The 288,358-nt window shown below is 39.8% G+C and overlaps 1 protein-coding gene and 3 long non-coding RNA genes across 6 annotated transcripts; 1 reads left to right on the top strand and 3 right to left on the bottom strand.

Moving 5' to 3' along the window:
* Nucleotides 1-62,915: 62,915 nt before the first annotated feature.
* On the bottom strand, nucleotides 62,916-71,382 carry LOC112982385 (uncharacterized). The gene is made up of 4 exons (XR_003258963.2): nucleotides 70,449-71,382; nucleotides 69,101-69,313; nucleotides 64,450-64,496; nucleotides 62,916-63,782 (listed from the first exon to the last, which is right to left on the bottom strand). It is a non-coding gene; the product is annotated as an uncharacterized LOC112982385 (long non-coding RNA).
* Nucleotides 71,383-72,113: 731 nt separating this feature from the next.
* CALCR (calcitonin receptor) lies at nucleotides 72,114-248,059 on the top strand. Of its 3 annotated transcripts, none has more exons than XM_026098786.2 (14): nucleotides 72,115-72,310; nucleotides 97,411-97,533; nucleotides 164,934-165,021; nucleotides 173,480-173,633; nucleotides 177,684-177,794; nucleotides 186,845-186,957; nucleotides 191,350-191,441; nucleotides 198,774-198,900; nucleotides 215,495-215,648; nucleotides 220,614-220,674; nucleotides 220,778-220,844; nucleotides 223,352-223,570; nucleotides 233,379-233,420; nucleotides 240,558-248,059. In XM_026098786.2, the coding sequence occupies exons 3-14, from the start codon at nucleotides 164,974-164,976 to the stop codon at nucleotides 240,777-240,779; spliced, it is 1,410 nt and encodes a 469-aa protein (XP_025954571.1). In that variant the 5' UTR covers nucleotides 72,115-72,310; nucleotides 97,411-97,533; nucleotides 164,934-164,973; the 3' UTR covers nucleotides 240,780-248,059. The 3 variants fall into 3 exon arrangements, with proteins under 3 accessions (XP_064362150.1, XP_025954571.1, XP_025954570.1); XM_026098785.2 differs by lacking the exon at nucleotides 72,115-72,310 and adding an exon at nucleotides 83,058-83,182; XM_064506080.1 differs by lacking the exon at nucleotides 97,411-97,533 and having other exon boundaries at nucleotides 72,114-72,310.
* On the bottom strand, nucleotides 212,656-232,339 carry LOC135327452 (uncharacterized). Its single transcript, XR_010387594.1, has 4 exons — nucleotides 232,295-232,339; nucleotides 231,346-231,421; nucleotides 214,273-214,391; nucleotides 212,656-213,528 (listed from the first exon to the last, which is right to left on the bottom strand). It is a non-coding gene; the product is annotated as an uncharacterized LOC135327452 (long non-coding RNA).
* Nucleotides 235,628-240,341, bottom strand: LOC135327282 (uncharacterized). Its single transcript, XR_010387385.1, has 3 exons — nucleotides 240,272-240,341; nucleotides 239,180-239,344; nucleotides 235,628-236,060 (listed from the first exon to the last, which is right to left on the bottom strand). It is a non-coding gene; the product is annotated as an uncharacterized LOC135327282 (long non-coding RNA).
* Nucleotides 248,060-288,358: the final 40,299 nt, after the last annotated feature.

The raw sequence follows: 288,358 nt of genomic DNA, 5'->3' as shown, positions 1-288,358 counted from the left end.
ATAAGAAAACAAAATATTTCGTCACTGGAATTAATAATTAATAAGAATAGCAGCCATATTATTAATAACACATGGCTGTGTATGCTATTTTTCCCCATTAGTCCCACAGCACTTTTGTAAAGGCAGGTGAGATGTTTCAGCTCCGGTATAAGGCAGGGAAAAGGAAGTGCAATGCTGACAACTGACTATGTGCTGTTCCCTGCTCTTAGTCACATCTTCTCTTTCTCATTGTATTTGGATAACTGTTGCCTTTGTTTCTTTTTGTGAGAAATGGTACCTGCATAGCACATGCGCTGAAAGTTTGTGCTCTTAATGTATTTGACTTACTTTTAAGCTCACTCCAGTCCCACAATATGTGTTGCATTAAAAAAATAAATATATGGTAGGGATGCAATGTAACATTTGCAGCTACTTAAACCACTCAGTCATAGATAGAAATATCCTGCAGCAGACCTGAACTGTGTTAAAAAAAAATTCCTACTATAATGTTGAGTCAGTCCTAGAGCTAAGAAATGCTAGGTGTGCATATTATAAGGAAAGGCAAAATCAGTATCGGAGACATTTGGCCTACATCATCTTATTAGGATTTAATTGCCAGTTTGTGTATCACACCCTGGCCTTCTGAGGTCACCATTCAACCACTCATGCTGACACTGCTGAGGAGACAGAGCTCACGACAAGCTAATGGAAATAACAATTTTTCCTTGAAATAATAAATTCAGGAAAAACTGCTAGTGTCTGAAAAATAGGAATAGGTGCATGAAGAGGCCATATTTTGGCCAAAATTCCTGACACACTGGTCTAAAAAGGGCACATACCTGTCATGCTTCTGTGGGGTCAAAGCGTCGATCACTTGAAGCCTGGGCTGTAAGTCTGGGGGTGGACAGAGCCTCCCCTCCTGCCACAGTGCGGGTGGGTACGCGGTGGGCTACGGAGCGGGTTGAACGGGGCCCCACGGTGCCAGAGCTGTGGGCAGATCACAGGGAACCGTGGCAGGCCAAAACACTGAAATTTCTGTCCATATCTTTCTGAGAAGCCACAACAACAGGGAGTCCTGGTGCAGATTTAATATCTGGAAGAACAGTCGTAGCAGCATTTATTATTATTGGTCTTAGAGCAGCACCTAGAGACCCATCTTGGGACTGGGAATCCTCTGTCCTGGCAATAGGCAAAGATGGGATGAATTAGGGGTCCCAGTAGCAAAGAGGTTACACAGCACGTAGAAAAGATGGCCAAAGCCCGGAGGGGAAAGGAGGCAAAGAGCAAAACAGGGAAGGAGTTGCACCAGCCAGGAGGTGGCCTGGGCTACACTCTGATTTATTATTGCCTAATAACAAGAGGACTCATGGCCTCCTGATGAGCTCATCGTGTTGAATTGCAGCATTTTACCCCAAAGTTTCATATATGGGGTTACATTTGAGCTTACCTTGTCGGTGAAGATGTTGTTAGAATTTGCCCCTACTCAGAACTATTATTGTTAGCAGGATGAAAAAACCCTAACTTTATTATGAATCGTTGAATTTATATTCACCAAAACAAGAAGCTTCTCGTTCATTGAGATAATTTGATCATTGAAATGGACACTCATGAGGATTTATGGAAAATAAACCTTAAAATACAAGTATTCATCAAAATCAGCTGGACTTTTGAGAGTTATTACAGTGAGCTTGAAACACACCATTCTGGATTTTATCAAAGCTACCAAAGGAAAAAATCCTTTTTTTCTGCTCGTTGCCTGAAATGAACAAATATTCATCAATATATTTCATTTTTGCTTAATTCAGAAAATGGGTGGGAGACCCAAACAATGCTCATTTTCTGATGCTGAGGTATTTTGATTCCTGATAGAAACCGTGTTTTGTCTAATGTATTTCCAGTGTTAGGATTCTAAATTCTCATGTCTGTAAAGCCGAATGCAAAATTAGAAGCCCAATTATAGACATGAAACTGTTGGCATTTTTTCAGCCATAATCTTATACTTTGTTTTTTAAAATTAAGCTCTATTCCCCTTCACTAGTGGTACTGTTTTGTATGTATTCATAGAAAAGAGAGAAGGAGTATTTGCCATAGTGTTTATCAATTTTAATTAGAAAAAATATTTGCCAGTTTTTGTTAGTATGGCTTTACATGAAGTAGGAACTTTCTGTATTGATGAATATATTATAAAATTACACAGCCAAGATGTTCCTAGACTTAACAGGAACTGATTATTCCCTGTATCTTGCAGACGATGCTTTCAGGAATCAGCATTTCTGGAGAAAATTTTTAAAAACAACTCTTTATTTTTGCTCTTACTATTTGTAAGTAATGTTATCATAAGGGAAGCACTGTGTTTGCTCCTTAGAGGCTGTGCATGGATAGGGGCAATACCCACCACAATATAAGCCTTGCAAAAAATAAATGAATACACAGGTTTTGCTGTGTTGATTCTGTGTTGATTTCTGTGACGATTCTTATTTTTCCCCACATTAGTGTAAAATTGGAGAGAGGCTTAGACTTTTTTCTGATCCTGGGGGGTGATGGACATTCTCTGCTCTGGGAGAGGGGGGCTCCAAGCTTCTCTGGTAGAGTCTCTTAAAAAAAGTAAACTGATTCCAATCCTCGAAATTTTGTTCCCACATTTAGATGATTTAGCTAGGTCACAAAAAGAAGAATAAGATTTGGTAACTTTTTATCTCCTAAACACAGACTTTCCAATCCTTGACTTGAAAGGTCACCCTCAAAGTGTGTCAGTATAAGACATCTGTATAGTTGAGCCATATCTAGCAATTTCCAAACCAAATTATATTCACAGATTCACATCTGCTAGAAACAACACTCATATCACTGAGGAAGGTCCTCTGCAAAGAAATTGGCTTAATTGGTCCACGACTGGTTTTTAGAGACTATATATCCCTCTGTTCTTGTTGCTTTAGAGTCCTATTTCTTCTGAGTCATAAGAACTGGTTCTAGTTAGCAAAATAAGTAGGACCTTCCAGTGGGTAATAAGTGTTGTTCTTAAGTTCTTTTTTTCCATGCAGTATTCATTTGATGACTAATCGCCCTGGATGTGAAGAAGAAACTCCGGCGTGTTGGAACAGCGAAGTGCTCACCACCAGGTGTCAGTACAGAAGAAACTTAAGGGCACCAGCTCTCACAACAAGCCTGGCGGCTGCAAAATCTTCTCTAAGACCTCAGCAGTGTGGGGCCTTTGTGCCTTTGTGAGCTGAAGGCGGGTTTCACTCAGCAGTTTTGGGTATTTCAAAAATCCTGGAACAAGACTGCATCAATAATTCCAGAAGGAAGCCCTGAAAAGTTGCGCAGTTTGTAGCATTTGCAGTAGGATTTTTTTAATACAAGAGTAGAACTATTTCTTTGATCGTAAGCTGTCACCTTTGCAAGCGAGTAACTGATCCTGGGCTGTTTTCTAGGTCAGAAATGTTTCTGGTTTTTGCTTTCTGTGTGCTGATCATATTTTTAAAGAGGGCCTTTATTTATTTGTTTTATTTACCTTCATACCTTACACATTTACAGAGTTGCTCAGAAGAGCTCTCAAAGACACCAGGCAACCTCTCTCCCCATGGCATCCCCCTGTCAGGACACAACATGAGGCAGGTGGTGGAACGTGCCTGTCTTTTTCCAAGCTGGTTGGAGCTATGGGGGAATCAACAGGACCCCTCAGTGCTCAAAGAGGACCACGTACTTGCAGGAACCAAGACCACAAATGTCCCTCTGCCATCACCCCCTGAACACCCTTTGCTTGGGAAGCTTCTACTAAAGCCCCACTTGGTGCAGGACACTTGCCTAAATCATGACTCTGTTAGTGTTAAACATTACTTTTAATAAACTCAGTATAGAAACTTCCATCACCTTTGAGAGAACTAAGCTCTAAGTTCAGGTTTCTAGGAGTGCATAGCTCTTTCAGTCAATGAGAACTAGGCATGTAGGTAGTTCATACTCTGTAACAAGTCTGCTTTTAAATACGGTCCCAAGTGGTGAATTTTCAATTAAACTTGTTTTCATATATTTAATATATGTCAGTTTTTCTTATTATTTGGGTTAAATTTGCTCCCCTTTCCTTTTTCAGCTGTCTTTGTGATTTTCCTATTTACATTTTGCTGGGTTGTATATGTTTACAATTTTAACACCTATCATTTTATGGAGTGAATGGATTCTTCAATTAGTAGATAGCACAAGGAATTGTGCAAGAGCATGTGCTAATCTATGTTTGAAATAATCCCTAGACTTTTGGTTACAAAAATATATTCCTTATTCATGGTATTCTGGCAGCTATGCTCAAAGTCAGCCAGGTCAGACATGTAGAAGAATAATGATTGCTCTAAGGAACTCATTCCTGCAAATTGGCTGTTGTGCATATTGTTGATTCCTTGCCCAATAAAAGCTGAAATCACTAAGAGACTCAATGAATTACCTGAGTTGTAGAAATAATACTGGGGAATGGGAACATCTAGCTCTTTGAGTTTATATAAACCAGGAACCCTCTAAAACATGGCAGAGTAGCTACTTGATCACGCAATAATCAAAAGGAGTAGGAAATAAATCTCTTGAAGCTAGCAGTTCAGCCCTATTTTGGAATGGACAAATTATTGCAAAGCATGAAATGGGACCTGGCTTAATGGTGATGCTATGCTATCAGCAGCAGTTTTTGTAATCATCACTAAGTTCCTCACTATGGTTTAAAGGGAGATACCAGAAGAAGACTTTTCTTGTTCTGATGAAGGTCACTGATGATAACATAAAAGATGGATGCTATGATGAACTAAATATAAGATAATTTCAAAAATATGATGTCAGTATTTTCCTGGATGACTGATATCCTAAGGAAGGGAAGGAAGATATATGGGATCCAGATGCACAGAATGAGAATGCTCAGGACAGAATGAATGGTATGGGAATGCCATTTGCCAAATACAAAGATGTGGTTGTGAAGGTCACACTATTTCCTTGTGAGAACACAAAAAAGCACGTATGAGTACCTAGAAAAAGTTTGGTATTAATCAGATTGCACAATATACTAGTTTATTTGAGACATAGAAGTGATGCCCAGATTACTGGAAAGCAAAGAGGAGCTAGCTGTAAGTGAGCTCACTCTTTTGTAGAAGTACGATTTGCTACAACAAAGAACTAAGCAAAATGAAATAAAGCAGATGAGATATAGACACAGCTCAGAATCTTTGGGGAATCCAGAATATGAACAGAAATACTGGGTAGTAGTTAAAGGTGGCTGGACTTTCCAAAGGATTGTGTGATGTTTATGAGAGAAATGATACCAGGTGGGCAACCTGCAGAGAGATTATGCAGAAAGCTTTGGAATAGACTGTAGGAATAAATCTGAAAACAAAGGAGAAAGAATGATTTCAGAAATATTGCAGGAAAGCAACTGAGATTGACATATAGCAAGACTGTAGCCTTCAGAATCAGAATTGAACTCTGGATGAGAAATACTCTAAGGCCAAAGGGAAATTCACGAGGCCAACAGTACAAGGAAAAAGACAATACTTTCACAGCTTGGAGAAAAAGATGAAACAGGATAGCAGAACTAGTAACATAAGCACATCTTGTAAGGGTACCAATGCATGGAGGAGAGGATATTGACTACATTCATGTTTGATAAAAGACAAATAAGAAAACCTTTTCATCATAAAAAGCTCAATTACAGATGAGCAAGAAGGGGCCTTTTTTATGTGTCCACTATGGGGAGATGGTTAAAAGTGAACAATAAATATCTGTTTTCCAGACACATGAGCTATTTGTGGAAGAATTAAATTTTGAAGTGATTCAAGAGGCAATCAGGAGCTCAGGAACAACAAAACACCAGGTGCTGATAGTATTGCCACTGAATTATTTGAAACAGGAAAGGATAAGCTAATTCATTTTCATGATTTAGAGCTTTGAAAAAGAATTCCAGAAGAATGATAGCAGGCACTCAGATCGCTATTTCGAAAAAAGGAAACAAATCAAAACTAAGAACAACACCCTTGTTTTCTCATTCATTATGGTCTATAATATCCTGATTGCTGATATTTTTTTCATCATCATATTCCTTCTACAGAGGAATACCACTATATGGTCTGGAAAAACAGATCGATCAATCAGTTGTTTTCATTTTGTCATCTACTGAAGAAGAAAAAAAATGTGAAAATGATTAGAATACCTATATAATTTTCTTATATTTTTAAGATGGTGCATGGGCTGAAATGGAAGCTTGTGAAAACCCTGATATAATTATTAGAATGGTATAAATGTGTCTGGAGTGCAAAATGTAGTGTAGAAATATGGAATTATATCTCAGTCCCATTTTGGAAATTCAGATGGGGCAATACAATAATTCTGCTGCTGTTTAATATCATTCTGGTTATGCTGTTACAGCAGAACACCTAGAATATACAGTTTTTGCATACATAGATGCTGCTTTAGTAGTTCTGTAAGTGGGAAGTGAGAACTTGAAGGACATGATGAGAAAATTGTGGCTGAAGTACAATGAAGATAAAATTAAATGCACTGTTGTGTTTGGTCCAAATAAGTAGAACTGCCAAAAATATGCCCTTGACAGAAAAGAAAGTAGAAAAGTTGTGGGAGGTACCAAAAATTCCTACAGCCTATAATATCTTGACAGCATTTTGGAAGTTTTAAAAATTTAAATTAAGATATGCCTTTAAATCAGGTTGTTCACTGGGCAGAATCATAGATCATATGTATACACTGAAATAATGTTTCTTCAGAGATAATTTAATTTAATCATATTAAAATACTACAAACCATATATTTGCATAGATTTTTAGCCATGTGTTAGGTCAGGAATAAATAACTTTTTGAACTATTGCTCCTTGGTCTTGCAATTCATTTTAGGTAATTGCAGAAATCTCCTCATGTGATGTTCAAGTAGCGTTAGAAAGTGTCTGTTATTTAAAATTCACCTTGCAACCAGGCATATACTTTAAGGATGTGAAGTTTTCCTGCTCTACTCATATTCCTGATGGTAATCCAGGGTCTAAGATTAATGGCACAACATGAAGAGGGCAGCTCTCACCAAAAAGAATAATCCAGTCAAGTTAGTATTATAAGGATTACTAATACATTTATTTTTCCAGGCTAGAGGACCAATCCCATGAACTACATTGAAGGCTGTTATCCTGCTTTTTTTTTTTTTTTCTTTTTGTTTGTTTGTTTTTAATGTGATTACAGTATATGCAACACAAAACTATTAGCAAATATGTGCTGGAGCATTGAGATCCTGTCTGATCATATGAAAAGGATGATCATTTTGCTGTTCCCAGCTTGGCTGAGAGTTTGGAGCAGCTTTCCATTAGAGGAAACGAGGCAAGACAACCAGAGACACGGAGGAGACTCTTTGATGAGCAATTGCTTAGGGAAAAAAAAAAAAACAGAATGATGGGATATTATGGGCATCTATTTTTCTAAAAAAATGCAGCTGAATTTCTCAAAAAGGCTATGAAATTGGATGTTATATGCCTTCCTCCTTCCCAAGAAAGCAAATGCTTTATTCCCACAATAAGCAGCCAAGCGACCAGACCCACAGGGAGACATTTCGATTTTTGAGGCAACCCCCACCTCCTCTGCATCCTCCATCTTGTGATGTGGCTGTGTGCGGCAAAGCAGGAAAAAGCAACTGCTAGCTCCAGCAATGCCATTTCCCGCTCTCGAGCGGCATAGAGGTGCTGCAGAGAAGGTTTCCTACTGATTTGCCTCTTATACTGTCCCTGCTGTTGGCTCGGGCAACAGCTGTGTGGGCAGGTACTCTTTTCCACCTCCTGTAAAGTACCTGGAGAAAAGGACAAAAATGACAGTGGTATCTGATGTGGGAAACCTTGTAGGTGGAAGGGGCCAAGGGAGGTGTGCGGGGAAGTGAGCGAGCAGAGGAGGACACACGTGGGTGCAGAAGGCAGTCCCGGTCCCAGGGGTACCTGCCCTGTTTCACCGCCCTCCTTGCAGGTCACTGCAACATCTCTTGCATCAGAGCTGCTCTGGGCTCAGAGGGGGTCTGATCCAAAGCTCACCCACTGAATTTGGTAATCATGGCCTGTGGAACAGCCCCTGAGGTCCTGGGAGGCACAGCTGCATTGCCAGCTGCTGGGAGACAACGTAGCTGGCTGTGCTAACCTCCTGCAGTGGCCAAAGAAAGGCGAGATCCAGTCTTGCAGAGTGCAGCTGAAGCCAAGGCCAGCACACAGGCTGTGAAGTGCCTCCATTAGGGCCTTTCTTTTCCCGCGGTGATGGGGAGACCAGCCAGCCTACAGGTGTCTAAGCTGTGTCTAAAACAGGATAGTGTGAATACTCCTCTATTATGAGATAATTACAATGATTACAATGTGGGGAGGGGGTACAGACAGAAAAGAAAGGTTAACTTTCCTGAGCTTACAGCACTCCCAGTATAGGTTGCCAAGGAAGGAAATGAAAATTGGAAGGGAAAATAACTGCCGGAGAAAGTGACCCTGCGGAGGCTATGAAACAGAGTTTAGATGGCACGGAAGGCCTCTGTGCCAGAGGGAATTTATACTATTAGGCTGGAAAGTCTTCCCATGGAGGGATCAAGCCTGCTATAGGAGCTCTCCCAAGGCTGGCACAGGAAGGAAATTCTAGACAAAGCACTTAATCTGCTTTTGCTGTACCATAGCGGGAAAGATAATTCCCAGTGTCGCTTTGTGTTCATGCTGAGCATTTCCCGCGGCACCTTTCTTTCCACCAAAGAACTGCCAGTGTATTTTGCTTGTGTCACATTTGTGACATTTTTCATTAATGAGCTGGAATTTTTTTCGTTTTAAATCCTTTCCAGAAGGCTAATCAGAGGCAGTGAGGGGTTTGCTGACTCCTGCTTTCATGATCACATTCCTATTTTCTGTATTATTATTAAATATGGAAAACAGAGCAAAATGTATCACATTGCTTTGCAGCCCACAGATACAAAGCCAGAGAAGATAACCCTCTTCAATTAGAAAGGCCTTTTCCTGCAGGCATTATTCACAAAGGCAATTCCCTGTTGAAATCAGAGAGGCTTCTTGTGTAAACTCAGCCTGCTAGTACATAGGATTTTAAACTACCGAGACAGAGGGGGTTGGGGAGCACTTAGTTGGGGTTTGCTAGAGGAGGATCCCAGAATCACATTTAAGCCTGGGAGGAATCATCTAGTCTGTCCTTTTCACTGAATCAGGTTTACACACACATTTCACAGTCTGACTGTGCAGGAGCAACAGTTCTGCCCCATCTGAATGCTTGTGGTTAGATGTAACACTTCTGTCAGGTTTCCTACATGGGAAAAGAGCTCTGTGGGAGCTCTTGCCCTGTGTCTCCCCTAGCTGTGCGATTATGAACTTGCTGCTCCCTGGAGCACTCAGGAGCTCTCCGTGGAAGAGAGAGAGAAGAGGAGAGTTTATGGAGGCTTCAGGGGATGCAGGTGAGAAAGCAGAACTGTCAAAGAACATACCATAGGGGAATGATAAAGTGGGAGTGGGGAAAGGTAAGAAAAACTGCAGTAAGTATGGAAAAAGTGTGTGAAATGCTCCTAAGGGTATGGCAGACCTGGCCCCAGCTGATCTCCGCATAGTTTTGTTATTTAAGACCAAAGCCACTGCCGCCCTCCCAAGGTGCTCTAAGTCTTTGATAACACATAGGCAAGGAGCCTGGGCAGCAGCATCTTTATAGCCAGCTGTCCAGGTAAATCCGCCCCTGCTCTGTGGGTAAAGGACTTCAAGCCTCCTGGATATCTTGATAGCCAAAAAGTCACAAATGAAAAAATAATATGCATTTCGACAGTGAGAAAAGGCAGACCAGAGTATGATGGATTCATTTTCTATACATGGAAAAATTTAGGACAGAAAACTACAATCATTCTCTCCAGCAGCTAAATAGCTTCTCAAAAGAAAAGACACAGGATAATCCAGCTATCAAAAGGTTAAGGTAAAATGTGAAGTGTATTAACTGAGAAAAGTGATCCAAATCTTTAGTGGATAACATGGTGGTTAGTGATACCACTACATTTAATAGAATCAAAGGAAGATTTTTTTCTTTCAGAATTGCTGTCTTATTTGTAAGTAAACTCTATTGCTCCCATATTGCTTCAATTTTAATTTCACTTATACACAGCTTGAAAAGCAAAAAGAAGTGTTTTTTTTTTCTTGTATATACTAGAATACTAGTAAAGAGCAGGAAAAAATAACAAATACATCTTTTTTCCCAGTGAAAAAATTGTTTTTCAGTATAAAACCAGAAAATTAGTTTCTAGTTAAAAGCATGATTTTTGGCTTAAAACTGAAACCTCAAAGTTTTTCTCCTTGGGAATAAAGAAATCAAAGTCACCTGCAAAACACAGGCAGTACTTACAGTTTTTCTGAAAACTTAATTTCACTTCAAAATCAATTTTGAGAGAAAGCTTTTGATCAGCTCAGGTACTTAGTAAGCTGTTTGACACCCTGGTTCTCCAGTGCCCCTGTTCCCTCCCCTGCCATCTGAGAGTCGTTTCAGGATGCCAGATCTCCCTCTGAATTTTATCAAACATGCCACACAGCTGCAGATCAACATCCAGGCTCTAGAGCACAGCTCTGTGTTAGGACTATTTTTTTAATAGGGGATGAGATTTGGAGAATGATGTTCCCAAAAGTCAACTCTCCTGAAGACAGCTGTGGATCCATGGGATATATTATTCCATCAAACCTCCTCTGCATTAGCATTGTGGGTGGCTGAGTATTGAATGTTCCTTGGTAGTTCTCCACCGTTTGTTCAGTTGAACATTACTGCTCAGGTATCAACGAACCCGGAGAGAGCCTCAGCTATACGGCACTTCTCTTGTCATCAGGCATTGGAAGAAACCCATCCAGGAGATTGTCTTCTCCATCCTTCAGGCATATCACTCTGTTTAGGTCTTTTGGCGTAACCTTTATGACGATCTGAATCCCACAGACAAATGTCAATTTAAAGGTTCAAGACCTGCTCTAGAAATGGGTAAGATGATAACAAAATATTTTTTAGACTTTGTTTTCACTAGGAAAATGATGGAATTTAAGATAAAATAGTCACACTGTAAAATCCTAATGGTGACAGCAGGTTTGTTGTCAGGCAAGGTAGCTCAGATTGCTGTGTGACAGATAAACAAACTAGCTGAGATAGTTGTGCAAAGAAAGATCTGTTTCTCTGTCCACTTCTGACTTCACCTTTCTTAGCTCCTTGTTTACACAGAAATTTCTGTGCAGGATCACTAGCAGGAATTAGTCACTTTGATGTAAGAAAAAGAATAAAAAAGAAACCAAAACAAAAATAACCAAAAAAAGCATAAATAAAAGCCCAACTCCATTTTTCCCTCAGAAAATACATATCTGTAGTTATTTTCAGAACAAAACAAACATCTCCAAGATTTACATCTATACATTGGCTTGAAAAATCCTTCATAGATTTCTGGCAGTCTCCTTGGAAAATACTATGTCACAGTTTGTCAGACATTACCTCTGCGTGAAAGATCTGTGTATATCCTTCACCACCACGTCAGGAAGTTCAGGATTTCTAAGAAGACTTGTTTATTTGCATTCTCTGCAACTTCTGCTTTCTTTCTTGTTCTCAGGCTCGGACAGTTTCTGTGTAGTTTTACAACTGATAGAAATGATTGCTTTGGTCACAATGCAATGAGTTATGGATAAACAACCACCAACGCAAAGCAGACCACTGCAGTCTGTTCCTCAGGCTCTCCTTCAAAACTGAGGAAGATTTCATTGTACTCTTCAGTGATGGTTTATGGTTTGACAGGCTTGTTGCAGCAGCGTCTCTCAAATGTGGGACTGTACCTTGGCAGAACGGTAAGATTTCTGGTTCAGACACAGTAGTTTTCAAAAAATGACCTCTGAGACCTTTATCAGGAATCAACATAAAAATACTGTTTTCAAGTTCTTTTTAAAATTCCAAACAACTGTGTACATCAAAAGTACAGAATACACACTGAAAGACATTGAAAGTAAGTCAGACCTTAAAAAAACAATTATTTATTATCACATGGTTAATAGAATACAGACGATCTTCTGTAATTTCCTTTTCCCTGACATTAGTGTGACATTTCTCACACTAATGCGTGATCCAGTTATGCATCTTTCACACAGTTATTGAAGAGGATCAGCTCTGAAAAGCCTTCCTCTACTGATGTTTGAATGCCATAGGTCACCAATTTATTTAAAACTTCTGACTTCTTTTGCAACAGCAAAAAAAAAAAAAAAAAAAAAAACCCTTTTGGGCTCAGCTGTAGTAAGGGGATGAAATGTAGCAAGGAAAATGCACACGCAAAACCAGAATCAAATGCATCTGCATTTTAGCCAGCAGTTTGAGACACTGTATTCTTGGGAATGTGTTGGAAAGTCAGTTCCCAGGTCACTTCAGAAAAAAAAGTAGAAACAAATTAATAATTAAAGTCAGCAGGTAATGCTGACTAATTAGAGGAAACACAGATCTCTCAAACTCCTCCTGTTTTATCAGTTTACTTCTATACCATGTACATGTATTGAAAAAAGATGATGCAGGTGAGCAGTTCTTACAATTCGCTTTTTCTCCTTCCCCACCAGACTTAGTCCCAGAAACTGCAAACCAGTTGTGAACCTGCAAACCACTGCAATTTGAATGAGGATGTGGTCAGCACTGGCATAGGAACAGGTATCCCTGGAGGTGTCCAAAAATCAGTGGGACACAGGCCAGAGCAACGTGCTTTAGCTGGTCCCACTTCAGGAGGATGTTGGACCACATGAGCTTCTGGGGTCCCTTCCAGACTCAGTAATTCTGTGATTTTGATTCTCAGAGCAAACTGATGCCTTGTTAGATCACACATTTACTTACTGTAAAGCTGGAAATTAAAGAAAAAAAAGGTGTGATTAACAAAATTGGCCGTTCTGTTGATAACACAGATTAGCAGTGCCACGAAACAAAAACTGGATTTTGACATTCAGATCTGAGATTCTCAAAACAAATTATACCATTTGCAGGTCAAAAATTTTAAAATGTTGCCGACTGAAAGGCAGAGTCCAAGACGCTACTGAAGAGCGCAGGATTTCACCCAGTGGACTACGCACTCATGCAATTCCCTCTCGAGTCCCTCTTTGACAACCCCCATGCCTTACGCAGGCTAAGGTGTCTGCCCACGTACCTCCTGCTACAGGATCAGGGCCTAGAGGACTTGCATTTGAGTACTGTAATAGTACTATGGAGCTCAAAAGATATGCTAATGCTAAGCTAAATGTATCTTTTTATTTCATAAAAAGCACTGAACTAGCTTCTCCTGCCATAGTTATTCATTACAATTATTCAAGCTTTGCATAACATTACAGTAATTTTAAAATAGACTCATCTGCCTGACAGCAATGGGGAGTGAATTTTCATGCTGAGTGCCAGAGAAAGGGCCATGAATTAGAATGACTACCTTGAGAGAATTGACATGTGCTACTTTGCTATCCCTGCTAATCCATTTGTGGTAATGGATGAAAAAGTAGTTCTCAAAATAGAAAAAAACCATAAACCTGTGCCATACTAAAAGATTGGTTTACTGGCTTGCGTACCTGTTTCTAAACAAAAGCTAAATTTAATAATAAGATTCTTGCTTTCCATGCACTTATACAAGTTTGTTTTTGATGGTTTATATATAGAAACATAGAACAAGCCTCTACTCCTGGACGGTTTGAATTTTTAAGCTTAATCTAAATAAGGAACAAATAAGATTCATTACCAGTGATGTGAATGTGCAATTTTTTTATTCATAAATCTGTATATACAATCTAAAGCAAGTTTCCATGGCTGGTCTTTGTAACCTACTTATCACGAAACCAGCAAAGCTTAAAATGAAAACTAAAAACAGATGGGCTGAGCCCTCTACAGTGAGCAAAGACATCTTTGAACCCAGGATGGTCTGGTAGCATATGCTCATCACATGGTACGTGTCTCTAACTCCCATATGGCAGGAGGCATGACACGCACACACGTACGGCTGCAGAACAACCCTTAAAAGCCAGTTCTATCTTTTACCAGTCCTTTTTCCCCCCACCCCTGTTTTTTCCACAGAAAACACAGCCTTAACACGTTCTCTTGACAGAGAGGGAGGATTTTCCGTGTAAAATCCAGCTGTAATATGAAATACAGCCAGGGACAGTGAGGAGTGCGATGCTGTGTGCGAGGTTTGAGGGCAAAGAGGGAACTGCCTTAATGAGGCTGCACAGCTCCTGCCGCTGACTTGGAAGTTGTGTTTTAAGAGTTTAAGGGGTCCAAGGGGAGATTTTTATATGTTTCTGAAACAGATGGGAAGTTAGAGGAATGGAGTCTGAAAATTCCTGCATGTGATAATATTCTGCAAATACACACATACAGCGAAATTGTGAGCTAAGCCAAGGAGATGAGGTCACTGAATAATGTAATGTGTTAATTTTCTGGCATTTTTCAACTAATTTTACTATCACTTCTGCTCAGAATTAATCCACTTTTTTAGAGAGGAGTACAGAGGAAGTAAAAGATACATTTCCCACAGTGCTCTCCATCAAAAATTCAAACATACACCTTCACCCTTTAGATGGGTGAATGTATTTGGGCAATTGATTGTATTATTCGCTGCATGAATATAGCTAAATAGGAACCATGGGATCTATGTGTAACAAACAAAACAGACAAGGTAGAGGATTAGTTAGGACACATCAGCATTAAATTTTTTTTTTTCAATTGGTTTGTAATAATCTGTTTGTTTGAGGAGGGGGACACTCTATATTTGAAAATACCAAGACATTGTAATTCCACTCATTAAAAAAAAATCTGACTTTAACAAGAAGTAACATGTTATGCTACAAATTATGCTTGTAAACTTATCCCTGACTTTGAGTTCCCAGCACTTAAATAACAGTCTTGCACACTTAGTCACTTATTTCTTGGGCAGTCCAGGCAACACCAGCAAGGAAACCTAAGGAATAACAGTGTTCAGCCAGAGTAAGAGTAGCCAAATCTGGTCAAGTCTGCTCCTACTACAGCTAATTTTTGGTGGAGTGTAATGCTGAATGAGTAGCAAGAAAATCAAAACTGCATCCAGTCCATACGAAAAGTTCATATTGTATTTCAAATATAAGACACTTGTGTTGGATATAGCCAAATTCATCAAGCCTGTTTGGCATCCCATTCATACCAAATGTACTACAGTATATTTTTTACTACTGCTTCTGAGGCTTGTGCAATTCTTGACAGACTACTGCTAGGATATGTCTGTAATGTGTCTTGCTACAGGCATAGCATGATATAAGTTATAAGTTAGGGCAGAGGATGTAGGTACATACATCAAGCAGTTACTGGCAATGGATGCATTCTCCTGTCAGTCCTGTGTACCAGATATCAGTTCCAAATTAGATTTTGTGTAATCTTAAGACAAATGACATAGATACAGATGTAAGTGGATTCTTCTGTATTATCTTGGGTACACTTAAGCCTAATTGGCAACTATTTAGTTTACTAGCTTGGAACATACACAACACATCTTCCAGTTTTTCTGTTTTATATTTATAAATGTTCTTATCCTGTTAATGATTTTTTTAAAGAAAACTCATATTTCATTTGAGGGAAGCACATACCTCTGTGGCAGAAATTTGGCAGTCTGAAACACTGGAGGAGGAAGTATTATGACACAAATCCAGCTCCCTGTTCAAAGAGTCATTAACCTTTCATTATAAGCAATAATTCCTGTTAAGAATTAAATACATACTCAAAAGGAGTTTCTTATGTCAAACTATCACTTCTGTTGACCTCAAAGATAAAGAGCTTTGTACAAAACTAACAGAGACTCATTGCCAGCTTAAGCACTCTCATTTATTAAATGATGGTAGAGAAGATCCAAGAACCGCTCCCATTAAAGTACCAAATTCTCTTGCCAGCAATAGTATCGGTGAAATTGTACCTATTTAATGCATTACCTTTATTTTACATAAAAAAATACATGGAGGTTTTACCCTCTGGAGCCACAGACAGTATGCAAAGAAGAATTGTGTCATGCCAGAATAAAATGGGAAGGAGAGAAAGGTGGCTTGATGACTGCACCTTCATCCCAGGTGAGCCCTGCTGTGGGATCCCAAATCATGTGGCCATTCCCTTCCCTCCAGAGAGAACGCACTGGGACCACTGGGGCCCCCTTGGTGCCCACCTTAATACAGCTCTGGGACCCTCTGTCACGACTAAGCCATGTACAACTCATGTTCACGTGACAGTTGCAGCTAAACCTTTGACAAAATTGCAGTTATGCACCAATTTACAACCACAAGTATTCAGGTTCGCCTCTTCTCTTGAATGTTTGCTATGCCCAAAAGTGACAGCCGTGGCAGTACTGTCACTGCTCTGGGGGGCTGCGTTAGAAAAGACTCAGAGGTTAAGTACCACTTCCTCAAACGCCAGCACCGAAATAATGTATAAGCTGAGCCGTCTCCATGGGGATCCTCATTCAAAGTGACCAGGGAAGCTCAGGGTATCTTTAATCAATGAGAGAGTGTTTAAGAAATTAGGAGTGCTTCGAGGCTGTCAGGGTGACTGTATGTAGCTCTCTATGGTAGCCTGAAAAACTATCATGAGCTAGCACTCCTGAGAACCAGCAAGAAGTGAGGACAACAGGAAAAAATGAAAGCCATCAACGGTGTTTTACTTGTCCATTAGTATAAGTTATGTACATGACGTGCATAGGTTTTTATAAGGTTCATTCTCGGTTTCTTGGTAATTATATGATTATCTGTATTAGAAGATTTTTGAATCTAGATTTTCTAAAGAAGTCAAATGAAACTGATTGAAAACAGAGAGTGTGAAGCAAGCTGAAAATTGTGCACTGACTCCACTTAACACCATGATATACATCTGTGATAATTAGTGACAAATTCTGTGTCCAACCACGTGGAAAATGAGAAAAATTATGGTGTTAATCATAATGTGGTGGTGTCAATCTGGAGAGTTTAAATTCAGATATGTAATAGATTTTAGAACTTTACATAGTAATTCAATTAATTCAATTATTGTTAAATGTATATTAAAGTGATCTTCATAAATGAATCCCTTGCAAAAAGAGATTAGAGTAGATTTTTTAACTCTCAGTAGAGAATTTCTTTTTTACTCTCAGTAGATCTGAGAGTAGATCTAGCATTATTACATCTCCTCATGCAGAAAGAAAAGGAAAATATGACTTAAATTGACACCATGACATAAACAGGCATAATCAGAGGAGTAAGAACTCCTCTGCCAGCATCATATCAAAGGTCATATTACTCCACCATGTCTCCACCGGTGAGAAGTAGTGGATGCTATGGAAAACATGCATAGAGTTACTGTTCCCTTGGAATAGCCAGTGAGTGAACTAGAAGTTTCTAGGCTAGAAATTGAATGTGAGCCATCATGTTTAACAAGTGTCAATACACCTACTTATTAATACTTTTGGTACTGTAATATCCTGCAAAAATGAGTTCCATAATTAAATTGTACTTTCTGCAGGAATGCAGTTCCTTCTGTTGCTTTTAAATCTGCTATCTGTTAATTTCATTGAGTGTTCATAACTCTCACATTGCAAGAAATAATAAATATACATTGCTTAAGGACCTTCACTTTGCTATTCAAGATCTTACAGCCCTGTACTGTAACTTTCACAGTCTTCTCTTTTCCAGGCCAAAGAATTGTAGTATATTTAATTTTTTATTGTGGAACTAAAAGAAAAGGAGAGAGAGAAAGTGAGTACTTCGGAAAGCTTCTGAATTTATCTCTGGTTAAAACACTGTAGAAAAGGATGTCAGCTGGAGCAAAGAACTCAACATCCCTAAACAACAAATAATTACAGCTTTTTTTATTAGTAATATTTTTAATTGCAAACAGAGCTTATGAATACTGGCAGGACAGAAAAAGCATAATCAACATCTATTCAAGCTTTCCAGGACTGCCTCTCCTCCTCCTGACTTTGAGGAATTGCCAGAATTTATTCACTGTCACCCAGGTCTCAAGGACATGAGAGCTGGACCAACACTAAGGATTAGGCATTAATGCCACATAGGATCCCTGCCCACTCAGTACCCAGATGGCAACTGATAGCAGTTGTGTAGTGCTTTCATATGAACACCAAGAGAAATTAAAATTGAAACTAATTGCCTAAACCAACCAACACCCACCAACCCACACAACTTTGTGTCAATAAGACTGACATGATTTTAAAATACAGCAATGGGTAGGAAAGGGAAATGAGGAAAAGGAATACTTTGAGATGTTCCTCTCATTTTTATCCCAGGTATGTCCTTCTAGGGAAAAAAAGAGGCTTTGGAGCTTAGTGACTGTAACTTTCTGAAGCACAAGAATCCAAGAGAGAGGGTCTACTTATCACAACGAAATGCGTTGTCATGTAGGGGCAATATTGCTTTGGTAGGTACCTTAGGGCACCATAAGATTGTACTCACATGGCCTGTTTAGGCTATGGATAGGCACTGGGAGACAATTAACATCTATTTGTTTAGTAGAAAGATGAAGAGTTAGTCTAGTCTTTTTCCATTCCTCAGGGTTTAAATTAATCTTAGAACACTAAATGTTTCTTACTACACCTAATTGTGTTACTTTATTTTAAACAGATGTATATAATTTTCGTTGGAACTGAAAAGTTATTTTGAAGGCATACCTTCTCCTTTTGCAGAACATACTGCATTTGCTTCTTATTTTTCTTCCCTTTGAAAATCCTATTCAAATATAAAGGTAGAGAGGACGCTTCAGGCTTTGCTCTTAAAAGTGCCGCTCTATCACTACCTGTTTAAAGCATGAACATGATAAAACTCTTTGATGTAGCCTTGATGAGCTCCAAATGTTCTTGGACTCATGCAAGCAAAATGGATATAGCTTCAAAGCAGAAGCTTTCCAGCTCTTTTTGTCTATAACAGATGAACACCACTTAAAAAGAAAGAAAACAGGAGAATTTGTACTTAGAAAAAAAAGTATAGGGTTTGAAGATATGTTCAATTATGTTTACTAGTGTGTGAAACAGGTTCTGCAATGATCCATTTGTAAGGAATAAAAATCTTCTATTCCAGCTGCATTTGGTTGCAAAGATAGTTGTGTGTGAATCTTGTGTACCTTCTTAAAATCAAATATAATTTTTTATCATTCCATGGAGGTCCCCATGAGGGATCCCATGGAGGTCAGTGAGCACACTTCTGTCTCTACAGCAAGAGAAACAAACAATAGTTTAACATGAATGTTTAAATCACAATCTGCAGTTATATCATCTACTACTGATGTCTTCTTGACCTATTGTGTAAATGAGTTCACACTCCTAAGTCTGCATAGCAGTATAATATGTGGCTGGAGTTTCAACCTGTATTGACACTTAACAAGGGTATTGACATCTACAGACAGTGGACATCCCTAGAGAATGTATTGTTACTAAAACACATCTCTCAAAATGAAGCAGTTATGATTTTAGCTTGTTTCTACAGCTGAAGCACTCCATTCAGCCACATACCCGCTGAAGCCCTGGAAAATCAAGGACGTTGGCACTACAGTTTATTTGGAAAAAAGGAGCAAAAAGGAGACACTATTTTGGTTGATAACTCACTATAATACAATTGAAGGAAATTTGTTTGACAAACCTCAAGACAGACCGGATTTTAAATCAACAGATAAGCTGAGACAATATGCTATATGCAATCAGGTGTTTAATAATGGGCATCCTTCAAATAAGACAATCTTATCAGTGGGAGGAGAAGGGGCAGGGGAGCAGTACAGGGGCAAAGTCCTCTTAATCTGTTATTACTTGGTTCACCTGTAACTATAACCCACTATTCATTGTAATGAAATTATCCCATGAATCAAATTTGTCACTTTGCTTGCTCAATCAACTGGCTGAAATATAGCACTTAGAGAAATTGCACATGCATTAAATTGAAGTACCTCTGGACATTTCTGGTTGATGAATGAATAGCTGGATGGATGCTTTAGGGATGGTCCTCATCAAGGGAAAGGGTAAGGGAAGGAGATCCAAAGTCTAGCAGAAGTTTTTCAGTGGAACATTCTTCTTCCAGCTCACACCAGTTTGATGGAAGTGAAATTTTTCTGTGGAAACACAATAGATTCAACAAAAGTTTATACAAAAGAAAAATTGAAAAAGGACACATTTTGAAATGGTGTGTTTCCATCTTTCTTGATTGAAGCATTTTGATTTTCCACTGATCATTTCAAATGTTGTTTGACTGAAAAAGGAGGAAATCCCTGAGTATCTTTTATGCCAACCCACTGAAGTTTGGTGCAAAAGTATTTGGAAATGTCTTGATTGATTCAAACTCATGGGGTTTTTTCCCCCCAACATTTCTTTCTATGGGATGAAATTAAGTTTGAAAATACACAATTTGCCTTGACATAAAAAAAAAAAATGAAGCTTAACATAGGTTTCATTAGAAAGAGGGTGTCCAGAGATGCCCAGTTTCTCTGGCAGCTGGGGGAGGATAAAGCTGCATTAAAGCATCATCAATGTCATCGCAACTGTGTGTAGCATCCTTGAGTGACCAGGAACCAGTTCAGCTATTAGGAATTTTCCAGGAGGAGCAGGGCCAATGTCTTCCCAGGTCCACAAAGCAGCCGGTGCTGCTACCTCAGGGAGAGGATTCACACGAATTTGTGCTCCCTGGACATGATGGTCCTGTCTCACCTTACTACGCGAAGCACACAGCCTTGGATAGAGGGGGAAAATCTGAACTGTGCTTACAAAAGTCATGATACTCAGGACAAAACAAGGCAATGCAGAGCTGTCCCTTTTTGCTGACATAACCAGACTAGTAGCCACCATTTTCAGAGGCATAAAGTAAAATTGCTATGTAACAGACTTGGAGAGATGAAAAGGAAAGTTAGGACAGTGGGAAAACTTGTCAACAGATAAATGGTTAATAGCAATATCTTCATAGCAAGGGAACACTAACCTCCTTGTCAACAGCCATGGAGGTGATCTGTGGACACCAGCTGTGTACCAAACCCACTACCCCCACTAATGAGGCATGCAACTATATTCAGTCCTGCAAAACTTTCTCTAAATTGGAATGATCCACACATTTCATTTTCTAGTGAGTACTGTTGGTGTCATCCTCCATACTGAGCAAGTAAGGCTTAAAGAGGACCTCCTAGTTCCCCTCTAAAACTAAGAGAACTCAATAATTTTGTCTGAGGTTTATAGAGAGGTTTTAACTTGTTTTCAGTTGGGGATTTTGGATCAGTTTCAGATGATGCAAATTCATGTGGAAAGTAAAAAACTCAAAAGTTTACAGAAGTCACTAGAAAGTGAGCTACTTTGTTTTCTAAAACTGTCATGAGCCAGAGATGAATATTTTTCTTTCACAAATGTGCCAGAAGATGATTTGTGATGTACCTGCCATTGTCATTCCTGTGATTCAGATGTGGAATTTTTGGTTTACTCATAAAGACGTACACTGTACTGTAGATGTGGCTGATTTTGCAAGTTTTCTGCCTGCCTGTGGAATCTCGTAAAGTTAAGCTTAGTCTGCAGCTGCTAAAGGGCACTCATTCCCTCAGAGCCATAAGAAATTAAGAGAAATCTTTACTTCCTGCAAGAATAATGCAAAGGTATTCTAAGCTCTTGAAGAAGTACTGGTGGGCTGCAGCCTGGAGGGAAAAAAAAAGAGCCCTGTCCTGGTCTATTTTTTAGCCAAGGATGTTTATGATCCTCTTAAAAAGTGTGCATTTTTTTCCAGACTCTTTTTTTTTTTTTTTTTTTTTTTTTTTTTTTTTTTTTTGGTTCTGTTGTGTAGCTGACATTCTCAGCCTTGCTGGTGAGCTTTCTCTGATGATGTAGAAAGAGTCATGAGGAGACTGTTGATCTGCTGGTTTGAAATAGAGGTTGGTTGTTCTGCTAAACCAGCCAGAAGTGTAACTATTATTAACATTTTTTTTTCAGAACTTGCAAAGAAAGCCAGAGGCTGATAAATGATCATTCTATTTCCTGGAGGCTGCTTTTGGATTTACAGTGTTGTAAGCTGATGTTGCAATAGTCATAGGAAAAAGCACTCTTAGTCAGCACTAAAGGCTTTTCCAAATAATGTAGTAAAAATGTGTGAGTATTTTTTCACTCAGCATCATACTGGAGAACTATTATAGTTTCTGAAATCCCACTAGCGTTAGTAGAGAATAATGCCTACCACGGTCATTTTTGCAACTTAGTGGACAACAGAAACTGGTTGAAGTTGTTCAGACATATAGTCATATGGGGATTGCTGCCTTGTTCATGCAGGGTTTCTTTGCGCCTTTCTGGGCTGGGGAAGCACAAGCTTAGCAGCCTGTCACTGATGTCCTGGTTGAGTAGGGTATTTTTGAACCTCCTACCTGCAGATGCTTTTCTCTTGGTTTAACATCTGCAGGCAGTAGCCAAAGGCTATTGCTGTTGTTTCCTATATTGTTACAGTGCCTGAAAATCTGAGTGAAGATTCAGGCCTGACTGTGATGGGAGTTGAACAAACATGGCCCTGGAGGATTTATGGACCCTTGCAGCAGTAATCCTGATTACAATCATTTGCATGTTTATACTAGCAGAGCCTGGGGCAATTTGGGCTGTGGAACATATAAGCATGGTGCGGAGCACCTTAAGAAAATGGCACAAAGGGATATTCACATGAAACATGTGATTTATGTGCTAAGGTTTAGGAGACTAATCTCACTTTATAGTCACTGGATGGAGGAGAGTATCCAGGAGGTAATTCAGAGCACTTAAATTAGGCTCCTGCACTGAATCACAACCTGAAAAAGCTCTTGTCTTGTCTCTACCCAAAATGAGTACTTCCAAGTTGGACACAAATGTCAGGTGCCAAATTTAGACAGTTTTAACACCTCCAGAAGCACAGTTTCTCAGAAGGTGGACCCTGAAAATAAGCCTGATCCAAAACACATGAATACTAAATCGTTCTGATGAAAAGTACAGTTTTACCAACACTGGAATGTGTTGTGCAAGTAAATTAGTTAGCAATGGAAAGGCTTTTAAAAAAGGATAAAAGATTTCATTTCTGCTTTGTTGTCTTGATCCATTCTCTTCTGACTTTAATGCTATATTAAATATTGATTTTAAGTTTTGCCTAATGTTATGGGCATACAATCTATTGTATTTCATATTTGAGTGTGAGTCTAAATAAAATAAATTGAAGCTCTTTGAAACTAACAAAAAAACATGTTTCTGTCCTCCTAAAGCATTTTAGAAATTATTGTTATTTATCTTTATGATAGATAATTTACAATATATATAAAAATAAATAATATTTCCCTATATAATAGAGGATTATTCCAATTTAGCTCATTGGAAGTTTTGGAATGTTGGCCTTTTCCTCATAATTAGGAATTAATAAATATAACATAAGAACGGATGTCCATACCAGGTCAGACTGAAAGTAGAGAATAATGTTTACCACGGTCATTTTTGCAGCTTAGTGGACAGCAGAAACTGGTTGAAGTTGTTCAGACATACAGTCATATGGGGATTGCTGCCTTGTTCGTGCAGGGTTTCTTTGCGCCTTTCTGGGCTGGGGAAGCACAAGCTTAGCAGCCTGTCACTGATGTCCTGGCAGAGGCACTGGAAGAGCCTCACTTGATAAAGATGCTCAGTTTTTAGGACAGTCTGTCAGCTATTGCTACTAGTAATAGCTGAGTTGCTGCTGGCTGTGGCTGGAGACAGACATCAGGGAATGGACCTGAAGCTGAAGCGTTTGCATGATAGGTCATTCTGGCTTTCCTTGGCTCCAGAGGAGCCACATACTGCTCTGTGAGAGCCTGAAGAGCTCTAAAACCGTGTGAAATTTTAGCCAGAGAGGCTTTGTTTCATTTTTCAGAAGTCTCTGACGTTCTGTGTTATTATTATTAACAATAATCCAGCACGCTTATGATTATTATTACTACTAATAATAATAACAGATGTTGCTGGATGATAATACTAAAGCAAAAGGAGAAATAAAGGAATAAGTTAAACAACTGTGAAAATGTTCATTGTTTCTTCAATACTCCATTAATCCCATAACAGTTATAAAACTCACTGCTGGATATTGGCTGCAAACCAATGTGACAGATGGTGAATAAAAATAAGTGTCTTTTAAAAAACACTGACAGCAATATATTTCACTTTTACATTTTTAGGCCTGCATCAATGCTCCTAGCCATGAGGTAACACAATATGAATTATATCATCATGAATAATTTTAATGAAAGCAGGTCCAAACTATATTTAAAATAAAAAGCATGGACATTGCTTAGAAATCAGAGAACTCATTTAGTTAAGAATTCTGGAATTTATTTTACTTCATAGGACCAATATGGAATTTAGTTAACTGTGGGACAAAATTTCTAGTGTATGATAGGGAATGAATAATTGTGTTAAAAGACTGATCTTGACGTGACCAAGCCTTTCAAAAATTCATATCCCTCCTATATGACAAGTAGTGGAAGGAAATGTTACAAGGGTTGCGAGAAGGACCCACCTACCCTACCCCCACTCTTCACTGCTGTGCTTGTTCTGCAGTCCATGTGATGCTGCTGCTTCTACTGTCAAGCCCACTGCTGACTTAAGAGTACACTGGATTACCTTTCTTTTCTATCAGTAATTTTCAAAATTTTCTAATTCTGTGGAATTACAAAATGTTTTATAGTGCAAATGCAGAGCCTTACATACTTAGATCTACAGATAAAGTGTTTATTTTTATAAAATAATAAAATAACAACCACTGCTCTAGCTGCAATCAAAACTATTCAGGAACCCATGAAAATGCAGTGAATATTTTTGGTTAAAAAAAACCAAATAAATTACAAAACTTGAAATGTTTTGTTTAGAAACTTTTTAAGCAAATGGTTCTCATTTCCATTTCTAACAAGGTTTTTCGCATTGCTAGGCTACACACAGGTGTCAGGTTTCATAGAGACCTAATACATCCTGTCGAGATTAGGCAACAAATAATGTACCTTTTGAATGTTCCCGCTTTCTGATGAAACAACCACTGACTGGTTTCCATCTAGTTTTCCCCTTTCCATCTTGTTATTTAACTCTGTGAGGCTGTCACTTGTAATTACTGAGCAGCTTTAAGCATGTCCCTCATCTACGTCTCAGAACATTGGTCTCTTTTCAAAGATGTGCTTATCTAACACGCCACTTATGATGCTTATTTATGTCTCTTAAAATTGGATTGAATAGGGAATGCCAGTGCAATGCTTTATGACGAAGGAAAATCTTTTGCCAGAAAAATGATGGGCCTGGGGGAATGCAAAATTCCACCACGTCTCTCAGTTTACGACAATACAGGCAGAGAGCGAGTAACCAATAACGGCTTTTCAGATGGCTTACATGAAATAGATGTGCAGGCCGAAACGCTAAGGCATGTGGATACCCAGAAAATGTGGCACTGTGACCTGAACGATAAAGCAACAGACAGAGGACAAAAGTCAGGTGGTGATGAGCTCCGGCTGGTGTCTCTGCAGAGGAGCCTCGGCCCTCCTCGGCGATAACCCCCAGGCTGGGTTTCGTGTCCGGGGCAGGGCAGGTTCTCAGGCTTGTGCTGCTCTTGTGCTGTGTGCTCTGAGCATAAAGAGTAACAGAGGCAGAATGGCGATGCCAGTCCTGAACAGTTTAAAAGCATGGAAATCATTTGGAGAACTACAAAAGGTCAAATCAAGATCTTTGGTCTATTTTCTATTCTTTAATGGCTAGATATATTAACAACAGGACAAAATCCTGATGTCAGGTTTGATTGGCTGAGTGTAGTTAAGGGCAGAGTCTAGCCCACGCTGTCCTGTCAATGTACATTTTAGATGTAGCTTTGTGCATTGCTCCCACTACTTCTGGAGGATATTTTTACCAGATGCTTTATTGCTAATAGGTTATTTTATCTTTCTTTCTTTTTTTTTTCCTATATACCTTCCTTAGTAGTAGTCCTAAAAGGACCTAAAAGTCCTCAGCAGCTGCACAGTAGGACTAATGAATCTTGTAGGGCAGCATCCAAAATTTAGGTTCATTGTTCCAGTTAACTTCACAAGATAATTTTTTAAAAATTCTACTATGAGTTAAGCACCAAAATGATAATTAAAAGCAAATTAAACACCTTTACCTGTTTTAAAGCTATAAGAAATTTATATTGTGACTGAACTGTCAACAATAACCTTTTATTAGCAGTTCTGTGCACTGTAAAACTGCCACTCACATAGGAAACAGAGCAGATGCAGTACATCCCGAGCATATGGAAAATAGAGTGTCACAAATTATGGAAGCAGAAAACCTGAATACATTTTATTAAATGCTTTGGGTGTCACAAATCAATTGTAAAAAGATCATCAAATTTTAGGATAAAATGTGTCACCTATTAAATATCCCAAATACAGTTTGCTCCAAGTAGGTCTGTGAAACAAAGACCCACATCACAGTGTTGAAGATTATACTTTTAAAATAAATGCAGCATAAAACAGGTGTTCTACTAACAGAAACCACAGATGGTCTCAGTCTGGAATAGTGGATCTAAGTATGATATTGGTCCAACTGTTAATATCAAAACTTTATTTACAGTGGGCGATATGAGCAAAGCTGAATGAAGTTTCTGCATCTCCTGAAAGCTTTGCAGGTTCTGCAAGCCCACCCATTCTGCTATTGTGTGACCTTTTAAATGTATTCACCTAACCACCTAATTAATGAAACCTTCACACACATATATACACAGATAGGGAGGGGGAGAGCGAGAAAAATTTTTCTGGCACTTCTGAATGGCCAATAGCAGCGGTTAGTATATTAGCTTCAAGGTAGGACATCAAAGCTCAGCTTTTCCTGATATAGACAGTGAGCTTGGGCCTCTCTCCTCCATGTCTAAATGGCTGCTAATTACTAGTTGTGGTTAAAAATCCCAGGTAACCGCTACGGATATTCTGCAGATGGATGAAAACTAATCAGGAAAACACCACCCACTTTGAGGAAAATCAGGATCTCACCCAAATCATCTCCACTCTTCTATCTGCTCCTCATTATTTATGTATGGATGCTCCTTGAGATTCATGGACTCCAAGTCTGGTAGTTATTTCCACTTTTTTTTTTTTTAAGAGAAAGTTGCTCCCTGCCATGTATTCATTTCCACATAAAAACTGTGAGTTATTATTCTTTAGTCATTACTGGAGTGCTAGAGGGATGATTCCCCATCCAGCCTGGCCTGCAATCACACTGCTCTCTGAGCATCTATAGCCTGCTCTGATTCTTTGTGGAGCATTTATTTGCAGTAGGGTGCTGAGAGTTGGGTGTTGTGGCATGGCAGTGTGGTATAAAGGCAGGCAGGGAGTAGGGCACCGTGACCTCACCAGGCACCCTGGAGAACAAGGAGCAAACAACAGCATACATATTGCATGCAAAAGCAGGACTTCAGTGTGTATTTGTTTCTTCTCTGTACTCTGTGGGCCTTACCAAAGGAAGGTCTTACTTTATGTCAAAACAGATATGGAATAAGCACAATCATAAAGGCAATGTGGACAGCTGGGGTTTAAGACTCAAATGCAAAACGAGAGGCATGCCAATATGGCCATACAGATACACCTACCTGTGTGTAATTTGTCAAACACCACTTATTACACAAAAGCATTGCACGAATGTTACCCTTCTCGTAAACAGATATATATTAGAGGGATGGCAAACCAAAGGTGAATTTGAATCCTTTCTGGGTTGTGTAGTTCATGTAAAAATAGAACTCAGTTATGAAGCAAATCTGGTCTTACAAAACAGAGTCTTTGTTTATTACAGAGCTAAGATAATTTTGGCCAGACAAAATGATCCAGGCTTTAATAATACAGCTGAAAGGATCCTAGGTCTGCACCATTATTATTTGGGTTTTGCAAAAAGCCTACAAGGCTTTGAAAAATCTTTGTGAAGATAAACCTAATATCCTGAGTCAACTCGTCTGCTTCACAGGAAGAGAAATGTTGCTTTTCTCATATTCTTGATGCTGGATCCATAATGAAACAGGGCGTATCTTTTTCTCCATTTTGCTTTCAGCTATATCTATAATTCTTTTCTCTTCTTGCGGTGGTTGGCAATAAAAGAATCTCTTTCCCCCCCATGCTGGTTGAAATGGCACAGTCCTTTCCCTCCTTGCCCTCAACACTGCTTGAACATCACTGTATATTAGCAGAGAGTAAGATGAGCCATTAGGTATTAACTGAACTTCACAGGGTGAATCAGTGGCTATTTTATGAAGTAAAAGTATGGGAAGAATGAAGATGAATCATATACTCTCTGACCTGCAAGTATTCCAAAGCAAAGAATTATCACAAAATGAAACAGCCAACTTCTGTAAAACTTTAATCCTCTCTACTAGCTTCAGCTTTCTGGAGACACATGTTGCTCATCATTTGGCTGTTGCCCAGATGCCTGTTCTGATAATCAACCAGTGCTTTTGAACTGCAGTGTAGCTGATACACCATTTCAAACCTATGTTTGTAATGTATGCTCATTAAAGAAAACAGACATGCAATCATTCTCCATCTAAAATGGATAAAGTATCTCTCTAAAGCCTTATTTGGTACCTTTTTTTATTCTAAAAATAAATAGATCCCCAGAATGAAGTACCACACAGCTTTGGTTAAGATAGCAGAACGACTCCTTTTCTGGTTTGATATGTGACTATTGCAGCAGCACGTGGGTTCATAGCAGAACTTCATAAAAGCAGGCATTAGTTCAAGTGGTCTCAAGAGGCGACTTAAAGAGCCTACTCCCTGCCCCATTGCAGCCAATCCCAGTGAGGTCATCCAGACTCTAATGTTTGATTAAAAGGAGGTATCCCATATGAATCCATTGAACCATGTCAGAAAACAAAATTCAGTACATGGAGTCTTAGAAAGAAACTTCCCTTCCCTGAACCCAAGTCTGGTGAAGCTAAGAACAAGATTTACACTTATTTCAACAGGCTCCAGTGGTTGCCTTCAGAAACTGCCAGGAAAATCACCTCTAAAGCCTGAAGAACTGAACTTTTCTTCTTTAATCTCTCCAGATTGCTGTCCTGGATAACAGCTGCAATCTTTTCTTCTGGGCAGGGAGAGCCAGGGGCTTCTTTACAGATGCAGTTTGAACCCTGTTCTCACAAGATAATCAGCTTCCTCAGTGCTCTAAGAAGGGCTCTGCATATGTGTGTTTGTCCGTGTGTGTGTGTTGGTGGGGAGGACAGGGACAGATGTTATTGTTCCCAACATAAAAAGGGAGAATTGAGGCACAGAAAGATTAAAGAAAAATATTTACTAATTTGAATATCCTGTTTGAAGCACTAGAATCTGAACTGCCAGAGAGCTTTGTGTTACTTAGAAATATATGTGTTCAAAGTACAATTTGCAGAGACTCCAGCTGCAGCCGTGATTTGTCAATGCTTTTACAAATCAGAGCTCCCAAGTCAAACAGCTGGAAAATGGGTATCACAGACAGAAAGAAACTGCCTGTGAAAACTCTGGTTTAACTGATTTGTCCAGGGCCACACAAGTGCTCCGTGAAAAAAAATGGGAATAGGATTCAGTTGCCAAGGGCAACACTCACTGTCTTACGGTGACACCACTTTACTTTTTCCTTTAGTTCCTTGCCCAATCCTCTGCCTAACATCCATTTTCTACAACAAATTAAGCAGGATTCAGCCAAACAAACCTTAGCTGATTCCCAAACCAGCTCCTCACCAGGCATCGCGTGAGGCAGGAGTCCTGAGGTTGAAAACCACAATGATCTTGCACAATGCAATTTCCAAAATGGTCATTTCTCTGAATTTCTCTGTGCTTTTCTTGAATATTTTCTCCCTATTAAAAACCTCAGTAGCTGCTTATTATAAAAGTGTTGTAGGATGTGGGCATATCACCTTTCACTTGTTTGCTGGAGCAAACTGAAGAAAATCCTCTGTCATCATATTGACGTACTGGTCCCAGCAGGAACTTTCTGATTCACTGCTGCTTGAGCTCAGCAATGCATTATCATCCTCTCTGAGGGCCAGCCCTAGAAAAGAGACATTTTGCAAGCAAGTTACTTAGATGTTTGCCAGCAGGAAGAAATGATGAGCCTGGGAAACTTCCCAGGGAAGTGCAATCTTACTGGCACTACAGAACCATGTGTTTTCCCTCTATCCGTCCCCTCCCAGCTCGTGCTCTTGCCCCCTCCTTATTAGGCAACTCTTCTGCAGTAGCTGAGCTTTGGATGCTGAGTTTGGCAGGTCAGTGAGGTTAGAAACGCTCCTGTTCTTCATTCTGCATCCAAATGAAGCACAACTGGTGTTGAGCTTCACCAGGGAAAGTCTTGCTTAGTTTTTTTTTTTTTTTTTTTTCTCCTCCTCCCTTCAACAAAATGTATCTGGGAAGCTTTAGGAAGTACCTAGGCTGTACAAAATACATCTGCAGTGATAACAAAAGGTATATCCTCAGTACTGATCATGTCTTCTCTTCCATGTCTCAGTTTTTTGCTTTAAAACAAGCAAACAAACAGAAATCAAACTCAAAATATAATGCCAACATTTTTATGTAGGCAGGATAGTGTATTTTACACCAACCTGCTCCTCAAAAAAAGCTAAGTACCTTGTCAAAAGTTAAATAAAAATACTCAGTTTGTGGTAGACGCTCACAAAAGAGAATCTTAGCTACAATGGTTAAATTCTAGAAAAGTTACATAACTAAAAACAGATATTAATAGTGATACATGTTGCATAAATTTAAGATAAAGCTACGTCGGGTGGGAAAGACTGTATTCAACTTTTTTTTCCCCCCAAATAATGCAAGTACTGTTTGATGAAAATAGTCATATTTTTAAGATATTATGGTAGTTTTTCTTTTCAAGTGCATTTTGAAGAGGAGGAACCCATGAAGAAATTCATGCTATTGTGATCTGTGGTCAACAACAAAAATAATTTTGAAAAGAATATCAGGGGGATTTTTAAAATATTTTTAATGAACTGTTTCCTTTCTCTCCCTTGAAGTGACATTTTGATAACAAATTTGCCTAACTTTGATAGGTTAAAGAAAAGAAACAAAAATATTTGAGGGAACGGTTCCATTCATATCAAGAGGGAAAATTTAAAAGTTTACTCTCAAGCCAGATCATCAGGAATTATTTCTTTGTTTTATTACCAAATCAGAAAAAAATCACCCATCCACCTCTAAATAAATGTTAAGCTCAAGACCATCACTGATCATTGCCTCAATTCTCCACTTTCCTTTAAAAATAGAGTGAACAGATCCACTGTTTGGCTCTGATACAGTTAATATTTAAACATATGTTTAAATACATGTTTATTCCTAAAGTAACTACATGGGTTTACCACCTGCCTTAGTTCCACTGGGCTTTGAATCTGAATCTTGATAAAACAGATTAAATGCAACAGAACATTGTCTCAAAGCAGTGGCCTCCTATTGTTATGCTAAAAATCAAAACACTTCATACAATGGAAGATGAGCACTTAGTCAAAGGCAGGATTTATTTCCAAAATAGGTGGGGAACCAATTTGCAGTTTGCTATTGCAGTGATTTCATTTCCATTATATCAAAAAGACTAAGGCAGAGTCCATTATGTTATTTCATAGATGTTTCTGCACTGAAGGAATAGGTGTTCTTGGAAAGGTTTCTGTCCCTGTGGAGCCTGGCCTATAGGAGTGGCTTCATGTGATTTTATTCAGCTGAAGAGGCAATGAGTCTGAACAAAAGAATAAAAATGCACTTTTATTAATAGGTGCACTTTGTAGCTTTGGAAAGTCTTTTGTGTTTTATCTGTTGCCACAGGGTAGACATCAGCCGTTGAGGTATTTGACTGGCTGCCACGGATCCCATTTGGGCAGTGGGAGTAAAACGATACCACCAAAATAAATCACATCAGATAAACTTATCTTTCAGCCAAAATTACAAAGTCCTTAGAAATATATTACACAAATGTTTTATTTTCCTCTGTGTTTAGAACAGCAACATCAGTGGTTAATAATATGTAGAGAGGTACCCATATTCTTAACACAGTCTAGCCTGTGTTAGAGGAAGAAGGTAGAAAATCACAAATGAAAAGAGGCAATTGACCTATTTGTCAATACAGTCATTAGACCAGCTGTCCCTGGACAAACTTCTCCCCTAAAGCATTGGTTTCAGCTGCTACTTGCTACTGCAGGGAATGCTGGCAGCCTATTTCACTTTTATCAATTAGCAATTACTTAACAGTATTTTGCAGAAAATGCCTGATAAACAAACATAAAATGAGCTCATATAGAATTCCCTGAAGCTGACTGCCTCTTCAGAAGGCACTTGAAAAGAAAACCTAGCATAAGATAAAAAAAAAAAAAAAAGCCCGAAACCAAAGAAAATACTCTTGAGTTTCAAATAATTTATACAGAGTAGAGGACTGATGGTCTTTGCACCTTTGTCAAGAGTTTGTCTGTATCTGACAAGTAGAAGGACCTTTAATAAAATAAAGACAGTGCTAGAACAGACCATGTTTACTCCTGCACAGGCTTGCAAACATGCTTTCAAACAACAGTGACAGTACCAGGGTTAGGTGTAGAGTAGAGGAAAATTGGATATTCTGAGGTAAGCCTAATGGATATTTTTGGGTGAACTGTTTTAATGGCTACCTCAAAGGTAGATGTAAAATGCTATTAAGATTACTTATTAATCATGCCTCACTCATTTTTATCCCTAGGTCTGGACTGAACTGTGGTGAAAATTAAGTTTTTTGAATTATGAGGAAAACACAGTACAACTGATTTCCCGTCTCCATCACACCCATACATGTGACCTGTAACCCCAAAAATCTTTTCGCTCTGCCAAGAGATACTTGTGCAACAAGAAACATAACGCTTACACAACAAAAGTAAAACTGTAAGATTCATTTCTTCAAAGTAAATGACTCTTTCCACAACCTCAGTTCCACTATCTCTCATTTCTGATGCAGATTTGCAGCAATGAAGTTATAGGATGCCAAATTTGTGTGAAAGGTAAAGAGGAAATGTTGGGACTAAGTATGGTATTTTGCATTATTTCATAGGTCTGTAAGAGGAGCTATGTGTAGAGCCATAAGAAGTGTGATCAACCCTTGCCATTCTGTTGTCTGAGCAGGCATGGGGAAGCTTGGACAACTTGTTCCCCCTGTTGAAAATTCCCTTTCACTCACAGGATCTTATTCACTCCTGCATTCATCATAGTTACCCAGTTGGTGCAAGAGCTGGGAGACCAACCCCAGCTGTATTGTATATTCAGAAGTGGAGGATCAGATGGACATGCCAGTGGCTTCTAGTCAGTCCTTGGAAAGTCATTCAGAGGGTCCTGTTTTATCAGGTGTGTATATCATCCTGCAGACTTCGCCTGCATATAGCAGCCATCATCCTCTCAGATGTGGGCCGAGTTATACAAGTCACTGTTGATACTGATGTGTGCCAGTGGCCTTGCACAGACTCAGCAGAGATTCAGCAGATTCTTGATGTTGCGAGTTTGTTTCTTGCAGATTCAATGGCCTCTGAAGCTTATCAGTTTGCATAGACTTTCACACATCACTTCCACAGCATGTGCTTTTCCTCTCTTTGGCCTGCTGTTTTCTGGTAGCTTTTCCTTCATCCACACTTACAGACATGCATAGAACCATTCACAGAAAAATGGACCTTTAGGACATCCCTTTCTAGTAGTATGTGCTCACTGGAGATGGCTGTAGCCATCCACTTCTCTCATGTGACTGACTTGATGTAAGCTGCTATTCCTCAAACCCCTTCAGTTTGCTTGTCTATTAATACAACAGCACAGCATCTCCAGGACTCAGTGGTGCTGTCTGAGGACAGGTATGGGGCAACAAGCTGGATTTTCATCAGTGTGATTTGCTGTGGATGAGCTCTTTGCACAGCCGGGAACAAAGCCCACTGGGCTGCTGCTCGAGGCAGAGGGAGCTCCCAGCAAAGACGATGGCAGTCACCTGGGCAGGGAGGAGGGCAGGATCCTGCTGGTCCTAAAACAAGAGATCTCATATCTGATTTATATGCTGATGTTTCTAACTGCTCCTTTTCCTTATAGCTCGGTGTCCCAGTTTAGCACCAATGCTGGCCTCTAGCTGGAAGAGCAGGCCAAAACTGCATCAATTGGAAATCTCATGCAGCCAAGCCACTATACTTTAAATTGCAAGTCAGAGTCCAGCTGCTGCTTTGAAGAGTCATTTTGGACTGCCATTTATGCTTGTGCATTTTATCAGCTTAACCTAGTGTTGCTGAACTCATTATTTCTTCCCTTTTAGAAGGAATAGCTGTTAAAAGGCAGCACAGCTGTAAGTACTCTGGAGAACCTAGCCATGCCAATAATTTGGAGGAGAGTTTCAGAACAGTAGCTCTGGAGTCTCCCTGTCACAGAGCAGGGAGGAGCAGTCTGATTTACCCACCCAGGCGGGTGATTAGACTGCACATACAAAAGTCATTATCCACATTCCAGGTGTCTGGGGAGATTAATAATCCACTCAAGCATGTCTCTGGTGGCTGAAAAGCACATCTGATTTCCCTGCTATGTCTCATGACTACACAACTGGGAAAGCAATCAGAAATACTAAGCACAAGTTTTGAATGATAGTGGCATGCGTTTGTCAGTTTTGACTTTAACGTGATAATGAAACCTTAAGACACACAAGTCTCAGGTTGAGATTCCATGCTAGTGCCTGGAACAAAGTATAAGGGGAGTTTAAAGCACCTACATCACAGAATGGTTGAGGTTGGAAGAGACCTCTGGAGATCATCTAGTCCAACCCCCCTGCTCAAAGCAGGGTCAGCTACAGCAGGTTGCCCAGGACCACGTCCAGTAGAGTTTTGGATATCTTCAAGGATGGAGACTTCACAACCTCTCTGGGCAACATGTTCCAGTGTTCAACCATCTTTACAAAAAAAAAAAAAAAATCTTATGTTCAGACAGAATTTCCTGTGTTTCAACCTTTGCCCATTGCCTCTTGTCTTGTCAGTGGATACCACTCAGAAGAGGCTGACTCTGTCTTCCTTATTCTCTTCCATACGATATTTATAAACATTGATAAGATCCTCCACTGAGCCTTCTCTTCTCCAGGTTGAACAATCCCAGCTCTCTTAGCCTCTGTTTGTATGAGAGATGCTCCAGTCCCTTAATCATCCTAGTGACCCTTCACTGGAGCTGCTGCAGTACGTCTATGCCTCTCTTGTACTGGGGAGCCCGGAATTGGACCCAGCACTCCAGGTGTATCTCACCAGTGCTGAGCAGACGGGGAGGATCACCTCCCTCGATCTGCTGTCAATGTTTTCCCTAATACAGCCCAGGATGCTGGTGCTGTGAGAGCACATGACTGGATCATGGTCAACTTGTTGTCCACCAGGACTCCCAGATCCTTCTCTACAGAGCTGCTTTCCAGCAGGTCAGCCCTCAGCTTATACTGGTGCATGGGGTTATTCCTCCCTAGGTGCAGGACTTTGCATTTCCCTTTACTGAACTTCATGAGGTTTCTCTCTGCCTTTTTCTCCAGCCTGTCAAGGTCCCTCTGAATGGCAGCACAGTCTTCTGGTGTATTAACCACTCCTCTTAGTTTTATATCATCTGAAAACTTGCTGAGGGTACACTCTGCCCCATCGTCCAGGTCATTAATGAAGAAGTTAAACAATACTGGACACAGTATTGACCTCTGGAGTATACCATTAGTGACTGGTCTCCAGCTGGATTACATGCTGCTGCTAACAACCCTCTATGCCCACCAGTTCAGCCAGTTTTCAGTCCACCTCACTGTCTTTTATCTAGCCTGTCCTTCACCCGTTTGTCAGTGAGGATGTTAGGGGACAGTGTCTAAAGCTGAGATAAACAACATCCACTGCTCTCCCCTCATCCACCAAGCCAGTCATTTCATTGTAGAATGCTGTCAGGCTGGTTAAACATGATATCCCCTTCATAAATCCATGCTGACTACTCCTGATCATCATCTTGTTCATCACACTTCTGGAAACGTTTTCCCAGATTAGCTGCTTCTCAGGGATTGAGATGAGGCTGACCCACCTGTAGTCCCCCAGATTCTCCTTGCCCTTCCTGAAGATCAGAATGACATTTGCTATTTTCCAGTCCTCAGGAACCTGCCCTGATCACCATGACTTTTCAAAGATAATAAAGAGTGGTGTTGAAATGACACTGGCCAGCTCCTTCAGTGCTGATGTATGCATCCCATCAGGTCCCATGGACTTGTGTACATGGTTTGTTTAAATATTCCCTAACCTGATCCTCTTTCAACAAGTGTGAATCTTCCTTGCTCTAGCCTTTCCCTCTGGTCTCAAGGACCTGGGATTCCTGAAGGCCAGTCTTCCCAGCAAAAACCAAGGTGAAGAAGGCATTGAGCACCTTGGCCTTTCCCTGGCCTTTCCCTGACCTTTGTCACCAGGGGCCCTGCCCCATTCAGCAACAGGCCTGCATTTTCTCTAGTTTTCCTTTTGCTGCTTATGTACTTGTAGAAGCCCTTCTTGTTGCCCTTCATGTCCCCCACCAGATTCAACTCCAAATGGGCTTTCGCTTTCCTAACCCCACCCCTGCACTTTCAGACAGTGTTGCTATATTCCTCCTGGGTCACCTGACTCTGCTTCCACCTCTTGTACACTTCCTTTTCACATTTTAGTTTAGCCAGGAGCTTCTTGTTCATCCATGTGGGCCTCCTGCTGCTTTTTCTTGACTTTCTGATCATTAGAATGGTTCATTCTTGAGCTTGGAGGAAGAGATCTTTGAATATCAACCAGCTCTCCTGGACACTTCTCTTCAGAGATGCATCCCATAGGATTCTTCCATACTAAATTGTCATACAAAAAAGACATCAGTCAGTTAAGAACAGAACTCCCTGGATATCTCTCTCACAAAGGCTCTCCAGGTGCCTAGACTGACTGATTTATGTACCCAGAATTGCCTCAGTCAGGTCACCTTGAGCCTATTCCATACCTAAGCCCAGCTAAACATCACGCCATCTAAGTCGCCTGTGGGACCAGATTTAGATGGCATTGTCAGATTCCACCTCTCACACAGGCATCAGATCAGGTTCTCCTTCGAACCTGTAGTAATGTATTGGCAGCAAGATGGTGTGGCTGACTCACTAATTAACTCACTCATCTAGAGGGGGAAAATGGAAATCCCTCCTCTCAGAACAGTTTGTCTTATATGCGAACAATAATTTTCCAGTTAATGTAGGGCTCTTTTTTTTACTTCCTAATCATTAATCTCCAGTGTCATATTGCCTCTTGTGTGTTCTCACTTTAGCCCAGCGAACCTTACCTTTTCTGCACTGAGGGTCAGATCCACTGGAAAGGGAAAGAGTGCCCCACGCAGGATAGCCTGCCCACCCATACATTGTCCTGCAGGGTGAAAGGTGCCTTTGAACTGCCTCAGACTAAAGTATGACTGAACGCCATCATCCATATAGTGATGGCTATTGCAAAGCAAAGGCAGTACTGGTGTAAGACCTGTCCTCAGTATTCATGATCAGCTCGTTCAACAGTGGTTGAAGGGATTGTGCTCCCATCCTAAAGCATCAGTCCTTCCCCATGTATTTTGTTGGGAAACACAGTGCTTCTCACAGGACTCTATATTTCACCTAAATCCTACAATGAATCTGGCCTATGGTTATTTTTATTTGTCTACAAAGAACAATCACAACCCTGAAATACACTGAGTGAAAAGATGGGTAAACACCATCTTTTTAAAAGATCATCCTGTTAATAAAATTGCACTATATGAACAAAAGATGCCTGAAGACAAGATGATCTTCAATTAGTTTCTAGTAATGAGAAATACAAGTCAGATGGGCTTTTTGAAAGCAATAGCTTAGCTTTGCTTTCAAATCTGCACGACATCAGTGCTGAGTATGGTGGCCTCCCATGCCAGTTCAGGAACAGGCTCAGTGCCAATGTCAGTATTAAAATACATAGAGCTTTTCAAGATTCAAGCTTTAGTTTCACATCCACTTTATGAGAAATAAAGTCAATAGCTACCTCATATGGGAATCCCTGATGACAATTGTATTGATTATGATCTCTTTTGGATTTGGGAAACCTGCTCCACGCAATGAGATGACACTGTAAAAAACCAAAGACAAGCTCTCTAACAAGTTGCTCTTGCTTGCTTGTCCTAGTGAATGGTTCTAGCACATTTGGTTTTACCTGATAATTACAGAATGTTCTTAAAACATCAGTAACTCACTGTTTGTTCTAACTACTTGATATTGGCTTTTAGGGAAGAAGTTCAGCTGTTAAATAGACCTTGAATCGGATATTTCCTTTCCAAGCTCCAGTGTTAACACTTGAAGCAGTGATTGTGCTACTGTCGCTGCTTTTGCTGTAGAGCTTAATTATGTGCACTTACATCACGATTCTTTTTTTCCTCTCTGAACCCTGCCCAACCACAAGTTTTGTGTGAACTGATGCTTACATCTATACTGAGTCTTGCTGAAATCATGATGGGTATGTGAGGATTAGAGATGAGCAAACTTCCTTATTTTAATATTTTATTTATAGAATGTTATGCGATGAATGCCAGTGAATTTTAATGTTCATCAATGTATATTAATGAATGGACAGATGTTATATTCTTTGAAATTTTTCAACCAGAGCTAATAAAAAGAAAGTTTTGAGACTAGTTTAACAAAAAGTAAAAAAAGAGAATCTAAGTTTTCTTTCCTCTTCAAAATGTCGCTACAGTTAACTGGAAAAATTAACATTAGAAAGAGCAACTTCTTTTTTCTTTTGTTTCCTTTACAAAGGAAATTCTTAAATCAGTACTCAGAGAGTTTTTTCACAGACCCTTCTGCAGAATAAGCTCCTATGAAAAAAGCTATGCTATACAAAAGAGGATATATATGTATATATGACACCAATTTTCTTGTATTTTCCTAATTTAAATAGGAGCAATCAAAATAGTTCCAAAGTTCCTCAACTTGACTGTATTTTAGGCTGGATTTATAAATTAATGACATTTTGAAAATAATTCTGAGCAGCGTCTATTTATTATGAACTTTTTTTCCATTTGCAAGTGTGTATGGATCTGAGTTTCAATTTTCTTTCCTTACAGGGAAATCTTTTTTTTTTTCCTTTGTTATTACTTTAGGGAAATTATTATTTCAAAATTCAATATTCTTTCCCCATTTCCAACGTAAAAGGAACAAGAGGAATGCATATCATACATTGCTCTCTGAGAAGTCCTGATTTGCCTTTCCTTTTATTGAGGACGTATTTTAGATTTGCTATGGTTTTCAGGGAAGCTAATGCATCAGCTTGTTCAACAGACCATTTTCACAGAAATTCTCTTTATTCTTGTCCCACGACTTCTGGATGATGTGACTATACACCTCTTCCACTACTCAGAGCTTTAGAGAAGGTCTTTGTATTGCTGTATTATATTAGCCTGTTATATTATATGAACCTCCAGACATTTCAAGTAATTAAAGAAATAAGCTGCTTTTGGAAAAGCTTTTTCCGGGTGTAGTGACTGTGGCAGCTTGACAAAGACGCAGGGTACCCATACAGGATTAAACATTTCTTCCTTCCCATGAGGCATTTGGACTCCAACATTTTTCTGCTATTTGGAGCCTACTTTCCTATTTGGAGCCTACTTTCTAGGATATTTCTTGTAGTAAAATCCTTGTCTGGAGGACTGACAAGTTTTGAAGGTGAATAAGGGTTATGTACTCAGAAAAGCTATTTACAGTAATGTAGAGCAGCTACCTATTAATTATGCTGGGTTTTTTACTTTCCTCACAAAGCTATAGTGCTAACCTTAGAGTACAAAGGCAGTCCCAAGTTAAAGATAATGAGATACAAAACACAATACTGATAGCACCTGAAGAACTTGTATATGTTTCTAAAAACTGTTACATATATTCAAAAATTAATGATTAAAGCTGGCCAGAAAATGGGCCTTTTTCTCTGAAAATTTTTGTCAAAAAAACTGAAAACCAGAAATGTTTTTGTTTTCATTAATTAAAACCTGAAAATAGTGAATTTCAGGGAAGGGAAGGGAAGGGAAGGGAAGGGAAGGGAAGGGAAGGGAAGGGGAGGAGAGGAGAGGAGAGGAGAGGAGAGGAGAGAGATACATTAATTACATTGTATTGTCTGTCAAAAATAAAATTCCCTTTATGCGACAGAGTCAGATTATCCACCTGTACAGATTACCTACCCAATATATCTATAGCCCATCAGAGACTGGAAATAGGTGTATGCATAGATAATCTGCCTAGGCCACCAGTGTACGGTTGCATTTTTTTCTTTTGAGACCCTCTCCCAAAGCCTGATCCCTTCGTTCTTTCAGTCCTGTTTCTGCTTTACCATGCCTACTCTCAACCTTGTAATCTTATTTTCTTTCTGATCAGGTTTATTTTTCTTTCTGCCCCTTTTTCTCTTCAATAGTCTTTCTTAAAAGGAAAGTGATTGGCTATATAAAATATATCTTCAAGTTAGATTATCCATCTCTAAAACCAAGCATCAAAACTGTTGCGGGATTCATTGCATCTACTTTTGCTTCATTAAAATGAATGAATATGTGCAGATAGGGTGACTGTGTGCAGATATGGTTAAAATGATTGACAATAGGTTATAAATCTCAAGAACAGGAAGTAGAAGCTCTAAATATCTCAACAGTGAGAGGTGAGAGAAGAGGGCACTGCCAGCTGCCTTACCAAAGTAGGGTAATGGATTCATCCACAATTCATTCTTAAAACTGGAACAAGGAGGGGAAGGCTGAAGCAAGAGAATGGCATTTTTCTCCTGCCCTCCAGAGATGTAAGGGAGACTCTTTGGCAATGCTGATGATTTGGGTAAGGGACTTCACTGGGGACTAAGGAACTTTAGCTGTTTTGCAGATTTAATCTTCACCCTGCAGAGAGCATTCAGTCTGGTAGCAATCACAAAGGTGCAAATAGCTGCATATGATGGAAAATATGACATGATCAAAAACTATCAGCTGGAGCTGATCAAGAAGTGTGATGTCTATCTTATCAAAAAAAAAAAAAAAGAAAAGAAAAGAAAAAGCAGATTAGCCCTCAGAAAGCAAGATAATATTTATATCAAGAAAATAGCATAGACTTGATCTGAATGAACTTCATATGTTGGTTAATGAAACTCCACTTATTGCTGTCATGGACCAGCTCAGCTATAGCTTCACAGAAGGGAGACCCACAAGCTCTTTACAGATTACTGCAGAAGCACCAGCCAGCTTTGTATTTGCAGTTATGTATTTTTCACTTGGAATTATCTATTTCAAATGCACAAAAGCATAGTTTGTTTCCACATTAGCCTATTTGTGCAGAATTTAGGCAGGAATGTTTGGAAACTTACCCTATATCATACATCCCCATTCCAGGACAGGGATTTTACCTATCTATATGTGCAGCTGATGCTGCACTATTTGTTGTAGCTAAGGAAAGAATCTGTCAGTAACCGTACTAAAGGCCAGGTACAACAAGCTGTTGCCAGCAAGCTTCAGTGCTTTGTAAGTCCAAAACTGAGTGTCCAAAGCTTGTAGTGATTTGAGTCAGTTCCTGTAGAGCAGGATACAAGAAATTTACTACAGTCTCTAAACTACAGTACTTGTCAAAGTATTGTTTAATTTTCTGCCAATTTTACAGTTAGCAACTTTGAAAAGACCTGATAAAAAAAGACAAGGCATCTATTTTCTTTGCATGACATTTAAATGGAGCAGGGATTTTCTGTTCTGTGGTCCACAACTTCCTCTATGGAGGAAAAAAAAAGTCATGCTTTTATCTTTCCCGCTATTCTCCTGGAACCTGGCTATTGCTTGGTCAGTGACTCTTAATTCCCTTATCAGAAACAATAAGAGATGATTGTTGGATTTTTTTGATAAATGGGAGTAATTTTTATGGTAAAATCTGCAAAGTCTCTTTTGCTGCCAAACCTAATAAAAGCTCAAAAGGAAAAATATTTCTCCTAGCTGTAGGCAACCAGCCATAAACTTTTGAGATGAAGACAAAACGTGTCCAGATTAGAAACATTTTATGTACTTCTCAGCTCACAGTGAGCTCAGTCACAACTTGGTCATTGCTAATCAAATCCTTAAGCAGAAGTATAACTTCATGTGTTATAAGTGGGTAAAGCAAAAGGTCAACCAATTAATACTAGCCTGAGTTTCACTTCTTAGTCTAAAGTCATAAAGAATACAGATGTTTTCCAGATTTACCTTCTATATTTTCAGTCACATTCTAGATAGTAGATATGAAGCTTCTGACTATAAATGAAGTGAGCAATGAGTGGGAAGAATATGACCAATACAAAATTGAAGGTTAAAGATCTCTAGAAAAATGAAACTGATGGTAAGTTCTGGTAGTAGCAATATGGGGTGGGTTATTAAATCATCCTAAATCAAAACACACTTATATGCTCCTAGGTGACTACTAACGCTTTTATACATTACAGTAATCTACAGATATGGTTATATAGTTTCATGCATCAAAATACATGGATTGGAAAATCCAAATGGAATTTGCTGCCCACAGAATTTGCTGTGAGTAGAAGACAATGAGTGGCACTTGGTGATGAACTTCTGGCGTAGGAGGAAGGCATGCAGTTTTCAGATGCTGAAATGAGCACCAGAAGTCTTAAAAGTTCACCCTTTCTGGTGGTCCTGTGCACAGATGATGGTTTTTCTCGGGATTTTTTTAAATTTAGAGAGAGATGAAATGGAATAGAGAGCACAGAGCAGGATCTGTTAAAATGCTAAGCAATTAAAAGCCCCTGCAATAACATTTTCTATAGTGTGCCTGTAACCCACATGGTAAGCAGAGGTAGGAGGCCTTATGAAAATGAAATAATTTTCCCTCTCCATTTAAGGAGCAAGGTTAATCTAACAAAAGCAGTTGTATACCCTCATTAACTTTAAGAAAAGCATCTGACTGACTAAGTTGTTACCTAAAGGAATAATTCTCTGATCAGCTAGTTACAGTTTCCAAGCAGAAGTGGATTAGACATGCTTATCAATAATCTCTCTTTTCTTGAATTTCCACATTCTTTTAATGCGTATATACGTTTCCACAACTTACTGAAATGAAGACTGAGACCTCACAACTTACACTAACGACAGCATGTGACACAGTGGAGCACACAACAGCATGACCAACTAGAACACAGCAAATAACAGTCAGTGTTTGGGGTGCTTCTTCTCACAAAAAAAAAGGATATTGCTTTAGGATTGCTTGGAGGACAAATTGTAACTTCTTCAAATACACTCCAGTTACAACAGGAACCTGCAGTTAACATGGATTTTTCCCTCTGCTAAAGAAGTATGAGACTAGAACACTTGCTGTGATGTCAAAATACTCAAACATGTAATAAAAGACCATGGTATACATCCTTATTACATTGAAGAGAAAAGACATTGAACAGCTCTTTCCAGCCCAGTCTGCCTCAAAGCACATAACCAGAAATGAAGGCTGCATCATACTAAAATTAAAACTGCAGAAGAGAACACCAGTATAAATCACAATATTCTATTCTGCATTGCACGTACATCCTATTTGAGTCAAAGACACAAAACTAGTGCTTGTTTTCTTAATGGAGACAGAGTTATTGTACAATAGAAACATCAGAGATGTGGAAAATAAAGGTGCCATCCAGAAATACTATGGTTCAAATACAGATTTTTTCAATATTTTCATTACTTTTTTGTCCTGATACCTCACGAACATCTAAATCATTTCTTTGAACACAGATAGATGGCTGTCTGCCATAACAAATTCAGTCAGTATGGAAAAGCATAACCCTCCACTCCCCTCTCTTTTTTGTCTAAGCTTTTCCTTCTCACTTAGGTAGTTATCATCATGATATTGATACCCAAAACTACGGGTATAAAAGATACTTTCTTGCTATCACACAGCTAAGAAGTTCAGACCCCTCTAACTTTAACAGCTTCTTTCCCTGTGGTAAGTTGAGTTAACTCATTCCCTAGTTAGCTGGAACTAGAGACGGCATTTTTGTGATACCCTTCTCCTCCTCAAGGCATTGTTTGCAAGTTTGCACTATCAAGTGAGGCAGCTCCAAATCTAACAGAGCCATAGCCTTGCAGTTTGGAGGAGCTACACAACACATCTTTCCTCAAGGTGCCCTTTACCAATAATTTCAGTGACTTTGAATTTGTTATTCCATATCATCCAATTTGTTTTAACTTCACTAATCATGGTAGCCCATTTCCTGACACCAGGTAGCCTGCCATTATAATTAAGCATTTTTTTTTAAATAGTTGTTTGTGGAAGATGCTGGATTCATAACTTCAGAGACCTATCTTCCAGTTCTGCACTTATCACACATTATATGAAATAGCGGAATAGTATAGCAGTAGTACTATATATCTTGTATATAGCCTGAGACATCGAAATATCAGTTCTGTACCCATATAACTTAGTTGCTCTGCAATTTCACAATGTGCATGCACATATTAAATAATTGTGCACGCACAATTGCGTGCCTGTCCCTTTTGAAAGATGGTCTGTAGTTTGAGAATAAAATGCTCAGGAAGTGAAATACATCAGCACACTCTCTTTTGCTATGGAATTCAGGCAATGACTTGGAATGTTTTGAAACTGTTGGAAAATGTGAACAAAGTCCATTGCACTTGGATTATGAGTAAAACACTTCTCTTACAGATACTAAAGAATTGTACTGGAACCTGTTAATAGCAGGTACAAATGCATGCAGAATCAATGATTTTGAAGCTAATTCGGCATAGAGAGACTTAGCTAGTATCTTGGTGTGTTTAACTTCTGTTTCTTGCTCTATTTTCTCAATGGTAACAATCTCTTTTAAAACTGCAGTATGAATGAAGCAGCTGCTGTGTTATACCAGACTCTTTTTGTAGCATTTTTAATTGTGTATATAATGTTTCTCACAAAAATTGCCACTGCTGCTCTAAGATCTACTTGATGTTTTGCAGAGCATCTTGATTATACAAGTATAGACTGAGCACACTTATATTTCTGTGGGTCTAATCTCCATGTGTCTAATCACAGCCTATACTCCTTGCATTCTTGATTGGTAATCAACTTAATTAAAGCAAACTGAGAAATTACAGGAAGTCTAGTTGCTGGATCTAGGATGAGAGATACAAAAACACTCTGAGTACCTAATTAATGGAAGAGCCTGTGGGACAAGTAAGACACAACAAGAAGTAATTCAACCTCAAAAGAAAACTGTGAGGAGAAAAGTAATTGTGGTGAGGCAGGAAATGGGAACAAGAAATTAGAAAGGAGAAAATTTCTAAGACATCAGAGCAGGAGTTAAAATATCTATGGTTCGTAAATGAGTTTGGAACCTAAAGTCTCTTGAAAGGTCAAATAAAAAAATTGTTAAAGTGTTGAATTACTGCAGAATCTTTGGAGCAAAGACCTTATATTAATATATGATGTATGGTTCTTAGTACAGCTTATCTATGATCTGGTCAGTCTCAAGTCTGAGCAACAGTAATAATGTTTAATAATAATAATGATACACAGAAAATCAATTAATAGGCAGACTGTACTATGCGAAAGAGAGGCTAAGAGACAATGGATCTGTCTTTTTGAAGACTGACTACACTGTGGCAGGTAATTAATATTTTATTAGGAGGAATGCGCATCTAGATGAGCTATGATGAGAAATACCAGTTTTGAAAACATTTCACAGCCTTACAGACAATTCATTTCATTTTAACAACTAATGGAAAAGAAAGAGGAGGTGAAAATGCTCGTCACCACATGGAAAGGCAAGTAGCAAATGTCTACATATTAAACCCACCCCAAGTGGGACTTTTAAACAAGTACTGCATGTGCAGAATGTAATGGGGTAATGAGGTAATTGTCATAATTAGGTCAGCAAATGTTGCTCCTGCAACATTACCTGCTCAAGAAGCAGGCACCAGCCACCCAGGCCCTCCTGCCTCCCCCCTTGGACATTAGTGACATGTTTAAGCATGTGAAGACTCCTTCCATGGAAATGCAGTGAAAAACTGAGCAAAAAATATTGTGGCATTTATGATCTAGTAATACCGTGGTCTTTAAGTGACTGGTTTGGAGGGAATTTCCCCACGACAATGTTACTGGTCACGCAGCAGGATTTTTGAGCTGTGGGAAGAGCAAATCATGTTGTTTCAACAAGACACATGGATTTTTTAAGTAGCCTTTTTGAAAAGGATGTGTTACAGAGTGGTGTTCTTCCATGTATATCAGTCAGTGAGTCACAGCCTTTATTTCCACCTCATTTTATAGATTTTTCCAAAGATAGACCAGAACAACTTGATATAATGTGGAAATTGTTCCACTGTATCTTTTATATTAAAACAAAGGAAATACCCCTGAGATACAAAATCAATTGCAAATGAATAAACCAACATGTAAGGAACAACCAGGTAATAAAGTATCAGTTCTTAGTTAATGTGTATGTAAACCCACGAATCAACAAAGTAAAATAATAAACCCCCTTAACTCCTGAAATAAAATACTTCCTCCTCTGCAATAAATGTCCAGACATTTGCATGTCACTAAACAAGCAGCTTAGAAAGCTGCACAAAAGAAAGAGAAAAACGTGGTCTAGATATAACTGTACCTTGGCATAGAACTATCAGTCAGCCCACTTTCAGGTAGCATTGCTATCCAAAACAATAATTGCTATTTCAACACACAATAGCAACAAAATCTGATATGTAAAATGAAGCCAGTCATTGTTTGCACCACTTCAAGGTTGATATCCTTTTTGATTTTTATATTTTGAGATTAGCTCTTTTATGATCAATGTTACTCTTTGCATTAGGGAGCAAGATTTGTCTCTTCATAGATTAAAGTATTGCAAGTGAAGAAGCAGAGGGCAGTAGCTCTAAAAAGTCATGTTGTTCTTTATGATTTAAACAGAAGCTTGAGAAACCAGTCTTTCTCCATTGCAGCTGATGAGGGTGTGAAAATTTATAGCTATCTGATGATCTGATCCTGAAAGTGAAAAGGAAACAGTTGACTACAGAGAAGTTGGAGAGTGTAAGTAAACTTTGTGGTGCCTTGCAGCAGAGTTCCAGCTATTTCAAGCTATTGATAAAATGTGACCAGATCTGTGGAAACAATCTGTGTGTGGTCCTTCAGTCAGTGCCATCAAATCTGCTGCCAGTTAATAGGATCACCCGGCAGAGGGATGCCAACAAAGGAAACACATGAGAGAAGTAACACACATTAAGTGAATATGGCAAATGGAAACTGAAAAATATTTGACTGCTAAAATTAATGTCGTGAGGAATAAGGCATTTCAAAGACATTGCTTTGTGCTGGCTCACCTGCTTTTTTCCTTTAATCAAAATTGATCCCACAATAACATGAGCAATATGATACTATCATGGCATTAGATTTAATAACAAAATGGGATTTTGAACACAGTGGTTCAATTAGCCTTGAGAAAAAGACTAGATAAGTGAAATATACTGAAACTGAAGAGTACATTAACATAAATATTTTGTGCTTTTTCTAGATGGAGTCAGAGAGCCAGTATTTGAAGGGTGACATCAATATTCAAGGAAGATTGAAATCTGAGATTTTACAATTGCAAATATAGTTTTTCTGATAGTAAGAAAAGTTAGAGGTAGCTAAACTGAAAAAGGGAACCATATGAAGTTGTTCTGAAAGGAGAAAGGTCATTACTTCTGGTGTTCCTGCTCAAAGTAGTCTACTACTTCCAGGCCTGTACTGAGAGTGGATATCAGTACAAGAAGTTGCAGACTAGTTCACCTACTTGGAAAGGCACATTAAGATTAATACATTGACTGTGTGATAGAAAGTATGTATTACCAGTAGGAAGTATAAGCTAGATCCTCAGCTTCTGTGACTAGAGAGACAAATGGGAATGAGGGGAGCAGCCTGTAAGAGTCTGTTTCTCATCTTATTTTTCTTTACAAAATGCATCACTTACAAAATCATAAGGGCCAAACAAGATGTTACTAATTGTGCAGTCATTTTAAAGCTTGCAAACATGTAGTGAAAATGACTTTAAGAAAATTGAATTTTGAATCAAAAATTGATAACTCATATTAAAGTGTTTGAATAGGCAACACTTGTAAGGCAACATTTGTAAGACTATATTTTATATGACACAGTTGGGAAAAAGGAGTGTTTTTCTATATTCAAAAAGAGGCACCTGCCTTCAAGTCTGGAACAGAATCAACACATTTCAAGCAAAGTACAGATTGTTCAGAGTTGAAGAAATGATGTTAATCAAGTTAAACAGCTTGAGAGACAAGGATAACTAACATTTGTGGACAAGGAGTAGATATGGTTTACAGAGAAAAGCAAAATGACAGTCCTAATTTGTAATTTCAACATAGTAAGCCAAGTGGAACCACAGAATGTAAGAACTTATACAAAATATTTATCCAGAACTGAACTCCAAAACTCTAGATCTTGCAGGCACAATCACTTCCGCATAATTCTATTATGGTATTTTCCATAAAAGTACATGATGACTGATGAATAGTTATCATATCCCAAGAGAATAAATCCATTGAGCAAGATTATATGAGCTGATGAAACTGAAGTCAGTGAAGTTAGCCTGAAGTAAAAACAAAGAGGGATTCCCATCTAACATTCTAACTTTTGGGCACAATTTATAAACTACTTGTTGAAAAGAAATTATAAATGCTAGTTTCACTGAGTTGCATGGAAAAAAACCCTCTCAACCACAATCCTGAATTCAGCTTGAGGAAAAAAGTGGACTTTTTTTCCTCCACATTTTTTTTGCTTTAATGGATTCTGAAAACAAGTGCAGAACAGAATTGTTGCATGTACCATTTTTGCTGTACAGAAGCATCAGCTTTATAAACCTGTGACAGATTAGATAAGTTCACATTGAAAAACTATGTTGCAAATTACCAAATGCTTTTTGGATCTCCTCTATGTATTTAAAAATAAAGATAAATGAGAAGATTTCTCAGTCCTTTGAAAGCATTATATACATTTCATATGGTCCAGACAGATCATCTCATGACATATCACGTTTATTATAAAACTTTGAATACTTAATACAGATCTACTTAACTCATATAGCTGGACAGGATTTGATTCCACATCAAGAGCCATATGAGCAGAATTCAGAGCCACTAGTTGATTTGCTTCCTGATCTCATTCTCAAAAATATTTGCAAAACCGCAGAGAAATCTCCTTAGTACTACCACTCTAAAAACAGCAATAATGACTATAAAATTAAACAAATCATCGTATCTTTAAGCCATTTTCTCCCTAAATGTTCCAGGGCTGAATAATCAAAAATACAATACCAGTTGTTCTATGGGCAGTGGTAGCAACAGACCCTGGTTCCTCCTGATCCTACTGTCCTACGTCTCCTGCACATCTCCATCCACACCCAATACCACTAAGTCTCATGTCCTGTCTCCCTGGGTGCTTCCAGCTCCTTCACATGCACCTGTTTAGCTAAGTGCTAGTTCAAAGTTACACATGCGAATTGGTCTGCTGCTCCCCCTTCAAATGTTTATTGGACAGAATTAAAACATCCTTTTCTTCAGTGGTATCAGTAATTTGGATCTTGCTTCTCTACCCAACCACTGATTTTCATCATAATTGTTAGAACTTAAAATTTTTGAATACACTATCCACTGTCAATTTTGGCTGAAATCAACCTATTATTTTAAATGTTATATAAGGGGGAATAAATGGGCTAACCAAGAGACAATCTCTCTCTCATTTTGTTAGGGAACCTGGCTGAGAAGTTATCACAAAAATATTCTAGGGCATCTCACACTCTTTCCTGTTATACTTCATCATCTCTAATCCTACCTGCAGCTCACCACCAAAGCAAAAGACATCTAACAAACTTGACACGTTTTGCTATCTACCGGATGGATTTACCATATATGAAGAGTTTCCACATCTGTATCCCAAGCATAATACTTACCCTTCAAAACAATTTTTTGTTGCTAAGACAAGGGCAGAGAATGGAAGCTGGATAGCATTAGCTGTTATTTATACATCGTTCATCTAGCAAAGCATTTCATTGCCAACTGAACAGCTAAGACACATGATAAAACCCAAAAGTTGTTGAGGGCCCAAAAGCTGAAACACCTTCTGAGTTCAAGATTCGGATATACAGGATGTTTTACTGACAAAAGCAAAGATGGGTCTTGGCCTCTCAGGGCACTCTATAATAAAGAAAATGAAGAGAGAGCACCAGCTGGGGGTAAAATTTCTAAAGCAAAAGAAAGTACAGTGACATTTACGGATTTTTATAGTTTTTTTTTTAGTATTTTCTGATTATGTTATTTTTCCTATTAACCTGAGACAGCAGCATGGCCTGAACATAAAAACTAAGTGATAAATGGGGTTTGGTAACAGCATTTTGAGGGATGGAAAGAAAACTATAATGGCAGAGGGGTCAATAAAGGACAGTAGCATGGAGAAAAGCTTGAAAGTACTTGTGGAAAAAGGATGTGAAAGGGTGTGAAATGAAATGACACAGAACAAACAAAAGATGACTGAGAGTACCTAGACAGAGGCAGGGCTTTCCAGAGCTCTGAATATGAAGATATGTTGTCTGACCATTTCTGTATCACGGGAGTCAGCCTGCCCACCTTGTACTACTGGCAACGGTAAGGAGCAGTGGATCTTCTCTTCAGCACGCTGCCACCAGATAGGTACTTCACTGCTTAACTGCAGATGCAAGTTCCTATCATACACTAGAGAGAAATCTTTTTGTTAGGAAAAAGAGACTTTTGCTGCAAGAGCTGTTGCATCTCTTTTATCCCTATAAATAAATCTCAACATTTTAGTGAAAAGGCAGATGCCATAAAAGTAAGGCTGTGTGGGCCATGTTGCTCAATTTTACGGAGTCTGCAACAACTCAAATAGTGTTGCTCCCCTACCAAAGCTACAGAGAGCTAAAATCAACCAACATGATTCTCTTTCAGTCAAAGCTTTTAGTTTGCTGTTCAGGCTGGAGATATGAAGAGGTTAAATGAGCACATGAAGAAGAGAAGGGAGAGAGAACATACAATAAAGCAAAGAACACGGAGCAACAGCTGAAACTCTTAAACCAGCTATGAAAAGAGAACATAAACTTAAATGAGCTTGTTCTCAAAGGGGCTCCGCAGTTCAGCAAAGTTTATGCAACGAACACTGACTACCTACTGACTACCTGATCAGAGGAGGCCCCATTTATTGTTAATCAAGAGCTTGTCAGAGGGCTGTAGTGTGCAACAGACCTCCCTGGAAAGTAGGTCTAAAGCAGATCAGACACCTGCCATGAGTTTTAAGAGTCCCTATACCAATTTGCTTAGGAGCAAACATTTTAAAAAGGTGAGAGGTATCCTATCCTTGATGCTTTGACTTGGACAATCACTATCAAAATCCGTTTGTCTGGAAAACTGCCTTGTATACTCCACTTTAATCTAGCAGGTCAGACCCATGTAGTCGTCATGAGAAATGAGACACAGTCGTTTTGAACTAACTTGAGTAATATCCGAAATAATCAATGTAATCCCCTATTTTATCCTCAGTTTGGTTGTTCTGAGCACTAAAATATAAAAACTGCAGAAACATTACTTCTATACATCACCTTCTGCGCGCTGTTGTCTGCCCCTCAGTGCAGGTGCCAGCATTTCCCAAAGCAGCTCTACAGGACAATTCTGCTGCAAAGGGGGACCAGCCCTCCAAAAGGCCACCCCACCAAAGGGAGGCTCTACAGCCCTTCACACTACAGAGCAGCATTCAGTATAAATAGCCAGAATAGTACTTAGGGGAGGTAAGGGAAGATGCGTAACAATTGCGTTCTCATTAAGAATCTCATCTACCTTTTGTGGAGTGTTACAGGTTATGACTCAACTGTTTGAATGTCTCTGAGGCAAACACAGACTGGTTTTCCAGTCCCAGCCATAAACTAAGGGGAGAGGATTCCGTCCCTAAAGCAAAATCTATTCATTTAATTTCTGTCTGAGGATAGAAATGAGAACCTGAAAACAATATTTTGCACTGTCTGCAGGATACACCTGTAGTTTTCATACTTCAAATAGTATAAGTTTTGTTTGCATTTAGTCTTCATAGCTTTTTAAAAGGCAAGCAAACCACAGATGTGTCCCATATGAACTGCGAAAAATGTAGCTGTGAGGGGTGAGTTTAACCTCAAAGAAAATTTTGGCATGGCACACAGGACGTTACACTGGATCAAGGCTCAAACCAAGATAATATCCAAAGTGCTATGAGAGTCAGAGTTGTGTTTGCTGGAACAAAAACAATCAGCCATCTGATTTCTGTTGGGAATTGACAACCTGATTCTGCCATTCTTAATACAAATAATGTTTTATTTGGTAGAACAATATTCCTGAATTCAAGCATGTAATTAGGGTCCCTGAAAATAGGAGGCTAGATCCCCTGCAAATATAGTGTGGCTCAAGTGACTACAAACAAAAATCTTTCAGGTACAGACACTAACAGTCAAAATGAGACATGGAAGAAAAGAGGAGGAGACATAAAGGTAAGTGATGGACATAAACCCTGATGTTTAAACATGAAGCACATTTTGATCATTAATACAGACTCTTATGTTCTGCACAATGTTATTTTTTGTTCAACACCATTTTTGTTTAAAAAGGCATTTCAGCACACATGCTGCATATTAGCTGCTGGAGAACACTGAGCTGACATCAAGTATATGCCTGCTACTGATGGCAAAGGTACAAATTATGAGTTTCAAAAAATGTTATAAATAGAAGACTAATTCTTATTGGGAAAGAGGTTGATCAAAATAAGTTTTCAAACCATTTAGAAAATTAAGTGAACAACAAGGTGAGCAATACATTCAAAATTAGCTGAAAGTCAGAGTTTATGAAAGGTTGACTAGTACTCCTAACAAAATTAGATACTATGTTATCATTCAATACAATGGCAAAAACAATGAAGAAAAATGAGGACAAAATTGTAATATTTTAGATTCAGATTCTATCCATGCTTTTTTTTAAAGGCATACACTTTCTCAGTTTGTCCTAAATGTCCATATCTCATAGTTCTCATGCAACATAACAGTGGGTTTATGGTAACTAAGTTCCTAGAGTATCAGTAAATCAGCTATCCTGATTTTAGTATATATTCTTACTTTTACAAAAATAGAGAGAGAGAACTATGGTCCATGAAATCATTTCATATGCTCTGCAGCCCTATCATTTTTTTCAGCGTTAATATTGAGTAACTTTAAGATATGGGCTGCCAAAGGAGTTTGAAAGACATGTACGTTCTCTAGCGATGAATAGGTTGCTAACCTCTGCTTTAGATCACACATTGAATTGCATTATGGATTTCTGTGATTCTAAGTCTTTAACTATTTGAATTTCTTTCAACCTAGCTGTAAGAAATATAGTCTATTTAGGTTCACTCTCTGACTGTCTGGCACTATCAGAGCATTGCCATGCAAGGGTTACAAACACTTCAAGAAGTTGATTTAATCCAACCAAAATATACAGTTGCTTTGAATATTTTTTTCTTCTCATTGGGAAGCACTGCAATAGATAATTTGTGGAGAAAGTGGAGTCTCCATCATGAGAAATCATTAAGAACAGGCTAGGCACATACCTCAGAATCATAGAAGAATTTAATTTGTAAGGGATCTCTGGAAGTCATCTAGCTCAACCCCCTGTTCACAGGAGGTCTAACCAGCTTTAGATCAGATTGATCAGGGTCTTGACTAGCCCAGTGGTGAATATCTCCAAGGTCAGGGAAGTGACAGCTTCTCTGGACAACCTGCTCCAGTGTTTAATCACTTCCACTGTGAAAACAATTCAGATGAAACTCTAGTCCTTATCTTTGACTTGAGTGCTGCTGTATTTTACATTAGAATAAGACCTATAATGGGCCATTTATCATGTACCTGAGCCTCTTTAATTATATTTTAAACTTTATCAATCTTTCCTTTAAAAACATTTGTTCCTGTAAGAGCTCCCCTTCGTAACATTCACTCCCTAATAGGTCTTAGACCTTAAAAAGACTTCAGAGGGTTTTAAATTCAATCTATCTCCAAAAGTATGTAGCAAAAAGATTCACTCTCATGCAAAGCATAGATGAGTCACAGCAAGTTTTTGTCAGTGGCAGCTCTCCCTGTGCTGAAGGTCTTTAAAGTCATCAGACTTTCTAAATTGTGCTGGCAGATTTTTTTCTTTTTTTTCTTTTGTCTAACATAGGGTGCACAATAATCCGGGAGTTGACAGTGTGGTAAGAGTGCTTTTAAAAGGATAACTAGGGAATGAGAAAATGATTTTGAGTTTTCTGAGTGTTTCTTCAATGTCTCATTTTTAACCAATGGAGTGGTTTTGGAGTGGTCTCCAACAGCAGATACTGATGCCACAGGTATTAGTTCTGAAGACGGTCTTTTACTGCTGTGGCACAGGTTTTCAATTTAGCCTCCCAAGCATTTGCTAGATTTGGAGACAACTCTTGCAGAAAACATGACAATGAAGGAGAAAGTCCCCAGAGACATTTCCAAGGGCTCTAGGGGACTGAGGCCATTGCTGAAGTATCAAATTACCTTATACAATACCCTTTGAAGCTGGTGGAGAGGTGTGAGTTTACCAAGGGGAAGAAAGCAAGCAGAGAGGGAAAGGGTTAAGCAACTTAATGCACATCTTCCGAAGACAACTGCCCAAATTAATTCACTTCACACTCCAAAGGCTGAACTGTAATGAGAGAATCTGAAATGATTTACACCAAGTGCCTATTTATTTAGACATGCACCTGTGGCAGTTCACAGGCGTTGCCTGCTTTCTGCTCTTGCCGCAGCATCCTCAGGGCTGTCATGGCCTCACACACTATTCTGCCTTCTGGATGGGGGAGCAGGACCGACATGTGTCCCTGCAGCACAGGGACCTCTAATCCTACAGCTGACAATAAGCTACCACCTCTGCATAGTTATACTGTGGGCTACAAATGTTGTGTTAGTGCATGGAGTTTTCCAATATTTGTATAAAAGAGAGTGACTAGATGACCAGCCAGTTAGGATGCCACCTCAAGCCTGTCTCCAATTATTTTTCACAACAGATCACAGAAAACAAGGACTGAAAGGAATCTGGAGAAGTGCCCCAGCTCATCGCTCTGCCTAACAGAGGAGCCACAGCTGTGGCTGTCCAAGGGCTGCAGTCCATAATGAACATTCATGGCTCATCTGGACCAAGGATCTGCTGAAAATGTCTATGCCTCCTTTGTGGCCTGCATGCTTTGCTTTATTTTGCTTGGAAAACAGGTGAGGGAAAAGGAAGAGGAGGATGATTATTTTTCCCTGAGATGGAGTCAGGACACAGGAAAGGCTCACATCCAGATCTAGGAGCTCAGAAACACTCCTGTGTCCCGCAGTTTAGACCATTTTAGACTTCATAACCAAATCTTCAGAATGTCCAGTCAGAGAGACTTGACATCTCCACAGGCAATCTATTCCTCTGCTTTACCCTGCTTACTGTCAAAAAATATTTCTTGATATCTATCTTTAAATCTCTGTTACTTAAATTTAAGACTATGGCATCTTTTATCTTACCAGCAGCAAGTAAGTGGTTATAATTTACTTTCCTTTTTGCACCTACCTTATATTTGAAGGTCCTTTTTTTTTTCTCAGTCTTTTTTAGACTAAAGAAATTTCCTGAAGTCTTTCTTCTTAATGTACTTTTGTTCAGCCATTGATTATTCTTACAGGTCTTTGCTGGTCTCTTTGCATCTGACCATTGTTTGATGGTTGCATGGTCTTCAAAAAGAAGCAGCTGCCTCATTAAATGCTATAGTCATGGTTCACCTTCTTTTCTGTCTGGTTATGACATTTGAAAGCTAAATGACCATGGAAACAAGATAATTCCTCACTATACTTAGCTGCCTATAGAGGGCCAGGCAGTGTCTTCTTACTCTTTGCAGAAAGGTTTGAATCATTTTTTTCTTAATGAAACCTGCTTTGAGTTAGAACAGAAAATATTATACATTTTAGGGGGTTTATTCAAAAGGTCAACTCCTCTGCCCAAATCCATCTGACAGCGACATACTTGACAACCAGTACTGTAAACTAGAAAATTCTTTGATTTATTTTCACTACAATGAAAAATGGCCATATGCCTCTGAATATTTTAATAGGAAATTTTAAAAATCAAGGCCATTCTTAGCCATGTAATAGGCTTTCAAGCAAATTTCACTCTTTAAAACTTCCAATGCAATTTCTACAAGAAAACTACATTCTTTCAAAGTTATATCATATGAGTCTCATATCTTTGCTAATGATCTGGGAATTCATTGTTTTCATAGTACATCATACTCCATGAAAATCTCTTATTACCCCAAATCTCTGGTCATTTTCATTAAATCAGAATAGCTATTCAGGCACAGCATTTTCCCAGTCCCCTACATAATCATCACTTAACCAGATCTCTCCTCAGGCCTGAACTCTGGACATCAGCCAACAGCTGGCATACAACAGCATAACTGCACATTTGAGACACTGTATGTGCCTGTTTTCATCCAATTTTCATAAAAAGCTTTTTCTGTGAAGGTTTTTCCCTTAGTTAACTGTCCTTAAAATTTACTCTTGTCCATTCTTTGTACTGCCTGGATCCCTCTGGGTCCTCTTGGTCTAAATAAGGGTGGCCATTTTAACCTGTTATATTCAGCATTGAAAAGATTCCAAAGCGAGTCGAAACCCTTCTTTCCTGGGGCAGATGCTTGGGAGGTATTGCTGACTGAAGGCCGGGAACCATTGCCTCTCCTCTGGGCATGATCCACAGTGTTCTCCCAGTGTGGAGGAAGCAATCCAAAGGGAGCAGCTCCACGGCGCCAGCAGGAAGCACCTGATTGCCCGGATCTCGTGTCTGAGAGGCAGCAGCTCCTGCTGAGCTCCTGTAGGCATCCTGAATGCAGCCGCTTTCTCCCCCGAGAGTGGGAAAATAGGCCTAAATTCAAATAGAGGGGGTATAGAATATTGTGTGTCAGTCTGCACGTGGATCGTGCAGACAGGAAAGTATCAGTTGTGCAGATTCAGTGAGTGAATCTACCCTCTCGTTTATACTGGTGCAAATTAGACAGAACTCCTTTGAAGTTAATAGCAAAACACCTATATAAAACATCAATATAAGGCATACAGACTGACCCTGGTGAAATAACTCCTGAATCCTATCAGCAAAAGCCAAGACAGAGTGATACCCATCAGCACTGAGGAGAAAAGAGAGGTAGCAGAGAGGCTTTCTCAGCTGATGCATTCTGAGATGCTACAAGGGGCAGAGCAAGATCCTTACATAGAATTTTGTGGGGATTTCTGTTTTTCTGCAACCATGGGCTGCAAAGATGTTTCAGCTTCATTCAGTTTTGCATATGCTTTGCCTGAAAGCATGCATGTAGAGCACATTGACTAATTTTTATTTGGAATCACCAGATTTACCCTTTATGACAAAAACTCTCTGAACTACCCAGCATTTTCCACAGAAATTTCTCCTATAATGGCAAAACTTCCTGTAAGAGCTACATCAGCTGCCAGATTATGACAATGTTAGAACAAGACAAATCTATATTTATGAACCATAAAAAACAAATGCTACAGAGCTAATTTTGAGAACCAGGGCACAAGGGGGAAAGAGGAAGGGAGAGAGCACATCCTGAAGTTGAAGGAGGTACAAAATGCCTATATTTGGGGCTTGAAATGCAAGAAGAGTTGGGAGACCTCTAGAGGCAAATTCATGCCAGGCTGATTTAAGAGTCCCTTAGGTTGTCCCTCCACAATTTAGGGTGTGCTCCCTGGTGGTTTCCACCCTGACTGGTTCACAGCAGGACACAGAGTAGTTGTGGTTCAGAAGTCAGAAATCATCTTCATGAAGGGAAAAAGCTTTTGGCCCATAAACAACTAAGCTTCTCTGTTTTAATTCCTAACTTTCCCAAGAGCATCTCCTACATTGCTAGCACACTCCTTATTTCTTTCTGACCTCAAGCATCTCCAAAGGACATTAGGAGGGGAGTAGGACATAAAGAGAACCAGAAACAAAAGAATTCAAATCCAATGACAAAGACATGTTAGAGGCGTCTTATATGAATGGTGATGAAAATGAAAGATGATGGGTCTTTCAACCTGTGAATGCCAAATTGGAAAAAAATAAACTTTTTTTTAAAAAAAATTTACCAAATCCTATCAATGATCTCTTACTGCAGGTCTGGATTAAGATCTTCAGAATGGCAAGCCAAAGCTGATGAGAAAATGAGGAGGCAGCTACCACTTTCAGTGTATTCAATGAGAAACAGCCTTTAACCAGCTAATGTGTAAATATAAAAGAATGGGATGATTTCTAAATCATTGCTTACTGGAGATCTGATTAAGTGTTACAGGGAAATGCACCCAGATACTCAGATTCCACAGTCCTGAGCCTTCTGCTGAAAGGAGTGGTACTCCCTTTTCTTCCAAGAGCGTAAAACCTTTAGGAGGAAGAAGCATATCCAGGGTGTGAGATTCATGGGTTAGGTTCTTACCTCTTTCTGGGAACTTTCAAACCCGTATCTCCCATCTCTTTCATTATCTGCTCAAGAATCATTAAATCAGGAAGCAACCTAATTCCTAGAATAGCAGGCAGTGATGGGAAAACTGGCTTTCTTGTCCTTGTTCTAAGGAATAAATGGCATTTTAAAATGTATCAGTCATTTACAGAAGCAACAATACATTTCCAGGCAATAATAACTACAGGGAGCAGAACCTAGAAAGAACCTGATTTTTGAAGCAATTTGCTTTTCAGAGCACTCGATACATTCACTGTCCAGCTACAATCTGCTATAATTGCAGACAGTATCGCAATTAATGCTCAGACTTTCAGCTAATCAGATCCCAGATGTTTTATGAAAATGTGGAACAGCCCATTAATGGCCAGCATGCAAAATGCTGTTTAAGTAGTTTGCTAAGCATTATCTAGTAACTCCCTGACAGCAGCAAGGAGAGTATGTCATTCTCCAGAGGCGACAGAAAAACATCTTTAATAGGAATTTAAATGCTGCGAAATTTGGCAGTGTGGAGTAAAAGAGACTGGTTTTATAAACAGAAGATAGATATTCTCCCAAATTTGGCAACAGAGGAGGTAAAGATCCTTTCAGGAAAAAAATGAAAAAATGATAAAGGAGATAAATACTTGTAAAAAGTATATTCGGTGTTCTAAAGTTAAAGTTGCCCAGAGAACCATACACATTTCTAAACTTTGAGGCACCTGACCATATGCAATAATGTCATAATATTTGACTCCAGTTTGCTATATAAATACTCTATACCCTGTGTCCTGCTAGTGAAGTAGCGATGATGAGCAACAGGGAGGAAGATTTCTGGTGTTTTGAGCCCAGGGCTGGAGAGCTGGGGAGTCCCAAGAAGTGACTGAGTGCACTGAGCCTGGGCAGGCTTCTGCACTGAGGCAGGTGGCAAGAGAGATGGACTACAAGCAGGAACGCATAAAGGGAGACCTTGACCTGAGCACGGGGTAGGTCTGAAGCCAAGATGGCAAAGTGACCCAAAGCAAGAGTTCTTCCAGGCTCCGAGGGGGCTGCTGCAGTTTGGTTAGCTCCAGGAGGCAGTGAATGCTGCTAGACTGCAAAGAGGGACTAGAGGAAAGCACCCAACCTTCAGGGACACAACTGGCCCTGAGGAGCTTTTTGTTTAATGTCTCACCCAGAGCATCAATATTTACCCTACTTGAAGGGGAAGCCTATTTTACTTCAGCCTTTTTTGACCTAGCAAAAAGGTAGTAGAGATTGGAAGCCTTTTGGTGTCATTTGGGCATCTGTAACTCAAGAAGGGAGAAGACAGTGTTTTCCCAAGGTGCTAGCAGAGTCAGGTCCTGCCACACTCTGAAACACATGAGTCTCAGATACAGGTGACAGTCATCCCCTGCTGTTGAAAAATCAAAAGAGTAAAGCAGACACAACATTATCAGGAACTTTGTAGAACCCCGGGTAGCAAAATAACTAGGACAACAAGGAAGGCAAACTCTGTTCTCCATTGCAGCACCACTGTGGCCATGAGCATTGAATGAGAAAGAGTGAAGAAGCAGCATGGAAAAGGGAGAGCAGAGAAAGCTAATGTACATCCAGGATGGAGCACACACAGGCACTGTAGGCATGCCCAGTCTGCTTAGCACACAGCCAGTGAGAAAGGATAGAATGTGCTTGCTTCAGATGATATCTTCAGTGAATTTGCTGCTAATTTATTAAAATCCTCTCTGTAGCATGCAAGAATGGAGGTTCTTCCCATTCTTCCATGGAGTTTTATAGTTTATTCAAGATTAATTCTTTTTTTCAGAAGGACAAGTAAATCTCTGACATCTGTGCAGATCATAAGTTTCAATTCCTTCCTCCAAACCAGGAGAAACTCCTGTCCTGTTCTCTGGGCAACTTTAACTTTAGACCACCGGATGTGCTTTTTACAGTGATTTATCTCCTTTTTGTTTCTCTTTTTTCTTTTTCTTTTTTTTTCCTGAAACAATCCTTACCTCCTCTGTTGCCAAATTTGGGAGAATATCTGTCTTCCATTTGTAAAACTAGTCTGCCCAGGACAGGAGTTCTGATCAGTGAAACAGTCACAATAGCTGAACACTACCAAATCAATATACTTTTCCCAGGAGCATAATTTTAACTGAAACTCTTTCCCAGCTGCCCAGAAAACTCAGCTTAAGGCAAAGCTGAATAGGTACTTAGCTAGCAAGGAAAGTGTCAACACAAATAATTAAGGAATAGCAAAGGAGTTGTGATTTGAAAGCATGGTGTGAATACAGAGTGTGTTATCAGCTCCATCTATAAAAACCTTTTAGATGCCATTAACATGAAAAGCAAAACTGTGGTCTTAGTCATGAGTGTACTAATACAACATGAAATTGAATAAACCGGCTTTTAAAAATCTATCAGGTAGCATGGCTTGTAAGAGGAACATGTTAGAAGAGTGCTAGGAGCATTATCCAGGATTCGACTCTACTGTTAAAGAGGGAGTTTACAAGTATAACATCTGTCATCAAAATGGAGAAAAGGAGGAAGAGAATAAGACAGAACAGAAGAGAAAACATACTATAAATAAGCAAAGAATAACGATCTGTAGCTAGAAATCCCACTATGAAAAGCAAGAAAAAAACCAAAATGGATCCTTTATTCTGAAGCTTGTCTAACTTACACAGCTTTTATACAAGCATAGATGGTAGTAATTTGCACATGAACACAGAACAGAAATGAAGTGCTCTGTCACCGAAGCCAACGAGACACCTACAAAGAGAACCTGGTAGACAGGAAACTACAGCAGAAATTCACCACCTCACGAATCCAGGCTAGAGACTTAGTGACAGCTTTAGTGCAGTGAGTGCCTTTGTGCCAGGTGACGTACTGTGCTTTGAAAACGGAGAGAACTATCTTGCCTTTTGCATGGTCTAAATGAGTCTTAGGGGAAATCACTGTGTCTAAAGTAAGAAGTGAATATTCAGCACAATAGCTACTTCAAAGGAACTTCCCTGCAAGACAGGCCCAGTCAGATTCCAGGCATCATCACACATCATCAAGTTTCTTAGAAATAAAGAAAAAAAAAAGTGTTTTGATTTTATCCCAAAGTTATGAAGTAGCAAAATGATGACTAATGAGTTGACTCTGTTCCAAGTGAAGTCAGTGTTAGTTTGGGCATGGGCTTCAGGTGAATCAGGACTGGAGATGGGTTACATAGCTTAGTTTAACATCTAGCAGTAAGTTACAAAAATCATCACTGATACAATCGCCAAGTTCTACTATATTAAGGAATAAAAGCATCATTTAATTCAATGAAATAAATTTTCACCCAGGACTAGCTCCATATGAATTTTCAAAAATGTTCATTATATTTTGGAATATATACTTCTAAAGAAATACGGTGCTGTAAAACATCATGGAAATCTGCATTTTGTTAAAGATGGCTGGCTGAGGCACTGTGAACTGTATTTTTCTTGATTCATTCAGAAATACAGATACCTGGAATAATCAATACATTCCAAAAACTTGAAAAGAAAGCAAGTCCTGGTGGACTTTGTACTACAAAAGAATACCTACAAAATGTCTAAATTCCACCAGCCTAGAACTTGGGAGGAGAGGCAAGAAGAAGATTTCTCTTCCCCCCACTCTTCCTTTTCAATGAGTTATCAGTATTTGTTTCCTACATCTCTTCTTTCTGTTGCATGTTAGCTAGTAAAGCACACATTCAGTTAGTCTGAAAGCTCACCAATGAGTTGGTAAGATATGTCCGGTTTCATACAAAGATCTTCAACCGGCTTTATTCGTCACCCATTTCCTAGAATATAGCAATATCAGCACTCTAAAACACAGTACAGTTCCTGCTCAGCATTTCCATATACCTCGGTTCTTTCCTCTGTACAGACTTAATGGATTAAAAGGAACAACAGAAGTTATGTTCTTGACTTACTGTTCTCAGTAGGGCACCCAAATCTATTTTTAGGTAACTAAATAAAAGTGCCCTGTTTTTCAGAGGTTATTTACCAGTGATGTTAATTGTCATCTTTTACTAAGATATCTTAATTAGACAGTTTTGTTTTGCTCCACTAGACTGATGGTTATAATGTTTTGGGGCACTTTCTTTCTGCAGAACACTCACTGGTAACGGTTGGTGGGTCAAAAGATAATCTCCTGCCCTGACGGTTGTGAATTCAGAGAAAAAGTTCCTTTCCCGCAGTCCATAGAAATGGTCCCCCTATACAAACCTCCAATATCTGGATTTTGGTATCATCTGAACCGAGCACATTTTTACAGTAAAACGATTCATCTTGATATAATGACACTCCTCCGGATACAAAGATCTCTTGCTGCTTGATAATAACTACTAAAAAGCAAATGATAATCCCATAAAGTATGTTCCACAGTCTGCCCTCCTAAACATTTCTGCATTCTAAATCTTATCCCGCAAAGAAATCAAAATGTAAAGCAAAAGCAGCAAAAAGTGTAGAGTCCTTCACTTTACAAGGAAAAGCTTTATTGAATCTATAAGTGAACAGCTGAAAGAACATCCCATCAACAGCTTATAGGCTGTGTTGGAAAGTAAGATGAATTTACGGCAACAAGATCAGCCCACTGAAAATCATGGGCGTATTGTTACTAAATAAGATACATGATACTGATGATGTGTGGCTAAAGTTATTCTGGGAAGAGGAGAACTATACAAGGGAATGTATATATATGCAAGGGATTGGAAGGAACTTTTACATTCATTTTCGGGTCTTTAGAAGGAATTGGGTCATCTGAAGTATATATCACATACCATCTGATACTCTTTTCATTGTAAATAACAATACCGTTAGAAAGAACCAAAATCATAAATGCTTCAGCTTTTCTTTCTGGTTTAATAATTATGGAAATAAAGTAGTATTAAGTACTTTATTTGGATATTAAAAGTTATTGACTAATTTCCAACTCAGCTTCTAAGGCTCAGATCTTGCAGAGATGTGGTTAGCCAATTTCCATGTCTCAGCAAGATTCATTAATGCTGAAATCTTTCTAAGTAAACCACTAGCCTGCAAACAGATACAAGTAAATGGAATTCAGTGAGGTTCCATTCAAATAGATGATGTTCACGTGCACAAAGGATCAGGATTTGTATTGGATTTATATATATTCAGACTGATCATGTTAAATGTGGTCCTTGGAATTCACCACGTTCAGAAAGACAACATGAAGACTATAACTTTTGAATTCATACTGTGTCCTCAGACTGGGAGCAGAAATTTTAAGCACAGCTCTCTCAAATTTTCTGTGATTTGCAGCCCTCTTTGAGTACCCAGCCATCATGGACTACATTTAGTTACAGTTCAGCTGGTGAGATTTAACTGGACAACTGTTCCTGGAAAAAAAAAATCAAATAATGGATCAATAATATTGCTGTATGTATTCATCTATATACATCTATATACATATATACATCTATAAAGATGTAGTTCTGTATATGTGTACGCCTGAGTGGTGTGAAGAGAGGTGAGAGCCACTGGCATACTTGCTGTCTGAATATGAATGATTTTCACACTGCTTTGTAAAATTGCAAGTTAAGTGACAGGCATTGGGCTGTGACCAACTTGAAAAGATGGACCTTGTTAAATCCCTATGAGGTGAAGCATAACTCATAACAGTGCTGAGAAACATGCTTTATTTTTATTTTTAGTACATGGCTGCAAACAGCAACAGTTGAGAAGAGATTTCAGTTTTAAAAATCCATCCAGACCCATCTTACAGTAAGTTATGGCAGAAGATTTATTTTCCAATTGCAATTTATTGGCTGAACAAAATAGAGATGTGTTATTTAAGTAAAAAAAATTGTATTTTTCAAACTTAATGGTATCTGAAAAAAAAAAGAATGTTTTTGCCAATTTCTTTAAGAGCTGAGGTCCAGAACTCAAATAGAAAAGACGTTGTGGGCCAAGACTAAAATGCATTGGCAAACCTCTGATTGAAAACTTCCAACTCTCTTGCTTCTCAATACATGGCAATAGCTGAAATGATTGTTTTGGACTTACCAGGGTGAAAGCTCCTGCATCTCCTCCATTTCCAGTATTTTTTTTTCCTTTGGAATAAAAACATGTTCAAAAATGTAACACCAAGGATTATCTAAGATAAGACTAATGGCAAAAAGCTTATGATGGTAAGAAGAACTAAGAAGAGGGTTGTGGCACAAAGAGATAAAATACATCTAGAAAGGGACTAGAAAAAGCAACAGAGAAAACGAGGTTCCTCTCTTTACATTTTAACAACTGGGAGCTCTAGAACCAGATACTTCTGCCCACTGTGTCTCTGCATCTCCTTTAACTGGCTGAAGAAGGACCGACCTTACAGTGCTTTCTCAGAAATACAGGACTGACGTAGAAGCTTTGTATGTGATTTCACTTATGAATCATAAGGAAGGGAGATGCAATTAAGGTAGACCTCAGAGGCACAGTGAGGGCTGCATACCAAGTGAATCATTAGGTTCAGATGAAGGTGAGTAAGAATTTTGCACTCAGACATTTCCCTCAAGACTTTTATTCTGTGATTTGCACCATCTCTGAGCATCTGACCCTCAGTGACTACATTTAGCTTCTGTTAACAGTTTGGCTGGCGAGATTTAAATGGGCAGCTGTTAATGGAAAACAAGCATCAAAGACAGTGAAACAACAGCATGCTGGAATAAATGTGTGTGTGTGCATGTATGTACGCCAAGTGGTGTGAAGAGATATGAGAGAATAACACTGCAAACAAGAAGGTGAACCTTTAAGTTATAGGAATCAATACTAGGAGCAGATACATCTTGTCTCTGGAGTGCTTTCCTGTTAGTTCTCTTCTCCAAGCTAATGTTAGTCCATATCACATGCAATCCCTTATATGTCCTGTCATTAGATCCTAAACTTAAGTCCTTTGAAATGCAAATATTCTCATTCTACTGTCTTTAACATGTGCTGTATATTTACAGACCTACTCAGAAATGACATTATGCTTCACATCCCTTACAGAAAGGTTAAATATAAAGGTAGTAAATGATCTTCTTATGCTAAGCAAATTCACATGAGTTATAATTATGATGTTGGATGCGATGCTGCAAATTAGTCCCTATTCCACAGATCTTACAAACTGAAGAAGAAAAGACTATGAGGGAAGACACAGGTATCTGTTCAGAAGCATTTGAACCTTTGCCCTTTCTACTCAGCTCATCTGTTAATATTGTATAAAGATGTTTTTGCAACACACACAAACAGCAGAATACAGAAGTGATTTGGATTCCTGTTGTGAAAAGAAAAGCAAACTAAACTCAAAATTAATTCTTTAGAAATAGCTGCATCTCAGTTTAAGCAGTTGATTAGAGATAGGTCCACAAACTACTAGCCCATAAGATGTAAGATCTCCAGCTATGAATGGTACAGCTGACTCCCATGTAATTTAAATTTATGCTCAAGTAGCCCTGAAGTTCACAGCTAGATATAAGTGATGCTGATTCATTTCTACTGCCTACATTAGAAGGCCTAGCCAGAGAGACAAGTTACCAATCTGAAATGAATTCTGCCAATTTCACCTTACTTAACACTTCAAAAAATATGCTGTGAATACTTGAACAATATGATCAATAGCATTTGTAGGTGACCCATGTCTCAAATCGTTAAAAACAGTTGTTTGGAGGCAAGGAAAGAATCCAGAGGATTTCTTTTCTAATATTTATTTGTGATAACGATATAAATCATTGCTGTGGCACAAAGGTAGCTGAAACATTTTCCTGCTTTCCTATGCTATGAGCACACAGCAGAATAAAGATGTGAGGTAAAATTCACCAGTGTTCACAGAACCAACATAAGCCAAAGCACTAATTTAGTTTTACTTAAAACTTATTTTGAGGACATAAGTAAGGCCTGAATGATGCACAGGCCCTGGGCCATTCTTACAAAGATATGAAACTTTACCTCTATAAAAGTACTTGGATGTATTTAGGTATTAATAGATAGATTCTTGCATTGTCTGTAACTCCAGATAACATGAAGTTTCTCATATGAAAAACACATTAATGAAGCAATGAATGTAAAGGTTATGCTAATAGGGCTTTGCAAGTATGTTTGATTTATGAAACATGCCTGCCAGTGGTTTGTGTAAATTTCATAGTGCTCTTGCAGTAATTTCCAAAGAAGATTTCTGTAACCTATAATATTTATTGATTTATATACTGTACATGCAGTAGTGAAGACATTTCTAGCTGCTGTCAGTGTATCTAGTTCCCCTGAAAGGCTCTTTTTGTGATGCTTGGCTCGGGTTGTCTCCAGAGCCCAGGCACACCTACTCACCGGCTAGAGTGGCCCAGACTATGAGCTCCCGCAGTGTGGCTGGAAAATACCTGCTGATTCTGAGGCAATCAGATACTCACTCTCTGGAAACTGTCCCATTGCCTAGGTTTTCATTATCCTGTTTGCTTTCTTATTTCTTATTTCGCTTCTTCCTCTGCACAGAGCAAGCAAACCATGCTCTGTTTCCGCCACCAATGAAAGCATATATTACTATCTAGTAAATTAAAAGAGTCTCTTCTACATGGAAAACTGAATAGAGTATAAATACTAATAAATTAAATTTCTACATTAGGGAATCTATTCATTTTTTCCTTGTCCTGTGAAAACATGCATACAACTAATGTTCTTGTCCTTTCCATTTCCTTTTTTTTTTTTTTTTTTTTTACTTCTGTGTTTCCTAATTACTGATTGAAGAGATTTGCCTCCAAACCAGATCTTTCTCTTTCAGAGGCATTTTTCTCTTTTTGCTTTCATTTCAAAACTGTTTTGGCAATCCTCTAGGAGTGTCCCGACATATGAATTGAAGAATCAATACTTTGATAAAGTAATTAAGATAAATTAAAACCAGACATTCAAGTAAGGAGGAGAATGTAATTACCCATGTTCTACTGTACATTAAAAAGCTGGTTGAAATAAATCTATCATGTCATAAGGCAATTTGTACATCATTTTAATGAGATGTTTGGTGTTGGATAAACACATAAACCTTGAATTTTGAATTTCTAAAAGTAAGGCTAACATAAAATTAATCCATTAATTTTGAAACAGATTACCTTAAAAAACAGTTACTTGGAAGACTCGATGGCTTCTGGGATTAGTCATAAAACACGCACCATATTCCCATCACTAGGCTGTTACTTGCGACCCAGATAAGGTCTCCTCCTGATACTTCCACAAGGCTGTTTCCCAATTATGCCATTTCTTTCCTCAGAATATTTCTAAAAATCAATGCTTTTGCATGTCTAAATAGTTAGAGGAATTGTCCAGACATGTATTCCTTTCCATTTCTCATATCCTTTATTCTAACTTTCTCTTGGTTTCTCTAACACCAGTTAACTTTATCACATCTCCAGAAATGCTGTTCCCAATACCTTTTTTCTCCATCCTTGTTACTTTACTGTGGAGAATCAGAGCTTCAAGACAGATGTGGTTTCACAGAGGCTACACTGGCAGCAGAAATAATATGCAAGCTATAGTATAGCCAGAATAAAGCATTACCCATGCACAGTGGTTCTGATATTTCAAGAACAGACATTTGGCTCAATGTGACAGTGCAATGCATATGAAAAACTAACAATATTTTGCTGTATGGGAAGTTGTTTAACATAATACAGAGTTTCAAATACACAGGAGGCTGACAATTGTTATTGTCTCTCTACTTGCTGAGAGAAGAAAGATATGGGGAAATGTATCTTTAAAGACACCTTGTATTACATTATGCAGTGGCTCATCTTACCCTGTGCTAAACTGTTAGAATTGACAGTCTAAGTGGTGCGATGTATCAGAGCCCTGGACTTCCGAATAACTCACACACTGTGCCTCATTTTGATTATCTCTATTCTCCTTTTCTGATTTTACGCCTCCGTTCATCAAATGTACTCATATGCCTGCCTGTAACAACTTTGCTAATTAAGTTTGTCTCTTCGGGCACAGCACCGTTCTGTCCCCTTAATAACGCCAGTCTGAGCTGTCTGTATGCCTCCCAGCCATCTGAGCATCTCGACCCTCTCCCTGATAGTGCCCTCCATGCTTAGAGTGGACTTCTTCAACTGGCAGTAGCTTCATGAAGCTGATAACTTGTCGTTCTTCAAATTCCTAATTCCAGAGTGACCTTTTTTCTCAAAATGAAAATAAGTTATCCAGAAGCTACCCTGGCTGTGCCAAATGCACGGCCTGAATGGCAGCTATATTGACCACACACATTTCCCTCTCACAGGACATATTTGCAGGCAGGCACAGTCAGGAAGCCTGCGTTGCTGCTGAGAGTGCTGTAACTATTCTCAGAGTTTTCAATCCAGTCAGTTCTAGCAGCGCAAAGCCACGATTACAAAGCCACATTTAAACTGCTTAAATATTCTCATGGAAGACCTCATGGGTCTGATTTAACTTGTACTCAAGGTAATGAGAAATTCCCCATTCTCTTCACCCCAAACTGGATTACGCCAAATTTATTATTATCATCTTTGTTTAAATGTTGTCTCCTACTCCTTCCATTTTGTCTTCCAAATCAAGAATGTAGCCCATAATAAAATTAACCATGTACGATCTGCTTATCGAAGGGTACAGCATGCTTATGTGGTCTTCCGGAGATAGCTCAAAGCTCACCCTTCTTATGCTCCAAGCCAACTAGATGTGAACAAATCCTTACCTGAAGGCACTAAGCTGCAGATAATCCCTGTGTGGCACACCATGCCACTTAAGGAAGATATACAGACCATGAGCGGAAATTGTGTGCCTCCAAACAGCTTGCAATGCAGGCCTCTTCACACTAGATTGTGGAAATACAGCTATCCACAGCCTCATGTGAAAAGTTTGTGGGTTCGGCTGGGAACCGCTTTGATTTTCATTTCAAATTCTGCACCTGAAAAATAAAATCAGAGCAGTGTGAAAGAGTACTGTTATAACTCCTGAGCATAAATAGAAAGAAATAAACTATCAAGATGCAGTTAATAATAGATTTCCAATGATTATTTATGGGTCTGGTCAGCATTGCACATGCGTGCCAAATAGTGACTATTCATGCCCAGTGGGCACAATGGAATTGCCTACAGCAGAACAGACCAGATCAGAAATTGTTGCTTCTGTGTGCAAAGTAATGGTTAACAAAAGGGAGTTTATGTAAATTTTAAAAAAAAGAAGTAGAGAGTAGAAGAAGTAGAAAAGCTATTTCCAGATTATGGGATGACAGATTCATACTTCAGCAGATGTACAGTACTCAGTAAGAAAAGAGAGCAACATAAAATCTGTTTTCAAATAAGTATAAAAACAGTCATTAAGAATGCGACGTTTTCCAACCATAGAAGGAAAACTATTAGCCAGACAACACAAAAAAAATGAGATGGATCCACTGTGGAAAAAGCCTTTGGTAAGAAATCAGTTGTTTGCCTTCAACCATTGAGAAAAGTATGTAGTCCAGCTGCTTTCTGTATCTTTTAAAGCAATCTGTACTTAGTTCATTACCCACCCCCCTACCTCTAAAACCATTGAAAAGAGAAAATATTCCAGGCTACCAGGTATAGGAAAATTTTTCCTCTGTGAGCTTGTTGTTACAGTGAAAGGAAGGAGAAATCTCCTGCTCTCTCTAGTCTTCAGCTCACGGTTTTGCTTCAGTACTTGAACAGTTCTTCCTACACAGACATCTCCAGCATGTAAAACTGACTTAACCGAGCTCACCTAAGGGCAGCTGGGCATGACTCCTGGTGGTCCATAGGGGTGCTGTGCAATAGTTCCAGAATGAATGAAAACCTCCCCTAACTTCACTGTTTCTGCCTGAGAAAGATCCCAACAGTGAAGTAATCATGGCATTATGAGATCCCATAAAGGCAGCTCCCACTGATTATCCTTGCTGTCTCCACAAGAAAAGTGTGAAACCTATGGTGAAAGTTTAAATCAAGGGATGATGGTTTAGATCAGTATTCCCTGAGCATCTCACCACTGTAAGTCTCTCCCCCACACAGCAAGGACAGATTTCTCCGACGGTACTATCTAGAGCTAACCTTTCATACAGTTGCTGGAAAACATGGCAATGGGTTCCTCCTTCATGGAAACGGCAGTGTGTTCTCAGCCCAGTGCCTCCTTCTCAGTGCTAAGTTCCCTTGCTTCTCTCTCTCCCTCACTCCTCAGCACGGCTCCTAGCTATGTGGAAGCAGGTAGAAAGGCAGTCTGCCGCGTTTGCATGCAGATTTCTAGCAGGACAGGCTGAATTTTGCTGCAGGCTGTATGAGAAAGTGAGTAACAGAGTTTAGCAGTTTTAAAAATTGGGAAGCACAGAACGCCTTTTCCAAGAAAAGCATTTGAGAACCACTGCAATAGGAGCTAACTTTCCCTTCAGAAATAAGTCAGAAGATTTAAAAGCAGATGTCAAAGCTCCTTTTATTTGATAGCAGAAACGTCCTTCATGCAGGGAGACAAAAGAGTAAAGCTATTCTTAGCCGAGTGGCGCTACCTTTTTAGCAAGCTTGTTTGCTTCCTGACTCCATCTGCTGGGAAGACACCCTACTACCTGCTCTCTGCACTGCCACATTTGGAAGAAGTGCAGAGGTGAATCACCATGCTTCCTCTCAGTCTCTCTTACTGTGGCTCGGCGGGTATTTAAATATTAGGCAGCCTGGAATAGTTAAAACAGAGAAGTCCCCCCGGAATACTTCATGCACAATCGCTAGGTGCTGTCTTGCAAAGCGGGTGTTACTGGGTCAGTTCCTCCCTCTGGTTTTCCATATAGCAGGGGAATGTTCTTCCAGGGAGGCTAGAGGCTGTCCTCAGCCTTTTTGTTTGAAAAGCTTACATAACTTTTGGAGCAGAAACTGGAATTTAGATGTCTTTGCTGGCCGGTGGATGTTGTAGCCGCTGCTCGTTCTTCCTCTCTGGCGCAGGGAACGGAGAGAGTTAGTTCGCGCAAACGGCAGCAGGCAGCGCGGGCAGCGAGACCGCCCTCCCCCGAGCGCGGCGGGCGCGGGACGCGCCCCGCAGCCCGGCGGGGCTCCGCGCCCCGCTCCGCGCCCCGCTCCGCTCTGCTCCGCCGATGGCGGCGCCTCCCTGCCTTTGCCCCTCCGAAAGATGCCCGCAGTGGAGCCAGCCCGCCGGGCTCAGGTTAGAGGAACTTCCCTGTGCGCCGCGAAGGGGCAGCGCGGGTGGCTGCGCCGGGCCGGCCCCTCCGCGCTGCCCCGCGGAGCCGCCGCGGAGGGCAGCCGGGCGCCGCGGGCCGGGCCGGGCCGGGCCGGGCGCCCCCTCCGCGCAGGACGGGCCAGCAGCCCCCGCCCCACGCGCGCAGCCGGCGCGCCCGGCCGCGGGGCCCGAGCTGCGCCGCCGCCCCGGCGCGGAGCGGGCACGGTCCCGCTGCCCGGCAAGGCGGCGTCCCCAGGCGGCGGCCGCGCGCCACAGCCCGGCCCGGCAGCCCGCGCTGCCCCCGGGGGGCGCCGGCTGCCGCCCGGCGGGGCCGCGGGAGGCGGGCGCGGGGGAGGCGCCGCCGCCGGGCGCGCTCCGCCGCCCCGCACCGGCGTCGGCGCGCAGCCCCGGCGGGGAGCGGCGCGGCGCGGGGCGGGCTGGGCACGCCGCAGCCGAGGCGGGCGAGCGGAGGCAGACGCCTCCCGAGGCGCATCCCCTCCGGCGGCGCTCGGCCCGCCCGCCGCCGGGCGCCGGCACCCGCCGCGCCCCGGAGCAGCCCCGGCGGCGCTCCGGCCCCGGGCCGGCGTTTCGGGAGCCGCCGTGCCACGCTGCCGGCCGCGGACTGACCGACCGACCGGCCGGCCGACCGACGGGAGTGCGGGCTGGGCGCGTCGCGGAGCCGAGGCGCTGCCGAGGTGGCCCGAGGCGACGGGAGGCTGCGAGAGGCGCCGCGCCGCCGCCCGGGAGCGATGCTGTAAGTCCCGGCAACTTCGCCGGCTGCCCTCAGCCCGCCGCCCCGGGGCGGGCTCCGGCCGGGGGCAGCGGCTGCGGGACCCCTCTGCGGGGAGAGAGGGGGCTGCTGCGGGGAGCAGAGCCTGTCTCCCTGCGTCGCAAAAGGAAGAAAAAAGGGGAGGGGGGAGGTGTAGGAGGTGTCGCAGGAGCCCCAGGTGCAGAGTGCCCGCTGTGGCCCCCTCGGAAGAGCCGGGGGTGCCGGCCCCGGTGCGCGGCGCTGCCCTCCCGCGTGGCCGGGCGCGAGTGGGCAGGAGCCGCCCCCGCCGCGGGCCGGGGCGCTGCGCGGGGACTGCGCGGGTGCGCGGCGCCCCGCGGGGCCGGCTGCCGTGCCCCGGCTGGCTGCCAAGGGGTTAAGTTGCGGAAGGGCGAAGGGGAATTATGAATTCTCGAGTTTTATGTTAGCTTTTGCGCTGAGGAGCAGGTCGCTTCCAATACGGTGTAAATTACAGACAGTAGCAGTTCTCCATCCTGGAAGTACAGGGCATTTAAACGACACCCGAGTCATTAGTCAGTGTTTCTCATTCCTGTCATACGATTTCCATGTTATTTTCTAGCTGCTGAACTGATATCTGTGTTTCCTTTGTCATTTGACACTGCAAATGTAAAAGCATTATTAGGTTTCAGAATATTGGCATTGATGACAATACATTGATGTGTGAGACTGTTTACTTTATGTGTCCAATTGCAATAGAAATGCCTGCCAATTTTGTCTTTAAAATGCTATATTGATTTCATTCTTGTGGGCTTCTTGAAAAGGTTAAGGTAGTTGATAATTTGTAAAGAAAAGAGAAAAACTTCTGTTTTATTTCAGTTACAGGATGTCAATTGTAACTGAAACAATGGACGAAAAAGTCATTGATAAGAGTAAATAGAAAGACGTGTATCCTGAGACCTCTTGAAGTCGATATCTTCAATATCTAACAAATGCCTTTCTGCCATGCTTTTAAGTTCACCAGCTATAATTTCCACTTCTTAAGGGTAGTACAGTACATGATATTCTTCCCAGGGCTGTGCTCTTTCCCTCTTACAAGAGAGTTAAACAATCTGAGTAAAAGGAGTTTAGAATGAATTAATCAAGTCAGTGCATCAAAATGCATTCGTCTTTTTGTTGGTACTGAGGCAAATAAAGCTTTTGCTTCTCCTTCTTTGAAGAGTGTTCATAGGACAGTATCCAGGACCCCTGTGTTCGTAGGACACTGTTTGGGTGGAGAACCTGTGTGTTTGGTCACTGGAAGGGACCTTGCACTTCTGGAGGGCTGAAAGAGTATCAGTGCTGGCCAGGGTGAGGTTTCTCTGTCGCCAGCAGCTCCAGCTGCAGGTGATACTTAGCTGAAGAGGGAATTTAATTCATCACTCAGAATCCTAAGCATAAGTGTGAAGTAGGTAAATTAAATACAGGAGAGTTAATATTTCCTTTTGATTTTTTCAGACATCTGACAACCTTTAGCAGTAGGTAATCTCTGCTAAGTTACCTTTGTGATGCCTACTGTAGCTGTCATATACTGGCTGATATGGAATTATTCTGAATGTTTCAGAACTCAGCTATAGGCAGTAAAATACACTAACTTTGTAAATCTTGAGTAAAACTTGGCAAGATCAATGGCAAAATCCCAATTAACACCTCCAAAGACTGGGTTTCACCTCACGTCTTCATTATCATTTTATGGCTCAGTGCCAGCCAACTTTGGTTAGAAATTCAAGTGGCAAAGTTTAAAATGTGGGTAGCGATGTCGCATACAACAACTCTCTGTAACAGTGCTTTATAATTTGAAGGAATACCCAGACAGGTGTTAATATATTAAAAAACACACTATATAATAAATTGTATTGTGCTTTGGAAAAGAACAGGCTATTCAGATTTGCCTTATACTTAGATTTTTGTGGATACGTTCATCAGAATGGATCATAAAAAAGTCAGATTGCTGTTTGGGTATGTACCATACTTTAACAGAGGTATTCAGACTGTGTTGGGAAATATCATCAAAATATGTTGATACTGTAAATATGTTAAATTTTTGACTTATAAAAATGTCTGCAACAATAGAGCTTTCTTACAGTTTAGTTCTCTACAGCTCATAAGCTTTTATGTGAGATGAAGTAACAGAAGCATCTTTTCCAAAGAACTTGTTGAAATACTGCTGCATAATATTTTTGTAAGAATAAGTTTATTAAACTGAGTGAATACAGTTTAACAAAATTTTCGCCTCATGTCTACAACAGAATGGTTTTGAAAGCATCTGAAAAAGTTGAAAATTTTCATCAAAGGTGAAAACGATGATCTACAGAATGTTTTGCAGATTTTTTTTGCTTCCAGCTCTCCTCCCAGATCAAAGTAGAGTGGAACAATGCTTAAAAGCTAGCCATTTAGTGTTATATGTTTATTTAATATGTATATCTATGGTCCTGTAGGAAGCTAAATAGGCATTTGCTTATATACAAGTCCTGTTATATAATAATACCACCATGAACAAAATAGCTGCTATTAATTCCATTAATGTTGTATAAGCAAAAATGGAAGAAGAAAAAGCATATCATGGTTTAGAGTTCCTGAAAATCATTAGATAGAAGAAAGACTTTTCTGTATTTATTTTTAAAATGATGTATGCAAATTCAGATTTTGAGAACATGAATGACTGAATCTTGTCAAGTGAGCTACACTTGCCTGAAACCGTGATAGCAAGTAACATGAAATTCAGTTCTGAAAATGCCCATCAGTCTCATATGTTAGTAAGCTGGGGAGCTCATTTTTATTCAATTCCGATGACTCAGGTTTGAGGTCCTAACTCTGTTGGCATTGAAGTCAATATTGAAGCTCTTATTAATGCTAGCGCAGCTCATGCCTGAGCCTTTCCAGGGCGATGTGGTTGTGTGCTGAGCACTTTCAGCCACTGCTGCTGTGTTGCCGTGGCATGCAGCCCGGTCCCTGCCTGGCAGGACGAGCACCCACTAGGACTCACCCCTTTGAAACATCCACAGTTGAAATAGCCAAGAGGCACCAAAATGCCCTGCCGAAGGCCGTGCAGGAGGGCAGCAGATGACCTAGGTCTGAAAGACGAGCGCTCTGTACTTAGCGAGGGTACACTGAGCACCTTTTAACAGGATTGAGCATTAATTGATCCTTCGATGAAGGCAGGGAGGAATGAATGACTAGCCCCTGAGGTTGCATGTTATTTCCCTCTGATCTTGTTTACTTCAGCATGAACGTCAATGTTTACTTGTAATAGCCTGCCAAGTAACAGCATATAATTACATATTGTTTGCTCTGTGCTGCTTTTTGGTCTTTACACCCACTTTCCCTTTTGTCATTGCTTTTAGTCATTTCGCTGTGCAGGAAGGGGTGGGTCTGCCTGCTGGAGGCCTCTGTCACAGCGGTGTAAGACACGTGCCGGGAGTGCGAGACGTGGCCCGGGCCTGAGGAGCGCAGCGCTGGTGTCGGGGCGGCTGCTGCGCATATGCGACGGCACTGCTCCGAGTACCTGAAATAACTGCTCCCGAGCTAGCCCTGGGCTCTCTGCATGGCACCCCATTGTAGAGGCGGTGTTTTGCTTGCTACTTGCTAAAATACAGATGTTGTAACGGGTAGTTCGGATGCATAGGAAGCCTAGCTATGAATCTCCTTAAAATGTAATTTGTATTCTTCTGGAGCACCTGTGAAAGATTAGGCTGCTAAATAGTGCTGTTAATTTAAATAAAGATTTCTACTTGAAGATCAATAACGCCTATACCGTAGGTGTTTTGGGCTGAAGCTTTTTTGTTATTGTTACAGTTACGTTCCGTGCGTGGCTTTTGATGGTGGGATAAGCAAGTGGAAAGAATAAGGGATCTGTGTACAAAACTGTTTTTAAAAGCCTGTTCTTCATTTTGGATGAAATTTGAACTGGGTTTGCCAATGAACTGGAGAGACACCGGATTGCTTGTGTGTAGAACCGGCTAATACAATACGCACATAGCACAGTGATGTTGGCATATCTCAGTTAATCAGCAGCAGTAGTAGCAATGCTGGGTTTGGTATTCACCCAACAGTAACAACTGGGAAACCCATGCCTGATGCTAAACTTTGTATTTATGGACATGTTTTAGCTGGATACCTTTTTGATTAAGATGAGACTCATAAATGTCAAAGGAGTCTTATTTTGAGTGGTCCGCTGAACAAACTGGTGACTTTTTCTACCTCACCAGTGGGCAGATGAGCCATTTAATTGGCTCCATAATTTTGGGGTGAAGCTTAGATAAGAGTATGGGTTCACAGGGTGGGGAGGACTTGGGGTTAGTAGTTACCTTCTCATGGAGGGCTCAGTATGACTGCCTATGCCCTAGCTTGTATGGGCATACACAAAGACTTGCCATCAAACCAAGGAAGAACAAGAAATGTTGGTACTCAGCCACAAGGTGAAAGTGGAGCCATTTAACGTATTTGGTAATAAATAGCACTGAGAGTGAGAATAGATATAAAGCACATCAGAGCTATGCTGCCATGGATTTTTTCATGGTTCCCAAAATGCCTTCTGAAACAGGATCATATTACAGATAGGCGAGTCAGTACTGTCTTTTAGAAACTTGCCTTCTGAAGTGCTGTAGTCCTTAGGGGCGGATTAGTGCAAGGATCAGCTTAGTCTCTGCACCTCAGACCCAGGGCAACCTGCAGGGATCTCCTGGATCCAGGAGGAAGTGGACTGATGGTGCGGTACTGGTGTTCCTGCTTGTACAGACAGTTTAAAAAAAGAAAAAAGAAAGAAAAATATGGTTTGTGCAAATGCGTCTCATCCACTGCACCTGAATCCAATTGCATTGCACCTTTTTGTTCACTGTAATCCTGTCTTGTTCAGTAAAGGTGACATGGAATGGCATCTATTATAAAATAAGCTTTTGCAGCGTGGCTTCTTGGTCATTTATTTCAGTTATACATAGTAGAAGACCTGGCACAGATTTGGCAGAATTGGTCACTTACACCACACTTTAATAGAGTTTTTGAAAATAAGCATTTTGTTTCATGTGACACTGTCTAGCAAATATTTTCCTCGTTGGTTATATACAGCAGTGTCTATAAGAACCATATCACTCTTTGTCTGTGGCTTTTGATGAACATTATTTACTATTACCAAGAGTTAGATTAATAACACACTTGATAAATTTTGCAATATTTTTGAATATATGGTTTCACTGGTATTTTATTTACAGTAGCTCTGGCAGTATATTTAAAAGAATACAAAGACAGTGATGTCTGCCTGTTGGTGGCTTTCACATGCTCACTGTAGTTTGCAATGTCTTCATTAACTTGGGGCAAAGCACAAGTTAGAAAATTGCTATTGTTCAGAAGCAGGTGTTTGAAATGCCTTTCTCTTCTGGGATGTGCTACTAAGTGCTGAACTGCCTCTCTGCAATTAGAAAAGCAGATTTTTATTCTGTTGTTTTGTCCTAGAAATTGGACACTTCTGTGGGCAATGCCAAGTGAGTTCACAGGCATATTTTGAGGTTGCTCGAGTCAAGATGAATTGTCTCTTCTCACAACTAAGCTGACAATAAAAAAAACTCTCTTGAATGATGTGAAATGCTTCTTAAAACACAGTGTTGTTATTAGAAATATCTCAAAGCTCTATAGTTAAGGTTGTGCTGAGATATACATGCAAAAGAAAAAGAGACAAAACTTCTATTTTACTATTTTATTAGTGACTGGAATAAGACTCCACATTTGGCACAGTATCTCTTCAAACGTTGACTGAATTTTATGTGTGTGTTTTTTATGGTGAAATATTTACTTAGTTTTCTGTGCTCACATAACAGAAATTGCTGTAATCCGTGGCACTATTTACAGCTTGATGGAAGAATGAGAAAGGTAATCAAAGACTAAATAAATTCATGGAGTGAATTGGCCACTTCCATTTCTCTCAGGCAATGTTAAGGCCTGCTCTAATATGGGAAACCTCACGTGACTGCAACATCGTAACTGTGATGCATGCAGATGGATTACTGTCAGTGTGTTAGTTCTGATTTCTCTCCAGCTTCTATCAGTCATGGGTGTTAATTGCATAGAAAAATCATAACATTGATAATTGTTTGTATTTGGATCTTCACTGCAGGATGTGTGTGCTAGAGCAGTTCATCTGTAGCAAATCAAGCTATCGTCATTGCAGTGGGTTCTGAACAAGTAACATGACCCCCAAAAGTGATTTGCCCTTTTAAATTTAACCCCCCATGAAGCAGTACTAACTTGGTCATGCTTTACACTGTCTTCAGTACAGAACCCATCTGTGTCTCCCTTTCTGTGGCACAGGCAATGTTCTCCTGTGCAGAGCTCCAGCTCTTCCTTATCTTTGCCTCTCCATTCGTGTGTCTATAGTCTTCGTTACTTGTGGCTGTGTAGCTGCTTCATCACTTGGATCATCTCTTATGTTGCTCTCCCTTCTGCTGATATCAGCTAGCAAACAGACGGTAGCCATCTTTTGAAAGATGAGTGTAATTCCTCACAGAAGACGAACAAATGAAGTCCATAAGTTCTTTAGCTATTAAGGAATGTCGTCTTCCATTCATTGAAGCATAAGGAACAGCAAAAGATACTTGATGCTCTTTAGATTGTCATGATGGCCCTTCTCCAAACCACTATGAATAGCCTGAAACACCCTGTGAGTGTGAACATTTCCATCTCTTAAAAGAGCTAAGCACAATTCCTCCAACCATACATACTCAAGGACAGGGGAAAGAGGATACTTACACCTTTGATACTTGGCCTGATTACCTAGAGAAACTTCATAATTGTTCTTGGCTTTGGTACCAAGAAAGGTACCTAAGACTGCTGACTTTCCTCATGCAACTAGTTAGATCTCTTCTGGTAAGAACTCCTGTTCTCACCAACCAGTCCAGCTCCTACTAGGACCCTCATTTTCTCTTCTCTCCAAATCCCTGCTCCCCAGACAATATGAAAGTGTAAGTGAGAGGGAAGGTTCACTGCTGTTATCCTTTACTGTGCTGCTGACGTGGGAACACTATGAAGACTGCAGGGTATGGGATGCGGAAAGAGGCAAGTAGAGTAGACTAGACAGAAAAAAAGGAGAGATGGAACACTGGAAAAGAGAGTGCATCCAACAAAAAAAAAATATAGAAAAGCAAGTGTTTTGCACAACAGAGAGAACACTGTCAGGTGGAGGAGGTGCCCTAAAAAATATGTGGACTTATGCATTTAATGGTAGTGACGACCTTCTGGAAAGTTACATTACAAAATGCCTAATTAATTAATAGAGAGCATTGTCTTCCAATATATATAGTAGCAGAGGAGATTTCGTTTGTGCTCCAATATTAAATTTTGCATTTACAATGTATTGATATGACATATCATTCATACTCGTTTAGTCACTTACACAAGTGTTTGAGGGGATTATTGAATCTTAACATTTTATATTACAGCTCTTCTAGAAATTGTATTTCTCACAAATGAAAATGGCAAATAGAACTAGCATGAGGCTTATCCAAGGGACGGCTTAGTCTGACCAGTTTAGAATATCTTCAGTAAGTCCAGTGGCTTTGCTTCGGGCTGTTTAAGAACATTCTTTGAGAAACTGAAAGAGTAACCCGTAGTCTGCTGATCCCATTTCTCCTGACTGTGCAGAGTTGTAGGGTTTAGAGTTTAGAAAATCCGTTTAAGTCCTGGTCTTGAGAAAGACTCAGTGGTGAGGAACAAATTGGGGGCAGGTAGACTTTCTTTTAATTTTCCGACGGCCACTTCCCCTGCTGCAAGCTACTTGACTCATTTAAGTCCTTAAGCTGTGTGCATTACAATATAACATTTTCCCCTGTGTTTAAATGCTGCCAAGTACATTTCAGGTCAAAGTAGCATCAAGTAATAAATAATAATCATTGTTACCATATGTTCTCACAGATCTAGCAGCTTCAGTATTGTCTACTCTGCTTTTTTATTGTAGATCTCATGGTATTTGATAGTATGTGCTCCTTAAAGGCCTAAGTCTGGAGTCATCTCAGCACTGAAAAGAAAGCACGTATGCATTTGGATTTATATAAAAGTGTTTATACTCCTGCTAACTTTATTGGTCATGCAGTCAAGTAGGCAGTGTTTTGTATGGAATATGTTCATCTTGTGAAATGCCTAATGTAATCAGGATTCATCACTGGAAGAACCTATAGGTAGTTACCACATAACTGTATCATTTCTTCTCTTTCACTTACTATCAAAATAACTCACATCTCCAAGATCCACATCGAAAATAATAAAAAAACCCTCCTGCCCACTACAGCATTTTGTCATTGCTGTATTGCAACATCGTTGCAACTCAAAGCTGTTTGAATTGTCTGCACAGTGACAGAAATGCAACAAATCTTTGTATTTTAGACGAGTCTATGGTGAAATAGGTTGTAGAGCGGCAAAATGGTAGCAGGCTCCCTTTTATTAAGAGGGAAAGAAGTGAGGCTTAGTGGCCTATGGGGTCTGAGAAATGGGTGCAATTAAGCAGGAAGAGGGTGTATAGACACTATATACAGAAAGAGTCTTGTGGAACCTTGACCATTACCTGAAGGTATCTTCATACTCTAACAAAATACTATGACAATGTTTCATCAGTATCAAAGTCTACCATTTCTCTGCTTACATAAATAACTTGTACCGTGTGGTCAATATCTTACTTGTTAAAACGCAGCTCATGAGATGCATTATAGCCATATGACAGGTATTCAGAATATGATTGATAACAGATTTCTTAAAGCGATGAATTGTGGTTTTTATCGCATATATGCGATGCGATTTCTCCACATGGAGAAATCACAGTGGGTATAACAATTAAAGACAGTTAGATATGCCAATTACTTTTCCATGGATTTTTATAAAATTTGTTTCAGAACTAATTTTACTGTTCAAAATGATCCATTTTTTTAATGAAAAAGAAGACATTAATGAATGGCAGGAATTTTTTATGACTAGATTTTTATTTCTCACTATAAAATTAATTTTTCATTTGAGGGGAATCTCAGCTTTGCATAAAGATATTTTATTCATTGTAAAATACTACTTTAATTCAAACAAACAAATGTACCGTAATATAATAAGTGCCTTGCACTCTAGATGGCTATAGCTTTGGTGGACAAAGATGCAGCAGCCTGGAGGAGATACCCAGCCCTATTCAGGGTGCATACTTACAACTTTGTTTTGAGACATCTGAGATCTACTATGTGACTATAGTAAGGCTGAATCTGGTTAGCATTAGGTTTCCTGTAGAAACACAGGCACATAACTGTGCATATGTGTATGTATATATATGTATATGTGTGTATATATACATACACACACACACATATACATATATGGTTATCCATATGCAGTGTACCACTGAATTAATGCAGATTCATACTTCTTATCAGAAGTCCTTGGTTTCATCAGCTTACCACTTTGCTAAACTTTCAGCTTTTGGGCTAAGAACTTCTGCAATCTGCCTTTGGATGAATTTCTTTCAAAAATTTAGGCAAATAATTTTCACTGTCTCTGAAAATCTTGTCTAGTGCAGGATATATTGTTTTGAGTATGTCCACAAGTTCTGGTCCCTCTTTTTCTCTGAGAAATTCTTATACTACCATGCTGCAGAAAATGGACTTGGCAGTAGGTAGTTTCTGAGTCAGGACTCAACCTTTTATTTTTTGTGTAAGAGCAGACACACACACGCATGCACGCATGCACACACACACATACGCACGTGCACATGGGTGGGCACCCCCCCCACACACACACACGTGTACAGTCCAGATCATTGTAGAACTTTGGTCTGCAATCAGTTTTGAAGTCCTCTAAGCCAGTCTGTGCTGCCTAATTGAAGGCAGATGGAACAAGAGCCAAAGCACAGAGGAGGACCAGAGAGAAAAGGAAAGTGAAGGAGATGAGGAGGACCAGCGGGCCAGGCAAAGAGATTGATACCTAGATGGCAGAAAGCTTTGAAGGGCCTAGGGTCTGGCTGGGAACGGTGAATGGTATGGATGGATGGAGAAGGGAAATGAGGTGAGAGAAAGCAGCTAACATCTGGGAGGAGACAGGAGTGGAAGAGAAGAAAGTTCGTGATGGAGAAGATCAAGGTGAGGGAGCCAATGCCCATGACAATGTCCCTAGTCATACTCTTTCTGAGTCCTACCAGTCTTCTGATATTAGCAAATATTTGTGAAGATCTCTCATAGCATTTCATTTTCCTTCAAGGCTTACTATAGGATGTCAGCCTACCACTGCTGTGAGCAACTCAGTGCCATTCACAGAGACCTATTCAATGTACCTAAAGGTTCCAGTCCCTTTCATGAATTGTTATATTGTCACGTGTAGTTCCAATACTGATGCACTGACTGTTAAAACACTGGTATTCACTCGTGTTTATTGTGCAGAGCTTCAGAGGGCAAGGTGTAGACACAGAAAATCTGAATCTCTGAAAACCCAATTAATTTAAGCAATTCTGTTTAGTTCATTCTATTTAGTGTTAGAGCAAGACTGTGAGTCTCATTGTCTTGCTGGGAAAGATCTGGAGAAAAGTTTTATGTTCCTCATACAGAGAAAGGGAAGAAGTGAACAGCTTCTGTACTTCTAAAAAGGATGCATTCAATGCAGAAGTTGAATTGATGGAATCGGGGTTTTTTTGCAGGACCTCAGGCACAGAGGGAGAAAGCTTCTCTTTTTCTCATATTCTTTTGTACAGACAGATGACATCATTCACAGATGCCTGTAAGAGAAAACTTACTGAAGCAAACAGAAGAAATCTGGATGTAGTGTTGAAGCTATTTGAAGCATACTGTTTCAAAAAGAAGAGCTCTCCATTCAGAGAAGTAATCCTAGGAAAGCTGAAGACCTACTGAGTGCTCTAATGTGAGTGAATCAACTGGCTGTTACATTAGAAAAAAACCTGTTCTTGCAGAGGAGAGTAGAATGCAGGAAACTCTTACTGGGATGAGGCAAAAAAAATAAAATGGAGGGATGTATGTTATTGGGGGGCACTTGAACATCCTAAGATACCACTAGAATAGCTAGAGCTTAAGCCATCCAGAGCAGATGAAAGGACACCTCAGTAATGATGACATGTAGACAATAAGATGAAGGAGGTCAGCAGTCGCTCATATGCACAGTCCCAGATAGAGGCATCAACCACAGTTCACGGTAGAAGAGAAGCACTGTAAAGACACAAAACCAGCAAATTGCCAGAGAATGTAGGTACTATCATGCAATCAAAAGTGACAGCCAAGTGCTTGAGAAGGTTTATGTTACACACTGCAAAGCAAGCTGAGGAGAACAAAGCCTTTGGTGCATGCAATTGAAGAATGCCTCTGGAAAAAGCAGCAAGTAGCAATGTTGCAGAATTCTTTTTTGTCTTCCATATAGAAAAAGGAGAATAGTAGTGCTGAGAGAAGCAACTTTTCTAATACATCTTGAAGAAATAGCTATAAAAATCAGCATCAACATTGGGGTACAATTTTGGGGACTGACTATGGGAAAAATTGAACCTATGGCACAAAACATAACAAGACTAGTAGAGTACAAGAGTATCTATTCTATGTAGATGTAAGTCCAAGGAAAAAGTAAATATCCAGGTGTCTGTATAATGGATTCTCCAACAGAATTAATTTTTGGATTTCAGTTTTAATTATGCATTGAATTTGTTAAAAACCGTAAGGGCAATGAAAACTGGAAAAGGACATAGCTTGACAGACCTGTGTAGTAGGAAGTTTTCATGTGTGTTTGAAGACATAGGATGTCAACTGCTTGCTGCAAAATCTATCTGTAAGGCAGTACCAGAAGTGGATACTCCACTGCGATAACTATTATCTCTACTTTGAGCCCCTTGGCAATAAAGACCTTAATTAGAAAAGTGAAGAAGCCATGGGAAAGTGTACACTTGGTGATGACAATAGAGAAGAAAAATGAGGGTATTCCACATATGCACAGATTTTAAAGATCTTTAAGGCAATGAATCAGGAACAAATCAACACTAGAACAATCAAGCAATGATACAGGAACAAAACAACCCAGTCATGCTGGATGACATCACTTCCAAACCCTCTCTAACAAGCATATTCATTATGCTACATGCACGATTTGGTATTGGAAGATGAGCTAGGACAAGGAGGGCAGCTAATTAATGCCCTCCAACACTCTATCTGGAAGCCAGCATTTCAAAAATGCCTGCTGACTTGTCATCTGCACAAGACATGTGGAAGAAGAGAGGTCTTGAAATAGTAGAAAATCTTACCAGAGCGAATGCCACTAAAAATCAATAGTGTTAATCACACAATACAGGGGTCATTTCTAAATCACAGTCATATCCAAATTGTTAGAGAGCAGATGAATGACAGAACTTCAGCACTGGAACAGATTGCCCAGAGAGGCTGTGAAATTTCCATCCTGGGAGATTTTCAAAACTAGCCTGGACGTGACCCTTAACAACCATATCTAACTTTGAAGCTAGCTCTGCTTTGAGCAGGGGGGTCACTGGATTATCTCCAGAGGTTCATTCCAGACTAATTTTTCCTGTGACTCAGGGAATTACTTTGGTCTGGAAAGGAGGCATCCAAGCAGATCCAAAAGAGAGGGAAAGGAGAAAGGGTTGAAAGAGCCAGTCACCTCAAAAGAACTGGAATTCAGACTAGAGGTAGCAATTTATCTACTAAATAGCAGAAATAATAGCATTTCTGTAAGAACTGGAGGGGGGAAGAGACTCTATTGCATGGTCCAAGAATGGCGCAAGAACTTGAAAAAATGTGGGCACAGTTCACCTGGAAATAAAACTAAATGTTCCAAGGAGAAATGGGGAAATATATCTGCAAGAAGTACTTCATGAGCTGTTGGACATTGTGCTGGTGGTGCTCACACCAAGGACCTGTATGACAGTAACGATACACTGCCAAATGTTTTAAGCTTTTTTCCTCCCATGTTTAAGATACTTCATCCTCATCCTTCATACACATGCTGTGCTGAGCTACAGAGAGCAGGGAGTCATTTTTTTAGTGAAAAAATGTCAAGCTCTCAAAAGGAAATGCATTGGTGCCTCATCTGTGAAATCATGATAATACTATCTCCCCAAACAGCGGCAGTTTGAAGGAGAGTTAATTGTCAGTGAAGCATTTATACTGCAGTAATGAACACCACAGGAAAAAACATATAGGGCAATTAATAAATCAGTCTGCCACACAAGGTTTGATGAGTGTACAATAAATGAAATTCACTGAATACTTGTAAGAAAATAAAGTATTGAATCACTTGTTCAGTGGGCACTGTTCATCCTTAGCCACCCAATGAGGAAAAGATTCATATGGAAAAAGAAGTGTGAGGACAAGAATTAAAAAATGTAATGCATGTCCCTGAGAAGGCTGAGCTAAGGTTACATAAGCAGTTTCTAACTTTTGAGTTACTTTTATAACCTTGAGAATCTTTAGTCATGTTATTTAGTAAGTTAGACTTTATTACGTGCATTTAGTTTTAATAAAGTAGCTCCAAGAGTTTCTATATGAGATAAGGGCACCAGCACTTTACAGACAAAAGCAAGTACAGTTTGTTTTTGTTTAAAAGATCTTGTAACATCATTGAATATAGAGTGTTTGCTAAAAATTTGATACGTTAGTAAAATTAAGGTGGAAAGTAAAAACAATGCAAGTATTTAAAAGCTTTTGGTTACACTTAAGCACATACAAGTTTCAGAGAGCAAAAGCTGATATATTTAGGACACTACTGAGAGCTGATATTAAAGTGGTCTTAATGCTGCTGAATAGTTAAAACTCATCAATTTTAAAGAAGATGGCAGTATGACAGCCAATCTATTATTTTTCACATCTAATGCTAGTCCATGAAGAACTTTCATTTTCTCTGTGGAATATTATCATTAGACTGATCCAAGAGGTAGACCTCTGTTGTTCATCATCTGCTTCCTTGTAAGTTTTTTTTTTTTTAAAAAAGAATCAATTACTGACATTGCAAACAAAATGAAGTAGTGGTAGGGCATGAGTTAGCTTCCATGACTGGCAGCACTGCCATCATGTCAGTGTGACTGAAGTGTGTCAGTAGCTAGCTGCTCCGTGACATGAAAAAATATAAGAAGCAATCTGTTATTCAAGTAGTTAGAAGATCTAGTCATCTAGTAATTAAAAAAATACATATTTTGCATTTCTCTTCCTATAATTTCTGTCATCTTCATGCAGAAGCTTCTTTTTTAGTGACTGGGAAACAATGCATAATGGGCATTTCCATAAACAAGTCATAATAACTTCAATCACTGGCCTAAATTAATGCATTTAAATCAATGGTTATGTAGACTGCAGTCAGATCATCTCTCTTTTGTGCCTGAAAATAGAATGGTAAAATACAATAAAAATGCACATCACAAAATTAATCTTCTCAGTGTCTAATGAGGTGTCTGGGCTGATCTGAGGTGCTCTAGGTACTGGGACTGTGTGTGGTTACCTCAGAAACTTCAGTCAAGGTGAGCTAGATACCAGAAACCCATTTTAGATTTCGTCCAGGTGGACATATGAGACACACATGGGCCTGTTGCAGCAAAAGTGCTCATATTAAGGCCTTAATTCTTATGTAAAAAGAGTTGATTCATATTAAGTCCTCTTTGCATTGTGAATGTAATGAAGAGTGACTGTAGTGAAAGTGAGAAGGGAGCCTAACAGAAATAGAGTCTGCTTATTTAATTAAGGTCTCTTTGCATTAATCTGATAGTGCAAAGGAGTGTAGAGATAGTAGGTGTCAATATAATCTGTTTGCTTCAAAGCCTTTAACTCTGCTAGAATGGTGTAACTGGTCCCCCGAGTAAAGAAGACTGTGGCCCTCTGTGTGGTTTGTTAGTCGGAGGACTAACAAAACAAAGAACTGCACACTTTTCTGAAGGTTTGTATTTAATCATAGAGACTTTATAAACTCATGTCAATTCTGCAATAGTTTCTGATACTTTGTACTCCGTGGTTGCAAGGCAGTAGTTCTCTGTGTGCCTGATAGTTTCCTGCTAAAGAACAGCATTTTAAATATAGAACAAAAACAATAACTTTGAAACAGAATGTAGCAGCAGAACAATTAAATAACACAGCTGAGACATAATTTCACCAAAAAAAGGGGAAATATAAACTCAGAGCCAAAACCTCATTTTCAACTTTTCTTTTTGACTACATGCCAAATAGAGCCTAAAGCAGAGTCTGATTTTCCCCTGAAGCATGATATTAATTCCATCATGTTTGCTTGTGTGCATCTCCGCCTGTGTGTGCATATATTACATCTTTCAGTTGTTTTCAGTGGAAGGCCTGGACAATGCCTGTTAGCCTAAAGCAGGGAGGAGACAGGAAAAAAATTGCTGAACAGATTGTTAAGAGGCAGCCTTCTCAGTGGGAGTATAGGCACCGGGAGGGGAAGAGTTAAGAGAATTTGATGAATAAATACTTGTGAAGTATTGCTATTGTTGCTGCTATTACCACAAGAAAAAGAAAAAAAGGATGCATGAGAAAGCTGGCAGAAAAGAAATCAAACTATAGGCTTTTGGGAAACAGAGCACAGAGAGCTATTACTTTATTTTTTTCAGCTTTAGGGAGCTTTCTTGCAAAGCAGATTTTTTCACAGTTTTCTCAGTCCTACTTACCTACCTCTAGTCTTATATTGGAGGTTGATAAGATGTCCAGTAGGTGGCATCCTATTAACACAGTGCTAATGTCTCTTCACATTTTTTCTTAAAAACATTTTCCTGCAGAATTTAAATTGATTATCACAGGGTCAGCACATGCAGAAGTTAAATTTTTGTGAGGACTTCAGGTCAAAAACCTCAAATCTGGATTCCCCAAGCTGCAGAAAATCCATATTTGGATATCTAAATGAAAAAGAGAGCGAGAGAGAACGTGTTTCCCTCCAAGGGTTCAGACCCAGCTTTGAGGGAGTTCGCCACAAACGGCAGCTTCACAGCACCTATGGAAACCACTCCTGTTTAGATGTCGGAGTTTTACCCTGACCGGTCTAACTTAAGGACCTGGTTTTGAGATGTGGCGATTAGGACTTCATGTTTACATTTAAGCAATCGATTATAGAGATTGTGACATCTTGTTCTCCACATTTAATGTACCTCTGTTACACTTTGATCATTTCTTGAAATGTGTTCATTTTTTTTCCTAAGAAATAGTCTTGACAATGATAGCTGGGGAAATGGGTGTTGTTAAAAAATATTACTGCTCATATATCTACATATACTTCTGATATGAATGATTGTCGTCATTACAAAACACATATGCCTGGTTACTGGAATTAATTTGAACAGGCACGTGCTTCAAGCTGCTTGTGTCTGGCACGAGACATCAGCACCAGGTACCAGCTATCCATTCAATTAGCCAGTACCCCATCTGATACCCCACTAGATAATTCACAGACTGACTGCAGATAGAAAACAAATGTGTTTAAAGTGTTTGGGAATGTGTAGTGAATCAGAATATTGAGTAGTCAGGAATGTCTCTGCTCGGCATGAGATAGCATTTCTGGACATCTGTTCTTCAAACTGAACAGCCACCTACTGCTCTGCTTGCAGGTCCACCTGTCTTGGAGAAGTGCTTCACTCCACAGTGCCCGGAAACAACCAGAAAAAATCAGTGACTCTCTAATAACACAAGATCTGAAATAAACACAGTTGATAGCTGAGTAAGTCTCGCTAGTTCTAGAGCCCTCCCAGCACAGAATAAAATTGACAGATATTCATCAAAGGGATCATAGACTGTAATTTTTGGAGCGTTTTTCTCCAATTCAGTGCTGTGAAGTTTGCAAATTACCCTAGGGATGATGATGCTGTACTGTAGCCATCTGCAATGGATCAAGTGATATCTTGTAGTCCTAGTGCTGTAACAAGTCAATTATCCAGTTAATTTACATGAGATTGCGAGGTCACTCTGAGAATAAGAAAATGAGGTTGAATTACTGACATATTTTCATTCCTTCTTTTATTTGGGTGAAAATTTATTCTGAATGTGTTTTTCACCCCAAATTATGATGAGGATATTCTTTTAAGGGGCATACAGCCCCTTAATGTTCGCTGTACGGGCTTGAGTGTTGTGCATCAGACATGCAGACCTATCAAAGAGTCCATCTCTGTAACGTCTTCCATCCTTGTCTACTCAGCCTGAGACAATCCTATTTTCTGTCTTTGCAGAGGCAAAACTCCCCAGAAAGACAAAACTAAAAAAAAGCTGTTGAGTTATTGCTGACAAATGTTTAAAGTGAAAGAATATTTCCAGGGTTAGGAAAATCGCTTTTACAGCAAGAGTATGGGAAAAATTTTCCTGGTGAAAGTGTCAAAAAGCAATAACACATTAAGTGAATGTCTCTGAGGTTTACAAGGTTAATCTTTTAACCAGGTATAAACTGCAAAGTCATCTTCCAGAGTCTGCAGGCACCATCTCAGTTTATCTGCTGCCAACCATAACTCTCCCAGGTTGTAGCAGACTGAAATCCATATAACAATAGTTGCATATCCACCCTTCAGCATGCAAGTGGCAGGAATCATGCTGCTTTAGAAAACTTCTGCTACTGCTTGGAAGAAGCTCAGAGCAGCTGTTTTCATTTCTAGGGTCGGAGGAAAGAACCAATAAACAAAGTTTAAGACTTGGACAGCCTAATGAAGACACTGCCCTTCTAAAATAACCAGGGCACTGGAGGAAAGAGAACGGGCAAAATTCTTCCTCCCTTGCAGCTTACAGTAGGGGTGGAGTTTCGATATCTTAGATGCTTGTTAAGGACAGAAAGGTAATAATGCAAAAAACATTGAGGGCAGTACTGTCTTAGAAGTCACAGCATGCACAGTCACAACAGACCGACACGTTTGTCTCAGTACTTGCTGACTGATCCTCCAAAGTTGCTTTGATGACTCATTTTCTGTGCTGACGTCGACCTGGTAGGTGTCTGGTAACAGGGACTGTGTGTAACCATAACGCAAACTCTGTTGCAGTCACTTAACAAATCAGTATTCTAGTCAGCACATCTGTCACAGGTCAATACGTAAGCACAGAGAGGGCTGCGCTGACACGGGAACCTCCATAGTTCCCCAGAGATGTTTCAGGTCTTTGTGTCCTGGAATTTGCTCCTAGCTTTAGCTGACAGACGTGCAGGACCAAACAGCTGCCGAGGAAGGGCCTGAGGAGGGCCACGCGAGGAAGTTTCTTTCCTATCCTGTGTAAAGAAAAGGTATTTTTTGCTGTGTTAGAGTGGTGTGTGGGACTGATACCCCACATTTTCAGGTAAATCAAGGTCCAGTTTGAAGAAAGGAGCATTTTCTGAGGTACCTCAGTGCATTATTAATTATGTCAAATTCTATAGGAAACCGTTATTCCTATGTATTATTATTACATATTTAAATTGCACTATTGTCATGGGTTTGGACACAACTGTTCAGGGCTTTACAAACACCAAACCAAAAAACCTGTTCCTATACCAGAAGATACACCAGCTAAGCCAGGAGACAGATATGTTGATCAAAACAGTGCTAGTTAGGATGGTAGCAGATAACAGGAATCTTTCCAGTAATCTTATGACTTTATTTGGAGTGCTTCTTTCCTGCCAGATGTTACAGAAAATGTGACAAAGTTTAATTATATAGTTACAGAGTTAATTAAGAAATTATAGCAAGCACTGAATGAAATTAGGAACTGTAATCAGGAAGAAAAAGGTTTTTATAGATCAGCTTTGAAAACAGAAATGTGAGTAAAGCCAAAGGACAAGAGATGAGTAAAGGAGACTGAGTTACTGTCAGTCTGCTATCCTCAGTAGGATAACCTAAGCGGACCCTTGATATGACATAGGCCAGTTTGAATAGAGGAAACATGAGAGATCTAGTACTAGACACTAGCAAATGTGAATGTTAAAGAAATGCTAAAGTTAAAAGAGAAAATACAAAAGTCATCCAAAAGATAGTTTGGAGGAAGTGCATGGAAGGTTTTGAAGCAAGAAAAGTAAGTTTGAAATGGATCCAGAAATGAATTAGGTGTCAATGAAGTTATGGGAGGATAGAGGGAATGGGTATGGCTCTTTAGACATGTCATAGCAAAAAAAATCTCTAGAAAACTAAATTTTGGAGAGTGAGTCTTGAAAAGAGCTGCAGTAAATAGCTGCACTGAGTAAACTGACAGAAAAAGAGAGAATTGTGCAGGCAGTAGTGGCTTCTATGGCTGTAATCCAGTGTTTACTTTCTCACTTAGGCTTTTACCTTTTATTCTTTTTGCTTTACTGTGATATTTCTTTCAAAACATTTCTGTATTTGTTGACTTCTAGGTAGGTCTGTGATTGTTGGTTGTGATTTTGTACACAGTAGATTACTGGGTTTTTTTCTATTTTGCTTTTTTGAAAATGTCTGCCAAATTTGTCTTTTGTGTTAAACCCCTTAGAATAAAACTTTGTAAAAGAAAGCATACTTCATGAGTCTAGTAGCATCTGCTTTATAATCAATATTTGATCCTATACTTTTCTGTTGAACCTATTATTTTAAAATACTAAATCCAAGTAATTTTCAATTACTTTATCTTGTTGCAGAAGATTCTGTGGTCTTGACTCAGAAAGGGCAGCTATTGATGGTACAGTTGCAAAGCAGCACGTGGTTTAGAGATGCAAATATTTACTTCAGCTAGCACGTTTGTTTTCATAATATAAAGCACTGTGTATTTAATAATTAACACTGGCTCGATTAAACTGCTACGTCATGATCTTTGTTTTAGACATCCTTCGTCTGTTTCCTGCTTGCATATTGGATTTGATATTTGATCACACCTTAAAAGTCTAATTGTCTTCCAGCTGAAATCAGCACTAAAGACCAACACAGTTACAGTAGATCAGGCAGGTTCTTAACAGCTCCTTACCATTCCCACAGTAGATAGTTCTGGACAGAAGTAATTGACCTTATTATCGATTTCAGTTATGGATCAGGAAGTATGCAAGGCATAAGTTAACCATAGAACTGGGCAGTACAGGGTGCAACTTCCCATACTTTGTCACGTTTATCTATTAATTGCATTTTCTACAACTATCTCTGCCTACCAGATTGGCAATACATAAGCAAAAGACACTTAAAACCATTTTACCACAAACAAACAGAGATAATGAGCTCATTTCTATGGAAATCTTTCCAATATTTTGTTGTTGTCTGTGTACCGGCTGGTTTATAAACATACTTGTCCAAATTTAGTAGCTTTTCATTTATCTCGAAAGACTGAAAAAATAATAGCATAAAAATGGGTAGAAGGTGGTTGATTCACAAATATGAATCTAAAGCTTGGCTTTTTGGAAGATGATTGATCTGACCTTAATTCAGAAGAAAAAATAATGAAATCAGTTCTAGTGGGGTAGAACAGGTAAGAGAACTGTCAACCATAAGAGCAACAGTTATGTGTCTTCTGTATTCTAGTTTTTCATCAGTGTAAATCCATTAATCTTTCTGAAGGTGCCCTCACTTTTTTTGACAGAATACGTAACTGATAATACTATACAAAATAGCCTTGCCTTGAATATTATGATCTGCCTGAAAAAAAAAAAACACTGCAAAACCAACTCTAAATCTAATCGTATTTGAAGCTTTTGTGACATTTCATTCTTTCTGAGGGTGAATGTATGCATCACACTATCTCTTTGGAAAATCAGAGTGAGAGTCAAGCTATAGATGCCCAGAAGTGAAGGCATTAAACACAGATATTAAGGGGCTCATCCAAATGAATTAAGTGGTGCTTATGCACTGTTCCAGTTTTAAGTTAATTTGGACTGTAATGCCCAATGTTTCTTCAACCCTTCATCTTTTTACAGGCAGAGTTACCTCTGCCCTTAATAAAATTTAAGTCTCAGGTTAAGTCTCAGAAGGTGGAGTGCTGAGCTGATTTGACAACTGGTGTCTCGGATTGTGATTTTGTCAGATTTCAGGGTTTTCTTAGGTACAAGCTTGTTGAAAACACCATGGAAAATCAACAAAGAATACAAGAGTGTAGTGGGTGGTTCATTAGATGGTATCTTTATTCAGAATCAATACCAAACTAGTGCTGCAGGGACTGTTGGTGGGTAAACACAGAGAGTAGTCTAGGATGAGATTCTGATAATTTGTCAATGGTACTTAAGGACACTACCTGGTTTGTTTGTTTGTTTATGAGATTATTAGTGGTAACTATGCTGTCTAAAAATAATTCCCAACAAGGAAGCATACAGCAAAAACTTGCAAAACATTTGATTCCTACACTGCCACCCTCTGATCCAGGCAATAGTAAGAAGGAAATTTTTGAAACTTTATCAAAAAAGTTTTTTATGATTCGAGATTGATGACTTTTTCATGATTCAGGAGTCATGAAAAAGTATAGGATCCATCTCTTGTAATTACATAGCACCTCTAGATTTCTTTTCTCCATGCAGTTTCAAATGTGAATTGCAGTCTTCTCTCTCTGCTGTCCTAGATCCTGTCTCAGTGAAATGTTTTCTGTACTTGGGTGTTCTTAGTTAAGTATATGCAGAAACTACTTGCAAGATTAGTCCTTAAATCGTGATGTGGTACTGTTGTGAAGCATTAGAAGTCTACATTGATACGTCTTATTAATAGCAGATGGAAAGTGAGGTGATTTTGGTATTTAAAGGTGTAATTTGGAAAGCACATTAGAACCCTTTGAAATTAAAAGTGCCATACAAACTGATATTTTATCTCTCTTATACAAACAGGTGAGGAGGAAGCTTCCTCTACATAAACTGCCATAGTGCTTGCTGTATTTTATCATGTGTGTTCATAATACAGCAGCTAGTTTTAATACAACAGAATTAGAATATCAATTACCTGCTTTTATCAGTGCACATAAAAGTGTTTAACCAAAGTGAAATTGATTGCATTGAATTGCAAATTTCAGATGGGAAAAGCCATTGAAAACAAAATTAGGATCACTAGAGAGAAGTTAACATACTCTTTAGCTTTACTGTGCAATAATATTCTATTACGAGTTTGAAATATGAGTGCCTATTCTGCTAAAATTGGGTTAGATTGTCAGCTTTGCACAGTCAGCTTCATACAGGCTTTGGGCTGTTTCCTGAAACATTTCCTGGTTATATTGTCACCAGATTTGGCCCATCCATGTCTGCCAGGAGGCAGAAACATGTCATAATGCCAAACCTGCCCAAAGCTGCTTCTGGTCTTGCCTTGAATTCAGAACAGCTGGATTGAATTTCTGGTTTTAGTTTAGTTTCATGGCAGCTAACTTATAAAATGTTCACCAGTAAACTTTACTACATGCCTAGCATAGACACAAATGACTATAAGTAGGCAGCACATTTTAATCTCATCTACTGTTCAGAGATCTCTAAAATACAAAACTCTTCTGCTTTGCCAATTACTGGCTCCAGCTCATCTCTACAGCCGGCTTTGCGCTCTCCTGGTGTTAGCGGTATCCCAGCCAACTGCAGGGAACTGAGTGCTTATGTGATGGAAACACAAATCTCGCTGAAGGCATTGTTGAGTCAAATGTAGATTTTTTCTCCAGAAAATGGAAAGGGAGCGTTGGCTGGCACTTGACTGATCTGTATTAGAAGGAAAATGAATAATTTCAAAATACTAATCAACGAGAATGACTTTTCTATTGTGCTCATTTGTAGCAGTCAGCAAGTAGTTTTAGACTTATACCATATTGAAAATGAACAGCAGAAAAACATGGCCAGTGAATGTCAACATTTTTAGGGCACAGAACTGAAGAACTGCCACTTTAAAACTATTAGTAATATGAAAAGTTTTCTAAATGCTTTAAATAAATAGAATAATACAAACACTGAAGAAAGAGGAACAATCTTTCCTACCCAGTTGTTTTATGAGACTTTGGCATTTTGTACATCTCAACTTTGCATCAGGAATCATCTAAAAACCACATCTGAACAGTCTAGCTAGCTCTAACTGTTTTTCTGCTTGCCAAATTAATTGAAGTCTACAGCCCACAGTTTCTGTAACTGTGGGCTACTTGCTGTCTATGAGACTGTAGAGGGTGAAATAATGTAGTGTGTGAAATAATGGCCATTTTTGCCTCCAGAGTCTCACACATGCAAAAGAAACCAACTGGGGAAAATGCATGAACATGCAACGTTGAACCTAGTTTTCATGTGAAAAATGGAAAGCATTTTTTCCAAGATGACGTTCAGGTATTTCTTCAAAAGGCTTAGGCAGTGCTTTGTTTAACATAGGTTGAGAAACACAGCAACAAAATCCACCACACCAGCAAGTAAACGAATTTTCAACTTTTCTCACATTAGGCGGAAAGGAGCTTAGAGTGCGGAGACTTAAAAAGTCATTATTAAGACAACTGCCAACCGAAAACTTTAGACACGTGCTTCTCATTGTTAGTTAACACAAAGGTAAGAGGGAGCTTTCTGCAAATGACAGTCAGAGGTCTACAGCATTACAAATATGGATTAGGAGTACCAGAAGAAGAGAGTGAAGAAAAGTGTGTCGTAAATCAATATCTATACATCCACATATTTGCAATTTACATGAAGGCTTACAGTCAAATATTACATAGTGCTAGAAAACAGTATCTTTATTCATCTGAAATCTCAGGAATGGTTAAAGCAACATATAAGTATGCGTGAGTGTGCATATATGTAATATACATATGTATTCATTTTATAATTTGTTTGAACATATAAAATTATGAAAAAAATGACATAATTTCTAATGACATATAACTGCAGGATTTGACAAGCTGAAGTTTGCATTACTTGCTGGCAAATTGCACTGTCAGACTTGGAGTGATCTTGCTCTCCCACATTGACGTCATTTTCCAAACGTGATTGTACATATATGATTTTAGATATTGCAAAACATTGCACTTCCATGGTTACTTGACTAACATAGTGAATTTGCTTTAAGTAGAAATATAGCACATAGGACTTTAATGCTATTTTTTCAATTTTTACAGTTCAGTTAACATGGAAAGAGCTATATTGTTCATTGCTCATGCTAAGGAAAGCACAGCATTTGAAATTATTACCAGTATATCAAATTAGTTAATAGCCAATTAAAAAAAATCTAATTAACATATCTAACTTGCTGGAAAACACAATTACCCTGACGGACAATATGAAAAGTAAGGACAAGGAAGATGATGGTAACTAAGTTGACTAATTTAGAGACAGAGATGATACTCATGTCTGTATTCAGTGGAGTGAATATAATCAAAATAGGCTGTTTAATTACAAGCCCATTAAACAATATGTCTTCCATTCTTGGCAGACTTGAGCGCATAATGATGTTCTTATTTAAGACCAGGAACAAATCACTGAAAGGAGGAAAAAAGCTGCAAGAGATGCTTCTTAGTGTTGCTTGTTACACCCAAGAAGTTGACATGGTCCCTTATCAGTCTTGAGGAAAGGATATTTTGAAAAAAAAAGACATGGAGAACGTACCAGGAAGGGGTGTACAGAACTGTTATTCATATTTTGTCTTGATTCCCTCACTGCCTATTGAAAAACCCATCACAGAGCAAGCAGAATTCTTTTCCCTGTCCTGTGACAGATTTCTCATACAAATCACTGACTTCTAAAAATGGAATGGTAACAGAAGCCCTACTTCATGTACAGATATGAGATAAGTCTTACTGATGTTGATAAGGCAGTCAGATGCATAATACTAGCAATACTAGCAATTATTTTTAGTTTTCAATAAGATAACGTGAAACACTTTTTAAAATATTCCCTATAAACTGTTAGAGCTGAGGGTCTATGAATCAGAGCAAATAGCACCGCTGCAAATCAGGCAGTGAACTCTGGGCAGAGATTTTTTTAGAAGTGATTTCAGAGTAAATGTGCAAAACATGCAACTTGTTTATACACTTTGCAGGTTTTCTCTTCCCTTTTCTGTTTCTTACCTCCTGAGAGCTTTGTGAATGCATTACTGCTGCCTAATGGCAATTAGAAAAAAGCAGAAGATATCCTATACATGTTTTGAAGAGATATACAAGTCTCCAATTCTGTTCATTTTAACTTTAAAATTGTGAACAGATTCTTTTGATTCTTTCTAGACACAATTAAAGTGCATGACTCCTATTACGTTTACTTATTTCCTGTATTTCCTTGCATGCTGTGTGATCCAGCATGGAGCGGATGGCCTGTGGTACCTTCCTCTGCTTCAGCGCGGAATGGCTCATCGGCTGATGTGGGAGCACTTTCTTGCTGACAGCTGTGTGAGAGGAAGCTGTTACAACTGATATTACATGGTATGTGAAGCCTGATTGGATCTCTGGGGATGGCAAAAGTTCCTGGAAAGCACGTCTGGCTGGAGAAGGTTATTTAAAGTTGTACCAATACTTTCCTAAGCAGTGTCCACATGGAGTACAGGGTGCCGTTCTCATGGAACAAGCTGTCCTTCTTTCCAGCTGCTAAGTCACATTACAGTCAGCTAAAAATACATTAGTTTCCTGGTATTAGTTTTTTCCCTGTGAGAAATTGATGTGGCTATCATAGGGTAAATCAGACTGTGAAGAGGAACAGAAGTGTTTTTTGAGATTGCAACCAGTGTAGGAATCTGGCTGTCTGATTTCAGAAATGGGAAGGAAGATGAAGTCTGTGAAATCTTCACTAGAAAGGAAGTTGATCTTTCAGGTCACACATAGAAAGGGAAGTTCTGTTCAGATTCTCTTTATGTTCAAAATTTGTTTGGGGAAAAAAACTACTGGGGCTTGATAGCCAGAAATCTAAAGTGCCTGTTTAATTTATGTGCTGAAAGAAAGGTTTTGTTCAACCCAAGCAGTTGTTGTTGTGCCTGGACTGGGGCAAGCGAAGTAGTTCCCCTCGTCTGCTTCAGTTTTGAGTTGTGTCAAGACATACCTACTCCTTTACCACCACATTACTACAGGTAATTCCTGATCATTCAGTCAGTGCAGCAGTAAGAGCCAGTCAGGTTCATGGTCAGAAGGGAAGCGGTGGTGTGTTTCTGCCATCTGTTTTAGGTGTTCAGTTGTAACTGATTCTTAATTAATAACAACCTGTTTACATCAAAACTTAAATTAGAAACAACTGGCCCTTATTAGATCACTGCAATTGTGATACAGACCTGTACACAAAGTACTTTTGGAAATTCATTTTAGCAAAACTTGTAGAAATTATAACTAGCCTCTTGAATGTCTAAAGAGCTTCTGTGAAATCTTCTTTCAGTACAAGCTCATCAGAGTTGCCTGCTTATACACAAGGAACTAGATTGTCTTCTCTGCCAGAACAGACCATTCCCAGTTTGTGTTTTGCACCAAATCATCTTGACCAGCTGGAGACTCTGGTGCAACATTAACACAACTGTATTTCTTTTGACTTAGAAAATCCTTTACTGTTGAGAATTGAAGGGATTGTGTGACTACGTTGCCTTCCCTGAAAGCATATGACCAAATTGTCCCTAATTTGAGTATCTGTCCATGTAACACAGTACCTGTTTTCAGTCTGTCAGGCTTGCCTATGTGCTGTCGTTCCTCTTTGTTCCCAAGGCTCTTCCGAATCTTCCCGTGTGGATTACATCTTTTTGACTCCAGTCTCTCTCCTAGACTCTTTTCTCTTCATCCTTCTATTTATCAGCCTCACTGTAAAGCATTATATTGCATCTATAGTGGCCGTCATACTCGTCTGGTATAAATCATGGCTAAAGCCAGAGTAGTGGTGGATTATTGAAATCTAATGAAACATCAGATTCACATTGGACTCAGGATCAGTTTGAATCAAAATAATAAAAATATCCTTAGAACTTTTCAATGTTTTGTAAGAGCTGTTCAGGGGAACTGGTTGTAACCTATGCCCTTACACCTACACGAACCTAAGTTTGATAATAATTCATACCATGAAAAAAATCTTAGAGAATAATGTTGTTATGGTGACTATCCTAATTTTGTATTTGGGGTGAACTGGTGTCTGAGAATGTTATTACAAAGTTACTTCCTAAGTCACCCTTCTGTATCGTTGATAGGTGATATCATCAGCATTAATGAACATGATTTTGTTATTAATGCAAGTTGAGAAAAAGGAAACTTGACCATATCCCAGCTAAGGATCAGTAAAATTAGAGTTAAAATATATCATCCATAACGTCTTTTTCACTGTATATCAATACTCAGTCTTACAACAACTTATTAACTTCCTCACAACTAAATATTCTGAGGCAGTTTAACTTACATTTAAACTTGGTTTTAGTTTGACTGAGCTCTTTCTTCATTTTCAGTTTGGTAGCAAGAACTATTTTCCCCTCTCATCAAACAATGCAGATTAAATTTATTTTAATTATGATAGAGATTTCTCTGTAGTATCATTTACATTCAGGTTGGGCTTGGATGATTTAATACAGATTGTGTCTGAAGCTAAAATAAAATATTAAAATCAGGTAGTCTGATTTTAATAAGTTTCTCTAGGGAATAGGTTACAAAATCTTTGACATTTTATGCTGAGTGTAATGCTACCAAGTAAAAAGAGCCCCTGTGGCTCATATTTTTCTAATGAATGTTTCTAGTGTAAAGCTTCTGTCCATCATCATCGTCATGGTTTTTATTCTATATTTATATATGTTGCTCTGACAAGAATACTGAAAGAGTCTGCAGGCATGGCAAAAGATTTGTATTGTATGTAATGATAGCAATGAAATGAGTAGATCTTAATTATAAAAAATACAGTTTGCTGAATTTGCCATGGTGAGAGATTTTCTTTCTGACATTTTCTATATGGATTGTGGACAGCATGGAGAAGAAGGCTCATGCCTTTGGGTTCGTGCTTGTGTCCTGGTAAAACTATATTGAAGAAAAATGGCTTTAATGGCTTGTATATGTCATAGGGTTCTATAAAAGCCTAAAGAATGTTATTAATGACTTGCTAAATGTGCAGAGTTGGAAAATTTGTCTATAACATCTGTGTGCTTATATGGGCATAAGTGAGTATATTGAATGCCAGCATATCAGAGTGGCATTAACAATAATGTGATTCAGGTTGTCTTTTTGACCTGCTTTATCACTTTGCACAAATAATTTTATTTCATCAAGCCTGTCTGTTATTTCTTGTGCTCAGAAGAGACTTGTGATCATATAATCAATAGACTATTCGAAGTTCTGTGAGTAAGATTTGATCATGTTTGTCCATTCTGCTTCTTTCTTGTCTGTCCTACTAATGAACTGTGTGTTAAAGGGGAAAATTTTGCAAGTTTCTGTATTAAGTATAGATTAGATAATTTGATATTGGTATTAACATAATCAAAAGCAAAAAATCATTTGCACTGAAAACCTGAACCATATCTTTGACTTTTCCGAAGTGTCATGGGTGTAACTGAGATCAGAATTTTGAACAATGTACAATGTTAGAACAATAGAAACAATAATTTTGAGAAGTCTATTAATTTCCTTTCATGTTTTTACCAGACAAATAAGGAAAATGGGGTCAGAAAGCTGTCAGGCAATCAGATTTTCTGTGGTGGAAAATTATGTTAATTCAGAATATTCATAGAAGTTTATGGGGAGTGAAAAGTTCTAAATAACCATAAACCAGAAATGTCAACAGTTGGCAGAAGCAAAACCTTTCGATATCCCCAAATAAAATGTTTCAATGGTTTATTGAATAGAATTATCTCATAGAGGAAAATAGGGATGTGGGGAATCTGATCTACAGCTCACGTGAGACTACAGCAGCTCAGCCAGCTACAGGTAAATGTCAAAGTAATCAAACAAGAAATGTTTCATTTTAATTTAACAACAAAAATAATTTGATACTTCTTTTCCCCCATGTATCCCTACAGAAAAGTATTTTGATTTTCCTAAGGGAGTGATGATGTTTCCCAATGGAAAATCAAAATTTTTTGGTGAAATAACAATTTTGCCATGGAAAAATTGAAGACAAATTCCTGACCCACTCTAATTCTAGAGTGGGTACAGTATTCTGTGGGTAGTTGTCCTTAGAGAGGAGAAAAATCTTAAAAGATTGGAATTAACAGTTATCGTGTCTGATTTCAACAAGACTTCCCAACTCACTCAGATTATACCACCCTCCAGTGGCTTCCTGATATGATGAAAAAATTGCATGATTGATTCGTATTTATGCAGTTCTGACACTTGATTAACTTAGAGCTTTTAAGGCTTTTTGCATGTTTAGACATTTCAACCTATGTTCCTGGGCACTGGAACATCATCATAATTAAAACTGTTAGAACAGCCCCTGGCTCAGTTTTGGCCTCAGCCAACTTAGACCTCTCCCAAAAGTTATTGGGTGCAGTTTGGGAATTAGCATGGGCCAGGGACATTCACAATAGGCAGCTGAGGTGTGGCCATCCTCTTTTCAAAGATAGGAGAGTGTAAAGCAAGGACGAAGGTTATTGCATGCCTCAGTCCCAGGGAACTGTCTTGGGCATGTTTAAATTACTAGTATAAAGGTATTCGTGGTGTCCTGAAATGTGCTACATTTGCTTCTTGCTCATTCCAACATTTTCATTAACAATTTCCTGTTTCTATAGGCTGTGATCTTGAAAATAACAATTTTAATATTGCTTTACACTGTGTACATATATATCCATCTTTTTATGTGATTCTTGCTAATATTGATCCAAATTCAAAGCCTTACAAGTATCCCGTGGATTACAGCATTCTACAATTCTAAATCAAGGACTGCACTGATAAGATTTTATCACAACTTCTGAAAGGCAGAATGAATAGGTTGAATTTGTCATGCTCAAATAAATCTTACCCTGGAATCCTGCGTAGAAATTCTGTCGAGTTTAGCAGAAATGTGTTTCACCACTAAGTCAACTATAGTGAGGAGGATCCATTTCTCTTCTTTGTGTCTGTATGGATATCTGCCTTCAGGGAAATGAGACTGAGAGGGTAAGATTTAGAGAAATTGTGCAGGAGGTCTGCCTGCCACTACAGTTTGTCTTATCTTGTAGTCTTAGTAAGAATAATTTGTGAATACCAGAGACCTGAGGACTAATTCTTTCTCACTGAATCAAAAATCCTTCTCTGCAAGCATTTATTTTAAATGCTTTCACTCAGCTGCACCGGGTAGGCTGATCCAGGACTGGTGGATCAGAAAACGCAAGAGTTGAGGCGCTAAGAGAGCCACTGGCACAAGGGCTCCCAGGCATTTCCTCCTAGAGTTGAGAAACTAAAAGCTCTGTGGATTCAATCTCCGTAGTCTGGAGGCTGAAGGACCTGGGAATACCTGTTGGGATCTTGGGCTGCTGTGAGATGAGGACTTGGGGGCTGTATCTTGGCCGCTGTGAGATCAGGACTTGGGGGTTGTATCTCCTGGGGCAGGAACCCCAGCACATGTTTCTTGGAAGGTCAGTGGGGCCTGGCTGTGCGGCCACAGGCCGGAGGAGCCCCAGCAGCTGCTCCCCGGGAAACTGACATTGGTTATTAGCAACCGTGAAACTAACAAGAATGTCAATTTCACCGAGCAGCTGCGGGCTGCAATGAGATTATTTCCTTTAGGAAGCCTCATGTGTTGGTGTTGTCAAAAAGAAATGCTCTCCGAGTTTCCAGTTCATGGGAAATTAAAAAAAAATATTTTTGGTCTGATTCAGACCAAAACCAAATAACCCTCCCTGCTTTCCCCAAAAACTTTTCCACAAACCAGAAATCCTGCTATTCAGCCAGCTTCACCCAACGAACAGATCAGAGTCTCCTGGGAGAATATCTGTTTTTTATTCTTCAACTGAGATCCAGTTTTGCAGGCCAATGAAAGGTTGAAAATGTAAAACTGATCTTAGGCAACTTATCCATGTAATACTGACCACCTAAATCAGCTGGTAATTCGTACATTAGATCAGTTCTTTCCTCTTCACATATGGTATTAAAAGTCAGCTCAGAAAGCAATACAGAAGTGCCGATCAGAATTCATCCTGATGCTTTTCAGAAAACCAAATTAACATTTGGATTAGAGAGCTTGATACCAATTCCCAGAATGTTTAGAATATTAAAACTCAGCTCACACAGTTCTGATTTTAAATGTCAGTACTAAGAATAATATCTAAATTACTTGAATCCCAAGCAAAGAAGATATCCAGCTAATGGAGGCCTGCTTTCATCTTATGACAGAAACATTCACATGTGACAGACAGTCACATTTTTTTAGGGAGAAACCATAGTGCGGAACAAACTTCCTCAGTCTATGAATAGCACCTAAGTAGCACCATCTTCAGAGTTTCTTATATGTCTTTCTTGCAAGCATGTTTGCAGAGCTCACTCTGTGCCAGCCAGTAGAGAAGATTAATTTTTACACCATTCACTATACAGGACTGGTTTTTCAGTTTAAACTGTAGTGTTTATGTTCTTGGCCTTGGCCATCCCTGGTTCAATGCCTGATGTGTTGGCCAAGAAAACAGCCATTCCCATCAGTAGGGGCTTGTCTGGGATGCATCTGAGGACAAGCTTTTTTTGAACGCAAGAAATATGTCACTGGTGAATTTGCAGTCTAATTTACAGAAGGTGTGAATTGTTACGCTCCTCTGCTGTAGTAGATTATGCATTTAGTTCCTGAGGTCTCAGCTCAGTCCTGTATCCCAGCCAGGAGAGTGTTGTCACATTTGCAAGACAAACATGTGTAGGCAAATAGCATTTACCCATTACAGTTGGAATGTACTAATTACATTAGCATGAGAAACCAGCCAGTAAAATATTGTCACTGTCAGGGATTGTTTGAAAAGAAAGTTCAGTTCAGTGAATTGTCAACTATGACAAGACACAAAACTCACAACTGGAATTCCTAGTATGTTCAGAATAAGTGTCGGAAGTTCTTGGAAGACATGGAGAAGGTGAATTCTGGTGTCCTGGGGACCATGACAGGCGCTATGCCTCTGTGCTCTGGTGATGCCAGCTTGAATCTGGGGAACTGCTGCTACCTCAAGCAACCTAGGTCTCACTTGCAAAATGTGTGATTGTCCTAGACCCCTGACTACATCCTGAGCAGCACCTTCTTATGCAAGTGCCACTGGCTTCAGGCAGAATATGATACTGCTAATTTAACATGGAAAGTGGGCAGAATCTGGCTTCAAGTATTTTCAAGTATTTGGGTATTTTTTTGGGTATTTTTGCCAGCCTTGGTGCCTTGATATTCTGTTTTCTTTGGGAATCATTTCTGATCTGCTCAGAAAAAGAGCATAAAAATAAATCCCTTTCTTCCAGAGGTAAAGAGACAGAGAGGAGACTTTTCTGTATATGCATTAGTTGCTACAAGGCAGTAATCGGCAACGTTCGGAGGGTGCAATAAGGAATTCTTACTTACCTTAGAGAGTGGGTTGAAGTTATGCTGCCCCCAAAATAGGACGATAACATAACAGAGTCCTATGTGGACTCATCTTCGCAGTTTGCTGATATATTCCAGAGGGTTTTTCAGATTTTATTTTTTGATGTGATAATATCAGGTTATTTTTACCACAGAAGGAGAGACTAGATCTTTTATGTGTGTAACTTGATTTGAGGTTACTGTTTGTCTTTATATTAGCAGTGATTGTACAGCCATGTACTACTACATGACATATGTTTCTGTCGAAATGAACAGTAATAATTATATTTTTCTGAAAATTATGGAGCATTATTTGGCTACATAATGAGCACCAGGAATAGCACTCATTCTTGATAGTTACTCCTGGAAGACATTTAATTTTACACAAAATTTAGATACTTCAGAAAATTAGCTTTTTGAATTTCAGATGCTGTCCCACTTCAGTTCACTAGAGACATACCTCGGTTTTCTGTTTTTGTTTTCAAAATCAGTATTGAAGTGATTGATACAGCACAAGCAGATAGTCCATCTTTTTCTAAAACTCCTTGAGATATCTTTATAAAATGTCAACGCAAATCCCCTTTCTCTGCTCCCCTCCCCCTCACTATCAATCCTAGAAGAGCTGAAATCTCTTAAAGCTTTGAAACTCAAAGCAAAGTTGTGTTGGGGCCTAAGGGGTCATTCTCAGTCTACTAAACTTTAGCTCCCACAGGACTGCATGGCTGATTCAACACCCCCCTGATGTCAAGGGAGAAAAGTCCATCCAGATCCTTACATAGCAACCTAATGACATCAGAAGATGACAGGTGCTATAACTCATGTGCAGATTTAATACAACAGCTGGTTCAAAAATGGATATACACCAGTATCTGGTAAATTGCCTTTTAAAGTTGTTCTCATATTGGAGTGTTAAAAGTACGGCCACTTTTGTGTGGGAGTTTTCCACCAAAAAATACTTGGCAAATTGCTTAAGAAAGCAGTATTGGATTATCTCAGCAAAATGGTTCTGAAACATTTTCATTTTTCAGGGACTCACTTCTTGATAAATACGTCTATGAAGAAGAGGATGTTGAAAGGTCAACACCTTGATTACGAAAATAGAAAAAAATTCACAATATATTTAATTGTAAAAACAAAATTGAGATTTTTTTTAAGGACATTATTGGATAAAATGACATCCATTTGCTGGAGAAAATACAGACAGTGCTATTTCATAATGGGAATCACTCAGTTAAAAAAAAAAAAAAACCTAAAAACACTGCATTGATTTGACTTTGCATTCCTTCCCATCCCAATGTTGATTGTGAGAGCTGTTTTAGAAGTCACAAGAAAAAGTGACTGCATCAGCACAGGGTGTGGTCCACAGTTGCTTTGGTGGAGAAGACTTTAGGAGTATACTGCCTACTTACTTCCAAGTCAGATTCCTATATTTATTTAGCTGATAATATATTATTCTAATGGAAAGACATAAAACTCTTGGGATAACTGCAGGTACATAATACTCAGAAATTCTGCTGTAGTTCTCAGCAAAATATATTTTAGTATTATAGCTCTGAGTGTTTATAATTGTAATCTTTGGAGTAGCTCAAAAGCTAGCACTAGTTATACCTTCTAAGTCTTAAGGGCAGGTCCTTCAATGCTTATTGAGGAAAATTGCTCATTGGCTTCACTGGGAATTTAGCCTCATCAGTAATCACTGCAAAGTCAGGCCTCTAGAGAGTGATACTTCATAAATCAATTATAATTAATTCGTCAAAGAAAAAAAATGCTAATACTGATGCAGTTTATAACACCCAATCTCATTTCAAATCATTAGTTACCTAATCATGAAGGAAATTAAAATATTGTTAGAATTAATCGTGTGACTCAGCAGCCTGAAAGGCCTTCAGCTAATGGATCGAGTTAAAACTTTCCATTGATGCAATATGCTAAATGTAAATATGACTGAGGATTTTGTTAGATCTTATCATCTTTTCTGCATAAGCTGTTGTGAGGTAAGTCAAATGTATCGTTCTTGATAAGGCACAATGAGAAGAAAACGTCTCTGATAAAGGATGTGGTTATCTGAGGAAAACAAATGCTACTTAAGATTAAAATCCTGCCTTTCCACTGAGGAGCTGTGTTGACAGCAGAAGTGATGACAGCAGTGTCTGTCATATCAATGCCATCATAAAAGTGATGCAGAAGCTGCCTCTGTTTTACAGTCATGATCTTTGCTTATTTTTTAACAAAAGTACTGCATGATGTTTACCATGGGAGATACATTATGCAGTGGAGCAGACTGGTCATATTGCTTTAGGACTATAAAGCAGTGGTTGATGCTGCCATGCTCAGATAGGAACCTACTGGGCTACTTGTTCTTAAAAAAACTTTTTAGTCCCCTTTTTAGACCATCTAGACAAAAGCAGCAGTTTACGGTCCTACCTGTAAATAGGACAAGTGAAATCCATGGGAACTTGAATCCACTTTTATTTTTTCTTTAAAATAATTCTCACAAACTTTCAGAAAGTTAGAGTCAACCTCTGTTTATAAAACACAGCAGAGCTGCATAAATAAAATGCCTTCCTCCAGCAATTATATGGACATCAGGACAAAATGCAGTGTTGCTGAATTCTGATTTTGTACTATTGCAGAGTTTTTGTTTGCTGTGGAATACATTTGCAGCCTAACTGCAATGCTACACTGTAAGTTTGACTGTAAACATGAAAATAAAATACTTGATGTGCAGTGTGGCTGAACATCCTGCTGCACTGGGAGAGGTTTTTGTGTCTAATGAATTGCATTTCTATTGAATGAATTCAGCAGGTAAATACTTCAATTGCATTTTGATGTCCACCTCTCACTGAAGAGAATGGGATTCGGTCTTTGCTTTTGTGCTGCTGTTAGATCAGATAGTTTTCCATCCATAAAAGAGAAGCAAGAAAGTGGCATCATGTTAAAACCTAAGTTTACTACACAGTAGTTTGTTTATTGAAGCGTAGTAAGAAAGAAATGTGCCTAGAATTTGTAATTACTAAAAATGTTGCACTCGTTGCTTGCTATGTTTTCTGCTGATGCTTATGGAATGACAGCACCATGGTTGCGGTTCCATTGAATACACATAACTAATTTCCTAGGACATTGGAGGTAATAAAGCCTTCATATGAGTGTATGCTTTCTTAATTAAGTATAGTTCATTCTGACTAGTTGGCTTTATTTTCTTTGGTATCGATAACAACACAACCTCAGGTGTCCTTGCACTTGAGGTGCTATGGATTTCTGCATGTCCAATATTAATGATGTCCCATGGGAAATATCAGAAGCCTCTGATATTTTTGTTTTGAAAATAAAATGTAGGATATTAGCAAGCAGTAAGGAAAAAATGTGATGATGTCAGTGGGCTTTGTATCAGGTTTGAGAACTTCCAGAATAAAGCCAAAGAGCAGCTTTCACTGGTGATAGGAAACTGCTTACAACATATAAAGTCATTTGAAAATGGTTAAAACGTGACTGTGCACCAACATTCTAGTGCACCTTCATTGCTAATGAATTCGAAGGATATAGTCAAAGGATATATTCAAAGGATATATTGCATGACATACAGATCGCAAGCTAGCTATTCAGTTTAAAAGGACGCTCTAAAGTTTTCCTGAGTCACAAATCAATCACAGCTTCTTTAAAGTGGCTGAAACAAGTAGTCTGTCCTTGATGACTTTGGTGAAAAATGGTGAAGTTTCCCAAAAAAGCCATACTTGGAAATATAGATTGATACACTGCCACAACTTGTTTTTAGAAGGTTTTAGCATGAAATCTGAATTCAGCTAATACTTGTGTGACACTCTAATGAACACTATGAGGCTTCTTGTATAAGCAAATATTATTTCTGTGAGTAATGGTTGCAAAGACTGAAGCGTCTGGCAGCATCTGACTTCTTTTGCTTCTTAATGCTTCAGTTCCCCTATTGTGGTATCTAAATAAGATATTATAATTAGGTACACACCAACACTGTATTCATTTTTTGAGATCAAGTTCTGGACACACTTTTCTGATAAATCTCCCACTACTGTCTGTGGGAATGTTATTTATATCAGGATTAAGGCCTTTATTTGACTGTTCATTTTGTGGCACTGTTTTGCACAGCCTGATAATAGGAAAGCTCATAAAATAAAGATGCACTTAGCTCTATGACTAAACTCAGAAATGCATGTGAAAATTGTTTTTCTTTTTTACGACTGGCATTTCAGTGCTCTCTGCCAGGCGTCACTTTCCTTCATCCACATCCCCTTTATTTCTTCCCAGATATTGTCACAGAAATTGATTTGATCACTCCCAAAGACTGACAGGACTGCTGCAGCTAGATGACTGATATATGTCTTTATAACTGCATTGACTTTCATTCTGATTTATGTTTACAAAGGATACAGGTCTAGATCTGGGTTTTCTTTCTGTCTAAACAAACAGATAAGGATATTGTCTTTTTAATGCATTATGAAGAACAGCAGTTACAGCTGGGCATGTTTTTCCTACCAGCTACATATTGCAGTTATAGGAATTATTCATCACCCTGAAAAGCCCACATTATTTATCTTTGCTTCTGACACACAACAAACACACCGCTGCATTTCCTGCATCTGCTGTAGTGAGAGACCTGTCAGTCCCCTTACTGATACCTGTGTCTACATTAGCAAGTAATTTGGTACAACAGGAGTAAATCAGTAGACAAAAGTAGCTGGTGCTGAAATTTGCCGCATCTTCATTATGTATGTTTTGGGGGTTTTCTTCAGTTTAGGGTTATTCTGGTTCCCTGACCAGAACTCATCCACCACAGATGTTTCAAAGCTATCCACAGAGAGATGAATGACATTGGGAGACAAATAATCCAGACACTGCTGTTGCTCACAGAGACAGATTGAAGCACCTTTTTTTTTATTGCTGACCATGATATTTCATTTTTTTACTATTTTCTGTTCTTTCTAAGGGTCTGTGTCTTCCTCCTCACAATAGTGCTCATCTATACTCTTCAGGTCCTCTTCTTTGTCCATTTATCTTCTCTTCATCCTGTCCCCAGATCTTGCCTGAATTTGATCATGATTTCCAGCTGCATCTCTATCTAGTGCTCAGGCACTTTTTTTCTATGGGTTCTCTTGGGCAACACTTCATACATAAATAGCTCCTATTAAGTACCCACTTGATGGTTAAGTACATCCTGCAGCTTCTGCATTCAGTCATCTGCAATTGTTTGGTTTCATCTACTGCTACCTTAGTTGACATTACCTTTTCTTCCCTATCTCTATCTTTTAAGGAAAAAACAAATGTCAAATACATCTGTTTACTGCCCCCTGTTTAAGGGGTTCCCATGTTCAATGTCTGCTTGCTGGTTTAAGCATATTGCACAGGACAGCCTCACTCCTTCATTTAGACCTGGCAATTAACTGCTTGCCTGCTGTGTTCAAACAGCACAAGCTTTTTCATCATTTTATCTGTAAAGCCTATTCTGCTTGCAACACACAACCTTCAAAGCACTATGCAGACTCGATCCAGGCCATGCACTCTGCAATCTGCAGCTGAACAAATCACAAGGACAGCTCTTTTTTCACCACAGACAAGCCCCATGCAGACTGTCCTGTTTACAATTTGGCATTTGATATTTTTATTGGACACTGAATTCTTGTGGAGCTGTGATATTGGTTGAATAAGAGGCTTTATTGTAAAGCTGTGGAGAAGCTGTTTGGTACTTCTGGACCTGCTTATTATCCCATAGGTGAGCAATAAAAGTAACATCACGGTTAAGAAAAGGATAACCTTGGACACAATTCTTGGCCAATAGTAGGTTTTCCCACCCTGAATTGAGTATGAAAAAACTTAATTAAGAAACTGTTTTTATTGCCTAAATGTCATGATGTCTGTCAGGTTTTCACTGGGAAAAGACTTGTCCTTTTTTTCCCCCAGATGCTGATTTTCAGATAACAAATTGGATCACATCTACTAATACGAGCGGGTTTTGCGACCTTAAAAATACAGGCATACCTTGGAGATATTGCAGGTTCAGTTCCAGACCACCGCAATAAAGCGAATAATGCAATAAAGCTAGTCACATGATTTTTTTGGTTTCCCAGTGCATATAAAAGTTATGTTTACACTATACTGTAGTCTATTAAGTGTGCAATAGCATTATGTCTAAAAAGACAATGTACATACCTTAAGTAAAAAGTACTTTATTGCTAAAAAATGCTAACCATCATCTGAGCCTTCAGCAAGTCGTAATCTTTTTGCTGATGGAGGGTCTTGCCTCAGTGTCGATGGCAGCTGACTGATCAGGGTGGTGGTTGCTGAAGGTTGGGGTGGCTGTGGCAATTTCTTAAAATAATACGACAATGAAGTTTGCCACATCAATTGACACTTCCTTTCATGAAGGATTTCTCTGTAGCATGCGATGCTGTTTGATAGCATTTTACCCACAATAGAACTTCTTTCAAAATTGGAGTCAATCCTCTCAAACCCTGCTGCTGCTTTGTCAACTAAGTTTATGTAATATTCTAAATGCTTTGTTGTCATTTCAACAATGTTCACAGCATCTTCACCAGGAGTAGATTCCATCTCCAGAAACCACTTTCTCTGCTCATCCATAAGAAGCAACTCCTTATCCATTCAAGTTTTATCATGAGATTGCAGCAATTCAGTCACATCTTCAGGCTCCACTTCTAATTCTAGTTCTCTTGCTGTTTCCACCACATCTGCAGTTACTTCCTCCACTGAAGTCTCGAACCTCTCAAACTCATCCATGAGGGTTGGAATCAACTTCTTCCAAATTCCTGCTAATGTTGATATTTTGAGCTCCTCCCATGAATTACAAATGTTCTTAACGGTTCCTAGAATGGTGTGAATCCTTTCCAGAAGGTTTTCAATTTGCATTGCCCAGATCCCTCAGAGGAATCACTATCTATGGCAGCTACATCCTTACAAAGTGTATTTCTTAAATAATAAGACTTGAAAGTCGAAACTACTCCTTGATCCATGGGCTGCAGAATGGATGTTGTGTTAGCAGGCATGAAAACAACATTAATCTTATTGTACATCTCCATTAGAGCTCTTGGGTGACCAGGTGCATTGTCAATGAGCAGTAATATTTTGAAAGGAATCTTCTTTTCTGAGCAGTAGGTCTCAACAGTGGACTTAAAATATTCAGTAAACCATGTTGTAAACAGGTGTGCTGTCATCCAGACTTTTTTGTCCCATTTATAGAGCACAGGCAGAGCAGAAATAGCCTAATTCTTAAGGGCCCTAGGATTTTTGGAATGGTAAGTGAGCATTGGCTTCAACTTAAAGTCACCAGCCGCATTAGCCCCTAATAAGAGAGTCAGCCTGTCCTTCGAAGCTTGGAAGCCAGGCATTGACTTCTCTCTAGCTATAAAAGTCCTAGATGGCATCTTCCAATATAAGGCTGTTTCATCTACACTGAAAATCTGTTGTTTAGTTTAGCCACCTTCATCAATTATCTTAGCTAGATCTTCTGGATAACTTGCTGCAGCTTCTACATCAGCACTTGCTGCTTCACCTTGCACTTTTATGTTGTGGAGACAGCTTCTTTCCTTAAATCTCATGGACCAGCCTCTGCTAGCTTCAAACTTTTCTTCTGCAGCTTCATAGAATTGAAGAGAGTTAGGGCCTTGCTCTGGATTAGGCTTTGGCTTAAGGGAATATTGTGGCTTGTTTGATCTATCCAGACCACTAAAACTTTCTTCATATCAGCAAGAAGGCTGTTTCACTTTCTTATCATTCGTGTACTACTGGAGTAGCACACAATTTCCTTCAAGAACTTTTCCTTTGCATTCACAGCTTGGCTAACTGTTTGGCGCAAGAGGCCTAACTTTGGGCCTGTCTCAGCTTTCGACATGCCTTCCTCACTAAGCATACTCATTTCTAGCTTTTGATTTAAAGTGAGAGACGTGCAACTCTTCCTTTCACTTGAACACTAAAGGCCATTGTAGGGTTATTAATTGGCCTAATTTCAATATTGTTGTGTCTCAGGGAATAGGGAGGCCTGACGAGAGGGAGAGAGACAGGGAACGGCCAGTTGGTGGAGCAGTCAGAACACACACAACATTTATTGATTAAGTTTGCCAGCTTATATGGGCGCAGTTCATGGCGCCCCAAAACAATTAGAATAGTAACATCAAAGATCACTGATCACAGATCACCATAACAGATATAATTAATAATCATGAAAAAGTTTGAAATATTGTGAGAATTACCAAAATGTGACACAAGGACATGAAGTGAGCACATGCTGTTGGAAAAATGGCGCCAATAGACTTGCTCAACGCAGGGTCGCCATAAACCTTTAATTTGTAAAGACAACAATATCTGCGAAGCGCAATAAAGTGAAGCACAATAAAAGTAAGTATGCCTGTATGCCGGAATTCCTCAGAACACATTCATATGTTCTTTCAAACCAGCCTTTACAGTTTGATAAGTTTGGTTGCAGTTTTAAAATTCATGTTTTGTGTTATGGGAATATAGCTCATTTTCTTAAGTAAAATGAGAAAATTAAGTCTTCTCTTTGGAGACTTCCTTAGTTATAGCACAGGTTTGATGATATTCACCCTTTAATAATGCATATAATTTATTTCAACATTACTGTGACGGCTGAGATGTGCAAACTGACAACTCATAAAGCATCTGCTTAATTAGCACTTCCAGTCTTCTTTGTCAAAATGAACAATTCCACTGAGTCTCGGAACAATAAGATTATTCTAATTAAAACTACATGACCCAAAAGAGGCTAGAAGAATGCTGAATTCTTTCAGTAAAGCCCACAGAACTTTAGCATATGCTAAAACTTCAGCTTTAAAGCAATGAAGAATCATAGAACCACAGAATCACAGAATAATTCACGTTGAAGATCTGAGGAGGTCTCTAATCCAGTGTCTTGCTCAAAGTAGTGTCAGCTAGGAGATCAGACCAGGTTGGTCAGGACTTTATCCAGTCGAGTCTTGAAAACATGCAAGGATGGAGACTCTACAACCTCTCTGAGCATCCTGCTCCCCTGTTTGACTGTTCTCGTGGTGAAAAGGTTTTTCCTGTATCATGTAGGAACCTCTCTTGTTTCAATTTATGCTCATTGTCTCTTGTCCTCCCACCATGTATCACTACAAAGAGCCTGGTTCTGTCTTCTCAGTAAATAGAAAGGCTGCTATTTGGTCCCCCGATGCCTTCTTTTTTCAGGCTTAACAAGTTCAATTCCCTCAGACTCTCCTCATAGGGCAAGTGCTCCAGCCCTTGACAGTCTTGGTGGTCCTCTGCTGAAATCACTCCAAATCTTCAATGCCTTTTTTTATCGGGAGCCTAAAACTGAATGCGGTATTGCAGATGTGATCTAATGAGGTCCAAGTAAAAAGAGATAATCACTTACCTCAATCTGCTGTGTGTGCACCTGTTAATACAGCCCAGAATACCGTTCACCTTCTTTGCTGCACACACTGCTGGCTCGTGTTTGGCTTGCTGTCTGCCAAGACCCACAAGTGCAGGACTTTGTATTTGTCCTTGCTGAATTCTATAGTGTTCCTGTCAGTTCACTCTTCCAGCTTGATTAGGACCCTGTGAATGACAGACCTGCCCTTAGCATATCGACTACTCCCCTCAATTTGGTATCATCTGTAAACTTGATAAGAGTGCACTCCATCACCTCCTCCATGTCATTGATGAAGATGTTGAACATGATGTTGGTCCCTGATGGACTCATGTGGTAGCCTGCTTGTTACAGGCATCCAGGTAGTGTACAACCCCTTAAGTATTAACCTCTGAGCCTGACCATACAGCTTTTTATCTGTCTAGCTATTCTCTCATCTGGACCATAAAGTCCTAACTTGGATACTAGAGACAGCATGGAAAACCTTAATAATGAAAAGTTACACTTAAAATAACATGTTTGTGAGACAAACATTCACCCTTCTTGTAACTTTTAACTTAGGACTGGGTTGAGTCAGCAATGCTTAGATTGAAAAATTAGCAGCTCTGGTATCTCACTTCATGTGCTGGGCCTGTAGGTGGGAGCCCTGAGCCCATGGGGTAGCACTGTCCCTCGATATCTGCACCAAGACAGTCTCAAGGAGAATGTTAGTTTACAAGAGTCAGAATCATGCCAGGATACATGCAGACAGTTAAGAGAATGGGTGATTGCAAGCCAATGCTTGGACTCATGCCCTGGCCCTATTTTAATTACAAGTACAGATATAGTCACAGTGGACTCTGGCAGAGGAACTGAATTTTGGATGTTGAGTAGGCTTAGATCTGAGGGAGGCACCAAGTTAGTTGCTCAGGCATGTCAAGAGTTGGATAGTCTCAGGCAGGCACAGGTCCACAGTTCTAGGTATACTGGGACTTGTAGAGCACATAAGAACAATGTCTGTGAAGTTGAGATGCTTCTAAGAAGTTAAGGTTTTTTTGGACTGCAGTTGTGCCCAAAAAATAAATGTCTGAATTCCACTGGATCATGCTTTGTGCACCTGAGTCCTTTTCTGACTCTTGCCTTAGTGTCCACTTCTTTTTGCTCAATGTGATAAGTAGCAGTGGAGACAGAGGGTGCATGCCTGTGAACAATGCAAAGGCAGAGAAAATTTCCATGGATGAAAATGGGATTTGGTTGAATTCTGGATAAGGATCCTAATGCTGCATGATTTATTTTCCCTCTCTGATTCAATATATTTTCCTTCTAGTGCATCTTTATGAACATGGGAATGGATATGTACCTATTGGTGTCAGCAAATGACAGATGTATTTCTAAATTGCCAGTCTTCATTAATGATACATAAGATGGCAAGATGCTTTGTTTATGACAACCCTTTCTGTGAAAAGAAATGATTAGATAAGGAATGTATTCAAACAAACTTTCACAGGATAAAAACCTGTGCCAGAAAGGACTTTGGAAACCATAAAATCTAGCAAATGTTCACCTATAGTATATCAGCTTTGTCTGTTATTTGGTATTTGATTCTACAGCTGTGTACCTTTCCATGAGTGTTATAGGTTATAGATACAGAAAACTCAAGGGGCAGAAGGGTGTAAATAGTGGCAAAAATTTAATTGTTTGAAGATTGCTGAAAGATATAAAATGCTAGGTCTTAAGCTAAAAACAAAAGTAGTTTTGCAGTAGTTTTGTGTGCTTGCAGAACCAAACATTTTATCAGAATGAAATTCCATGAAACTTTGTCCATAAAAATAATAGACACAGAATCTTAGGCCAGCAGGCCAGCTGATTGTCTTTCTGTATTGCTTCCTTCCTAAATGTTGTTGCACCAAATCATTGCTAATCACTGTCACAGCTTCTGTTTTTGCAGACACAACAGGCAATTTAATGCTACAGCAATAAATGATTTTTAAGCTTAGAGCAGTGTGATAGTTTAAAACTTTGCAGCTGCTGTATAGCATCATAATTGGGCTTCCCTTCACCTGCCTTCCTCTTACTTCCTCCCCAAAAATTCACAATGAAATACCTTATGCCAGAGAGAACAATATTTTTCTTTCTTTACATTAAGAGCAGAATGTGAAAACATTTCATGGACTCTCTCTATATTGCTGTCTCAGACATTCCGTAATGTCTGATCATTGAATTTTTTAAAATATTAAATAAAATATGCGTTTGTTTGACAGCTTGTTGCAACCATTGCATTATTCACCTGGTTTATTTTAGCTTAGGTATCTGTGTATAACCTCTGAGCTTCCAAAACATGCACAGAATTGATGAACATGATAACTGCCTGCCATCCCTGAAGACAGAAAATTATTTTTTAATTTATTTTAGAGCTGTGGACAGCTTGATGGTTTAATCCTTGTCAGTCTATTTGAGTCCTTTGCTTTTCTTCACAACTGAAGATGTTTCACCATGAGGATGGAATACAAACTCTTTCAAACTTTAGGAACTGGCTCAAAATGACCAAATATCTCAAAACACTTGTGTCATTGGCAATTAAAAAAAAATAAAGTTCTTATTTGAGACACGTTAAAGTGACAGTCCTGTGAATAAGAAGTAAACCTGGCGTGTATGTGCTTAGTACAGCAGGGTTAGTTAAGTGCATTCAAGTTATTGATTTTGAGAAGTGGAACCTTGCTGTTCTCCTAGGCTTTTATAAACTTATAAACTTACCAGCTTTTTATTCTCCTAGTCATTTACAAACTGCTCTCTGCTGCTAAGGGACACTCTCACAGTCTGTTGGATTCATCTGTCATTCATCAAGGGACAACAAAGACAAACAAAAGATGATGTCATGGCTGTGCATCCAGCCATCACAAAGCTACTCTGCTAAAGTTGTCATCTCAATATGGCATAGAAATAAAAAGTACACCACCACTTGTAGGCTAAACACCTAGTAGGCAGGAACTAGGGAACTTGCACAGCAGTGCTGTCTTTTCCTCCATCATGTGAGATGATGGAGCAAAGCTGATGCTGATCAGGAAAGCCAGAGCCCCATCCAGCCTCAGATCCACGTATCTGTACAAGTCCACACCTTCACGGGATGCTCTGTAGCTGTAGTGATACAAGTCCTCTTAGTATTTAACTTTTTTATAGTAAACTCTTAGAAATGCTTCTTAAAACTTCACGTTTTGCTTTTTCATAGGATTGTCAACATTATCCAGTGCATTATTCTAAGGATATTTGTTTTCACCGTCAGACCCTTTATATAACATGGTTTGAGAGTAAATTTGGGAGATGTTTTCTAATGCAGTTCCTTATTCTTTTTCTGGTATTTTTTTCTCTTACTGGTTTTGGGGGGATCTATTTTCTTTAACTAAGAAGTCTTTCTCAATTTTTAGGAAATGTATGTGCTGTTGTGTACTCACCCTGTTTGCTGAGCCAGCCCACTTGTCACTTAAGGGCACCTTTCATGTAATACCAGAACTGCTTGCCTAAGTACTAAAAATATGTAATGAAACTCAATGTACAATTACAATGAAAACTGAAGTTATGAACAGGACCAGCTTAAATGCTGAGTAAATGCAGGGAGGGGGGGAACTATTCAACCTCTGCCATTTCATATGACTTCTCTCCCTGGCTGAATCAAAAACGCTGATGGGGGGAGCTGATCACTTCAGCTCTACTCCCATTATCCAAGTGTAATTCTGCATCTGGTTATAATACTGCAATGCCCTCTTCTGTTATGTCTTAGCAAAGGGACACAAATGACTTTTTTTTTCTTAAGGAAGTAGGCTCAACTGGTATTGTAAACAAAAGGCCAAAAGGCAAATGATGTTAAACTCCCAGCCACAATATTGATAGTGTTGAAATGGGTAATATGAAGTGTTCCTCTGAAATGCAGTTAAAAGTAAATAGCATGTTAAATAGATGAACAGGAAGGCATGCATTCATTGGCATCATGTGTGTGGCTTTGGCACCAATTTTGCGTATTATGTTTTCCCTGTAGTACAGAATTGTACGACAAATGTGGAAGACAGGCCGTCATTTAGCTCAGCATGTCTACAACATAACTTGTAACCTTCCCCACTCTTCAAATATGTTAGCCCTTGTTCCCATCCTGCCTATCATTCAGATCCATTATCCAGCAGAAGGTAGTTGAAGACCTAAGTGACTGAAGCAACCACCTTTTGAGAAGCTAAAATAATTGGAATTCTTCAGGTTGGAGAGGAGAAAGCTGTGGAGATATGTTCCTGGTTTACAAAATAATGAAGGTGGTTGATAAGATGAATGCCGAGCTCTTATTCACCAGATCCCACAAGACTGGAAATGGGAAGCAGTACTTTAAAACAGAAAAAAGCGAGTAGTGAACTTCTGGAAGTTCGCTGTTGCCACAGGAGGCTGTGGAGAGCAGACAGTTCCAGCAGGTTCAAAAGGGATGAAACCAATTCATGGGCAGCAGATTGATAGACAGACACTAAAAGGAAGAGACATGGATAAGGAGATAAGTGCTAAACATCTCTACTCCAACATTATGATCCTCAGTAGGAGAGAGAAAGAGATGAGGTAACAAACTGCAGAGCTGAGCTAGATGGGCCATTGGTCTGACCAAGTAGACTATTTCTTATGTTCTTATGTCTTCTGGAGTCGCCTCACTTTTAGGTTTTTGCCTGGGTGTTGAAGATTCTTTGTTCATGGCATCTGTAAGTGACGACCTTTCCTATCCAGCCCCAAAGCAGTACTTCTCATGTAGTCTGTCATCAGTGTGCTTCTCAGCTACTAAGCCCTTATTCTCTTCTCTCATGCAAAAAGGCACACCTCTTCCTATTGATGTAGAATACTAAACGATTTTCCATAAGGGCACCAGGGTACTTATTCCAGTGCTTTCTAAATGTACTAAAGGGAATGTTTTTTCTGCTATGAAACCAGATCACTGTGGGATACTAAGCTGATTGCTTCTAATCCTATCCCTGGTAGACAACAGAAAACTAGCCTCCTTTTAGGTATTTTATGTATTTTAAAATGCTCCTGAGTCTTTGCTTTCCTAAATTCTTTCATCCTGTCTCATGAAACAGCTTTCTAAAACTCACTCTTTTACATTGCTCTCCTCTGAATGTTCATTTGTTCCCACTTTTCTTAAAAAGCTGTATTTAAAAGGGAACATGGTGTTCCATGTAAGACCTCACCCACTGGGGAAGAAGGAGTTTGTAATGGAAAAATTCAGTAATACCAGGCTCTGGGAGCCTTGCATCATTGCTGTATCTCCATTTATTGACAGGAAACCATTTGGAGCAACTCATTGAGACTTATTTTTCGACTGGTCTTCATCCATCTTACAGTACTGTCATCTAAACCATGTTTCCCAGCTTGCGCTGTGAGCATGTTTTGTAGGACTGTGTTAGAAAAATCAGATTGAAGTCCAGATATGTCACACCAACTGCTGTCTTAACCACTAGGTATCTGCCATGAAATTAGACTGGCTTGATAGTATTTCTTCTTGGCATTTTCATGTTCATTGTTTTTTTAACACTGTTATTCACTAGGTACTAACAAATTTTTGGACTAGTACCAGTATCTTTTTGTATACTGAAGTTAGGCTGACTTTTATAATCTCTCCAATGTCTTCCTATTTCCTATTTTTATGAAGAGGTCTTCTTCCACCATCTTCTGGGATATCAGCCCTGCCCCTGTTTCTCAATGGCAGTTCAGCCTGCTTACACTCGCAGTTTTTTTCCCTTCACTTTCTCTTCTAGGCCTGCACTAATACTAATAGTGGTTAATAATGGTTAATAATAGAGGAGTTGAGGAATCAGTCTGCAAAGTGAAAACAAAGATATGATTATAGTAACTTGCTTAGTATAGTAAATCTCACAGCTTCCTCGTAAAAAAAAGAACAAAACAAAAACAAAGTGTGAATTCAAAACAGAAGGTGTTATTCCATTACTTCACAGTGTGGTGAAAATGCACTGTTATCCATAAGACATCTCTATTTCTCTAAAAATAGAGTCTGAGTTCTTTCAGAATTCTTCTGGATCCCAATAATATCCAGGTGATTTGGATAAATCAGACCATCTCCTAGCACTACACCATACCTCTGTAAATCAGTTAAATCAATTATGACATGATATTTCAAAGCTTCTATATCATTTAAAATAAATTAGCTCCTGGCAACATTAGCATATCTGACATATATTAATATATTAATATTCCTGGGAAAAATATTTTCTTATAATTTGTCCCTTTCATGACATTTCTATTTAATCTCATTCCCTATCTGTACTTTTGCTTTCAAGAATTATTGCAGTAATAGTTAAAATAAACACTCTTAAAGTCTATGACTGTAGATGTGTTTTCTATGCTTTAATAGCAGTCCTCACCATTAGAAACACAAAATTTTCCATCCTATCCTAAATATTGTAGATATAGCAAAAAAATGCTGTGGTCCACCGCTGTGCCACATTTTTTCTCACTTATTTCTTTTAAAAAGCATAAATCTGTTTCCTCAGAAAAAGAAAGCGAAAATAAGTGATATTTCTGTATCTTTTAAACAGTTGCAAACATCAGAATATCATATTAATAAGATATTTACAGCACAGCTGTGTCTCCTCTAGCAGTCAGCCAGCTTTTGAGGAGTTAAAGTTTCAGTTAAGTTGTTTACAGTTGCAGGTTACTCTAAATTCATTTATTTTGAGTAAAAAGCATAGAAAACAGAACTGAACCTATGACGGTAGCTTGAACAATTTTGGTTCTGCTGTGGAACAGTGTTTTCCCTTTCTTCAGCATCCCTTATGCCATTTCTCAAACCTAATCTCTTCTATTCAAAAGTAGAGCTTCTCATTTATTCCCCACAATTTTTTAGTCACTAATAAACTCTTTTAAAGATTAAAAAACCTGTCATAAAACTGTTCTGGTTTGGTTTAAAAAAGATAATTATTCCTTTGATCCTAAGAAACAGTTGGATGAAATGTCTCTGTAGGACTGTCTGAAACATTTTTGATGAAGTATTTTTCTGTTAGAAAAAAGGTTACTCTGTCAAAATCCAAATATTTCATGGAAATGTATTCTCTTGATAGAGTTAATTGGGAATTGCCAAACATGACCAAGATTTCAATCATTCTCATTCTGCAAATTTCTGTGGGTGTGTGGATAACCGCTAATTTGGATTGGCCAATCCTAAACAAGCTTCTGATTATCCTTTGCGACATATGATCTCTTTCTGTATGGCAATTGTGAAGAACATTATTTGTGTAATTAAAAAATACTCTGTTGAAAATATCCTTGAATGCTTGAATTTACCACTTTCAGAGATTTACATTTCAAAAGTAAATATATTCCAGAAGTTTTTGTTTTGATTTTATCTGAGAAATTTGTTCTTTTCCTGGGAGTAGAGGACTACAGATAGATAAGAGTTTTAAAATTACTATGTGTAGAGCAACTACGAATAGCATGCAAATTTGTTTCAGAATGAAACTGGCATTGTTGACAACCAATTTGAATGCGTTGTCATGGCAGTACTAAGAAGGCTTCTTTTAATCTTCCCAATAAGTCAAAAAGAAAAATAGGGTGTTTGTGACTCAGTGGTGGGGGAATTTTTAAAAATACCTTGTTCAGGCAGTTCATTATTGACCTGAGGACAGTGCTTTAATCAGAAGTTCCATTTTCAGTCAAATACCTGCTTCTGAGCTCTACGTACATGACTAATATTAGTCGCCTGCCTAAATTTGTTGCCCAAAGACTGAGTCACTCCAAATCAGAAGTTGCTTTTGAAAACACTCATCTAAGTTTTTATTCTTTGTGTGGAAAGAGTCTGCCTTTTACACTTCTGCTTCCCCGTGGGGGGCTGCCAGAAGATGGCACTTCTAGTTCGCAGTCAGTGCTCCATGGAAGGCACCAGCATCAGTAGTGAAAATTATTAGTTCTGGATATAGCTGGAGAAACAGCTCTTGCATCCCTGTTGTGGTATATCCGGTCTCTCAGCTCTTCTGCCTGACTGCAGGTTTCCTGGTGAATGAGGAAAAGCTAATCTAGTCCTATTCTTCATTGACATTGTCTTTCCAACAGGGCTGTTGAAATATGGGATTTCAGAAAATTCCACAGCACCTGTTGAAGTGCAAGCCACACTTTCAAAAGATGTGGGTTTTGGTAAAAACAAAGGCTGGAAATGTGCAAAGAGTTTCTTTTGCAAAATCTTTGTGCTATAGACCACTTCTTTGCATGGGAAGCAAAATAATAAAATCTGCCTTCCTACATATGTGTATTCTATTCTCCCTACTCCTCCTCCCTGCACACCACTGCCAATGCATCTCCTTTAACATCTCATCCAGCAGATGCAATGGAAGCTGAGTTGTGCCGGTGTCTCCCTTCTTGAATCATTCATTTTGATCTTTCTTCTCAGATAGACTACCAGTAGTGACAGCACTGGTAAAAAACAAGAGCTATATGCCTAGGCCAGTTGAAAAGGGCACCAGAGACAGGAATCAAAGGTAGATCTTGATCCAGGTTTTTCCTTGCTATGGAGGGATAAGATCTGGGATTCAGGTTGCAGGATATTTCAGTAGACAGTAATTTCTAGCATATTTCCCCTACCCCTGAAATACAGACCAGTCATTTTCACATTCTTTCCTTTTATCATGTACTAAAACCAGTATTATGGCCAGACATTCTACTCCAAATATTTGCAACAAAAACATCAGGATTATGTAATTCACACTCCTTAGAAAATCAGGCTTAAAAATGTTTGATGTTGACCTGAAAATAAAACTATTAATTAGTTGCATTAAAGAAACCATCTTAACAGCAACAACACATTGTTGCAGACTGATGAAAGCTTTTCTTTCTTTCTTTTGGGGGGTCTTATTATTATTATTACCTGTAAGCAAAATTTGAAGAAAAAAATATTGTTTTAAAACAAAAGGTTGAAATCTTCTATTTTCCCCATTTTTTTCAGCCCAAACTACATAACAGAGAAGGTATCAGTCTGAAAATGGGTGGCCTGTTTTTTTGGAGGGGAAAGTACTAGACTGATAGTACTAGACTACTGTCTAACTGAAATACACTGCAAGCTGAGTCCCAGATCTTATCCTTCCATAATGTGAGAATCCAATGTGTGGATTAAAATCTACATTTGAGTCCTGTGGCTGGAGCTCTTTTTGATTTTATCACAAGTTGAAAATGTAAATATTTGTTTAGAGACTTGACATGCTGGAGAGAAAAGTGAAATGCCCATAAGGTGCCATGATGCATATTTGAAAACAGTAATTAAAGAGCTTAAGTGAAGTATGACTTAGGTTTAATTTCAGCACAAACTGGCCACACTTTGAGCTTCAAATTCTGACCTTTTAACACTCCTGTGCTAGTTATGCATATAATCCTTTTTATCTGGGGTCATCTAGCTATTTCCCACAAATGCTCTCAGTCACATTGTAAACAGCTCTATGTGACCAGAGAGGGGCATGCTGGAAAGAGCTTGCACTCTGCCCAGACAGGCCTGCATTCCCAGAGCTGCAGGTAGCTCCGGCAGCATCTTCCCAGGCTAACAATTGCTTTGGCACACAAAGTGCTTCTATCCAGCAAATAAGGGTTTCTGGTGAAATGAAACTGTGGAATCAAAACAGTTGCCAATATACTTTTAAGGGAGAGGTTATGGATCAATGCAAGAAGAGTATTTTGAAGCTGTGCTTGCTGCCACTTCTTAATTACTGGTTTATCTTGACCTACTTCCTAACACAGAGAAATGCTTTTTTGATTTGCAAAGCGCTCACAGGGAGTCAGGGACCTAAGAGAGACTGCATGGAAATCTGCCTGAGTCACGATTAGCACCATGAGTTGCAACTACAAAAGTTGGCTGAGGTTAAACAAACAGGAATAATATATGCATGTCTCCTAGTTAAGACAAGTTATTTAACTATGAGACTTACCATGCATGCAGTAAACGATGATGAAGAATGGCAGCTGAACAGAACCCGAGTTCTACATGTATGTATTGAATATTTGCTATCTCTAAATTAGGTCAGCTGTCATTTCCTCTACTTATCTATTAATTGGTGCTTGCAAGCCCCCATGCTTTATGCTCAGGGAAAGATCTCCAAGGAAAATGTGATGAGATAAGAACGTGAAGTACAGAGCAGACAATGCTGAATTCAACAATATACAGTAATGGCCCAATTCGTGGTCAATAGTACTGTTAAATTCAGCTCCTATTGGTTCCAGTTTAGGAAAGCACAAACATGCAGGCCTAAATCTATCTCCCTTGAATTATCTCTGTCTTTGCTGATTGCAATGAGACTTCAATGAATGGTTAGATTTAAACATGCATTTACATCTGCTGAATAAGGGTTTTGTTTTTCCTTTCTTCCTGAACAGGAGTATTAGTAGCAGTATGCAGAAACTGGCTTTGTGACACCAAAATCTATAATCCTGTCCCATCCTTTACTACTATTTACAGTGAGTTATAAAAAACTTAATCCTAGGCTAAGGGATGTCAGCATGTGGCTTTCTCTGTAGTCAGTGAACTGCAAATCTGCAGGTCTAAAGAGAAGAACTGAATTCCTCCTTTGTCTGAGAGGGTGCTTTGGCTGGTGGAACAGGTAAATGGCTTTCCAGATATGCTTTTACATTAATCAGTCCTTAGTCAACACAGGGTTATATCTCTACTCATGGTCATCACCACACTCTGGAGACAAATCTGTTTCCCCAAACTGGTATTCCATCTGTGGCACAGCTGATTGAACGAGTTCTGCATGGGTAGATGCTAGCCTCCAAAGGAATATTCTTACAGAGCAGCTTCCAATTGACTTCAACAGATACTGGAAAATGACCAAAAACATACAAAAAAGGAAGACTTTATTTAGGCAGTCTCGCTTTTTATGGCCTTCACATTTTCCTGTTTTCTTCTGAATAAAGAAAGGGGGGACAGGGCTGATGAGGTACAATTTCTTCTGCTCCACTCAGAAGGGAGATCAGTCGTGCTGTACCTCTGCTAGGGATTTCATTTGAACAATCAGGTAGTTTTGAAGCATCTCCTTCCCCCTTTCTCCCTCTGGCCCATTGTCTGTCTGGTTTGGTTCTCAAAAGTAATTTTGTTGTGCATGAACGAGGCATTCTACACAAGAAATGAAACTAGAAGCTATGCTCCAGTGCTTGAGGGGACATTAGGGTCTGAACGTATGAGTAGCCTGTACACTCACAAGGTCCCCAAGTGCCTATCTAATGTGCGTGTGTCCACAAAAGGCTCTTTGACCATCAGCAGCTCCCAAGATAACCTCTTATGCTCCATAACAAGATAAAGAGACATGTATGCTTTCCTCATGTAAGTTATGTATGCCCTTGACCTCAAGTCCTCAATGCTTTGAGACTCTAGTGCTCCAGCCTCATCCATCCTTCTGGTTTGAAATCTTCACCCTTCTTTACCTTCTATAATCTGTCCTCACATGCTGAACCTCTTATTTTATCACCTTAAAAAAATTATTGCTCTTTTTCTGTTCCTCTTTCCTGCAATGGTGGTATCTATGGCTCCCTCCAGTCTCTCAGAAGACTCATAAAATGTAGCCTACATCCTTAGGGAAATAGTACAGCTCATAAATCTGAACAGTGAGAGAGCCAGAAGTTTCTCCAGTGGCAGCATAACCCTGTGGCAATAGCAGGAGGTTGCTTCTCATGAGCACCAGGAGATACGAGAGGACAGCTGAGCAGTCCCATACTACGGTCAAGAAAATGATGCAACTTCATGATGCAACTTTGCACAGTGCTCTGGGACTAATACAGCAGACATGCCCATTATGGAGAGACTGAAAATATCTTTGGATGGAAGCATACCACAGTGCCTCCTGCTCATCTGTAGTCCCATGCACGGGGCCCCAGGACCACCATGGAGGAAAACCGAGAGGAAAGCATGTCCTTCAGTGCCACTCCAGGGTGCTTCTCTTCCTGTCTCTCTCTGAAGACTGCTACAAGGCACATCAAGGGACCCCTCTTTGGCCAGCTCCTACCACAGTCAGCATCAACAATCCATGAAGCAGCACTCCAGAGTCCAGATCAGGTAAGTGAATTATGGTTTTATGCATGGCTTTGGATTGAAAGGATAGGGCAGTGCCTGAGGCTTCTAGTGAAAGTTGGGTTTTGGGCTCAGAGCTGTGGCATACAAAGCTCTGTATAAGCTGTCTGCCTAACAGGAATGCTATGCATTTAACAGCATAAAAAATGCATTTAGAAGCATAAAATTTCCCTAGGGCTGTGAGCTGTGAAGGAAATCTTAGAGTAGCTATATTATAAACTGCCTGTTGTGTCTGCCCAGCTCTGCCCATCCCCTATGCAGTATCTTGTGATACTGTAGCCCTCCCAGGTTTCCATACAAAGATCCTGTCTCATGGCTCCTTCCCTCTCTAACACAGAAGGTTAAGGACTGATGACATGACATCACTTATGGTAAAATTGCAGACCCCAGTCCTGTCCCACAAATGCCAAGAAGAATGAGCAGCTTGAGGGGGTTTCTCTTGTTTTGGAGCCCTAGGCAGATAGAGGGGTAAAAACAGCACTCAGTTGCATTACTCTTCTTCCCTCTCCCACAAACACATACCATCAGAAAATCCCATGGTCACCTGCCTTGAGTCTGCAGCTGTGGATGGGCAGCAATGGTGCAACCCTGCTCCTGAAACCTCTTCACCCATTCCCATAGCTCCAGAGATGTTAGCTGGCACTGAATAGCCATGGCAGTGACAGGGCACCAGGGTTTCGTGGGAGGGCACTTCCTATCTCCTCCCATGAGAGAAGAGGATGAAGGCAAACTTTTGTGTGGGCAGAAATACCAGGTAGTTGGGCTGCAGAGGGCCAGCCCATGGTGTTGCACATAATCCCCAAAGCACAGCTTGGTTTTTCCTCAGTTCAGATAGGCAGTTAGGGGTGGGAGCAGGGTCACAGCAAACATGTGCAGGGACACCCCTCCTCACTCAGGCATTATCCACTACCCCTGGGGCACTTGGATCAGCAGGAGACTCCTGGCCACCTCTCCATCTAGTACAGGATAAAAAACAAAGTGAGGTTTCAGTATCCCGCTAGAAGCATCTTTTTGCTCTCGCTGATTAACACCTAGTTTCCACCCTGCTGTTCCCCAACACCATAATGCCTGAAGCTTCTAGTTCCGCCATCACTTGCTACAGAGGACAGCAGTTTCACAGGATACACAGTCTCCTGGGGCACAGCACTGGCCATGGCACAGAGATAACCTACCGGTACATAGGAATTGAGGGCGAGAGGGTCATCCTATTCAGAGCCCAACTTCATCTGCCCCTCACAGGGGGAAGATGACAGAAGATCTCCTCACAGGGGGAAGATCACATGGCAGAAATGGTTCAATCCCACCCTGCCCACACCAAGTCCTTGAAAACCTGGGGGCGGGGCCATGATGGCCACAAATAGTAGAGGGATACTGAGGGACCAAAGCTTTTCTTTTCTCTCCTCTGCAGGTTCTTCTGATGAAGAGCAAGTGAAAGGGGCTGCACTTTCCCCTTCCCTTATGGCAGTGCCTCAACTCCATGCTGCTGCAGGCAGTCAACAGTGCCTGCACCAGGAGGCTGGAGCCTCGCAGCTGGGGATGCACTGCCAAGGCAACAGAAGGGAGGGAGAGGACATGGAAGCTGTGAGTGAAAGGCTCCCTTGAGACCCCCAGCACAGCTGGCAGCAGTCCTCAGCCTACCTTGATCCAGACTGGTAGAGTCTCAGGAGCAGCAGAATCTTTGGAGGTAGCAGAAATAGCAGCTTCCTGTGGATGGCCCTTTGGCCCAGGTGTTGGGACAGCAGTAAGAGGTATCAGAGGAGAAAGAAGCTTGGCCCAGACCTGAGGAGAAGCTCAGCAAGCTTTGGTGGTGGCTGTGTGGGCTCACACCAAGCCCTAACCTATACAGTGGCCTTGGGCCTCTGTTGTTTTTTCCAGACCTTCAGGTGCTGTGCCTCCTTCTTTAGTTAAGCCATAATTGTGAGATTCTGTTAATACTAATCCTAAATGTGGCCTGTTGCTGTTTGTACTCTTTGGCCATGTTACTTCCCAAACACTTCTCCTCTGGAATTCTTCCTTATTTCTTTCCTTTTTCTGGTTTCAAAATCTCTAATACTCACATTTTCCAGTTCATAAATTATGGGCATGTTCCCTTACCCTTCCACCCCTCTGCTACCCTTTAACAAAGTTTTTCTGTTGACTTGAACAGTGTTGGAGACCCATTTCTGTTTGGGTAAGGGATTCTTCCTATTCAGATTCTTAGTCTTTGCTCAGCTTTTGCCTAAAGCTATGTGCCTTCCTGTCTTATGTCTCATTTGTGGAAGGCACTACTGCAGGGAGCATTTTGCTTTGGAGTCTTGATGGCTCAGTATGAGGCAGAAAAAGCATAAGTCATCCTCATAATAACTGGAAGTTGGCCTCTAAGTGCATGAGAGCAGGTAGTTTCTGAGACTGAAGAGATCCAGTTGTAAGAACTCTCTGAAGAAAGGACCATGGCGCATGTGATGTTGATGAGATACCAGGAGGCCCATCAGCAGGTCACTATTAAAACAGACTATTCCAGCTTAATGTCTAGGCAAATGACAGACAGGTGGTTTCTCCTGAGAAAGTCTGGGACTAGAGCTGAAGAAGATATAGGTGTCTCAAATCCTTGGGGGAGGGAAGGAGGGGGCTGCTGCAATAAATCTACCTAGGTGGTTCACCAGGGCCAGCCTGACAACAGAGTGGTAGTCCCTGTAGTTGCTGTAGTCATAGCTATCCCAGGCTGGCACCAGGTGGGAATGTGGATTCCATAAAAGCTCTATAGAACTCTGTAGACTTGGATGTGGGAATATGGTAGCTGAATTATTCCCCCCAATTATTTAGATATAGAATTTATATTCCCAGAAACTATCCTCAGCATTTCTACAAAGGTACAGAGTCTGTATGCACATCAGAAGACTGCTAAACATAATAGCATGTAACTCAAATAAGGCTCTTCATTTTAAAAGTCGTGGCTTCCTTTCCTGGTTTCTTCAAATACGGTGTGAATTCACTATTGTTTGCAGCTTTTCCACCTTATAAAAATATGCAAGTCTTTTTACCCCTTTGTCTTATTACCATAGGCTGTTATTTTAGTAAGGCAGCAGCTATAGTTTCATCTCTGGCTCTGGTTGAATGAGAGGTGATTCTCCTGTGAAGAGCAGGAGGATAGCAAGTTATAGGTCACTACTTCTACAAGATGGATATTTCTGATGTGCCAGTAGGGCAACATCTTACAGAGACTTCCCACAGTTCAGCTGAGGTTGTGGTGGGCAGACCCTCTTAATACCTATTAAAAGCAACAAGTCTATATGCAGTGTTCACGCAGCGGTCTGGGATCTCCACCCTTGTTCCTGAACAACAATCAAAGCAACCCAGAAGTAGAGGATATTTTCTGTGAGATATCAGCTGAGATCTTGTCCTGCCATGCTTTGCTTATCACTCATCATAAGACGAGAAGAAAGAAAAGGAGATGATCCTGCATTATTTCAGACCTCACTAGTTTTCCTGAGTTATACAAAGAGCAAAACTCCTCCCTTGAGTTGTTACCTACCAGTTCCCCGAACAATTCAAAGTTCACTCAGCTGAATCCAGGGTCTCTAGTCTGCTACTCTCCTTCCTCTCTTTCCTCTGGATCTTAAACTCACGGTCATGACTGCCATCAGCTATTACCTCCCTATTTCTTCCTTATTTCTGAGTAGCAAAGCCAGCAAAGCACCTCCCCTATTTGGCCCATCCAGCATCCACACCAAAAATATTGTCCTCAGTGCTCTCCATAAATCTCATGAATAGCTCACGCCTCATCATGTTGCCCTTGCTGCAGGCATCAGGATAGTTAAATTCCTCCTCGAAGATCAAAGCCTGTGACTGTGAGGCTTCTTCCAGTTATTTAAAGAAGGCTCATTCACTTTCTCTTCTTTATCTGGTAGTCTGTAGCAGACACCTACCACTTCTTGTCAGCTTCTTGTCTGATCTTGACACATAAACTCTTGACTGATTTGTCACCAGTGTCATCACAGAGCTCTCTGCATTTGAAACACCTGTGTAGGGTCATGGTCATGACCTGTGCCATGTCTTCCCTGCCTGTCTTTTCCAAAGATCCTAAGTCTATCAGTTGCAGCACTGCAGTTATGCCAGCTATCCCACCACATCTTAATCTCTTTAATCCCAGTAAAATCATAGCTCTGCAGCTGCACACAGACTTCTAATTCCTCCTGTTTCCCATGCTATGTGTGTGTGTGCATGTGTGTGCAGGCACTTGAGATGGGCTTTCAGTGACATTGTTTTCATGTGGGATTGCGAGACCGTCCTGTCTCACACGTGCTCCCCCTGTTGCCTTTTCCAACCATTTATCTGTGGACTATGGTCTCCATTCCCTGATGAACTTCATTTAAAGCTCTCCTTACTACTGTAGTAAGCTTGTTAGCAAAGATGCTTTTGTGCCACTTTGTCAGATGGATCCCATCCCTCCCCAGCAAACCTTGTCCTCAAAGAGGTTCTCATGCCCAAAGAAGCTAAAGCCCAAGGATCAGACAAGCCCCACCAGTCTCTCTGCCGTGTTTTGGGCTCAAGCATGAAGCAAGCATCAGACCTGAGTCAGCAGTCTGGTCAGCAGGTGGGTTGGAGTCTCCAGCCACAAGCATCTGTCACTTTTTCTGACCAGGAGGTTAGGCATGGCCAGCCTAGACACCTTACCTGACAGATCCTGTTCCTTCTCTTGTGGTATCAACGCCCTGTATCTGTTTGAACATCTGCAGGAGGTGAAGTTTCCTTGTTGCCAGAAGTCACAGGCTTTAAGCTTCACTCATGATGGAAGTCCCCATCCTGAGCCTCTGGCCATACCTCCTCCTGTGCAACATGGGGTTTGGGCTCTTATCCCTGCAGAACTTAACCTCCTGTGCGTCCTCACTGGTGCTAAGCAGTCTGCTCACCTCTCTCAGCTCCTTCCTCTGGCAGACCAGCAGCTCCACCAGAACACACCTCCCACTGCTGAGGCCACCATCACCCTGGACCCTAGGCTGAGGGAGGGCCACTAGGCTCTCCCTGTGTTTTGAAATGTGGATGGGTGCATCTGCTGTGAGGAGCTCTGTCCCAGTCTAGGACTCCGACTTACGAGGGGTTTCACTTCTTCCACTTCTAACACTTTAAATGGTACACACTTCATAGCCTCTTATTATACTACATCAGTAATGCTGATGGTTTCCAGATGGTGCTGTATCTTATTTTTCTTTGGATTTGTTTACAGTAAATACCGCTATCATTCCTAGAATTATTGCTGTCATTTTTAGTACTAAAATTACATAATAAATGGTAGAGCGATGTATTTTTACAACATTCAAAAATAACAGGGTACCAGACTTACAAGATATCAATGTGAATACACTGTGATGCAATATATTCCAGTGATTCAGTTCTTCAAATCTGCCTATTGCATTACAGCTGAATTCAGGCTGTGACAGGTTTTGGGAAAGGATGGAGATTATATCAGTGTATGGTAAAAGATAGTCTTTTAGCTGAAGGGTAGGCTGAACCTCTGAAGAAAAAGATATGTTTCCCTGCTGTGCTAGAGGTTACAAGTGCAAACTGAGACAAATCATTGTAAAATGCCATTGACTTCAATGGGCAAAGTTATACTGGCTAGTTCCAGGAAAAGGATTTAGGCATTATAAACATGAGCAGTCATATAGATTGCTCCTATCTCACCTATCAGTACCTATTCTGAGGGCTGTCATCTGTCTTTCTTCCCTTGAAACCTTGTCTTAACCTGCTGCTGAGACACCTTCTCTTCCTTTTTGCAAGGGTGTTTAGGTTCTGGGAAAAAGGCCTTAAGATGCAGGATATTTTCAAAATAGAAACCTGACTGTTGAACTTTGAGGCATGGATCAATAGCTGTTGAAAACTCAACTTACTATCATATTTTGCTAATATTATCCCTCTCCACAGGTTCTCACAAAGTTCACAAAAGTGTAAAAAGAAGATGTACTACGCAAATCTATCTTTAGGTCTTTCACCTCCTTCCTCTATTGGCTCCAAAGCAGATCTCTTCTAGGGAGTAGACAAAGTGATATTCTGCTGGACTTTTTTGGAAACCAACCCCCAAGAAAAGGGTTGTAGGTTGTGTTGACTGTAGTTCTGGCGCAAGACATGAATTCTAATTTCTTGAGGCGGTAACCTGAATTCATGAACATGAAGAGGCTCTGTCTGGCAGGGCAATGCAGACACACACACACGCACGCGCGCACACACACACACACACACATACACACTCTTGTACTTGTCTTTCAGGGATCGGTAAGTCCCTTTAACTCTGTTCACACATGCTTTGTGCTCCCCAAAGCTCATCAGGGAGCTCTTGAACTGTCTGTAAACCATTCTGCCTTTCTGTGAGGTTGTGGAGAGATGTACTCTCACTGTGTTGGATGTAGCAGAGGTATATCAGCCAACCAACTTTCTTTTAATAATGTGTCAAAATGTGAAATTCTTCATGAAAGCCATGATTTCTTTTTCAAAGAGAGATCTGCCACTCTTCCTTTTTCTATATATATTTTAATTGCCAATTAGGGAGATTTCAGCAAACTATTCTAAGCAACTTTGGCAGTTTTGTAGCCAGAAGCAACTCAATACACCTCAAGGCAGTGAAAAATCTTTACTGAACACTTGATTTAATTCAATATAGCCTCTACATACTTCAAGTCTTCTTAGGCAGCATAGTAAATACAAAAGCATTGTAGATTACATTGTTTGTTTTGAGCAGCTCTGAAATGCATCCACTATGAATAACAATAAACAATGTAAACAACCAGAAATGAATACCACTGTTAAAGAAGTTGTGCACTTGCAACCATTTGGTGGGTTGTGCACTATGATTGTTTTATTACTCCCTTTTCTTCCTTTATTTTGTCTGCTTGTGTCTTATATAATCTGTGTCCTGTTAGTTATTTGGCACTCTCTAAGACAGGTTTCTACACTAATTTGTATCATAGTTATCATGGTGGGGCCGTGGTCCTAATTTTGAGGCCCATGTCATTACCATAATGAAAAATTAATAGCCCAGTAGCACTTACGTCCTAATCCTGCTCACGTTGTTTCCCACCCTGAAGCAGAACCAGTCATGAGCTAAATGACTGTATCATTTGGACTGATAGCAAACTGGCAAACTAAGAATGAAAAGCCATTTCTAGAAATAAAACAATTACTTCAGTCTATTCTCTATGATTGTTTTTCAGGTCTACAATGCTGGAGTTAAGAATCTGTCTTTGGGGATAAGGCAGGCTCTTTGCTTTGCTTTGCTTTATTTTCAAATATTCAGAGGTTCTCTAAGGATTAGTAGTTCACACTTATTTTGTATCCCTCTGAGTGTAAAATAAGAACTGTGGGGATGCAAACTAAGCCTTAGAGACAGCTAAATATTTGAACTCCTCCTTCCCTTCACTGATCTACCTTATCCCGATAGACGAGTCCCATTACCCAGCTCTTTCCCAGGGAGGAGCTGTTCACAGCAGCCTGTGGGAAAGCCCATGGGAAGAGGCTGAGTGGAGCAGCTGGTCCGCCACCGCAGGACAGCCGTGCATGGGCTGGGAGAGAAAGGGTGAGGTGCAGAGCTGTTTGGCTGCAGGAGAGTTTGTACAAAATGATCTTCCCACATCTTGGGATATAATTATTTCACTGGCTGGTTTTATCACTCTGGGCTGTACCTCTAGGAATTAAACAATTCTTCCATATACTCATGGACTTGGTGTCATGCACAGGTCTAGAATTTTACTGATTATATTATTAGTATCCAACAGGGTGTGAAACACCCAATTGTGTGTGATATGTGGTTTATGCACGAAAATATAGTAACAGTTTCTCTGGAAATGTTTAGGCCTTTTCTTTCTTGTCTGCATTTCATGTGATTGCTAATACTCATCAGCCTTACATGATTAGCCCAACAGGAGATTAATTACTTGCCATCAGAAGAACATAAAAATGCTGTATTAGAGATATTCCAGACATGAATGTGCAAAATCTTGAACTTCTGTGGGACCCCTTATTTCTTGTGCTTTTTAGTTTTATATTTTACTTATGTATTTGACCACTGAAATTGTCTCCAAAAAGCTATCAGCAAATTAGCTGCATATTTGAATGGCTTTGTTCAATGAAGTTTCATTTACTAATGTTTGAATTGATTTTCTTTAGCGCTTCCAGCCTGCTGGAGTCAGTTGCTTATCACTAATGATTTAGTCAGAGTACTATAGTACAAATGCTACGTCTAATCAGCAAAGTAGCATTAGTATTGCTGCTGGGTAAGCTGTTAAAATACTTCATTATAGTTATAAACTTGTACTACATACACTTACAGAAATCGAGGAAGTCAGTAACCAGTACTGTGGTGCAGCAATCTCTTTTGTGTATCTGTTCTTAGAAAAGCTGTAATTCAGTTAAATGATAATTTGAATTAATTTATGGCTTCAAGTTCTCAACTGGCACAAATTAGTAAGAAACTGCAGAAGCCTGCACTAACAGAAAATCTTGCTGATGACATGTAGAGGCTGCAGATAATCTTGTATTGGAAATATTGTGAAGAGAAAAATGAAAACATGCTTCTTCTAAAATAGTAGTTCACCAATAGTAATTAAAAATGACAAAATGATAGTGAGAAAGATTTGAACTAAACAATCCTATTAATCACATTTCAGAAGTAGCTGATATTTGTATTAGAAAATTCATTTAATGTTGTAAAGAAAAAAGATCATTTTCCATGTCTTTTGGCCAAATTAAAGCCAAACAGTTCTTTCATAAAGCAAAAAAATGAAAACCCAAGTTGTGATAAATAAATGCTGCAGGAGGACTTTTCTATTTTATTATCCTCGCAATCACAAGGATTGTGTCTTTCAGAGAAATATAAATTGATTTTGTTAGATTGATTTTTGTCTGGGAACTATATGTGGAATTGTTTCAATGGGTCAGAAAACATAGTTCAAATAAATAACTCTAGTAAGAATAAAATTAATTTCTAAATATAAGACATTTAACTATTCTGATGGACTTACTTAAACGTGTTGAATCTGAGCTGTGCTTTAAGAATAATATGCAGAGTATTTTCTTCTACTTTACAGAACATTAGACCTCTGAAAGCATTTTGCTTCTTCCATAACCAAGAAAAAGTCACCTTTCTGAATAATTTCTGTAAAAGGGAACATAATCTTTATAATATGTTAGAAAAATCATCAAAGAAACCCTGTGTGCTTGCTTCTGGCTTGTTCTGAATTCTCGTAATCGTACTTAGCAACATTCCGTTTTTCTGTTTTCTTAGCAGCTCAGGGCTTTTCCAGGTAAAATAGGGTAAAATTTATAAGAAAGGAGGGGGAAAAAATGCCAAATTCACAACCAAAAAATCTCCAGACTAACTTTTTCAATCTCCGTGTGTGTTCATGTTCAAATACCAAAATAGATGAAGAAGTGCTTGCAGATTTGAGGACTAAAAATGCTTTTGGCTAAATTCTATTTGGGCTTTACAGATTTTACTAAATTCAGGATGAGATTTGCTTGAGAACTGAGTAAAAACATTAGCATTTGGCCCTTGTCGTGCAATCATCTTTGTCAGAATACAAAGTGGTATAAGAACAACTACCCTGAAAAAATCAGTGTCAAAGCTAGAGTAGGACTTCATTATAGCTTTTTGTTCTCTTAAAAGGAGGAGCTGAGCATATTCCTATGGAACTGATATGACTGGCATTTATACCTTCCAGGCTTTCAGTTCAGGCACAGGTTAAATACATAATTTCAAGGACTCAGTGCAGAGATAGTGTTAATGAATGAAACTTATGCTGACATTATCAACAGGAAATTCATCATACGATATTTTTATAAATATGTTTCTTGGAACTCATTATTTTTCAGGCAAAGCATAATTAAAATGAACTCGCTTTCATTTCTAATTTTTCATTTTTTCTGTTAATAGAACCAGGACCTGATGCCAGTTATTCTTGGCCTAAGCCAGGTGCAGTGCTGATGTAAGTTCAAGGCAGCCTCGTCTTATCGCATCCCTAGCAGAAACTACAGGCTCTACACCACAACTCTGCCCAATATGGAAATGTACCTAAATACAAGAGTTTAGTATTACAGTCTGTTCAACTAGCAAGTGTTGCTATTTAATATCACAACATATGTTCCCTTGTTTACTTCAAAATTAATATACCCAAAGCCTGACCGAACCAATGGCTCCTAGGAGAACACTTGACTGATTCATGAAATGCAACGGCTGACTCCAGAACGAATGTTGCTTTTCTCTGGAGTACAGCTGTCACTTGGCAGTGTTTGCCTTTCACTCTTTGCAACTTCTTGACATAAAGAAAATTTCTGATAGGCAGAGGTTGGACTTGAAGAGAAAAATAAAGAGTAAAAAGATGAAAGAAGGTTAGAAATGGCTTACCAATTCTTGGTCTGGTGGTTCAGCTTGATGCACAGTTATTAGCAAGCAAGAAAAGAATTACTTTATCTCCTTGGTCTCCCTTAAATGTCCTGAGATGGAGCCAATTACAGATTGTATTGCTGAGTTTATATGCTGTAGGATTCTAATCTAATGTTTCACCTAATTAAATTCTAGCAAGATAAAAGAAGAGCACTGTTTCCTAGAGAAATGAATATTCCTAGTTGGTGAATATTTCTAATATTCATGTATAATATGCACCACTGACTTTAAGACAAAGCTTGAAGTAATTGGAAAGAAGTTCTGATAAAGCTGTCTCAATATTCAAAAAGCTTTTCCTATATCTATGATCAAATAATTGTTTTATCGCTCATGTCATAAACCTCACCATGGTCTTTGTTACAGCCAGAGAATGGACAGTCCAACTCTCGGTGAAGCAGAAAGGATGATTTTGACTGAAGGAATTAGATAATGCCTGGAAATGAAGTCAATAACCAAAATATTCTCCAGTTCACACAAATTCAAATTAGCAAGTAAGGCATGAATTGGAAGCCAGATTTAGGCTGTGTCACTTAAGATGTCTCTTGAGAGGTTACAGCTAAATCCCCTAAAGGACATAAGTGTCTTCCTGTCTCATGTGTAGCTCCCAGGCACCTGAGGGGAGAACTGGGACTCAGAACCAGGTATCACTGAAAGGTACTGAGAGGAGTTACCCGTCTTAGTGGGGAATGCCAAGTGTCAAAGCCCAGCTCTGCGGTAAGATGGGAACTAACACTGTTCGCTGATCAGGAGTCAAGTCTTGAACAACGCCCTGCAAGCAGGGCCTCACACTAACTCCTCCTCACAAAGTTCGGCTCATCCAAGCCTTGTGCTGGCTGCAGCACATTCACATACAGACACCTGTGGACAACAGGCAATCCTTCCACTGGAGTAACAAGTAATATCTTGCTAAAGATGGCATCCTCACAGTGCTACTGCTATTAGAGGAACTCAAACTTCTACCAGTGTTCTTGCATATTTGGCACTGCAGATAAGCATCACTTACAGATATATAAGCCCAGAATACCAGTTTTCCCATGTATCTGTGGTAGTTTGCAGCATGCTGCTTATCTGTATATTTACATATCTAGAGAGTCCTATCTATGACTCAGATTTTATAGGTATAGAGATAAGCAGTGTGCCACAAACTAATACAGATGCATGGAAACTTAGCACATAGATACTACAGTTTTGTTCCAGCTTTATTTTACCACAAGTTAGCAGCACAGTCTTAACCTCTTCTCTTGATCTGATCTGACAGAGTGAAAAGAGCTGTTCGCAAACCATTCAGATATTCACAGATATGTCTCACAAGTGTATTTGAAAGAATGTGCTATACTCAACACCATGCACCCATCAACCATGGGATGAAAGCAAACCTGAAAGCTGCCAATATCTTTATGTCCAGCATGGATGTGACATGCTGTTCTGCTTTTTTTTTATCTTCTTCATCTGCAGCAAATAGAGCCTGAAACCATTATTTCCATAAAAGCAGAGCAGCCAGAAAAAGCTGCCTACTCATGCAGGCCTACTGCAGCATGAGTTTCTTGTCTGCAGCTTATTGTAGATCACAGAGAGGGAGCATCTGAATCTCCAAAAACAGTATTAAAAATGATTTATTTCTTAGAAATTTGTTCCTTGATGTATTGGTTTCCAAATTTCATGAGTTAAAATATAAATAAAGAGAAACACCTTGCTTATCTTTATGTTTCACCAAGAGAAATCTCAGTTGACTGACAGAGGTGAAGTTGGAAATCATTTGGAGGCAATGCCAATTTGTTTGTTCAAGTGTTTTCAGCTAGTCTGTTTAAGTTCAGCATTACTGTTACACTTTTCAAAGGATCTGTTCTGACAAGTGGCTACTTCTTCAAGAAAGGAACAAAAAAAGATTTCGAGAAAAGGAATATTTTTGACAGAGAACCCTGTCTGTAAAGCTTCTCTGCTTTTCAGTCCTTGAAAATCCAGACACCAGCATATTTTTAATATTAGAATAAATGCCACATTCCAGAAATAGAATCGCATCCAAAGCCCATGTTTCCATACGTGGAATTCTCTATAAACTGCCCTCAAAAATTGCCAGAAAAAGTTTACAAGCTGTAGTTGCCTGACTAAACAGTGTCATGAGAAGAACTTAAGTTTATGGGAACAAAGCACCAATCCTGGAGTCAGGACCTGCCACCAATTTTATTTTGTATTTCACACCAGCTCAGGACATAATGTTGCATTTTGCTTGGACCTCAGCTTCCACATCCGAAAAATTAGTGCAAAAAGTTTTGCTATGTTTTCCACAATGCTCAAGGAGAGTAATGAACTAAGTTATAAATTGTGCCTCAACAGGGAAGACTAAACTTTCTCACTGGGGTTAGGCTGCCCTGCTTGTACTCATGACCATGTAGCTGCTCCTACCTGCTCTGGGAAAGCTTCTAGTGCCACAGAGCCCTCTTGGAGCTCTTTCAGCTTCAATTTCAAGCATAGAGATGGGTGGGGAAACCCCAAATTCTGCTGGATGGCCCAAAAGATTCTTTTAAGCAAGGGTCTGCAGACTGTTCTAAGTACCAGCACAATATCCAGCAGCATTTATCCTGGAGGAATGCAAAGATTCCTTTGAAGCTATTTTTGATCCTGTCATTTTCACCCCTTTGCACATTTTGGCCTCCCGGTAAAACTTGATATCATCATTGGCACTGTGTCCTAGTTTTCAGTGTTGCATATCCCACTGTGCCCACTAATACATTGCAGCTGAAAATAGATATATCCATGAGACAGAAGGGTAAACAGTGTCACATAATGTGTAATGCATAATTGCAGTCCAATGACTTTCTCACTGTTAAATGGCATAGAATAAATAAGAAAGTTGCCAAGTCATCCGTTTCTTGGTATTTGATTGGAATTACCTGCAAAATCTTGAAATAATAGACCTTGTGAATTAACATCGAGAAATCTGGACTGCGGTTTGTTTATTAGAGCTCCTTCCTGCAATACTCACGAAAGTGTGATTTTAATGGAAATTGTTTCCACTAGGAACATAATAGGCTAGGTGAAATGAATGGATGAAAGCTCTGTTCAAAACAGTTCAAAAGGGTACTGGAAATCTTTAATAAAAATCCAGCTTCTCTGCTGTACAGTCTTTTTGAAAAATGAAATGGGTATTTTTACTTTAACCAACAAACAAATTATTGTTGGACCCTTTGACAGTGGAGCGTGGTGATGCAATGCAACCATTTCTTTCATGTATGGTCTACACATAGCTCATCTGAGGTTTTAATCTCAAAAAACTGCATTATGGTAAATTGTTATAGCTTATTTGCTGTCTCCTAAGTAACCCTGTATACCTGGGAATGTAAATATACTTCTAGTTTGAATCAGGCATAGTGGGATAATGGAACTTTCTGCTATTGCTAAAACTTTTGGGGTATTTTTATCAAAATGTTTTGATAAAACATTTCTGCTTAATTATTTTGTTGGACAATGCCAATTTGTTGAAATAAAAAACCTGCAGGAACATACAAGTTTCAACAATTTTCTTATAGAGAAAAGTTCCTCAGGTTCTGGATGGACCATCTATTCAAAAATAGAAAGGGGTAGAAAGACTACATGTCTTTACTAAGACACTGGGATGTGGCAGGTTTTAAGGGTCTAGTTTGAGTCTAACAGGTTGGGAAGCTGGAAATAAGTCACCTACAGCCTAGAAGCATGTGCTAACCACTTAGTTCTTAGCTAGTTTTAGTCCTCCTTGCTGAAACTCTTACCATCTCTGTAAGTAGTGAAATATTAATTGGACTAACTGAGAGAGATGAATTCTCATGATTGTAGAAAGTAGTATTTCAGCCTTGTAAACAACAGCATAGCAAAGCCCAGTGTGAGACTCATGGGAGAGGAGGGTGATTTTTTTTCAAAACAAAACCGATTTCACTCAGTCACACTCTCATACCACTTACACACAAGCCCCTAGATGAGTGTGCCCAAGCAATCTGTCCAGCATGCAAACACCACATTGTACCTGGGTGCTCTGTCCAGGATTTCTTGCAATTACATGGAGGACAAGGAATGGCAGCTGTCAAGTCCTTCTCATGTCTCCTGGGTGCTTCTTAGCTTGTAAACCCTTGCTCATATTGGGTCTGTCTATTTCTGCCCCTTAGGAGCTGACAGTGACTGTGATTTTTTTGTCTCTGTTCTGCCGTCTCTGTGAATTATCAGGGTTTATTCACTGTATTTTGCCTCCTTCTATGAGTGTCTTATGCCTCCTGCTCTGTTCACTGTCTTCCCACCATCATCTCTAAATGCACTGAGTCTTTGCTTTAGCTCGTGTGTTGGCTGCCTTTGTTTTAGGATGTCCCTTCTTTCAGTCTGTTCTTTGTTGCTGTCATCTTGCTAACCTCCTAAATAAGTGCCATCAGCCTGTGCCATTCCCATAGCCCTCCTCCTGTCAGTTGTTCCTCCTGATGCTTCCAAACCCAGATATTCCCAATCATTCTCCATTCAACCAAACTTAACATTTCCATGACAATTCTCTACATGATTGGGTCCTTGGACTACCTAGCATGAAAGGTGCTCGGGTTGCCTGTGAAGTGAAGGACTAAGGGCTGTAGCTGGGCTGCTCAGTCTGGAGTTCATAATAGGCTTAGCTGTCAGCCCTGGCAATTTAGTTCACAAGAATAATAAATGATTTAAATACCTGCCCCCATTAAGAGAAAGAAAAGTTCAGTGGTCAGATGCCTTGCCTTGCCTGGAGGCCTAACTTAGGGATTTCCCCTTTCTCAATCAGCTGATGGTATCACAGTCCAGGAGTTAGCAACCTTGGGTAGTAGGTAGAAGGAATTAAACAGCATAATAACGATGGCCTAAACTGGTCTTTATTGCCCTATTAGAGGAATTGTATAGAGCCTCATATCACTACATCTTTAACTGCACAACTGGCACTCAGTTGTTTGGGCTTTTCTCTTGGAAAAAAGTCAATTATATGGGTAAACTCTAGTTTGATGTCTTCAAGTCTACTATACTATTCAAAATCTTGATTGCAAATATTAGTTTGGAAGGTATTAAAGCACCCTATAGTATCAAGCAATGGCAATGCTTGCACAGAGATCCCCGAGTAAATGATCTATTGAAGTTTCATCAAACCCAGGGAATGGTGTTCATCTGACCATTGTATTTGATCTAGAAATAGACACTCAAAGGGACTAATTTATGTCATCCTAAAGTAAACATTTAAAATAGAGTGTGAATGAATCATGTCCAATTTCCCTTGACTGAGTATGCTAGGAGATTTGGATGCATAGCTCAGATATAGCCAACTCCACGGATCTGAATCTCACCTGGAAGTTGTAGTATTTCTGACATTCACCTTTTTAAAAGAACTGTAGCAAGGAAGGACCACATTGTGCAAGCCTCCTTGGCAGGGAGACATTTAATACTTCTGGGTTCATATCTTACCTTCAGGCATTCTTCAAGAGTGCCTTTGTGGATGGAAGAGAAGAGAAGGTGCAGAGGACAGAACATGATCTTATAAACATAAGGGATCAGTCCATAAGATCAGAGAGATCAGGCCCAAATTTATTAGCATAGTCATTTGAACATGCCCAGTTTGTTCTGTACATTTTAAATTGCTCAAAAGTGTTACTTACTATAAAATGACTGCTAGGAGAAGCATTATTTCTTTTTAGTGTCATACCGTACTTTTCCTCAGGAAGAAATGGACTTTCTCCCTCCTCCACTTTTTTGAAGTATAAAGCAACACAATGCAGCTTTCTTTATTGACTTACTACTGTAATTTGGATATCAGGCCCATTATGGGAAGACGTTTTGCTGAAAGAAATTGTGCTCTAATATCTGAATACTCTGGCTATGTCTTCAGGAAAAAAGAAATGCTGGCCAGATCTCACTACCTTAGCTTATGCTGAGTTGACCTTTATCCCTTGAATGGTGACACCGAAATCAGTGTGTCTGCCTGCGAAGTATTCTTCAGCATAAGTCACAGTGTCAGAATTCAACCTGAGGGATCAGTTCTGTTATGTTGATTAATCATCTTCACTTCGCATTAGATTAAACCTGCGTGCTTATCTCTGGATAAGGACAATGTCACGGGTATTTCACAAGAGGAGCTTTGGGAAGGAACAGTGATTTAGACTGACCATACCCGCCAGCCACTTTTGTTTGTTCTTGAGAAGGAGTCTGTTGCATCCAAGTGTTTTTTTTCCCCCCATTTTGTTGAGGGCACTACTGCTGGTCCACTGAAATGCTGAAGACAAGTCTCCAACTTTCCAAATTCAGCTCCTCAAAGAAGGAAGGTTTTTGGGTGTACCATCTCTGCTTGTGTCCAAGCCAGGATGTACCAACATTAACCACATTGGAAGACAGAGGTGTAGGATTGCAGAGATAACATTAAATGTTAAAGTAAATGAAAATAAATTTAAAAGGATAGGGACATAAAATCTGAGTAGTGTTACGTCCTCACATTTCTGCCAGAATCAATTGCTGTCAGAGAGTTTTTCCCACCGCTGCCTGCTGTGATAGCCAACTTTTGATGCTAATTTGCATTTCATTGCTATTATACATTTACAGGGTATACCATTTGCCAAGATTTGCTTGCTATGAAAACGATGCACTGACTTCCTATCCCAATTACTTAAATCTCTGTCTCCTATGCAAAATAGTAATAAATGATAGTTAACATAAAGTCCCCATTATTTTACAAGCGTGAGTAGGTGAATTCCCAGAGATTTGTCATGAGCAGGATTTAGGACTGTAGCCTGATTTAGGAATGTAGCTATGATATAGTAACCAAGATGATGAACCAGCACAGTTTATGTTTTTATTCTGGAAAAAAACTTATGTAAGCCACATCCTTTTCTTGGCTGGGAAAATTCTCCAAAGTATAATGAATGGATTACAACATGCTTTACATTTCAGGAGGAAAGGAGGAAATTAGACTGTGAAGCAGCGGTCTCTATTTAGAGATTCATATCAGAGATTGTAATTAAACCCCAAGGAAGATTCCTGAGAACTACTCATCATGCCTTCATTAATCTGGACATGCATATTCTTAGATATAGCTGGAGTTTAATTAAGGGATCGAGCACTCTGGATTGTGTGCTTTAGCCTAGCTGAAAAGTGGATCTCTACAAGCAGTGGGAATACCACCTTGTGTGGAATTAATTCCCACCTTACATAAGAAAAAGGATGTGTGTCTGTCCTGTTATATTTCAAACTGTCCATATCTTTTGTTTCAAAGGCAAAGATTCTTTGTGGCACTGCAGGACTGGTATTTTTTGAAAGGTTGTAGCACTGATTTTTTAAAAAAAGATTTTGGCATTGAACTGTGGTAGTTTCTGAACAATGCAGTTTGGTTGGACGGATGTACTGGCAGGAAATTGAATAAAGCATGTCAGTATACATCACAAACCCACTGAAGCAAGCTATCTGTGCTGATGATTCACTTTACTCTAGATGTACAGAAAAAGAAAATAGAGCTCCCTTGATTTATCTGTAATTTGGGGATTGACTATAGCTGGAAACAAACTGATGTTGAGGGCTCTGACAGATGAATTAGAAAGAAATGTTAGAGAGAAAGAGAATAAATTTGTTTAACAATCTAATAAAAAATGAATGCCTTGAGGGACTCTCTCTCTTGAGCTCTCTTTGATCTGCTGCCAGAAGGAAACCATCTCTTTCTTGCTTTGGGTCCCCTGCGGAGGAGAGGTTCGCCGTCCTGCTGCAGCCACAATGGTGCCACGCCAAGTGCTGGGGATCCCAGGGTGGCCTCATTGCATCCGCTTCCACAGCACAGGCACAGTGCCCCCTTCACTCTACTTATACAGATCTCATGGGGACAACTTGATGTGGGATGTAGCACTGATCAGCTGCCTCCATATAGGCTTGGCCTATTCATGCTTATGTGCATGGTCCTTAGATCCTGGTCTTGGTCTTCTCTCCATCTCATGCGAGAAGTGCAAGAAGAAACCAGAGCAGGAGGCACATTTTCTAGATGAGGAAAAGGAGAAGTTAGGCAGCTGGTCCGCAGAAGAGATGAAATACTGTCCTGTTTTTGATGCCCCTCGTGATGTATAACTTGTCCTCCTCCTTATGTAAAGCAAAGTAGACAATCTGGACTGTTATTACTCTTGCCAGCAGTAGGAATGACTGCATATTAGGAATTAAGTAATTGCCATATACACCACCCACAGAAGGCAAATTGTTTTTTAGCCAAGATTATAATTTGGAATTTCCTACACTAGGTCAAATACATTTCCACTAGTCCAGTCGCTTTTCTGCAGCTTTTACCAGCAGTAGATGTTTCAGGAGAAGTAATGGCTGCCCTCCTGCTGTACAAAGGAAAGTAGTTAAATATGGGCTAGAGATATATAGGAAAATTTACACTGTTTTGGTTCCTATTCTGTCCAGAAAAGCAGGAGTCCTGCTGACATCCATGCCTTACGCTGTAAGTTGCACCACAACTTCTGCATGCAGAATAAAAGCCCCAAACCAGGGGGCTTTTACTGGGGCTTTACTAAAGGGCATTCCATGGCCTTTTCATGTGCCTTTTCCTGCCTCACCAAAGATAAGGTTTTGCGCAGTGTGAGAAAGATATGTAAATCAAATGAGACCAGGAGATTCATTAGTCGCTTAGCTAAAACCCATCTGCATCATCTGAGTAGCACAACAGTTCATCTAAAGAGTGCAAGTGAGGAGACTATGCTGAAACAAAGTAAGGAGCAGTCATGTCCCTTGCACTCTTTATGTCTTGTTTAGTAAAAAAATATATATTTTCAAAGAGAAAGGAAAGATATTGATATCAATCAGGTGTACCAAGCTTCATTGCATTTGCAAATAACAGGTGAACAGGAAGAAATTTTCAATTAGCCTCCAAAGTGTCGCTGTTACTTGCAAACATATTTACATATATACCCCAACACATCTATTGGTTCCACAAAATTATACACAAAGTACTAGCTAAAAACATGGATTCCTTTGTGCATAACGTTGTGAAGACTAAAGATTTTGCAGGTAGAAATTTAATCACTTTTGACTGCATGTTTGTAAGACAATTTAAAATTTGACCCAAAAAGTAAAAAGGAATCTGTATTCAAAATTAGAATAACAAATAGAGAAAATAGTACTCTACTTCTTGCTTGGGAACCAAGGCTCCTGAGATGATACTACCAGTGTGCACATGTATGGACCTATCTGTCCTCTATTGATAACTTTTGAATCTGTTTGTCAATTTTTGCCAAAGTGGACATGTCCCCGAGGTCAATATATTTCCCTACAAGTTTCATGAAAGTAGGTGGATGAGTAGTTAAGAGAAATCTCACTATGGGTGTTCTGTAAATGGCTTGACTGAGGAGAAGGCTGCAGTGTGTGTTCTTTGTTAGAAAGTACAGTATCCACATGCAACATAGTCAGTGTCTCTTCATCACAAAAATCTATGTTCACAACTTGTGACTAATCTTAGGACATGGAATCCTTAAAGAACCAAAGTTCATTAATTCTGGAACTTTAAGAACATTTTGCTTGTGGTTTATTCTCCTCATTTTAGGTATACATTCAAGAGATAGAATAATTATTTTTCTATTAATTTAAAAATGTTTTAGTTAATTTGGTTAAATTAAATAAAAATTTGCATCTCAGCTGCACTAAAAATCATTAAATTTCACTGTTAAAAATTAATATTTATTCTGTTTTGAGAAAGCAAAATGTGCCTTCTATGTCTCTCACTTGGCTTATGTTTATTTAAACATTTAACTTTTGCCTCTCTGCTGTCTTCCTGGTATATCTGTTAGTGGAAAACATGATTTCTAGAGAGTATGCTGGGGGTTTTTTTCAAGGATGGATAGAAACCAGGTTTGACAAGAATTTCTTATATTGCATAGCCATGTTATATGTTACAGATGTAATTCTGGTTAAATAAAAGCAAATTATTTAATGATAATTTCAACTTATTTTGGCCATAGTTTTCAGTTTCCTGTTAAAACTCATAGCTGATTGTATCCTGCCAGAGCTGACTGTATTTCCCATTCTGAACAGGTGTCTCTGTAACGTACAGAAAACAGATCAGAAAAATACCACCTTTCCCAGCATCATTCCCTCCTCAGTGAAGACCTTTACCCAGTCCCCTGCCCCACTGTTATGCCTATCCTGAAGTAGCTTATCGCTTTCCTTGTATAGAGAGAACAACTGTGAAAACTTTAAGACAATATTGGAGTACGAAGGTGTTACATCATTTGCATCCTTTATTGTGAAATAACTATGTCACCATGGGTGGAAAAGTTATTGTTCTCTCAGCTTTCATACCTTCAAAGAATATACAGTATGCCTGAGCCCCACATGTGTTTTCTGCAAGAATGCTTTTTTGATAATAATTCTACAAGCTGTCTGACGTATTTCCATGAATCCCAAAGCAAACATTTCTCTCTGGAAGCCCTTAAATAACATTAAAATGGTGCTAATTCCCATGATTTAATTCTTTAAATGATTTTAGTGACTGGACTCTCTAGGTAGCCTACTGTACATAAGCAAGATGTATCTCTGTCTGTCTTTGCCAGGTATTTTTAAAGGTGGAATTGTTATTAGGAATACTTCAAATGCAAAAATAACCATTCAGTTTTATTTGCAAGGGAAAGAAAGAATTTTACACAACTTTGTTAGAAAACAAGCATCAAGGCAGAAATCATAGTCTGTTCATATGAATTTAGAAAGCAGCTGTATGAGCTCAGATGAATTTAGTTTAACTTCTAGTACTGATAAAGTATGCTTAATGTTATTATCTGATGGAATTATATCAGTGGAGAATCACATTAGTTTTCATGGTACTACTTCATTCCCACTTTGGATTTTGTTTTCGATCTCAAGGCTGGTTGGGAAGTTTTTTCAATTTTTTTTTACTGACTTATCTTGAAGTAAGGTGCAACATCTTGTTCAAGTCATAGGTAGTAAACTGAAAGAAAATCCTTAAATTGTAGTCAGGAAAGCAAAAAGAAATGGCTTATCTCATGTTGTGTGGTGGCATTAGAAATCATAACCATTCTTTTCAGTATTATACTGTTGCAATCCATAGGGTCTTTTCATCCTGTCTTCTCAGAATAAAAAAGATTATTTCCATGTCTGACACCAAACTTTGGAGAGCTGCCAGCAATTGAGTTTGGCTTGTGAAACAGAATTTCAAGAAGAAGGCCAATACAAGGATTTGCATGGACCCATCTGCCTCTGCCTGAGAAACTTGTATCACCATTGATAGTTTGTCCCATGATTCTAGCAAACTGCAGGAACTAAACTCTACTTTGGCTCTGGAGCCTGTGAGGGGCTTTCCTGGAGTTGCGGTTTGCACAACATGTGGAAGGAATTTGGAGCGGGAGAACAAATCTGTTGCTGAGTAGAGTGGTAGAGAACCTGTGTGGAAGTTTTGTTAAAGTTTGTAAGACTATTTAATTAAACAGGATGGTTAGCTCTCTTCCAAGCCCTCATTATTAAACGTGGTTAAAGCAAGGCATGGTCATTTGTGCAGACAGTGTTGTGTGCCCCAGCTCCGATTTACAATTACCAGGGAGAACAGTTTAGCAAGAAATCCATGATGAGTAAAAGTGTTTGTCTTTTTGTCAGTTTTGCTCACTGCTGGAGACTAACCACCTTTTTTGCAACATTCTTCTTTTTCTCTGTCTGATCCAAACTTCTTTCCACTGAAATCAATACCAAATGTTAACTTTGAATAGCACCATTGGCCCAAAGCAAGGCCAATATTTCTTATAATTTCAAAAGTGATAGCAATAAAAAGTTGTTACATTTCATTTACATTTTATGGGTCAGATGCTTATTGCTGTTTAATCAGCAGTATGTAGTATCATTAATGACTGACACCTGGGATTAAATCCTGAAACAACAATGCAATTAAAGTCACTTACAGATTAATCTATTTTAAAATATTTATCAACATTTTGATAAAATATTTATCAAGAAGTGCATATGTTCATTCATTTGGAAATAAATAGAAAAATAATGTATCCCAGAAAATTGGTAATATTTCAGATATTTTACATGTCTTACAATCTTTATTCCTCCTTCGCAAACTTAGAATCAAAAGTTCATGCTGCCGTGCAGTGTGTAAAATCCCATACTGAGACTGGCCTGAAGAACTTGACATAAAAATTGAAGTTGTCGAATAGTCTTGCCTAAGATCATTATTTCTATAATTAAAATGTCATGTGAGATATTTATAAAGCTATAAACATCTGCTTGAAACAGTGACCTCTGTCCTGGCACAAAAACTCACAGTAAGTCCCTAATATATATTGTCCTGTCAGCAATACTTATCTTGCAGTGGTTAATACCCCCTGCTCAAATAGATACAGACTTGCTCCCCAAAAAAGCACAGTCCTGCCCTTCCAAAATGAGTCCTACCAGATATGCCATTTTTCCAAAGAGCTGTCACAGCAAACATTTGAAAAGGTACTCAGTGTTTAATAAAGATGCAACACTGGGGAGTTCTGCTAAGAAGGAGCTCTGTATTCCTTCGCATCCAGCATCCGACATGCATCATCAGTCCAAAATCGCATTATCCATTGTGAGGGGTAAGTATTCATTGCCTTTCATTTGAAAATAAAAATGAAATGCAAGTGCAACTTAATGTTAGTTAAAATTAACAACATTAAGTAAACAGCATAGGTTGTTTACACATCCCAAAGGAAGTTTCCTAGAAAAACTTCAAGCTCTCTCGATAGACCAAAGGATTATTTTGCTGCCTTTGTCCATTTGTCAGTAGCTCCTAAAGTATCTCACAATAGCAGAGAAATTTGATGGCTTTTTAATCAATAGCTAGAGAAACAAAATTAAAATAAAATTCATCATGTAGAAAGGTGCAATAACCAGACCCTTTAAATAACTCTATCCATGACAGAAGTGAGAAGACTGGTCAGATAGATGCACATTTTTCAATAGATCAAAGCAATAGAGATTAACATCTTCTAGTAACCTGTTTCTAATTCACTGTTTTTAATAGTCTTTTATGTTATCAATATATCAAAACACCGTGAGATTGCTGATAAGAAAAAAACACATTTAGACTTAATTTTTTATCTGACAATACTACAAACTTCAGGTCTCATAGTAGCAGGTCCTGTTGGAGGGCAGTATTTAGAGCTCTCAGCTAACCAGTACAGAAATACAAAAAGCTAACAAACAAGTGTGCCACAAGCTAATACCAGTTCATATGTAGTCTGAGCACCAGTTTTGTACCAGCTTAATGTCATTAATTTCAGAGGAATTACCCTAAAGGGAGAAAGGAATATCTAAGTCCAAATCAAACCAGTAACATTTAACTGAAGCACTCAGTAAGTGCTTTGGTTGGAGGTTATCAGCACAAATATTTAAACCAGTCTGTTCATGAAATATCTTGCTCACATAGTCTGTGCTCAAGGGCATAACGCAGGATTGTTTGATCATGTCAATGCAGATTAATATTATCAGTCATACCTACCTGAATAAAAAAAGAAGTCCTGGTCATAGAGGAATAGTATTCCATAAAGTCTCACACCCTTTTTTACTGAAATCCAAGGGAAATTTACTCCTCCCATTTTGAAGGGATTAAACTCATCTACTTCTATCTGAAAAGAAATAGGTTCAGTGCTGTATTACTTTAAAACTATTGAATGTTGCTCGAGCTACAGTATAGGACCAAAACAAAAATTTAAAAGCTAGTCTTTCAAGGAAACTTGTAACTGTCTCTAAACTTTGTTTCACTTATTTGGGGTTTGCATTTATTTAATTTGTGAAAATTGGACATATTCAAGCTGGACATAGGGCTAAAAGATTTTCCCCAGTCATTTGTTGTCAAATCCTACAGGCAAATTGTGTTCCAATGTCTGGAAGTTTGGAGTGTAATAACCTCAGCTGAACTAAGTTGAGTATGTTTGTCTTGCTCTGTATTTAACAGAGAAGAAAAAAAAATAGTATCATTACTCTGTTTCAGAAGGGATCTGAAAAGTTTGTAATCTTCCAAGCTCAATCTTTATCTTCACGTAAGCTTTGCTTCATGTCTTTCATTTTAATTAATAGTGCTCGGTCTCATAAAATCAGACATTTTCTGCTTTCAGTTCAAAAGCTGTGACACCAGAATATGTAGTACAATGGTCTAACCAGTGATCTAACTTCCATATGCTGTATGCACATGATTTTTATAATTGTCATTGGCTGGGTTTGGAAATAAGTCACAGTGGACAACCTCTGCTTTTCTGTAGCATTTTTATCAAATACCAACTCACTAAAATCTGTATTGTTACAATGAACTATATTAATGGCAGAAGTGTATTTTCTTAACATGTTTTATGCTGGTTTTGAAGTCAAAGGTGGTGTTTGTAGTTCATATCATGTACAGGGTTGTTTCATGTACCTTTTGCCTTTCCTGACAAAATTCAGGTCATAAAATCTTTCATGAAGATAATGTCAGACTTGTGCTACTGATTGTTAAAGAATAAGTTCATGATCCAGTCATAGGTGTCACAGCTTTTGAGCCAACATATGGTTTCTGTTGGGCAAAGTAACACAGGAAGAGCAGGTTTCCAGATCTGTTCATTATCTAGAGTTATTATATTGGCAGTGCTATACCAAAACAAAGATGGTTTTACTGCACATACATTGGATCACACAAGAAGGAAATGGTATGAAATCATATTATACTTGTGGGAAAGCAAAACGAGGTGATTGTTTGACTTTGGACCATAATCTTAACCCAAATGTCAAATAAGGAAGCTAATTAATAAAATTGCTCAACAGGGATGAATGGCTGGGCACCAGGTCTGCTTACAAATTTGAGGAGCAGTGAGGGCTCCATCTCTTGTGTCATAGGAGCCCCGTCATTTTTCGGATACTTTCCAGTCACTATCAGCATGGTAACAGCAGATCAATGAAGCAATGATTGTCATAATGCACTCCAAAACAGCAGCAAATCCATAAATTTGCCTAGCCATCTCTAAGCACCACCCATTTCATGACTACTCTGCAGTACAAGGGGAATTATAGGCATTCAGGGCTGGCCAGGAGTGACACAAATGTGAAAGATCAGCATTTATACGATTTGTGGTAAATTAATGAAAATGTAAAAGTAATGATAACATACCCTGTGCCCATGCCTGTTAGCTGTTCTGTCTGTATTGCAATCTGTAATTGCATGACAATGATGGTGTTACAGTGGCTGTTTGAAAGCAGCCTCATGAGAGCAGCAATTCTTAGAGTTGTACCTAACTAGATTGTCGAAGAAGGATGTACCTATTTTGCTGCTCCTGTGTAACAGTTGTTACAAATGTACAATTTCAATGTCTTTAATCCCTTGTATAGCAGATCTTTCAGAACTCACTTGTCAAAGTAGGTTTTGCAGAGTTGTGCATTTGCTTGGTTTTTTTTGCTATATTTCCACTGTTTCATTTGAACTGATTTCAAAAGGATTTCAGGATTCCTCACTGACTGCAACTGCATCTGCATTACTGATGCCATTTGCTAAGGGAGGAAGTAAATTCCATTGACTTAAGCATGATGAGATCCTTAGAGCAAAAATCTATAACCAGAGTCCAATGAGCCAGCCTAATTCTATAGCAAAGTGCTGGGGATTTTGCAGACGCATAATATGGCCAGCTAGATATGCTGCAAATTTTTGAAACAAATTCCACATGAGAGATTTACTGAATTAATATGCAAAGCAATTAGCACAACATTAATTGATATTAGATGGAATTAATGTAATGTACCAGATTTTCTATTTCCATATGCTATGGAACTCTTATGTTGTCAGTATAGGACTGCTTTAGGAACATATGTAAAGAAGGCGGCAGTAGGATCTTCTGGGAAGAATGCATCTGAAGAAGGAGATAAAGGATAGTGAGAAAGTGCTAAATATGAGGGAGGGAACTATGACTACAAGGTCAGGAAGAAGAGGTTTTAGGGCATCCATGGAAAATCACGTTCTGCTACTTGCTTCTTTGCTGTGCGTTGGATTCCTGAATAGGAATGTGTGAGATGTTTCTCCACAGGTAAAATATTAAATTCTTGTGCAAGACTCATTCTGCAAAAAACATTGCTTTTGTAGATCCCTCCATTTCTTCCTTCCCAAACAAGACCAGCCATTCACTATCAGATCCAGGCTGCAGAGCTGTGCAAACACTATCAAAATACAACTTCATTTGCCAGTGCTAACCCTGTTCCTGAGATCATTTGTAGCTTTACAGTGATGTTTCCCTCTGTTAAAGCATTATTTTCTCTTTTCCTTATAGCTCTGTAAAAAACCCACTCAGATGGGGTCAGTATAAGAGGCTGTGCAAGTGATATTACCTTGCACATACAGCTGTCAAATGAGTTTACCAAAAAAAAAAAAAAAAAAAAAAAAAGAGTATTTTTCTCTCAGTAAAAAAAGACAAAACAAAACAACCAACCAGTTGATGTTAGTGGTCATTGCAAATAAAATATGTGGCTTTTACATTGCATTTCTGCCTGTGTATGTGCGATGTGTGAGCAATATAATATGCAAAGCTAGATCTTACTCCAAGAAACCAGTGAGAGCTGGGCCCCTCAATACCTTAGTGAAGCTGGCCCTCTAACTGTGGTGCAGAAGATACCTAACTTCCAGAATTAGAAATGTTTAGATTACTTGAGAAAAATACTCTTTAGATGGCTTTTTAAACAGCTTGTGTCTGAAAAACATTCTGCATAGAAAGGTCAGATGCTTTACCAGAATGAATACATGGCATGTTTTAGGCAAAAGCTAAAAATTGCTTGTAAGCAAATAAAAACCTGAACTCTCTGGATCACCAAAGGCCAAATCAACCCCACAAGAAGGGCAAAAAGCCCCCAGACACAGTTTCCACAAAGCCCTTATGAACTAAGTTGTGTTAAATTCCCTACATCGTGAGATTTTGCACAGCCCTGCAGAAGCTTACACACACACACACACACACACACACACACACACACAGATTCAGTAAGACAGTCTGGGTGTCAAGGAAGGTCAGCCCCAGCTGCTGTCGAATAGACTATTCTGACTTCTTTCCAAAGACCTTAGAAGATTTTTATGAATCTCAGTGGCTCATCTGAATGGGCTTTCCTTTTGTCCTCTGTGTGCTATATAAAGTACTTTCCATATGAAGACACTTTATCTGGCAACATATTTTATGGAAGAGACCATCTATTATTTTTCCACATGAAGCTTTTGATCATGGATGGATATCTGAAGTCATTAACAGCACCAAGAGGCTAAAGTTCCAGGTCTTTTTACTCATTGCCAGTGAAATAAATACATACTTTGGCAACCTATGGTGTAACAGGAAAGGTCTTGTGGAGAATTACAGACTACTTCCAGGTTTTTATTTTGAAAAGCTTTACAAATATTGGAGGGATTTCTTTTCCTATTTAAGCCTATCATTTGTAGTCCAGATTATTCTTTGTCTCTGCAGTTGGATTTGGGAAGAAGATACTGGGGCAACCCTAAGCATAGCTGTTACCAAAATGTCTGAGTGCTCTATAGGCTAGACTGAAGAACAGCCCCATGGCACCTGCACAGGTCTGGGCTGCGGTCAGAAAAGCAAAATTGATTCCACATTTTCAGCTGACTCAAAACTTGGAGGTTAGTCCTCATTAGTGACTTCAGCAGACATTTGGGGGTTAGTTCTGAATTCCTTGTGCAGTGGAGCCAGAAATTCAGTTTTGCAGCCCCAGCAAAATAAATCCCCACTAAGGACAGACTGTAGCCAGCATATATCAAGATTTTACCAAAAGCAAACGTTGGCGTAAGGAAGCATTCAGAGTTAGTTTTGGCAGCTGTAAGGAAAACATTATGTTGGAAGCGATCATAAATGAGCTTTGACTGACTGAATTGCTTGAGAATTGCAGTGGCCCAAGAGGCTTTCAGAGACTTAAGAGTGGAGCAGGTACTAGCAGGGGCTATCCAGAGCAGATGTTGCTGTCTCATTGTCCCTGGCTAATAAGATGCTTCAGGCCAGTTCTCTGCTCCCCTCTGGTGCCCTGACCAGGACAAAATTAGGCTATTTATTTATCTGTCTGACTAGAATCTCAGGTAAGGAACTTATGCATGAAAGGAGGGTAAAATCAGAGAATGAATGGAAATATTGGTGACAGTAAATATTCTCAAGCTGTGCCATTTTCCTATTTAAGGTAGGTTAGCTTCCCAGTGCTGTCCCACAGCTTTACTTAACATGTATAGAAGAGGAAGGAAAACCCAGGGCTCACAGAAAAGCATCTTGCTGTTTTGTGTCTGTGCTTCAGACACACTGTTGAAGGCAGTGAAAACCTTAATGCTTTGCAGGATCTATCACCGAGATTGTCCCCAGCATGGTGGGGAGGAAGAACAAAGTGTCAGTCTGTAATCTAAGAGACTGCCCAAATTCCCATAGTAATCCTGAGCTCCTGTTGTCCTCAGAGTGCAGGATAGGAAGAGATCTTCAATAACTGTGGTTTAATACAAGCAAAGCTTCACTAACTCCTTAGGAAATTATTCACAGTAACTCATCCTGGGGAACACTACCTTGATTATGTCCACCTAGCAGAAAGATGCAAAGACCCACAAGTCCAAAACTTGTATTCTGCCAACTGCAGGATCCAGCATCTTCCCCTTTTGGCATGGTTCTGGTGCAAAGGCTTGTTTCCTTGTTGTGCCGCATGTTGCTCATGCCTATTTTGTGATTTTGGGGGGGACACTACATCTGCCTCTGATCCACCAGAAAATCAAGCCTTTTTCCATGGACCTGAATACTCATGTGCCAATACAACTTCCATGAGAGGTGTTTGGCCATTGATATTCAAGTGTTTTCAGGATCTGTGAAAGGTGCCTGAAGACACTCTAAACCCCACAAGTGGATAGGCTAATTCCTCTGTTTATTAATATATAAGAGTGACAGGACAGAGCCGTTGTTTGCATGGCATGTGGACAGGCAGCTGATTTCCCCAGAAGGTCGAAGCTGAAGTTGGTAGTAAGTAATGACAAACCCTGCAATTCACAAGGCATGTGCACATGGTTCAGCCACCATCTATTTTAGCTATCTCGTGGCCTTGTTTACTTGCGAATACTTTTTGTCTCACCTGGACCCAGCTGTCCCACTGGGACACCTGGATGAAACTCTGGACTCCAGACTGCAGGCCTGAAAGGATATTTGGGATGAAGGACCAAGGTTTTTCTGTAAGCTTTTCTAGGAATGTGTGAGTTACTTACACAGATAATGACTTGTCTGGCTGTTCCAGTGATTCCCACTCCCTCATCTGTATTCCTTGCTAATCCCCTCTAATTTGCAGAAGAAAGGAGGAACCTTAAAGAAAATACTACCCTTCTCTCCATAAGCCTGTGAAAAGACCCATTTCCCCCCATTTACTCTAATCTAAGCACATGTGTGTTCATTACAAACACTGCCTGCCTGGTTATCAGTGAAAGTCAATCTTTCAATGTAAGTTTCCAATAGAAATTCTCCAATGTAAGACTTCCATAGAATTTAATTTAAGTGGCTAATAGCTACCTCTTGGTGCTTTCAGATTTAAAATATCAGTTTGTAGCAACTTATCATATGTAAATCACCCTGTTAAACTTCTATAATGAATGTGCAACGCCATAGTGAGTAATGTGCTGATTTTGCCCTAATTGAAACTGGGAATTTAGACTGTTACACTTCGTCTACAGTGCTGTAATTCCTGACAGGGACCACACAAGAAACAAGCACTATAGATGTGATATTTAATTAATCTATAACTCATGGAGATAATCTTATTGTTTCTGACTTACCTGCGCTTCCTTATTTCTGCATTCTTTAGGGACATCATTAGATCAGTTGCAAAAATATGTATAAAATGCAAAGGCATCTTTGGATGACTTGCTATTTATCTTACTTTTTAGTGTAGGTATGGTAATAGAAATGTCAGTGTTGCAGTAGCTGTATTAGTTCAAGAACATAGGCAAGGCAAGATTTGCCAGCAGAGATAATACCTATTTCAGTAGGCCAACTGGTGTAGCTGTAGTACTTCCCAAACTCTGAGACACACAAAGCCAGCATCAGACTCTGTCCCAAAATGGCTCGCATGCTCAAAAGCTTGTCTGTTTCTACTGGGCCATTTAATATGTTAGATACAGCCTTTCCAGATCAGTGGTAACACATCTTTACACTGACTTCAAATCATAATCAGGATTTCTATTGCTTATTAGTAGACCTATAAAATTAGAACCAGACTCAAGGAAAAAGTGTTAGTGTTTCAACACAGGCTCCTTGTTGTCAGGATAGAAATAAAACCTACATCCAGCTATAGCATAGGTTATTCTGTTGCCAAATGGGAACAAAATGCTTTAAAAGTGTGTCGTGTATTTGATTTATAACAATCCACTCACATGATTTTTCACACTTCTTATGATTTATATAAAAACTGTGACATAATAAGAAAGTGTAATATTTTTCTTGTTCTTTTGCCCACCCCATAAAATATTCACTTGCTTTAAATAATCTTCAGGAATGTATGGTTACAAAAAAAGGACTAGTGGGAGTTTGCCTGAATAGAATGGAAAGCTGAGAAGGAATTGGCCAAAAATGAATATTAAATAACCATTTTTCTTTCCAGTATTTGATCTTGTACACATATGCTGCAGCTGAAATAAAATTTTTAACAAAAATCCCAAAATATGAAATCCAAAAGGTATTGACCCAAGAAGGGAGACTGTCACGTATGAGGTTACACTCGTCTCCAATTAAATGAAGATTTTTCTAATGTGCTGCAGAGACAATGTGGGAGCTGAGAAAAGGAATGCCCTTAAGTTCAACCATCATGCTGCAGTTTTTCTTACCTCCTTTAAACTCCTCACCCATGCTTCCAAAGTGCATCTGCAACCACATTGTCACTGTATTCTTCTTTCACTGAACTCAGTTACTTGTTAAAATATTTCTAAATGAATTCACTGGCACGGACTGTACTGTACATATAGCTGAGATCTAATGTACAGTACAGTCATGATGCAAGTCAGATTAAAGTCATAAGGCAACCATGGAAGTGACTTTTTCCTTAACTCAAACAGTTTTGACTTAACCTCTTGTAATCACTTTCAGTTCATTTAGCTTTCCCCCCTTATAATTATTGTTGTAAATTATACTAAGGTTATTAATGTTAGCCAAAAGATTATTTTGCAGATGATAAATACTCTGAAATCCCTAAAAGAATTATAGATACAGATGATACATTCCAAAGATCTGCTTTAATTTTGCAGGCTATGCAAGAGATTATGATCGGACATAAATGTGTGTGACTGTTGAAGCTGCTGCTCTACAGCAGGCTAATACTCATCCCAAGCTTCTGGATGTGTGCAAGGTGAAGTGTGACCACACTTACATAATTGTATACCTGTTTGTTTTACAAGCACTGCTGCAGAGACCTCAAAAAATTGTAAGCACTTTCAGAACTATGCCTAAAAGACTAGAATTATATTTTCTTACTATGTGAGATCCTAAACCACAGCTTCACAGTTTGACTAAACGGCATGGAAACATTCTGCTTTGAGGAATGCTTAGTGATGAACTTGGCATTCATGCAGTGCGGTTGCTTTCATCCATCATGTGGTCTACCACATGATGGCCAAAACTGGCCAAAACATCTTCATTTAATGCCTAATTCAATCACTCTTAGAGTAGCAGAAATGCTCTGCTACAGAATTTATTCCTCTCCTTTGTTACGTAGCTTTCTGCTGCTTTGTTCTATAGCTTAACTATATTTGACTTTAACATGAGAGCATGTTTACTGGCATTTAATAGTTGGGGTTTTTTTTTTGAAACATTGATGTTTTTATCTTATTATCCATTACTGAAAAGAGAGCCACTAAAATCTGAAGTGATACTTCAGAAATTTAAAACTTTTTATTGAACATTAGCAGTGCAAATCTGAATGTAAAAAAAAGAAAGCCTTCTGCACCTGATATGAATGAGGATGCTGAGAGCCTGACTTAATTCTCATATGAACTATTATTGTTTTGTTACAATGAGATTGTATTAAGAGCATATCCTTGAATATTGACTGGGGAAGGTGAACTTGTTTTCAAGAGAGAGTGTGATCCGCTGTCTGTAGCTCATTGTGGTTTGACTACAAAGTGTAATCACTCATGTTGTTCAATCACACACTGCAAACACGGTTGCTTCTTTCACCGTGAAAGCACAGAAGTCAATTTTTTTTGGTTCAAATTCCACAACAGCTTAAACTGATCTATACCAGGGCTGTTACGTTCCCGTTACTCTCCCCCTCCTCCCAGCTAAGTATATGCGCCCCCTTCCTTTAACTGGTGCTTGTTTCGCCTGAGCCTGCAGCAAGTTCAAAGAGTTGCAAAGGCAGAAAACCAGTCCCCTGCGTATGGCGGTGTTCAGTTTCTGCTGGGATAGCTGTTTGGGCCAGATTTTCACAACACCAGCACAAGGGAGGGCTGTAAACATGCAGCCAAGGCCGGAGTACGCCAAAAAAGCACAAGATGTGTTAGGCACTAAGTGCCTAACATTTAAATGTAAAGATCAATTCTGCAATTTTTTTTCTATTAAATAAAAATATTTCTTACCGGAGATAAATTGATGTCCAGCTTAATCTGAAGACCCATTAGTATTATTACAAAATTGGCTCTTAGGCATTGTTCAGACACTTATTCCCAGGTAAAACAGAATGGCGTTACCAGCTTCAGAGAACTGAAAGTGCAGCAATGTTCAGGGAGACCTGAGGAACCTAAAACCCAGAAATGCTAGGAACTCCTATCTTCAGATACTCCTGATAACACTTTGAGCTAAAATATTTTATGCTTTATACCTTCCCAGAGTGCATTTGCAAAAGTTAAAAAATAAATCCTCTTGTAAGAAACCACACAGACTACTCCTTATAAATAATGCAAACTTTTGCTACCATCAAATCCATTAAAATACCCATCAGTCCCTTCCTGGAATTTTCTTTCCTTTCACTTTCTTTTAAGACACCTAAAACCTCTTGGCCAACAGCCAGAAGGAGGATTAGAGATGCCTTCCCACTGAAAAAGTACTAACTTTCTGGCTACCAATATGGTAGGATTCACATCCCTTAGCATTAGTTATTAGAGAATAAAAAAATACTGTACCCAGATGAACATATAATACAAACAGGATTCATCTAACTTCAGGGACCTAAAAATTAGGTGCCCGTACTGAGCTGGATACATTGCCTCCCCTCTTAGTTAATGGAAACCTCCCAAGGGCCCCTCACCCCAGCTTTTGGCAGGTGCCTGTGACAGATAGACAGTAGAATCAGCTTCATTTAATGCTTTAGTACCTTTTGCCTAATAAAAAGGTTCAATCTTTTCTGAAAACTTTCTGGGTAATTTGCCTTGCATATTATTAATTTCAGGTAAATAATTCTCATTCAAAGCACATTCTCATACTGTGGCATCTGTACTTTTTGCTCTTTCAAATATAATCATCTCTGTCAAGTGATCCCTTCTAACAATAATCACCTTCGGTTTTCTCTGGAGGGTTTATGATCACCATTGGCTGCTCAGATGTGTAGTGTCGGGGCTTTTCAAAACTCTGTGATTACCTCAGAAGTTAACATAGCCAAGTTTGTAGCTGCCTTTTTGTTTCTTTCTATTTTCATCTGGTTTATTGGCAAGGATTTGCAAAAAAGAGAAGCCTAAGGTAAAATAGCCCCTTCTTGTTAAGTAGTTTTCATTAGGAAAATGAAGCATCAAACATTGCAGCTTCTATGTAATCCAAATGAATCGATACAGTAGCTTTATTTGGTCACTTGATCTGTGTAGCTCTGAAATTGCCTATTTGCCATAGCTAACAGTTTCCATTTGCACCCACTCAGCATTGCAGATGCATTTCACCATCTGAGCCAGGCAAGCTAATGGAAATTAATGGTAATCTGCTTCAGTAATAACTAGTTAATCAACAAGAAACTGAGCCTTTCGCTGAAATCATCTCCAAGACTACCAAAAGGAATAAGATAGGATCCTGCGAGTGACACAGGTGTCTATAAATTACACACAGCAGTGCCTTTATGTGCCTGACACCTGGAATTGAGAATCGGGAGCCGATATTTCTTAGAATATCTCCTGAGATTGACAGTTGCCAACCTTCCCACATATTCAAATGAACTGAATAGAGCTCACCATTTCCATTGGAAATGTAGCTATCAGAAGATTAGTGCCAGTTAATCCTTTTGCAGACCATTGCAGGCTAACGGCTAGAGCATGTGCTTAGGAAATGTTGGGGCTGGTGCTATTTCCTTCTCTTAGGTTTCTAGGAGTGTGATTGCACAGCTGATTCCTGGCCCAGAAGGTGAACCATTAAGCAGAAGCCTGATTTAGGAACCCAGCAGTAAGATGTACAGCTGGGAATGAGGGGATGACTTTAATCCTTTCCCCCAAACTGTTTTTGCATTTGGCAAAACAGATGCAAACTGACCTGCAATCCCCTCCTCACAGGCAGAGCAGGCTGGTGCCTGTCTACGCTGTTCCTGAAGAGGATCTGCAAGCCTTCCTATGAGCTTAGAAATCCTAGAGACCTTGGGGCTGAAGGAGGGTGCACAAGTATTCGCAATGAGAAAACTACCCTGAGCGGGAAATGAAGGCATGGAAGGAACCTGCGGGGCAAATAAGGAGGTAGAAAGTGAATTGTCAAAGCTCCTAGGGGTAAGGCAGCTACAGGGGAAGGGATTTTTTTGTTAAGGGGTCAATGATATTATTATAATAACTGATGCAGGAGGAATATCTCAGCACATAATAAGCCATGCTACATTAACAAAGAAATAAAGTACAATATTCTAGTTTAAAAACCAGACTGGGATTTCCTACATAACTATTATAACCAACAGAGGATGAAGTTAATATGATCATGGAAGAGTACTGGGCTTTAACAATGTGCTTATGATTAAATATGGATGTTATAAAAGTTAAATATGTGAAGCACATTATATTAGCATCAAGCAAGGATATTACTAGGTTTATGGAAAATAGGATAAATAGTATAGAAACAGGAATTAGAACAACACATAAAATCTGCTTGTGAACTTCAGCAAATGAAACACATTTTTGTGTCACTATGAACCATATTAAAGAAAAATCTCCATTCTTATGTTCACTCCATTGACCACAAGAGCTATCAGTTTGGTATTTATAATTCCTGTTGTTTTCCTGAAATAAGCATCATCTGAGGAAAACCTCATGCACACCTAGAAATGTCTGCAGTGTGGAGCCCTCTAAAATACCAAAGCATGAAACAACTTGAAAGATTAGAATTTATTGTTCCATCTTCTGTATTGTATCCTGTTTAAAAAATATACATTTTTAAATTAATTTCCTGATCTGCTTCATAACATTGCCCTAAACAGCTGTGGGAATACCACAAGTCAGGATGCAGCACAGCAAGAGATGCTGCTGCAGAGGTGTAGACAAGCAGTCACTCCTTTCGAGGTTGCTGCTACCAAAGGCAGTATGTGGCTAATCATGGTATGAACATGACCAAGGGACCGTATTCATTTCTGATTCATCCCTCCATGTTCAGGGTAGCACAGCCTCAGAGCAGCTATGCTTTCCATCATGCTCCATCAGCTTTCCATCGGACTGTCCATAGTGTGAGTTGCTACAAAAAAGTGATATGTGTAACACAAGAGTCCCTCACTCCAGCACACTCGAGTGTGCTGCTTTGCACATCCAAGTCCATCTGTCATATCAGACTTGAACATGGATGGAAGGAGATGGAAGAAGAGCTGTGGTGATGCTCAACTCCTGGTTCCCCATCCCATTTCCCATCCCCACCCCCCAGTAGCATCCAGAGCTACCTACCCTTTCTGTGAACCTTTTTGCCTGCCCATTGCTTCTGCCCTGTCCTTTGATCAATGCTTTTTGCCTGCACATACCTTTTCATTTCAATGTGATCATCATCCTTGATCCAATACTGATGCTAACCCAAGTGTGTTGCAGTGCTAGGGCCATTCTCGTGGCTGATAAAGTAATGAAAAGCCACTTCTCAGGAGCTCTTTCACTTGTGTTGTTAGAGTCTATCCTATTTAAACTGTTGTCACTGGAAAAGACTCCTGTGGAAGAGGAAGAAAAAAGAGGTACTGGATTTTATGTAGCCTGTCAGCTATTCCTGTGGTTAAAGTTGGCTAGAACAAGAAAGACTAGAAATATCAAGACTATATAAGATTTAGTGTGGGAAATAATTCTTACTCATTTACTCAAATATAGTAGCATATGGCACAGTCATTGTGGTTAACAGAGGGGAAAAGTTATGTGTTAAATATTTTACAGATGGCTTTTTCTTAATTGGGATGAGAGATGGGAACAAGAAGCATTTTAAATAGCTCTTTTGGCATATAACAACGAATGTTCACTAGGATCACTATCTCACTAGTATAAGATTTACCAGCAGCTACAGCTAAAACCCAAAATAATGCTGCAAGTACTTCCAACACAGAGTACAGGAAAAGTAGATATATCACTGATAAATTCAACTGCTATTGATTTTGCATATGCTTTCTAGATCACAATGTAGTGTTGATCTCTAGTAGTCGGTCAATAGTGTCATTGTGCTATTTGTAGCAAATGATGCATATTTTAAAACTATCTATGAATCAGCAGCTGGTAAGGAAAAGTCCTTTGTCCACAATTTCTCACCTCCCGTAGATGCAGCAGAAGTACATGAGACAAGAAAGAAGAATTTAGAGTCACCTACAAGACTGGCATCCTTACACTACACTACAGAAGCATTACATTACACTGCATAATCACGTGGACACATACATCCATGTGTGTGTATCTGCTGATTGGGCAGCTGACCAAGGCCCATATTTTATCTGCTCATGAATCATTTTTACAATTTTGAACCAATACACATTGCAATGAATATTCTGAAAAAGATGCAAACAATTCCAAGCATTTTCCGTTGATACAGCTATCCAATTTTTGCTTCAATTCAGTTGCCTGTTATTGCTGATCAGGTACAAATATGTGGCTGACAGTGTAATTGCATATTATTTCTGTGTCATAAGCCTGTTCCATTACCTCTGGTACACCAGAATGGTTCTGGCAAGCCTCAGACAGTGATAAGGCTACTTATTTTCAGAGGCAAATCCTTTGAACCCTTTTTTTCATCAGTTTGTTTTTCATGTAATCTCAGTGACATACGACTGCAACATTGCCATTCTGATCTGGTAGATTGCATCCACTTAAGTTTTATTGAAATAGAAGTGCCTTACCCTCATTACATCTTGAGATATTTCTTCTTTAGATGAGAAAGACAACAACTGATCTCATATTTTACTTCCCCTCTGTAAATGGGTGACTTTCTAGACCATTTCAACATGAGAAATGCTTTTCTAGTTCTGTTGTTGAGATGTTGTACGAGTGATTGTATTCCTCACTACATGTAAACCAAACTGAGCATCCAAGTCCGTGTGCTCTTTTTCCATTGAATTCCTGGGTTTCAGATACTTATAGTGCTCACTGGATTATTTGCCCAGGTATAAAACATCTCACTCTTGTTTTCTAAGTTGTATGAATAGCTAAGGTATGACAGGCTGCTTACTTTCTTACTGTGGCAGAAGATGCTCCATAGTCATGCTGCTCAGCTCGTGGTCTATGCACCATTGGTAGTTCATAAGATATCCGAAGGTGTTGTGCCTTCACAAAAGTGGTGTTTCTGACTCTAATATGTAAGTTTGGTTTTTATCAAACTAGAAAGGATGTGCTGATGCAAAGAGCTTAACTTGCTTAAACTCCCACAACTGCCAAACAATATGATGATATAAGGTGATCCATGGCTATTGTTCTCAGAAAGGCCAGAGGGGTGTTAATTAAAGAAAAAAGAAAGAAAAGAAGAAAAAAACCCAAGAAAAAGGTTGCCAATCCAGTCCCATCCAAGTCTGCAGAGCCTCGGCCATGCTCTGCTTCTCCTGTCACTTTGTGCATCGAACCAGTCACTCTCTGTGGCTTGAGGGTTATCGGTAGTGTGTGTATCCGCAGTCATGCTGAGCCAGCCGCATGGAGGAGGGTGAGGTCCCACCACTGCCCAATCTGGTTGTTCATCTCGCTGGAGTTTACCCAACCCCCATCTTTATCTAACCCCATAAATATGCCTTTTCTCCTGCCATTAGGCCTTGCCATGAATGAGAGCTTTCTTTTTTTTTTTAGGTCATTTTTAAAACATCCAAATTCTTCATAGATCTGCAGCTGTATACATAGGTTAGGAGCATCTGAATCAGGACAACCAAGGTAGCCTCCAATAGACAGTGAGAAAGGACTTAAACCAGATCTGCTGAGGGAGTAGTAACATGGAACCGTACCTTTAATCAGGTGAACTTACAGCCAGGACAGCCATAGAGGAGGCAGAAATAAAAGCACACCAGTCTCCAGTGAAGTCAAACACGAGCACACACAAGGGTGGAGGTGTGCACACACACACACGCACAAACACACACCCTCACAGTGCACTTTAAAAAGATGCCCACACATAAAGAAAAGGAGATTATCGGAACAAATAAAGTCTAATACTGTTCTTTATTGTTGTTTAATTCCCAGAAGTGTCAGCTACAACGTGTCTCTCCAGAAAGAATCCACAATGAAAAAAACAACCCACAGTTGCTTCTTACTGATTATTCTTCTAATTGTAAGTATGAGAAAAACGAACTGCTCATGACCCCTGCCAGATTTAAACCTGTGGTGATGTTCAGAAAAATAAGGAGTATTGAGTTATATTTCTTGTACATCATAGGTCAAGGAATGAGTTTCATTACTGACAAATTTTGGTATAAAGTTAATAAAGTTCCTAAATAAGATATGTCATAAAAAATTTGACTTGAAATCAGTGTTTCTTGGTGATCCAGAAATGGAAGCCTGAAGAGGTAATGCATGTACTTTTTCATTTCCATGTTTTATAGACTACAAAGTATCAGTAACATGGAAACATACTTTTGAAAAGTTGCCTAACATTATTGTGTGAGACAGACTGACCTAATTAATTGTGGGTTTTCCCTGCTTATACTTATTCTGCTCTGAGAAAAGCAACCAAAAGGGGAAATAACAGTATAAAGATTAGTTATTCAGATCAGACTCTATTTTCAGCTGTTTAATCTCAATACTTCTGTTATTCCAGTATGTGCAACATGGCTGAATAGCTGCTGTTCTAAATATGTAGCAAATTGGTTTCTATTTGACTGAATACCTCTCTTGTAAGTGGAATGCTTGCTTTGATCTCTGCTTGATAAACTTCAAGCGATTAGTAATTATCGGCCTCAGTTACAGAGCAGTAGGTATATATCTGAATGATGCTACTGGGACTAAGCAACTCTCTGCCTTGGTGCTGTCTGAGTTACTTGAATGTCTGGTGCCACCTTATTCCCCAGCTAACCATCTACCTTTGTGTTCCTGAAGAAAGCTTTGAATACCTGTTCTTCTCAATTGTGCTGTGTTTGTTAGCTCCTCGTGCCCCAGTAACTGGGAGTCAGTAGCGCACCCTCAGCACTGGAGCTCTCTGCCCTGTGCAGTCTCAGTGCTTTGCAGAAGACTCTCTCCCATGTCTCTCATTGAACGTTTTATCCTAGACCCCAGTTACAGGGTGTCCTTAGACCCACTCCTCACCCCCTCCAGCCTTAAACTGATCACCAAGTCTTTCTCGTACTTTCTGATAGAAGCCATCTCTCTCACATGTTTCATTTTTGCATAGAATAGATAGCACTTTACTCTTCTGTGTAAAGGCCATAATAACTCTCCTTTGCCAAACAAAAGCTATTTAAAAGCTATTAACAGAATCTATTAGTTCTGGAGCACCAGTTGCTCCAAAACTCATGTATTAGTTATAAGGCTAATTTCTTATTGCCTTCCTCTTTGATGACTTCCCTTGTCTTGGATGCACAGTAATGCTGGTGTGCCACCATCACCAAATATTCCTCTGCGTTTCACATAAAGTGAATTCCATTAGAAATTTTAACAGTTCTTCTCAGGGAATATTTCTTAGTTCACTTTATTTATATTGTCAATTTTTCAGTAAGTATTCAGAGCCATAGAATCTGACTAAAGATGTGATCTTACCCTGTAGAAGAGGATTGATGAAGCAGGTTTTCTCACACAGTCCAATTTTGTCATCCTGGGCCAACCACAAAGTGCTTAGTTAAGACAAAATGAATGCTCCAGAGGAGGGTCATACTGTTGTTCAGTTAAATCCATTAGACCAAGATTGTATTTTAAAATAGATTCATTCTGAGTAAGAAACAAATTGCACAGGTTCATTAAGTCCAAATCTGTGTAATCATTTCCAAGCCTCAGCCACTATACAGTCTTTTACATTGTGTCAGATCCTGAAGGGCTCGTGAACTCTTGAAATAATTTCCATTCAGAAAACAAGGAAAAGTAGTTAAGTGAAATCCTAAAAACCAGCTTGTGATTTTATGCAACTGCACAAACTGGCATATTTTGGAACATGATTACAAAAGGTTTAAATCTCCAGAAGCCAATTAGTAAATCATTTGCCATTGAATGAGGGCACCGCTCATGGTGTATCCATGTGATTGCTGCCACTCACAGCTGTGAATAAGATAGGTGCCCAGGAGATGGCAGCCCACCTGTGTGCTCCACCAGGCTCCTGCCACCTTCCCAGATCAACAGCTTCACCATGAGTCTCAAAAAGCCAGTCTCTGCACAAGCACTGTGAGGCACACAGCAGATAATAGTTAATCAAGCCGTAAGCCTTTCCCTGCCTAGGCAGCAGCTCTTCCAGCAGCTAGTCCAGAGCAGGTCTCACTCATCACTGCGCCGGAAGGAGCATCACATATTTGTCACAGTCTCCCTGGGCTTCATGAAATATCTTCCTCCCCTTCTGACTCTGTATGGAGCCCAGAGGTTTCTCCAGCCCCTTGGGACATATCCAGCTGATAGTGTGGTTGGTCAGCTGTGCTGAAACTCTTGCTGGCACATCTCCATCTGCCAGCATCACCAGATCATCGACTTCTTTTAGCCTGCAGGTAATACCTTTACTCACTGCCTCATTGCCCTCCCACCTCCTGTCTGTAGGGACAGAGCCGCATTATCTGTGATACTGCCTTTGGGAGGGATGTTCTGAAGTGCCTATTTCCCTTTGTAATTGCGGATTGCTACCAGCTGTAAGGAAGTGAGCTTGCAAATTCAAGAGCTCTTCTCACACAAGGAAAATTTGTCAAAGTAAATATGTTACTGATGGTTTAGAGTTAGTGAGATTTACTTTCAGAATGAAACTGGTCATGGCTTTCTATCAGGGAGAGGAATGGCAACTTCTAAAAGTTAACACACAAGATTCAGGGGTGATCAGGACTTTTGTCTCCATCTTTGCTTTAAAAAAGAAAAAAAAAGAGTTAATGTTGCTATGCAGCTGATTACCTTAAAAAAGACTCTTAAAAGATGATGATTAGAGCTGCAGTCAAAAGCTGTGAAGCCTCCTGCAGCCTTTCTTTAATCCCACATTTTCCACCAATTTACCCGGGGAGTAAGGCTTCATTGTATGCACAAATACTGCAGCACTGGAAAAGAGCTATAAGAGATTCATGAGTTGTTTTTAATTAAATGTGCCTTGTCTTCATCTGCTCATGATGATGTCTTGCTTGTTTAAACAGCTGCCAAAATCTGCAGTATAAGTTGGATGGAATCTCAATATGAGATAACTTTCCATCCTGCTTCAACAGCAATTGAGTATGGAAAGATTTTAACATTCAATGGTTAAACAAAACATACTGCATTAAGGTATTTCCCCAAAGAGATTGTCTGCTTTTTTCGAACACATTTGTGATGGATAAAAGATTATTGTTACATTTACTGTTTACCATGCACTAATGACCTTCCTAAAGCATCACAGTGTTTTTTTTCACTGTGCTAATGCTAGTAGCTGTGAAAAGCAGTTCAAACACCATCAGGCTACAACAGGGCTCTGCAGCTGGGCTAGCTCATGCCAAGCTTTCAAGGATACGATATGTTTTGAGGGGCAGGAGTTTAGTCACCCACAAGGCAGTGACTACTTACGGCAGTTATAAAGCAAATGTTCAAAATGTATTTTTGAGCTCTCAAAATCAATAACAAATAGTTGCAGCATCCAAATTTGAAATATATTTTGACTGAGCTCAACAATAAGTGTTGCAAAACACTTAATGGAAGCAGGAAAAAAAGAAGGAAAGAAAGCTACAGATTAATACCTTCCGATCCTAAATGTCATGTATTGTTAACAGTTTGTACATTTTTGAGTTCTTCATGGTGGAAGAAAAACATTTGGGGATACTTGTTCATCATGTCCAATGTTTTGTGAAGCAACTGAATCTTATGCTTGCTTTATCTGGATTATGTCTCTCAGAAATGGGGAAAATCTTTCATGGGTTAAAAAGAAGTGTCTGTCTTACAGAAACTGGTGCACTAATTGGTAATTTCTAATATAGAATAATAACAAATCCAAATTGTTTTCTCTAGATTGCTTTGTCAATTCTAGGTATAAAGTGATCTTCAGCATTCCAAGCAGTCTGTTCTTTCTCTTTGTAATGATAATTCATCTTGTATCAGTCATTTGTCACGTGGTGGCTTGGTGGTCGTATGTATGACGTCATTTACTTGGACTTTTAGGAGTGACATCATATGTACGGCTGCTAAACTGCTGCATGGGACATCACTTAAACAGTTTTCTTCAGAAGAAATCATACTAATCATTTTTAGGCTATGCAACACATCCTGATTATTAAGTTGTAATTTATTTATTTCTCTTTAATAAAGAATATTTTTAAATGAATGAGGCATTCTACTTTATTGTATCAACAGCATTTATACTTCCATCTGAAATAACAGGTGGAAGAATGGGAAAGCTTTTTACCTTGCAATAATGGACTATGAGAATTTAGAATTTGTTCAGTACGATAGGTACTAACCAGGTGAAAATGGTTTAGTCTTGGCTTTTTTATGGTCAAAACATATGTTTTAAAACTGTATTCCCAAAATAGCTAGGTATAATCATCAAAATGTAATAACAGAGGTGATTCCTAATCATTATTTCCAGTCGTGTGTGTGTGGGCACGGGGACGTTCCCAGTGTCTCACATGAGCATGCTATGCATTACGCTTTTCCCCCTCTGCAGTCATGCCCAGGCTTCTTCTAGTTCTGATAAGAGAATAATGACACATATATTTCTTTCTGCCCTATTTGCCCTTTCCAGACTCTTAAGCTAAGGAGCTGAAGAAAAAATACAATTAATAATAATGTCCAACATCACAAACCATACTAAGATTTTTTGCTGACTATGTCCCAGGTGTTCAAGGTTGGATCTTAAGCCCACTGAAATGAGTGGGAAGACTGCCATCAGCTTCAGGGAGATTAGGTTTTAGGCTCTGTTTATCAAAGTGGTGGTGGACATTATTCTCCTGTGTACTTTAGAAACCACTAACAGTGCAAATGGAAGTATGACCACTTCAAACTCCAGCAAGCCACCACATTTACTTTTCATTAGTTAGCTGAAATGCTCATCAGATTTTAAGACAGAGGAAATATTATTCAGATTTCCATGGGCCAGCTTTTCAAATGTAGGCAAATAGAAAAGAGTAATAGATATCAAATGGAGGAGTACATTCAAGGGCATATCTGTATGAACAATACTAGCAAGACACCTATATATAACTCTTAATTTGACTTTGTACACAAAATATTTGATTACATCAAAAGTGCATGGAAATATTTGTATGTGACTAACTTTAAAAATCCAATTCTTTGTGTTTGGTAATAAGAAAAAAAAAGCAATTGATTTAAGAGATAGTTGTAATCTAATATTAAATATTCTAGTCTTTATCCAAACATGCTTTATATTTATTGTAGGCTGTTAGGTAATTTCCACTGGTGAAGTAATTTCTAAAGAGCTTTGGTGACACAGTCTCCTCTGTCTTTTTATCTCTCTGAATGAATTCCTGACTGAAACATGGGCAACAGAAATTTTGCTAGCAGTTTCAATAAGGCCAGCATTGCCTTCCTTGGAGACCATAGAAATTATGGCCTTCATAATTTCTTATCATCTTCATTACATGGTTGAGTACTTTAAATAATTTTGTGCACAATACAAAATACTTATCCCATCCACCACCACATAAACCTTCTGCCGCCAAATATTAAAATATTCTTCTTGATCCATACCCAGTGAGAGACAACTTCTTCAGGAATTAGATTAGTCTCTTACATATAGCAAGTCATGGAACTGGCTTTTAGGAGTAAGGTGTCTTCACTCTCTGAATTATATCACATCCTAAAGAATTATTATCCCCAGTAACAAACTGTTACATCCTCACCAGTTAAAAGATATAATTAGACCATTTCTTTTCTGCTGGCATTTGTTACTTTTGATGTCAGTTTACAATAAGCTTCTATACTGTGCAGTCTTGTGGGAATGCACTGTCATTTTAAAAAAATTCTTTATAAAAGAGGATCCAAAAACCAGAAAAAGGGAAGGATATTCTGAAAAACTTTAAAAGTACTTACACTTTCTATCTGTATATCTATAATTTGTCAGTTATTTCATATGTGCGTTGTGCTTTACTCTGTACGGATAGAGCAAATGAAACTGCAACAGTATTTATGAGCAGAGCGCCTGACCTTTCTGGTCTCTTCATCAATGTGAATTGACTTTTTTTGGTCAGACATATCTGAAGAACAAGTTAACTCCTTCCTAGAAGAAAACAAAAATCAAATAAAAGCATCATTTCAGGGGAAAGAAACTTGGTGAAGTTTTCCCAGAGTAATCAGATGGTTGTGCTTTCAAAACACAGATATCTTCCCAGAATCACCCAGAATGACGGAGGCAATCCCACAGAAGCCCTAGCTTTCTCAGATTATACTGTTATTCCATTCTTGAATCCAAAGAACCTGAAACAGGTATTATTCAAAATAAGTATGGAGAAATTTAAGCATGAAATATCAGTGGATCGTTTCAGGGAAGCACTGAAGCCCGTGGAGGTACATGGACATGAAGGGTTGAGACAGACTCAGGGTGGATAACCTGCCTGGGGTCCTCTAAAGGGCATCCTATGAAACTCATCTACACTTTCCTACACCACTTGTTAGATATGGGACATTGCTCATTTGGCCTTTAAATGATCTTTATGGACTCCAGCCATTTTCTTTCATCTTTTCATAAATCGTGGATCCCAGATACGCTTGGTTTTGCTTCTGTTGAATTCTTCTGGCTTTCTAGATGCTTGATTTTTCACTTGAGTAGCCAAATGAAATTACCCCAATAACTTCTCTGTCCAAGTTATGGATATAGTTTTATGTAGTAATATATATATACATATACATGTACATAATTATATATAGTTATATATAGTTACATAGATATATACAGTAATATACAGTTATATATATATATAACACTGTACCTACTAGAAAGTATATTGCTTCTTATTCCTCCCATTTTATATCAAGTAATTATTTAAGCGCTATGAACTAAACTGCCTTCACTATCCTCCATGGTCTTCATATAGCATACAGGTGAAAATGAAAACGTCAGTATCAGAAGAGATTAGATTAGATTAGCTTCCAGAAAACATCAGTTAAATTTAGAAGTATAAAAAGATTAAACTGTGATGATTTGGCACAGAATATATATGATATATATATCATATATGTATCGTATATATATCATAATAAATATATGATTAAGTATATATAATGATAAAGTATAACGTTGTAGTAATTATTGTGATAAAGTATAATGATAAAGTAATTACTTTATTTTACCTAAGTCAACCATATTGTCTTTATTATGTATTTTACCAAGGTGTATTAGTTGTACTAATAGAAAAGAAAGTAATGTATTAATGGAATTACTTGTGGGATGGGATAAAGCAAAGGAAAAGCACCAATTTGAGAAATAAAATGATGTTTATGCTTTGAAACCTGTCATGTTTTCAGTTTGAACAAATGCTTGCTTGAAGAACTGTGTACTCATATTTGGTGCCAATATACATTTCACAAATTTGAATGTGCTCTGAAGGTGACCAGTATAACCTGAAGTATACTTCTAGAAATCCTAAACCTGTCCTTTCATACTGAGACAATATTGCAAAAATAATAATGTTAATAAGTCTGTTTACATGACTGATGTCTAGGGAAATGCAGGCTTTGAATAAGAAAGATCCCCAAGAGCATCAGACGTGTGCTTATGTGAGTCTCATGTTTTGAAGCAGCCTACAGATGACTCTGTATGTGTTTGTGATGGCTTTAGTACAGCTTTGCAGGAAAAAAAGTAGCGGATCAGGCAGGAAAAGTGCCACAGCAGCTTTGCTTTTGGTTGTGGAAGCAGAGGGACTAATCCTTTCATATCATGCTCATGTGGAGAAGTGTCCTGATACAGGATTAAGGCAGAACAGAATTGAACTAAAACTTCCCGAGATCATAGACCTGGGCTGTGCGATAGAGATGCAAAGCAAGCATCTAGGAATGGAAAAAGGTCAACTCTCCTCTAACTGACCTCTCTACCCGAGATTTTGCCTACCAGAGGCAACGATCCTTCTGTATGCCCTGCAGGGAGTTCAGAGTGGAAAAGGTCAGAACATACCAGTTGATTGAAGGGGACTTTTTCATTCAGACACTCAAATTTAGGAACCCTTTGCTTAGATAATTACCTAAGAGCTAAGGTCAGACAGAGAGGTTTAAACTCTTTGCCTTATGTTTCTATTACCTTAACAGTTGAAGGAGCTCAAAGCAGGTGACATAAAATATGAAACTGTCATATAGTTTCTAGGCTGTGTCACTGAGGTATTTTGTCTGGGTAATCTAAAGAGAAATCAGTACCAGTAGGAAGAAATAGATGGGTGTAACTTTGGTGAGATACCTACAAAACTTTTTGAAGACCATTATGCCAGATGAAAAGATTTTGAAGATTTAAAAAGGGATTGGTTAAAATCCTGAGTTTATAGTGAGGTAAACTAGTAAAAATTGAGCATTTCCACTGCAAGAAGTAAAAGGCCTATCATAATGATAAACGGATGTGCTTGATAATGCATAATAGAGATTTCTGTTCCTCACTTTGTTTATCCTACTGCTTTATTCACTTGTACTAACAGTTTTTCATTTCTGTACAGAGAATGGTTCCAAGTCTTACTTCTACTGTAAATTACACTGATCCTACATTAGAGCCTGTTGTAACTGAAAATTCAGTCATACGACAGAAGATAATAGATTCGCAGTTCAAGTGCTATGAGAGGATGAACAGAGCTCCTCCATATAGGAAAAAAGGTAAAAAGTGAAAAAGATCTGTTTGGTATATTGCCATGTTTGCTTATATTTATTACTATAAAGAAACATTTTCTTCTGTATATTAATACATGGTCTTCCTAGGTCTGCCACTTCCTTCCAGTAAACAGTAGTCAAATTCACACTAAGTTAGCGTCCTCTTATTTGCCACAGAAAGAAAAAGCCTAAAATGAGCACAGGCAATGAGCAGCTTTTCCTTCCTCCCCCTGCAGATAATACCTCCATAGCGTAGATGAAGTACATTTTTGGCTCAGTGTTTTGCAGCTTGAGTATCCATTGCTCTTGCTTAGAGAATATGATTTTCCAGAACTGTCAGTTCAGTACCTTTTGCTAAGCTCACACAAAGACCTGATTGTGATGAATGGTCTCTTGAACATAAGTGTCATTTTATTTGCTACCCTCATCATTTCATTTTGCTGTCATTTGTGTATTGACTGATACCTGTCTGTGCTCTGTACTATCACAGATGGTCTATGTATTCCACATTCAATGATAACACTAGTAAAAAGAAGTTTATAAACCACTGAGGACATATCTTTACTGAATATGAGGCACATATTAAGATTAATAAGAAGGGAAATGGTAAATAACGGTGATGTTACAATGGCACGGTATAAATCAAGAAGCATTCCTAGCTGGGACTGAGTGTTCTGTTCTGGTCACTGTTTCTCACAGAAAATATGGACAAAGTCATGAGGAACTAGAGAAAAAATATTGGAGGTGTTGTGGGAATTTATGCAAGCAAAGAACAGAAAGACTGAGGTAACAGTTTAAAGAGAAGATATATTAAAGACAGATGATAAGGGTACACAGCATAATGAATGGGATGGATAAAATGTGGGGTTTTTTTCATAATATGAGAACAAAGACTTTTCTATAACTCATTACCACAAAGATTTTACCAATTTCTATAAGACTAAAAGAATGATTAGATGTTAAGATGCTCAGGGTTTGATGTTTTGGAATGAATAGAGAGATTCTCATTGCTTTAAATGGGTTTTCATTCAGGCCAATAATGGGAAAAACCCACAGGTATTTAAATAGTGTTATGGGATAAAAATCTTCATGTTTCAGATATAAGCAAGCCTTTAGCTGCTGGGCTTGATAAGAAAAAAAGTTACTGTCTGCTCAGATTACTCTTTCAGTCTCCAGCTCTGTAAGTACATAATTTTTGCATCCATGGATAGCTCCACTGGATTCCCCTTTCTTTTGCCCCTTGATCATGTGATTAGTTGCTGAAGCTTTTGCCCTGTGTGAACTAATTCTCATTAGAATGAATTCCTGGTAGTTTTCTCAAAGGAGGTGTTGTCACAGGAGAAGAGCTATTGTAGATCAGCAGCAACCTGACACAGCACAGCAATTCTTGCATTCCTTTGATTAGCAGCTAGATTTAAGTGATGCCATTGGGGACTGTTATGTTCATAGCAACATGCTGTTAATTAATTTATATCTCAGAATGAAGATAATTGGTGATTAGGGAATGATGCCAACACTACTGAAGTAATCTCTTCACGGTAGTTTCTATAAGTCACAACTAAATCGTTGTCCACCCTTCAACATTTATACCTCCTAAAATGTGGGAACTGAACAAGGGTCTAAATGTCTTGCCTGCAAATTTGAAAGAGAAGATTCTCTTCATCAGAAGTTCTCCTGATGCAAAGGACAACTGTGGGACAGCTGCTGAGGAGAAGAGCCTGACATACTGCTTGAAGGGATATACTAATTACACGGTTCCAGTACAAACAGTTGCGGAGTTTCTCTCTAACTGAGGCTTCCAGGAAAGCTCAGGAAGACTGGTACTGCTTTGAGAGAACCTGCCCAGGTGTGTCCACATTTTTTTCTGGGACCTCCACAGCCCCTAAAGTATCCAATTTCTATACTGGCACATCCATCGTAATCCTAGGGCCCAAAGTAGATGAGTATGAACTGCAGGGAACTGCACAGTCTCACACTCAAAAGCCAAAGAGCTGGTGTAACCCAGAGGAGTTGTGGCAGCATAACAAGTGGCCACGTGTCAGCAGGGCTGAAGTAACAGACCATGTGTACACATTTGTCTTGCCCATTTCAAGGTAGAATTGATTGACACCTGACCATCCCTCTGGGATAGTGCTGCATTTCCTCCCTCCCCATCCATCCAAAATTGTAATCTTTTCAGCCACTTGCACACGAGTATTCTGTTCCTCTTCCTTTTCTGTTTTGTTGCTTACACTGGCTTATTTCCTGCACCAGTTCAAATTATACAAATCTATATCCATTTATCTGCGTTGAAAGACACATTCTGCAATGTATAGATCAACACCAATGAATTTTTTTCCTTATGTGGCAAAGCAAAGGATTTAAAACAAAAGCCAGAAATTCCTAACAAGCTCACTCTACAGTATCTCTCAGATACAGTGCTCAAGTTGCATCTATTTTCTACTAGTCTTTTCCTTTGATATTACAAAATAATCCCTAAAAGTCTTTCAACTATATCTCAAAGCCAGAGCAGAACATGCGAATGCCTGAAAGAAAGATAACAAACCGCTGATATCATGGTTTGTTAATGAAGTGAGCAAATAGCATTAGCACATTTAACTTGACAATGGGAAAATATATGTTCATAAAATCTTTAGCTGATGAGGAAAAAGCCCTCACAAAAATATTTTTTTGCTATAAACTAGCCAGGAAAAACATTAATTTAGAATGTTTTATGCTTTCGATTTTTAATCCAAAGCTCTTTTGACTTAAAATAACAGGCATCTTTTTACAGCTTTCCAAATCTGTTGTAAATATTGTCTCTTAAAGAAAGCTTAAAGAAGACCACTTATCTGAAGATAATTTTAAAGGCACCAGGAGCAATTAGCTGCCTACGTTTTATTAACTTTCAATGGCTATTTAGAGCCTAACTTCCTTATGAGTCTTTCAAAAACAGCTTACATGATCATAACAGCACTTCTAAAACTCCCATGGGACCAGAGCATAAAATGCAAGATGTGTTTTCTCCCTGTATTTCCCTTTGACCTGACAGTCATGATAAATATCTTTTCTCCAGTATAAACTGATTTTAAATGGGAAATAATGAAGTACAATTTTTTTAATGTGCTACTTGACTGAATCTGCAATGAGTGAGGAAACTGTTACAGCAAACAGTCTAACAGTCTTATCATACAATTTCAGTTAAGCAGTATGTAACTTCTCTGTAATGGGAATCAAGAATGAGCTATATGATGTATTTCTAGCATAGCAGGGCAAAACAAAATCAAGGATTTTTCCTCTCTTCCTCTTCATCTTTTTGGGGGCTGGGAACAATGCTAGCAGGGGACATAGCCTGGACAGTGCTACCTTCCCTGAAGGGGCATGACGAGGACAGGGTTTACGTGCCTTCCCCAGGCAACCTCAGAGGGCAGAGTTAGCCTGTTGCAGACAGCTGGAAACATCTTTCGATCTTAGGCCTCACTTCACTGGATCTACAGGATATCACAGCCCACCTGCGGGCTTGGTGTCACAAGCTACGGCTTTAAAGACACACGCTAATCTTTAGTGTTGGGCAATGCAACAAACTTACAGGGACCAGTCTCTGCAAATGTTGCCTTTACCTGGGATAGCCCTGCAAGCTCTTCCTAACTTTGCATTTCAAAGACTTGGTCTTCAAACCTGCTGAACAGCAGAAGGTGAAATGAAGTGTGGATGTCTGTAAGGATTCAGGCAACTGAGACCCCCTTTACCACTAGTGCATGTGCTTAGGACTAAAAAGGTATGGAAATCAGGACCAGGAATCTGTAGGATCAGACCTACGTTCAAAGTTCAATTCAACTGGCTTTAAAACATTACTTTCCAGTAAAATTAACACCACTGATGACATGTCAGCAACCATGAGTACCCTGTAGCATCTGAAGGTCATGCAAGGTGTAGTAATAACAAGCTTTTTTTATTGCAAAAAGAAAACACTTTTATTATCTGCAGATGCCACTATTCCTTGGGAGAGTAGAACAGTATGTGTTCAAAGTGACTATTTGTTAAATTAACTACTGAATTCCTCTTGCATTCCTCTAGGTCTGTTCTGTAACCGAACCTGGGATGGATGGTTGTGCTGGGATGACACACCTGCTGGAAGAATCACTGCTCAGAATTGTCCAGATTATTTTCCAGACTTTGATCCAACTGGTAGAGTATTACTTTTCATCATATTATCTTTCAAAGGAAGCTTTCAGAACATTCATGCCATTAAATGGAAGCATGTTTCTAAAGGCATTTTTGTGACATTGTGAAATCTCAGAGAGTTTGTCTGAAATGAAAACATATACAGTCATTGGGTTGCATAATTTATATATTTTAATTTTAAAAACATTTTAGATGTATTTATTTTTATATAAATTTTACACATGGATTTCTGGAATCTATTTTATGAAAATATTGACTGTTTAGTACCAATATCAAAATGTTTTTTAAAACTTAATTCTAAACTTTTCTAATGAAGAGAAAATTCTGAAAATATTATTCTATGCATGAAATATATACCAGCATTTTCTCTCTTCTATTTTTATTGGAAAATGCAGTTTTATGGAAGAAAGCAAGCAGAAATAATGTTCTTTCAGCCACAGAGTTTCTGTTGTTCATTGAATTCTTCATGCAGATACTTGCAGATATACTTTTAGACTAAAAGTAGTAAATCAAGAACATTTAAAAGGGAAAATGAAAGGAAAAATTAAGGACAGAAATGCTGATGAATAGGCATGAGGAAATATTAGATACAGTTAAAACACCACAAAGCATATTATCAGATGAAAGATATAGTTGTGTGTTCCAAATGCAGGACGTACTGCTTCTGCAGATAAAAATTATTGTGGGGGATATATAAATCTCAACATTTTCAACAAGGTTAAAACAAAATTTATGTGCCTAATTGGAAAGTAAATAGACTACTGCATAGCTGTAAATTATTGTCTTAATTATCCAGTCCAATAGTTAAACTATTGGTTTTGGTGAGTTTTTTGCCTGTTTAGAAACAGAGTTTCCATGTTGGATCAGACCCAGTATGTATTTAGTTGGATGCCGTTTGTAGTAGCAGCCAGATTTGTCAATTTTTCTGATCTTTAAAAACCAAGCTAGCCATGGTTAGAGAATTCAGCCAGCAGGTGGGACACTTCAGTATCAGTCCCAGTTTGCAGGAATTCAAATCCCCATCTTCACTTGGATGAAGGAACCTCCTCCTTTTCACTGAAAATGGGCACTGGACAGGAAAGGATTCATTGTCCCAGAAAGCGAGTGAGCAAGGCTGCGTGGGAATATGCTCGTATGGGAATATCCTGAAACCTACAGCACAGTTCTTACAGTAACTAACATTTTTGGCATACTTCATGAGCACTGAATCACAAATTCTTGTCTTTTGTGTCCTTGTTTAATTTCTGACACACTCAATCTTGAACTCTCTTCTATAGAGTACTGTAGTTTCAAAAGGGAGTTGCAGGGTCTTGCCGCAAGGTCAGCCACACATGCTAATCCCTGGTGCACCCTGATGGGAGCTGAGACCCCTCTACGTTCAGGAGAGCGTTCAAGGCTCTGGACCCTGAAATTATAAAGGTCTTTTCCTACATTCCTGGCAGAGATGCCTCTTGGATGGAGTCTACACCTTCCATTTCAATTTACTTCCTCCATTTCTTTCATGATGTCATCCCCACATCGTCTCAAAACAAGCAATTCTAGGTGGCAACAACCCCTTTAATGAATAGGACAATTTCCTACCAGTTGTCCACCCTCCCCACTTCCACAGCTTTCATTAAAAAAAAAAAAAAAAAAAAAAAAAAAAAAAAAGTGGAGCTAACAGTCCTGCTTTATGTATATTCCATATGCCATTTAGCTAGTAGCACAAGGAGGTATTGGGCAGCTCTGAAGTCCCAGAAGTCTCTCCACAGCTTCTAGATCATCAGCACACAATGAAGGAGGGTGATTATAGAACAGGTCTCCACCCCTAGCTCTCAGGACACCTGTTACTAGCTCTTCTACCCACCCTCTTGTCTCCAAAGCCTTGTTCTGAGCCAATCTCTCCATTACAACAACGCTCTTCTAGAGAAGCACCTCACTCTTCCTATTAATGCTTATTAATGTTGAGGCCTGTGACTCACCCAGCTGATTGCAAATGGCTCCTTTAGGTACTTACACGTGTGCTGCAGAATCTGGCCCTCACTGTGTAGGTACTATTGTTATTCTTTCTCCCATTTTTTAAAGCTTGTGTATTTTATATATATATATTTTTTTATTCCTGTTATATGTACAGAGCAGCAGGGGGAAAAAAAAAAAAAACCTCTGGTAATTTCTTACTATTTTTGCTGCTGTCCTGTTTAGGAACAATATCTGCATTTGTCATATTGACATACTGACAAATCCTGTAGTGTCTGCATTTCCCCCCCGACACATCTCTCTGCTCCTTTGTCAGCACCTCTGTCTGCCTCTCTCCTGCATCTGAGTCAATTGACACTGTTTCCGTGACATGATGGCAGCTCAGCAGCTCCTGCTTCAGCCAGAGTCACTTTCCTAGAGTATCTATTAAGTACCCCAGCACGTATTACAGCTACTGCATAAAAACAGCGGGTAGTCGGCCTTTGCCTTACAGGTGCTCGATTGTCACATCGGGACTTCATAAAGTAGGAGGAAGACAAAATCATGTGGTGACTAGAAATCTTTCAACTGCTAATGGAAGTGACTGCCACTTAGAGGTGACCAAAAGCACAGGTTCAACCATCCTGCAAAAAGTCTGTCACATTTTGTATCACAGGTCATTACTTTCTTTGGTAACTTATGCTTGTTAAGCAAAATACAGCTAGATTTTCCTCTGAGAAACAGAAATTTAATCCTAAAGAACAATGGTTTCACAAGATATAAACTGCAGTGCCTGTCAGATTTCCTTCTCACTAAGGCTCCACAATATCAAACCACCTCATCGTGTATTTTAGACATGCAAGTAACTCTATGGACTTCAAAAACATTTCATACTGTGTTGCTTTGGGATGCACTATCTGCAGAACTGGTATACTGTATATCAGACCACTGATATCTAAGCTGCTTTTGCTTGGGGCCATGTATAACTTTGAGTCCTAGAAAAAAATCATTATCAAGCTTTCTTTTTGCGCTTTCATGCTTACTTCATTCGTAACTGGAAAAGTGAAACAATATCATGCAACATAAAGTCTGATCCTCCTAGCCATCTGCACCTGTGAATGTTATATAACAGACCTCCATATCCAAAATCCCAGTAACATTCAGTATCAATGCCAAGAGGAAATTCTTACAGTATGTTAGAAAGTAAATAAGATGAAATCATATTCTGGAGGAAACTGTTACAGTGTGTTAGAAAGTAAACAAGGTGAAATCATATTCTGGCAAAAATGGCTCAGAAGCAAAATGAGAGAGAAAGAGAGCTCCAGAGTGCTCAGTGCTCAGTCCATTTTCTGCCTCACAACTTCACAACCAACTCAACCTGATGTAATTCCACCTATTTCATTAGTTCATACTAGATAGAAATCTGGGTTATGAAACAGGAAAGGACCACTGTAATAATCTACTCTGTTTAATTAGCTAGGGCTTCTTACCCTTCTCTTCCCACCTGATGCAGATCTATTCCGTGAAAGGAAATTAGTATTTTAAGGCAAACAGACATACAGAACCCCTCCTCCCCACAAGCTGGGACAACTGTTACCTTTTGTAGCAGTCTCTTTCTCACAATGACCATCATGCGCAATGTGATAATGCATAAAAACAAATCAATGTTTTGGGAGAACATACTGAGACCTACTGGGTTAACTCCAGTGACAGCAGGAACTTCACTGTCTCATCCATCCCTGTCTGTGAATCTCTAGGTAGGGATGGGTTTTATACTCCCATATTCAGACATTATATACAGTTTCCCTTGAATTATATTTTATATTCATATTTTATCCAAGTTAATCTTTGGTGTAATTCCTTGGAATGATTCTCAGTCATGCTGAAATCGATAGGAATTGCATTTGATAGGAATATAGTACATAACTCATTCTGGTAATATTCTTGCTAACAAAACAGAATTAAAATATATTGTGGATGTAATGGCTTTCCACCAAGATAGATTTACTGGGGGCATTATGAGGTGCAGATCATTGCCCCGTGCAATGCACAGGCAGTTTGCTTGATGGTAGGGGAATGTCATATTACCCACTTCACTGTCCCAGCTCTCTGCTCATGGTTGGGATGAATTTGGCCCAATCGCATATAGCAATACCGCCCAATGTACGAAGTCCATTATGATAGTCACACCTTTTCACTTCATTTTCAGTCCCTTTCCTCATTTCGCAAAGCACATGGTTAAGAGCAATAACCACCCAACGCAGAGCAAGCCTGGCTGGCTCACGGGCAGCTGGCTGACCCAATGATCCAAGGCCACTTTTACCAAGGCTCCATTCACTTCTCTGCTTAGCTGGGTTTACTTATGTCTTTGATTTCATATTACAAACTAATTGCTCATAACTCTCCACATGGCTCCAAGAGCAAAGTTTTTACAATGACAATTCAAAAAAAGATCTGTATATATATCTATAACCAATTACATCAGAGGAGGATTAATATCTTGTTATCTCTCATGACTGAAAATCATGGAAGTAGAGCCTTACCTTATTGCTCTGACACTGACTGGAGGGAATGAGGTCCCATCACTCTGGAGCATGGATCGTGGTTCACTTCCTACTTTCACTGGGATCTGAGAAGCACCCTCAGAGTGCAGCAGAGAGGCAAAGGCACAGGCAGTATTTTTGTTCACTGCCACTCCCTTCTTGTGCCATTTTGCAGTCTCTGAAGCCTTTTGTCTTCTGTAAAAAATATCTTCAGAGAAGGATAAATGTCCCATGCAAGAGAGGGGGAACACGCTGAGTAGTTCTTGTGGATCCTTCTGGACATAGCAGCTAGGACACCAATGGCTTGTGGCTACAAGGGACTGGATGTGACAGGCACAGACAGGTCCTTTCCTCAGCTGGCAAAATGCATAAAGCTGACTAAGATACCAAACTGATGGGCACAGTAATTGCAGATGAGAAATCATGACCTTACACAAACCAGAAAGAGAGAGACCTTCTGGGTGCCAGCTCCATCCCACATCCCAGCTCAGGGCAGGCAGGAAGGCTGCTTTCACAGGGATCTCCTACTTTAGGCAGCATCCTGACTGCAGTCCCCCAGCTAGTGAGCCCCCTCCCGTGTGCCCAGTCCATCCCGCGCTCCTTCCCACCCGCACTATGCCTTGGCACGGCGACAGGTCTGTGCTTGCAGCTGGGCGGGAGGCAGGAGCAAGCAGCCTCAGGTGCCCCGGAGCCACAGGGACCTGCTAGCAGTAAGGACTGTGGCATGGAGAGCCCTTCTCTTCCTGCCACAAAATCGGTTTTTGTCTGCTCTGCTAAAAAGCCTTCAGCTCTGAATTTCTGCAGGTCCTATTTTACTGTCTTGAAGTGATATCATTTAGACAGTGATAAATAAAACAAATCTGTTTCTTCAGCTGGATTCTTTGTCCAGCTGCTTCTTTCTCTGCTTCCCCTTCTGTGCGTTTCTATCCTGCTTCTTAGCAAGCTTGACAGCTACATTTTAAACATCATTTCTTATCCCCACAGTGCACAACATGACTCTATTATACAGATTCCAGTTCTGCTGACTGCGGTATTTTGATAATATCAATCTTCAGTTACAGGACCCTGAAGTTGAAGCTTTCTAGGGGCTCCATTGTGTTATATCAGATTTTCTTTTGTTTTTGAAATAATTTCTTCTAGAATATTTTACTGAGGATATAAGTAAATCAGATGTGCTACAGAAGTATCATCAATTCCAATTCCTCATCTGCAAAACTAAGTACTATTCAGATCTATCCAAAGAATGGTAAACAATCCAATGTCTGGTATGTGCTGAGCATGCACTGCAATGGAGAAAAACTTCTGTTAACTACCAACACATAACTCAACAATAAAAAAAAGATGTTGACTCTTTTAGCATCTGCTAGCCATAGAGTTGTTCTAATTGTAAAAAAACTGATTGATAGAAGTGTCATGTTTGTTTCATACTTATTGGGGTAAGATATTTGTTATATATAAATGACTGAGTAGTTTTGTATGAAAATATGATTCATAAAAGTACTATTGGTAGCTCAAACCCCATGCAAAACTATTACTACTGGTTAATCTTTTCAGACATTTTAGTAATTCCAAGAAACTACCGCTGTGGGTGTGATTTTTCTCATCTGGTGCCCAGATAGCTCCTGAAGTGTCTGTTATTTGAAAGAACTATGGAGAGCCTGCACAACTACCTTTGAGTAAATGTGCAATTTAAGGTACCTAAAGTCAGGTGAGAGGAATCCCACCCAACATCACAATTCGTACCCACTGAATAATGTGATACCCAAGTGATCCAAGCTGATAGGGCATAGTCACAACCTAGAAGATTAGTGTTCACGTAATATTTTAATAATGTTAGAGCATATACTTCCATTTTGCCTTGATAATGTTGTCTTACCCATCCTTACACATTTGTGTATTTCTTCAGAGCTTACTACAGCTTTTTCTGTAAACTTCTCCAAAAGCCAGTTCTACTGACTAAACCCATCACATCTCAGGGTTACCCCTGGTAGAAGAGACCTGGGTACCCAAGAGTGACTCTATTTATAATCTTTCAAGAACGGAGAACAGTAACAAGAAAAGTTGTCCTTCATCTATAAAGTTTAGGCAGTGCCATTTATCAAATTAACTAGCATCTTATGAAGAAAATGTTTAAAAAGTTATACATCATGGTTAGCAAGTCTATCACAATCCCGTATTGTGATAACATCACAGATCCCATATTGTGATAACATCACAGTAAGAAATCAGTGGGCTGTGGCAACACAAGCAGCTTCCAAACTAGGCTCAGCTATGTCTGTCTGGATTCAAGAAAAAGTATGAGGCAACAGAATTACCTCTGATTTACAGAGGCTGTATTAAACTGAGGCAGAAAGACTACCTAGCCATTAAAGTACAGAGATGATAGATGATATCAGCATTATGCTCTATAGCATATTAACAAAAGCCATGTACATTGCACAGTACATACATAGGGTAGTAGGTACAATGTTTGTACACTGTGTCCCATGGTAGAGTAACCATTAATCTTCATCTGTGACTGAAAACTTTTTCCAGCTTTAGATAGTATCTGGCAAAGAGTACAAGGGGAACATTGCTGCACAGGCGGTCTAAGATTATCTCCAAGCTGAAGTGATGGAAGGCTGAGATAACATGTACTGTTCCTCCCGTTGTTGATGCACGTATTGATTTTCAACAAGTCCCCTCCCCCTAAAATGACTTGAAAGTCACACTGATTTCAACAGCATGCTATTTTCTGAATGACTGAATTGTTCTTTTTTTGCAATGGTACTGTATTAAGTTTATTTCTAGTCAGAGGAAGGTAGCACAGCTTATACAAACTTCACCTTGCCAGTATGATCAATAGCTTTTCTTAATTAGGGTGTAAAGAGGGAATATGAATCTCCCAAATTAATAGGATCTTCAGAGTTGTTTAAGAAAAATAAGTGCACATCTGGAACAGAAAAAAAGGCTTATGTTCAAATGGCAATTGGCTCTGTAAAAGTATTGTGACTGGAAATGCTAATATGGTATGTATAGAATCAATACAGTTATAAGGGTAAAATAGGTGAGGGGAAGTCAGGGTAGACTTTTTGTGCTTTCATAAAAGAAGTCAAACTTGAAATACTTTGTTTTTCATAAAATAAAAAAGCTGCACCACTATCTAAGAAAACGTCAACTAATTAACGCTTCTGATCTTATGCACTTCCTGCTTTTGTTGCTCAGGCAAACTTTCCACTGACTCCCATGTGGCTAAGGTTTGAGTAAAGGCCAAAGGAACAAGTCCAAATCTTGACAGGTGATTAGAAGTGACTGCCTGCGCTTCAGCTTCCAGGGTTTCCCAGACAGAAATTTATGCATGGCCAAGAGGACACATGTACAGCACACATCTGCGCTTCCAGACATCCCTCAGCCTAGTCAGAGCTCTACATTTCTGAAATCCTTAGAGTCCCTCTACCACAATAAAAGGACACGTGCAAAGAAACACGAACCCGATGAGCTATCTGTACTGCACGGCTGCAGGAAAGGATGTCAGAGCTACCTGTGGTGCAGAAGTCAGCCCCTGATGCATGTGTGGAGAGGCCACAAACACATCAGATTATTTAAACGGAGCACTCTGTAGCCATTTGAAATTAAACTGAACGCTTGGGTCTTGTGCCAAAGCGTCCATCCTTTGCAAGTGTGCTTCTCTGTATGTCTGCGTGCTTTGCAGTCTTGGAGCAAATAAAAAGTGCTCCTGCTGGCCTCTGGCAGGCTTTAGCCAGCACAGAGGTTGGACAGGACTCTTCACCCATTTGCGTAAAAGCAGTGCTAACAGCAGAGCTATATCACCATTTCTCTAATTCCTGGGCTCAAGTTTATACCGCTGCTTGATACACTTCCACCACGCAATATTTTTAACTATTGACTCAAAAGACTGTTTCAAACCACTGCAGCACCTTGTAACAATACTTAATGTTTGCCCCAGCTCAGTCTTCCAGGGCACCTCTGTGCAGAGAGCTGGAGAGCACCGCATCAGGACTAGTGAGAGCTAGTTTCACTTATGCCTTCTCCTTAGGTCAGGTATCCCCTATAACACATGAAACCCTGCTACAAGATTCAGTCCATTTGTGTCTGCGTAGTGATAGCAGTGTCTTCCTGTGAGTGAAAAAAAGATATCTGAAATGAAAAACTTTTGATTTAAATGCTAACAAGTTCATGCATCCATTTTCCAATGTTAATATTGTAGGCTGGCATGAAAACTGAAGATATGCAGACATCACTGTGTTTCTTGTGTACACCCTGTAGAGGTTCTGTGTCTGAGCTTAACATTACTTCTTCTTCCATAAACAGTTTTAACAGCCTCTTTAAATTAATTATTATCACAGAAATGATTGCTTCTGCATGAAGGCTGTTAGCTATGCTCTACTGCATTCATTCAACACCAGAAGAGACAGATAAAAGACAAGGACATTGGCAGATAAATCTCTGTGAGGAAAAAAAGAAACAGAAAAATATAGATTAATTGGACAGGCAAACATGTTAGTTATTTTTGATGAATGCTTAAAGACATAACGTGCACTTGCTAAAATAACTATTACTGCCATTTATCTTCAGAAAGGGCTTCAAAATATTGTGATGAAACTGGAAACTGGTTCCGACATCCTGAGAGCAATCGAACTTGGTCCAACTATACTCTGTGCAACTCTTTCACGTCTGAAAAACTGAAGGTATGCTACAGTTAAAAACACAGCAATTGTCTAAGAATGGTCTGGGGCTGGGCTGGCAGCAAGATACGTATGAGAGTGGTCAGAATAGTCCTCATCATCCAGCTTTATTTGTTGCACAAGAATCTAATACCATTGTCCTTGAGATGCTAACTTATTAAAATTATTTGATGAATATTCAAACCTAAATATGGGTTTGCCTCAGGGCGGATAGTTAAGTAGCAATCCATATGACCAGTTTTGCAGTATTTTTTAAATGCATTTTTAATTACTATCATTTTCCCTGATTGTCCAACAGTTATAAAGTAATCCTTTAGAATTTCATTTTTGCTTTCTGTAACAAGCGTCTCCAAAGCTGTTGATGCCTTCTCTGCAGGTTTACAAATTTTAACATCATTTGAAATTACTTTTTATAAGCAAAGAGTATCACCCTATACTCACTCCCTTTGAAAAGAAATATTTATGAAAACACCATTATGGCAGAAATCCTGCAAGCCTGAACACATTTAACTTTTAACAGTTTGATTGAAGTCAATGAGTACTTACACTACTAAATTAAGCATTTGCATCAATATTTCCAAAATCAAATTGCTCTGCTGAAAGAGGAGAACTACGTATAAAAGCACCAAAAGAAACAAGGAGAGAGAAATCCGAGAAAAGCTTTGAAAAATTGTTAGGGAAGCTCTTGAAAATAAACATATTTCTCAAATGTGAATGGAGCTCCAGGAAAATCTGATTACAGATTCATGACAGAATAATTTGTGACTCTCTGGAATTGTGGAAGGAAAAGAGTCAGAAAGTGATTTGATTTTGGGTTTGTGTTGGAGGATCTTTATTTACCCAGCCAAAAAGCAGTTTGTGGTTATATTTAGTAATGATCCAGCTAAAAGTGCCTTGGAAAAGGCTACTGGACCAGATGGGAGGTAAATTCTAAAAGTTTTTGTGGTATGAGAAACCATTGTGGTAAAATGGGGCTCACCTGTGTAACAGGGAGAGAATAATAGTAACAATCTGAGATCACGAAGGCATTAAAAGGAAACACCATAAAAATAAATTTTTTCCAGATGTTGGCCCATGTGGGGATGCAAAAAATGTAGTTCTGTTACCTATTATCCATGCCTTCCAGAAGAAGAATTTTGAACATCTTTCAAGCAAAGTGGAGATAGAACACAAAGGAAAATTATACGTACATTGAGATTCTTCTGAAACAAAAAATAATGGAAAAAGCAGAAAGAATCTAACTTTACAGTAATGCCAAGTTGGATTATGACCTTTAATCCAAGCCTTCAAAAACCAGGAATATGCTTTATTTCTAGACTATTTCCATGGACCTACAGATAATTTAATTAACTGGATAGGGGAAGCATTTCTATTGGAGAATTCTCTTTTCTCAAGTGAAAAATTCGAGGGAAAAAGGAACATTTCAGTATTTCTTTTAGAAGTTTTCCAAGCCGAAGTTGAAAAAAACTGCATAAACTGTAAAAAACTGGTGAATCAGCATGTTATAAATCCTATATGGTAGAAGGGATATGACAGATTGATGTTTTAAGGAGTGCAGGAGTTGATGTAACAGTTTATTATTTGTTTGAAGTTAGTAGGAAATAAAGATATGCTATATTTGTGAGACAGATTATTTAAAAAAACATATTGCAGCCAGTTCCTAAAAGTGCAGTGATATACCATATTCTTTGTTATCTGATAATTCAGTCCATTCTCATCTGCCTTCATTATTATTTTTGGAAAGCTTTTTTGAAGCTTACAATAGTCAGTTTACATGGAGTAATCAAAAGTGCTATTGCAGAATGCCAGGTATCCAGTTAAAATGATTTAGCAGTTGTGTGATGAAAGATAGATAGTTTGAGTAACTATGAGTCCTCCGTGATGCACACGTATATACACTTGCATGTTACTACCCAGGATCCTTTCCTACTTTATAGCTGTTTCAGGCAACACAAAACAAAAAGATTATAAACAATTGGTGTATGAATAAAATCCAGGCTCGGAAATTTTATTCAATTTAATATAGTGAAAAACCATAGCAACCATTTAGTATGCAGTGAAAGAAATGTCACGTGCACACATGTAAAAGCCTCTCCTGCTACTCCATATTTGGAAAGTTGTCTCATCTTCTCTGCAGTCTGGTTGACCCTCCCTGCAGTCGCTGGTGCTCTCAGAACAGCTTGTCAAGCATTTGCGCTCGTTAGTAATATTGTGGTTAGTCACTGCAGAGGGAAACTAGGAGACTTAGAGTTTTTCCAGCTAACATTAATGGATTTCCATAACTTTGTAAATGGTATTTAGATGTTCACTCTATAGGCCAGATGGTGTGAATGTGACTTTGGTGTAAATATAAATCAGGCCACCACATCACCTACATTGATGAGAGCAGGAGCTGATTCCAAAGTTGTAAAATGACAAAAGAATAAACTAGATAAGAAGCTTTACACTTGTGCTAAGAAGAGATTTCTTTTCTGAGTTTTATCCATCCTTGTTTCCAACTGAAAGTTCAAAATGAGTTGGAAACTGCAAAAAATTGTGACTGGCAAAACTCAGGACCACAGAAACCAATTAGAAGCTAGACAGATGTTAATAAGATGTCTGAACTGAAAGAACTGCATTAAAACATGCCTTCTCCCTTTATTCTTCTCACTTTGCTAAAGACACACAAAAGAATTGAAGGAGGAGGAATATAAAAACAGTGCTTAAATTGCTGCAGTAGTAGTACTTGCAAGCTTTTCAGGGAGGAGGATTGTCCTAAAAGGATTCATCTAATCATTGAAAAGAAAAATTACCCATGCATAACACAAGAAAAATGAATGAAATTGAGCTAACAAAATAAACCCAGCAGAGGAGCTAAGACCTACTATCTAGTAGTCTCTTCCACTGCAGGCTGATAATATACTAGTGCTCTCAGAAGAGAAGAGAATGGCAAAGCCTGGCATGCCATTAGCCTCCTGCAGCCTTCTGACAGCTGGATGATGCTTAAGAGCTTGGCTGATACCAAAATATGATATTTAAATACCACACCGTTCTGCAGCAAAGGTGCTATCTTGCGATTTTGTTTCACTGTTGGCGTACAAAATATGGATAGGCCTATCTTAGATTTCAGTGATATCAGTTAAGGTGCAAGTCTGATTCTCTATTTATGCACAACAGTTTTACAGCACTGTAAGTCTCATTAGCTAGTTGCCCTCTAGCTAGATTTGGATTTGTCTCAGAAACAGAATTCGTCACAGGGTCTGCTGTTCTAGCGTGGTAGGAACTGCATAATAGTTTTCGCTATCCATTGCCTTCATGACTTTATGGCCCTCAGCCATAAGCCCCCTCTGATTTCTTCTTTCCAAATGGGAGAATCCCAGCATTTATAGCCACTCATCATAATGCAACTGCTTCATCCCCCTAATTATTTTAGTTGCCTTCTTTGCACCTTGTCCAGCTCCACTGTGTCCTTCTTAAGGTGTGGAGATCAGAAATACACAAGCATTTGTGATACGGGAGTGCCAAGTTTTAAACAGTGGCAAAATGTTGTTCTATTCTCAGTTCCTGTCTTGATTACATCGAACATTTCATTGACCTTTTGTCTGTCACTATGCATCGAGCCAATGATTGAGAACTGTTCAGGATGACACCAAAATCTCTTTCCTGAGTTTTAGCTGTCAGTTCTGAGTTCAGCATTGTGTAGCTGTGGTTTAAATTATTTGTCCCTAGATGCATTACCTCACATTCGTCTATTTTGAAGTTCTGGCACTCTAAGCTCACTTAGTTTTTTGAGGCTTTTCTGAATTCCCTTGCTATTATCTGGAAGAACTAAGCATCATGTAGAAACTTAAAGATTTCTCTGAATCCTCCTGTCACAGGTCATTGATGAAGATCATCATGAAGATGTTGAAAAAAAACACATCCTCAATACCAGTCCCAGAGGCACCACACTGCTGACTCATCTCCATGCCCAAAGTAGCCATTAAGACTTTTTTTGCCTATTGTTTAAGCAGCTTTCAGACCATAAAATGACCTGACAGCCTGTTTTCTTTAATAATTTTTTGGTGTGGAATCTTCTCAAGGGCTGTTTTGAAAATCCACATAGGTTATGTCCACTGGGCTCTCTTAGAGCCCTGGAAAGTTAGTGAGGCACAGAGTTAACAGGAGTCTTGCCAGTGGCTTCAGTGCAGAAGACAGCAGGAACATTTCAACTTATGTAAGAAACACTTATCTCATCTGTAGACCTTGACCGATGCTATTTAACATACCACTGGCATTTTAAGTATATTGCAAAAGAACCTTTGAAAGTAAAGAAATACCAAACAGGAAGTTGATCTTGTAGATTCTTCCTCAATGAGAAATAAACGAGTGCCTGCAAATTGTTCATGTTTGCTTTTTCTTTTTGTTAAATTGCAGATGGCGTTCATACTTTATTATATGGCAATTGTTGGCCATGCTTTGTCTATAACATCCCTGTTGATTTCCTTGGCGATTTTCTTCTATTTCAAGTAAGTGTTTTTTACAGCCACTCTTGTTTCCCTGAGGTATCTTAAGTGTTAAGCAAAGAAAAGCTTGGAAGGGGACATGGCAGTGAGAAGCAGCTCTTCTCAGTACTCTATTATATAATCCTGGTGAAAAAGCCTCAGCACAGGGCCACCTCACCAAAGGGACATCTCTCAGTGGTGTGTAGCCAAGAGCTTGCTGTTACACTTATCAAGACTAACATAAAAGTGAGAAACGGTGTGACTGGGGATTCAGTAAGCCTCCTTCATTTACCAATTGCCTGTAGATCCTGGGAGGGTACAGCCAGCCGCTGCAACATCAAATGACGGTGAGGGCAGGTGGAGGACGGTGGAGTCCACTGCTCCCTGAGGGACGGGAATATTCCCATCCATTGCCGAAGGACTGAGGAGGCACATTCAAGACTCAGCAGTAAGGGGTGAATGTGACACCTAGCATGTAGCCTGTTATCATTAGGAGGAAACAGTGATGTTTTGTATGAGAACTTTAGAAGAAGCTGAATTATCCTATATTCACCAAAAATATTTGCAACTACTGTATGAAAACTGAACTAGAGCATTGAAATCTTATCCTTTAGAGAACCTGCTGCACACTATTTATCAGAATGTGTCTGCAGTGAAGGAGCAGAGGGAGCCCAGTTTTGCCGTCAGACATGTAGTCACTGATTCAATCGCAATCAGTAGTGACGGGCTTTCTGGGAATGCCTTCTGTTTCCAGCTCAGGGAAACAGTAAGCACCAGAAAGCAACAAAGCACTACATTTCTAACAGATTAAGGTCTCCAATTATTTCTTTTTTTCAAATCACGTGAAAAGCTGATATATCTAAATCATACTCTAGCCACAAAAGATTTCTCAATGGCAGTCATGGTAAACATGTTTGTATGTTAGATGACAGTGGGAGATTACTATGGGGAAAAAAGTCAAGAACAACCACTTGGCAAAGCCCTGAGCCCTTGCACAGAGAGCTATGAAGATTTGGATAAAACTACTTCTCATAGCTCTTAGGTAATCTTTTTGTGGTATTACACTTTCATTACACCACTATTGACTGTAAACTTCCAGGACTGATAGCACATTTCAGAAATTGGTGTTGTACTATTCATTTACAGATATTCTGATGCAACAGAATGACAAAGACAGGATTTTTTTAAACCTGGTAGAATGATCCAGGTGGGATGGTATTATCTTGCTGATTTCAGCAAAGGTACATCAGTTATCTGCAACCAGAGGGCCAGATATTCACTTCATGACCAGAGATAGGGAAATGCACACCATCAGTAGATATCTGGAGATTGTAATTTATCCTGCCTGTAAGAAATTATTTCAAGTTAAGATTGTTGATTGTGCCAGAACACAGATATGCCAACCTGCGGATGACAAACTATCATGTCATTTTTAATATTCCTAGTCCTGTGAAGTGTTTGGAAAATGATTTTAAAGCAGCCACGGAAGTTGTTTTGAAAGACTTGTTCAAAAAGATGAGGCAAATCTTATAACAAAAGACAGTGGGCTGAGGAAGAGAAAGTAGTTAATCAGGGAAAAAATGGGCAACAGGTGATTTTGGAAGGTAATGACAAAAGTAGTTTCAAGCATGGGAGGAAAGGTCCAGTTAAACAGGGACTAGCTCACTTTTGGTGTCAGTTATTTGAAATTTTTGCTTAGAGGAATAATAGGTAAGGAGAGCTAAAGAATCATTTTTTAGGCAGATACTCTGTGCAAATCAGCATCTTGTTTAACTTCTTTGGTGTTAAGCTAATTTACACTAGTTAAGATTTTGGCTTTTTGTCTTTAATGGGCAAATAGAATTACACAGATACATGAACAAAATTAGGTCTGAATTTGCACATTCTTCTTTGACTGTAACATGACTAAATTTGCTCAGGTCATGAAACCAAATAATCCCAAACACTAGATGGATTCAATTAATTAGTGTGGAGGTACTTTTATTTCTAAAGTAATTAAAATTAAAGAGCAGGTATAAAGAAAGCTGAGAGGGTAGAAAACAAAGTAAAGTGCTCTGAGGATGGAAAAATGCTTGGTACTTCAGGGATGACAGACTTCTGAAGAATCTTTGTTACAGGTCAGGATTTTTTCCTCATACAGAGAAAGTAATTTGTACAGACACCAGAATGAGTGATTTTAATATTTTTGTTTTCTAGAAAAAGCAGGCCTTAATTTTCAGGCACAGCCTGACCCTGTAAGAAGGTGCTGTGTGTTATCTCCTCTCACTATCTCTAATGTGGGTCAGGTTATTGCAGTCAGACTATTGCAGTAGTACTAAGCATCTACATGATTGTCAACAGGATCGAGCCTTGATGAGCAAGCACCTCCTACACAAGGGCAATGAACTACTGAATCCCATTCCCATCTATGTAGGAGGTAAAGAGCATGAAAGCACAGCCAGAGAAATGTTTCAAGAAACCTCAGAAGAGCAAAGTTTAATCTGATTTGAAATCCTATACCCACGATTCAGAGCTGTGTGGGACAGAAGAGACAGGATCTGGTTAAATCAGCTATCCAGAATGATCCCAGCAGGTGATTATATGCTATTGAGACCTTGCAGCTAGCCAAGCGGGGACCAGACCGTCTGACTCACTCCTCAGCCTGAGTCATGGGCAAGTCACGAGCCTGGCCATTCCCAGGCTGCGCCCAAAGACTCATCTCTGCAACAGGCTTCCTGACAGGCACACACCTCCTTCTCCTCTCTCTCCCGCTCCACTTCTCCTTTCCCTTCCGTGACTAATCCCTGACACAAAGATTATAAGAAGAAGTAGGGAAAGGAATTAAAATAAATCACTGCAAAATGGGAGGAGAAAGAGGAAACCAAACTAAGATCATAAGAAAATGAGAATAAAGCTGTATGGGAGCTTGATGCTCCATTCAATTGTTTTCGATCATCTGGATATGACAGTGATGGATTATTTGACCTTCATTAGAAGGTAGGCTGTCAATCAGATGGTCAATCAGATGGTCAATCAGACAGCAACATCAGGTTTCAGAGCTGTACAGCATAGCCTTTGACTATAGAGGCAACAGCTCACAGAAGCTGCTGTTTCAGAATGTGAAAGAAAACTCTTCCCACATATAACAAGTCTTTCCTGGCAGAGATTTATTTTCTTTTCAGTTTTGGGTATCAAGATTCATAATGATCTGGTATCGCAGATATTGCCATACTTTCAGAAGGGAATACTGAATCGGTAGTGACTAGCTACATTAAGCAATAGTAACTCGTAACAGGAGAGAGAGTATTCATAAAGTGGAGTCTCTAACGGTTACATGCATCGTATTATCATTGCAATATTTTTATAATTACGGACTGAGACCCTATTATCTTATATGATAAAACAAAAAAGAAAAAAAGGACTTCTGGCACTAAATCATTTCCAATTGAATTATTAAAACAAAGACATTTGGATACAGACAGATGGGGAGTACAATATGACTAGATTTGCCAGAATAATAGATGGTGCTGTCAACACACCTCCAGTCTAATTGTTGCCAAAGTTTTTAAAGGGACTTGAAGAAGGATAACGAAGATAGTTTTGTGGACGTTTTGGGCATGTTTTCCCCAAGGGAAAGGATGAGCATGGTAGAAAACATGAAAATAATTGTCTAAAAACTAAACAAAAGGCTAGAAGGTGGAAAATAACTGACTGAGGGTGAAAATCAGTGTTCTGGATATTCATAAATGAGAAGTGATGGCAGATTCACAGAGCAGAGTTATGAAGAAAGTAATGCCAATAATGCCAAAAGTACCTTGGAAGTCAAGATATCATAGATGAAATAGAGAAATGAAGTAAGGAACTCAAAACGTAGAGTGATTCCGCAAACATAGGAGAAGCTGTATCTTTCCGACCAAACATAGGAGACCCTGAAAGTCTGAGACACAATGCATAATGACACAGAGAAAGCAACAAGGGAAATCCAGGTTTTAGAACCTGGGTCACTGGTCTCTTTGCATGCTGATTAATAAAGCACAGCAGGGAACATACAGTAAGATGGGTAGGGGGTGAGGAGGATCCTTCAAGGATACCATGCAGGAGTGATTAGGGTGGCAGGAAGAGGCAAGAGGAGAGCCAAGAGAGGTCAGAGCAGGAGAAAATCACAGCTGATTGTCAAAAGCAGCGGAGGGACTGGATAGAGTAACGATTTGGGTTTTGCCAGGAAGAGAGTATCACAGACTCATGAGAGCAGTTGCATGTGCAGGGCAAGAATAAGGGAGCTCAGAAAGACTGGAACGGAGGAAGAGGATTACCAGGCAGCAATTGAAGGCAATATTTGTTGAATGAGCTAAGAGATGAATAGGAGAAGGGACATAAAAGGAAGAAGGGAAACTGGAAATAAGGTGGGCCATGGATGGAGATGCAAAATTAGAAAAGGTAAAGTAAGTTTCCATTATAAGGGGAGATCTTGAGAAGAGAGAGGAGTGTTAAAGGGAAGACTGAGGCATTGAAGGAGACAGGATGAGATGGGCTCACAGAAGTAAATGGGAGGTTTAGACAAGGAAAGTGCATGTAGGCTATTCCACATCTGTGACAGAGAGATGCTAGTAGAAGGAAATAGGGAAGAGAAAGAAGTCAGTGATGTGGGAAGGTCACATTGTGTTTTGTTGCTTTTCCACGGAAAAGAAGTACAATCCTGTGCCCAGAAAGATAGAAAGGTAGAAGGAAAAGATAGACTGAGAAATAAAAGTAGGTGTAAAAATAGTTTGGGCTGGAGGTAATGGATTAAAGAAGTAGAATTGTTTAGCTAGGAGATAACAGAGATGAGGGGAAAAGAGAATAATTTTATAGTGGGAGAATTCAGGTTTGCCAAAAGATTTCCACCAGAAAACTGTAGAACCGAAGCAAAATCAGTAGTAGTAAATATTGGGGGGGGGGGGGGGTTCATTAGATTGGGGAGCTAGCAGGGTGGACTTTGAAGTGGAAAAAAGAGCAAGTCTGAATGGGAAGAAAGCAGGGAGAGAACCAGCAACTAAACATCTCAGCAGAATTAGTCAGTGTAATTGATGGATTGGGAAGGGCAAGTGAGAAGACACACAGAGGGGAAGAGAAGCTGTCAGAAAGGGAACTGCAGCAGGCAGAGCAGAGGGAAGGAAATTCTTGTCTCAGTACAGACCAAGTCAGGCAGGTGCCTTTACCATTTTGACGACAAACACTGTGGGTCAAATGAAAAAGCAAGAAATGGAAATATACACTTAACGAGCCAGGTGAATCCTTAACATAAAAGCTGGAGTCAAGGAACAAAAGTGGGGGAGACTGAAGAAAGGAGGAGAGCAATCCAGTAATACTAGGAGAGGAAGACAGGCAGGGAAAGGAACCTGGACAGCAGATGATGGCAACATGTAGGGAAACACTGTCCAATTTAATAGGGGAATAAGCAGGAGGAGCAGTGATAAATAACAAGAATGAGGAAGGAAGCACACATACATAGCAGAGACTATCGCAAAAGACAGTCTCACTATACCAATGGCCACATAGAAAGGCAGCTGGAGAAACAAGGGTCTGTGTGTCTGTGGCCAGGAGCTGAGGAGACCACTGTAATTGATGAAGTTCTGATTTCTTGGAGATGGATGGGAGCTGCCAGGACAGCAAGAAAAAAACAGGAAGGTAATGGGCACATGGTAGTATCCCAAGACAAGTGGGATCAGTATTGTAGATAGAATATGGTGATGGAGATCTGGGGAGAAAGGAAGGACCGGGACTGGATAAGTATCACCTGAGGTGCAGAAAAAGAACATAGGTGTAGATTTGTGCTGGGGGAAATACAGCTGGAATAAGCATGAAAGCACAATGTAGGAACAGTCAGTCCAGAGAAAGGTCTGTTTGGCCTAGTATCCTGTTCTACAGTGGATCAGACTGAAGGTGCACCTAGCCCTACATCTGGTGCCCAGCAGTCACCAGTAGAAGATGCTAAAGGAAGAACATAAAATCAGGGCAAGTGTAAAGTGATACTCCTCCTCCTAGCAAGTGACCAGCTTCCCACGGACATCCTGAACCAAAGAGGGTGTCTTGGTAATTAAGGAGATCAACAAAAATGATAAGCATTACAGGATCAAGAGGTGACCAGCAGGATGGTCTAAAGTTAAAGGAAAAATTGCGTCCAGTGACTCAGAAGAGAGGTGTGAGAAGAACCAAGAGTAAATGGCAGATGACCAAGGAACCAGAAAGGAAAAAATAAAATAAAACAAAACAAAACAAAACAAAACAAAACAAAATAAAACAAAATAAACAAACTGAAAAGAGTGTAGCTGGTTAGATTAGCTTTCTCCTTCTTACAGAGAGTGCATTCTGCATTAACCTGCGCACACCCAGCAGCAGAAGGGCACAGCGGCAGTCAATTCCAGGCTGTAAAAGGCTCCTAGTGCACAGGGTGAGGTTTTTCCTCAGCGAGGCAATGACATTTGCTCTTCTCAGCTGTTCTTTTCCCTACCTGTTTTGCCTGCTTGCTCCCAGTGATCACTGAATGCAGACATCGCAGCATTATCTCACAGCTCCATGACTGCTTTTCTGCAATCACCTCCCGGCAGCCCCAGGCTGAGCTCCCGGGCATGGAGCACTGCAGAGGCGGTCTCCGCATCGCAGAGGTAGCTGAGGGGGTGGCATTAGGATTCAGGTATGAATTAGAAAAGGAAGACAGTTCAGGTTTGAAACTATAGCCATGATTTACTTGGACAAGAATTCTTTGAACTTCTCTTATGAAATTCTGCTACCCGCAGTAACAGAAATCCTGGAAAAAAAATCAGCCATTCAGAAAAGGTTGCTGCTCCCTTCGAACGGGAAAACAACCTCTTCTGCTTTGAGATCTCAGCTGGACTCAGAACATGCAGGATACCAACCCAAATCTCCCTGAAATTTAAGGGGATTCCAGCCCAAATTTCCCATCCTGTCTCACTACTAATTCCTAAAGTAGCAAATAATTTTCATCTGAATATTTGAGATATCGAGTCTCCAGGGAACAGTTACTTATGAAGCAGTATTCCTGAGGTTCATTACTTGCATCATGCACATCTGTAATAATTCTCAGGGTTCTGCTTCACCACTTAATATCTCGATTACCATGAAATAAAGAAAGGCATCAAGGGCTGAGAATGTAACCGGATGGCTCTTTACAACATGGTCTGAAAAGCATGTGGTACTAAACAGGTGTAAAAACAAAAACAAAGAAATTGTCAGGGGTTATGGCTGCAATGCAGGGCATGTATTTTCCGACTATGCCTTGCCAAAAGGCATTCTTGAGAAACTGCTGCCAGAATGTGCTTGTTAAAGTGACATCAGAATGAAAATACTAATTTACAACGTGTGCTACATATTTTTCAGGAGCCTCAGCTGTCAAAGGATAACGCTGCACAAGAATTTGTTTTTTTCTTATGTGCTGAACTCCATGTTTACAATTGCCCACCTCATTGCTGTTGTGCCTAATCCAGGCCTTGTAAAAAGGGACCCTGTAAGTACTGCATGACTCCTCTGTGTCTCGACACCCAAGTAAAATCACTACTGCCACTCCAGAAACAGACATCCCCATTCATCAATAAATGATAGCCATCTGGTGAACCCCCACACCAGGGCACAGGTTATGTGAACTTCACTCAACCCTACTCAAATCTTCACTGAGTAATAAAGAAAAAAAAATCTTTGAATATAGCACAGGAGGAAAAAGCCTCAGACTTGCTCCAGCCTGCCTGTCCACAAGGACTTGTGCCAGCTCCCCACTGGCCTCATCAGTAGCTACCTGACATCTGCCAACAAAGTCCCTGAAGGGAGAGATCCTCTCACTGGCCCCCTGTCCTTTCACCCAAGCAAGTACTCCCTGTAGGGATAGGGATGGGGAGCAATCTGGCTTCTGATTCCAAAATTCCAAAGAAAAAATCTATTCACTGCATGTTTCTCCAGAGGTGGTAAATGAAACCAGTAGCTTGGTTCATTCCTGTTAGCCTGTGATGCAAATTATGCCAGCCCCTCAGCTGATAAATATGTATGGCATCTCTAGATTTCAGTAACCTAAATCTGATCTGGCTCACTAGTAGAGCAATCGCATTGTGTTTGATGTCATTACAGCATCCCAGGCTGATATGAAATTAATGTAAGTCTGGGAACCTCTGAAGTTATATCACAGCACTGATCAACTTGCCTTCTAGTAAGATCGTTTGCTTGTGTTTTAATCATCTATCTGCTTCTAATTTTGTGAAAGCAATTAAGCATTAGCACCTGATATTATCAGGTCACATGTGTGTTTCTCAAACATATCCTACCAGGTAAGTAAGCTAATTAAAGCAGGAAATGTATAGACTAAAGAAAACATCACCAGTTCCAGGGACCATCTGGAGATTAAAAAATAGAACAGCAAAAGAATAATTAAAAAATCACACATTTTTCCTCCTTACTGCATACCATCCTATGTAGCTATCTCATGCAAAAGGTGTGATGAAAATATACTTGATATTTGAAGATAAAAAGTTGGCACATGATATGAGGCACCTGAATTCAAGTAAGATCTTACCTCAAGGCTAGGAATGGTACTTCCTGATAGCAGAAGTAAATTGTCTGAACTGAAGTGGTTTAAAATAAAAGTTCAGGCCACAGCCAGGACTCTTGTACTACAAGACTTCATTAAAAAGTTGTAGTGCCCTTGACTAGATCCTTATTTGGAATGAAATCTTGACCCCAGTGAAGTCAATGACAAAGCTCCCCACGGCTGCAGTGGACCAAGCTTTCTTGCCACTTAATTGCTTCGAAGAACAAAGATCTTATTTTGCATTTTCTTCTCCCAAGCAAAATTTGCATGTGGGTGACAGTGAACTCCTGTCAAGAAGCCGAGGTATAAAACCTGAGGCCGGAAGACCGAGGATTTTCTGTTTTTATTCTACAGTGAAGTATGGCATGAGAGTATGTGCATTACTTGATCTTAGCCTACTTTCTGTATTCCCTTCCTGAAAAAAAGAAAAGGTGATATGTTAATATGTGCAAAGTCTCTCAATATTACTAGGAAGTGTATTCTGTACTTTTAGTAACATAATAAATTTGCAAATACATGATTGGGAAAAGAAAATGAATTGCCAGGGATAAGTCCTTAACACATTATGATAACACATATAATCTACATATGATTATAGGAAGAATTAAAGGATTTATGTTTAAATGTTATTTGTTCCACCAGACAGATTCTCTTAGTATTTTCATATTAACACTGCTTAACAGAGCAAAAGAAGGCTTTATAGTTTGCTTTTGTCTAACCCTGTTATACCTTCTGTTCTATTAAGTCCATTTGAAGATGACCACTTCCGAGTTTTTGAAGTTTGCTGCATTTATCCACTTTCCTCCTGTGTGTCTTCAGAACTTGACAGGCTTATGAGTGCAGGTCTCCTACCTCAGAAATGCACAGAAATACGGAAGTGGGTAGAAGGAATTTCAAACACTCACAGATACACCTTACTTAATGGTGATGTACAGACATGAAGTTGGTGGTATTTATTCTGCACAATAATAAATGTGTTTCCACCCCAATAGCTCCTGCTTTTTCCTTGCCTAAAGTTTCAGAAAACAATTCAAATATGCAATGCTAGGGGAAAAATGCTTACTGCATATACACACTTACGAGGATATCAACCCAATCCATATTATTTTGAAAGAAGAAAGACATTTCAGTTATATAATGAACACTCAAGAGGAAAGATAGGAGGAACAAAAGAGGAAATTCATCTCTAAGTCCAGGACCCCAGATTCTCTCTGTATCAAGATACAAAAATGTGAGACAATCCAAAGCATCAGTTATATGAAGAGAAGTCCTGTCCTCACTCACATATATTTTGCTGTCATGATCATTCTACTTATGCAAAATGGTAAGTTAGACCACTCTTTCCATATATCTTAATCTGCTTTTTTTCTTATTTGTTCCTCCTTTCTGTAATGTAATTCTTTTCTCTCTCTCTCTCTCTCTCTCTCTCTTGGATTTATATGGAACTGAAATGATGGAAGAGAAAGAAGCTGTGAGTCCAGATATCCATATAGGAAGCAAAGAAGCAAAGCAAAACGTCCAGAGACACTTGGCAGAAAGGAACAGGAGCATATGAGTGAACACATATATTTGTATATTGAAAATGTTATGTAAGTTAATTTTTTTCATGTTGTATCTAAACTAACAACTGCATTAAATATACTAAACTAACAACTACATTAAATATATTTATAAATAAATATAAAAAAATTAAATATGACACATATTACAGGAAGCTGTATCTTCTATTGCATTTTTAAATGAGACTGACTTGCAGAAGAAGGATGATCTGTGAACAACACATTATGTTCTCCATTAAAAAGCCTGGAAATATAAATAAAACTCTTGCTGCCTAATCTTTTAATATAATTGTGCACATCAGGTCTGTATTTTTCCTTTTTGTTTTTCCACAAGCCTAGTAATTTTAATACTGAATACTGATGGAGGTAAAGGAAGATGCAGCTAATGGCTGGAGGGATATCTCTGCTAATGAGAAAGTGAATAACTGATCAGCTTGCACAGAGTGCTCCATGAGCACCGATATAAATATGTTTGTAGATGGGACTAAGTTTTGTCACAAATTAGTAACGGCTGGCTGATTTGAAACTCTTCCAGAAAACCTTTCATAAATCTTACTGTATTTTTATCACTTTGTTCTTCTAATGGAGACAATATCTGTCATCTTCTTTCTCCAGGCTATTCTGTAGCCTCTTCATCTTTGGTGCAGTAGTTTTCCCCTTGTTGCTTGCCATACCACACCTGGCACTGTGTGGTATGAAAGTTTAGATTTGTACTGCAGTGTTGCATAGTCCATAATAAGGGCTGGTGCTGGGAGCTCCCGGGAGCCCTGTGTGGGCTCTCATGCATGGCCACGGTACGTTACAGAGTAAGTCTACCTCATCCAGTCTCACTGTCGAGTCCCAGCTCTCTGCCGCACATATTACTTATGCCTAAATGCATAAATAGAGCTGTACCCCGCAAGCAAGGACACAGCACTGGAGCTGGTAAGGGGAAGTCCAAAGCAGTCCATGTTTTATTACAAGCACCTTACTCTCATTTTCTCAGCCAGGACAGACTGGGTATGGGCTGGGCTGACCATGGTACAGTCCTTCCCCCCAGCAGTGCCAGTAGCTCAGCCCTTGCTAAGCAGAGTGTGAACAGTTTGACACTGAGCTCCCATGGGGCTGGCAAAGCCTGTTCTTACCTCCTTATACTTTAAAGACTTTAATGAGCCTGAGCTAGTTTACAACCCTAGCTGATGGTGCAGCATGTACCTTCTCCCCCTACCAGGACCAGCATCATGTAGTCCCTTCCCTTCTCATGCATTTTGCTGAAGTTTCTACAACTGTGGATATGAGGTAGGATGACAAAGTGCACGTGGTTTGTCTGTATTGCACAAAGCCTGGAATTAGAGTCTTTAAAAGCAAAGCCATAGTAGAAGTAATATTAAAAAATTTAATATCCTTATGCACACTAGAGCACTATAAATAATCTCACAATTGACTACTTCAGATGAAAACCATGACTTCTCCAAGCATATTAGGCTTTCCTCCCTATCAGGGTAAAACAATGGAAATAAAAGATGAGCTGTGTGAAGACAAAGAGCAGAAAAGGGTAGTTACTGTGATTTATGGGGTTACAATACCATTGACTTCCCCTATTCTCAGAAGAATAGACAGGGAATGAAAGTCAAGAAAACCAAGATTCACAGCATTTTGTAAACAGTATTAATTTTAGGTCTTTTACCATATAAATGTTATCTTCCTTACAATAGAATTTTGTGCCTTGTTATTTTTAGTTCCTTCTGATGTAGCCTGGCAGAGCCTGGGGATTTTTTAAAATATATTTTTCTCAAAAGAGTGGCCCATGACTGATACCACTGAAGATAAATGGTGAAAATGCTGCCACCTGTGACTTGTGATGCCTTGGTAGGCTCAGCCTTTCCCATGGTGCCACCCACACTGGATGCAGCAAAGAGGGAGCTCCACAAAGGGGAAAGGCACTTTGATCCTAGGGGTTGTTTCCTGTATTATGTTTGGGGAAAAGCTTCAGGAGGCCCCATTCTTGTTAAATTAAATTGATTCTTTATTCAAGCATCTATTTCCAGAGCTTTTCTGTCACTCTCAAAGCATCTCCAAATCCCTTCATCTTAGTATATCTGTTCCTCCACCCTGTTCCCAGTTAGCTTATTTGCAGGGGCCTCTGAAGCCAGTTTAGACCCAGAGATGACTCAAAGCTATCCTAGCATACATTCCAGATCCAAAAGTAATCAAAGACAAAACTGCTAGCAGAGAATTACTGACTAGTGCCTAGTGGTCATATCTCCTAAATCTTCTAGCATATCTTCTACACTAGAAAACAGTGGGTGTTCTTGTGAAGCTATGCATTTTCTTGCCTATTAAGGGGCCATTCGTCTAATGAAGGCTCCAAATGGCTGTTTAAACCACTGTCCTTCTGCTGCCTGAGGCACAGGAATGAAGAAGCTTGGTGTGACTGGGCCCAGTGTTTGTAATTGTATTTGTGCATTGACTTCACTAGAACTACCTGTCTCAGCAAGGCTGTCTACCTCACCTGATGAAAAAAATACACATTAGTTGCTTTTGTGTGAGTCAAAGAGGGCCAAAGTCATTCTCCATTTACACCCATTTCAAGCCTGACTGAAGTCAAAGGGTTTCCACTAGTTTGTGCTTCTGACCACTATGTTCTGTGATAAAACTAGCAATTTTTGTTCAGCTCCAAAGTTAAGCAAAGAGCAAAAGTGCCTGCAAATAGATTTGTTTCTATTTTTGTTTTAATTAACAACTATCCTAAACCAAACAAGCATCCTCTAACAACATAAGAAACTCAACGTAGAGAGGAGCTCAGAATGTGCTTAAAAAACAGTTAGGAACAAACAGGAAACTGAGCCTCAAAGACAGATATGTACATGCTAGGAACCATTCTGTCATCTCTACTCCCTGCCACATACTGAATTTAGAATGAACCTTCCCATTTCTGTTCCACTCTGCCCAGGAGAGGAAGGAAATACTAGCCCTGGATGGTTGTCTACCTGTGTGTCACTTCTCAACAAAGACATTCGCACAGGAGAGTGTCAGACAGCAGACATCACTTTGTCAGTCCCCCACTGCTGCCAAGAATTCCCATGGCTTCTCCCCAGATGCAGCAAGCTACAAATGGTCAAGCGAAGAATTTGTGTCTGGGCTGAGGAACTCACAAGCCAATGTCCTGCATTCATGTCAAGCACAGCATCACCATGTGCACACTGCCTGCAGCTGTCCTTGATTCTTCACTTTGCATTCGTGCTTTGTGCCTGTCTGATTTTCACAGTTTTAGCATCGCTCCTAACTATGACCATAGGATAAATGAATAGGGCTGCCCTTGGAGCCCATCAGCTCTCATTCCTTTTATTAATAGAGGGAAGACTTGTTGCAGAATGACTTCTAGCCCTGTATTTGCCTGAAAGTGTTTTCACTGTACACTCTGAACTGATAATCAAAGCACTGCTTTTGCAATTCCAGTTTTGTCCCATCCTAACAGCGCAGAAAAGTGCTCTAGTCTTCTGAGTCTAAACACAGTCATGTAATGCTTTTTGAGATGATGATCTCCAGTTTCTGCTCCAGAGGGGCAGAGTTCTTCCACAGCTCCTCTATCACAGTGGCCAGCCCCTTGTAGATGACTCAGGTACCCAAGAGCATCTCAGACGACCTCAGACATTTGTTGTGGGCTAGTGAACCGTGTACTTTAATCCACCAAGTAAAGCACTGAGGCTGTGCTTCAGACTTTGTAGATGCCCAGGATAATCATTTTTGACATCCAAAAATAAATACCCAAATCCCATTAGTTTTCCTTTCCATGAGCTGGTACACCAAGAGAAGCATTGAAACTGGGCTGATGCATTCAGAACTCAAGTCTTCCATCACTCCCCTTTCCCCAGTGACAGCTACCTGTCTTTTAATTAGCTTTTGCCAGTAAGGCAGAGAAGAGGAGCAGGCACTCACAAGGCACAAGTTCTTTCCTGACACAGCAAATGCTGTACCATGGACAGGAAGTGACAAACTATCTTTTGAAATAGGAACCAGAGTTGTCACTAACATCCTTCTAAGATCCGTTTGACTATCTTTTTTACATGAAGAGGATCTCACTGTTTACGGGGAAAACACTAGAAAGAGAGGGAGAAATGGAAGACTGGTCTCTAATGCTCAGGTTTAGAGAGAAACTGGCTCAGCTGCAGAGCTTTTATGAATTAGACTACAAAGCATCCGTATTACAGCCCTGAGATTCTTAGTTACAGTGGCTGAGACTGTGAGAGGTGCAGGCCAGCACAATCCTCAATGACGTTCCTGCTGTGCATATGGCTGCAGAGAAGTCATTCACTGTACCTGACTCTCAGGGGGTGATGGGGAGAAGGAAATTCCTGCTCTATTTTCTTCTTCCCTGAGCCGCAGAACAGGACTTGTCAGTCCTGAAGTCCTGTCCCATGAAGTGGAACAATTCACCTTGTTACCATTGCATTTCTCTAGTATCAGCAGAATTGCAGTTCTCGAGGTATAACTCTGCTTCCTAACAGCATTTGCTATGTAATGTCCAGACCTATCCAGCCCTGCTAAGCTACAGAAACACGTGAATTGTAGCAGAGCCCTGCAGGCTGCCCAGGGGCAGGGTCTCCCACTCTCCCCCTCTGCACCCACCCTTTACTTTTGGGGGGGCATGCCATGCCCAGGATGCAAAGGATGGATGTTAAAAGGACATTCACGGCATTCATTAATGCCATTTCAGTGAAGCGCATTTGTGGTTCATACAGAACTATTGAATTCAGACTGAAAAGAAGTCAGTCAGTTATCACCTCTGAAAAAGATCCAAACTTTCTGAACTAAGTTATTACAGTTGCTGTCTCAAAGGGAAAGCACCATCAGGGAAGTTAACAGCTACCATAAGAAGGGGGAAAATGACTTAAGACTCTCAGTATGGATTTATTTTGGGCCACATTTCCTCATCTTACTTTCCTCAGGAATTGTTCTATCCACGTTGCAGTTTGCTTTCTCTTTTGAAGCAGTGTTGTTAGCTCAGGCATCTCATAACTGTTATAGCATCATGAAGGGAGAAATGATAACTTTCAGATAGCCCCATCCCAAAGTATTTCATGTCAAAATGATACAAATTAGATCAGACTGTGTAGATGGTGTTTCTGCAGTGTGTTCCCTATAGTGTAGTAGGCTGAGTGCCGCTTTCTCCAGAAATGTGACTCCAGAAAAGAATCTTGTACTGCAAAATGTGTTGTGGTCCCCAGAGCCCTGGGGATTGTTTCCAGGTTTTTGGAGCATGGGCTGCATCTTTTCTGCTTAGGCGAGGAAGAACCGTACTCTCAGTCACAGCATGGACAGAGGCTGCAAATGCAAGAACAGCTGAACGGATCACACAATCCAAACTGCAGATTTGACTGTGAAAGTCCGTGAAAAGACTGATTTAACATGTCATTCTGCCTAATTATTATACACCTCCACCATCTCTGTTTGACCCTGAAGATGCTGCCGCTGTGGCAGAGAGAAGTAAGTGCTCCCAGGACAGCCTTTTTCAAAATCAGCAAAGTCACTGCATCCCATTCTTGCCATTTAAGAGTTTTCTCTTGATTTCCTGCCATAATTTCCTGGGAAATCCTTCTCAACATGCCTCATAGTTAGGAGATCCATTTAACTCTTGTGAGATTAGGTCAGAAGCCAGAATAAGAAGCCTGCTCTCCAGCGACTCATGCCAGCCAGCCATTTTGTCGTCAACTGAAGCAGCAGCTCTCCTATCTTGGCAACAGTGGCCATGTGCAGCCACTGGGGTTTTTATATGAGGTTGCCGCACCGAAGCACATGCTGGCTGTAGGTGTAGTATGACTGAATCCACTTTGCTAAAATTGATGACATTCATTCAAAACTGCTGCACAAGGAAGCTGTACTTATTTTAGCCTAAGAATTGAACAGTAGCTGTCCCTGAAAGGCTATAAGAATTTCCTGGTTTGGAGATGTGGCTGACTGAATTCTGACACTAAGCCAATTCTCCATGCATTACTGAGGTTTTTTTTATCATTTTTCCCTGTGGCTTTCCTGAAGAGATTGGAGATGTTTATAACTACACAGCGAAGGTGATAACGTAGGCTGAGACCTAGGTGACTATAGATTTCTATTGATTGTACTGTCTCTTTATGCATTTGGGAGACAGGTAAGTAGGTGGTATGTCATTAGCCCCTAAACACTCAGGGCATGAAAGTGTCATTTAGCAACTTGCTAGTCTTAAGCTCTGTCAGAGCAGGAAGCTCAAATGCTAACAGTTTCCTTGTTGGTGAATTTTGTGCTGTGCCATATGGACTTCACATCCTCTAATAAACTCCTGCTCTGGTGCTTTCCACACAGGCCTTCTACATGAATGGAGCACTTAAGCACCTTAGGTTTTGCTATTATTCTGGGAGTATAAAGCAATTATGTTTAGAAACCTTACTGAGGTAGAAGCAACTCCTAATTCAAGATAGTTCAAATTAAACTTCAAGTTCCTCTCTAAGTGTCCCTTTAAAAGAAGCCATCTAAAATGTAAGAAATCTAAACCTGAATTGAACAGAAAGCAATTTTTTCAAAATTCCTCAAGAGATAGACATTTCCAAGAGGGATTTCTTGCAGAAGGACTGTTGCATGCATGATTATTTCCAAAACAAGATATCCTCCCTGATACAGACCTCTACACAGAAAAGAAAATAGCTGCCACAGCTATTTTCCTCACCGGGATTTGTCTGAGTAAATGGCAATGATCCCAGTATAGGCACCTTTATCTGATTCTAGGAGATGGTTTACCTCACTCTAAAGCAAATGAATAAAACAGGTCAGATTAACTAAATGAGGAGTGCTCTCCAGGGATTAGCTTGGTCTATACATCTATACTGCAAAGTTAAACATCTAAGTTAGGTGATACGAATGCCATCCACACTAGTTCATTGCCCTCAGTGACTGCTGTGCAGACCTGTATTACTGCCCATTTTCAATCAGGACCCAGGCACCTAGCTCCTCTTAAAGGTATTTAAAACCAAACACAGAGTAGCCTGAAACAGAAGAGCAATGAATGGAAGGGCACCAGAGCATCTTTACAGATAACAGCTAGGCAGATGGAGTAAGATCAGGTGAGAACAAATAGTAGTAATGACTTTGAGCAGGAGAAAAAAGGCTAGAGGCTTAGGCTAGTTAAGTGCATAACCTTTAGCTTAGTTATTTGGCTCTAAGCAGAATGACTTATCAACCAATAATAGGTCAGTTATTTGGAGGATTAAGCTCTTTTCCTCAACATTTCCCCTCTGAATTGCTTACAACAGCCTACACTCAGCTAGCTGGTCTCTGAATTTCCTTGTGCTCACTCTCCCTAACTCCCATGTGTCCTTCAGAGGGCTGGTGGCTTCACCTGGCAGCAGGTTACCCCAGGAAAGGCACTAGAGTAGAGTGTAAGTGTGTCTAGTAAGTTTTATAGATGTTAAAACACTCATAGGCATTTAAAGCCAGATTTGTCTCACCTGCATTTAGACACTTGCATTGTAGATGTGTACAGCAGAGCTATGCTCATGCTCCTTTTACAGCTAATGATAGACATAGGCACATCTAGGGCACAATCCAACTGATTTATTTTAGATATCTCATTAGGATGAGCTAATTTATGCTCTAATCTCCATCAGCTGTATTCATTCGATATCTTTTGACTACAGGGGAGACAGCATAGGTGTCTATATTTAGTCTGACAAATTCCAGTCCTACCATTAGAAAATCCCTGAGGTATTTATCTGAATCATAGATTGTTTATATCAATGTCATCAAAGTTATCTGTGTACCTCGTCCCCAGGAAATGCCTTTGCAGTTCTGTATCTTATACCTCAAACCTAAGCATAACTCTCATCAGGTATTAGACACGTTCCACATAGTTTTAACTAGTTTGGCTTGGAAGTGATAACAATATATCCAGAGTAGAGCAGAGCTCAGGCAGGTCTGCAAAAGCAGCACAAGACACTGCATATTTGAGTAACCTGTGTCTTGCTCCATCCTCCTGTGCCTGGTGGCTGTGGCATAGGTATGACTGCAGAGGAGAGGTACCTGGGATGTGAAGCTGGAATGATTTACCCCGCTTCATTGGGGATTAACCTCCCTTCATCTGAGACGACACTAACAGACCTTATGAGCACCTTGCACGCTCCTTGCCAGCAAGGAGCCAGTGCTTCCTGGCACATTAGCAGTGGGAAGCAGCATTGCTGCAGGTACCCCCTGAACCCCAAGGGAGTTCAGCCGGATGCAGCACCATGCAGAGTTAATAGCATGAATCCCAGAAGAGCAATAGCTACGGTAGCTGGGACTCAAGGCTGTATAGATACAGCTATGGTAATTCCTGTCCAGAACTCTCAATTCTGAGATGACCCAGTGACTGCCTATAGCATAGACATGGGCACAGATGCTGTTAAAAATATCCCTTGTCATTTATTTTCATATTTTGCTTCCTTGTAACACAAAACCTAGGGTCCCTCTGAGCAACTGTGTACATTTTGTTCTGTAAATGGTTTAAAAGTATATTAAAACATTAATCTTAGTCGGAGCCACTGTGTGCCAGGTTTCTGACTGGAACACACTTTAATGGATGACTCATAGTAGATGTATTGTATAATGCTATGACGTTCTGACAGTCCGTGATTTACAGCTACATTACCTAGCACAGTCTTGCTTTGGAAAGTCCTTTTACTGCTTATTTGTGTAGCATATGGATACTTGGAATTTAAAAATATTTTCATAGAACAGTGATCTAATAACCAGAAAAAAAGCATAAGGCAAGTCAGTAATCAAACTTCAAATTACTCCTTTAAATGTTAAGTTAAGAATGTCTGAGCATATATTTTATTGCCTTCAAACTGAATTCAAGTAAATCATGTCTGCCCTCTGTGGTGAGCAGTACAGTCTCTCCATAAGGAGAGCCCTTTGCTGCTATGCATCAAGGAGTTTCACAGAAGTGAAGAAAAGCCACACTAGTTGATCCTAGGTGAGGTCAAATATATTTATTTCCCTTTAAAAAAGGAATGAACAGCTAGAGTGGTGGTCCATGCAGCTGGCTTGGTTTAAAATTAATAACCTTGTTTGGCTTATTCTTACCAACTTACTTCTTTAAAATGTCAGTCTGGGGCATTTCAGCAGCTATAGAGCATTTGAAAAGAGGTTTTATTGTGCACACTGACGAACTACGCTACTTTTATTTTTCATAGACCTTCAGAGCTGGCAAAGCCTGATGTAAAACACAGACCCCCTAACTTGCCAATCTGAGCTCTTGATGAAAGCACCAAGGAAACAAGGGCACACACGAATCTTCCTTTCCTATGCCAAAATTGAGCTGGTCTTTTTATTCTGACCGAACTACTAGAAAAGCTGCTCAATAACAATTTGTAATTTTTTTAATATTACATTTTGTTATTACCATTGAGGACAGTATTCTGGTTTTTATGTAGTCTGAGTGTTTTGATTTGATTTGGCGTAATGGCTAGTAATGGTAATTAATGGTGCTGCTCTCTGTCCATAAGCTATTAACCAATAACTAAGGAAGGTCTTAACAGAGAAGTGGCAAATATATGCGATGAAGGGCTGTTGAATTAGCCAAAGAGAGTGGCATGCCAACTATCTTACAGTACAATTGCTGGGTCCTGCACTGGCAGATGAACCTTTGAGACTCCTTTGACAGAGATGGAACATTAAACAGTATTTGTAATGCGTCAATAAATCCTGCAACGGGTCACAGGCACCAGTTCTAGCTCCTTCTTATAAAAGGAAACTTTGTTTCTTCTTTGTGAAAAAGCTCCAGCATCCTTTTGAAGCACTTTCACTATGTATCGCAGCTGAGGTGTTCCCAAGAATTGCACGAATTCTAGCAAGATTTGTGCGACGCAGCAGTGCAGTAGGAACAAATAGTAAGCGGCAGTCTCCTTGGTCACAGGTCCAAGTTTCTTTCCAGGCAGCATTGCTGAAAAAAGGTTCGTTCTTGGCCTTCTTCCTAGAGCCACCAAAAACCTCCTTTCTTAGGTGGTTGCTTGACTTTTCTGGTTGTTTTCCTAATAATTGTTTTCCTAATAATTCCTAATAATAGACTTTCCTTTCCTACACAGCCACCAACTGCTGCAGCGCAGTGCTGCCAGTCTCCACATTCTCTAAAGAAAGGAGCATTTTGTTATTCCTCTGTTTAGGAGACACACACACCAGTTACTGAACTGCGGTGGAAAGGACTGGCTATTTCCTATCAGAGTTCCCTGCTTATGAATTATGAATTAAAGCTTAAGTCGCCTGCACACCCGCAGACTGAGGGCTAAGGACATTTTACTCTCTTTCATAATATGAGTTATAGTGGTAGCAGTAGTAGAAGTAATATTATCGATCTTGTGATAACACTTTGAGTCCTGGGTTTGACTGGGCCGCGTATTCTACAATATGCAACAGGGTCGGAGACTCTGCCTTAAATAGCTGGCAGCAAAATGCATTTTACTTCAACAGAAGACAAAACCCCTAGACATATTTTTTTTGTCTCAAAGTTTACAATCAATCCATTATCAAGCGTAGGAATAATGGAAGATTTGCTTCTGTATCATCTTGCAGTTTCATTTTACTTCTTTCAGTAAAAATAAACACTGCATAATACTATTTTTTTGCAGTTTTCCCAGCTCAGAATAACGTACACGGAGACGTGCTGCAACGTTTGTCATGTTTTGTTTGTACTATGAATGGCTTCAGGTTGGGACTTTTGCAAGCTAATTTTGTTCAGCGGTAGCAGGTTCTTTTCTTTTACATACTCTGACCCAAGGAAAACATGCTGTTTTGATTGTAGGAAAATATTTCCACTGCACCACTTAGCCACAAATGAAAGCATGCTACATTTGTTAGCTCATCCTAAGCAAGGATTGATTTTCACTATACTTTGATTAATATGAATTTAACGTAATTCGTCTTGATGCATTGTCGTGCTTAAACTATTCATGCTAACTTTTTCACATTCATTCTCAAATTAATGTGATGTGGATCCAAGTACTAATCACACCCATCCTTCATGCCTTGTCCATGATGTTCTTTAACTTACTGCGTGGCAAGTGATTGCATTCCTCAAAGCAGGCATGAACAGTCTGCATGGCCATTACTTTGAAAGATAGATATATAATTTTATTTTAAAAGCCTCAAATGATAGTTCACATGGAAGGCACAGGAAAGGAAGAAATATTGAGGAAATTAAGTCTTAGATACACAGTTCTTCAAGAAACAAAGATAGTTAGTGTTCAGGAAATATGCTGTACATGTATATATTTGAGCTATAGATAAAAATTTCAGTAAGGACTCATTCTGTTTGAATTACATGTTCAGTAAATCTCTGCTCAGAGCATTGATGAACACCACAAACAGCTAGCAAAGAAAGGCAAGAATATTCCATATTCATCTCCTTTTCACCTGGGAAATATGAAACAGTGAAAGCGTTAAGTTAAAATGAAGAATTGGAGAATATGTTGTAGATTTTGTTGCAGAATTCACCAGTGCAGCTCTGCCCACCTCGGATTGTCGGGGCTGCAATGGAGCGCTGTTTCCAAAGCCCACGTAGCTGCATGTAAAGCTGAGGCTACTCGAACTCTTGAAGAAAGTAGGATCAGCCCGTGTGCAAGCTGTGGGCACCCCAAGTCGTTCCCACAGGAATAGCGACCCTCTCAGACTGTCACTGTCATGGCCTGCAGTTGTCAGGGGAAATGATAGCTGGAGCCCTCGGACTGACTTCCCGACCTGCGACTTCTGCTAGGAAATCCTCACAGGAGAGTGTTTGACTGGCCCAGGTCAAACCTGAGATGTGACTGATTTTATCAAACCTGTCCAGTAAACTACTGTGTTCACTCAGAAAGTTAACTGGCTGTTTACACACTGGCATTAACTGGCTTATGTCAGAGAGTGTGCCACCCGAATTAAGTTCAGCCTTTGCGAAACGCTGTGTATCTGTTGGTCAAGGCAGCTCTTGAGAGGATGGATGATCGATAAGAGGAGAATGGAGAAAGGCTGGCCACCAGCTGGGAGCCTGTATTGAGCACACAAAGCAAAAACCATATTGACCCAGACCTGTGAAAAACAGCCCAAGGATGATTTAAGAGCCTTAATGAACACATTTGTCAACAACAAAAGAAGCAAATATTCATTTTCTTTCTTTTTTTTAAATCTTTTCAGACCACTTACATACAACCCTTTTTTCTGCATACTTTTCAGACACACTATGGAAAAAAAATGTAACCATCTGTTCTGCCCTGTATAGTGAGTGGAAAAGAAAAATGATAAAATCAGTCTTTCATGTTAATCTTATCAGTCCTAAATTTTCATGAGCACCAAGCTGCACTTTAAATATCAAAACAGAAGCAAATGCACAGCTTCTGGCAATTCTGCTTGGAAGGGTTATTAGCAAAAAAGATGGTTCATTGAATGGCTGTGAAACAAGTTTTTCAGGTCCAGAGTAGCAGCCTGGGTCCTCCACACGGGTTCAGGATGGTCAGTGCTTTCCTAGCTTAACAGATGAAATGTCCCTTCAAAGAGAGAAGTAAGTCCTAAAAACATCTCTTACAGTCCAAGTAGTCAACAAGGAAATGAAGGGGCAGGAGTATTTTCCCCTGGCCACAGATGACAACTGTCATGCCATCATCACTGCTGTGACCAGATTTCCGATGAGCATGTGGTCCCCCCCAAGGACTGCGGCCTCGGCAGGCCCAGCAATGCCTTCCCTCATGCTGACCGTCTGAGGTGCTGCGGGACAGGAGTCCCACGTGTACAGTACCTGTAGTCCACGCTGTAAAGTGTACCATCAATGAGCCACTGGGCCTGCCTTGCCTGCTCCCAGGACATGGGTGGACATGGGCCGAGGAGAAGCGATGTTGTCCCACACCAGCTGGCTTTCTGGGAGAAAAGCAGGTAACATACATGACACGTTTTCCCCCGCAATCTGCCCACTTCTCAGCAAGTCAAAGCCACAGTCTCTTGTCGAGGTGTATCTCTGTGAGCTCATCTGCACTGCAGGCAGGAACCGCTTCCCCCTTCCTGGGTTCACCTAGGAACTTTGTCACGTGTGAACTTCACCACGACTCTGTGTCGGAGCAGGCATCCCCATCCCATGTCCCCTGGTTTCCATGGGAAAGAAACCCAAGAATGAGACCAAACGAAATGTCAGTGTGTGCCAGTCATGGCCCCAGGGTGTATGTTTAGCAGACCAGCAGGGCAGGGCCATCCCTGGAGGGCAGTGCTACTCTCTCCTGGGTGTAACCCAAGTGCACTGCAGCCCAGGTGTTTTCAAAGATGGCAAATGAGGTTCAAATCTTGCACAACGACTGCAAAGGCAAGAAGAGCCTTTTCAAAATGTGGCACCAAAGCTGGACTCAGCCTGGCTATTTTTACCTCACTGACCCCATTTATCTTCATGTGTCTTATTGCTATGTGGACAGAATAAAGTAAAGCTGTCTTCTTGCAAAGAGGCCAAGCCAGTATTCCTGGTACCTTACCAAAAAAATCTCCACTGCCAATGGCACCTCTTGTTTGCTAAGCAGCAAGCTCGGAGCTGGCTGCAGTTTAAAGAGTGAATGACTGACTCATATGGGGAGCTGAGCAAACCTTAGAAAACTGTGATTAAAAGTAAACAAAAACATCCAGGCTGGAGCTCTAAGTCTCCTTTCTGCAGCCTTTCTTGTACTTGCAGAACAAGTTCCTTGCTTCAGTTCTAAAATCTATCAGACTGCCAATTTTTGAAGTGGATTTTTTTTGCATAGTACTTTCTGGAGTGCTGTTATATATGTATGTATTTACTATTTGAGAGGTTTGTTTGTTCAATTCTTCTCACTTAATAAAGTTTAAAATCCCCATCACTGATATGTGCTGAACAAACCCAGCAAGAGTTGGGAATTTTTATTTCACTTTATTTTCTTATAGCTTAGCATTAGCATTTGTCTTTGCCTGTTTAGATGAAAAATTCAGGTCAAGTGCATAACATTATCTCATGTGTCTAACAGGTAAGCTGCAAAGTGCTGCAGTTCTTTCACCAGTACATGTTGGGTTGCAACTACTTCTGGATGCTCTGCGAAGGCATTTATCTTCACACTTTAATTGTGGTGGCAGTGTTTGCTGAAGAGCAGCGTTTGCACTGGTATTACCTCTTGGGCTGGGGTACGTATGTTATAATTCATAGCAATTTGGTCATTTCTTTCAAGTGTTTGAATTCTTCTAGCATTTACACTGCTAAATGTTGTATTTATACTACTAGATCATAGCCTCAGATTGAACTCTTAAGTCCTAGACTTGACTGCATTTATTTGGATGGGACCGGAGACTCATAAAAATCAACAGGAGTTAGTAGCCGTTATTTGCTGGATCTTGGGATTTGCTGAAAGAAATATTTAAGTTTTGTTAAGCAAAACTTCAGGAGAGAAATAGATTTCTAACCAAAAACATCTTTCATCTTAACAAAACTTTTCTATTTTTGTCATGTTATTTGCAAAAATGTTAATCCATCACAGGACCTATAAAAGTATATTTATTCTGGAATGAAGAGGAGGAAAATCAGTATCTATGTCTCCCAGAATGAAAAAACACAGCACATACAAAGGGGAACCAGAGCCCTTCTGGAGCTGAATTGAACTATCAAATATGCTCTGGCAGATACTATTTTAAAGAAGATACCATGCTACCTATGCAGGAGTAGCTCTGCTCTGCTGTGGCTCTGCTGTAAGGGCTGAGTTTGTCTAATAACAGTGGTCTCTAAAGCATTTCAGAGAAACACACAGGTGTCAATTATGCAAATCTCAATGATATTCTTGGAGAGAAGTTACAAACCCACACACTCTGAATACAAACTATATATACTCCCATGCATGCTGCCCTTGAGTAAGTCTGGTCCTTCATTTCCAAATGTGCAGGCCTCTACTTTTTTCACTAAGGGAGACCTTGCCTTTAGGTAGTAGTAACAACAGATATTTAACCTTTGGATGATCTGGCCCAATAGAAGGCCAAGTAAATACAACCGATATATTACAGAGAGGTGCAGACCCTTTCACATTTAAATCACCATTGGAAATCCACTCCACAACAGTTTTGACGTTAAGTCATTACTAACAGTATCTTTTTTCCAGTTTGGCAACATGACATGAATTTCTGGCCTCATTCCAGTTCATGGTGAGCCCATCCCAATATCTCAAAACCTACTGGTGCAGCGAAGCAGCAAGTGGTGGCTCTTCATCCATTGTCCCACTGCACTGCACAGGGGCATTCACTTGCGTTCATCTGAAACTTAGCTCCTTTTTTTATGAGAATGCCATCTTGATTTTTTTGTATGAGAACGGCATCTTTCCTGAGAAGAGAGGGACTTGCCATGCTCCTTCAATTAAAAGTGTATCATGAGATCTTAAATGAGGAAAACCTTACTAAAGAACCCCAAACTGACTTAACGTTTCTGGCATTCCTCTGTCAATCTAAATAGCTGAGCCCTCTCTGGAGCAAGTGCAATATCACAGTTTCCATAGTTCAGAATACTCGAATATACAGAGTGAGATCAGGCTCTGCTTTTGAAATGGAAGCCCTACCTTAAGGGTCATTTAAAATATTTCTCTCTAGGTAAAAGTTTTGCCATTTTCATGTTTTGTAGTATAAGCCATCCTAAATTTGTGGCATTCCCTACCCAATTATCATGTGAAAAATGGTCATAAACATGTATCTTTCAGGCGACATTCAATTTAGGCAGTGCAATTTAATGCAACTGGTACAGCTAGCCTTCAGTGAAAGCTTATGAGGTAGCTGTATTATTGCTGAGGACTGCACTGGCATCATGGTAGATAATTCAGCGAAGATGTCTGATAAGATCCTGATCAGTATCTGCAGCACTGCCCCAAAAGTAAACAGAGTAGTAGCTGTGGGAAGAGGATGACAATATCTTGGCAGGGAAAAGGTTAATAAAAATGGACACAAATCTTTAACTAAGACATCTGCAGCCTTATGGCTTATCCACTTTTGTGGATGCCTACCACAAAAAAGTAGTCATTAACACCTTCTGAGGTAGAAATCGTTAATAGCAATATGATCTAACTAAGACTGGCTGTCCCTTCGGTTAGCATAAATCAGTGTAATTCCACTGATTTCAGAAGTGGAAGTCACATGGTCTAGCTTTAGGCAGCTGGCTATGTTAATCAATGGAAAGAGATGCATTTCTCCAAAGGGCAACTCAGAGCATCCAGAGCAGGCTGTGCACTGAATTACTATTGAAAAGATCAAGATAAATGTACAATACAACATGAATATAATCATTATTCACTTTTATGGCTAACCCCTATGCAAGAATACTTGGGTTATTTTATTCAGAAAAAATCACTAAGGACATTTTAAAAACAGCTTTATAAGAAAAATAAAAATCTAAGCAAATATCAAACACTTCCCCAAAAGATTCAAATAGTTGAATACGATTTGACATAGATGAACAGATGTATTTCAAGCCTGATATATTCAGATGACACCTGGCACATGCATCTGGGGATATCTTTTTCCAATCGTTACTGTTTCTGTGGCTTAAGAAATCACCCTCATATGAGGCAAGAAAATAGTATGAAATGTTTGCATCCAGTTACAGTCCGTTCAGTTTGGCTGCTTCAGGCAGCTTCATCCATCTATAATTCAAAAGGGAATTCTTTATTTGGACAGTGCGGAAACAGAGTGCCTTCTAGATTCAAAAGAAAATTAAGCATAATTGCCGGTTTGTGCCATAGAGGATCTGGCATGACTTAAAGGGATATGTCTTACCTGTTCCTATGATGGCTGGGGTGAAACCTTTTCTGCATGGCTCACGCCCCAGTGTGTAGGTGGGACAACTGGTGTGATATAAGTTGTGCCTTAGGGTGTGCACGGCCTCTTCAAAGGGCATATTGGCTGCAACATCTGCTTTATCTCCAAGGATTACACAGATTGTCCCTCTCCTCCTGGCTGCATCTAACTCACTCTGCTCTGAAAAGGTGGAGCTGAACCATCATCTCCCTTCTTCACAGCCTTCTTCCGGGAGTTTTGCCCCATGAGGCAACCAAGACCCAGCAGGCCTTCTTGTTGCTCTGCTTCTCATTGCTGCCACCTTTTGGCTCTTCGCAAGGGAAGATCAACATCCAGCCTTACAGACTGGTCTGCAGCTGGAAATTTCAGCACTAGACGGTCATGAGCTTCTTGCCCTGTAACTGACTAATGAAAACTTTCCGTCGCATTCTTAAGATATGCATGTGAATCTGTTGAGCCAAATAGTCTAGGGTAATGCATTTAACAGAAGAAAAAAAAATGCCTTCATCATGTGGAGCACTCCACTTCGATACTACAGGCTAGGGCTTTCAGAGGAAAACATTTTGCTGTTACAGAATGGCCTCTTAAAAATTGCATTTCCATCTATGTTGTCTGTTCACAAAACTGTCTCGGACTTGCTCCATTTCCAAATCAGAGGATTTTCTCAAGCTGTCAGTCCCATAAGCTCCCCCAAAGAAGCTCCTTTCTTTCTGCTCTGAGCTTTTTGTTTTTCTGCCATGCATCATCACCCTAATAAGGCACTCTGCAACCAGAAGCCAAGGACTCGCTTAACGAACACTATACAAGGGAGAAGGCAATCTGTGTGCTCTCCCACAGCTGCATTGTCATACCAAGGTAAATTATAGTAAGAACTTCTTTTGGCACCAGAGTAAGAAGCTATTGTGTAAGGATACCTGGAGACAGCAGTGCTCTACTTACATACTTTTTTGGCCTTATTCTCGCTCTAGCATTAGCTGGCCTGTGCTTTGAGGCAAGAATTCCTGAGAATTTGGCTAAGAGTTCTCTATCTCTTCTAAAAGTATTTATGAAATTGCCAACACCCAAGAAAACAGGGAGCCACATTCCTCCCTCTGTGACTAATCACAGGATCATCCAGACAGTTTCACACATTTTCATTTATAGCTATAAAATATCCACAGCTCAGATCAAGCATGCATGGTTTATAGGGAACAGACAGCAGTTACACTAAATGTGTCCACAAAGTACTCTGCAAAGAGCAGACTAGACAGTATAACATCTGCCTGCTGGCCAGCTCTTGGTATGTACAGGGTTGTACAAACTGGTATATTTTAGGACAGACACCTTTATTCCAGATTTCTAGCCTATTGAAAAGGGAGACAACATACAAGCAAGCAGAAGGAAGAGGGGCAGGAGTGGAGCTGAGTGCTGCTCTTAATGTCGGGGTGGAAAAACTGCATGGCAGAGGTGATTCAAGGTTCGGAGAGGCCAGGCCCCTAGGGCTTGCAGACAAGCATTTGGGGGTTTGGTTTATTCAAGGGCTGCAGCCTTTTCCTCCAGACGCCGCTATTATCTCCCATGCTGGAAGTGGTGTAGGACAGCGCATGCCCAAGCCTTTGACCCAGTGCTCCCTCCAGCCCTGCATCAGGACAGGGACCTCTCGTCACGTGCTGGGTGAGACTCACAACCAGGGCAGGAGATGTGGTGGCAGAGAACCCGCAGATCCCCAGTGCTGGGACCAGTGCATGTGGATGGGCCACCTGCCTGCCCGGGCACTGGGGACCAGCAGAACTCGCAGAGAGCAGACATCCCAAATCCCATTCCCATGCAATGCCTGGCTCCACATGTTTTCTGTTGCCATAGGCTCAGGAAGAGCAACTCTTTGCTCTGCTGTTATTGCTCCATGATCTGGTGTGCAAGTTAATTTGCCTCCATCTTGCTCAATGGTGATTTACATGTTTTTAACAAGTATCTGTTGTTTCCTGAGGGAATGCTCCATGGAGAACCAAATGCTCCCTGCCTCCTTCCCATGCACCTGCTCACATCCCTTCTTGCACAATCTGCCTCGGACCAGGGGCATCCGGCAGCCACTTGGGAAGCACCGTGAGAGCATTGCCTGTGTGCTTCGCTCTTCCCATTGGCCTGCCTTGAGTGTTATTCCCTCTTGTATCGCACAGTCAAGGTGATGCTAAGGCCTTGAGTGAAATGGGATTACCATTATTTCATGAAAGCTGTGATTTCACATATATATACGTTGTAAAGAGAAGAGGGGTTATTTGTGTGTCTGCCACATGAAACTCATGCTGAAAAGATACCAAGACTTAATTATGCCTTTAATCGTTTCAGGGTTCCCTTTAGTGCCAGCATCTATTCATGCCGTTGCAAGAGCCAAATACTTCAATGATAAGTGAGTAGTATGCCAGTTTTTTAAGTAACTTAGCTTTATTTAACTGTGTAACACAATTCATTTGAATTAATGGTATATTTTTAATGGTGCATTTCCCCTCCAGCTGCTGGATGAGTGTTGACACTCACTTGCTCTATATTGTTCATGGACCTGTAATGGCAGCTTTATTGGTAAGAATATTATTTTCTATCGACAGTTTAATAATTATTTTAGAATTGCTGGTAACCTGCATAGAATAGAAGTTTCTGCATTTTAAGTATTCTGGTAGAAACTGAAAAGTGGCTGGTGATTTTCTCTGTTGCAAAGAACATACATGTTAAGAGAACAGGTTATCAAAACTTTTAAAAAATCAGCCCTGTAAAGGAACCTCCCAATAAGGAATGACATCTTGCGGCAAAGAAAATCACCAACTGCTTTTGAAAATCACAGCTGTCACTCTCCTCCATGGTAACTTATTTGTGACAAACACACAGCATTGAATGACAGATTGCGGGTGAATGCAAGCCAGTTGGTCAGCACTGTTTCTGCTGGTCTCTACACTGTATGGTCCAAAGGCAGTGAGCTAAACCAGGCCAGGAAAGAGTCTGGACTCAGGTGCCTGAGTAGCAGCAACACAGGACAAAGGACAATTTGCTAATGTGTATTTACAGCATGTTATATGCCAGCAGTGCCCTCTTTAGTGCAGTGGAGCTGACCTTGAAATGTGCAGAAAGGTTTTTCTTCAGCCCAAGCCCCAAGCTCATCTCAGTGTCATCCAAGATGCACTTTCAGCTTTCTGGCTTCCACTTGCTTGCAAACATCTGCATGGATATACCTGCAATAATTACCTGGGAGATCAAACAGTAGGGGGATGAACACTTGAAACATCTCTAAATAAAGAAACAACCCTCCATGTAAGAGTATCTGAAAAATCTGAAAATCTTTCTACCCTTTCTTGAGAAGCAACCTTGCATGTCAGCAATACCAAGAAGCAGAAACCTCTCCCCATATTCAGTCTGCCATTCTTTGAGAATTACATTTAGTATAGGTTTATTGGTTCAATGCGGATTGCTTCTGCTGTGACAATCTGGCTTCTAGGGGCGGCCGTTCAACCTTTATTTTTATCACCCTGCTGCAAGTTTGTACATCCTAGCCACAAAGAAAACAAAAAAGTCTGTATTTTAAGGAAAAAGAACAATCTTTAACTGTTTTTAAAATAAGGCTTTACAATTTCTGCCTTGTGCTTATGCCATTTCCAGTCAGATTTTTCTTGTGAAGATGGCAATTTTTACAGAATAACCTATATGATTTGCTACAAGAATCTCATAGTGACAGTGACTCAGAAGAGCTGAAGATTTTTACCTTTGCAAGGTCTTTTTTCCACCTTTCGTAATTATTTCAAGAAATTGTAAAAGTGAGGGTTAAGCTGAGTGAGTGAACTCAGAGGATGGTGGAGAACAAGTTTTAGATTTAATGCTGAGTGGGACCTCAGAAGTCATTTATTATTCCTTTTTTTTCAAGTAGAGCAGGAATGTAAAACTTTTGAAAGATTTCTCAATGGCAAAGAATTTATGAAATGGTTTATTAAAGCTTAATGATTCATGGTTTATTGTTCTGAAAGGCCCAGATAAAGTTTCTCATGTATTTATGGAATATGGGCTATTAAAACAACTATATGTAACATGCAATAAGAGAATACTTATTTTAAAACACTATATGAAATGAGTCCTTTAAAGTTCAGAAGCGTATCTGCACATGTTGTTGTAACAGAGTGGAAAAGAATAATCTGAGTACACTGGAGTCTATGATATCTATGATATCCAGCCGGTACCCTGCGGACTCATTTTCGTCATGCATCCACCCAGCTGGTTCTTGCCCCGGGCTCCCAGCACATCCTGCAAGGACATCTATCTGTGAAGCCAGAGTCAAGAGCAGGTTTTCATATGCTGAGCATCTGCAACTGAACTCAAATTTCCAGAAATGACTCAGGAAATAAGATGCTGAGCTAGTCAGAATACCCAACCAAAAGAGTAAAAACTTTCTGAAAAGTTCAGCCTTTCTGCCTTGAGCCAACAATTTTAGCTTTAACCTATGAAATACCATGGGCTTTATGTGGCCTGGGGTAGGTAAGAGTAAGCCTAGATTTTTCTCAAGAGCACTTGAAATATTGGGCTATGTATGCCAGCGCAAGTTCCTTGGAGAATGCATATGCCCACATATGTCCCATATGCCCGGGGACACAGTGGGAGATTTGTCTCACCTGGCTATAGACCTCGGTGCAGAATGAAGCAAGACAGCTAGGCCACCTTCAGAGTCAGGAGAGAGAGACAGTCAGTCCTGGGGGCAATTCATCTGCACTGTATTAGACTTTGGGATAGACATGAGGTGAACTGTGCCCTGGAAGTCCTAAATTTGACCACAGCAGTGTCAAAATACTCAGTGCTTTCTAGAAGGGAGCCCAACCTGTCTGACACACCCGCTCAGGCAGGTCCTGGGGGATGCATGTAGAGCTGCTTAACACCGACTGTCTTAAGACATTCAAGATTACTTTCCAAGGCCAGACTATCAAGGAGCTGCCCATCATGAGTTCTGATGAAGGCAGAAAGTTATACTTTACTGTCATTTATATGCTCTATATTTTTATTTTGAATGCCTGCTTAACTTGAATGCTTTGCCAATAAGTTCTTTGCTTTTGCAGGTCAATTTTTTCTTTTTGCTTAACATTGTCCGAGTTTTGGTGACAAAGCTAAGAGATACACATCGTGCTGAGTCCAACATGTATATGAAAGCTGTCAGAGCCACTTTAATCCTGGTGCCCTTACTAGGAATTCAGTTTGTTATTATTCCCTGGAGACCAGAAAATCGACTTGCCGGAGAAATATATGATTACATCATGCATATATTAATGCATTACCAGGTATGTTGTATAACAGCAAGTTAGGCTTAGGTGAGGTACTTGTGTTAGGTTAATGTAGCCAACGATGCTGTTGCCAACTGTTTTGCCATGAAAATGAGTGTGATTGTGGTTTTGTGTTTCTTTCCCAATCACTTTTACATTATTGGCTTACCTTCCTCCGTAAAAGTAGTACTGTTGCATAAAGAACAATCACAAGATAGAGGAAACAATGAAAAATGCAGCAAAAATTATCAGACTGCACTATTTCTGAATTAAATAGAGAAACCGGAGATTAGAGAAGACTTTAAATAATGATCAAAGCACTATTCTTGCCAGAGTTCAAATTGACTGAAACTGTTGCCATGAGGTTAATATTAAAATGAAGACAGTGAAACTTCATTTAAGAGTTAAAATTCTAGCATTAGGCAGTTTAAATTAAAATGTAATACTGACATTTTGATTTTATAAATGCTTTGAAAATACAGCATTATTCAATAGATCTGTTTTGTTTTCTCTCTTTTTTTAACACTAAATGATGTTAAATGCTTGGTTGTCTGGTTTACTGGCTGTAATATATCCATTCTAATATTTACTAGGAAGGGCAGATTTCAGATGCAGTTCTGAGTAGTGGACAACATATGCAGGCACAGTGACCCACTTGTTAGTTTCTTTTACGCAGAAGATAGATAGATAAATGCAGAAATTGTTTTAATGCAGTAAGTGAACAACTATAAAAAATCAGTGGTGCTTCTTTCCTTAAGTGATAAATACTTCTAACGGAAGCTATTCATCCTGTCATCTTAGGTTATATTTTCTGCTGCAGTAAAAATCCCCCTTGCCCCCCCCAAAATGCGGATATGTATGCTACTGCATGCATAGAATAATTGAAGTAAGAGGCCTGTCTATTTTTGCACGTTATGCCATCTTTATTTTACAGTTTTTAAAGTAACGACAGTCTGTTTCTTCTATTGCTACCTGTACCGCGGTGTTGTCACTTCAGGGATCTCAAGGTTATTCTCAAGGAATTTGTCCAAACATGCTTTTCTGGTGTCAAGTTGCTTAAAGTTTGAGCAAGTTAGGATAAGATAGAGTGTTAAAATAGTCATTTTACACTAAAAGCAATTCCAATTCCTGCAAGGTTGTCAGAGAACCACGAAAAGAATGTTAATTAGCAATCTTAGTTACGGTCATTATGCAAGAGAAAGTAGCCAGACTGGGGCCAAAAGGGAACGAGCAATGGAAGGAAAATATAATGCAACTTGGCTGTAACACGGGATGGGATTAGATGAGAGATGGATCTAAGGCAACCAAGTTTCATCTCCTGTGGGCTCCTTCTACTCTTGTCCTAGGCATCGCAACAGCAGTCTGTCCCCAAACTGTCCCCCTTAGTGACCCCAAACGCGCAACAGCCCGTTCCTTATGGTTCATTTTGGCAGCACTATCAGTGCTGGGGACACCAGTGTGGACACGATGGCACCACCCAGCGCTGTCCCAGTGAGAGCGGTGACACAGAGATGTAGCTGTGTTACTCTAGTGCAGACCAAGTTCCTGACCCGACAGAGGAGCTCTTAAAACCCCAGGGAAGTAATCTTAGCATGCTACGTACCAGCATGTAAACACTGGTCTTTCATGAGAGCTATGCAGTTAACACACTAACTGTAACTAACAGTGACTCCCCCTTTTCTACTTGAAGCAGAATTTTAATTATATTCTAAAATAAACTTTCTTATTCCCTTCCCAAGCATTTCTTGTATGCATATTTAAAATAGCCAGCTATATTATCCTTTCTCTGGTGCTCCTTTTCTTCTAGGAGTGATTATGTAATTAGCAGATACTGTATTAGCATGTGTAATGGCTGTATTCCTCCCCTAGCTCTTTCACCCTCATAACCTGCAGTGCAGCCCGCCTCTCCATGAACTAGCAACAGTCTGTTAGTCTCTGCATCCAGCGGTATATCAGTCATATACAAGCAGCCATTATGTGTGTAATTATGATATTTGTTCATGTGCTTAATGTAACACATTCTCCATTCATCTCTGAACTAGTTAAACAATGATTTTTTCTATAGCTTTTCTAGAACAGAGAGAGAGGCACTTTTTCAACAGTGCGTCCCTGCTTTAAGTGACCACAATGATTTGACATATTAGCTACCTCTTCCATGCACACAGGAAAGGCACAAACCAGCACTGCAGTCTATTGTAATAATCAGATGATTGAAGACAATGAATGAAAGAGAATTTGTTCCCAGATGAAATTGTGTGATAGTATTTCCTTTAGAGAGTGGTGCTCCCAGCTGAAAAAAAATGCAATGAGATGTTACCTGCCAAGCTTCCTCTGTTAAAGTCGATTTTGCATAGCAGAAGCCAGTCTGGTTTTGAATTGTTCTGCCCTCTCTGCAATATTACCCTCAATGCTCACCATTTTAAGCAGAAGGGTTTTTTCCAAATATGGTTATATGAGCAATTCGCAAATGCCCCACTTTGATCAGATTGTGTTGTTTATTCCACATAGACCTGATTGCTCTTACTAGATCTGTAGAGTGGATCTATAATAAGTTATAAAAATTGAAGACTGGCTTCTGAGCTCCCAATATGAATGCATATACTTTTTCCACCCTGCCCAGCAGCCCCTGGTGTAATCTGCAGAAGGAGAGATTTATAACTCCCCTCACTGTCACCAGGATGAGTTCTTCAGTCTCAGACTGTGTTGAAATGAAGATTACGTCGGGCATAAGAAAGATACTTCAATGCTTAAGTGGAATAACTTATGCACAGAGTGAGATGCTTTCAGTGGATTGATGAACACGCAGCTAGCTAATTAAACAGACAGAGGGCCTAAAGTGGGCACCGCAAAGCAAACATTTGCATTACAGAACAGCAAGTGATTTGCAGATTTTCTCTAGAGGACCTGACTTTCAAAAGCCCATTAGATGATGCTGAAAGCTTATGAAAGATGCACTTTTGCTCAGGGTGTAAAACATTACAGCATGGGATGCACTGTCTCCTTGCACACCTCTCACACAACTACATATCCATCAGATTCGCTTAAAAGCCTGAAACGTCCTACTGTGCTGCCCTGTGAAAACAAAATGGTACAAATAGGTTGCCCTCTGTGAAGGAATGAAGCAGCAGCAGCCCTGTTTCCTGTGTATAAGAATATAACGATATTGAGGAACCTGCTGGGTCTCTGTGATGAGAGAGGGCAGCACGAATATGCCTCATGCCTCACATCCCCAAGGGGCTTGCCTGCACCTCGCGCCTCCGGAGCAGAGCGCAGCAGCCCCCCTGAGAGGCCCTGGGCCTGTGGGGTGGACGCTGCAGGTCCCCCTGGCCTGGCACCCGCGTCTGGTTTGGGGGATCCCAGGCAGGCAGAGATAAAAGGGAGCTGAGCTCCTGTCAGAGGGTCTGCCGCCGGCGAGTACATCCAGGTATCCCCCTTCCCTATCTCTGATGTTGAGCGATAACAGAGGTCTCACAAGAAAGAAAGATTAGGGAAATGCAATAGCCGCAGGATATATACATTAGTCCCACATCTAGCCCTACCCAGCCAGATGCTCTCCAAGGGGCCCCGACTCCCACTCCCAAGCTCGTTCCACCAGATCTCCCCTCACGCTGACTTCGCTCTCCAGCACAATGCATTTGGGTTTGGGGACAGTGTCACCACCCAGCACGGGATGGCCTCCGATGTCGGAGAAGATACAGCCATGGAGGTCTGCTTGGTGCAGTGGAGAAATAGCCTCTGAATCAAGAGCAACATGCATGCATTAAAATTATTCACATTCTCAATTCCTTGCTGACTAGGATCCTAAATGTGCAAGTCTGCCCCTAAAAAGACATAACAGTGCTATTCAGCATATGGGCCTTGTCGTCCTTGGCAAATAAAATATATTTTCTATTAAATGGAGCATGATCAAAGTTCTCTTTCTCCTGAAATAATATGAATCCTGTGTCACTCAGCAGTCTCCAAGAAATACCCTCAGGACTGCAGCACCTGCCCTGCTGAACAGGAAGATCCAGCTCACGAGAGCCTGATTTGTATAAAAGTTATTTTGTCTTTTATAGGCATGGGTTTGAGACATGTATATATCTACCCTGCCTCAAAGTTTGACATTAAACATTAACATTTAACTCCAGCTGATAGTCCTTGTGCAGCTTTATGCAGAAAAAAATTAGCCCAATTAAAGATAACCTCTCAAAATATTGAGATACTTCAATCCATTTTATATTGAATCTGTTTCTTCATTTAAAGGTGAATAAATATCCTCCTTGATGCCAAATCAGACAGAAACTTTTTCTCCTGCTGTGCAAAGTTAAGGGCATAGGACTGCTTTTGACAACATAAATCTTTCTTTCATTTCCTATTCTCTTTTTCTTTGAATTATTAATAATTTTAAAACTTTCTAGTATTTTGAGTCAATAAAAATTGGGGGAAAATGTTTTCTGAAAGCTGGATATTATAAAGTGCCATTTTTTATGAAAAATTAGTGTACAAAATGACCGTAATGAAACCTCCAGCAGAGAGAGGGAGAAGAAGCAAAAGCACGAGCTTTTGATGATGGGATGTCTCCATCATTTTGTAACAGGTGAAGTGCCATCTTCAGCCCTCTCATGACAATCTTGCCATTTCAGCAGCCATACAAACTGCACAGACATGTTCTTCACTTTGCTTATTTTTTTTAACCTAGCATGATCGAACGCTTTATTACACAATCATTTACCTTGGTTGTGCTGTATGAGAGTGCTGTGGACGAAGAAGATCAGGAACACGGCATTGCTTTTTTCAAAGTGCTTTCTTTGCTGAAAAGTTCCTGTGGCTGTGCTTCACTGGGTAATTTTTCACATTTTCTGGACATAGCAGCACCTTGGCAATGTTAATTATTCTTAATGGACCAAAGCCTTCTCCAGTCTCCCACACAGAGAATCAGAAACTGAATTTTTATGTTATGGCCATCTGTACAATTATCTATGCCTTCAGCTTCTACCATCAGTCATGAATACAGCATCCCACTGAAGCCTATAGGGCAGCACAGTGTATAACTACGGCAGAGACTAAGGCCATACGGGTGCTCAGTCATAACAGAAAGAAGCATATATAGGATCTTTATTGCTTTAATGGAGACAGGAGATAGAAGAAACCCAAATGAGGTATCAGAAACCCACCTAAATTTGCAGTATCTGCATTGGGAAACCTTTTTTTTTAATTGTTCTTAAATTTTTAAATAAAAAAAAAAATTTTTTTAACTGAGCAAATTATTGGAACATCTTTTCAAGACACACATCTTGTCAAATACCTGTCAAGCAAAGAATGTCCTCGGACCAATACTGGCATTTAAATGCAGGGAAACAAACACTATCTGGTCAATAAGGTACGTGAAGTTCTCAGAGCTGCAGACTCTGGACAGCCCCTAAGGCATGATTCAGTAGAAAGCCATGTTCATCTGGTCTTCACAAAGTTCCAGAAAGAAAATAAAGAATTCCAGGAGCAGCCATTAAAGGCCTTAATCTCAAAGTAAATGTATTCCTCATCTCTGCCTTCAGTCCCACAGCCATTGTTATCCTCCTGTCAGCAGCCAGTGTACCACAGGTCAGTTTAACAACTCCACACAGTGGCAGAGAGATATAATTGACCTAGAGATCCCATCCTCAACAAGGATAACACCCAGTGCAAAACACAGCAGCAACTGAAGGGAAAAAGGAAGACTAACCTGTGGGCCGCCATGAAATAATTAATCCACATTCAGTCTCTCACATGTTTTGATATTTTGTAAAATCAGCTGCATCTCCAGCCCTCTAGCTCAGAAAAGACAAAGCTAATATCTGCTACTGATGTAGCTCTGTAGCTTTAAAACTGGAGGTACACACAGTACTGAACTATGGGCAGAATTTTACATATAAAGCAGAAGAAAAAAAATAGAAATACAAATATAAATGGAAGTAATTGTTCATGTAGCAACATTTTTGGGCTGCGATTGAAAGCATGTTGGATGTTATGACAAAGGCATCATACAGATGAATAGGCATGAAGGATCTGGCAGTGCCAGAGCTACACGTTGTGTAGTGATACATATATTTTACAAAAACCCAGTGAGATGGCAACTCTCCATCAAGATAACCATCCTGATGCCTTGAGACATGAGCTAAAATTCACGCAAGATGCAAAACCACTTTATTATTTGCTCTAATTAAAAACCACCAGTAGTTTATATGCTATTTTAGTCTGACAAATATTTGCTGCATTTATTCTCCTGATCTCATCCTAAGTGTTCACTGGTTGTGTGAACATCATTTCTGCATTTCCACAAAAGGCTGGCAGATCCCATAGTCGGCTATCTGTAAACTGGTAAATGCTACATTGGTTATTCATTGTTCAAACACATCCTTGTTCAACTCCCATCTGTTTTGAGTCCTCATCAAAGTCTAAAAAAGGTTAGTTCATATCCCCCGCATGGTTACCATCCTTAGGGTTCCCCCAACATTCAGCTGGGTTTTGTGCTTGATCGTGAGCTCTTTGGATAAAGCATTTTGTTGCAGAACATGGTGTAGGGACCTGCTAAACAAAGTATTTTAATTTCAAAGGCAACTGGCCCAAATTAATGCAAATGACAGTGAAAGAAATTTCCCAAAGAAGGAAAATAAATTTTATTCTGGCCACTTTTCATTTCAACACAGGTCCTCAGACTCGTTCAACCCAAGGAAGAGCAACAAGTGCTTAGGTGATACCCAAAAAGAAGAGCGAAAATGAGCATACTTTGACATCTGCAAATGAGAGGTCCCTGCCACAAAGCTGGACTGGCTGCATGATCCCTGGGCACATAGGAAGGCAGAAAGCGCCCTCATAAATCTTTTTTCTCAATTTGTCTTTTCTTGTACTGTAGTCCTGCCAGGAGGCAAAAGGGAGAAGGACTTTGTGCCCAGGTTGTACCTCCTGTCAGGCCACTGAGCTGCCCCTGCGGAGCCACAGAAATGGGAGCCCCACGGCGATGTGGTCTGCTGCCGCCGGGTCCCAGGGACACAGTGCTGGCCCCCGCACTCGTCAGGGAGCAGCGGGCATGCCCTGTTGGCCTGTTGTTCTCTACATGGTTGCAAGGGGGGCACATTCAATGTATAACACTTTATACCACAGATTTTCCATCTCTCTGTTTTCCCCTCTTATCTTTTGAGCCTTTCAGGGGACATGCTTGGGTTTTGAGCTAGTTTCTTCACAGTGTCTCCTGCTTGTCCATCGTACATAGAGGGTTAATATATAAAAAGTGCAAACATAAATATATAACTTTAAAAGAGGAAAACTGTTTCCAAATTGTAGATGAACAGAGTCCTAGTCATCATCTACATAAAGAATTTTATTCTGTTGAAATAATAGACTTGTTCTGAGAAAGAATCAGGATTAAAACTGTGAGACATTTCCTATCCATGTAGGAAATAGAAAAAAGACAAAATAGTGGAGTAGCATTTAATGTTGGAAATACGATAGCTAGGCAAGAAATAAAAAGGATGACATGTACATTGTCCCCTGTTTGCTCAAGCTCACATACAGCTGTATTCACTTGTGCGAGAAGTCTGCTGGAGACCTCCAGCATCATGTGTGGCTATTACGCAGATTTCTGACTCGCTGTAAAACAGGTTAGGGAACAATCACAAATCATTTCAGATGGCAGATCCCAGGGGGCTACGGCTCTTGGGAGAACAGCAGGGACATGTATGTGGGGCAAAATGGAGAAAATAATTCCTGCAGCCAGCAGAGACATACAACATTCACAGCCTCAAAAGAATGAGGAACCCGATCTGTTCTCAACTTACTCCAAATCAGAAGTGCAGCAGAAGAGAGATGAGGCATCACCATGTCTTCCTCTTCAGCATTGTTATCAGAAGACACCTGGAAAAAACACTCCTTAAGGGAACTACCCACTGCAACAAAAGAAAAGAAGTAGAGCAACTGTAGGATGTAACAGAGGACTGCAAATACCATAGAGGAACCTCTGCTGTTCAGATTCAATTTCTGCCTAAATGTGAACTCCAGTTCCCAAATTCTAGCTAAACTCTCCAATTAAAGAATAGACTTTAAAAAAGTTCCTCTGCTTCTTTCTCTCTGTCTAGTGTCTTTTATATCTGTCCTGCCTCGTGTGGACACCCATTGGCAGTCTCTAATTCCAGAGGAGTTCAAGGTCCATCTCATTTACCACCGTGGCTGACTGTTGTCATTATAAACACTTAAAATTCAGCAATTGTGAAACCCCTTATGTGACTGGGTACCACACAGTTGAACAGCAGATGTTTTGCAAGGCTCTGCACAAATTAATGCAGCACACAGTGGTAAAGAATATTTGATATAGGCCACAGTGATGTGCAATATTTACTTCCCTTGCATAAATTCAGATTTAGGTGTCTATGATCTGCCAAAGTCCTGATTTAGAGGCATAAGGTTTTGCAGAACTTGGTGGTGTTTCTCAGACCAGGACTTGTTGATGAATTATTGCGTATTGTGAAATGGGATTTGAGATTTCTGAGAATATTCATGTTTTATTCCAAAAATATGAGAAGAAGCTTTCTTTTTCTCACCCTGTCCATCCTTCCTCCTCCTCCTCAGACAAGCTTTTTCATATTCATATTTTAAATCATGTCAAATTTCCCATTGTCATAAAAGCAAATTTATTGGAGTAAAGTAATTGCCCACATTCAGGTGGTTAGCACATCTTCAAACCAGCCTCTGTGTGTCCCTAGTATTTGGTAGAAAAGAATTATCACTTACCATAAGTTTGTGGTCGATAATATACACTTGAGAGTCCAAGACCTGTTTTACAAAGTGTTAGTTACAATTTGACTTATAATCAGTTAAATGAGGATTTATAAAAAAGCTACAGCTGTAACACTCTTCAGAGCAGCCCTTGGAAATGCAAGCTACTGTATTGCAGTTTTTCCCTCACTTTCACAAACTGCCGTAAGTTTAGTTTATCATAAACACTTTAAGCAATTTTAAATGAATGCATTTGGCTCCTAGGGTTGTTATGTAATGCTATTTTAATAAGAGCTAGTATTACTGAGAACATGAGCAAGTTTAATTACATGACTCTGAATGACAGGCTCTATGTATGAGAATTTTCTGTCGTATTAATTTTGTACTTTCTACTTCCTGACCTCATGTTCCTGGCTTGGCCCTGTTTAATCTTGTAGATGTGGTGAAATGTTATCTGAACTACTGTTGCACTATTTAAATTAATTTTAAGCAGTTTAGGACCAAGCTATTATCTGCAGTCTCTCTTTTTCATTTTTTCTTTTACATCTCTCTTCTCAGCTATGACTTTTTTCCTTTTCCCATTACTCTTACTTCTTTTCACATCCACCCCATCCATCCCATGGCACCCAAAGCAAGTTCTCTTATCCTAACATGCACTTCAATTTTAAGGCTTTCTGAGGCATTTGATTCTCTTTGGCTACCTTCAGCTGGATAACTGCACCCTGACAGTGGCATCATCTATGCCTCTATTCCTTTTCCCTCTCTTCAGAATAATCAATATCAGTGGGGTACTCAACAGTAAGATATCTACCTTAAATATCTCTTAATTTTCCTTCTGTGCTCTCTTGTATAAAAACAACCTTACAGTCAAAACAGATGATCTAAAAATGCTGGTAATACAAAAGAAAATGTTAAACACAGTGAAAAGAGAGAGATCAATACAATAATGTAACTGTGAACAGGGGGGAGGTTAGAAGAAATAGCTGAGATGGGGAGGAAGTGGACTAATGTTTTTATCCCATAACTCTCAAGTCTAAACTTCCAAACAGTGCAGTAACAGTGAAGCATTCTAAAACTCTTTTATTTTTCTTTCTCTTAGGGCTTGCTTGTTGCAACCATATTCTGCTTCTTCAATGGTGAGGTAAGCATGTGAAATACAGTAAATGAACGGAACTTCAGACTTTTGATAAATAGACAGTTTTACTGTTCATTAATACAGAAAAGAAGCCTGACCAGCTACAAACTTCAAAACAACACAAAGTCTTTGTTTTAGTCTATATATGCAAGCGGTACTGTGCATTTTTCAAAGCTCCATGCAGAGTCTGACCTGAATTCCCCCAAGGGTGTAAATGAGGACTGTTATCCTTACAAAGCAGACCACACTAAGTGAGGTACTGTCAAGAGATTCTCACCCCTACCCTCCACAATTTCATCTAAAATAGAGGTCAAGGTAAAGGAGAAAAACAATTGACTTCATCTCCTTTTCCTACTATTTAACTTTACCTCTAGCCCCAGAATAGCTGGATGAATGACATGAAATGACTGCAATATCCTGAAAGAAGCAGTAGGGCTCTTTGAGAGGGGTGGCCCAGAGAACCGGCATGCTGGGTTAAGCCCCAGAGAGTGGAAAGAGAGGCCGTCGCGAGTAGTGCTGTCAGATCAGAGAAGCCTGAAGGAATGCAATTACTTTCACTCCTTCGAGGATTAGCATTGGCCTTTTTAAGGTCAGTGTTTCTCAAGTAGTAATTGAGAAATAAAAACCCTTGAGTGAAAGATGTCTCCCATTCTCTTACAGCTGGATCAATATTTTTTATTCCTACAACTTGTTTTAGGCCCCCTTCACTACTTTTTCTTATTTTAATAAAAATAGCTGGTTAAAGCATGTCAAGAGCCATTTAAATTCCTACAGCAAGCAATTTTCCAAAGATGGTTAGCAGGAAAATGTTTTTCAATACATCAGGGACATTTAACCGTAGCGAAATGAAACACCGCATATCTTAGAAAAGCTAGAAAGCACTTTAAAAAGTTAATTTTCAGTCTAGTGCAGATGAATTAGATACACAGCTTCCTTTATTAGAGCAAGATTTGTGATGCTAACATTCAGTATGTCACCCTAAAGAGATATTCATGCTTGTATTTGTCCCTATATATTATCAGTAAGTAGCAAGTTCCCAGTAAGGATGTGAGCACACTGATTTTTTGTAGTGGCTTGAAGTGAGTTATCTTATTCATAAGGTGCTACTGACTGGTATGCTATTTTTCAAGAGGACACAGTGCATTAAACTCTGCCACCACATCATCATACCTTTGCTTCTGGCTTGCTCACCAAGTAAATGTACAGAGAAATGCAATACTACAAAAGATTAGATGCCTCCCTCTGTAATTCTGTAGCATGGCTTCTCAGGAGACATAAAAGAGAATAGCAAACCATGAGCAGTTAATGACACCAGAACCCAAAATGAAATGATAGCCTTAAATATCACATTACAGTAGTTCACGCTTTGGTTCCAGAGACAGCTCCAATTAAACAAGGTTCCAGAGATATACAATGCTTTATTCACACCGCATTTCAGTCACCAGGATCTGCAGGCTACTACCACCTTTCTCCTTCTGCCTTACTCATCACTTACTGGCACAGTCCAACCTGCATACCCATGAAATATGGAGCATAAAGGGTTCTGATTCTCTCTAGCAGGGAAGACTTGGCATGCAGAAAGAAGAAACCAGCCAGGAAATTTCTGAAACATTCTCTCCCCATAGAAATAACTGCATAGCTGTGTACAGGCAGTGTTCCTGCATGTCATTGCTTGCCTCCAAATAATGTGTTGCCCCAAAATCCTGGTCCTGAACATTGCCTTCTTCCCCCTTTATTCCGCCACCAACACGTGAAAAATATTGTAGATTTGTTTTTGCAAAACATATTTGTTTAGTATTTTACAACTTCAGGGTAAAAGATCAATTCTTCTGTAATTCTCCAGCTATGATGAGAACATATGGATCTGTGCCTAGGCTAAAGGCTGTAGCAATGCTAAAAGTGAAAAAAAGCAGCAAGAAAATGCACAGCTTCTTAAAGGCTGCTTGTTTTTTAGATACGGTTCAGCAGATAGCTCTAATTCTAAAGTACTGTTGTCAATCCTGTAGTGTCAGAAAAATGTATCCACCTTCACAATTCCACTAATATAATTTTCAAGGTACCCAATAATGATGCCAACATCATGACCACATCTATCAATTAACTGAAAATTAGATGCCTGGGTATGAATGAGTTTACCTGTTGCATTAGCTAACCTATAGTGTGCTATGCAGAAAAACAAAAGCCACGTTCCAAAAATGAAACTGAGTCTAAAATAACACACAACTTTCTTTTATTCACTAAATATTGGATTGCATTTAATTTAGAATACAAAAGACTTAAGGAAATATACTATACTCACATATGATACTCAGATGTCCCATCTCAGAGGCACTTTACACTTTGTGGACTACTGTATCAGACTGAGCTGCTGTTAGGAAGCTGTAATAGCAGCAACTGGCTCCATATACAGACTGAAGATGCATGGTTTGAATACAAACCCTGAATAATGGCAATAGTCATCAGCATCTAGTCACCTCTGAAAGCCTTTCTAACACATCTGGCAATCCACAAGAAAAAGAGTTCCTCCCTGTGAAAGCCCCTGACCTGGACATCTGCCTTTGATACTTGAGTTGTCCACATGGCATCACTGAAGGAACATCTCAGAGGTCCACTGCATTTACAATCCTGGTGATCACAGACACATACCTGTAAAGGATAGGGCACAAAATGAGATAAAAAAATGAACCTGATATTGAAATGTGTCTTCCAGATCTCTACTGTATTGCTCCCATAAGTAATCACATCGATGCCTTGGCTACCCCCAGGTAGCTACAGACTGCATGAAGGATTAACGAATCCTTCATGGCATGAGTGATCAGAAATGTTCATCAGCATCAGGTACTAGGAACAAACAGCTGTGGGGATTCAGATTTCACAGTCACACTGAGTGACATATTTGTTGGTGCATGGGTGTTTTCACCATTACTCCAGCTTCCAAAATTGTTGTATCTGCTGCAGCCATGAAGACTGTCTAACAGCCAATGACAGAGGTGCTTAGAAACCCTTTCATTTCTTAAAGGAAATTATATTCACAGATGATAAGGAAAGCTTTTATAGAATTTCTCATTAAGGTGGATGGAGACCCAAGATGACACCTCTATCATACAGACTCAAGACAATGTGGTGGTACTTGCATCAGCATTTTACCCATAAATAAAAAGCTTAATAACTTGCTATGCAGTTCATGTACTAGAGAAGCTTTGATGGGCTGTGCCAGAAAAGAGAATGAAAAAGTTAGGACCCCTTTCTTCAAAGTGTCATTTTTTCTTGCAGATGTACAAGGGGCAGCTATATAAGGCACAAAACCTGTAAAGGAGTAGCAACAGACTGACACCAACATGGCATTAGGAACTCCTTAAGGGAGAGAAAGGGGCTGTGTCCATCCTCCCATCATGTACTGATCTGAATTAGGCTGCCCAAGAGAATTAAGTTAATTTCCCCCAGGACTTTTGCTGAATGTAGTATGAACAGACATAGACCAAAGCCACAGTCTGGTCTTCAGTCATGGTAGGAAATTGTGCCAGCTGCTGAGTCTATCCACTGCCAGGGCCATAGAGCACGGGAAAATTCAGTGTGGGGCAAGAAGATTAGTTTTAGTAAGACAGGAGGCTGCATACTCAGTGATTTACTTTTTACTACTGGAATATTTAACTTCAAGGCTGAAACACATGAAGTTTATCCAGAACAAACAACGCTAAACTCAGTACCAGCTGACAGTGTTTTATATTGGTGTTCACAGCAAGCTACCTCACCTACCTCACTTCAGTACCACAACAAACCCATCTACAGAAAGAAATGTCAAAATACTGAATAAGAAGCTCTCTGCATTAATGTAGAAAAACATATAAACAATGGCTTTTTTAGGACTTTTTAAATGATAGATCTTCTCATGCATTTTTATATAAAATCTCAGTGTCAAGTAGCACTGTTGTTTCTCTGCCCAATAAAAATAGCCTTGCACAGATGATACAGGGTCTCTGCAACAGTCTGCTCATCAGACCATGTTTCCAGTCCTGAGATTACTTCTAGACTGGAAGGCTGGCCAACAAAATGGAAAGTCTGTTTCGAAAAAAAACAGTCATATATCCTGTGTGCCAAAGAGGCATGAGTGTATAATAGAGAACAGAAAACACTTTAAAGTCTTGAAGAGCAGAGTAAACAAACTTAGGCTCTTCTTTTCTTTAGGCTTTATTTTCTTCCATCTGCCATCACAGAGAACAGCATGGCAGGCACTGCCCAGCCCCTCCCAGTGTCTTTTGCTGTTAATACATTATGGTTGTGCATGTGATTTTCAATAATGCTGCTTACACATTTAAAACCCACACATGAACAGTTTTAGTTGGCACTGAATTATGCTCATCTGAGATCCTCAGAGTTAGCACAGAAATATAGATTAACACTTGTATTATCCATTACCCATTTGTGGTCAGATTCTTGTAAAGGCCAGCAGTTCGGTGAAGAATAAAAACACAGCTGCTTTGACCTCATGCTCTCATAATCCATGGAGCCTTTTAAACCTGACTACCGGCATTTCTAATCTGAATTGGAAGGGATATGCCTGTTTTCTCCCAAACCATACATAAACGTCACTTCTGTCTGAGAACAGCGCCATGAGCTTCTCACTGCAGCTTTTACACCACTCCATCAGACACCCATTGCCCTCTCTTCAGTTGCCCATGTTATCCCCAGCCCCATGGTTGATCAATAGCCCATGAGACCGCAGATGAGCTAAGAGCAGAGAGCTCCTCAGGACCTCATCGCCTCCATGCTCACCACGTGAGAGCAATCAAAGCCTTTGCCAAGACCTTGAGGTCTATGCAGGGTGTGGAGAAAGAGTGGGCTGGGAGGGGAACAGGAGGGCTAGAAGAACATCTTCTTAGCACCTTTGCTAATGACTCCGAGATTAATCTGAAAGGATAAATTCCTGTGAAATCTGAACACACTCAGTACTAGCCTTCGGGGCAGCAATGGCCAAAGGTGCTCATGGTTAGAGATGCTCATGGAGCACTGTTGCAGCATGAGAGCACTGGCTCCTGGCAGGCAGAGCCAGTGTGCAGACATCAGACTTCTGCATTACCCTAATTCTGTCAGGTCCAATAGGTTTCAGGAACTGCTGCCCCAGAAGGATGTTGGGGGAAATCCTTAATCCTTGTGAAGATGGCTTATTCCAGTTCCTCCCTATAGATTTTAGGATGACGAAGCTACAATATTCATGTGGAACACTATCATGTCAAAAGCCAATTTTTAGGAGACTAAAATCCATACAGGATTTGCCTTATGCACAATACCTCCCTATAATGTACTATAACTGTGTCATTCCTTCATGCAGCAATTCTTTCTCACTAATAAATTTTGGCAATAGTGTGACATGAAACATCCCCATATGCAGCCATTTAGCTTTGAATCTCAACAGTAGCGTAGTAAGCTTTGTTCACAGCACCGGTAATTAAAGTTCCATTGTAACCATATGCCTTTTCTGTGTTTGATATCTAATTAACCTACATTCACCCATTTGGTTTCTTTTCTTTATCTGCTATGAGAAGGTGAATAGCAATACATTCCTCTAGATGAAAAGAACTCTAACTACATTGTCTTGAGAAAATGATAGCAAAAAGCAGCTAGTATTGGAAATTGGGCATAGATATAGTTTTCAGTGAGTTTTAAATGACTAGTCTGGCAAACGACTGTTTACTCAAAAAAGTGGTTATACTGAAGGCAGTGCAACTACTTGCATGAGCAAGGATTTATAGCATCAGTCCTCATACCTTAGCTTGCGCCTTGGCATGAAAATAAAAAGCTGAAGCAAATGAAATATCCATTCTTGGCATGCTGCATATTCCCACTGCACACTCAGTAAGCATCGCAGATTTATAGCAATTCCTTATGAAGCCTTGTCCTTATGTGACATGAAACAGCTTTCTTGCAGGCAGCTGTGGGTGGTGAGTAGATAGCATTTTACTATATGCATATTAATAGAGTGATTAGAATTGGGGAGACATGGGAAATATTAAAGTCATTCAAACTCTTCTACGTGAATCAAAGATACTTTTCTGCATAAAGCTTAGAAAGTGGCTGCTGAGCAAAATCCCTGAGCAAAAAGTGACATACAACATCTGCCTCAGCAGGAGTACTGTAACTCTAGGACACCGCTGTAAGTCCCAGCACCTCACCTGCTTCTCCTTCCTCAGGAGGAAGTAATTTACAGCAGATTATTATGGCAAACTACTCCTGTTCTTACATTTTCTTGGCTAGCATAGCTAAACTGAAGGAGCAGAGCCAGGGTTGCCCACCCCCTACTCATGTCTCAACATTTCCTTTGGGAAAGAGCTAGCAGGTTCCAGCATGCCTGAATGTGCAACCTGAGAAGGAGCTCTTATTCCCTGGCATAACTCGATAGCTTAAATCATATGCTAGCTCCATATAAACCATCATGCTTAATGTAAATGTTGAATAAAAGACATCTTCCCAGAAGATGAATGTCTAAAGGTTGAAATTATCTGCTATGCAGAGGGCTATGACCAAGGCTAACTTGCCAGCACAGAACTACCAAAACCTGTTCATAAATTACCAGAACACAATCCCTGTTCATCTGCACTAATCCTCCAACTCTTTCTCTGTACAAAAGTAGTACTGGCAAGCTCGTAAAGTGTACTTATATTCTGCCATTCATGGCTAGTTTTACTCAAGGTTAAGTTTCTTCAAGGCAGAGGTTCATAATATATTAGCCATTCCAGAGGCAAGGATCCAACTGCAGCCACAGTTGAGTTTTAACCCCTATCCCTCCTTGCTTCTCCCTCTTCCACAGCAGCATCCTGCTGCATTCCTGTACAGCAAACTATCCCACGTTTACCTCTTACCCTCTCTTTGCATGCATCAACAACTGCAGAAAATCTGGTTGCTGCCACGGGGTAGACAGGAAGGACCTAGGGCAGAGAGCTGAATATCTGTGCTACTCCTGCCTCTGGATCTGGGGGGAAAGGGAGGAGAGAGACAGATAGAACCTGATAGGGATTGGTCCTGGAGCTTGCAACCGATGGCTTAGCAAAGCACAGGCCACGTGTCACTGCAGCAAACAGAACTGGCTTAACTGCAATTTTAGGAGTTACAATTATGCCTCACCCTAACTATGCATTTCTTTAACAGGTACAAGGAGCTTTGAAAAGACAATGGACACAGTATAAAACCCAGTGGGGCCAAAGACGCCGAGAGCACTGTTCCACGCGATCTACCTCCTACACGGCAACATCAATCACAGAGGTCCCCGTTTACTTGTACCATCATGATTCCAACAACGAACAGTTAAATGGAAAATACATAGATGACTCTGAACTTGTTGCATTAAAATCTGGAGAGACATCTGCCTAGCTCAGCAGCAACCATTGCAAACTCATCATTTCACATTCTGCTTGTGAACAAAGTGGGGAGAAGGGTGGAAGCGTGGAAATCCAAGCCATGGCGGGAGAGGGCATGACCAGATGACAAGACACATTATATTCAAACCACATCAGCCTTTGCCAGGGATGACATAGAGAGAGTCCGATGCAGAGGTGGGAACAGCAGTCCATCCTACGTGCTGCAGCAGGGATTCAACATGGAACTGCTCACCAGGCTACATAATTTCCGCACTTCCTGGTACCAGCCACATGAAGTGACGATACAACAGTAATAACAGTGTCAGGTGGTCCATAGCAAATAGGAAAGAAAGAACCAGTACATGACATTTAGAAACTTTAAGCACTTTTTCTTTAGGTACTTTTCTTCAACCCTAGATTTTGAACTATCAACTTTCACAAGAAGTAACTGGCTTGGAATCCTTTTCTTTTCCCCTTTTAATGAGCTTGATGACATCTTAAAAATTTTTGCACTTTGCAAGACAAAAAAGAATCACACTGAAGTATTCAAATCTTGATGCTTTCCAAAGGATACCCAAAATATTACCATCCCATTAGCAGGTGCATTCTACAAATGAAGGTAAATTAGTAGTCGCATAACAAATTCTCAGTCATCATTACAGAAACATACCAGTTCTTTAAACTGCCTCACAAAAGTCCTGAAGACATCTCAAAATAGAAAATAGTTTTTATTTAACATTTGGTAGTTCCTTAAGAGTATCTGTTTATAGGAAAAACTGTCACCCTATTACTCTGCCCAGAAGTTTTATCACTAAGGCACAATTCTTTCACTCCAAATAAATGGTGAAATTTGTTTGGAAATGATGATTTTCTTTAATAGCCATTCTAAGACAAATGCTAAATGAGTGCTTGCCTCTAATAAAATTATAGCTATGGCAGTAAAGCATTCCAGGTAAGAAATAAGAAACTAATGTCACAGCACAAGAAATATCTATTTTTAGAATCTGGGTGCTGCTGTGAGTCCCTGATAGCTGAAGGTAACACTGTCATGTGTGAGTCTGTCATCAGGAAAACATGGTGAATGTACAGTCTTGCAAGTAACAAGCACCTTTTATCACACATTCAAAGTGTCTCTGTATGATTACTGAGGCAGAAATGGGGCCAGGGAGAAGCTGATTTGCAGTTAGAAGTTACAGTACTGTCACTGCACAAGTTCTGCAAATCAGTAAAGGAATAGATGAATGTCCCACATAAAGCTAAATGTTAAGAATTTGCAAGCAGAAAGGCCAGTGCCAAGGAGGTTTTGCATACCTGTGACTGCTAGAGAGTTTTGTTCATAAAACTTTCAATGAATATGTCATTCTTTCCTGCATCTCTCTGAAAGACTTTTCCTACAGCTCTCCTGCTCCTTTGCCCTTTTAGACAAGCATGGGATATTTCGAATGCTAGCAATGTCAAGGTATGCATCACAGCCTTCACCTTTGAAGGAAGCTAGAAAGTTATCCGTCCCCCTCTGTTTTCCCTGCTCATCCAATTGCATTTGATGCTTCAACCCCAGCCCAAACAGGGAAATATAGTGATAGGAGAAGGCAGCTGCTAGATAGCAGCCCTCAGCTGGGAGTTGCTAAAATACCAAGCTATATGGCAGGTGAATAAGAGGAGAAGGAAGGAATAGGAAACTTAGCACTTAAGCTGTAATTCAATTAACATGGGAATTCTTTCATGGGTGTAAACTTTTCTCTCTTTCCTTTACTTACTTGCTGAGATTCTATTCATAATGTTTTTTCTCCTTAGCACTGCATAAGGTACTTAAATTAGTTAGAATAGTCTTAAATTCAGATCTTGTCAAATAGCAAAAGAGAAAAGAAAATCTGAAATAAAATGCTTGACCTAAATTTAAACTTTAAAGATTACAAATAGAGGCCATAATCCTGCTGGTCATGCTCTGTCAAAGAAGGGCTGCAGGACAGACTTTATCTTCCACAGCATAAACTGCTAAAGGAAATCCTACCGTAAACCTTCAGATTCCATTAAAATTATCAGGTAAATACCTGTTGACTTAAATGAGTGTTGGACAACTCTCTTCAGATTTTAGGTATGACTTCTGCAATACAGTTCAGTGTAAACCTTGAAAGCTGGGGACAATTTCATCCTTAGTGATTTGGAACAAATTTTAAATACTGTGTTCAGCTGGGCTTAGTTTTTCCTTCACTGACACAGTTAAACCCTAAGCTTTTACCAGTCATCAGTAAATTTTAAATGGCAGTCTGCTGTACATATCCACCTACATAAGTCATCATCTAACTAGAAAAGTCCCTTTGAGGAACAAGCTTGTGAGGGAAAGGTGTAACCTGGTGTTAGCAGAGTGGATTGAATTCCCCCTCCAGGTACAGGAGGCAATGCCTCATGGTGAGGGCGTTTGTGCTGCAGAGGCACGTACCTCGCTGCTGCGCATCACCGCAGCTTTCTTCCCATTTTGGAGAGTGAGTTGCCAATGCTGCGACAATCGAACAAGAGTACGGAACAAGAACTAACTGCCCACGGATGGTGCAATTCACAGCATGATCAATCTAGTGGAAAATCTCAAGAAAACACGATCCTGTGTACTCATTCAAACCACACGCCTATTTTTCAGGCTTCAAGGAATAAGAAGGCAGTTATTTTTTCAGACAACAGTATTTTGCGTATTGCTATTTCTATTTTCGCCAGTGAACAATGGCAAAGGGAAGATTTAGTAGCTAAAGACAATAAGGCAGCTCTACTATGAATGTTGTATTTTTGAATAATTTTGAGGCATGCTGTGCTTCCCAGGAGAGCTCCAGAAGGCAGTCTTAATTTCTAAGGACACAAATGAGCTGATTGTAAAAGAAGTGTGCATAATACAGAAAGTTTAATAATCATCATGTGCATACAAGTACAGGTTGTTTTACAGTCTATTATGTTCATGTGGATGTACAAAATTGATATGCTTTGCCGTTATCATGGTTGTTTTCTTCATTCACTAATCTCATTTCTTTTTTTTCTTGCTCTATTCAGTTGAATGTTCTGAAATGCCAAGTTCAGCAGCTGGGTTTGGGGATCTTGGTTTTAGTTGCAGGTGACAGAAACATTGCATGGTTATGGCAGTCTTTGTGGCAGCTTTGATTTCAGTGGAGTGATAACGATACCCAGCCACTAAAAACTTCACATGCTGAATTCACTGCTGGGGGGTCCTAGGGGCTTTGCAGAAAAGGCTGCATTTTTAGAGCTTCTTGGTAATTTCTAATCAACATATTTTTCCAACGGAAAATGCTATTTTTCTTCATATCAAAATGGTTTGAAAAGTTGTCATTGCACACAAGGTAAACTGCACTTCTGTGTTTTACAAATAGCGCCATACACTAATGACAGTAATACTGAAAATGCTTATATGACCTGAATAATTACAGTGTCTTGGCATTAGAAAATTTGTCTCTAGTACATATCACAAGAACAGAAGCTTCTTTGTTTCCATTCCTTAGAAATGCACGATTCAGGTATTGGTGTACCAAAAAGCAGGAAGGGAATTGACACTTGGATCAGTGGATTCAAGGAGCATTTTCTGAGGAAACAAACCTTACATTAACAAACTCTGTAGCATCTACACCACACCCAACACTCAGTTTAGTGAATGTTGGCTCTGGCAGAAGGATTTTGTTGCTTTGTTTGAACAACTAACTTTATCAGAAAGGCTCCAGCTGTTCATTTTATCAAGTACAGAAACTCAGCACAAATTAAAAGACTTGTTCTGACACAGGGTGCTGAAATTAAGCCTTGTTTTTCTCATTTGATTTACTTAATAAATATGTTTTAGCTGAAATAAAACAGCAACAAAGGTAGAACAGAATGATTTTTCCATATTAAAATTCTTAGCAATAATACTACCTTAATCAAAAGTCTGCCAGCATTTCCATTACAAAATGCTCTTGTGTTTATAATATAGCAACATAACTTTCTTTTGGGATAAAACCAACCATGCAAACGTGGTGAATTTCTATCCCCTTTTCCCGAAGCCTCCTCCATCCCTTGCCAATCTTAACAAACAAAATCCAAGCCATTTTTTTCAAAGATACAAATCCTAAACACTAACAATATGAAGGTATCTGCATTTCCGGTGCTTGAATTCTAAAAGTCAGATGTGTCTTCATGAAGCTAAACATGCATATATTTTTGATTATTGCTCAAAAATGGGAGCATTTGTAACCTTAAACTTATTTGCATGGAAACAATAATTGACCACAAGCCAAAGAAGCTCTACTCAGTGTACAACCGTGCTCTGTTTGCCCTCTGGCAGCAAGAAGGATTGCACAGGAGACCTTTACGTGGGGAGCCTGAGCCAAACTGTGCATGCTCTCTGCACCCACTGCTAGCCACACCAAAATCAATTTTGTAGCAAACAGTAGTGGCAAACTGGGAATTTTGAGTTTCAGGGACAGGTTGGCCATTGTAATGTGCTGCTGTCATTGTCCCAGGAACACAACACCTGTTTCAGAGTGACTTGGCAGAATGAAGGCATGAATCATGCACAGCAAATCTCAGAGGCCCTCAGCAAGGGAAAGTCAGGCTCCAAGCTAAAATGCTGCCTCCAGAGGGAGGCACATGATCGGCTTCTTAGTCAATCATCTAGAGACATTTAAGCCACTGAACAACCCTGAGATTAAGTATGGTGCCAGAGCTATGCTTTCTTGACAACTCTAGTTCTTTAACAGAGGTAGTGATTAAGGTACCTTCAAGGATTAATTTAAAAGCATCCCTTTTACATGAGCTCCAGATGTTCCTGTACAGCACAGTATTTTGCAGGTAGTTCCAGATGAATCCCAGATCTACATTTAAGCACCCCTTTGGTTGAGTACTCAGGCCACCTCTGAGAAAATTTTAAAAAAAGGATTTCTCAGTGTTTCAAATAAAGATCAGTATGTTCCTCTCAGTCTAAAAAAGAACAGCTGCTTATAGCTTTAGTTGTTTAAATTAAGTGGGTGAGAAGGTTATCATTATTGAGCATGTTACATTGCTGCAGAAAAAGAAAGCATATAGGTAAGCTGTGTAACTATAGTGTTGTATGAGAGAGTCCTGAAGCAATCTTGCAACTCTCTGTGGTAATGGTTAAGTCCTTGGCTGGGATACTTAATCCGGTTTGACTGCTTTTCCTCCTGAAAGAGGTGGACAAAGAGCAGAGACCCCTGAGGACAACAGCGAGACCAGTCCAAGGCCTTGAATACAGGATTTGTAAGGAAAAAGAGTGGAAGAACTGGAATTGTTGATCCCCCAAAAAATCTATAGTGACCCTCTTTAAGAGTGGAAATGACTGTCATGAACTTCCGTGTTCGTGGAAGAAGTACAAGAATTAACAGACTTTAAATGTAGCAAGGAAGATAGAAGGACAGAAAAAATATGCCAGCAGCAAGGATAGAGCTATGAATCTCCCTAGCTGGATGTTCAAGATTAGTGTTAGTGATGATTTCTGGCTATCTGCAGAGGGACCATACAGATGACCTGCAAAGCTCCTGTCAAGACTTTTTATATGATTTCATAACAGCTGAGGTGGGCACTGTGCAACAGAAATGTCTTTAACTCTCATTATACATCATCTGTGAGCATAGAATCAATGTCTGGGATTTTCTCCATGATCCAATTACAAGTTCTCTCAAGCCAATCAAAAAAAACCCCAAAAAGTCAATTTTTAAAGGGTATCAGAGAGCTGCAAGAATTATAAGAATCTGGTTTCTTTTTCTCTCACCACAAGTAAATATAACTTTAAGAAGTGAGTGCAGCAGGTTACACTGCCTGATGTATTAAACGTAGTAGTGTGCCTAGATGTGACCTCTCCATTACTAGGCTCTGGTGTTCTTAATTTGCATAAACACTTTCAAGGGGATACAGCTCCTTCCCTCTTCTGCCCTCATCATTTCTCTCCACCACAGTAATGCCCCTACAAGAAGTGTTTGCGCTCCAATCTGTGCATCCTATGCATTTTCATGAGGAACATTTCTCCTTTACAGTTTCCAGTGACGTGCTGCTAATTCAGAATGTACTTGCCACATTTCAGGCTGGAAAATGTGTATTTTAGACCTAATCAGTTCATTGAATTGAGACATTTGGCTCATGTTGCTTTAAAAAAAAAATGTAAATGAATGGGAGATGCATATTTAAAACTAAATTAGGGATAAAATTTTGGGTATACAGATCAGTTATCTGTAGAAGTAGAATAATGTCCCCTTTCCCATTATAACAGAATGTAATTCTGTTGAATGTAACAGGTGCTTTTTCACCTAAAAGAACAACATTTATAACCTCTTGAGAAGCTGAACATTGGATAAAAGGCACAAAAAGCCAAATATCTTCTGAAAATTCTTGGTAGCATGCATATGTATTTACTATGATCTTATATAAATTATACATGAAAGAACTCTTCTTCGGATGGAGAGTGACCCATAGTCGAGCCAAAGTGCCACCAGCCTAAGTCATGAGTGGGAGACACTGTGGGGCAGAGAAGGCATATAGCCTCCTTAAACTACTTTAATATTTTCCTAGGGCATTTTCTGGGGCCCCTGTGCTGAGTGCAGGTAATCGGGGTCACCCGTCTGCCCGCTCATGTACCAGACAGGTTCACAGCAGGAATAACTGGGCCGAGAGACATTTGCTGCATTCCCCTGCCCAGTACAGCAGCACTGAGCTGCTGACAGGGGCGCATGAGGAGAGCAGCAGAAATAATTTTTTTCCCAGTTTTATATCTGATGTCCAATGGGTAACTTCCTTTATATCACGAGTGTAAAAATTATTATTGTGAAAAAGACTGACCTGAGATCAGACAGCTCCTCGGTATCAAAAACTTCTTAGTTCACAACACCCTGTGTTACACAGCGGTAATTCCCATGAACTTCAGAAGTGTAACTAAGGGCAGGATTTCTCTCTGCTTGGTTTAGAGATTTTCTAAATATCTAGCAACATTGAAAATACTTGGTAAAATATAGTCTCACCTGAACATTTAACATAAAAGATCAAAATTTATCAGCATTATTCTACCTATAGACTGTTTACAGTAATAAGATGCTTTTTTTTCGTATTTCTCTGGTTTTTATAGTGAAATATCTGTGATTCCCATTTGCAGCATGTGTATGTTTGTTATATATATTTGAAAGACCTCATAAATTACATGACTATTAATATATATTTTTCGATGTCATATTTATAGGTAGAGACTAACAATTGTTTTACACTGAGCACTTGGCAAGTAACAACTGCTGGAATATCAAAATAAAAAGAACAAAAAACGCCCTCCCCAGGTCATGCTGACTATGTAGAAAAACCTATACAGTGACTTTTTTTGTACTGTAATACCCTCTCTTATCTTCCAGTTATTATTACAGTTTTGAACATACAAGGCCAACATATTTCAGTGCACGGTGACGGGCACATGCTTCTGAGAGAAAGGAGATGTACAACTCTTCTCATTACCCACTGCAAGGGGATGAATTTCTCCCAGTGTTTGTGTTTGTGTGTGTGTGTGTGTGTGTGTGTGTGTGTGTGTGTGTACATGCATGTTTGTAGCTAATAAGCATTACCTGAATAAATAACATCACGATTAATGTTCTTTCTGAGAAGGGCCTGGCAGTGAGAGTTCTGTACAAATTTAAGCAATCTGCAAAATAAGAAAACAGTTACCATACCTCTGGTTTTAGAGAAAGCATCGCCATTATTGGCTTCCACAGGGGAGAACAGAGAATATCTGCTTGTAATGAGTGTAGCTCTATGAGTTCGGAGAGCACACATCTTTGTTGCAAATTATTGTGCGGGCAGGTTTATCAAGTTCAGGCCCACAAGAAATGAACAGGACATAGCTGAAGAAAAGCTTTACATATTGAATTATATTATACTACAGGGGTTTTATTTTATGAGCTCTTGCAAATGTTTAACACCCAAGGACTTAGCCATCATTCTCACAATTGGCTAGCCAGCAACTGAAGGGAGGTACCATTCTGGCATATGCTGTAGCTTTGAACTGGCAACAATTCATAGTGTTCACAAGAATTTTAATATGAGTATTTCCAACACAAAAAGTAAATACAGTCCATATTGCAGCCTTCATTTCTGAAAGGAAGGATTTTCCATTTTGTTCTTCTGTAAAATTTCTCCCTGATGAAAGACTCTTTAGGAAGTCAGAATTAGTAAGGATGTGGAAGGATAATGAATCAGTGCAGATGCGCCATCACCTACACAACTGTAACTACCTACATGATGAACTCTGTCATCACTAGTCAGGTTTGGGAAAAAAGCCAAAAAAGTTTCTGCTTGCTAGCTATAGGCCAGATAGGATTAATGGTATAACAGTTTTTCCTTATGCAAAAGTGCTGTAAACAAAGGTCTCTTCAGCCATAAAGTTCACTCACATTACACTACATGAATATTCAAAGTCTCAAGCACAGAATGGTATATCGGTTGCTAACAATGCACTTAGGCAAAATAAATGAATGCAACCAGGAAAAAGAAGTGTTAAGCATATTTTATGCTTATCATATACAATCTTTGTAAATTAGCAACAGACCTTCAGAAATCAAAACACATAAAATAAAATCTGCACACATTTTAAATGATTTCTTATGCATATGAAAAGTTTTCTAGAATTTTTTTTGAGGTTCATCTCTAGATAAATTTCACTCTGTGTTCATGACAGGGAATTTTTATGCAGTCAAGTTCTGTTGCATTATGCTCAAAATACATGGTCCACAAAATTGAAGATGCTTGAAAATTCAGCAAGACTTTTGAGGTACAGTCAAAAAGCCACAAATTCATTATCTATGACTGATATGAATGAAAACACAATTTTAATTGAATTATCCCTTTGTTTTCATATAAGCCAGAAAACTCATGTTTACTTCAACATTTACTGCTTAGTGTATTTTTATGCCATTAAAAAAACTGATGATTTTCTATACTAGGAAATGTGTATTTCTGAATGCAAACTAGTTGTTCTTTTGCATTGTGCAAGCTGAAACTTGATGTAAATAATTCGCCAATAGATTATGTAGAAAATCTTTTTACAAAGAAACACTGATTGAAGATCTGAGCGAAATCTCGACCTTACTGAAATCGAAAGGAACAGCTGCTGGAGTTCTGTGAAAACCAAGATTTTGCTCTTTACAGTTCCCATTTCACAAACATTAATCATTACTGACACACAGGAGTGGAGAGGCTTGGTGCTGCCTCACACAACACCCATGTCGCCCACAAAGACCGCCGATGAGCGGGTGCTGCTGTCAGTCTGTTAGAGCATCCGCCAGAACTGGGGAGCTTGCACAGAGGGCAATATTGGAGGGAACAACATAGAAGTTAAGCCTTGGTCTGACAAGATTTTCTATCACAGAAGGTACAGGAAGACCTAGTCCTGAAGGGGTTTTCAGATACCCTGGAAAGCCCGGTGTGCTCTAGAAGATCTAGTAGATCTAGAAGATCTAGCAGATCAAGGGGTGCCTGGCAAGATCCAGGCTGAGCTGGCTGCATTATAATCGTGTCGGTTTGCAGCCCTTTCTTGTTTTTAAGTGTTGCATGAGAGTGTTTTACATGCCATTTCTCTGATGTAGAACTGAGTGTTTGGGATATTCTGGCTTTGTGAGAGGCTTCTATTTTTTCAATTAAAGAAAAGTCTGACTCATTTTAAAACCGTTAGGATGGCTTCTGGCTTCTTCTTTTTGGGCCCCACTAGGGTTAGGGTAGTCAGATACAAACGAATACCAAACAGCTGGTGGTGTTCTTAAACAGTCAAATGAAGGTTTGACTCATTCATCAAGATCTTTCTTAAAGTCTCTGAGAAGCCCAGCTATGAACTAGTAGGACAATGCCATTAAAGGTCACAGAAATACCTATGAAAAATCAAGCAAGACCCTTGGTTAAGACACTGGACTTAACAGGCTTAGTTTCAGGTCATAGACCTGCCGTAGACTTACTGTGTGTTTCTGAGAAAAATATTGCAAATGAAGTTCTAGCGTCACCAATTCCACTGAAACTGCCATCAAAAGATTTATGTTCCTACACTCAAAATTTAGACTTTTCCCCTAAGCACATTTTCTTGAATAAAAACTCCAACCAGCAAAATCATCTTATTCTAGATACATCCATTTATTACATTACATCCATTCATACCTACATTTAAAATACTTAAAACATTCTGAAGCATTAGAAGCAAAAAAGTGCAACAACTGTTACTAAGAGAGCCCTATCTGCCTTAGTGAACCCTCTAGTGTGCTGTGTTTTAGAGGCTATGCACACACACACACATTAAAGCGCACATATATAATACAAGATACCCACATAGATGCTACCCCTCTTGTCCCAGTCATCTGACTGGGACTCAAGTGATGTAACTTCAAGCCATGCCAAGCAGGGAGGGGATCTAGCTTTTGTACTTTACTCAGTGCTCCAACAAATACTTTGCTAAAAGGCTGCTAATAGTCTGGGGTGGGGCTGGTGCCAAGAAAGCCCTGGCTAAGTTGCACACACATTTTTAGGTGCTTCATGTAGTTGAGAGATCTGAACCCTGCTCCCTGAATTAGTCACATCTATTCTCTAAGTAAATAAAAACAATGAGCATACCATCCAATGTGTACAATACATATAATATTATCTGCACATTTTGTTAGCAACCCTTTGCCTGATGTTCTCAGATTCGACTCTAAAAAAATGCTTCTTTCTGGGCAACTAGACAACACAAAATCTCTGTGGGTACTATCAGTGATAAAGTCGCCAAGAACGTTAAAATCTCCTTAGTGTCATGATAACTGAATGAACGTATCTCTTTGGCACAACGACAAAATACACAGAGGCAACACTTCCCTACCTATGTGTGAAAGTCATCAGTTCTCAGTAAGACAAAGCCCAAGAACCCTTTCCCAGGTTGGTTCCTTAACATTCAGAAATATCTGTTCTTCAGCAGAATTCTTTTTGGCAAAGATGTTTGTCAAAAGAGATCTGCTTCTGAAACAAGCCACCTGAGCTACAAAAATTAGCTAGCATAGGAAGACATTAGGAAGAGAACCAGAGCAATGGCCTAGAACAATATGCATTATTAAGAAATGTTTTACATTATATAAAGTGTCACCAGTGATCAATATACACAGATAACATTAGGCAATTATACATGCACATGACACAGGAGTGGTAAAAGGTATCTTAAGAATATTTTCATTCAGTCAAAGTACAAAACCTTTCAGTGGCACGTGTTGAATGTGATTGCATTTGCTATTCTGCTCAGTCAATTATGAAGCTGCTCACAGGAAGCTGGAGCATTGCTACCATGTCCTTTCCTTCAGTCGTGTTCCATGAGCTGGCAAATGTGCCTCAGAGATAAACTCCTTTCTGACATCAAATATATCTTGCTCTTATTTAATGATGTCTTCTGCATATAAAAAGTATCTGCAAAGAAAGAAGGAATAAACTGTTCCCCCTATCCTATGGAAAAAATTACGAGAATAACAGGCTTCCATTAACAGATTACACATTAACTGAATCAGAAAGTCTTTCCTCTTCTGGGGAACCAATGACCTCAGAGGCTTCCAAGCATCTTGTTTTGAAGGAAATTTCAAGGACAGGTCAAACATACAAAGTCAGAACTGATGGAGGTGGACCTAACCATCCTCTTTGATAACAGTGTGGTAACAAAAAATTACTTGCTAACAGTACCCCATTTTCAACAGGGAAACTCCCCTCCGAGTCTCAAACGCTTTTTCTGCTTTTGGAGGGCTACTTATTGTTTTCCCTGGTAGTAAAGCATTCAGAATATCATCCATCAAAATGGAGTTCACCCCAACTATATGCCTCCATAATGTGCCTCGTAGTTCTGCTTGGACATAAAGAATAATTCTGTGTATGGATACAAGTTACAAGCAACAGCCCAAGATGATTGCTCCATTTCCAAACTGAAACCCACTCTACTCCACCCAGTAGGGTTTTGTACACTTATCTACTATTTCCAGATATCTTTCTGAGGTTTTGCCATACATGAGCCATTAGTGACTCTCACAAGTGGCTCTTGAGCATGAATGAATTTTGTAAAACCAAAGAGCACCAAAAAACTTTGCTCAAACGTATACCACAATATGGGGGGTGGTTTATGTTCAGACTGTTTGGCAGAGATGTGCAGTATTTGCTGAAGTCTTTTACATGATACAGCGATAATGAAAGCCTAGTTCTTCAAAGACATGTTGGTGCTATGAATTCCCTCATTCGAGGACTAGGTCTAGCTTAGAAAATAGTCCCATTGACCCTGGTAGGTCAAATATCAGTACTTCTAGTCCTCCATTTTCACAGTGTCATGTGACACAGCATGAAAAAGATTATCAGCATTATGTCAGTGTAAGTATCTCCTAAGAAAGGCCCCAATCCTTAAAAATGTAGAAGGAAGGGACTGAATTCAAGCAAGTCTAAGCTTAAAATAAGCCACCACAGACATAGCAGGATGGATTCATACCAGATCCTTCTCTCTTTCATGACTACAGCTCTTGTCTTCTGCCCCCAAACAGCAGCATCAATTCTCCTCGAAGCCCAAGCTGTTCCCTATCATGAAAGCCTTGGAAAGTCATGAAAAATTCCCACTAGTTCATGCTGGAAAGCCTCATCATTTTGCCTTTCTCACACATCGGCACATTCTGCTTCTCATTCCCAGTGCTGTTTTGCCCTTCACTGATTAAAAAAATAGCAGTAAAAGTCCTAGCAAATATTCATCAGCTTTCTTTGGATTTGGACTCCATCTCCACCATTGGTGTATTAGCTGTTAGTAATTCAGAATAGACAAGGACCAAGGGTGGTTTGCCTGCACATTTCTATTTTCTCAAAACCAAGCTGTGTTGGATGTAGCACCTTGGAAAATATATCTGAAATCAACAGAGATTTGCTATTTTTATTACATTTCAAAAAGCACAGCTTATTGGATTCCTTGGGAAATGAGTCTGAGTAAATAGAAAAGCCAAGTTTCAGTGTGGTCAAATTAGAAGCAGCTGAAATATTAAGCCCTGATTTCCAAAATGGAAACTACAATAAACAGAAAACAATGTTACAATTGGTACTAAGAAGTAACTGGGATTAAAGAGGAGCTGTGGTGGAACACAGTGGTAGAATACAGATGTCCAGGCTGTATTTTTTGCAAGGAACTCAAAACACAAAAATCATAACAGAATCAGGCCTTGTACACATTTTCTTACAGCATAATTTTTCATTGCTTCATAGACATCATCTTTCAAAAAACTGGTATTGTCTTCCTAATCACTGCCACAACTACCTCTGTCAAAACGTGCTTTGAAAGTGGCAGGATTTCCCAAGGCCTCTTGAATGAATAACGTCACCTCACTTCTCTGGCTCTGTGCCAATATGATGCTCTTATTAGTTTCATTTTTTCCTGACACTGAAAGAAGATATGGATAGCGAATGAACTGTCTTGTCCTATTGACTTGGTTCTGGTTTCAGGTTCTCACAGCCCTCAGGGAAGTTTGATTTTTTTTTTTTTTTTCCCTTTCTTGGCGATTGTTCTGGTGTTATTTGGACTGGGGCAAAAGGAAAAAGCAAAACTGCTTCCTCACAGCCCAAACAATGCAGATTAAGATTACAATGTGCCAAAAATGAACAGCTGGAGCCATATGTCAAATTCTCATGTGCTTTGAGGAATTTCTGCTGCCACCAGCTTACACACACTGTAGATCTGAGAGTGATGCAAACACATGTTCTTCTCTCTGAAGATGGTTTTCACCCTGTTAATTACATCACCACAAAACCAGAAAGGAACTTTCTACTACAAGCACCTTTTCTCACTCCAGAATGTGTGCTGTGGGGAAGTGCACGGTATGAGCAGCGGTGTGCCAATTTCTTTGTGTAACTTCCTTTCATGGGCTTGGCAGAGACTCTTAGAAGGAGCATCACTATCACTTTACTACATGATGCAAAGACTTTTTATCCATCCCAGACATAAATGATCTACCTAAAACTGAGAAAATCCCACTGAGCTGGTCAGTGATAGAGATATATTGAAGGTTGCAGTTCAATTTTCTAACAATCTGACTGTAATTGGACATACAGGAATTAATACTTATTTGAATTTACTTACCTTTAAAAACACATAGGCTTCAAACAAAGCCTGTTTCCCATTCAAGAAGCCAGGCAGGAGAGCTTTCAAATCCCACTTGCATGAGTGCTCTCTAGAGACAATTTGGCTGCATGAAAATGGTGCTGACAAAGTTTGTGTCAATCTGTTTTTATTTTGTTTGAGTCAGAAGTGTCTGTACATAATCCAGAAAACATTTCAATAAATCCAGACTTCTTCAACAGCGTTATCCCTGCTGCCTCTCATCTAACTGCATGGTTTCTGTTTTTTCTACTGATGATATTAGAACAGGAAATTACGAAATTTGCTTTACCCCTCCCAAAAATGAGGATGACCATATCCTTTATTGCTCTTCTTTAACCTTCAGATTCCATCTGGACTATGATTAGGGGAATCTTTTATGATTATTTACTATTTAAATATATTCATTGCCAAGAGATCCTACAGAGTGTCTAGGAACACTGTTACCTGGGCACAGTAACTCAAAAGCAAAATGGTAGTCTGGCCCCGAAAAAAGAGTGCACGTTCTGCTCACAGAGCATCTATTTTCCCTCACCGTACTACAATACAGTGCTGAAATTACACAGAGCCATTGAGTGAGGTGGGGGTGCCTGGGTACAGAGCACTTCGAGGAAAGAACACTGGAAATTCAGTCTGCAGAGTGCAGGAGTAACATAAGGCAAGAAATCTGACAGATTTCCTTACAAATACATGTACATTTACATATAAATGTGTGTGTCTCTAATGCTTTGGACAAATGTCATCCAGGCCCGATGTATATTGGGCATCAATACATGCATTCAAACAAATCTGAACATACCATAGCAAATGCCAGGGACCTGCCCTGTTTGGTGAACAGATTGAAGCAGGCAAAGGGGACTGGACCTGCGTTAGGATGCTGTGCAGCCAAATATCCTGTGGATGAACAAAGTGGTTTGGTGGACTAAAATTATATTTTTAGGTAGAGAAGCTATTTTCCATTTAAAATAACTGTCTGGCCACCCTCCAGGTATCTTTTTTTCCTTTTGGGGCTGTTTGTAATTGGCTTGCACCTTGGCTTCAAGGAGGGGCTGGCTGCTTCCCCACCTGATATGATTTGTTTTGTGGAAGTGCCAGCTGAGGTTAACACTTCATTAACAAATTCCACTTCCTCTTTAAGAAAATATTTTGTTTTCTAAGATCTATCACTTCCTAATTAATTCCTCTGTCATTTCTTTTTCACAGTGCCTCAATCAGGGAAGTATAGTCTTCAATGAATTAAACTGCATCATATTTTTGTCTTAGGGCTCCAGGTATATTGGCTACTTCATTCTGATATACGCTAATATATTCCACCCTCTTTTTGGTCCAGACTCCTTATCTAGGGAGAACAGCAGTTGTTACTAAGGAGACTAATGCTAATTTATGAAAGTACCTTAAGTGTTTTCTCTCTTCCCTCTCCCAACCTAATAGCCATTTCTACATGGTTCAGGTTGAATTGTAGCATTTTGACTCTTTTCCCTAAAAAGAAATATGCATTAAAAATCTTTTGATTATGTCTTTAGTTCTGTGATTCAAAATAATCACAACTGTCAACCTCTGCAAAATAGGACTCACAAAAAAAACCCTATTGGTTTCTATAACAGTAAGGCAAGGGTGGTGGGGGGGGTTATGTCATTGAAGCTGATGATTGCAACAATCAGAATTTGTCAGGACTGAGAGGCTGAGACTCAGCCTCACAGATTGACCCTCCTAACTATCCATTTCATTAATTTGTTGTCTGGAGCTTGCTATGGTCGCCGTCTTGCGAAGCTTCAATCTTAAATTCTAAGCAGATCCAACAGTCAGTCTGAGGCTAAGTGAAACATGTCCCTCTTTAACAGTCACAGTAAAATTCACTGAGGAATTGGGACAGACTGACAGGACCAAAATTACTTCAGGCTCTAAGCACTGAAACCAAGAAGGCTGTTGGAGGGGCTGTAACAATTGTTATTATTCCTGTGCTGCCTGCCTCTCCTTCTGCCAGATGTTACTGACTGCTGCAGGCAGCCAGTACAGTAATATAGCCGTTTTTCAGGCAGCATTAGATCAAACCACCATCAATTTCAGGTCGCAGGCTAAGCTGCAGGCAGTTCTGCAGTCTCTGATTTGGGTCCAGTACCCTTCAGCCCCCAAAACTCCTGTCCATGTTTCAAGTGTTATTGAAGAGAGAGGAGCATTATATGAATTTTCTGTCAAATGGAAGAGGTTCAAGGAAACTGAACTTATGCATACTAGTCCTTTTCCCTGAGTTGTTTTTTTGGATTTACTAATAAAATGGAACAAAATAAATAGTTTTAAGCACAAAAGTTATTATATCTTGACATAAAGTTACATTCAAAAATGGTAACAGAAAATGACATTCTATTGACATATTTGCTATCAATTTACCAATTTGAAAAACTCTTAATACAATGCCAGAAAGTTAATACAATAAGTATTTTGGATATAGTCGCCAAATCTCTACTATTGCAATGGAAAAAAATCTCAATTTCATGAAAATAAGTAAAAGCAACTACTTTTATTCAGAAATCATGTAATGGAAGCCAGTAAACAGTATTTAATCTCTTTGGTTACAAGACACATAATATCCACCATTAAAGTGTCCTTACTATGAAAATAAACAACAAATGAAAATGCTTGTATGATTGACTTTTGTGAATCAAGAAAACATATTTATGTATGTCTTATAAAGGAAAGAACTGGAGGGTTTTTCTTCAGAAGTGATTAGTGACTTTGGATCACTACAATTAGTATTCCCAGATTTAGATTTGCCTTAAAAGAGGTACGATTTCCACAGGCCAAATCCTGAACAAAATCAGATCTAGGTACATCTGCTCTGAAGGGTGTCTCAAGGAAGGCACCAAAATTGCTTGCCTTTTTTTATAATGGTTTGAACATGGAGTGGGAACAAGCCCCATCAAATTCCAGGAAGAATTTTGCTTTGGAGAAAAATACACAAAAAGGGAGCTAGAGTAAGGTAAAGAAGAGAACTGCAGAGTAATTTATCTGTCATGCTACCGAGAGAGAGAGATTGTGGCTGAAATAAGTCAAGAATTAGAGTTTCCATTAGAAGCCTGGGAGCTCCTAAGCAGAGAAAACGGGGCAGAGTCACATCCCAGCAAGCCCCGTGTCCCAAGCAGCCTGTAAAGCAAACTGGCGAGCAGTCACAGCAGCTCTCCATTTGAATCCTTGTTTTGCTGCATGTGGGGCAAGAGTTTCCATGGAGAATTTCTGTAGGTTCCCGACCAGAGGAGAGTACACAATAGTGCTTCTGGGTAGCTGCTGAACCACTGAGGGCTTTGACCCCTTATGTAACACTTGTAGTTGCAGTCAGGCAAAAGCACCAGTAATACAAATGAGAGCAGGGGAGGAAAACATGTACTGCAGCTTTTGCAAAGAAATAAAAACACACATAAAAAATAAAGTCTTTTATTTCATGGGCACAGCCTCAAAGCAGCAAGTCAGCAGAGCAGGAAGCAGATATTTTCTAAAACGGTCTGGAATAAATTGCGCAGAGAAAAGAATCCCACTTCAAACATATGAACAGGAGCATTGCTTCCAAGCCTTCTTCCCTTTGCCCATACCCACCTGGGCTTTTGGAGATGAATTTCTTTGCCTGGTCTCCTATTCCTAATGAGCTGACCAAAGAAATGGTAGGCGAATATTCTACACACCGGAGATGTTTAGATGAGGATCCAAACTTTACAGCTATATTTCAATTTGCTGAGTACAGTTTGGAAAAAAAGAGGCTTGGATACCAATGCTGCACTTGAGGGGAAAGTCACGTCTCTCAGGGGAACACAAAGCTTCACTAAAATAAAGCAGAACAGGCTCTAGCATACACTAGAGCAGGGAGTAGCATTAGCTGGGAGATGGCAGAGGCTATTGTGCTATACTGTACTGTACTGTTTAATGCAATATACTGCAGACAACTAGAAGGAGTTAGTTCTGAGCTCGGTCAGGAGCTGGAAACACATCCAGTGAAGAGACATTACAAAGCAGTTGCGTGCAACACTGCACAACTTGGCAGTACTGCTTTCAGCAGCCACACAAGTAGATTAGCTCAGATAAGATCTAAGGTTCTGCTTCATGAACAGAACAGCCTGTCTTTGAATACAACAGTTGTTCCCATCCCAGCTGACCCATACATGCCTGTACAGCGCTAGGTAAGATGTAAATTGTACCTGGACATACCAAGGAAATCTAAAATCAGTTCCAGTTTCCCCAGATAAGCCTGCAAATTACAGCAGCTTGGTTACTGTTTCATGAATAGCCATCATCTCCATAGCAAAAGCAGGAATCTCTCCAAATAGGTAGGACAGATAGGAAGGGGCAGGAAAAGCAAGGTAAGATGTCCGCACCAAATGAGAGCCCTGGTTCTGCAGTCACTGCAGTGGAGCTGCACTGGTTTCCAGCTCTTGACTCTGGCTCACACAGCTTATAACAGTTTGGCAGCTGCTTATGAAGGCTCAGCTGAGAATTGCAGGGAAGCAGAGCACGACACCGTCTCTGCCTGCCCTGATATGGCCTTCCTGGGCTCCAAAACCTCCTGTTTTGGAGACTATGCTGGCAGAAGTGCTGGAAGAATCAATTTAGTCTTTTCCCTAGAGGCTCTGGAGCCATGCAAAATGAGGAAACCCCAGCCTAGAAGTTATTTAGTTATTTTAGTATTTAGAAGCCCTTTATGCCACCTGAGCAAAAGTGCTTAAATCTAAGGTTTGAAGAAATAAGTAACAGAAGTAATGACTTCTCTTTGCAGCTTTATTTAGTATGAAGAATACCTAACAGCTGTCATCCGAAAGGAGGTAACAGATACCTGTGAGATATAATATTCCCATAGGATCCCGAGAGTTTTTCTTAAAATCTCCAGAGATCTCTTGGATACACCTAGGACATATATCTCCTCATAGACTTGACAGGATTTTTGGAACCACTGACACAGAAAACTCCTGATATAATAGTGTAAGTAGAAAAACAGATGGATGAGATGATCAAATTGTCAGTACAGTTATTTATTTCAGACACGACAAGAGCACTCACATGCGGATGTTGCTGCAGAGTATACTACCTTGATTTCAACAGAACAGGTTTAAATCTGCTTTTATATTCATGCAATGATGTTCTTTTTATCAAAGAGAAACAGCACCTCTACACCAGTAAATATTTTTTCTGAGGCCTTGAAACATTACTTCAAGAGCTCAATTATTCTTAAGAAATTGTTGAAAATTTTTCCCACTACCTTTAAGACAAATGAACAAGTAAGCCCTCATGATGGACAGAATAAAAGCAGATGACTAGACAAAGAGAAATGCATACTTTCTGAGGTTTCATTTGGCCAGACACCGAGAGGGCTTAAGAATGATGCATCTGCGTATTTCTTATGAAGTACAGTTACGCTCTCTACTTGCAACACCTTTGCCTTCAAAAATCCACTAGATTCAGCACCAAATATTATTACTAGTGTTAGAAAAAATAATGATAATGAGAGTTCTTTTAATTGTTAATCTGCAGTTCTTGTTTTGCCATTTGTTTCCAAGAGTTAATTAAAACATCAAATGTCGAGAGACTCACGAAAAGTGGAATCCCTGGTTCTGCTGCTTCTGCAGCAGCATCTCCTGCTCACACTTCCATTTGCATGCTCTCTTTTTCCAAGGGATCTCTGGGCAGCTTTGCAGGCTCTTACTCAAGAGCACTTGGCCATTCTGAAGAGACTATAATATAAGAGGAGTTACAGTGTAATAATTTGAGGTAGACCAAAACTCCTCTCCCAGGTTATATAATAAGCGGAGTATAATCAAAACTGTATTAACCACAGGGTTTTTCCACCCGGTTTCACTCAGTCTGCATTTGGGGACACAGAATTTTCATTTCACTCTTTATGCACATTCACTCCTTATGTGCACTCTGTGCGCATTTATATGCACTTTTTCTTCCCTATCCAGATTCCTTGGGCTGAAAGTGCCCCTAAACTACATGAGTCAGTAAGAAACAGGCGTATTTGTTATTTGGCAGCACTGGGCCCAAAAGAAAGAACTCATGTCCACCATAAAATGTTCTTTCAAGATAGGTTTTCTTCTGACCTGTGATCTGCTTACAAGTAATAGGCCAATTGTTTTTCCCTCCATTATAGCCAGGACCACAGATATCTGCTTTATTTTCCTGGGACCAACAAGAAGTGACACCCCTGCTCCTTTTGGTGGTCCCCCTAACATCAGTGGCCTCCTCCTGCCACCTCCCCCTCCCTCATGTCCTCCAGCCCCTTTTCCATAGTAGGGGGAGGCTAATTCATCTAACCTCTTTCCAGGCTTCCTGATGCCATCTGCCTCCACAGCCTCCTGCAGCAGCTCATTCCTGAAGCTCTGCATGAAGTGCCTTCTTGTTTTCAACACATTTCCGACTAGTTTCCTCAAGTGCCCCCTGTTTCTGGAATAGTTGAGGAGTAACATTAGCCTTGGCCACTGCCTCCACAACTTTGCAGCCTCAGTCATCTCCTCCTCAGTCCTCCCCCCTGCCAGCTGCAGAGCCCCAGCCCTGGCCGCCAGACAGGAGCCCCCTCCCCTCGCCTGGTGGGAGCCAGCGTGGCTGCTCCAGCTCTTCCCACAGCTGTATCACTCCTTCCCAGCTCCACCAGGCTGCCAGGAGCAACACGGCTAACACCGAAGAGGAACATGGGAGGCAGGACTCGGCTCTGAGCAGGTCTTTCACCATAGGTTAGTTGTGGGTGAACACAAGTTAAACCCTTACAACTCAGTCTTTAAAACTATTATTCCTTTTTTCTTCAGCTTCATATTCTGCAGCCCATTTTATTCCTGTTCTTTTATAGCTTACTCCACAGGAAAACACATCTTCTGGTGCATGTGTGAGGAGTACCCTACACTGTCATAAACAGCTTTAATAGCTATTCCGTGACCAATAGGATAAACAAAAACAGAAGGACATTTTAAGGACAAGTTATGATTTTCCCCGAGGCTTTGTAAATTTGATACACTTCACAAAAGTTACTGAGAATAGGGAAAGTTTACTGTCTTTGGATCATTTATAGATAAACTTGATGGCAAGGTGTAGGAAAAATGTTTCGGTTTTCTGACACCACAGTCAGCCAAGCAGACAGACCCTTAGGACAGAAATATTCTGCAACTGCAGGATTTCATTGCTTTCGGATCATATATGCCCTTAGGCAAAAAACAGCTCTCCATTTTTCCACCACCTTCAGGGAATGTATTGACAGGCAGAATGTTGCAGTTTTAATTAATGGGGCGAGGGGAAAAGCTGTCAATTTTGTCTCGGAGAAATTTTCCCAAATGGACTGTGTTACTCAATCACTGAAGAATATTATTGCAGACAGTGGTACAAAGTCCTGATATATTTGCCAACTCCGATCAAGACGGATGTCTCTAGCAACAAACAGCACAACTGGACACCTTCCAGCTTCCTGAGCTGTTTAAACCATGTGAAGACAGTTGCCTTGATGCAGCAAGACTTTTTCTAGCTGTGAGGAAAAATGACACAGCTACCACCTTTAAGCTAAATAAATTTAAAGAAAGATATCATCACCACGAGACCATGAATTGACGTAAACTGGCTGTAACTTGTAACACTCAGTTTACATCCTACTGATCCTGCAGCCTGATATCTGCATTCGATACCTTGTGGACATTTTGGCACATTAGTTCACAATTAATGTTAACGGATATTTTCCTCCTATTTTGTAAAGGTGATGCATAGGCTTCCACCCCAGGGAAAGCCATTCCAGTCCTCTGGGTTTCTGTCTTCTATTTCAACTTAAGTCTCTCTACTTAAGGATCTTTTTCAGGTGGGCTTTGTGTTAATCAGCAGAGAGAGTCTGGCATCTCTGAAGAGCTATTCAGGAGCTACATAAGGCAGTAAGCGAGAAACCACCTAGAAGCAACCAATATAAAATATGAGGCTCAGTGATGTAGGTGTAAAGTAGGGTGTCTGAATCCAGCAGTATCCCTCTGAGCTTCAGTCTTCCATGTCCTGCATTAACTCATGGTAGTGAATTCAGAAAGGGTAACACATCACTAAAGCAGGTCTAAGGCAGAAATGGGAGACAGTGTAAGGAACAAATCCATTTGTGCATTGCTTTTATTTTATTTACCTAAAAAGGGGAACTAATGAAAAAGACTCCAACAACCTAATTCTTTCTTTGAACACCCACCCAGTTCCCTTCAGTTCTATATTCAGTACGGCCGAAGTCACAGTTTTAAAAACTGATCTGGCCATAAAAAGAAGGTGCTAATTTAAAAATAATTAAAATAAAGTAGTTTTGTTCAGATAAGCAATCTAATGGTCATTAAGCATTCATTTAATCTTTTCCTTTTTAAAGTTCAGTTAAGCACTTGGGACCCAAGTATTTCACTGAAGTAAGGCTTTAATTATTATTTTTCAAACTCCAGTGACTGCGTTGCAAAATTTTACCACTTTTCCCTGCCTAGAAGCAAATGGAAGAGACTGATCTTTTTCAACTCTTGAAGTCTCTATTTAATCAGAAGAGGGACTAAGTTCTTGCTGACTTCACAGTGAATTTAAATTTAAATATGTAGCATGACTATTTGGCCTATTGACCACTTCTGTGGCCTTTGGCCATAGGCTGCAGTTCTTATGGTTGACACAAAATATTCCCTAAAGGTAACAAAATAAAGACCTACTAAACAGGCAGAGGAGAGACCTCAGGAATTGTCCAGTGGCTCTTCTGGGAAATACATTGGGAAACCTTGAGGGACTCTGCTAAAAATATATAGTCTTCAGAGCTTTTTGGTAGTGATCTTAACCCTGTGAAATAATCATTTTTCAACATCCTATTGTCAAAAGCTGTTCAGACAGGAACAATTTTTCTTTATCTATCTGATATTTGCAGAGCAGAAATGCTATGCAACAATGAGGAAAAATAAAACACACAAAAATCTTCCAGAACTGCTTACTCTAGCAAATATTCTTCTTACAAAAATAAATGTCTTAAGGTTGAAATTTGATGTAAAGGCAATATTTACTAATTTCATTTTCTCATGATATTTTGTAAGGCTTGGAAGGAGTAATTCATTTAAAAATGTAGGGGGAAAGAGATCTCAGGTGGTTATCATTTGTTATAAGAAATCTTTCGCTGTTTCCACTATCTCAGGGCCAACTAATGCATTTTTCTAATTTTTCATTAGTTCTGCCTTCCCCTCAGAGCTTCCATAATTTAAACTGGGAATATCATAAAGATAGTAATTATTTGCTTATGATTCTTACCCTCTGAAGGTAGCCATTAGACAGTATACATGCTCTAGGATGGCCTTCTCTGAGGGAGAAGGTTCATTTTGTGCTTGCACATGGACAGAGAAAAGTAAGCAGCTGTCTAGATTATTCCCTGACTGCCAGGCCTGATACAAAACGCTCTACCCCCATGCCTACTTCAGCTGCGGAATAAAATTTTGCAGAGAGGCAGAGCAGTTAGGGTAGAAAGATGTCTTGAATATGGTCTGTCCCATGTGGTGCTGCTCAGCTCCAGAATGTGCCTTGTCTCCACGTCACGGGTCCCCACTGCGCCACGAGCACCCGCACTCCTGTTGGGTCCTGGCTTGTTCTTGGTCCTGGCTTAGAACCAGCTCCAGGAAATTTATGAATAGGGTCACTGATGATACTCTCATGGTTAAACGACACCATGGGTCTTATTCGACTAATGGTTGCTATGGGAGCTTGTGCAGCTTTTGCTCTTCCTTTTCTAAAATTCCTCTTCAAGGTACGTTAAGTGATTCTGAGTTTCTAGAATTTCTAAGATATTCATTTCTTGTCGAGCCATGTTCAGACACCTTTATTCACAACGAGCCATGCACTACTCAGCAGCAGTTCCTTGAGCTAAAGTAGGAAGATATTTGGAGTAAGACGCTACTCATCACAGCGAGTCACATGCTGCCTCTATCACGCGGGAAAGTACCGCCCTCCTCCCAGAGGTGGTGACAGCAAGTCCTCTCGCCAGCGCTTTGCCACCTACCTCTGTGTGTTCAGCAGCTCCAGGGCACGATCGGCAGGATGGTGAGCGGGTAACGGTAGGACTGCGGCAAATGGAATGTGTTGCTTTGTCAGAATTAAACTACATCAGTTGTGGGTCACTTCTCTGTGTACAAGAGCAGCTGTTACTCTCTCACATTAATTATGGCCTTTTTCTGAATATCTGCATGTGGATATGTTTTGGGGTATTTAATCAGTATTTCAATGAACATTTGAATAGAAACACTGGCTTAAAAATGCCCCGAAGCCAGTCCTGTTTTCACCAATATGAGATCCAGAAAAGTCTTTCATGTCATCAAAAGTGACAGGCAGGTCTTATCACTCATTCACTCACTTCGTACCCCACCGCTTCCAGATGAGCACAGCGCTCGCTTTATTGCAGCTGAATTTACCACTGCTGTCAGAGCATTGCAGACAGCATATCCATGGCAGCAAGTCATTGTGAAGTTTTGTCCTTGTCATTTTGCGGCACATAGTGGCTACTGTCCACCAACTCTTTAAAATTCATTTTCCTATGCATATTTTCAAGATGTTGAAGATGGCCTGCTGATTTATGATCATTGTTCATGTTTTACTAACACTTGCCTCTCAGAAACCAAATGAAGTGTGGCAGTGCAGAATAGGCAGTGCTGAGTCTGACAGATTTCTTTATATATATTTATATCTAAAACACAGCAGCGAAACGCAAAAAAAGAAATCTACTGAGTAAAGATAAAGACAAATAAAGTGATGGTCCTTTACACACAACGATCGATAATCCATCAGACTTTACTGCAGTGAATAAAAGCACTCAGAGGGTCTTACTAACTTACATGATCCTACTAGCTGTGTTAGAAGCATACATGAGATTTAGCTTTGCTTCATTTTAGCTCCTTTTGAACTCAATTTTGTATCTAGTCTAAGTTAAGCATCTAAATTTCATTCACAGTGAAGAGAGAGAAAAGAGACTTTTCTAGAGCTAATTCATGCCCCCAGCTTCACATGATTAATGCCAGAGGATATGAACTTCTCCCTTATATTTAAATTTTTGTTTTCTAATGTTATGAGGAAATCAGCATTCATGTCCTCAATCCCTTTAGAAAACACAAGGTTTAGCTTATGTCCTGTGGTTTAAAGAAATTTTTTTATTAAATCTCATAACCCATAAATCTTTAGTTTCTCAAATAATATTCATTTATTTTATTAAAGAAAGCCTACTGACAATGCACCCCTGCACCCCCTCCATGGACACAATGAGACAGAGGATTTGCTCCGGATTCCATGCCTCCTTCAGCCACGTCTTCCCCAAAAAAGTTACACTCCCTCACCCTCTCATCTACTTCCAGCTTGCTGTCGTTGCATTCGTTCTGCACATTTTCTTGAGTTTCTTGCCTTTCTCTGCTTGTTCTGCCACTTCAGCACACACTCACACACATGGAGTAAAGTAAACCAATCTCTTGCCTTATATTCAATACCCGGCCACTAAAGCAATCTGTTCAGTCAGCTGACTAAGCGCCTGCTTAAATCTGCAGGAAGCTAATCTGCAGACGGTGGTTTCCCCTTGTAACAGCTGTCACTGAAAGGAGTATCTAATGGTTCCTTCATTTGTCTGGGAAGTCATTTGTTGTATCCAGCAGCCTCAGTGAAGTGGTTTAAATGATTAACCCACAGTTAAAACAGTGTTTCCGAAAAAGTCTCTGAATGAAATGAAAGATATAGAGGGATTTGAAAAGTTGCAAGGAGCATATGTTACTTTTTAACTAGGCATATGGAACTTCTGTAGGACCCTATGCTCAGTATTACTTGCATTTTGTTCAGCTGAAAATCACAACAGTCTAAAATTGCAGTTTTAATGGTTGACACATGAAAACAGGAATTGTCGAAGATGACAATAATTTATAGATACTGACAGGTTTAAAACCTCATTGTCAAAACAATTTCTCAAAAACCTCCATAATTCCTATATAGCTTCCCATTTGCCTAAAGCCCAAAAGTGATATCTAGAAAAAGAAAGTAGATCTATTGTTCCTTGCACAAGACATATCTAATGTGAAGTGAGATGCCCTGGTATACCCTGGCCATCTGTTGCCGCTCCAGAAGGGTATGGATTTCCTTCTTCCCCTCTGCCAGTCCTGGTCAGACATCTCTCAGACACCTTGGGCCTCTGAGGTAACACGAATTCCTCCGAGGAGACGCCTGATTCATGCCCTTTTAGTCACATAACTTCTTTTACTTTCTGCATGCAATTTCTCTGCTGTTATACAGCTCGACCTCAGCCTCTACTGTACTGGTGGACATGAACCACGGAGGTTTTGTTCTTATCCCCTGTCCCCCATGGCTAAGGGGCCATAGGGCATAATTCTGCCTCCAGTGCAGAGGTGGGGTATTAGTGTTGTGCATTGCATGTGCAATGATAAAAGAACAGGCTTCTCAGATCATCCCCATACCTAACCTAACCCTTATGGAAGGCAGCAAGTTATATTTTATTTATTATTCTCAGCCAGCACCTTGAGCTTTAACTGATAAAAAGACTTGGCCCTGTGAAAACACGGCTTAAGAAACTGTGGAATTCGACTTGTAGCACTGTTTACCTACAAAAACACCTGTACAAAGTGCTCAAGCATGAGAACGTGTCAGAAACGGTGACTGAGCAGTAGCAAGAGGACTGTGTACAAAGAGTGAAAGAAGCCATCAAGGCTCCCATGTTCCTAGGACCCCATCTTCAGCTTCCCCCAGAAAAATCTGCCATATAATAGCCTTTGTGGTTTAGTATGTCTAAGTACCTTGTCCTGATGGGATAGGCACTGGAGATGGAAAGCCCTTTTTAGGTGATGAGTCCTTAACCATCCACAGGATCAGGCCCATTATTCACATTGCTGACAGAATATCTCCTAGGAGTATTTCCGAATCAAAACCTAAGATCAATAAATGGGCTTCCGTTTTCAATTCATTCACAGTGGCGAGGGTGAAGGAGCTGGAGATTTTTAGTTCAGCTGAATTAGTGAACAGCTCTCCAGCTGACTCTGTGGCTACCTTTGCCCCTTTAAGACAAGACTTTCAATGATCTGCACACATTTCTACTGACACTTTGGAGGGCAAATGCATTTTCCCCACAGTAAATATATTATAGTCTGATACGGAAATGGCAGGTTTTTTTTTTTTAATCTCAAAAAGTAAAGAAATATAAAATGTTATATGGGTGCATTTCAGAAGCACAGAGACTAAGACATCACTGACAAAATCAGGACCATGCATACATATGCAGAAGTGCATTACTGTTCCTGTAAAATGCACTGTTTCTACATAAAATAACATGTACAACAAAAACAGAAAATGTGAAACAATGACATCAGTGGCAAACATGCTTAAAGCAATGGCAAGACCAGTAGTCAGCAACAGAGCAAAGTCAGCTGAAGCAGTTTGGGGGCAGCTCTCTCCACAGGCTTTCTGCCAATGCAGCCAGAGCCAGCCATTAGAAGCAACCTGCATTTTTCAGGCCTGGCCTGGACTCCAGTTCTCCCACTGAAGTACATGCCTCCAATCTGCACATCATACAGTCATCCTTCCATAAATATTACAAATTAGACTTGTCCTCTGTTCTGTGCTGTGCAACTGGTATTGAATACAGCTAAGCTCTTCCATTTTTTCCCTCAGGGTCATTAATAGACTTTCTTTTAATAGCCAACCCCTATTTTATGAAAGTTATTATTATTGTTTCTGTGTTATGTTGCTGTGTAGGTGCCACAGGAACTCACCGCTCTCAGCTCTGTAGAAGGCAAATGCATGCAGACAGCCAGGGAGTTCAACAGGGAGAAAATGCTAGTCACCACGACAGACATATAAGAAACCTAACAGTTGCCAAGTTCTATAAATGTTATAGCAAAGGGAAGAATTTTAAGAAGTGATTTGCAAAAGAGCAGTGAGGTTGGTAGGAGGGTGTTATTGGTAAGTCATTCCCCCCCAGACATGAGGCAGAGTACAGGAAAAAGCATAAAGATGGTCATTTGGAAACTGGTCAACACAGGGAGGAAGGCTGTGGCATCGTAGACTGAGTATAGGCAATGGGAAACTTCTTGGGCTCAAAGTGAAGACAGGCAATTCAGATATGACATTAGAGGACTGGGGAGCAACAAAGCATGGAAAGAGCAGAGTCACACAGTCACTGCAGAGCCTTCATGCAGCCCAGGGCACGTTTAACTGTTGGTACCAGGGGTATTTTCCAGGACAGCTATGTGGGTCTCATTTTGCACATAGTCCCTTAGTGACACATATACGCTGACTGAAGTCTGCAGCAAGGACACAGTTTACAGAACAGAAAAGGCAGGTGGTCTCCTGCAGAATTGTGTTGAAAGGATAAACAGATTTCATGAAAAGACTTCAGACATTTTTTGACACAGGTTATCATTACAAACTGCATTGGCAGTCCCACTGTAAGGCTATATATTGGGATAGTAGTTGGACATATCTACAAGTACTGCTGCTCACACTAGGTTGGTGTTTACTGCTCAGACTCTTTAAGGCAAGAGAAGTATAGTAGCAATCTAGAAATACTGTGCGAAGCTAGCATGCATCCAATATTGTAGTGGGTAAGGTTGGGACCTATGAGCTAATGCAGCATCTGAGAGCCAGTAACCCTTGCCAGCTTTCAGATTACAGTGATTTAAGAAGACATTTATTTAAAGTGTTTTCTCCAATATTTAGTCATAAGGTTGGTTGCCCTGAGGCTTCAGAAGCATTCAAAACTCTTGTAAAAAGCCTCTTTGGACATTGCCTTTTACAGTAGCTAAATACTTACTTATTTAGCTTTTTTTGTCTAATACCTCAAGGGCAGTTACGTGAGAGTCATATATACTAGGTAGTTCTTAATGTTACTAATAAGCTTATCTCATCATGTAACTTCTTATATATTCTTTAGCTCACTGTCTGACTTAAAGGTTAACTATAATATCTAGTATTTCTGCTCTCTGCAGTATTTCGTAGAGCATACAAATGCATTTGTCTGTGTTATTGTCCAGTGCTCCCAGGAAAGGCAACTCCATTTTAGATCTAGGAATGATTCACTTCCAACCCAAGCTGTCCCTTACCAGCCTTACTTTTCAGCACACAGTCCAGTCAGTTGAGAGAACAGCATCTCAAAATATCAAAACCTTGAATATGAGACCTTCCTCTGGAGTTGCAAGTGCAGCACCAAATTTTCATTTGACTGGCCACGATAATGAAGAGAAATTCTCCACACTTTCCTTGACATAGTGCTTTTAATACACTGGTGATCTCTTTGGTGTATGCCATAAAAGATCGTTGTTGCACCATGGCTTTGGTAGTGGCTTTGGTAGTGGTGGACAGAAGAAGAGGTTTGTTCAGATTTTCTTGGGAGAAAGGAGTTACTAGATAGGTAATAGGCCCTGCAGATAACAATACAAACCTTGCTGAAACCAATTAGGAGAATACCTTTAGGCAACATTAAAGAAAAAGTTAGTAGCTGTTTCTCAGGGGCATAAGAGATGAGATTCAAGGGCTGAATGTGAGTGTTTGAAATATGTTCCCAAAATGCAACGAAGTACAAGAAAATCCATTTTAGAGCCATGGGGATCACTACGATATTTTTAAACTGACTTTTTATGTGACACAGACCACAGAATTAAATTCAGTGATTTCTGTATAAAGCCTATAAACTCTGGGACAAAGCTACAAACATATTTTTGGAAAGGCAGTCAATCTTGCTGTAGATCTGTCCACTGGGAGAACGTGCCACATTCTTTAGTATTCTGACAGCTCATATGCTCAGAGGTCTTGTCCATCTCTGTCAACAAATAGGCACAAATTCTGCTAAACAGAGACAGAAGTTCTAACAAGCAATATGTTAAAGGAAAATCAGGAGAACTGAAATAGCTTTTGCAGAGCAAACAATGTAAGCATGAACATTCAAAAAGTGTTGCAAGTCTACTGTGGATGCAGAATGATGGAGCAATCTGTAAGTCTGTGGGGTAATGAGAGGTTTCAGCAAATACTGCTGAGAGGGCAAATGATTTTCTAGCAGAGAGATATTCACACTGAGCCTACTCGTCCTCTTCTGTATCAGAAGGATCAGTATATCCCCAAGAGTTTTGAAGGAGTTGAAATACTAAAGAACCAGATTTAAAATGCCCATATTAGCCACTAAACTTAGGTATCAGCCTTAAAAGAAGTCATGTGGTCCTTTCGAAGAGATTCAGAGCACCTACACCATCAGCAGAGAAATGAAGGATTCCCTAAAAGGGAATACAGGAAAGCAAATTTAGGTACCAAGCAATGGTTGAGACAGTCTTGTCTGTCTGAGCTACCACCCTCCATTGGCACCTAAGCCCTTTCCTTATAGTACAGCTGCCCATTTGAGATCTCTTCTGAAGGTAAGTCCCCCAGCCTGAGCAGGCTGGCTCTCCTGGAAGTTATGCCTAGCTTTACCTTTTGCAAGAAGTACCCTATGAATTAAGAATTCTCTCTGGAATTGAGAGAAAAAGAATTAATTCCCTCTTCTCAGAAAGACAGATAGATAGATTGGAAATGCTCCCCTTAGAAACGGGATCACTAAAAAGATATCTGATGAACATATTTAAAAAACTGAGCGGCAGAAAAGGTTAATCAGGACTTCTGTTCTTCTTGTCTCAAGATACAAGAACCAAGAAACTGAAAGGCAGCATATTCAAGCCCAGTTAGAAGAATACTTTTTCACATTTATTTAACTAAAACTTTGGGATTCCTTGCCGTACTGAGGTCAAAAGTTAGCAAAAGGCAAAAAAGAACTGGATATTTATACAGATAATGGAATATGAGAGTTTCAGGAGTTAATGTTAAGTCATTTTTGAAGAAACACTAAATTGACAAACATTATTTAACATCCATGTAGGAAAACCTTCTGTCTTCCTCAAGAGCATGTGACACTCATTTCTATCAGAAATAGAGTAAGGGTGAATTGTACAGTATGAGTCTGTATTAATATTTTTCATTCTGCATCAAGAAAGTAATACCTAGGTTTCCGTTTCACTTCAAGGCACTGTAACTTTTTTTTCTTTATTTGGGGATGTTTTCCTTTTAAGATCTCCTAGACATTGGAAGCAACAGCACAGTTTCTCTGGAAATATCTTAGAAAATAGCAGATACATCTTTGGTCCCCTTCCCAAGAGGCATCACTCATTTTCTTTGCCCTTCTCAGCTCCACGGTGAGAGAGATCCGTGTCTGCCAGTATTCCCTAAGGAGCTTTTGACAGGAGTTGGAATCAAAATTTGGGTGAATTTTCAAGATGTTTCTTTCTCCAGTGCTTGCTCGTTCATGTTTCATAGTCATGAAACTAGAGAGGCTTCAAAGACAGACAAATCTGCAAGCACATACCAAATCTGCGTGCAGCTTTCATCTCGAAGAAGGCCTCAGCACTGTTCTGTGGTTTGTTATCTGGTTAATCTGTTGCTAATGGTCTGACGTCTGAGCCAAACTCATGTGCATCTACAGAAAATGGCCCTGCAATGACTGTAATAGCTTTTGGAGCAGTCCTCATATCTTTTGCCATGTTGAAATATTACTAACATTTGAAAAAGCATGCTGGAACAGAACAGAAAAAAATCTATGGAACCACCAAAGATTTAGTTCCAAAGTGAATGCACAAATTAGGTTTGGCTTAAGTTATAACGATTATCACTTATGCAATTTCTTCACATTTTCCTTAATGTTTATAGGAACTATGAATGTTATGACTCATAAAAAATGTCAATTACTTTTACTAAAGTAGGTTCAGAATTTAACAGTCTTGATATATTGACAGGAGCATTTCTATCTACAATATGAATTTCAGTGTCTGAGAAACCGATATCAGAGTGGTGTTCTAAGTAAATACATCTTGTAGTTCTTTAAATGAGAATAGTATTTCTTCAGGCATAATAAAATATTTTGGCTCAATACATACTTTACTCTAAACTATGAAAGGAATAGGAATATATTACTGATATTACTGATAGTAGCAAAAGCAAGCTTCACTAACGTGCTACAGTTCTTTGAGCTCCGCTTTAAGCACCTAAGTTCAAAGCGTAGAACCTGTAAACCCATTCAGTCCTGAAGATGCATTATGACTGGATGCTACATTTTTTCCAGTAAATAACTTAAAGAGCTTAAATTTCTTCCAGTAGCTATGAGCACAGTAACCCAGCAGATAAGCAGCAGACCTTCCTGCCTCAGGGCTGTGAAACATAGTGCAGAAGGATCTCTCAGAGTTAAAGGCTGTGGTCATCACCTTGCATCTCTTTTGTCTATCCAGCTCTGGATTTCTTATTGCAAGTGAAATGACACTATTTCTGCGTCTAACCCTGAAACAGGGGCTGTGCCACCAGCTTCCGCGTCCCTGACAAGGTACAAGTTCAGACACTGATTTTAACAGGGACAGTAGCAAACCAAGAACTCCTGATTCAAAGCTAATCAAAGCCAATGGAAAAATGCCTGTTGACATATTCAAGCTTTGGATCAGGTCCTTATTTGTTCATCTTTGGCTGACTGTAGTCCCAGAACATGGATTATGGGCTAAATATGTCTGGCAGTTTGTTTTAGATGAGTTGGCTTTACTTTCAAGCTGAGCGAGTCTGTAATTCATACTTCAGAAGTAAATGTTTTTTACTATATTTAGATTGGTTGGAGTTATGTCATTTACCTTTGGTTTTATGTTAAATGTAGCTAATGTCTCTTTGTTTGGTCTGTAATCTGACAGCTGTTATTTGAGCAAAACTGAATGAAAGAATTTGTGGGCTAAAAACGTTCAACGTAGCAATAGAGACACCTACAAATCAGCGTTCCAGAATCTCCTCGAAGATGAAAAGATGTAATGCACCACTCCGCAAACCAAACTCCAGTTAGATGGATGACAATAGGTTCATAATTTAAATAATGTGTCCTGATTTTTTTTCTGTTTGCTGCAGTTTTTCTACCCAGGTGCAGATTTAGCAAGGAGGAGGCTTTAAAAAGGCTACCATACACCTTCTCAGCTTACCCATGTCCTCTGTCAGCTGTGGCCAATATAGGACAAATACCCATTCCACACGAGATGCATCTGCATTCACCTAGCTATGAAGTTCCCCACTCGGACTGTCACTCTGCCCTTCTTAAATCAACAACATCCCTGATTGCGCAAAACTGAGCTAATCCCTGCATAACCTCCTAAAATCAGAACAAAAGACGTGCCACAAAGTCCAGTCCCTTTATCTCTTGCCATAGTAATTAAAGAAAGCAGTTTACAAATCTTACACTGAAAAAAAAAAGCTGTGGTCATTTGTTCCCTTCCCAACTAAAGGAAATCAGGCATCTGCAGACATCAAGGGGTTGAAAAGAACCATACTAAAATGGCTGCAAACTGAAAAGAAAATGAGGAGACTTCTGGCAAATACGGGGATTCAGAACAAAGCAAGAGACTGACCATTCACACAACAAACAATGTAAAATCAAAACTACCACAGAAATTATGAGCTAAGTTGCCACAGAAAAGTGGTGCATGTTTACAGAATGGAACGTGCAGGTGTTTCATTTGCTGTGCTAATCTCACCCGTAATTATAACCGAGACACCAGGGCCTCATTTTTCTTGTTGCCTGGAAAAACAGATGAGGACAGTTATAAGACTGCTTCAGCTTCCAGATGTAAAATGAAAAGCTTTTAACAGGGTCCATGAATGGCAGACTATAAATGACAATGACCAACATAAAGCCAAGGGGGAAGCAGCAATGGATATGCAGTGTGAGATGAGAAATGGCTCTGTTTTGCAGAAATTGTCTCTCTTACTTCTAGCTAAATTGAAGAAGGTTACGTCTCTATATCTGGAAAGTGACCTTAGAAAATTATTACCAAAATGCATTGTGTGAGTCCATTCCCCATGGTAAGCACTTTAATGGAAGCTATTTTAGAGGACAGTGTAAACACTGAGGGCCTGACTCTGATGCTGCTTGCCCTTATTTTTGACTTGGTAGGATCTACATCTGATTTTTACCCACAATGACTTCAGTCAGCTCTTCCCCTGCATACTACTTCTTCCTACTACATTAGGAAGCCTCTTCCCATTGTGTTATTTGCACCATAAAACAGTGATCACCTCTCTCCTTTAGTGTTAGACTTGTAAATTTGTCTGTAGGACTGTTCTTTTCTGGCAGAGCATATTTTCACTGAATTGGCTCTTCGCACAAGTCTAGATCCCCAAGGGTGTTTAAGTATGTACAAAATAAATTTACCATTTATCACCATGCAAGTTCTTCCGACTGTCTCTCACGTGTTTCCTAACCCTGTAGGCCCCTGTCGGTGGTCTTGCACAGAGCACAGACCTTTTCTTACAGCTAATGAGCCGTGTGGAGCCTTTGCCTCGCTGAGGGAGTCCCACAGTGTCTAAACTGTGTTGCCTGCCAGGCCCTATCGAGTACACATGTTTGATGGGTATTCACGACACAGGCACAGAAGCAGTCAGCACTAACAGAAAGAAGTCAGGAGTCTGGAAATGAATGCAGGAAAGTTCCCTTAGGGAGATTCACACTCTCTTCTTAGAAATGGGAGTCCCAGACTCTGCCTGATGGGAGGAAGACCCAGTACACAGCCTCTCACCTCCAGCTCAGGGAGTGAACCACAAATTTAGAGGATTCAGGGTGGAGGTATCACTGCTGACCTCTCTTCTTGGAGCTGTTGCCCTAAACATCACTCAGCCTTTCTTCTAAGCTATAAATCTTCTAGATTTATAACTCATTTTAGAATGTCTAATGGCTTGATAGGAAGGCAGGTTGAAGAGGGGCTTGCTCTGCTCTTACCAATAAGCTGCTATCTGTTCTACAGGGATAGTCTCTGATAAATAACACTATGCTTCTGTATATAATATATACTTATACCAGAGTGCTCTAATACATGTAAGAGTCTACTCTTACACTTGTTCCCAGAAACCTGGGATTAGGTACCTAACTCCAGGAGATGTCCACCTAAGAGTGAAAAGCAGAAGACAGTGCAGGCTGGCCATAGGCTTTATCCGCTGAGTCCAGCCCTTTTCCTTGTCATTAGGCTGCTGTCTAGCCTCGTTCTCTGCCTGTGGGGCTCTGAGGGGTCCTCTATGCACTGTAGGGCATCAAATGGGTAAAACCCATAATACAGATTTAGGAAATCCACACTTCACAGCAGTACTGAAGATCTGGGCACTGCCTCTGCTCTTGTTCAGTTTTGTCTCCTGACTCATGTTAGTTCACTTGTTTACCTGTATTTATTGTAGTGGTGTTGCATATTGCCAACATATTTTGCAGTGAAGGGTTTCGAAAATATGCTATTAGATAACATTTTCTGACTTAAATGATTCAGCACAATACCTAAACAAACGCCTGAAGTTAATTGCTTGAATGTTTCCACTTCTTTCAGCACACTTTTCTTGGGCAAAGTCAAAAGCTTTGAAGAATACACTGAAGTGCTTTGCTGTTAAGTACAAATGAATTTCACAAGTGCTTTTTCTCTGCTGGTGGACACTGGAGTTACTCATCTTTATGCTGAGCATTTTTTTCTTAAAATGGAAACAGGGAGGAAAAATATGCTCTTATAGTAATATCTTATGATGAGGGAAACATCATGATATGAAACATTTAAATCTTACACAAATGTATATACAGGAAGTAGTTTGCATAAAGCATCAAAAACACTTTGGAAGTACTTTGCAATTCTGAATTTTGGCTTATAAGGAACCATTTTTTTTAATTTGAGAAATAAACAAGATGAAGCTATGCTAGACTTAGACAATATATGGAAGGTATTCTAGGGGCAGAAAGCTTTACATCCCCACAGATCTGCTGCTTTAGGGTTTTTGTTTGATGTCTTTACCAAGCCCTAGCTCCCAGGGTTAGTTTCTCCCTCCATGGCTCCATAGGAGGTTTCATTCTGAAATCCAACAAAAGCTGCATTACTAGCAGAAACATAAAACACACTGGGGTCTGTCTATTCTGAACTTGTTTACTCCTGGTGAATATATACAAAACACCCAAACAACATAGAGGGGAAATGGAACCAAAGGGGTAAACATCCCTTTACATCCAGAAAATTATTCAATCTGCTTCACAGCGGGGTTTTGGATTACAGAGACGAAAACAAGAATCAAATATAAGACCGCAGTATCCACAAGACCTTGACATTGGCCTATTGCTAATACATGGTATTAACTCTTCACATTACTCTCAATAGTGAAACAGTGAGCAGAACCCAACCTTTATGGTCAGAGGCAAAGGCTAGCGGATTTAAAACTTTAATGTGGATCTCTCCATTGACTCAATGTATTTTGGATCAGGCACTGTAAATATCTACAGCACAACAGACACAGACAGTTTAATCATATTGTGTACTCGTGGGATTGGGCCTTTTGAAATAACTAGCATTCAGCTTACATACATACTCATTTTCAAAAGAATTGCAACAGTTGCCCATAAAATTATATAACCTACTATACACGTACAAATCTACTCTCAAATTTCAGACTGACTTGGAATTAAGTTACAAGAAGCTGGATAATTTCAACCTGTGCATGAAAGAGAAAAAAATCTGCATGTGAAATAGGCAAATACCACCTTGGTATAGAGGTCACACTAATGTACATCACTCCTAGGAAGCTACTTGATACCAACCTAGTCCAGACCTGAATGGCCCCTGCTGTTAGGAGCAAAATTGAAACCTAATGAATATGCCATGGCAATGTCCCAGTTTCCAGTGGTACTGGCAACAAATTTTTGCATCAACAGAATTTCTCCTCTTCTGAAGTCCAAACTATGTTAGTGAGAAATCTGCAAAGATGTGAAGACTGGGATTCTTCAGGACTGCTTTCTTCACCTAGCCCTAATCACTGCCACATTCAGAGGCAAGTCTTTAATAAAATGTTATGTGAAAAAAATGGCCTATATGCAGGAGGTTTGCTTTTTCCTTCAAAAGTTCTGGGGACAATGAAATTGTACAGGGGACATCATTTATCTGCATATAAGTAAAAGCTAGCAGCAATACAACGCCATTTTTATGGTAGATTTTGAAGCTAAATAGCAAAATCACAAATACCCGGAATGCATTTGACTGGACCTGATTGCTTTTCTCTGCTAAAAGGGACTGCTCACCACAGGTGACATGTGAGTAGGGAGATCATTGCACAGAGCATGCAGTCACTACCCATCTGACAACTAATTATCCTTCAGTATATTATGCACAATTAAGACTGTCTCGACAGCTATAAAAACTATTGATTGTGGTCTGCTTGAAGTTCACAGCTGGATCTGTCTAAGCCCTGTAGCATAGCTTTCTACCCAGTCAAGCTGCTTTCCTAAGGTATTATACTGAAATTGAAAAATAGAATCCAGATATGTCAGGCCAGTAGATGTAGATTTTGCCATTACTACTTACAGGCTTTATATTGGCCTGACAGTGCAGAATCTCAGGGGCTGTCTTGGCCTGAGCTAATTTTAGCTTGTTTTGCTGTGACAGCAATTGTCTACCAGTCAGGTAGCTGCTGCCTAAACTTGTTTTAGTTATGCAGTAGTTTATAGTTCTAGCACAAGTGGTTATTCTGCATGCACTGAACTGTCTATGAACTGTTCAGACTTAAATTGCTGAGGAAGAGGGCAGATGCAGGATGATATTGTAGGTCCCAGACTGTAAACACAAATCACACTGATCAATCCGGGGCGCCCACGGGAGTGCAATTTTGTATTGCTCAGGTAAAACCAGTTCTAGAGATAGCAAAGAGAACAGAAACACTGAATAATTGGGAACCAATGAACAGAAAGAGCACATAACCCAACTGTACTAAGAAAACAAATGGAAATAAAATGAAGGGGACCGAAGGCAGTGGAGTAAGAAATCCTCCACGCCTTGTTCCTCCTGGAAAACAGAGGAGAAAGAATGAATACGCTTCTCTTCCTAGCAGACACTGCAGGATGCTGACAGCTCACTGTCACCACTCCTCAGGCACACACTCTGAGACTGCTGGCCTGGGACCCAGAGGATGAAGGATGGAAGGATGAGCACTGGAAGCATGAGCATAACTCCAAATACTCTAGGAAGCAGTTTTTCTGTATAACATTTTTAACTGCATTATTGAAGATACCCTCTGCTCCACAGATACCCTAATCCCCTTCCTAAGCACAACTCTTTGCCTGGGCCACACTTGGGATAGTAGCTCATAAAGGGGACAAAGCCCACAGCGATCTTGAGATGATAGACATGATAGCACCATCCTTCGACAGATTGGAATCAGCCTTGTCTTTGATTCACCAAGTTCTTCAAAACCAAAATTGTTCTATGGGTTCAGGATAGACCAATATTCATACAAATAGAAATTTTTAGCAAACAGGATTTTTTTCCCCCAAAACACTGTTTCCTCCAAAATGTCTGCTCTACTCTATGTCTAACAGCACTGTAATAATCATGGAGAGAAAACACAGTGAGACCTAGCCAAAGTAATGTAGTAAACTGTGCTGAGTATTAGAAATCCATGGATGCTTGCAGAGGTCCTAGGCATTTCTTTATTTTTAAAAGCTAAAGAACACAAAACATATTCTTTTCCCAGGTATAGAGCATCTCTTCTCTCTAAGAAAAGCAAGTGAGTAGCAGGAAAAGATTCAACTGGAGATCATCTTTCAGAGACCACTTCCAAAGCAGAGGGAGAGAGCTGCAACTGAGCAAAGCCCTGCTGCTCTCCATCCTGGCGGATATGTCTCCACACATAAAAGCTTTGGCAGAGTCAGTGCAAGAAAAGCACCCACTCATCCATTTGAGTCCATGCAGCTGTGCCTGAGTGCAGGAAGGCAGCAGGCAGGGCTGCTGTTACACGGGTGCGAGACCCAGCACTTGGCTGCAGCTGCCCAAAGCAAAAACACCAGGGAAAGGAAGCTGGGCCCTGGGGAAAGAGAGGGAATAGAAGGGAGACAGCAGAAGAAGTGGTAAATTGAGCGTAAGGATAAAAAGGAAAATGGAAATCTTTTCAAGCTGCTATTAGCAAATAGCCACTGATGGGTCTGATCACATGTTAATACTCATTCCCTCTTGCCTTTGTTATAAGCATTTTGTTCCTGGTGCTCCAAGGAACAATACACCATTTTTACAAGGAAAATTTGATATTTCAAGGAGATCTGTGTGAAATACTTGCCACAATGGTGAAAAAAAGGAAAGGACAAATCTGAAGCTCTTATGCACAAGGTGGACTGATGCAAAGAGAAAAAGCCAAAGGCTGCAGGTGGGTGCAGAGGGTTGGTGAAGCTGCTCTGCCACGATCCCGGGAGGAAGGGAGGTGCTGGCGGCCGGGCAGCCCCCACACCCCACATCTTCCACACAGCCTCCCCACACCAGGGCCCGGGGACCAAGGACCGGGTGCTGCGTTGGCAGCTCAGCTCTGCCGTAATCTCTTTGCCTACAGGTGGCTCGGCTATTTCAAATATAAACTCTCTGGAGTACGAGCAGCCTACACAAGACGTATTACTGTGGTCTCCAGGAACTGTTCTAATAATCACAGTGTGTAAAGCCCAGCAAGGCATGTATAAATCAAATTAAGTACTGGATAGGTCTGAATCAATGAATAAAATGTTTTCTTTGGCCATGATCAACCATTTAATTAGCTATTTAATTAAATAAATGGCTTTAAGATTTGACACTGAGTGTATCAGACTCATACCGGTCCCTTTTGTCATGTAAAAGAAACAGGAGACGCTAACCACAGGAGTCCATTATTTTTTCTTCACAGATTTGTACCTTTAAAGTGCTGTTCCTCCACATGACGCTGATGATTTTTCTCCTTTCAAAAGAAACCAAGCTCTGGCCTAATCGATCGTGCAAGCTTCTCCTCTCCTTCAAGAGGGTTTGCACGTACTGCTGCAGACAGCCCTCTCACTGCATAAATCCACCTTGCTGCTTCTTTCAGTTCTTCCCTCCCTTCACTACTCCTCCACCCACCTCCCCAGCTTAAATTTGACCAAAATCTGATCAATGTGAATGGGCACCTTGATGCTTTGCAGCATCCTGGTCTCCTATAAAATCCCCTTGGTCTCCTATAAAATAATAAATAGAGCTCCTGCTTAAATGAAGAACTGTGTAATTTCCCATAATACTCAGCAATTCCTATGTCACTATTAAAAGTACTGGTAAGTATGCTTAAAATAGGCAGAACAGTGAGGTCAGCCTCATAAAAACATCTGGAGCAAACTTACCCTTGCCCAAGACTTCCAGACATTCCCTGCATGTCAGAAAAATGGATTATATCCAGAATGAGGAGGTGCCGACAAGGGGTGCCTAATTCAGTCAACATTATTCATTCCTGAAAGGTTTAACTCAGAGATGGTCACTAAGCTGACAGTTCTTAAGGTATAACCTGTTTACATAGGTTTCAGATATTAAAACACTACAGAAGAGCTAAATATTGTATAACAAACAGTATAGGTAGACCAACAGACACTACCAAGTGTTTAAAAAGCTCAGAGTAAAGGATCCCTTGGAACACTATGAAACCTAAGAAATATCCTATTTTTTAGCCTGCAATTAAAAGTATATAAATATAATATAAAAAATTGAAATACAAAAACTAAAAATTTTGAAAACATCTTTAAAATAATTACAACAAAATTAAAATAGAAGCATGAAATCAAAGAAATAAAAGCAGCAAGTTGTTTTCATAGATCTTGAACTCCCTTTGCTCTTCTTGTCTCCCCTAAAAAATAAAGATCATTTTGAAATATTGACCCACATTCTCTTCCAAGATATGAGCTAGGACTAACCCTGCTGTAGGAAAATATCTCAGCTGAGGAAGTGGAGGACAGGGTCCTGGGCAGTGCTAGATACCTTCTTCTCTCACGACTTTACTAAAAATAAAGCCATAGAAATGTGTTCAGTAGCTCAAAGGATGCACACAGGGCTTAATCTGAGCCTTGAGACTGGTGCACTAAGAAAAGCCATGTTAAAGGTAGAGGACCAAAGCAAGCTTCCCCCCCCCCCCCCCCCACAACCCATCACACAAGCTGAAAAAACGAAATAGCAAAGAAAAAAAGAAAGAAAATTTATAGTGTATTTAAAATTAATGACCTGAGGTTAATCGTTCAGTTCTTTCCTGACTCTCTCTGCGTATAGATTAGGAATGGAGAAACAATGCCTTCCAGAGTTCACATCCAGCACTGGTCCTGAATACATGTATGTCTCTATGGAGTAAAAACTGCATTTGACTTCCTATGGAAAATAACATTTCTTTCTGATCTTATTAATATTTTTCATCTCAAAGGTTTGTTTCAATGTCTTTCATATGTAATTAGAATTCAATCACTTGATCTATTATTTCAGGGCATACTTTGACAGAAGGTTGGAAGTCAGTGTTTTGTTCAGGGTTTTTTTTTCTCCAAATCCTTTTCTCCAAAGTTCGTTGTTCTCCTCATTGCCTTAGTGCTTTCTGAACCTGGGCTGTGTAACCTTTCCACTCCTTCTGCAGTCTGTCAGCATTTTTGAAAAACATTTTGGACTTTCACTACTTCTTTTATCTCAGTCATGATGGTCCCCTCTATATTTTGGGATTTATTTCTTCATATCTACAAAGTTAATTTTGAGAAACTGTGAAAGTTTCAGTCATACTCTTTTCTGGCATAAAACAGCAATAATGACTCTGAAATCACACGATATCATAGCAGCTGTGATATTACTTTTTAGCCCCTCATTGCATTACCTAATTCCTTGGTATGTTATCATCAAACTTCTTTCTAATCTCACTTCTCATAAATGTTTCTAAACCTTCAGTAGATTGCCAATAATATCAGTACTTACAAAACCCCTTCCTCATTTATTCCCCTTAATCCTAATCATCTCTCTCTCAAGAGTAAAGATTTTTCTTATCAGTGAGAATATTTCATGGAGTCATTAGGATTATGAGTCATTATGATGATTTAGTCTGGTCTCCTGCATCACAGAGGCCACATCGTCTTATCCATACGCTTCCACTCTTGAGTTTTTTAACAGTTAGTTAAATTAAAAAAAGAAAAAAAACTCTTTAAGGAAACCTGATGAGCTCATTTGCAAGATTTCAGGAAACAGAGACTCTTACTGCTTCCTTTGGTCTGTCTTCCTCTTGTTGGTCATCCTAACTGTTTCAGTGTGAACTTTTCTTACAAGCAAACTGACTGGCTTTAGCTTCCAGACAGCATTGCATATTTCTGTATTGTGTTAAATGCCCCAACGTTAGAAAACTCTCCATTTCCAGTCCTACTAGACCTGGCTCAGGTTTCCTCTTAGCCTCCTTTGGTTAAAGTCAAGAGATTGAATCGTGAGGAGACATTTGCACCAGGTACAAAATTCCAGCAATGGTCCCCTCGCTGCTCTTTGCAAGGGCAATAGCACCTGTCTAATCCTACTCGATAATTCTTTTTTTATACAAGCAGAACTTTTTGTGCTGTTTATGTTTCATAGTGAAAATATATACCATGGTGCTGTAATAAGCTTTGAGGAACAGCACTGTGTCCCTTTGCAAAGACTGTGGATTGTATACATGTACAGTCAAATTGTAGTTTCAGCCAAGTTAAAGGTTGGGGAGAGTGGCTGAGTCAGAGAAGAGCATTATCTGGCACAACACATTGAAAAATGAATCTGTCTTTTTTGTCCATGAGTTATTGTAGGAAACAAAATAAAGGCGATTTGTCAAGGTAATCCCTTTCCTTTTGAGGTTGCCTTGCTCTTACAGACTGCAATGGGAGTAATGAAATCTACAGTCTTCTTCTAGCAAAAGGAAAATGCAGCTTTTTTCTAGCACTTTGCAGCATCAGTATATTTCTTTCCCGTTACACCTAATTATTTGGACCAGTATCATTTTCAGAAAAATAGACATTCTAAAGAATAGGCGATACACATACACCCATTCTGCAAGTGATTTTTAACTCATACCCAGATGGGTATATAATTCACACTGAAAATCTTGACTGCTTAAAAAAAACAAAATGCTTTCTGAGTCTTCCAGAAGAAACTACTCAAAGTATTCTTCATTTCCCTTTATATAAGTTTGAGTGAGAAATAATGATGCAAGATGAATAGTGAAAAGGAAGTACTAGGCTGATTTACCAGAGTAGAAGAGAGAAACTAGAGGAATTATAATTCCCTCTCTATGGCATGTAAGAGAGAGGCCATTTTGCTTAGTAGGCCTCCTCCTCTTCTTACATTGGGGTAGATTTTTGGGTGAGATCCTATCAAACATGCGAATTATTCTCCCTTTCTCTCATCCCACCGTGTGCTAGCCCTGGGCCTCCTTACAACAAAATTATTAAGGCAATATCAGAAGTTTTCCATTTTGTTGTGGTCTTTTTTTCCCACTTGTTCCCCAGTCCTTTGCCCCTCTCCAGCCCAGGTATGTATTGGAAATATTGTCCCTGAAAACTCATGATCCTATTTTGGCTGATGGCCCAGCAACGCTGCCATCCTGGACCAAACTGATACCCTCAGTCAGCCTTGCTCCGAAGGTAACATGAAAATGCTTTTGTAGTTACAAGCCAAGTGCCAGTGCGTGCTAAATACTTAGTCCCTGGCAATTCCCCAGAGCATTTCATTTAAGTCAAGTTTAGATGAAACAAATTGCATTAATTTGCACCTCTGATTATATTTGCATCCTCTCATCTGTCACTAACAAAGAGAACATGGCATTTTAGAATAATGGCCTATTTAAATGCTGCTAATATAAAAAGCCACACAGCACAGGGTGGTTTGTGATTTCATTAAGAAGGATGTTCCTTTTAGAACATTTTAGCAGACAAGTTTGTAACTTTGAGAGAAAACACCTGTGTAGTACATGGTGCCCTCTATGGCCAATCCTGCATGGTGGCTGCCCCTTCTTAAATGATAAAGGAAGGGAAGTAAAACAAAGATGCTTTTCCATTTTCAGGCAAGCGTTCTCTGTTCACATGCCCCGAGTCCTTTCTGCCCAGCCTGCTTTTAAAAGAAACTCACCCGTGAATGTGTGCCAGGGTCCTACTCATTGTGTGGCCTTACCCCACCATCTCCTGCCAGCCCTGGGAGGGCTCAGCAGCACCGGCTACAGCCTTTTCTTGCAAAGCCACTGAGATAACTGCAGCTTGGGCTCTTCTCTCACAAGCGCAAAGGGAGTCAGGAAATGACAAACTAATCCCACAACCACAGCAATATCTTAAATGAAAGCTGGAAGGATTGTACCTCCCGTCACACAGCAGAGGCACCTTCCCATCGCTGTGCCCCTAGGAATGGTGTGCCCAGCACCCTCTCTTCCCATCTGCCTGAGCCCAGGCTGGCCTCCCTTTGCCCTTGTCAGAAGGGGTTTACCTTGACACCGTTCCCTCCTTCCCTCTCATGTCAGCAGGGTATTTTAATCTTTAAACAAGGGTGGTGCGATGCAGAGGGCTGAAGAGATACCATGGTGGCATGGCTCATTATCACTCTATTTATTGCACTGAATGGTGCTTTCAGTTCCAGATTGCTACTTTCATCCTTGTTGACATTGGTGCTAAATCTGATTTTCTCAGCAGAAGGTGTTCACACTATACAATACAGGCTCTTAAATTCATCTCTTTAGACTAATGTAGTAAATGGGGAGAGAGACTTCTCCACAGGGCAATTCAGCACACCTAAGTCAGGCTCCTGAAACGGGATCTCCCTGAATCCTCCTGAAAGGGAGTGGAGGGAAGGGAATGAGGCCTTGCTCTCTCAGTCTGATGGTTATAAAGAAGTCTAAGAAGATTAGCCAAACAACTCAATGGCTAAAAGCAGGGGATACAAATATCCTTTGCAGCCTTCGTTCTGTCTGTCTCCATCCACCTATTTTATCTCTCATTATTCTTAGATTGGAGAGCCTCTCTAGGCAAGATAATCCATTTATTCCATATTTACCGAGAGCCCAGCATGGTAGTGTTATGGACCATGACTGGAACACCCAGGTGTTATTGCAATACACATAAATTAGAACTAATGACGATGAACAGGATGCCCATCACAAGCTGGCCATTAAGATGTTCTTTTTCTCTTACGCAGTGCCATAGAGTACAAAAGAAAGAAAATGCAAAAAATGAACCTGCCAACAGATAGAGTCATGTAAAAGCAACTCTGGATACTAATGCTTTAGTCTCTATACCACTCCTTCAACTCCACATTGTAAAATAAAGTAAGATAGACATATTAATAAAATATTTAAAGAAGCTGACAATCTTCTGCAATTTTTTAAATTTACGTTTCCTAAAAAATGAATGTATGTAAATATAATGAATATGGACACTAGCCCCATTTTCAGGAATCCATGCAAGGGTACAGCGTAAAGAGTTCAGCCTGAAAATCCTTCAATAACCTGATGAAATAGTGAAAGCGGAAAGATTCATTACAAAGTACCAGATATCCCTAAAGAGGATTTACTAGTGCTTTTCAGGCTGTGACCCAGGCACATACTGACCTCCAGAAAATTTTACTTAACTCAAAGATTTTTTTTGTCATTCCTACAAAGAGTAGGCTTCATAACTTCCCACACGTGCATCATTCAATTCAATTCCCAGCCATACCAGCTATTGATTAGAGCTTGGGAAATGGATTTTAATTATTCATACCATTCACTTCTTTCAAATGCAGAAAACAGAAATATAGAAATTAGTCCTAGCCTGAAGACATGAAATGAGAAACCCACCAGTATATGGGAACTAATCATCAAGAATCTTAAATGGAACCTACCAGTTTAGAGTCTGAATACCTGCTCAGGCAACTGAAACTAATCAGATAATTTAGTGCCTGCAAAAAACTCATCTCTAGAGATATAATACCATAATTTCTCATTAATGTTCCATGAATTTTCCTAATACAGTAGCCACTGCTTGCAATGACAACAGACTAGATATATCACTGGCCTAATCCCATAGGATAATTCCTGCATTCTTATCTAGCAGGTAAAACACCAACTTGGTAGACTTGAAAAAGAGTGGATAGACATCGGACAGAAATCTAACAAACAAGTTAAGATCCCTGATCTCTTCACCTGAATTTTCTTATTAGGAACAGCCTCAGATGTGGGCTTTGCAAAAAAAGTGTTATTCCTAAAGAAAGTAAGTACTCAAGAGTTTCGTTTTCTAGGTTTTCTGTGAGCAAGTGAGATCTTAAGTCTTGCGTATATTGCTGTTGCCCCTCCTGAGCCTACCTCCTTTGTGTATTTAGATCATAACTCAGTGCCTGAAGAAAGATAACTTGTGCTTTAAGGAAAAGGTCCTGGTGAGGCCACATTTGGAGTATTGTGTCCAATTCTGGGCTCCCCAGTACAAGAGAGACATGGCACTACTGCAGCGAGTCCAGCATAGGGCTATGAAGATGATTAGGGGACTGGAGCATCTCTCATATGAGGAAAGGCTGAGAGAGCTGGGCCTGTTTAGCCTGGAGAAGAGAAGACTGAGAGGGGATCTTATCAATGTATACAAATACCTTAAGGGAGGGTGTCAAGAGGATGGGGCCAGACTATTTTCAGTGGTGCCCAGTGACAGGACAAGAGGCAACGGGCACAGACTGAAACACAGGCAGTTCCATCTGAATATGAGAAAAAAAATCTTTACTGTGAGGGTGGCAGAGCACTAGTACAAGTTGCCCAGAGAGTTTGTGGAGTTTCCTTCTCTGGAGGTATTCAAAACGCGCCTGGACGTGATCCTGTGGAACATGCTCTAGCTGACCCTGTTTCAGCAGGGGGTTTGGCCTAGATGATCTCCAGAGGTCCCTTCCAACCTCAACCATTCTGTGATTCTGTGAAAAGAAAATCTAGGAGATCCCAGGAGTTTCCTTTGGTTTCTCCCAGTGGGTAAGAGGTTCTGCCGTGGAAGAACAAATGTTTGGTGCATAAAGGCAGCAGATCATCTATGACCACGACCTGAGATTTTGTGCGTGGAGCCTGGTGCCTCCCTGGCGGCTTTGGCCCCTTTCCCAGGAACAGTTTGACAGAGCAACGCTGCCATGGACTACTCCAGATACACCTTCCCCCAAGGTGGCCTCCCCAGAAAGGGTTCCTGTGTCTATCCCAGTTTCTGATGCATAGGGAGGAAAACATGGGCTCCAGGTATGGGAATGGGAGAGAAACTGGTGTGATGAGTCTGGGGAGAGCTCTGGTCCCAGACTCTGCCACCTGGAAACACACACCTCTCCCAGGGCGAAGGGCAGCCCATGCTCTATGAACAGTGGCCGGTCAGCTGGCCTCGCAAGCGCCTATGTGTCAGCAACCCTAATACACTAAACGGCAGTAATCTGCCAATGACGCTGCCCAGCACCAAGCATGATAAAAATTAAGTGCTCTGATGTAGGAGAACAGGAAAAGGGCTTGAACCCTAAACTGAACAATATCTTGATTTGCTCCTCAAAATTCATTTTCCTCTACCGAGAAATCATGTTTAGCATCACAATAGAGATCTTGTGTCTTGCCTCCTTGCAGCTTGTGTTTCCTTGAAAGGCTGTGCCACACTGTCAACCCAATAAACCATCTGTCTGCATCCATGT

This window comes from Dromaius novaehollandiae, chromosome 2 (assembly GCF_036370855.1).
Source record: "Dromaius novaehollandiae isolate bDroNov1 chromosome 2, bDroNov1.hap1, whole genome shotgun sequence".
Classification (NCBI taxonomy): Eukaryota; Metazoa; Chordata; class Aves; order Casuariiformes; family Dromaiidae; genus Dromaius; species Dromaius novaehollandiae.
The sequence above is the reverse complement of the archived record's forward strand: the minus strand, read 5'-3'. Positions and strand labels throughout refer to the sequence as shown.

Bases quoted from the DNA above. Each gene is read 5' to 3' on its own strand.
- CALCR (XM_064506080.1), top strand. The intron at 191,442-198,773 runs GTAAGTGTTTTT...CATATTTTTCAG, and splicing joins GCGATTTTCTTCTATTTCAA to GAGCCTCAGCTGTCAAAGGA. The intron at 220,845-223,351 runs GTAAGAATATTA...TTGCTTTTGCAG, and splicing joins CTGTAATGGCAGCTTTATTG to GTCAATTTTTTCTTTTTGCT.